At 42.9% G+C, this 240185-nt stretch overlaps 11 protein-coding genes across 12 annotated transcripts; 3 read left to right on the top strand and 8 right to left on the bottom strand.

Moving 5' to 3' along the window:
- Positions 1 to 6981: 6981 nt before the first annotated feature.
- arl15a (ADP-ribosylation factor-like 15a) lies at positions 6982 to 101445 on the top strand. The gene is made up of 5 exons (XM_084551901.1): positions 6982 to 7618; positions 43164 to 43308; positions 45774 to 45833; positions 57222 to 57430; positions 99626 to 101445. The coding sequence occupies exons 1-5, from the start codon at positions 7607 to 7609 to the stop codon at positions 99776 to 99778; spliced, it is 579 nt and encodes a 192-aa protein (XP_084408027.1). The 5' UTR covers positions 6982 to 7606; the 3' UTR covers positions 99779 to 101445.
- A 13955-nt stretch (positions 101446 to 115400) lies between these two features.
- ndufs4 (NADH:ubiquinone oxidoreductase subunit S4) lies at positions 115401 to 134695 on the bottom strand. The gene is made up of 5 exons (XM_084551663.1): positions 134368 to 134695; positions 131721 to 131799; positions 119887 to 120059; positions 119659 to 119732; positions 115401 to 116996 (listed from the first exon to the last, which is right to left on the bottom strand). Exons 1-5 carry the CDS (start codon positions 134448 to 134450, stop codon positions 116893 to 116895), a joined length of 513 nt encoding a protein of 170 aa, XP_084407789.1. The 5' UTR covers positions 134451 to 134695; the 3' UTR covers positions 115401 to 116892.
- Positions 134696 to 135419: 724 nt separating this feature from the next.
- Positions 135420 to 141814, bottom strand: fsta (follistatin a). Of its 2 annotated transcripts, none has more exons than XM_084552338.1 (6): positions 141672 to 141814; positions 140261 to 140458; positions 139854 to 140072; positions 139475 to 139699; positions 138675 to 138905; positions 135420 to 136639 (listed from the first exon to the last, which is right to left on the bottom strand). In XM_084552338.1, the coding sequence occupies exons 1-6, from the start codon at positions 141760 to 141762 to the stop codon at positions 136551 to 136553; spliced, it is 1053 nt and encodes a 350-aa protein (XP_084408464.1). In that variant the 5' UTR covers positions 141763 to 141814; the 3' UTR covers positions 135420 to 136550. The 2 variants fall into 2 exon arrangements, with proteins under 2 accessions (XP_084408464.1, XP_084408465.1); XM_084552339.1 differs by having other exon boundaries at positions 140267 to 140458.
- Positions 141815 to 145302: 3488 nt separating this feature from the next.
- Positions 145303 to 162680, bottom strand: LOC311493537 (integrin alpha-2-like). The gene is made up of 30 exons (XM_084552243.1): positions 162552 to 162680; positions 161255 to 161378; positions 159590 to 159699; positions 159254 to 159345; positions 158711 to 158825; positions 158035 to 158162; positions 157788 to 157936; positions 157444 to 157594; positions 156304 to 156469; positions 156012 to 156088; positions 155503 to 155641; positions 153783 to 153928; positions 153547 to 153690; positions 153203 to 153406; positions 152982 to 153112; positions 152692 to 152855; positions 152125 to 152276; positions 151911 to 152021; positions 151500 to 151585; positions 149957 to 150098; positions 149783 to 149866; positions 149601 to 149677; positions 149429 to 149512; positions 149222 to 149324; positions 149013 to 149123; positions 148353 to 148463; positions 147787 to 147900; positions 147589 to 147678; positions 147354 to 147470; positions 145303 to 147059 (listed from the first exon to the last, which is right to left on the bottom strand). Exons 1-30 carry the CDS (start codon positions 162595 to 162597, stop codon positions 146967 to 146969), a joined length of 3561 nt encoding a protein of 1186 aa, XP_084408369.1. The 5' UTR covers positions 162598 to 162680; the 3' UTR covers positions 145303 to 146966.
- Positions 162681 to 171138: 8458 nt separating this feature from the next.
- On the bottom strand, positions 171139 to 177723 carry paip1 (poly(A) binding protein interacting protein 1). Its single transcript, XM_084552474.1, has 11 exons — positions 177318 to 177723; positions 175819 to 175970; positions 175393 to 175590; positions 175143 to 175255; positions 174961 to 175072; positions 174719 to 174844; positions 174532 to 174632; positions 174230 to 174347; positions 174071 to 174125; positions 172970 to 173048; positions 171139 to 172272 (listed from the first exon to the last, which is right to left on the bottom strand). The coding sequence occupies exons 1-11, from the start codon at positions 177526 to 177528 to the stop codon at positions 172179 to 172181; spliced, it is 1359 nt and encodes a 452-aa protein (XP_084408600.1). The 5' UTR covers positions 177529 to 177723; the 3' UTR covers positions 171139 to 172178.
- Positions 177724 to 181438: 3715 nt separating this feature from the next.
- Positions 181439 to 187207, bottom strand: fgf10b (fibroblast growth factor 10b; the record flags this gene model as incomplete). Its single annotated transcript, XM_084550791.1, has 3 exons — positions 181439 to 181630; positions 181970 to 182073; positions 186754 to 187207. 3 exons carry the CDS (start codon positions 187205 to 187207, stop codon positions 181439 to 181441), a joined length of 750 nt encoding a protein of 249 aa, XP_084406917.1.
- A 7041-nt stretch (positions 187208 to 194248) lies between these two features.
- Positions 194249 to 211402, bottom strand: LOC311493354 (A disintegrin and metalloproteinase with thrombospondin motifs 12-like). Its single transcript, XM_084551975.1, has 24 exons — positions 211142 to 211402; positions 210646 to 211010; positions 205673 to 205850; positions 205349 to 205557; positions 205169 to 205252; positions 203911 to 204035; positions 203628 to 203777; positions 202785 to 202928; positions 201972 to 202116; positions 201786 to 201878; positions 201562 to 201707; positions 201277 to 201446; positions 200868 to 201001; positions 200588 to 200708; positions 199385 to 199629; positions 199135 to 199276; positions 198906 to 199032; positions 198570 to 198780; positions 197273 to 198397; positions 197015 to 197167; positions 196669 to 196845; positions 195682 to 195828; positions 195424 to 195577; positions 194249 to 195236 (listed from the first exon to the last, which is right to left on the bottom strand). The coding sequence occupies exons 1-24, from the start codon at positions 211257 to 211259 to the stop codon at positions 195121 to 195123; spliced, it is 4779 nt and encodes a 1592-aa protein (XP_084408101.1). The 5' UTR covers positions 211260 to 211402; the 3' UTR covers positions 194249 to 195120.
- A 4274-nt stretch (positions 211403 to 215676) lies between these two features.
- On the top strand, positions 215677 to 221532 carry agpat9l (1-acylglycerol-3-phosphate O-acyltransferase 9, like; the record flags this gene model as incomplete). The annotated part of the gene is given in 15 exon segments (XM_084550625.1): positions 215677 to 215753; positions 216147 to 216183; positions 216185 to 216352; positions 216474 to 216540; positions 217631 to 217779; positions 217914 to 218059; positions 219129 to 219203; positions 219308 to 219397; positions 219490 to 219583; positions 219705 to 219820; positions 220167 to 220222; positions 220423 to 220508; positions 220621 to 220749; positions 220921 to 221000; positions 221095 to 221532. Coding segments are annotated over 15 exon segments (1479 nt in total). The 3' UTR covers positions 221204 to 221532.
- Positions 221533 to 224159: 2627 nt separating this feature from the next.
- On the bottom strand, positions 224160 to 225061 carry myl7 (myosin, light chain 7, regulatory; the record flags this gene model as incomplete). Its single annotated transcript, XM_084552137.1, has 6 exons — positions 224160 to 224264; positions 224352 to 224400; positions 224474 to 224552; positions 224627 to 224731; positions 224817 to 224892; positions 225026 to 225061. 6 exons carry the CDS (start codon positions 225059 to 225061, stop codon positions 224160 to 224162), a joined length of 450 nt encoding a protein of 149 aa, XP_084408263.1.
- Positions 225062 to 227228: 2167 nt separating this feature from the next.
- Positions 227229 to 230419, bottom strand: gck (glucokinase (hexokinase 4)). The gene is made up of 10 exons (XM_084551278.1): positions 230321 to 230419; positions 229953 to 230115; positions 229699 to 229853; positions 229455 to 229574; positions 229212 to 229307; positions 229012 to 229111; positions 228731 to 228914; positions 228008 to 228163; positions 227636 to 227869; positions 227229 to 227415 (listed from the first exon to the last, which is right to left on the bottom strand). Exons 1-10 carry the CDS (start codon positions 230393 to 230395, stop codon positions 227268 to 227270), a joined length of 1431 nt encoding a protein of 476 aa, XP_084407404.1. The 5' UTR covers positions 230396 to 230419; the 3' UTR covers positions 227229 to 227267.
- Positions 230420 to 235302: 4883 nt separating this feature from the next.
- On the top strand, positions 235303 to 239970 carry LOC311492982 (synaptobrevin homolog YKT6). The gene is made up of 8 exons (XM_084551455.1): positions 235303 to 235528; positions 235869 to 236031; positions 236222 to 236304; positions 236404 to 236504; positions 236582 to 236686; positions 237343 to 237408; positions 237846 to 237947; positions 238042 to 239970. The coding sequence occupies exons 2-8, from the start codon at positions 235928 to 235930 to the stop codon at positions 238075 to 238077; spliced, it is 597 nt and encodes a 198-aa protein (XP_084407581.1). The 5' UTR covers positions 235303 to 235528; positions 235869 to 235927; the 3' UTR covers positions 238078 to 239970.
- The last annotated feature ends 215 nt before the right edge of the window (positions 239971 to 240185 follow it).

Below are 240185 nucleotides of genomic sequence, written 5' to 3'. Positions count from 1 at the left end.
AGATGCCAAACCGATCAAGTATCTGTGGGATGATCCACAGAGGCCCCTCCCCTCAACCCATACAAAGGTGGTCATAATTTTAGTGTATGTGTCACTAATAATCACTTCAGATTAAAATGATTCACAAAAACTAATCACTGACCTATTAAATGCAAGGAATTACCCAGCTCCACCCATACCGGGTTACACATTAAAATGGCATGCATCAGGTTTTAGTTGCTAGAGGCGATGCAGTGAACCAGAAAGTACAGTGTACTTGGGCAAGACTACTTCCTTGTTAAATATTTTATATGAGCAAACACGTTCTTGAGGATATATCTGTGATGATAAACCATGTAGGTAAATCCTAAAAACAAAACTGAAACAAAGGCAACCAACCCAGCAAGCTTCTTTTTCGAGAAACCCAACAAGTCCAGTCGCTTTTGTTTCAGCTTTGTGTTTTCTCCAAGGATATAGGGTACACTATTTAGTTAATTTGCTTAATCATATATCGCAGCTGCACTAAATTTCATTAAATGTACTCATAAAAAGCACAGAAATCAGTTCTTGGACCATCATGTTTTCACTTAAGGTGGCATCACACAGTTTTAAATGAATCACAGTGGAATTTTACTGCATCACAAAGACATTACCAACGGGATATTCATACCTATGAGGCCACCTGTTTTATCAATTTCAGATAAGACTGCTACTGATTTAGATTCGTGACAAGTTGTCAGCACGACACGGCCGACGGGGCATGATGACAAACGCTCAGCAGGCTCCCTCATTTGAAAGGAATGCCATGCCGAGTCATGCTGAGTGACTGGTGCGCATTCTGATTTCATTTTCAGTTCAGGGCTGAGCCGTAGAATCACATGTTTTATGTCTATTTTTAAGTCTGGGGAAATTGAATTCATGATTAATGACTCGGGATGATCTAAGACACATGAATAAATCCACCAGATGCTCAGAGAGTTATTCTGACCCAGACAAATATTCAGCTCTTTTCACTTGGATCAGTGACACTACACGATTCAAACGGGCCCTCAAAAAACTTATGTCTAAATATTGGAATCATTGTTTTGTCTATAAAATGTCCTAAAATATTTAAAGGTGCTTGCTTTAATTTCCCAGGCAATGACTTAAAATTGTGTCCTTTATTTGAGAGCCCAATAGTACAAAATATAATAGTAAACTATAACAAAAATAAACGATGTATACACAAAAATTATAAGAAAAACTGCAAACATCACATTTGTGACACTCCAACCAACCATATTTGGAGTTTTTGGACACTAGATTATTTTTTACATCATCAAAACTGTCTACTAATTGATTCAACTACTAGGTTAAACACTGCAGCTTGCAAGTGTTTGTGGATTTTAGCTTTAAATAACCAAAGATATTGCTATATTTCACAAAAGCGTACTTCCCACAAGAAGAAATTCTTTAACAGCGGGAAGGTTTCTTCAGAGCAGACGGGTTTATCGATTAGATGCACTGAGGCCGTTAGTGTTGCATGTGTGAAAGACACCTTTATCTGTTTTCTGAAATTAACAGGAAACATCACAACTTTCGTCATGAATCGTTTAAAAAAAGAAAGATTATCACACATCATTGTCACTGCTAAAGTTTCTTGTCACCTATATGGAATGAGTCATGTTGATGGTCTAATGGTGCAGAAAGGACTTAGCTTGCCTCAGCACTGGTAGCCTATAAACCTTCCGATTAAACTGGCCCTATGGAGCCATTAACTTATTTCAGTGAATAGTTTCAGTGTTTCACAGGCCTTTAACGCCTGGTTAACAATTCAATTATCTGAAGAAATACTGTTTGCACAAAAGGTTTATTCTGGCTACGATCAGCATGTAACTTCAGCTTCCTCCAAGGAAAATATGTATGAACTATGGCCAGAACTCCTGCAACACTCTGCTGCAGAGTCAGGGTCATCCATGAAGGCCACGAGCCCAAACGTGTCGATCCTATAAAGCTGTTCCACGTACTTCACGTAGGTGTTGCTGGAGATTTGACCAGTCCACCTTCCTGGTGTCAATCCTGGTGGTGGATTTTGCACAAACACTGGTTGTAATCCAATAGCAGAAGAACAACACATAATCCTAAACTGAAAGCTGTTAAAAGCCAAAAGTCAGATTTGTTTGTGCTTTTACATCATTCCTGGTAATCCTTTTTTTTTTTTTCTTTTTTTTTATCCACTCAGATAAATATGCTACACCAAAACCACCCATTCGCTGCCTTGTTGACTTCCTATTACATAAGCAAACCATTTCCTCTGGGAAATATTTATGCTCGGCAGCACAAGGAGACCTATTATAAAGATGTGCTTTTTATTTTGGTATACACTGCCCCCTAGTGTTCATTGTTCATAGAAAGTTCACAACTTCAAGAATCAAGAATACTTTATTGTCATTATGTGAGAACATTTTGGGCGGTAGCTCCTGGCTTAAAAACAAACAAACAATAGAATAAGCACTGTAAGAGTAAAATAAAATAAAAATAATAGAGCTGTACAGATATATACATATGAGTAGTCAGCAGCAAACCTTGTAAACATCATTCATTCATCTTCTGTAACCGCTTGTTCCTGTGAAGGGTCGCAGGGGGTGCTGGGGTCTATCCCAGCTATCAGGTACACCCTGGACAGGTCGCCAGTCTATCGCAGGGCTAACACAGAGAGACAGACAACCATTCACACACACATACACATTTTAGAATCACCAATTAACCTAATGAGCATGTCTTTGGACAGTGGGAGGACGCCGGAGTACCCGGAGAGAACCCGCGCAGACACATCGAGAACATGCAAACTCTACACAGAAAGGCCCAGTTGGCCCATGGTTTCAAACCCAACACCTTCTTGCTGTGAGGCATCAGTGCTAACCACTGTCATTGCAATGCCTTTCACACTGTACAAACATTGCAATGACTTTGTAAAGTCTCCATGTCCGGGTTCTGATGTTTCTGTACCTTTTCCGTGAAGGGAGAGCCACAAAGAGCCCATGGCCCGGGTGGGTGGGATCTGCAGCGACCCGGTTTGCATGGAGTCCAAATCTGGGAGAAGCCTGTTTAATGTGAACGAGATCGTCTGTGTTCCTACAGGCCTCCAGAGGTCTCCCGTCTCACATTTGACTGGGTCAGACAAGAAGAAGAAGAAGACAGCCATACATAACAGCAATGTACACATGATTTAAATAGCCTGCATATTAAATCAAACGCTGCTACGTGTTTCTGCGTCTCCTAAACACTCTCCGTGCCTTTCAGAGCCGTCCTCAGGACATCCAGTTCACCTTCAACTCAAACGAGTTCAGGGAGATTTCCTTTATAGCACATCACATGAAATATTGAAGAGGAGTGTGGTCCCCGAGGAGCAGGGATCACTTCAGTATGCAGCTTGCATCAGACTCAGCAGACTTGTGATTTATACTCTTCCTCTAATAAGGATGAAGTCACGTTACTATGTTGTCTTGGCTCTGGTTTTGCTTTGCTCTTAACGATTCTCGTTCTTCTTTGCCCTGGTAATTTGGTCCTATGGTATAATAGCTTTTCAGGTCCACAGAGACAATTCTGTGCAGATCTGTATAGTCCCGAAGGGCGCCGTACAATTTGGGATGCTCTCATACTTCTTCTGTTTGACTGTTATGTCTTTTGCATGACTCTTTACGGTGAAACACACGTGCACACAACACTTACTCAGTACATAAAATATATATGCTGTCCTCATGCTTTATACATGCTTTAAGGTTTTTTTTTTGATTCATTTGACATACTGTGCCATCTCTTTTCATTCATTATGTAGTATGGGCTGCATGGAAGCTTGGCAATATTGTGGAAACCTCAGGGAAAGCTGCATGAAAGTGGATTCCTTGATGGAGTTTCCTTTTTCAAATGACATGTTGACATGTCGTCATGTAACAATATAATCATTTATTAATAATGGGAGTATGGGCTGCTTTTGTTGTATGTAACTGAATGCTAGTGGTGGAATGCACCTACAGTTTTGAGGCACTTGTTCTTAAGTATTTCAAGACTTACCTCCAATGCAAGATGATTGGTTTTTAACATGTGGTGCATCTTCGTAGGTAATACCACACAAGACGAAGGTACTGCTTACACACTAATATATGTGATTCTTGTATATTTTTGATTATACTATTGTATTTTATTTATTGATATTATTCTGTTTATAACTTACACCTATTTTTCTTTTTTTTACTAGTGTTTTTCAAGAGTGTTTTTTTCCATGTTCAGAAATTCAGTTTTTCTTTTCATTGCCCCAGGGCAACGGAGGAAGACTTTGCTAACGGTGTTTTTGAATGCAGTCATAAATTATTTCATGTGTTCTTGCACAAAACTAGCTGTAAATGCAATAATATCTGTATTTATATTGAATTTGACAGAAAAATGGAGGACCCACGGCTCCCATTCCAAATCGGGACGTCCGCTTGGACAACACGTCACACTGGCCAACGATGTGTGACAACAAGGGAGGATGCAGGGTTCCTGGGTGCACAGGAATGGCAAAAGTGATGTGTAAAAAAATGTGCACCTCTGTTTCACAGCGCAGAACATCCGCTTTCTGAGGTTTCACACTGAGTGACAGCAATGTCTAACATGAAAACAAACATGACATGACGATGGACTATACAAAGCTAAGCCTGTATTAAGTTAGATATGCAAATATATTTCAGGTTTTAAATTCTTTGTTTTGTGATTTATTGACATTTTTGGAAGATTTTGGAAGTTCTTCCCCCTTCTTCCCCCTGTGCTGCTACTGTGTCGTTGTGTGGAGGCTTGCACACCTCTGTTAAAGCTATACCGGAGGGGGTCCATACCCTCAGCAGGTTCAACCATGCCGTGCAGGTTTCTAGGGTAGAGACTGGACGAAAAGCAGCACCTAGCCCTCCAGGTTAGGGGGCTAGGTGCTGCTTTTCCCCACACTGTAAAACAACTTCTTGTTACAGAAACTTCGATAACTGCTTTAAATGCCACCATGGGCCCCACAGTAGACTCTAGCCAACGTGGCAGTATGACCACCCCTGATGAAAGCCTTCAACAGGAAGTCAGGGTGCTCGGGCCCAAAACAAAGATACGCTTGGGAGCATGGAATGTGTGCACCATGTATGAAACATCTAAACTTGCCGAGGTTACCAGAACTGAAAACGGCAAACCTATTGTGGGGCGAAGCACAGCATGCTGCACAGGATAGGACCAGATGGAAGCAGATAGTCGCAGTCTTATGTTCCACCAGGAACAAAAAGGATTAAAGGGGAACTACTGTTTTTTACAACCTGGACCTTATTTCTGACATATAATACGATCGTTTACTCACCCATATAACTTTGGTGTCATTTTTAGTCCTTCGCAAGATATTTAGCTCCAGCGGAGCGCCGCGTATATCCATATAGTGGGAGTGATCGGGGCACCAAAACGCAGCCTCTAAATAACACATTATCTGCCGTGAAACTCGTTCATTTCACCAATATTTTGTTATGATATGCTAGTACTATTCCCCGCTGAGTCCGGAGTCACCTGTTATCATCATCCGGGGTCTGTAGACTGACCTACTAACCTCTGACCTGGATGATGTCATCTCTGAGCGCCGCAAGCACCCACAATGGTCGACTTGTTTACCTGTAATTTGCTACTGCTAGTTTTTTGCAACATGGCTAAATATTTTTCCGATTCTGAGGATGTGGACGATGACTTTGTTTATGATGGACGTCCTTACCGTTTTGAGCCAGAGTATACGGATGAGGAGCTCGTTGAAAGGAGGATGCGGAGGCAGAGAGAGGAACAGCTGTCCAAAGAACAACAAACCACTGCACGTCCGCGAATAGATAACAGGTAACTCCGGACTCAGTATTTTAAGACTTACCTCCACTGGAAGATGATTGGTGCATCTTCGTAGGTAATACCACACTAAGGTAGTGCTTACACACTAATATATGCAATTCATATATATTTCTGATTATACGTACTACTGTATTTTATTTATTATTTTGCTTATAACTTACACCTATTTTTCTTTTTTACTTGTGTTTTTCAAGAGTGTTTTTTTTTATGTGCAATTGAACAACTGTGATCAAGCAATCATGACATCATCCAGGTCAGAGGTTAGTAGGTCAATCTACAGATCCCGGATGATGATAACAGGTAACTCCGGACTCGACGGGGAATAGCACTAGCGTATCATAACAAAATATTGGTTTTGCGGCGGATAATGCGTTATTTAGAGGCTGCGTTTCGATGCCCTGATCACTCCCACTATATGGATATACGCGGAGCTAAATATCTTCCGAACCCACACGGAAAGAACCTATATAAACATATAGGTTTTAATATAGGTTTTGAATATATGTGACATACATAAAATTGGCCGTTTTCATATATACGCATATATGCTATATAGTATATATGCAGCATACATATTATCATATGTATGCTGCATATATAACGTATACATGCAGCATATATGCACAGATAAACTGCATATAGGTTTCATATATGCGCATATATCCTCATATAGGTTCTTTCCGTGTGGGTATATGACGATATATGAAACCTATATGGAGTTTATCTGTGCATATGCCGCATATATGATAACATATATGCGGCATATATACGTTATATACGTTATAAAACGGCCAATTTTATGTATGTCACCTACATTCAAAACCTATATTAAAACCTATATGTTTATATAGATTCTTTCCGTGTGGGAAGGACTAAAAATAACACCAAAGTTATATGGCTGAGTAAACGATCGTATTATATGCTAAAAATAAGGTCCAGGTTGTAAAAAGCAGTAGCTCCCCTTTAAAAGTTGCCTTATGATGTATGAATTAATAATTTTCTCTGTTGTTTTGTACCATTGTTGCACAAAAATATCCTGTCAAAAATGTTTTGACAATAAAATGGTCCAGAATAAATCGGTAAATTACATAATTTTCATCATGTACCATCAAAATGTGTGCAGCACTAACTACCACGATCAACCCAGTCGTCCCTTATTTGGAAATATGTGCTTGAAATGATGAAAAAATGCCATTTTTTAAACAAAAAGCCCGTTTCGTTTCAGCCCTTCCTCAGAATGAAAATAGCCACCATGTGTTTGGCCACGTGACCACGCGTACGTGCCCCAGAACGACGTAGCAGCGTAACGTAGCGGTGTAGCCTTCGCTTAGTTTCCTCAACCAAACACACTCAAACTGATATTGTGTGATAAAACTGGAAGTCAGCCGGTGGAAGAGGGGCTGTTTATTCAGAGGAAACACACACAGACACACACACAGACGGACCCAGCGGCCCTTTTTTTTTTTTTTTTTAGCCTCGCTTTCCAACAAACTCAACCGTCGCCGCGACGAAACTTGACTTACTGGCGTTTAGGAGGACGGAGGATTCCTGCTTACAAAACCCCAACGAAAGGCTGGGTTTTTTTATTTTAGCTGTGGCTGCTGTCGAAAGGCGGGGAATACAAAGCGACGTGTGCCAAAAAATAAATAAAAAGACATCACATTTTTGGACTCGCCGAGGCAAAACAAAAAAAAAAAAAAACGGGATTACTACAAAGCCTGTTCGTGGTGCTGTGACTGGCCAGCGATAGTACATGGATTATCTGGTAAGTGAATGAATCGAAAACAAAAATGCTACGGTACACTTGTTTGTGGACGAGTGCCTCTAACGTGTCTGGTTTCTTTACATTTCGGTCTCCAAATCAAGACAGTGATGCCACACAGGTGTGTAAACTACCAACAGTTAGCGTTAGCTCTTTATTACTGTTTATTAGTTAGTAGTTAGCATTAGGAGTAGCACCGCTTGTTGTCTTATGCTAATGTGTTAGGTGTAGCCTGTAGTGGTTCAGTGCAGGGTCTAACTGGTTGACCCAGACCTCTTATTTGTTTACATGTGAAACACGATAACTAGCCAACCAGCTACACCCTCGAAGTACTTTTTTAGCTCTGTAATCAAGCTGCTGTTTCGTGCACATAAAAAACTCCTGCTAAGCTCTAAGCTGCACTCTTGTTTTGCACCCGAAGCTACACAGTTAGCACTCGTTTGAGATGTTAGTTAGCCCCCCCCCCCCCCTGCATGTTTTATACTTACACATGACCCAGAGATGGATTTGTGTGCAGGCTATTGTGGCAGCTTTAGGCCGGGAGATTATGATTTTTGGGCCTTTGCCCACATTGTAGTGCTGGGATGGGTGCTGCTGCTGAAACGGTGCAACAATAGAGAGGAAGCTGTGACTGGAGGCTTTCCCTGGGAATTTATACACAGACATTGTGCTGTCATCCACGCAAGAAAAAAAGGGGGGGGGGGGGGGGGGGGGGGGGGGGGGAGCAGAGTGACAGTGTGCAATGCAGAGGAACTTGCCCACCCAGTGTTTATCAGCTTGTTCGTAATGGGCCGCCCAAGATGTGAGACCCAGGAGGAACTTTGAACTTAGAGCTTCGCTGGGACATGTCTCGGCTCAAGATGGCAAAGTCCTGTCCCGCGAGTGCCACCGGGACGGTTAATGACTAGCTGGTCTGTGGTTTGCAGAGTTATTCTGTAAACTCTCGATGGAAAGTTTTCGGTACCAAAGGGTAAACCAGAGAGACACAGCTGTCAAAAAAAACAACGCCCCTCAACAACAAGGCCTAACTCGTGTCTGCGTCCGTTTGAAGTGTTGCACGGACAGCATCACGATTATTAATCATTTGAGGACAAATTACAGTACGCTACAACCTCCCATATAAACTCACTAACATTATGAATCACATTGTATTACAACAGTCACTCAACCATCCTTCATTATTGCCTGAGTTTATGTTGAAACTGCATCTGAAATGTGGTGTTTAACTGCGTGATCACTTTGGAGCATGTAGTTTGTGATGCTGTTAAGATTGTTTGAATTAAACACTAAAGTATTTTTGTGATTTGTTCTAGCCCACTGGCTAAAATGTCAAAATAATAAAAACGTCTGTCAGTTCAACACAATACAGTTCAATAGTACTACAAACCACGGCCTCCAAAATGAAAACACAGCCATTTTAGGCAAATTCTGAATACTTAAACCTACATGAAGCATCATACTTTTCACTAATGTCCCTAATCAAGAGAGTGTATTTTGGACTCGATTAAGGATTTAAGATTTTCTGTGACTAAGACACTTTTGTGTGGAAGGCACAGCTGTAACTCTGGACTGTTGGAGCTGAGTGCTTGGCTGTCCTCTGAGGTCAGGCACTCAATAGGCGCGGGGCCTCCTCTCCTGCTGTGCAACACTGGAGACCTGGCACAAAACCTTGGCCAAAACTATGTCTCTCTCTTTCTTATAAATCAATAAGAACACGTCGCTGGACCTTTTAATAAGACGCGCTAACGTTGTGTTTGCGCTTCAAGGTAAGGCTTTAGGTCAGGTTGTGTTTATAAGGGTAGATGGGAATGGAAGCAGACAATTATTGCGCATATCTGGGTAATAACTGTAGTTTGAGTTATGATAGCGGTAGAGATCTGGTCCACGGTGGTTCTGTCTCATTTGGGAGCTGTAGCATGTTGAAGGGACCGGACTTGTGCATGTTCAGCAGGGTGTCATAAAAAAATATCAGGCCTAACCTCAGCACTGAGAAAGGAATTTGGTACTAGCTGTTGCCATGACAAATTCTTGACCAAACTACAATTGCGCTGTGTGTCCAAATCTCGGGCCTTAACGGGTGTGACATTAAAGCAAGGCACTTTCCGTGGGAGAACACTTTTTATTTCTTTTTACTCGATAAGTGGCTGTTACTTTGGTGCAAAGCCACACCACAGATTTCTGCTATACATGAAGGAAGAAACCCTCAGGTGGGCTGACGCTGTTCTTCTGTGGAATCTAAATTATGTGAGCGTCTCAGCACCGACCTCAAGCTATGTGGTATTGATGATAATTAAACAGAGTATTGTCCGTACCTTTTCTCTTTCAGCTCATGTCCAGGAAGTAAAAAAACTTTTGGGGAAAAAAAAAAGCACTACCTCAGCATCAGCTGAGAAGGTAGTCATTCAGCTGTCATTACTATTTATTACCAGGCTGTCAGCCACCTGTTTACTGAGTCCCTTATTTTTTGTTTGTGTATTTGTTCTTTGTTGGTTGGGACAGCATTAAAACCTGTTAAACGTGACCTGGTTTGGCTGATTGGATTTAAAAAGTGTCAGGCTTTTTTTTTTTTGTTTTTTTTTATGTGTGTAAACTCAGTTGTGAATAAGTTCTGAAGTGGAGTGGCATTTATAAGTAATTTATTTTTGTGAAATTATCCCCGAAGTAAATGTACAGTTCTTCTTACTGTCCCGATCAAGTTTTTGTTACCCCCCGATCTGACACCGATCTTTTAATATTCAATATCAGCCGATCCAAGCGCATATCCGATCTTAAATAAGCTAAATGTCCTCCCCTGGGGAATCATAAAGTCTTTTCTTGTCCTCTAGATCACGTGTGCATTGTGAGACTCTATTAAGTCCAATAACTGAGATGTTCCAGTGCCGTAACCCTCTCTGTAATATTTTTCTCCTTGACAATGTCTCGAGGAAACGTTTCCCCTATTTTAAATGCAACGCTCAGTGTTTGTTGTTGTTTTGGTGCAGCCTTTGCCTGAGGGGTCTCGGCATATTACCTCGCCAAACATCCACATTGTAAGTTTTGCAAATTGCTGTCTGACTGACTTTATTTTCCGGAGTAAAGTTCCTTTGCACAGCAGACATGATCAACCACGTGATTTTAATTCATCTTCTAGTTTGATTTTGGGCAGCTTTGTCGCCAGCCACCCACCACTAAAACAGAAGAAGAAGTGGTTATATTCTTTGCATTTTGGCAGCTTTGACACTAAACAACAAAGAGGAATATGGCAGACCTAAAATAAACAAGTCACTACAAAAGATCAGGCTTGGCTGAAGCAATGCAATCATTTTTAAAATGCCTGGATCGCACCCAGTACCGATCTCCTGATACCGATCGGGACATCCCTACTTCTTATAATAAATGCCAGCGTTGAATAGCGTTGAAAGTGATTTAGCTTTGTCTTTCTTTGGTATGTAACAACTGGCTGGAATTTAAACGCTTAATATGAGAATGTAAAAAAAAAGCTGCAAGTGGTGAGTTTCATTGTAGATGTCAGATATCAGGATTTAAAAACAGTCAAGCAACATTGCTGCTTATTGTGTCATGTCAGGAAGCATTGCACCACCTCACAGCGAAGAAGATACAAATACAAGTGAGACAGTGGTGCTGTAAATCTACTGACCAGTCCAGTTCGGTAGGTAACTGGTAATCAGACAAGAAGAAGAAGAAAAAGTTGCTGTAACTTTGAATTACTTAGCAGTGAGAAAAAAAAACCAGAACAGAGGCTGAACAAGTTATGTGTACGTGTATATTTCAGAACTGGAAGTGGGATTTTAACCGTCTGTTTGAATATGTCTACAGTAGTATGCTTGCTCACATTTGCCTAGAGGGCTAGTATGTTTATCGCTCATCTGCTTCTTGTCCTTGTAGACTCGTCTCTCTCATTGGTAACTGTGAAAATACTGATGTAAGCATCCACATGTTAAGTCACCGATGTTAAAAATGTTTGTTAATCGGTGTCACCTTGGTGGTTGCAGATGCAAATCAAACCACCCGAAATGTCAGAAAGAGCATGGGTGGAGAGACGTGTAAAACTGTAGATACTGTACGGACGAAACGGAAGTCTGCTCTACTTTGTATATTGAAACTAACTTCCAGTAGTGCTATATATGTTTATTGGTGTGTCTCTTTTCACCGACACACATAAGTAATGTCATTGTTCAACCAGTAGCAAATATCAGGCATAACATTATGACCACCTGCCTAATATTGTGTAGGTCTCCCTTGTGCCTCCAAAACGTTTGTGACTCATCCCACAGATACTTGATCAGTTTGAGATCTAGTGAATTTGGAGGCCAGGTCAACACCTTGTCCTGTTCTTCGTGCTTTTTTGAGTTGTTCCTAAAGCGTTTTTGTGTGTGTGCCTGTGTCAGGTTGCATCCTGCTGGGGATGGCTGCTGCCATCAAGGAGTGTCATTGCTATGGGTTGGGGATGTCTGGTCTGGTCTAGGTGGGTGCTACATGTCTAACGGGCCGTCCACACGGAGACGCTTTTTGGTCTAAACGCAGATGTTTTGCATCGTTTTGGCCGATCGTCCACACGAATCCTGTAAACGCATTGCCCTAAAACGCACTTTTCTGAAACCGGGTCCCAGGGTGGAAAAATTCGCAAACGCAGCTCATGCGTTTTCATGTGGACGGTGAAAACGCATACAGGCGTTTCAATGATGTCATCGCCACACCCCTCGAGCAGCCTTCCCACCTCTTATATCCCGCGAGACGTCTCATAACAACATCAACAACAATGGCGGACTACATGCTCGTGTTCCTGCTGGAGAAGATATTGAGCCTATTAGGGTTACCAGGGCAAAATATAATTTCTCCTTGAGTTTGGTTTCTTCTAAAGCCGATTTGTAAACAGCGCTCAAGCTTTATGCGCATGCTCTGCCTCTCCTCTCCGTTTTTGGTGAATTTCTGAAACTGAAACAGCGCCACCTTTAGGCCTGGAATATGAAGTAGCGTTTTCAGTCGTGTTGAAACGGATCCGTGTGGACGCGGATATTCTTGAAACGATGCCAGGAAAAACGGAGGGGGGAAAAGATCGTTTTCGTACGTGTGGACGAGGCCTAAGTAACATCCACAGGAATACCAGGTCCAAAAGTCTCCCAGCAGAAGATTGAATTGTTACAAGATGGTCAATTTTATTCACTTCTCCTGTCAGACTTAGACTTAGATAGACTTTGTTGATCGACAAGGGAAATTGCTTAAACAAGGGAAATTGCTTAAAAGTGGTTAAAGTGGTCAGTGGTTTTAAAGTTGTGGCTGATTGTTGTATGTCCATTAAAAGACCAGTGCATTCTGAAGAAGGCCTGTTTTTAATCTTAATGATCGTATTTATTCAGTTTCCCTTCAGACATGTGTCATTTGAAACCTCCCTAGATGATTGCTGTCATTCTACATTTTAGCTTTCAGGAAGTAATTGTTTGTGTTGTTCTACACATTTCTTAGGGTATACAAAGGGAGTGTAGCATTTTGAAAATAAACCATTTAATCCAGCCATGCCATTGTTTGTCGGATCAGCCTTCATCATAACCTTATGGAAAAATAGTCCTGCATCAACTGTACTGTTCATCAGAGCAGATCTCCTGTCCAAGGGCACACAGCAGGCTGTGGCAGATCGACACCTCACAGCGGCAACACAGAGGAAAGAGAGCTGAGAGGAAGTTCCTGGCTGCAGCTTGTTAGTATACGGGATACAAGGCTGGAGTTCTTTCACCTCAGCTTTGTCCCCTATATGACCGCATTACGCACCTCGCTGGTGCTGGCACAGATCTCTGCCAGGTTCTTTCCAAAGGCAAACAAAAATGACTTTTTGTCGGCAGATAAGAGCACCATCCATGTGTGCTTTTTATTGGTGGACTGATGTCAGGCTAATAATTTACTAGTGTACTACGGTTTCTCATTGAATTGATATGATTTTTTATTTGCCTAAAGTTTGTTCGTGTTGGTCACGGTTCTCGAAACATGCCCTTTTATTTAAAGCGCCTATAGCCTCTAGCTGTAACGTGAAATACCTCTCTTGAGTAAGACAGCATTCCTGAACCCCTGCCACTGATTTTAACTTGCAAGGAGCATGTCGGGGAGCTTTGGTGTGTCGGCTTCGCGGCTTATTGCAGTGATTCCCTAGTGTCTGTGGAGAGTGCTAGTGAGTCAGCATCTTGGGCTGGAGCAGCATCACGGCCGCATTTGGAGATAATAAGGTTTCACATTGCTGTTATCATTATCAAGTACAGGCACTCTGAGTTCCTTTTTATATTGACTTTCATATACGTTGATGGACCGTGACTCTAAAGAGGCGATAGTGAATGTTTTCCGTATGTTTTATTGCTTTTTACTTCCTTTACTTTATCTTATAGCATCGAACTGAGCAAAGATTTTGGTCTCTAGAGAAAAAAATATGAAGGAAATGCGTAGGGATTAGGCTCTAATGTCTGTTTGAAAATCGCACCAGGGCACAAGCTGAGTAAAGTGCTGTACAACAGGCTATTGTGAGTTGGTACATGAGGAGTCACATTACAAAAGGAGTTATCTTTTACACTGTATTGTGCATTCAGTATATTGTGTTAGACAAAATGTGTTAGGATCTATGTATTGGTTGTTGTTGGAAGAATTATAATAGACAGCAATATGACAAGGGCTCTTGGCTGGAATTATTGAGTAACCTATCCTAAGCAAGAGAGACTCACAGTTTCTCTTTTGCTTTGATTTTTAAGTTGGTGACATGATGCTATGTGACAACTAGGTGCACAGTAGATTGTAGTTTTTCCTTTATAATCTAGAATAAAGGTTAACTTCTTCGGTAGTTGACTTCAAATGCACTGGAACTGGATTTTCTTTGCGTATTTCAAGTAACTGTGCATTCAACTATTGGTATTTCTGGGTGTGGGGCGTCACCATAGACAGTATCAAGATGGGCGGCAGAACAGCTCCTCAAAAGTGAAGCCAAAGCAAGTAGAGCTCCCCCTGGTGACTGGCTGCAGTATAGGTCATAAGCTCCACCCCCTCCATGTTAGTGGATGGGCCAAACTAAAACACTATAATACACGTTGAATAATTTTTTTTTTCCAAGGATGGTTTCTGTCATTTCAGGTAGTTAATATAATATTGATGCATGTTCTAGTGTGAATTATTTGGATAAGTTTTGTTTTAGTTAGTTATTTGACGCTATACAAACAGGATGTGACATAATGGCGACCACCAGTTGCCATGCCAACCGCTCCGTAAAGCGGTCCCATAGGACCGTGAGAGTTGTGGCTCCACTCTCGGACCGTACTGCGCAGACTCTGGTTCCAAAGTCGCAAGACTGGGCTGCCCTGTGTCCCCGAGAAAATAGCATCAGTTTGGCCAATGCAAGGAAGTAGTGCCACGTAGTCCATATTATATACAGTCTATGGGCGACACAGTGGTGTGGTGGTTAGCACAGCAAGAAGATTCTGGTTTCGAATCCATCGGCCGACTGGGGCCACTCTGTGTGGAGTTTGCATGTTCTCCCTGCGTCTCTCTGGGTTCTCCGGCTTCCTCCCATCGTCCAAAAGACATAATCGGTGATTACCGCATCTCACCCAACGACAGCTGGGATAGGCTCCAAACTCCCCCGCGCCCCTCCAGAGGATAAGGACAGAATGAATGAATGAATGAATAAATTTCTGGGTGTGGTATAATCAAACCGTATTCCGTTTCTCTATCTTTACCGGCATTTAATACCAGAATGAGTTGAACAAACGGTCAAATTCAGGGTATGTTTCCTCTCAACCGCGTACAAAAGCTAATCAGAGTTGTATGAATGCAACTGAGTAGAAGCCAAACAGTTCGCATATAACATTTAAAATTCTGCATGCAAAACCAAGATGTTTGCATTGTTTAAAGACCCGAATCAATTGAAACCTACTCAGCGGTCAGTTATTACGTAGCCTCATCGGATTACAGTTGAAGTTTGCGTATTAAAGCTGCATTGTGTCGGCAGCGGTGGCAGCGGTTGTTGCTCGACAGCTGAGCTAACCAAAACAAGCTATCTGAACATGACTCACAGTTCTCCCCTGACAGACGTCCGACAAAACGTCCCACTGCATTTATTGAAATCCCCATGACCGCTGCAGGCTCAAGTGGTCGATCCTTTCATCCCGCTCCATGGTGGAAAGCAGTGGTTTTCATACTTCGTAAAGCTGTGCATGCAGTATGGGCATAGTGTGTGGGTGTGTAATGGTGACTAATCCAATTTGCAGTCTTATTCTGGATCTCTAGTAGTCAGTGAGCCCTTAATCTCTGCGAAGAGAGAGGGAGAGAGATCCTCCCAAACTAATCTCGAGCTTGTGTCTGTCCGCTGATCCTAGTGGTAATAGTTTTTTTTTTTTTTATCTTTCTATGAATGAATAGAGGGAGTAAACAAAAGACAACCTTCAATCCTGCTCATCTGCACCCTTCACAAATCTCCAATTTTAAAAAAAGAAAAGAAAAGAATTGGCTTTGTGGGTATATGAGGTGCTGACCGTGAGACGATGAAGGGCTGGACTCATGTCGTTGACCTGGCACCGTTGTGTGCGGCTACTCCTGATCCTCCTCCATCCATTCACTTACTCGAGAGGCTTGGGTTGTTTGTTGCCGGGGGTTACGCTTGTTGTTGAGCACAATGTCGGAGCACATGCAGCTCTCCCTTGCTTTGTGCAGGATTGGGATTTACACGGTAAGAAAATGCTTATATGCAACTGTGTATTTATTTATTTTTTTGTGGGGGGAGAACGGCAGGAACGCGTTGTGGTGTGTGCTACTAGTTTCACTACGGTTTGATCTTGTTGTGTTTAGAAATAGATACTGACCAAGCAACCGTGGCTGCTGCTTCACCGCTGCTGCTGCTCGCTGCTGGTTGGTTGCTGAACGGAGAGCACGCTCCGGTTCATTCGAGTGGGTGTTAACATAATATTAAGGTGGAAAAGGTGGATGTAAGTGCAAAGATTGATCATGGTCCCCCTTTTTCTTTTTCTTGTAGCTCCTAGCAACTGGCTTGAGTCAGTCTTAAGTACATGGATCCATGAACGTTATCCTAATAGGTCTTGATGGAAATATTGTTAAAATTGTTTTGCCGTTGCAGCGAATGCGCAAGAGTAAGGTTAATTAACAACAATTGACATTAAAAATGAACGTTTCGTAACACTGCAGTATTTACAACATATTTTTAGTTATATTTTAACCACGGCCGATGACTCATTGCGTACTGTCAGGTCTCCTGTTATTCCCTGACCAGCTGGTGAAGCTTTTTCAATGAACATCAACAGGGAGGTTTATTTTGAAACCGAAGTGTTAAACAGTAACCTTTTTATGATACACACTTTGTATGACTCATTCCTGTAGCTATGCATGAATCAAATGAAGTGGAATACGGCAGATGAGTGTTACGTTTATTTGAATTTAAAGCAACAGAAGAGATTGCTGTTGCAGGTCTTCTTCATTTCAGTCTAACAAATAAGATGGTTACTAATGACATCCACTGGGCATGTGGCTCTGCTGTCAACACTTGCTTTCCCATTAGTCCATACGCTTTGTCATCTTCCATGCACATCTATAACACTTCAACAGGCATCGCTATCCCTAGAGCCACGCTGCTAGCATGATTAAAAAAACGGATTCAAGCTTGGACTTGTTTTAAGCTGTTGATTAAATTAAGCAGGAAGGTAAACAAGCAAGAATACCATGTTATGTCGTGGTATATTAATAAAAAATACAATTAACCGAGAACCCCCAGGATTCCGTCCACAAAATCAACCTAAAATCTCTTTCATTTGAAACTTTGAACATTACATGCATGTCAGAAGAAGGTTAAAACATTTTTAAGTTGTTTTTAAGCGTCTCTCTAATACCCCATGCAGACATACCAAGTGATGCTTCTGGGAGTCTCTGCACCGTGGGAGTAGCTGCACCTCATCCTGTGTAAATGATGTTGCTCAGCTTTGCAGACTTAAAATAAATGCGGACTTAAAATTAATTTAAAAGATGAGCTGTAATCAACAGTCTGGACCCAGAAAAAGTGAGGGTGCAAGAGGACACATTGATGAAGTGAGGGAAATTTGTGACTTACTTGTGTCTGGTGACTACTAGATGTAATCCAGCATAAGTCTCAGTTTTATTAGCGATGGGTATGGATCCAAGCTGCAAACTGGACTATCAGTGATGAGTCCAGTGCTTGTTTAGTAGACGAGTAAAAAAATATATTGTGGGAATACTGAGCTCTAGAGATGTGGATCAGGCTTCCATTCAAGGGTTCAAAGGAGGGATTGTTTTTTATTGCCTTCAGTTCATTGAGATTCAAGACCCTGCTGAGCCACCACAATATTCTGTACAGTGGTGTGCAAAATCAAACCTTCAACATGCAGGCTTCTGTGGTAGATGAATGCTGTGATATGTTCTCTGTCTGTGATACTAACATTGTTGTGTTAAAAAAAATGCTTCAGTATTTAGTGGCAGTCTTTTCAGTTCCTATAACATTATGTTAATCAAGGAACCCGTCCTCCCCCGTTTATAGTATCTTTGACATTTAAGCTTGAATGATCTCTGTATAAACAACAAACCATTCTTGTTGTGAATGGATATAATCTCTCTGTCTGTTCTCTGTAGTGTCACACACACACACACACACACTGCGCTCACTAAAAATAACAAAAGAGACAGGAGGTTAAACTTTTGCTATTATCCAACACTACATTTTAATCAGTCCCTATCGCTGCACTGTTAGTGTGTTACTTGTTGAACTCTAGACGAAGCCCGGGCAGCACTGACGGTGCCAAGAACCTATTGAACTTGCTGTATAATGGTTTCTGCTGTCCCTTTACCCATCCCAACACCCTGCCTGTTAATCTGACAGTCAAGTTTAACCTTAAAAATGATTGTTCACAACATTTAACTGGTAAACATAATCTTATCTTCAGTCAAATGCTATCAAATTGCAACGGTTGCTTACTTTTTCCACAGCCAGCATGTTCATACTTGCCATCTTTTCACAACTTTCTGAAATGAAGAGGAGCTGTTACACGATTGTGAAGAAAAATATAACTCCCGTTGTTTTTCCAGTATTTTACTCGGCTTCCTAGAGAGTTGAGCAGTAGAGGCATCTAAAATACAAAAGCCCCTCATTTAAAGACGGAATATATTATGAAGTTTTCATCTGAAGATTTTTGGCTTATTCAGCTTCGTGTAAAACAAGCACTAGTGCTGGATTATTGGTTATTAATCAACTGCACCAATAATAAACATCTATCTGATTGAGCATGTGATTGATCTTACATTTATTCCATAGCCGTTATCAGAGCGACACGCTGTAAGGCTGAAGAAATAGAAAACTTAATGTGGTTTTAAAAATTTGGTTAAGACAAAACTCTGTTTGTAAATCGCCGTTAAGTGCATACACCTTATTGATTAGAAACTGAGGATATCCCTGTTGGTATTGGGCCCGATCCAGGAATTTTTAAAATGATCCAATCGCATCGGCTCCAGCCAAACCCAACCTTTTGTAGTTATTTACTTTAGGCCTGCATAAACCAAAACCACTTCCCTGAAGCGTCAAAACGTCGTCGTCTTCTTCTGTTTTAGTGGCGGTTGGCCTCCATCGAAGCTGCCAAAAAAAACGAAGAAGAACCAAAATGACATGATCACTAAACAGGTCTGCTGTGTGGAAGTACTTTACTGTGGAAAAATGAAGTTAGTCAGACGGCAATTTGTAAATTATGCAATGTGGATGTTTCGCAAGATAGTAAGGAAAACGAATACCCTGAGTACATTACATGTGATCTAGGAGAGTATACGTAAGATAAGATAAGGTTTTATAAATCTACAGTGGAGGATTTTTTTTTAATTATTATTTCAGATCGGCTCGGGGGCTAGAAGATCTTAATTGGGACATCCCTATTAGAAACCACAGCAACTGTGTGAGGACAGCAAGAACTATACCTGTAGCTTCAACTGAAACACACATCTAAGTGATTTCCGCTACTAACTGTTTGCTCAATATAACCCCCTGTGTCGGGCCTTCTCACCATTACCCCTGTCGTGAAGTGAAGGGAGTATAATAAAGCCCTATACTGCCTAATCACGTATAAAACACCTGTCTAGTGTTGAGGTGGTATAGATTTTGTACTATTTATAAATCCAGGAGAAATCCAGTCATTAGATCTGCACAGACTTTAGTTAAATGGCACCCTTAGATTAAGCAAATGTCCTTTTAGAGGGTCTCCGAGGGTCTCAGACAATACAGCATAAATCAGACCATGCGGTAAGATTTTGGTTAAGTTGATTAAGTAGCAGCACGTGCCACGGGACATTAGTCTAAGTGACCATGTGCAGCAGGAGCCATAGCTACCGCTGTTCGGACCCTTAGCCATTAAATGTCTTAAGTAGCACTCCATGGCCATCTCATTATGTTATTAATGGAGTGGAAAAATGGCTGCTTCACTGATTTTCTCGCCCTAACCCTCAGGCCCATATCAGCCTATTTAGACCAAGAGTCTCAAGGCTTCTTTAAGTTTTAAATTTGGAAAGAAACCACCTAGTTTGCACGGTGAGAATGACCTACTTGAAGAACAAAGAACCCACACAAGGTGGCTCGGTACCTGTAATCTGAGCATGCTGATTCTAACGCTGCAAGAGACTGGCTGGACAAACAGGAACTAAACAGAATCTTTTTACTGAAGCTGGTGAAGCCACCTTTTAATGTTAAGGCCTGAAACCAGTTAAGTCATTATGCATCAAAACAAACAATCTTATTTTACACTAGCTAATAGTAAAGCTGTCTGAAAAACAGTCCTGTTATGAGTCTTGCCTTTACAAAGGCTGTAATTTTAGGTTTAAAATATTAATTCAACTGTACAGATACTTCTGATAAAAATGATTTCACAGCGCTATGGATTAATGGGTTATGTCCCTGTGAAAATAGGGCGAAAAACGGTTTATGTTAGAGATTTGTTTTTTTTGTGCAGCTGCCACCGCAGTGGTAACATCTGCATCCTGTTTACTGTATGATGAGCAAACAGACGAGTGTTGTATCAGTAACCCAAAAATGTGCTTGTTTCAGTGAAGTAGAGCCAGTCGGTTAAAATATTTTTAAGGTCCGAGTTGGTTCACGAGTTGTGACATGGTTAAAAATAAGAAGATGGTTGGTAAGTTAATATTGTGTCATTTAGTTGTACAGAGGTTTCTTCATAATTTCATAATACATTGCCTGACCAAAAACCGCCTTTAGCTTTGATTACAGCACGCATTTGCTGTGGCATTGTTTCGATAAGCTTCTGCAATCATTTTTCACCAAGATCTTGTATTGATGATGGGAGAGTCTGATCACTGCTCAAAGCCTTCTCCAGCACATCCCAAAGATTCTCAATGGGGTTAAGGTCTGGACTCTGTGGTGGCCAATCCATGTGTGAAAATGATGTCTCATGCTCCCTGAACCACTCTTTCACAATCTGAGCCCCATGAATCCTGGCATTGTCATCTTGGAATATGCCTGTGAACATCAGGGAAGAAACAATCCATTGATGGAATAACCTGGTCATTCAGTATATTCAGGTAGGCAGCTGACCTCATTCTTTGAACCTAGACCTGAGCAACTGCAGAAACCCCAGATCATAGCACTGCCCCCACAGGCTTGTACAGTAGACACTAGGCATGATGGGTGCATCACTTCGTCCGCCTCTCTTCTTACCCTGATGCCCCCATCACTCTGGAACAGGGTAAATCTGGACTCATCAGACCACATGACCTTCTTCCATTGCTCTAGAGTCCAATCTTTATGCTCCCTAGCAAATTGAAGCCTTTTTTTCCGGTTAGCCTCACTGATTAGTGGTTTTCTTAAGGCTACACAGCTGTTCAGTCCCAATCCCTTGAGTTCCCTTCACATTGTACGTGTGGAAATGCTCTTACTTTCACTGTTAAACATAGCCCTGAGTTCTACTATAGTTTTTCTTCGATTTGATTTTACCAAACGTCAGGATCAGGATTTTTTTTTGACCATATTTCTTCCTTGAAGACGATGGTTCTCCACTATCCTTCCAGTTTTTAATCATGCGTTAAAACCTAATTTTAGTAGTTTCTACAATCTCCTTAGATGTTTTCTCTGCTTGATGCATGCCAATGATTTGACCCTTCTCAAACAGACTAACATCTTTCCCACAACCACAGGATGTGTCTTTAGACATGGTTGTTTAAGAAATGAGAAGCTACTCATTGCATCAGTTGGGGTTAAATTACTTGTTGCCAGCTGAAAAATAATCACCCATGCAGTAATTATCCAATAGGAGGCTCGTACCTATTTGCTTAGTTAAATCCAGGTGGCGACTATTTTTTGGCCAGGCTGTGTATATACTGTACAGCTGCTGCTAATTGTTGCTAAATGCAATATTAGCGTCATTAAGCGTAATTTAATGACGGACTGATAAAAAACACATGCTCTTATTCTACGTGCAGACATTTCATATAGTGTATGAATTGTTTTTAATAGGTGGGATAGTCCCCCCCAACTATTTGAATACCAAAATACTCCTAATAGACAGGCAAGCACCTTTTTATGATTTAATAATCTATTATTCATGTGATTTCATAGCACTATACATCTAGAACCAGTCTCACTAGATGTCAAACTGCCTGACACCTATTTAATTAACACTCTACAGAGTAGAGTAGATCTATTGATTCCTCTGCCACATCCAAGACATCCAGTTTGTACCAGTCAGGACTAAAGTGATTCTGCAGCAGTGTTCTGATCTTTGAGTACATTCACAGTTTTTTTTTTTTCTTTTTCTTTTATTGTTTATTCTAAAGGCCATTTTGTCTGTAAAATTAGCTGGAACCCACATCCAGGTCCAGCTTTTAAAGGAAATCCCAATACCCACCTTTGTAATTGTTTATCGCCGCACAAAAACACCCATCCTGTTTTCACCAAGAGGTATTTTTAGCTTTCTTATCTTGAGATACCTCAGGCGTTGTGTTTAATCCACTCATCTCGGTAAGAATTTTTCTCACGGATCATGGCATAACATGAATTTTAACTAAGTGCTCCATATGACTCTCTTTATTAGCCTTTTCTTAACAATATTATGCACCAAGTACGATGTACAGTATAACAGCTGTTAAAATATGCTCCCAAAGTGTTTGATCAATTAGTGGATGAAAAGTTTCTTTGAGCCCAGATAGACATTTAGATTTAAATGTAATAATAGTGTTTGTTTATTTTTTACCCCCATGGGACTAATAAATTCCCAAAAGTAATTGTTTTTGTGATGGCTATTATGTCAGAAAAGTTTTTACTGAGTAAATAAACCCTTCTTCTCACAGCATGTGAGCGGCATACATTTCCAACCTGCTTCCGTCTTTTTGAAAGGCAGGATGGGAGCAGTTATTGCCCTATCCTGGGCCATGAATGTCCCATACTTCAAAATAACCACAGGACCTGATGGGATGATGATTGAGAGATCACCCAGGGTCAAACGCAGACTATCGAATAGGGCTTCCCAAAGCTCGGCTGCCAGTCCGTACCCATTTGTTTTTTTGTCAAGGACATTTTGGAAAGGAATTTGGCTCCAGTGATTTGGGAAACAACAAAGAAAAACTTCCTGTTTGAGATGTATTGGCAGACAGAGCACTGTGACGCCACATTGGCCTTTGTGTACATGTATACCAGGAACTTGAACTATTTTTCTCCGGATAGCGTCTGTTCTAATTTCATTGAGGCTTTTTACATCTTGGAAGTCGTAATGTAGGGTGGGACACACAGGACACAAGTGTGTATGTATGTACCGATCAGCCACAACATTAAAACCGCTGACAGCAGAAGTAAATACCATTGACCATCTTCTGACAATTCATTGTTCTGCTGGGAAACATTTGGACCTGGCATTCATGTGTATGTTACTTAGACATGTACCACCCACCCACCAGATGAGGCACCCCCACCCCATAGCAATGACACTCCTTGATGGCAGCAGCCAACCCCAGCAGGATGCAGCCTGACACAGCCACACACACAAAAACACTTTAGGAACAACTCAAAAAAACACGAAGAACAGCACAAGGTGTTGACCTGGCCTCCAAATTCACTAGATCCCAAACTGATCAAGTATCTGTGAGATGATCCACAGAGGCCCCTCCCCTCAACCCATAGGACCCAAATACCCCCCACTAACAACATTCTGTTGCCAGACAGCACAGGACACCCTCAGAAGATCCATGTCCATTCTCTGATGGGAAGCGCAACAAAGACCTACACAATATTAGGAAGATGGTCATAATGTTATGCCTGATCAGTGTATATATGCGTACACATTACAATCTTTGAGTCGTGTTTTATTGGATTTGTTTTAATTAACCTATTATTAATCTAGACAGTGACAAAAGAGTCTAAATCCTGTAATTCTGAATAAGTTCTAGTATTTATTTCATTTGTCTGGTTTTGTTTCTCCGCAAATCTGTTGGCCTATATTTTCAGAGGCCTCCCCTACAATGCCCTTGAATCCGAATCCTCTCCCTGTATAAGCTTTTGTTGGGAGACGCCTTACAGCGTCTTTTCATCTACACAATAGTCTTTGTCCCCCTGACGCGATGAGGTGCCATCTTCCACACCAAGCCCAGAGCCTGAAGCACGTATTGTAATGTGCTTATCCACAAGACATTGTAATACATGAGAGGGCTGCAAATTCTTCTAGTAATCTAAGCCATCGGACCTCTTTCTGTTTGCAGTTTTGTCGGGTACTACTACTCATAGAAAGTCCACAAACCAAGTGAGCTAAAAAAAAATTGGGAAATGCAGACTCCACAAATGCCAAAGTTAATAGTTTTCATAGTTATTTTATCTGCTTTCTTTTTATACAGTTTATGCAACAGTTAGTCTCAACTACAATTTACACAAGTTCCTGTATTTGATTTTTAACAATAAATATGGGTTGCTATGTGAATTAGGTTTTTGTAATTTGAGCTGAAATATTAAACATCTATTGTCTGTTACGTAACTGACAGAAAATGGTTTGACAGTTATTGTAATCCTTTAGTTGGTTTCCTTTTCCCCATTTGCTGCTTTCTTGTGTTTCTTGATTATTAATCTGACAAACGGAAGCTATTAAAAGCTATCACATATGGCATTAGAGAACTGTGGCACTGAGAGAGTCATTAGAGAAATTAGAAATTTGCTGAATATTTATGGACACAGTAAGTTAAACTGGAACGAATGTGATCGTGGGCATGCATGGCAGCACACCCATATCTTATTGTTTTATTTCCTGTTAGGTTTAAATATCAGTGTTTCCTGAGTGGCCGCTCCAACCTACTATTTATACTTGTGTACGATTATCACGCTGCAGGAGTATGTTGGTGTCACGTCGGATTGTTCTACTTGTATGTGATCTTAACAGTCAGTGGTGTTTACTTTGTTGTTTTTAGAAGCTTTTCTTCTGATCTCTTTTAAACAGCATGCCTTTCCATTTGAAATAATTAAGTTTTGCAGAAGAGGATCATCCCCGTGGTGAACCTGCCTAATTAACCTCGGGCAAGCTTACAAGACGTGACAAGAAATAACCCCCAGAAAGTAACTGTCAAAGAAGCGTACTAATTTCTCTCTTAGTGGTTCACAGTTTGCAGCAGGGATCCGACGAGTATGATCTAGTGTTTTATTACATCTTTATGTGGTTAATTTTTTCATATACTTGTCCTAAAGGATTATATAAGATTAAATAGATATTGATTCAAAAGGAGACAAATGACTTTCGCATTGCTTGGGGTCAGCTTCAGGCGGCAATTACTACTGGATGTGTCATAAAATTGTGAACATTAACAGAGATCGAGAAGAGAGAATAATATAGACGGTCGATTTATGAAAGATTTTTAGTTCTTTTTTATACACCAGTTGAGAAATAAAAGATGTCACGTGTGGTAGAAGGTGTTCAACCACCTGACTTAAAATGCTTTTGCTACACTTCAAGTTATTACATTAATTAAAATCAAACAGAAATCCCCAAACAATAATTTTCCTGATATTTGACAAAGCTTCACATACAACCCCTTGGAACTCATGTATATTCAAATAATAACAAAGATCTTTATGGATCTGTGCCCTGAAACTTTAGTGCAGCACTTTTAAGTTTACCAAGGATGACGGTAAAATGGAACCAAATACTAAGTTTTAAGATGAAAGGTAGGTTTTTGTTCAGCATCAGTCTTTTTAATAGAGACTTCAGGAACAGTTTCGCAGTGACTGCCAGCAGCACTGTTAAAGAAATCTCTGAGGAACTCCTAATTTCGACGGCGGAGTTGGTGCAAATCATGCTCTAATTACTATTTCCGACGGCTCTATTTCGCAGCAGCACATATTAAGGAATCTCTTCTTGTTTAGTACAAGCAGTGAAACCAGGCACGGCCATACCGCGAGAATTAAATCGGGTCATATTTAAACGTGAACTCTTAAAATTGTTGACCAGGAGTTTCTGTTCTCTAAAAACTGTACTGTAAAAAGAAAATACAGTATACAGACGTCACTTGTGACAAAACAAATGTTGTTCCTCCTCTAGATGTAATCCTCTTTGATGTGAAGGATGAAAGATCCCATGAAAAAGGAGTCTCCTATTTGATTTTTTTTTTTCATTGAGCTCAGATATTTTTAGTCGTAACTGGAGGAAATACGAAGTGGTGTGGGCAGATCTGTTTTTTTTAGATCCATGTATGTGTGTCCACCATTGTGTCCATTTAATCCTGAGCAAACCGAGAGCTTCCTTCTATATGTATGCTTAATGCGGTGACTAGAGCTGCTGCTGAAATTACTCTGTAGCTTGAAAACTGTTGATTACCTAAGATTTGCACTGAATGTCAAGTCAGGTCAACTGTGACCTACACAATATTAGAAAGTTGGTCATAATGGTATGCCTGTATTTACACACCGATTAGGCATAACATTATGACCATCTTCCTAATATCGTGTACGTCACAGTTGCGACTCATCAGAGAATGGACGTGGGCCTTAACAGGGTGTCCTGTGTAATGTTGTCAGTGGGGGGCCTTTGGGTCCTATGGGTTGAGGGGAGGGGCCTCTGTGGATCATCCCACAGATACTTGATCAGTTTGGGATGTAGTGAATTTGGAGGCCAGGTCAACACCTTGTGCTGTTCTTCATGTTTTTTTTAGTTGTTCCTAAACCGTTTTTGTGTTTGTGCTGCTGCTGCCATCAAGGAGTGTCATTGCTATGGGGTGGGGGTGCCTGGTCTGGGTCTAAGTGGGTGCTACATGTCTAAGTAACATCCACACTAATGCCAGGTCCAAAAGTTTCCCAGCAGAACATTGAATTGTCACAAGATGATCAATGTTATTTACTTCTGTCAGCGGTTTTAATGTTGTGGCTGATCTCAGATTACTATTACAGTCTTTTTCTGCGCCTATAATGTTGCACCTCTAAGGTAACACCTCCAGTGACAACACAGCAGATCCAGGATCAGTTTCACACGAGTACTGTGGAGCCAAGGAAGGATGTGTCTGGACGTTGGTATGTGGATTTAAAGAAAGGGTAATGGCGCCCTCTGTTGTCATTGACCAGACACTGCAGCGGCTGACAAGGACAGTCAAGGAAACAGCTGAGATCATTCAGGTCATTGGTGTCATGCATGGTTTCCGTCCAGACCCTCTGAATCACTGTTTAAAAGACACTGCATACTGTTAAATCTCCATCTGCCCGTCCCCTTTTAATTCTGCAGAACATATAAAATTAGTGGTGTCTGTTTTAAAAAAACAAACACATGACGCAGACAAACATATTGGCACCACCACATGAAAAACAACTTCACCTCACTGCAGACAAGAAAATTGTTATGGCCTTTTTTGTGTGTTGTTTTTCAGTCTTGAGACGTGATCGTCATCGCTTTTATATATTGAGTTTTATTGAACCACAAGAGAGTTAAAAGTAAATAAAAAAGGGAAAGTGGTCAAAAACCCTCAAATCACTGTAGTGCCCCAGTCACTCTCACTATATGGATATACGCGGATCTAAATATTTGCCGAAGAACACCAAATAACTTCAAAGTTATATGGGTGAGTAAACAATCATATTTTATGCCGGAAATAAGGTCCAGGTTGTAAAAAACAGTAGTTCCCCTTTAACTGTTAAATAGTAAGTTGCAGTTGCATTCAGTGTATTAGGGATGCCTTCAAACTGCTTATATTAATAGATGCATGGAAAAAAATGAAAGGAAACCGAGAAAAATAAAGATTTTTGCCTTAGAAAAGCAAATTTAATACTTGTACTTCTGACGTAACTTCAGCCACTCATCAATTTCAGCTTCAGCTACTGATAAAATAATATATTTCAGTATATATTTATGTATGTTATGTTTCAGCTTTCGTTAGTACTGGCACTCCAGAGATGAGTAACAAGGCTGAGCATCCAATGTCTAAGGCAAAATTAATAGCTTTTATAGTAAAGTTTCTACGGTCTGAAATCATTTTAATGCCTTTTTAAAATCGTCTGTGATTTTTATACAAAAATAAGGCTTCACTGCGAAGCTTGCTTTTCTAAACAGCCATCAAATGAAATCAAAGTTTTGTAAACAACCTCCATGTTCATTCCCTCACAGCACAAGATTCAGTCCATAAAATTCACTCATGCGTCCTCTGGGTGGAGCCATGCAGTCACCGAACTGCTCATTAGCTCACCTGCACATTTACTGCAGACCTTTCCTCTGAAGCTTAACTGTTTACCTTAATTTACCGCATTTTGCTTTTTTATAACCGACGGCACGCAGCATGAATCAAGCTTTGTGTGCGTGAACCTTTGTGCATTTCATTTGTATTACCCAGACATAGACTGTTAGATGCAAGGCTTTAATGTGTAACATGCAAAGCAAATCATAAGCTATTACATTTAAGAGGTGAGTTGAGGTTACTCAACCCAGTAAAGGAAATTCCTGTAGTCTTTTAATAAATATTTAACGTCACATGCTGAACTGCGGTTTCTTTTAAGATGCGTTAACAAGCGCATACATAAGATGATGTATGAAAAAAAAACTCTGGGCAGCAAAGGGCAGATTGAAAGTGGAGAATCTTTTTGTGGCGTTTGAGGCAATGTGTAAAAGCACGCAAAGCCACACCAAAGAAGCTGTACCACTCAAGGGTTTTTAGCATGATGAAAGATTGCTGTCTTTTGTTCTGGCTTATGTACTGTGTGCTATCGTTTTCACTCTTTTAAAACTGAAGTGAAAGGTTCAAAAAAACACATGAAACGTTTTAAAAACAGTCTGCGTCATCGATGATTACACACGGGATGTATTTGATCAAACTCTATTAAAACCATTACCCTGTGGATCCTTTATTGTGTATTTTCTATTCCTGATTTTTGATGCCGGTCTTAAAATTCCTTAATCATATTAACTTAACACCGGGGATTTCACAAAACAACGTACGTCCAAAAAAAAAAAAAAAAAAAGCAATGACCTACATTGATAATAACTCTTTTTTATTGTTGTTTTTCTTCAAGACAACACTAATTAATAAAAACGATTTAGTATATACAGACTGAAGGATTGTTGAAAGTAAGAATCACAAAGAATTCCCTCCGTCGTCTTGTTTCAGGTTAACATGTGGCGCCTTCCTTCGAGCTCCTCTAGATCTTTGTAGTACTTTACGACGTACAGATATTTTCATAGCCTCGGATCATACGCATCCATCTACACTTGGCTGGATGGGCTACCTCAGAATCAAGCCGCTCTGTGCACTCTTATAGGTAGGCCTGTGATGGATCATGGCACAGTTGGCCTCTGACTGTTCTTTCCTGTCTTTGACTAAGTAAACGTTTCCCTCTGTGCTCAGTCATTTATGAAAGCTCCTTTGCGCAATACTGCCATACGCACAACATCTGTCCATCAGCCTTGGCTCTTGCTCTGTGTGTGTGTGTGTGTGTGTGTGTGTGTGTGTGCGCTTTTCTCTTATTTTCTGGTGTCTGTCTCATCTTCCGGTAAAATATGATTCAGTTAGTAAAGCAGAGTCCTTGGCTCACGGGCTCTCTCCGGATCACAGCAGGCTGTTGCAAAGCCTCACATGGTGTTAATCTGCTGTGCCTTTTATGTAATTATTTTCTCATTTGCCGGGGGCCGTTCCACAAGGATTGTTTACATAATTGTGTTACACTGGGTAACATTCGCATTTATCTGATTGACTCAACTAGCAGATTTTTCAGAGTGTTTTATTTGTCAGTTTGTGTGCTGTACACCAGCAAAGTGACTGTTGTGGTTTCACGAAACTGCTCCTTTTTTCTTTTTTTTTTTTTAATTTCCTCTGAGGCACTGAAAATATTTAGTCTTCCAGTAGGTGTCAGGGTAATCCAGAGCATATGCACTAAGGTGGACTTGGTTATCACATACAGTGAACCCTGATTTACATGGACGTCTCACAGTAAACACGCCTGGTATGTTTTTATTGTTAGAAAAGCAATCAGCCGTTGTCTGAGGTGTTAGTTGAGTCGTATTAGCCCCGTGCTCATAGTTACGTCCTTCAAAGGAGGAAGATGGACGCGTATGATGTGATATGTTTTTTGTCTCCTTTGAAGTAGGAAAGACATGTGGAGTCCATTGGCTTTAGTCAAACGCTCCCTGTGTGGGATTTAGTCTTACGGCTTGTAGTGGTAACCTACACACAATTTATTTTTTCTCTCTGCTTCAGCCCTTAGCCCTTTCTATCATCTTCGTGTTTCACAGACATGCAGTTGGAAAAGTATTAGACGCACATGTTTTGCGGTGTTGACTCTGCACTCCAGGACGCTGCATTTAAACGGTGACGATGAGGGTTCGAGTTCTGACTCTTTAATGCGTGGCTTCTAGAAGATTTATATACTAATAGACAAATCAAGAGAATCGTAAAGTCATTGTGTTCAGTATCTTACTTGTTTATCGTCCACCAGACCTCTCCTGCACCCCTCTTAACTTTATTGTTGTTGAGTTTTTTTTAACTTTCAGACATGATCTCTTTCATAACTCTCCCTTTAAATACTGTCTGTCAAGTTTAGGATCTGTGTCAGCACCACGGCCTCATAGTTGCCGTTTTATTTTAAATCCAGTGTCCTGCAACCCGGCCCAAACGACGGCAAACTCACCACCGTCGTAATACTGCACTGCATGCGGGTCAGTTGAGTGCAGGCAGATTGCACTGGACACGCTCGGGTCTTCTGGCTGGCGCCCAGTCCTCACGCTGTGCAAGTGGCGTAGGAATGTGCAATATATGAGTTGTGCATTAGACCTAGCACATGTTTAGCATTTATTTTGGTATTGGCTGTGTAAGCATGCCACCGGATGATGAATGAAAACCAGTTATGCAGGCATCGCTGCTCAATTTGGCGTTAGAGCTTCTAGGATGATTCAGGAATAGACTCCAGCGGGGTTATGGGGTTTCTGAAAGATGTTCTTTCCCGTATCAAAGAAAATATGACACCTGTATCACATGGTGAAGAGCCTGGCTCCCAGAGCTTCCCCTTGGTGTGTTTGGACCCGTGGAGGCTACAATCTGGTTCTGATTTACTATTACATAAGCACTTTGAGACTGTTGTTTTTGAGACGTTTTTCTTTGTCGGGGAGGGAAAGGCTAAGGAAAACAAAATAACAAATAAGACATTGGTTCCAAAAGCAAACGTGGTGTGTGTGAACAGTTCTCAGTTCACAACGGAGGCCATTTTATCTAGCCGCCCCTGAAACACCCAACAACCGTATCTCTCCACAATTAGCGCGAGGTGAACGGGTTTAGACGGGATGTTGAGAGGGGGGGAGCTAGTCAAAACCGGCGCCCATAACATCCCTCCCGCACAATGAAGTGGAGCCCCTCAAATGGCTGGTAAACAATGTACCTGAACCGAACAGCAGGCAGTGGTGGAGCCATTTGTGAGCGAGATGGACAAGAACGAGTGACGATGGGGTGACAAGAGGTAAGTGAAAGTAGTTTTTGAGCCTGGCCCTACAAAGACTCCGGCCGTCACAACTGAGGGGCCCAAAGCGTGTGATTATTAATTACCGATGGCTTCCCAGCCTTTGAAAATTGTGGGGCCGCAGACATCAGATGTGTGGAAGAGGCCTGTCATTACCATCACAGAAACAATGCTCGAATTTGGCTGTCATGCATTTTTGCCTAATTGACTGTTTTGATGCATTTTTTTTTTCCTTTCTCCATTTTGTTTTTGAGTAGGGGGGACGAATGACCCCCCACTCCCTAGTCTTGATGAGGAGAACTTGGTGGGCTTTCAGCTTCCCCCAGCAAGAACCTTCCGGAGGTTCTTTGATGGCAAGAAAAGCCACTGGAGACCTCAGGGGCCTCATTGGCCTCCATTTATGTATCGGCACATAACACTCCATTTTTGATTCCTGACAAGAAATGAGTGAAGAGGAAAAGTAATGTATGAATGACATACAGTGTGTGCGTAAGTGAATGTATGTGCTATACGGAGTGTGTGTCTGCGGGGTGGTACGTTTTGTGTGTCTGAGGCTGCAATGAAAGGGGGAGGCCAGGGACCCACAAACCACATGAGGGGTCTCCTAATTTGCATAATTAACTGTTGACACTAACTGTGCTTAATGAAGGCCTATTGAAGTCATTGACCCTTTTACACAGCCAGCCCCTGGGAATGAGACAGAGGCTCCTCCGGCAAAGGTTAAAACAATGTGTCTGGTTAACTTCCGACAAACGCGCCGAAACGCCCCAAAGTCTCAAAGATTCACGCTCAATGGAAAAGGTTATGGCACAGAACGACCTGCGATTTCCCAGAAGCGAAACGCCGCCAGATGTTTGGCCTTGACGTCCCTCGCCGTATCATTAGTTTTTGCTTTACGGGATTCGCCCAATCACACGGTCTTCTCTCTTTGTATGTGAGAAAGTCTGAGAGTGGAGTTGCGTGACATTTGTAAGTCAGCATAATTTCAGATCGCCACTCTTTCCAAAGAACCATCCACACGTTTTCAATTGTGTCGGCGTGGATGCAATAAAGATAATTCTAAGCAGAAGTGATCGTTCTGTAATTTAGTTTTGTTTCTCGTACACTAAGATTTTTAACACGTATATGCCATCCACCGTTGGTGCACTCTTGGAGTGCATATATCGATATCAATGCCTGAATCACATAGTTTGTAATTGTATTTGGGTTTCCTGCGCGAGTACATTACTAGAGAGCGGCGGCACCAGCCACTGTTGAGCCATTAAAATGCCAGAAATCAAGTGAAAGTGAACGTTGTGTAAACTGGAGGTGTGGTTACAAAGGGTCGCGTCTGGTGCTTCTATTGTGGAAAACACACTTACTCACTGACAGACCACTTAGCACAGGGCTGTGATTCTTTTGTACAACCTTGTAAATGGGCTCATTGACCACAACATAGTGTTTCTGGTTTAAAAAAAGAAAGTACAACATGTGTTGAAGATGATTAGATGATGAGGGATGCATTTCTGTTTTTGAACTCAACTTGTTGGTAGACCAAACAAGTTCAAATTGATTTTCCGTTGATATTTTCCCACAATTATTGAATCCATTGTTTTTTGCATGCTGTTAAAAAAAAAAAAAGCTGCATGTGAGCTTGAATAGAGGAAACACTTGAAAGGTCAAGTCTCTCAAATGCGACCTCCGTGCGTCCCGGCTGTGTTCACACCTGTGCTTTACGCTGGTCACTTGTGATCGGATTCCCCAGGATGGACGTTAATGCAAGGTCTGCAAAGATGTGAACGGGCCCCAGAGCGACAGTCCATCGTACAAGAAGTACACACTTTTGCAGTTGAACACATGTTGAATATCCAACTGCAAGTCTCTGACGTTCTTGCAAAATACTGTGGAATGGATATGTGTAATAAAAAACAACAAAAAAAAAAAGAGTTATATCTGTTGGATCAGCATATTATTTCTGTTAGAGCTGTTGTTAATTTCTTAATTGCTTCCCTCAGACATTCATCCATCCAAGCCTCTGGTTGAACTCTGCCAAAGATTGTAGAATAGGACTCTTCAATCTGTATAATTACTCTAGGACCCCTAGTGAACTGTTGTTGGGCAGCGTAGCGTCGTCATAGCAAATCAATATCTTATCTTATAGTAACCTCATACTGCAGTTGTTTGGATGAAGCAGGTTTAGAAAGAATCTGGTGTAAAGCCAAAGGAGAACAACCTACTATTAAGTTTAATTGGTTTAAATACCACATTCGAAATGATTTGATACTGGATTAAGGTTAGATTGAACCCCATGTACTACAATTAATGCCTTTTTTATTTTGTTGAACCATCCAGAGGCATTTTTTTTTACCATCCTTGTCCGTTGTTTGTAGAACAGGGTAATGTATAGTTTTTGTCATGGACTGCTTTTTCTTCTCCTCCTCCTCCTTATTCACGCTGACTTGTTCAACAAGGTCACTGAGAGATTCTATGAGCGATTATTGTGGCCTTGCTTGTATCATACGTGAGGAATAGTTTTACTTTGTTAAAGAAGTGAAGATTCTTTATACTAGAGCGTATTTGCATTGAAAAGGATTTTCCACTTCCCCCCCCCTTCTCTCATCAACCCAATTCTCGGCTTCTGCACAAAGTATAAAAACAGATTTATTGTTCGGTTGGTCCCCATCAGTTTTTTTTTTTTTTGTCTCAGAGAGGCTTAGAAATAGTTGATGGGGAGGGGTCTTTCACGTTTAATGACAACATTCTTAAGCTTGAAACTTTCCCACACTTGTTTCAGAGCGAACGGGGGCCCTAAGATTTGTTTTTATCGAAAATTGAGTTAGTCGTCGATAGATAGATGCTGTATGAAAATGAGCTATAACTGATGTAAGTGGGACAAGTACCCTCCCCATACAGCCATCCTTTTTATGTCTGTGAGATGGGGCGCCCCCCACCCCCCTTGGTTCTTGCACACTGGTTTCAGGGCCTTCAAAAGGGGGCCCCTCAAGCTTTGATCCTCTATATGGGTGCGGAAAAACATCTTTTTGCCCTACACTGTGCCCAGGAAACCAAAGTTTCTGCCGCCGCCGTATGCTAATGCAGCCAAGCTAATCACCCTTCCCAATTACAAGATTTATATACCGTAATGGCGCCCAGTGGTACCCCCTCAATCCCTCAATTCTGTGGCCTCCTTATCAACCCTCTGGATGTCCCATGGAGTAAAGGTGTCTTCTGTCTGTGAGAGCAGCTGCCTTGCCACCACCTCAGCCGCTCGCTTTCATTTACAAATAGAGGGTAACATGAAAACAGTCCTGTGGGTGGGCCCCTTAATGCCGTCCCTCTCATTCACTACCTAATGTACTTTTCCAGTAAATGTCGCGAAACACGCAGCAGCTCCAAGGTAGGCTCCAGACAGATAAATGCGTCTAGAGGACCTGTGGCTCGGATTATGTTTCTCCTATCAATACTTTTACTCATCCACTCATTGTGTTGGTGGGCGCCCTCATCAGTGCGACTCGTTTTTAAACTTTTAAAAACCTCATTTATCCTCCCTTCTTTTGTTTCCTTGCCTTCAGGCGGTTACAGTTTCAGGTTTAATGATGTTCTCGAAGGGGAGGAAATTTGTTTTTTTGGGGGAGACAATCGCGCATAAGCAAAAATCAAAGATTAAGCAATGAACTGTACTGAAAGACTTTTCACGCCAGACTAGCAGTGTGGCCCACTCCTGGCCGCCGCAGCGGACAAACACGAAATTTGTGCTACACTGGCTGAACTCTCAAGAGCTCTTGGATCGCCCCCAGGTTCTCCTCAGGTGAACTCTTGTCCGGCCTTTTGAAAAGAAGAACATGTTCATTGCTAGTAAAACAAAAACTAAACAAAAACAGTAACTCAGTGGAAATTTAATCAGCTGAACACCACTGATCAAACTTTATTTTAAACATGACACTGCACTCCGCACACTGAACACTGTCAGCGCAGTCGTGGGATCTGCGAAAGCTACAAACAGAGTCATGGTGACTTCAAAACCATTTAACGCTGCATATTTGGCAGTTATGCTTTTGTTTTGGGGATACGTTTCTTTCATTGCAAGATACAGTAGTTTTGTGATAAGCTGGCCTCCGGAGCATTAGTTCGTCCCTGAAGCAATCACTATGAACCTCTACGTGTTTTCCTAGACTGTGTTTGGAGAGTGTAAGTGGTTTAGGTTTGCTTAAGCCCCACAGAAGGCCTTCGGAGGACACCAAACGCAACCTTACTGTGCCCTTAATCAGTGGTCTAATTATTCTGGAAACATTTTTATTGAGTGAAACATACTTCTGTGCTATTATAATGTCTCAATTTGACCAGAGCACCAAGCTATGTTATAAATAACATGTGGATTTGTGTAATATATTGTCTTTGCAATATAAAGGTCAGGGCCTTTGCAGTGGTGCAATGGGAATGGTGCACATTGCATACTTTGTGTGTACGTGTGTGTGTGTGTGTGTGTGTGTGTGTGTGTGTGTGTGTGTGAACCACAGCAGCGGGCACTTACTGCCACATCCAGATGGTGCTGGAAACAAACAGGGCTAGCGCTGTAGGACACCTCAATAGGACCGTCTAGACTGGTCCCTGACCAGACAGATACAGCCTCCCATCAACTTAGCGTTTGTCAGATTTATGGTAATGGTCCGCAACAGTCTTCCTGTCAGTGACATCAAGATTTACAGCACTGACACCAACCCCCCCCCACCACCACCACCACCACCACCACTACCCCCTACTACCCCCCTGCCACACACATACACATATATGCCATCCTCATCCTGAACACCGCCTTTATCCCACACACACACACACACATACAAATGCACCCTCCCTTGCCCTAGCCTCTCTCTCTTTCTCTTTCTCTCTCTGCATCCTTCTGTTCTTAGGTCCTGCTCATTGCTACTGAACAACTCCTGCCCGCCACTAGCACTCGTCTGCGACTGGGAGCTGTGGAAGTGCTTGTGTGTAGATGTCAGTGAGGTTACTAAGGAGGCTGATACCATGAATCCCCCCCCCCCCCCCCCCCCCAGTCTCCTTCTCCAAGCATCAGAACCCCGGTGGATAAAAAAAAAAAAAAAAAAAAGAGCCTCTCGGGGTGGCAAAACCACCCAAGCCCCCTCTGTATCCTCAACAATAGGTTGTGTCAGGGTTTCCTGTTAATCCTCTGTGATGAAGCTTGAGTGTTTTTAGGGTGAAGGGTTGGAGAGCAGGGAGAGGTGGTGGATCAGAGAAGCTTGGGGGGTGAGGGGGTGGGTGGATGGGGGGGCGTGTTAAGTTGCTGCGGTTCTGGTGAATCAGAGATACTGAGTGGTGGAAAGTTTCGAGGGAACGGAGGGGAAGAAGGGACACATTATTGGCGGCGGAGTGCGAGTGGAGGACAGACGGGAGAGCCCCATGTATGCGGATTAGCGTCGCCCCCTCTTTCATGTCGGCGTTTTCGGGGCGGTAACCCGATCCCCGCGCCCGAGCCCTAGTGAGCCCAGTGGGAAAGGTTTCCTGACAGATATCCCGTCCATTCTGAGCCCAAGTGTTTTTCCAAGGCTGCTCCTCTGCCTTTGATCTGGCCTGCACCTCAGTCACACAGGGTCACAAGCTACCATGTCAGGCCAGATAGGAGAAGGCTAGCGCTGGAGCTGCTTACTAAAAAAAAAAAAAAAGGGGGGAGAGGGGAAAGCAAGGTAGTCGTGAGCTCCGTATCTGTCTAGCTCGGTGGACTACACACAGCCACATTAATGAAGGGATCGCTCCTCCTTAATACCACTCGTCTGTTTTACATTTCGTTTGTGTGTCGACCGTAATGACGTTAAATCTTTTGGGTATGTTCTGGCACCGTTCGTCCTCCCACTGTCCTGCGTTTCTTCTGTTGTTAATCAATCGAGACAAACAAGTGACATAATGGCAGCAGTGCGGTGTGTTAGTGTTTAGAGCTATTTGGCTTATCATAATTTGTTCATTCACTTCACGCATTGCTTCTCCCCTTTCCAGCGCGGTGGATGTAGTACGGTCCGACGAAAAGCTGGGGGGCGCTCTAACTTCACTCTGAGGCTTTCTGTGTGTGTTTGTGTGTGTGTGTGTGTGTGTGTGTGTGTGTGTTCCAGCTTGTCTCCTTGTCCAGACACCTTAGCGTCAGGGCAATAGTGTTCGAGCTCTAAAAACGAGGGCCAGACAGACAGAAGTGGGATGAATGAATTGGGTAGCGGGGGAGAGAGAGAGAGAGAGAGAGAGGGAGTGGATGTTGGTTCAGAATAAGGGGATGATGTGCCTGCAAAACAGTGACAAGCAAATCAGCTTTAAAAAAAAAAAAAAAAATAGGGCCTCCCCGTACACACACTCAGACAAGCCGGCATAATGGGTTGTGGGTTGTTTTGTCGACTTAAGTAAGACACGGTCTACTTCACCAGACGGGGTGTTGAGCTGGCGCAGACAGGGTCATCTTATTATCGCTGTACGTCTGTCATTTCAGTCCAGTAGTTTCTCTGTGATATTGTGTTTTTAGCCGTTGCAGTCAAGAGTAGACATATTCAATCTTCATCGCATCAAACGCATTCCACCAAAGTGGATGAGCATTGCCGAGGCAAGGAACGGGAGTGATGCGTATCCCCCGAATGTTCCCGTGCGCCTCCTTCCAGCCCGCGCGTGTCTGTGTGTGCGCGCGCGCGCGGCACGCACACGTGTGTAGGTGTACGTGTTTGTTCAGGGATCTATTTCTGATGCGGGGTAATGAACGGCACCTGTTTAGTGTCCTTAAGTGGCCATCATTTTTGAAGTGCAGTAAATCTTGTGTTTCATCACCCCGGGGCTACAGTTGAAAGCGCATCTAAGTTCTCGTTGCCAAATCCGCATTTTGTTTGTTTTAATCTCGCAGTTAAGGTTTTAAGAAAAACAGCCAGTCGTGCCTGTAGTGACAGGCACCGTGCCTCTGGTATCATCTCGGGCTACACCCTCGGGGAGGAAACCCTGCTGCCGAAAAAATTCCACGGGGATCTGGGCAGCCGAACTTACCGAAATATGTGTTCTGCTATGAGGCGGGATAAAGGTTAGTGGGCGGTTTGATGAGGTGTGGCGGGGACCCTGGGCCCGGAGCAGTCTGCGGTTGGCGTGGTAACAACCGAGCATGGGAAGAGTCCAGCGAGCAGCCTTGTGTGTCTAGCATGTCTCTCTCACCCCTTAACGAGAATGGCATGCAGCGCGCCCCACACACCCCCTTCACTCACTGTACCGAGCCACGCTGTGTCCCACCGTTCACCCCCCATCCAGCTTCAAAGCGGCAAATAACAACAACAACTGAAGGGGGGAGAAGATGAATGAGGATGAATGAATGTGGCCATCCACCCCACCTCCCCCCACCCCACCCTCCTTTTTGCCCACACACCACTCTGCCCACCTCCCCTGCGTCCCCCTCTCTACGTTTTTCCTCATCCCTGACCGACTGCCTTCCCGTATGTCCTTCTCCGCTGCAGGCTTGTGTTATGACTGTGGCCGGTGTGTATTACACACATAGCTGTTAGCGGCGCTGCTCCGCTGGGACGCCCATATAAAGGACTGTCATTTCCAAAGGTCAGCAGTGAGCCCTGCACGCAAGTGTTGTCCCGACACTTGGTCTGGAAAAATAAAAACAGCCCGGTCGCCTGTCTGTGTCCTGTGTCTTTCTGTCTACAGCGGGTATGACTACTACCAGGGGCCGGTAACTTGGATGCCCTTTCTCTTTTCACCTCCTCCTCCTCCTCCTCCTCCTCCTCTTTTTTCCTTAGGTCGCTCCAGTTGTATTAGGAATGCGAGCTGGCAATCAAGGAGGAAGCCGCGGTGGCGTTTTAGTGTGACGGTCTACTTCTCAAAGAATTTTGATTAGACATATTTGGCAATGAGTTTTTGTTGTTCGATGCACGTCATTTATAAGTGGCTGAGGGCGCTCATGCATTAGGCTCGCTGTGAGTACTCGACATACCCACATCTGAATCACGGCAACAAGATTTCCATCATCCGTAATTATCGGATTAACACCTGTTCTTTTTTCCCAAAGTGCAACATGTGGCCTAGTTAATAAATCAAAGCGTTGCAATAATTATTTTCTTGTCTGTCATGCAGGAATTTTCCACCTCCTCGTTGGAGTTTTCCATTATCGAAATAATTTCGTTATTTGTCATTACCTGCCTTAGACTTGTCCGTGGAGTTTAATGTCCGCACCCCATTGACGTACTTCTGCAAAATGCTCTTTTTATCGAACTCGCCTTCTAAAATGTTTCTAAGAGCGGATTTCAACCGGATAATCCTAAAGAAGGATGCTAACGATCCACAGTGTCCTTTTAGCGGGACATTGTGTTAACAGCTGCGTTGTTTTGATGCTGCACACCTGTTTAGTTGTTTACAACTGTGAGAAACTCACTAATGACATTTATTTCTATCTCTGGGGAAGTTAAAAAAAGTAAAAATAAAAATCTAAATCCAAATACACATGCACGCAGGGTATCATTCTTTCAGATTAGGCAGTGAATATTAAAATACCCAGCAGACATTAGCTGGCTGCGTGCTGCACGTATCCTTTGACAACCCCAGAGCTTAGTTATTTCACAACAGAACGGAAACTGGAAGCTTGTTGGGGTGTCTCAATTTGGAGCATGCTGTCATGCCACTGCCTATTTTCCTGTCCTGCGGTGTCTCGGCGGTAGCCAGAGAGTACGAGAGTGAAACATGAACTAGTCTTCTGCGGCTTCCCTCTAACCCACATTTATTACCTCTAAAAATACAAAGCGGTTTTCTAAAAAGAGCCTGGCTTCAATTCCGTTCAACTACGTTAGGTGAATTTGCAACATGATGGATTATGTCTCGGTGACACAAAGGTTTTTTTTTTTTTTTTTTTTTTTTTTTTTTTTCCTCCTCAAAATGTTTAAACTCCATCTAAGCCCATCAGGTTGTAATGGCTGAACCCCCACGCCTTGATCTTTTTCCGTTTATGCGCCGTCCAAACGTCAGTGGAAACGTTGAAGAATCTGGTGCGAAAAGAACTGCGGCGAAAATTTACCTTTCATACCATCAGCGTCCCTTTTAACTCTCGATACGAGCCCCTCCATCATTTAGTCTCTTTTTAAAGTTCAGTGTATACTTGAGCTGTGGTTTGCTGTCAGGAGGCCCGGTTATGTCACCCCTTTAAAAGTCTCAACATCTTTTTCAAATTGTAAGGCTCGGGGGGCTGTTTTTTTTTTTTTTTTTTTTCTTTTTTAAACATCTCTTCTGCCTTGCATCTTTTTCATCTCGTCTTAAAAAGAACAAAAACCAGCCTGCCGCTCATGTCTTCGGTTATATTTATACGTGGCAGTGTTTCTCATTTACATAAAGCTTAGCTAATCAGCTTTCACTACCACGGTGAGGTAATGTCTCGACAGGTCTTTCAGGGGAGGCGCAATTAAAACGTGTCCAATCCTATAAGAGGCAGCTAATCAATAACATCTAGCGACGGCAGGCTTTTTATGTGGAGTGTTTTGGCAGGGAGATTGCACCCATCTTTTTTTTTTTTTTTTTTTTAACGCACAGGTGGCCTTATGGAAGTTTAACAGTAGCTTTAATATACTAGAAGCTCATAAGCCTCCGTAGGCGTGAGAGCGTACTTTTTAGAATTCGGTCGCTCCCTGTTGACTGTATATATTCTCAGATGTTTTGCCAGGATACCTTGGACGGTCTCGTTTTGAGATCTCGACGCTGACTCAAATCATTTGAGTGTGTGGTTGTAGGGGCGTGTCCCGAGGTAAGCAGAGGGCTTTTCGACGTATTTATTTTTTCTCCTGTGATCCTTTTGACCAAGCTCTCCTCGTCAATCTTGCGCTGTCAAAGAGGGCCAGAGGTGGGAGCTGCCATCTCTTCTCTCACAGGGGCCACTGTGTACATGGGGACCCCGGGGTCAGGCCCTGGATGCTCCTTTGGTAACTGTTGTGAAATCTCAACTCCCCGGTGGGAGTTGTCCTTTCTGTCTGCTCCCACAAAAAACGCCAAAGAGGCAGCAACTTGATCCGTTGGTCTAGGAATATATATTTTTTTTATAAGGGGGCGAACAAGCTCATCCGATTCGAAGCGGCTACAGTGTACTGATTTCGATCTCCTCGCTCAGATTGACAGCTGGAGAGTAGATTTCATCTTCCGCAGAAACCTTTGACATGCTGCTCCGGGGCAGGTAGGGTGGGTAGGTAGGTGTCAAGAGGAGCGGAGAGCGAGCCGGAGAATGGAATGACCTCATGAAACCAAGTTTGTACATGTGTTCCCCCATCTGACACGCGTGTGTTTCTGATCTTGCCTCCCTTTCTCTGGAAGAAGAGAATGTTTCCTGTTTGAGCAGACTGGCGGGTTCACCGAGGAGTCGGGGGGGTCAGGTTGCTCAGCCGACGTCTGGTTCTGTTGAGGCAGATTCCCCACATCTCCATCAAACGGCAGCTCTGTTTTGGCACGACTCTGAAAACTGACCCTGGTGGTCACTGACGTCTTGGGTTCCGCCGAAGAACTGAGGCTGAAACACTCTTGATCTCTTGTCCTCCCCCTCCCCCCTCCCCAATTTGAAAGAATCAACGGTTGCATCTTGTAACAATTGCTCCTAGTTTGAGGGGAAATTGTCGTTGCTTTCATCTCAAGACGAGGGCTAATTTTAAATTGTAATTTTTGTATTTCACTGTAAACTTAAACCTTGAGCATTTAGCAAACATGCTTGAACACAGATAAAGAATATTTGTTTTTATTTCTGCTCCTACCCAGGTGAGCATTTTTGATGGCACGCCAAAGCGCACCTGGAAAACGTGCACAGCGTTACGCGGCAGCTCGTGCACACACTTACACTTCTTGTTAGAGTCGTTTGATTGAACCGAGTAACCGTGTGTTGAGCAGGGTCATCGCCTGACATGAGCAGTAGGAAATCTTGTGTTGATGCGCTTCCACCTGAAATGTGATATAGTGGATGGGTGGGAGACTGTGTGTGTGTGTGTGTGTGTGTGTGTGTGTGTGTGTCTGCCCTGCCCTGCCTTGTCCAGACTGGTTCCTGTCTTGCTAATAAAAGAGATCTCTTTTTAGTTTTGGATACTGATCTCTCCACACAAGTTTAAAGATCTCATTCACGGTTCACACTGCATTTGCCCCTTAATGTCTCACAGCAGGCCCCTTAGTCCCAGGCCGTGATTCATGGAGTGACAGGTCTGCCTCTAGCCGCCATAAGGGCCCAATCAGACAGGGTCCGCGTGCAGACAAAAACATGTTTCACCAGCACTTAGCTGCATGTTCCTTGTATTATACTTTTTTTTTTATTGTTTTTCTTTTCATGTAGACTTCATAATCAACATGACGTGATTACATTAAAACACGCATGTAAAGCTACTGGTAGTGCGTCCTTTGTCATTGCTTATTCTTTTATTTTTTTCTTATAAACGCTTCACGGTGGAACATTTTACTTCTCTTTTATCAACACACAATCTGGAATCGTTTCACGTACTGGGAAAGTAGTGGGGTTTCCTCCGTCATCATGGTAAGACAGTTGGAATGCCCACCAGAGTCTTTTAACACCACTCGCACTAACCCCAAAAACACAACCCACGGTGCATTCTGTCATGTCCGAGGCATTTATTGTTTCGTTCGTCTGCTTTGTTTTAGTGTTTCCGTGCACTGTGCTGTAAAGGACCGCCGCCGCCGAGACCAGAGTATGATGTGGTGTGCATCGGCCTGACGGGTGCTGGAAAGACCAGCTTGCTCTCACGCCTCTGCAGTGAGGGCGGAGACGGCATCGTTCCCACAACAGGTATGTGGAAAATACACGGGTCCGGCGTAACATTATGACCGCTGACGGGAGAAGTAAATGACATTGACCATCTTGTGACAATTCAGCGTTCTGCTGGGAAACTTTCGGACCTGGCATTCATTCGTGTGGATGTTACTTAGACGTGTAGCACCCACCTAGACCAGACCAGACCAGGCACCCCCACCCCATAGCAATGACACTCCCAGCAGGATTGAATAATACTGTGTAAATAATATACAGTAGTATCAGCAACGACCACAGTCCAGTTGGTTCCTCACAGGGAGGCGTTGTAGTGTCGTATCTCCTGAGGGGGACAAACAACCTCCTCAACCTGTCCGTGGAGCAGGACAGAGACATCATCCCGTCACTGAACGAGCTTCTCTGCCTGGCTATGGTGTCGTGTAGAAGGTGGTGGACATTGTTCATAATGGACCAGATTATGTTCAAGGTTCTTGCCTCTGCCACTGATGTCAGGGACTCCAGCTCTGCCCCTACCACAGAGCCCAACTTCTGTATTAGTTTGTCCAGCCTCAAGGTGCCCTTCTTCTTAGTGCTGCCTCCCCAGCACACCACAGCAGAGAAGAGAGCACTGACAATGATAGTCTGGTAGAACATGTCCAGCAGCTTCTGGCTGTTATTAAAAGACCTTAGCCTCCTGAGGAAATAGAGATGATTCTGACCTTTTTTGTATACTGAGTCCAGTCCAGTTTGAGATCCAGATGTAGACCCAGGTACTTATAGGTCTGAACCACCTCTACACACTCCCCGTTGATGGCTACAGGCTGCAGGTGGGACCTGGACCTCCGGAAATCCACTACCATCTCTTTGGTTTTAGCGGATTTCCGGAGGTCCAGGCCCCACCTGCAGCCCGTAACCATCAACGGGGAGTGTGTAGAGGTGGTTCAGACCTATAAGTGCCTGACACAGGCACTTATACACAAAAACACTTTAGGAACAACTAAAAAAAAACATGAAAAACAGCACAAGGTGTTGACCTGGCCTCCAAATTCACTAGATCCCCAAACTGATCAAGTATCTGTGGGACGATCCACAGAGGGCCCCTCCCCTCAAACCACAGGACCCAAAGGCCCCCATTAACAACATTCTGTTGCCAGAAACCACAGGACACCCTCAGAGGCGTGTTTTGATTTAAAGTTTTCAAGATGTCATCCTTTGAGTTGGAATAACAGATGAATAATGTTGTCCAGGTATCGAGCTTTCCAAAGTCCCAGTGTTTGTGCCAGAGCGGACGTCAGGGAGTCGCCAGCCTCCAGTAAAGCGGGAAGGCTGGTGTTAAGTGTGTCCAGGAGAGAAGAAGAGTAGAGCGCACCATTTTCCTGGTAGTCGACACACTGCTTTCCTTATATGCAGCGCGGTCCCACAAGAATACTGACATTCCTCCTTCCTCCCCTGGCTTTGACAGCAGCAGTGTTGAGCTGTTGCAGACATCCCGTTTTAGATTTTGTCTTTGTCCAGAAGAAGCTAAATATAAAGTAATTCCCAAACGTGCTTCTTGTAAGTGTTAGCGTATAAGTCACCGTGGCGAGGAGGGGGGGGGGGGGGGGGGGGGGGGTCGTTCTAGGGAGTGAACACCTGTCTGCGCTCACCGCTGAGTGGGCCCCTGTGGATAAAACATTTTGAAAACTTACCTAAGCAGAGAATTATTTTAGTGAACTTGTCTGAATTGAGATTTAGCTGTCAGCGCTGTTTGTCAGCCAACATCTACAGAAGGAGGATCATAAAAGCCAACAACAGGGAACTCTCCTGTGGTTTCCCTCGTTTCTTACTTCATGATTTTGCACTGTTGTAATGTGCTTAAAGGCTACGCTGAGCAATTAATTTAGATGTTTTGAAAATCGTAATTGACTGTGTCTGACATCCCTGCTCGTATTTTTTTTATGTTACCAGGAAATTAATTCCCACTGAGACAATTTAGCAAGATTTAGGCAACATTAAATCTCCTCTTTCAGTTTTTTTTTGTCTTTACCATTTCTCTTTACTTCCTGTATCCAACCACAGAAACAAACCCATAATACTTAGTAGCGCTTTTTCACATTAGTGCTAATCTCCACTAACCTCCAGCATAGAACAAAAATATTTTTCTGTTTAGCTATTCTTGTTTTTCTGTTTCGTTAACCAGGACCACACAAAGTGTCTTTTCTTTTCGTGTTTATAACAGGAATATGTTTTCAGTCCTCTGTGTGTTCACCAGCTGGTGACTTGGAATAGGTACACCAAATAACCTGGGGATACTTAAATAAATAAAAAATCTATTTTATCGTTATTCTTTTTTTAAAGTCAGATGTTTTGCTATCCAGTTTTTAACTCTTGAAGTAGTGATGTAGCCAACATTCCTAACAGCTGACTCTATTTACTCCTAACATGTGATGACCACACACACACACACACACACACAATTTCTCTATGTCATTACAGTGATGTTTCTTTTTTTTCTCTCCTCTCAGGTTTCAGCATTAAAGCAGTGCCATTTCCGAATGCCGTCTTGAATGTAAAAGAACTCGGAGGTAAGAAACAGACGCCCAGCCTCCTTTCTGTTAAGCCTTCAGAATTTCAATTTGACAAATTTCCTCTCTTGCCACGTCAATTTGTGACGGAATCTGTTTTTGATGAAAATAGAGGGGGATCGGCGATGACGTGTTGTTGTAAGGGGCCATCCCAGGCATTAGCAGGTTTATTGGCTGCAGGCCCACAGCAACTCCAGTAGGAATGTTAAATGAGAGAAACTACAATGCAGCATCCGCCTTTTCAGATCTGTAATGGAGTATTTACACCGATCAGCCACAACATTAAAACCACTGATAGGAGAAGCAAATTGACGAACATTGACCATCTTGTGACAATAAAATGTTCTGCTGGTCAACTTTTGGACCTGGCATTCATGTAGATGTTCCTTAGACATGTAGCACCCACCTAGACCAGACCAGGCACCCCCACCCCATAGCAGTGACACTCCTTGATGGCAGCAGCAGTACACAAACAAAAATGGTTTAGAAACAACTCAAAAAAAAAACGTGAAGAACAGCACAAGGTGTTGACCTGGCCTCCAAATTCACTAGATCCCAAACTGATCAAGTATCTGTGGGATGATCCACAGAGGCCCCTCCCCTCAAAGACCCCCCCCCCCCCCCCCCCCCCCCCCCCCACTAACAACATTATGTTGCCAGACACAACAGGACACCCTCAGAAGACCCATGTCCATTCTCTGATGAGTCACAACTGTTTTTGGGGGGACAAGGGAGAACTACACAATATTAGGAAGGTAGTCATAATGTTATGCTTGATCGGGGTATTTCAAAGCAGTTGCAGCTAATTTACATATTAATCTTTGCAGTTCAACATTTAAGGTTAGAGTACTTGAAAGTAGTATTTCTGCTCTCAGTAGTTTTCAGTGTTTTAAGTTAAGTAGCAAACACGTGTGAATCATTATTATGTTGTGATGATTATTTATTTATTTATTTCCCTTTGGTCTCCCACTAAATCATCATAAAGTCTTCCTTCTGTTAATAAAACCAACGGTTTGGTTTAAAGTCCCTGCATTTAAAATGTCTGATGTCTTTTTCACGCTAACTGTTTACACATGTAACCTGTGTACGTCAGGGATGCAAAAAAATCATTTGTTTTTACCTCCAGTAGCATCACACCTTGTGATCAGACACAGACACGAGTGCACGGACGTCAGAACCTGTTTGTGTTTTTTGAAGTGGCTGTACAACCTGCACCCTGTTATTCTTGGAAATGTAAAGCACTCGTGGAAGAGGTTTAATAAGCACAGATGAGGGAACTTGAGGTGGAGGTTGAGATACATAAACAGAACAAATGCAATGGGTGTCCTTAAAGGGAGCCTTCAGAGAGCGAGGCTTCTTCCACGACCGAGTCGGCGAGGTGAAAACATTTAAGTTTTGTTGAAAGTTAAAGTAATTTATGTCGGTTTCTGTGCTCCGAGGGCACGTGACAGGTGCAGTGCATATTTTAAAAAGCTCGCCCAACCTAGCCTCCTGAAAAGATGAAACACACACACAGACACACAAAGAGGCGCTGGGGGGACCACCAACGAGGGTGCTACCAAATTTGGACAGAGCGCTTTAGGGGGGTTTCAAAAGAGGTTTCTCTGGATTGGGTCAAACCCAGCCTGGTGGTGGTAACATTATTGTGGTTGGAAAAACACTGGTCCCACGGATGACACATTTGATTTAGAGGCGTTAGTATAGACTGCCACCACAGCAAAGGATGATGAAATCTGTTCTCTTTCTCTCCCTCCCCGCCGCCCCCCTCTGCCCAGACACGTACTCCCCTGCTTCTTTTCTTGTAAATACACAGAGCACAAGACTCTGAGCGATTTATGGTGCCACCCGTTATGGATGGGTTGGAGGGGGTAAAAACAAGCACGTGATGTTTTGATGCATCCGCTGACTACCTTTTATTTTTGAAGACAGTTTGGATTTAGGTTTCTCTCTGAGATGAGATGCAAACCTCTCTGCTATGTAACGCCGTACGCTTCTTATTCCAAATGTACGTGACGTAAATGCAGCGTCAAGAGAGTTGATGCTCTTTCATAACGTTCCTCTGGTCAGTTTCCACCGTGAACCCTTCAGATCGTCCCCAGATTAAAGTGGCTCCTTTTCACACAGTTTGTAACTTACTCAACACCTCCCATTTCTGTCATTATTCTGATTTCCTGCCCTCTCCCTCATGGCTTTAAAGCAAGCAAACAAGCCTGGTTCCATTTTGTTATTTTGCACTTCATCAACGATGCAGAAAAATGATACAAGATGTGACGCACAGAAATCTGTATTCCTGACCCCCGAAAACTTTGTTTTTACACAATACCTTTGTGGCTTGTTCTCTTTACACAGCCTCGACTAAGGCAAGGGACTTGTTGAGAAGTGGGAGGAAGTCGAGGCTCTTAACATTTATTTCCTTCCGCTCCCACTGGAAAAAAGCCTTTGAATGTCAGTGATTTATTCTCTCTTTACAGTTTGAAATGTAAAGCAAGTACAGTAGGTAACAAGTGGAGTAAAATCCCATAAAAACCTGTCTGATTGTTGGGCCTTACATTAAAGGACATTGGCCAACAGTACGACTCCTTTGTTCAAAACTAATAGGCGGTTTAGGCTTGTGCGTCAGTTTGACACCGAAGCTACGGCGACAGCACAGACCATATGCAGACCCGTAGCTGATGTGCACCTCCCCAGAAATGTAACTACATGCCGTGGCAATGCAGACCGCAAGAGTTGTGAATAGGGATGCACCGAAACGGTTGTTACTTGCACGTGTTGTTTCGGCGATAAAAGTCCAAAAAATTTCGGCCGAAAAAACAAAAATACGCTTTCGGGCCATTTTTGGCTGAAAATTGCTGCGGTTGTTGCTTGCATCACCACAACATCCTGTTTCGGCCGCGTTGTTTTGGCGATAAATTTCCGGCCGAAAATGACCCGAAAGTGCATTTTCGGTTTTTCGACCGAAAATTTTCGGACTTTTATCGCCGAAACAACACGTGCAAGCAACAACCGCAGCAATTTTCGGTGCATCCCTAGCTGTGTTTGGTCCGCTTGGTAGTAGCTTGTTTCAGTTTTAGTATTTCCGTCTGCTTCTCCATTTCCGCAATTGTCAAATTAAAGGTAAACTAAGGAGGTTTGGGGATCCAAACATTAGCATGACTTGTCTAAGGCGAAATTTCGGCTAAAGTTTCAGTTGCCATTGTTTAAAGTGAAGCAGGAAGAAAAAAACAACAATGAACCCGACTGGCAAAAAAGACACGGCGCCGATTAGCGCTTAGGTGGCACTAACGATTGCACAAGTATAAATGGCTCTCATTGGCGTAGGTGACGTGCATAGGTTATGACTTCTATGTCCCGCAGTATCCTAAAAGAGCCTTAAGGAGTATTGGTTTTCTCATTGCAGAGGTTTTATCTTCCTGTACTTGCAGTACTTGCTTTTCCTTTCCTTGTATGTGTAGCACACTTGGCAGTAAAGTCGGTTCTGACGAAACGTCCTCACAAAATCCCAAGCCTTCATGCTTTTTATATGCAGCTTTTCTCTCCCCTGTTGTTTTCTTGGCTTGGTAACACAGATTATTACTCAACCTGCCTAATCTGGAAAGGGAAAGTGGTTTGAAATGGCGTGGGGCGCATGGGAGTACGTTAAGGTCAACACCTTTGGAACGCGGAGGAGAGCGAGCAGTGACCCTCGCGTGGTACTTAGAGTTGGCTTAGAAGCCAGCTCTCCTCTGCTTCATGTAAATGTAGCTGACGTACAACTGTACCTGTGTTGTCAGTGCATAAAAAAGAAAAAGGGAACAGATAGGTTACTATTAGATTTATGTCTCTTAATCTCTTTTGTTTTATGTGCATAACTGTATTGATAATGTATTGGTCTCTGGGTGCTTCGAAAATGTGAACTACAGCTCAGCTCTGAGTACAGATGGAGCGCTGGAGCTTCTCCACTGACATGCTGTTCGGGTTACGCCGCCTTCATAGACGTAGTGTAACCCTGGCCGTGCATTCTTAACTTGCGCTGCTCTGAAGTTCCCCACCAGATTGTCATAAGCTGTCCTTCAAAGCAGTGGCACTCATCAGGCAGGCAGGCAGGCAGGCGTCCCTGATATATGATGCCTGTAATGATTCAGGCCGGGCTATAAGTTTTTCTCACTCGTGCATGTGTCGCTCACGTCCCCGCTGTATTGTTCTCATTTGTTCGCCTCTCATCTTCAGCTGTAGTCTCTGCTCTCTGTCTTTTATGTCCGCCTCCCATGTATTCTTCTCCCTACAAATCTCTGGACTATGTTAGCCGCGCGATCTTTGCCTCCTTTTTTTGGCCTCGCTTTCAGTTTTTACTGCTTGTTTTCAAGAGTTCCTCGTCGATTTAAACAATTTGTGTAGCTCTGATTGAAACAGATCTTAGACCAGACGTGTCTTATTTTTCCAGTAAACCTGTTTAGCATCTGAATGACCTAGTCATTGTGCAATGTCATGATTTGTTGAAGTAAATAAAATTAGAGCCAGGGTTGAAAAATACTGACAGTACAAACAGTTTTTGCTGGAGAAACCTGATGTTTTTTGGTCCTTTGACAAAAACAAATCACACAATGAAGGTGTCCCTTTCACAGCAGCGTTCATTTTTGGACATCTCTACAGAGCCTGTCCTCTCCCCGGTTGTCTTGTGTTCTGTCTTAGCCACTTAAATACTGTCATGGAGAGGCACCTGTGTAGAACACTGCTTTACTTTCTCAGAACTAATGTGTCATAAATATCCAGAATAAACTGTGCATTTCCATTCTAAGAAGGCCAGCACGAAGAGTATAAGACTCTTAATTCAATCAGCAGCTCTGCAATGTTCTTTGTACTCATGTGAATAAAGCGGAATGTGATTATTATTATTATTCTTTTTCATTTCTTTGACATTGAGACATTTCTGCGTGCGGTGATCTTAGTCCGACACGCATTTGCTGCTCAGATGGTGCCAGGTATGAGGATTTAGGTGGGAAGGGCACCTCCGGCGTGACTGTGTGTGTCTGTATATGTGTGGACAGTGACATGACGTCAAGTCTAGACGGGCCATTTCACAGTGTGCATTCGCGTCACGCAGTGACAGCTGATGAAGTGGACCTAATAATCCCCACGCATTTGCTGTTGTTTCTTTAGTGTTGTGGCTGCGGATACGAGTCGCAGCTTTCGATCCACGGCTGAACGGAACACATTTGTTCACGCAGCGATCTTGTTTCTAACACGTGACGGGAAGATTGTTTCTAGTTAAAGGTGGTTGATTTGTTGTGTCGCTTTATGGGCTTCCATTTTGAGCATGAGCGAGTGTGTCAGATCTTCTGCGTTAGATTTGTTTAAACTTTTAACTCGTCACTGCAAATATGAGAAATATGAGGGATGAAAAACAACATACATCGACATGAACATTTACCAGTTTTCTATAACTACCAACAGGCAAAGGAAGTATGTGAGCACGTCTTAGAACAAAACCACTACATAGTAGTCCACACAGACCCACTGTGGTTTTTAGTAATATCAGATATCACTACAGTGAGTATTACTTTGCCCAGCAGGGAAGTTTTTCCTTGCCCCGCAGACGATCCGACCCAAAGTGAAATAATTTGTAAATTGCCGTTTGGGTTTAAAGCAGATGATGGCAGACTGTTTTGATTTCTGAGTTCTGAGGACAGCCGTGTAAGTGATCTCTATTTGAGGCCTCATTCAAGGATATTACCTTCTTTGATGTTGTTTTTCTTCCTGATACCGGCTGAATGGTGCATCCAAGACACTTTAAGAGAGAGAGAACCCCTCATTGTGCGGAAAGCGCATTAGCCGAACCAACTCTTCATGCCAACTGGGAGGACGTGTTTGTGTAGACTTGTTATTTTTGTTCACAGAGGCGCAGTAAGCTATACGTTCAAGAGGGCCGGGTGAAGTGCAACATAAATAGCGAGGGTGTCGTAATTAATCATTACACTTTCAACCAGTCGCATTACTTGTCTATAACTATAAGCAGCTGTGCCCGTCACAGTGGAACGTGGCGAAAATGGCTCGCCCAAATAAGAAGAAGGTCACAGTTTGATGAAGTTAGCACGTAGCCGACATTTACCCAAAATATCACGCGATGCTGCATTATTTTTTGCAAATAATCGCGAACAATAATGTGCGTAAAAGAGCGCCAGGAAGTGTTTACTCGAAAACAGTCACTGCTGTGACTGCAGGTTGGCGGGTATATCAACAGCTCAAGTGTTTTCCACCTCACTCCAGCTGCAGCCCCAGCTCATTCCTCAATGAAGTAAGCAAACTTTATTACTAGATCCTCCCTCTAGGACCAGCCCAGCGCTCCCTCCCGTCACTGTATTGTAGCCGTTTTGTTCAGAGGAGGAGAAAAAAAAAAAAAAACACTGTCTGTTTTTTGTTAGGGTGACTTCAAAGAGCTGCTTTCGCTGTTTCAACTTTCAGCAGTGAAAGAAAAAAAATAATAATTCGTAAGAAGTTTGTATTTTGTCCGAGGTGAAAGCTTCCATAAGACGCTAATGTTTTCATAAAGTATTGTTCAGTCCAAACTGTGAATCTGATCCCACATCTTCAACCAACATAGGCTTCAACAGTAGCTTTATTTAGACCAAATGCAAATCTAGTGTAGTACAGTTTCTGCTATGTTAATTCCCTTTTTGAAATGTTGACCGTGGCATGCTGTTTGAATTTGGGGATTAATTCGGGGGTGGGGTGGGGGGCTACATTGAACAAAACTGAAAGCAAATCTGAATTCAAGCGGAAGACGATCTGCTTTTAATTTCTGCTGTGTAATTGCTTACTTACGTTTTACTGGCATTCGCCTCCGAGTTTGGTTCATTAACTAAGAAGCAAACAGAAAATCAGTAACTCGATCGCCGTTATATTAACACATGTGCCAACAGTGTTTCAAACAGATGTCTGCTTTTACTCAGTCTGGCTTCTACCTGTTATCATCACTTGTGCATACGCTTAAAAAATGCTAATACGCTCACTTGCCAGTTCATTAGGTACACTAGTGAAAATTGAATTCATTCCAACATAAGAGTCTTGGCTTCCTGAATGTATTCAGCATCTGTTTAGAGTAACTGAGAGAGCTGTTGATTCAACTGTGTTTTCATTATACTGTTGAAGTGTACCACACAATGCCGGAATTTCCTTTCCTGACAATATCTACCCCAAGCAACAGCTAGAAAAATACGTTTTTAAAAAGATCACCATTGCATAGACCAAAGAAATTCTTCTCATCCTGACAAGCTTTGACTGCACGTCTATCAAAACTAACAATCAACTAATTATTTAATCAGCTAATTGTTGTGAAAGCAAAGAGCTTGACTTAACGTGAAAAGCGTTATTGACAACGCAAAAGAAAACAAAATCTTAAGAAATGCGGCACGGACCGGGGGCATTCATACATCAGTAAGCACAAATTGGCGATGCATATGCACGAGCGTAGCACATCTTCATGCATAAAACGTTATAAATTCACATATTTTTTTATTTTTTTATGCAGGGCATTGAATAGATAATGACACTTATTGCTTCGGCAGTGTCTTTTCTGTTAGTTTAGATGGGAGAGGCAGAGATTGGGGGGGGGGGGGGTCAGGAAGATATATTTTTCAGGTCAGATTTCTGTCCATTAAATTTGAGGGAAAGTGACTCTGACAGCATACTGACAACAAAGCTTGGTCCTCGGTGTCATATTTTCAGAAATATTGAAATCATAGCGTAGCAGAATACTTTGACAAATTACCATCTCCCACAAAAGGATTTTGGTTCACACTGGTTTCTGTATATAAAAGTGTACGGCACTCAAGTGCCTCAAGTAGGAGTATCTGCCACATCAAGATAACATTAAGTAGATATATATGATCAATCTTGCACTTGCATCGAAATACCCCACAACTGACACACTATCTTACATCTGTGTTAAACACGGGTTCAATCCATCTCTTTGGCCCGGTGCAGCCTTAGTAGACGTTTTTTGTAATGCAGCCGCAAGATATGAAAGATGTTTCCTATTTTGAAAAGTGTTGCCATCTTGCTGTTAGAGCATGTTAGCATTTTAACATCACAGCTTACGTCGCTGCTCTTCTCAGCTACACATTAAACGACAGCTGGGCGATAAAATGGAAGTGAAATGTGGGTGTCAGTCGGAGAATAAGTAATTAGTAGTATAAGTATTTAGATGCACAATATTCCTACTGGTGTATCCAACCAAAGGAAAGGTTTTGGTTAAACTGTGTGGATCAAGTTCACGATCCATTTATGTATTTAGTGCGCTATTCCCGGTCGTTATTCACTCCATCTAAATGCTTTATAAATCCATATATTGACTGAACGAGGCAATAAGCCTTCTAGTTCGTGAGTTGGTGTGTAGCGTGGTCAGCAAGAGACGCAGCTTTCGCTGACATGCTATTTTTATCTCTTCCGCTGACCTGGTGACTTTTGGCTTGTTATGAGTGAGTGCGATCAATCTGAAAGTAAAAAGCATCTCTTGTTTTTTAAATTATAAAATATATTTAGAAGATATAATGTTAAATAGGTGAAAAGCAGAAAGGAAGAGAGATAATAAGTAATGAGGTCTTACTCATGGTGCATTTATTTGATTAATGACAAGTAGTAGCAATCTCCAAGAAATCATGACATCATGTTTGGAAATCCTCCTGTCCTGACCAATAGGTGGCAGACGTTGCCAACAAGATCCAATCAGACATGACGGACATTCCACCATTTCCAGGCAAAGATGAGAGAAACTTCCTAGTCAATCTCTCAAGTGCCACTTTGTCTGATAGCTTTCCACTCCACTGAGAGGTGTGAGTAGAAAGAGTGGGGGAGGAAAGAAGGGAAGGGACGGGAAGGGGGTGGTGAGCGCGAGGGAGGGGAGGTAAATGTCACTGAGAGCATGTCGTGATGCTTTAAACATTTGCCAGCCTCACAGTTCGTCACTTCTTGGCGATTAAGCTTACTATGAGCAACAATAACAAGACAACAATTCACAAGGGTGCAAAGGAAGTAACCTCACCAGACGGAGGAGGATAATTTTAACCAGAGAAAGTACGTCCTGTAAAAAGCGAGCGAACATATTTGCGTATGCAGCATGGTGGGGTTTTTGTGTGTGTGCAGTGACGACAAGTCAAGGAGGATTCAGAACCAGTGAAAATGAGAGTTAATGAAATCTAAGCATAAGTATTCCCTATATAAATTAGAAACCGGGTTTTGCAATAGCTGTACAGTTTGAGATACGATATTAAACCCAATTAAGAAACTCCTAAATATTGAAAAGTTTCAAAATCCACCCCCTGCTGGTTTGAAATTTTGTGATTTCCTCATTGTGAAGGACCAGCAGCTGCGGTCAACGGGTTCAGTTAGTTACTACGCATTTCAGTTGTCACAAGAAAGAAACAAGATACTAAAGGAGCATGAGTAACATAGAGGATATGACTAGCGTATTCTGCTTTGTGGTGTCAAGTGTGAAGGCGCCAGCAGTCATCGAGCAGTCATTCTTGACCTTTTTTTTTTTTTTTTTAATGAAGCGAAGAGTTGTGAGGTTTGCCGTCAATGGAAGTAAGAAGATTTTACCATAAATGTTAACTGCTATAGGCGTAAAAAATAGACTTTTTCTTTTTTTGAAGATTTGGAAATGGTGGAGTTTTTGCTGGAGATTGTAAAGGTGGTTTATTTAGATGAGAGCACAGGTTTTGGTCAAAAAACTGGTCCCATTAGCATACACTAATTTTGTCAGAAAATGTTATGGTCAAGGTAGTAGTTGGCGTTAGATTAACGTCTGTTCAGCTTGGACTTTTGAAGCCTATCCCAGCTGGCATTGGGCGAGAGGCCGGGGTACACCCTAGACACGTCGCCAGTCTGTCGCAGGGTTAACACAGTCGGATAGACAACCATTCACAGTCACACCTACGGCCAATTTAGAATCAATTTGGAGTCTTTATTTGTTGAAAATGTATATTTATTGGTTAATTATTATAAAAAAAATAATACATAAACAATGAAAGCATGGGCAAGACAAGTGGGAAACTAAAGTTGGATGCAAAGACTGATGAGATAAAGAGAGCTGCTTTGAACCTATGGCCTATATTGACTACACAGTACTGTGGAAGCTGTAGACGGCACCACTTCTCCTCTGCAAACTCTGGTAGGTAGGTTTTATCTAAGCATCTTGCGCAAACGTGTCATAGTTCTTCTGTGGATTTAGACTCTCAATGTCTTCTGTGTCTTCATCTAATCCCAGATTGACTCGATGATGTTGAGATCAGGGCTCTGTGAGGACCATCTGTTGCAGGGCTCCTGTTCCGTCTCATGGCTGGAGATAGTTCTGTATAACTCTGGCCGTGTGTTTAGGGCTCGTTGTCATGCTGCAGAATAAATCTGAGGCCCAGATCAAATGGTTCACTGTCAAAAAGGTTTACACGGTACCGTTGATGTAAAATAATATTTCTCCTTCCAGATGTCCGACAGTCAGCCCTATAATTGAGAAAATACCTGTAGTACGCAAAGATGATGGATGATGGACAATGTGTGAAGGGTGGATTCTATAAAACTGCATCTCTGTATCTAAATGGCGATTTCGCCTTCGTATAGGAACATAAATTCAGCTATTAAAATAATAGAAAAATACTGATTTGTAAGCTTTTGTACAGTTACTGTGTTCGTCTTTTCCTCAGAGTTCATACAAATAGAGTTGCTGAGAAGCCGTTGTGAGTGGATAAGCTTGCTTTCACAATTAATTCAGTATTAGGGTAGCCTTAAAAAATATAATTAAACCATGCAGGAGATTATCCTGTGTCCTAACACTAACCTGTAGAGTAATGTTATCATTATTTGACTTAGTGGTTTGGGTTTTACAGAAATACTGTGGATATTTGACTTTTAAAAATTATATGTTACACTTTATTTTTTAAAAACTATAAACATTATTTCAAACATTATATCAGAATGTGCCAAATTTGCCAAAATGAAATTAAACGTATAGTTTTTATGCTGAACTAGAGTCACTCTGCTTAAAATGACCCAGTATGGAGTGCAGTTTATTGTCTTTTTCATATATGATGATTGTATATTCTGACCTCAGATTTATTGGTGACAGTACAATTGATTTAATACAAAGTGAACTCTTATATTCTATTGATAATCAGAATAATAGACCTATCAAAATAAAACTATCTCATGTAACCACCTCAGTCGGAACAGACTGGGGCACAAATTGGTCAAACAAGAACAACAAAAACATTTCCTCTGTCATATTTCCGGCTGCTTGCCACTTCACAAGGGCCAGAGCAACTCTGTGCATGTCAAAAATGTTCAGTTGTGATTGATGTATTGAATTTTTTTAACCCCCCGTAAGTTTGACACATTTGATGTTGCCACATTTGTCTACAGGAGCGGACAACATCAAGAAATACTGGAGTCGTTACTACCAGGGGTCACAGGGTGTAGTCTTCGTACTGGACAGCGCATCGTCGGATGAGGACCTCGAGGCAGCGCGTAATGAGCTCCACTCGGCTCTGCAGCATCCACAGCTCTGCACGCTGCCTTTCCTCATCCTTGCCAATCACCAGGACAAGCCTGCTGCAAGGACGCCAAACCAGGTAAACTAACCTGTTTATACTGCTGTTGGTATTCACTGCTTTTCCTTCAATGGATTGCTCTTCAACTTCAGTTGGGCTTTGCATCTATGAACTCTGCAATTCAAAATATCACATTTCTGTCTATAATTTTGCAGAACTCATTGTGCACATTCTGGCATACTCACCTGTAGATAGGTGTGCACCTACAAATGCATCAGTTAAACGCATCAGTCATATTATGATTGTCGCACTGTCTATGGTGTACAACATTATCACTTTTATAATATTGTCAGTCTCGGTTGTAAACCTCTTGTAATATCACTACTCTTTAGTTGTGGTGGAATGATGGCATTTGCATGCCCCTGTGAACTAAGGAGCTCAGTTGTTGGAGAAAATACCACAGGTCAGGTCTCCCAAGGCAAATTGGTCCCCAGTGAGGGGCCAGACTCACAGAGCCATCAAAAGACCTCTATAGATCACTTTTTAGTGGTAAGAGGAACCTCATCTGGAATTGGAAAACCAGCACCTCCTCCTGCAGTCAGACCTTGAAAAAGAACTCGCAGGCAAGTCCCTTGTGGTTGGCCTGTACTAATTGGGGCAGATAAGGTTCACCCCCCAAAATAATGCCATGTGTACCAGTTCCCTCAAAGGTTAGTCACGTGAGCATAGTGCATTGCCAAGTGGGTGGTACCATGGCAAACAAAGGCATTTGGCATTTAGTGTGGAAGGAGCTGGAACTAGTACGGGACATAAAGTGGATAACTAGAGATTATTTGATTCACAATATTGCTTCTGAACTAAATTCCTGTGGTTGGAGAGTCTTTAGTGCCTTTTATAGATGTAACTTGATTACCAGTTGTAGGATACTAGTGTTGGAGGTAGACTGTAGAGGTAAGCTGGAGTTTCTGAAGCAGCAGACAAGCTATTACAAGAAATTCTTGAGTACACAGGGACTGCAGCTTGGAGTTTGGAGAGTTTATGGACTTTTGGTGGACCCCAACAAGGTTCTAGCAAACTGTCTGATCACTCAAGACGTAGGAGTGAGGGCTTTTCATTAGGAGAGAAGGACTGCTGGCCTTGACTGGGGATATTACTTGATTATAACCTTAAGAAACTATTGAAACTTGACATTGCATTGTGTTCCCTCTGCAGAAGAGGTCGAGTTGCATGATTTAGATTGTTCTAAATGCTGCTGGTTGAAATGCTTGTTAGGTGGGCTATCACATTTCTCTTTGCAAGTGGCCTCTACTTAAGCCACTTCCATACGGAGGTAATGAGATGGCAGTCACAAGTGGCAGAAATGCATTTTCCCTTTCAGGGTATCTTGGCTCACTTTTAGGTTGTTTTGGGGATGGGAGGAGACCCCCTTAGATATTCTGGCAAAACCATGGGAAAGGGATTTTGTGTTCCACTTGGCCTGGGTGCCAATGCCCTAGGTTTAGACATCTACTGTATACAAGTTTGCAAACGTTTTCAGATTGCAAGGCAGTGAAATATGATAGCACAGTAGTTAGACATTAGTAGAAATGTCATGTAGTTGCCATGGAGCAGTGTTGCAGGTCATTGTCACTATATCCCCTCAAGTCTTAGTTCATCACTGATTATGGAAACAGCGATACAATACAGCACAATTAGGATATTCTGACCCTCCTCTCTCCCACCCTGCCTACCTTACTTTTTTTCTAGCTATGCTCTGCCACTCTACCTCGCTCAGAAAAGGAGCCTCTTGGAATAGGATGTTATGGCTAGCATTCCCTGTGCAATGCTCGCTCGTGTTTCAAAAACCTGGAACCTCGCTTTAATGTGTGCTCACCAACGATCTCACACACACACACTATGCATCAGCTATAGCATCCTACTTGGTGGCTGTGTAGGACGCCTGGAGAGATGAGCATCTGCATTAGGCTAGACCACCAGTGAAATCTGCAGTGGAAAATGAAAGTGCAAACCGTTCTGTATTAGATTCTGAAGCAACCAAAACGGAAAGCAACTGAAGCAAACATTTTGCACCACCTGAATCTGTTTAACTTAGTTTAACTAAATAGTATGGATTGGTTGCACTTGAGCACAAGCCACTATAGTCACGGAAATCCCCTAATCGTATTGATATTTTAAATGGGAACTGCTTGCTTTAAGCCCAGCAACACTAGCCTCTTTGTTAGTCCTCATAACGTAGCCAATTAATTCAGTCTATGAGCTGCCCACACCGGTCCAAGTGTGATATGTCCTCTGCCACATTTGACCCATCGTTGTAGCAGTCAATGGACGTTTTACTGAACTGTTTGCAAACACTAATGACACGTGAGACTTGGCTTATAGGCATGAGGAGATGAGATGGATTTCACCTGAAGGTATTTGTGCACCCTGTTTAGAGGGTCATGTCAGTCTATACTGAGTCACTTACATAAAGTCACTTGTTCAGGGAGGCTTAGAAAGCTAAATGTGTCATTGCTGCACTTGTTCCCATATTGTGTCTACCATCAACTAAACATAACTCGGCATTTGCACAGTCATGCTGACTCTAGTTACTTCTCACAGTTGCAGACAATAAATCTCATCTATCACAAAAAAGTATTATATGTTTGTTTTTTCTTTTAAGTCAAAAGGAAATTTACTGTCAGCGGTGACAAATAGTATTTATTATTTAATTTAATTCCACTGATGGTCTAATGATAAACTAATAAACTCTAGGTGCTGCAGTCATAGCACTTGAAGCAGTTTGGATTATTTATTTTTTTTAAGTGTGTAATTGCTATGTGTGTTTGAAATGATATGGTCATTATGAGTGTTATCATGCCTGTGTGCACATATTACCATCTGACTCATGGCTTCTCGCTGAAGGAGCTTAATGTTCGGTGACTCATGACTAATCTTTGCAAAAGATGAAACAAAATTTTAGACCAAGTGTGAAATAAATCATTGAGTCCACCTCTGCTCTGACAACTTCTTTGTCTCCGTGCAAAAAAAAAAAAAAAAAAAAAAGCACGGGAACGAACGAGCGTGCCTTTTGTTTGCCGTTAATGACGGTTGAGTTTCAGGCAAAAATCACACATGACACTGTTAAGAATAAACAGTGAACCCCCTCAACCACTGGAGAGTGTTAACCAAACATTTGCTCGAAATCCACGGGGGTTTCTTCCTGAATCCTATTTTCAGTACGCCCCAGGTTCCTCTGCCGTCATTAGTTATGGTAACTTAGTTTGCACATTGGATGCATATGTTAAGAATAAATACATTTACATCTGCATGACATTATCTATACAAGCATGTGGTGATGCAAATGAACAGAAAGCTCCCATCAAAGTGGTGCTTAATTGCACATTTAGCCCAGATTGGGTCTGCATGATACTAAAAGGTTTCTGTGCCACTTGTAGCAAATAACACCCTGTGGATATTTCAGAGAGCGGGAGAGAGAGATTTGTTTTGGAAACCAATAATAACTCCCTATTACACTCCTAAAAATGGTAATACCAGCTTTATTTCATTAGGTATTTTTTTTGTTTTCAAAGCACACAATAACAGCCTACACCTGATCTTAGCATCCATCACATACTATTGTCTACATCAGAGGTTGCGCTATACTTTTTCGTTGTCGGTCATTTTGACTGACAGGGTCATAAAAGTCCCGTCATAATCTATTTTTACCCGTCACTTTAATTCTTTTAAATGATAATAAAGATATATTCGATAGCATTTAATTTTCATTGACGTTTCATTAACTTTAAGTACTTTTTTCAGAACAGTATTGACTTTAAATAGTGAAAAAACGTCTTGTCCGTACTCGGAACGGGACTGCTAGCGCTAAAAGCTCTTAGACGGTGGTATGCAAATTCCATTTTGGTAGCCGTTAGCTGCATAGACATAGACATATATACATATTGTATTGTCTATGGTTAGCCGAGCTCTGACGTGTGCATCAGTGTAATCGGTGTACCAGGAAATCGCGCACCGACAAAACTTCCGCGATGTTTGGAACGCAAACTGCGATGAGAGAGCCAATTAATGAGGTCACTCGCCACCAAGTGGTCAGGGGTGTGAATTGCAATCTGTCAAAATGACGGATGGCCTTCAGATTTTTCCGTCACATTTTAAAAAAACGGTCAATGACGGAAAATATTCGGTTAACGCCACCCCTGGTCTACATACTAAAATAATATTTGCATAATATACTTGAATACAGCTGTGTGATTAAAGGGGATTACAGCTTCTTTGCAGTCTTTATGACAACATTAATAATTACAGTTTTAGATACAGGAAGCCTTTTGAAGAAAGCCAAGTTATATGAAAGTAAGTAATTAAGCACACGTAGTGAAAATTATTTATTTCATCGTCATCATTAGTGACTCTTTGAAAATAATCTTTTTAATAGTCACAACCTTTGATCCATCGTAACAATTTGCTCCGGAAAACCAGGTCCGGTTACATCTTCTGTGATGCCTTTGAAGTCTCTTTAACAATTTAAGCGTGTCTTCATGTTTACTAGATGAGTCAGTCAAAATTAAAACAAAAAAAGTCGTGCATGTGGTTTTGTATGTACCACATGTGATGCACGGACATAACGCTGCAGGTCTTGTCACATTTTTCCCCTCTCAATGCCCCGACTCGAGCACCTCTCACGTGGGGCGGCAGTGGCATCATGCTGGGAGCCGTCGTAGTCTTCTTTGTCTTCCGTTGGCATATATGGACATAACTGGATTCAATAAGCTCCCAAGAGATTGAACTTATTTCTCACTGCAGAAGTGAGTGATCTTGTATCACTTAAGGCGAATCTCTTCAGAAAGAGTTTTCTGTACTTCAGATCATCCAGAATAAAAAACTGTGATGCTGTTAAAATATCTCTCTTATTAAGGTTTACCGGCAATTTAAATAGAAACTCATGAAAATTGACATATTCCTTGACAAACTCAGGAAAGCTGGAGCTTTGTTGTTTGCATTTTTTCTAAACAAGGGCATTCTGAGGCACATTATGTTTATTATTCTCATTTCATAATGTGTCTTGATTTGTTTGACATCTTTTGAAGACTTGAAGCCTTAGGTTTTAGTGACACGAATTCAAAAACAAAATTTAAAAGGATGCTATGTGTAAATATGAATGTCTGCATTCCTTTGGGTTATTTACAGTGGACGAGGTCTGCAGTGAAAACAATGTTGTCTGTCGCTGGAGGTCTGTGTGCAGTATTAGATTAAGGCCACAGATGAATGAAATTATGTGTTGTTGCAAAAATGTTGCAGGTTTTTATAGGAAAATATATTGGATTTTGCAAACTTCCCATTGCGGACAACTTTGCTTCTCCAGTGTGTTTCCCTCTGAACTCTGCAAACCTCCTAAGATAGCAGCTGCACTGCAGGTTCTTGGTCCTTGTTAATGTTTGACAAGCACCACCCATGAAACAAGCCCAGATGTAGCTGGTCTGAATTCTATTGGCAGCTCCTCTGGCGATGACACGATACACAAATTACGTCTCGATGTTGACCTTCTTCTCACAGCAACCACTCTGTTGACAGAACAAGGTGGCCCATTTCCTTAACACACACACGCTTGCATTTGCTAGTGCTGTTTTCTGGGGCGCTCCTTGTTTATGGTGTCACGTTAGTGACTTAGGGTGTTTCTGGCACGGCTAGAGCAAGGGGTGAGAGGAGGTGGAGGTAGGGTAATACAGCTCAGTGAGCCTGTTAAGGCCTCACTGGGGCCCTCTGTGCTGGAGCAAGTGTTTTTCGGGAGCAGGGTGGGTCTGGAGGAGGTAGAAGGAAACGTGGGACAAAATTCCTTGTTGACATCAATCTCCTGCCGTTGGGGGGCCCAAGGAAGCTGGGGAGGAGTAGAGGGGAGGTCACCCTGTTGATACAACACCTCAACAAAGCAGGTCTGTTTGGATGGCAGGGCCTAATGGACTGCGTCCACGAGGGGTTCTTGTTTTAGAAAATGCTATCAGTGTTGTGGGCAGAGGTAGAAGCCTTCTCGGTTGTACTGGTATTTGTGTTATCTGAAGAAGCAAAGGCTGAATGAAACTGAGTACGCAGTGCATCAAGAGTGGAAAAAACAGTGGTGGCCAGGACTGAGTCATGGTGTGGGCTTAACGCAAAATACTGTAAACAGAGGAAACGGGGGCTACGAGACTGCAGTATCTAACCTTGACAGTCATGAGAACTACTCCCCTGTAGGATTGAAGACAGAGGCGCTGAAACACTGTGGTTAAAGTCCTCAAATGATTGAATGGGAAAGGCACCCCTTCCATAGTGTCTTTTTCCTTTCTCACTCACACACTCAGTCAGCCCGGTCCTGAACAGTCCCTTTATGCTTTCGCTCATTGTGCGCAAAGCCGTGCCTGGTATGAATCGGAGCACATCTGTTTTCAGTGTACCAATGCGAAATCTGATGTTGCTTATTCATTGTGACAAAGTTACACCACACAGTCAAGCAGCCTCTTAAATGCTTCATACTGTACAATTGCAGTTAATTTGTAGAGGCTTCGTGTTAATTACTAAATTGTGTTTTTAAACATTGTTCCAGCTCTTCGCTCAGTTTCCGGAAAATCAAGGCGGCGCTGTAACAAGAAGCAGAATGGAGACGGTGACAGATTCTCACCTCCTCACCAACCAGCATGCAAACAATCATTAATCATCAATTTGCCATGTTTTAACAGAAACACAGAGGCAGACACAGACATACACTCAGATGCACCCGGGCTCAGTGACGCAGACATAGTTTGTTGCATACGCGCCGTGTTTTCTGCGTACAGCTGATCCCAGAGGAAATACGCTTTCTCACTAAACGAATATTTTCTTTTGGCTGCCGTTGACCTTTGTTGACACAATCGCAAGCCAAGTTGAGAGCATCTCCTCATTTGTTGCCATGGCATCCGTAAACAAGCTTTTTTTGTTTTGGTCAGTGTCGAAGGAAAGTCCTCTCAGGTCATCCGTAAACCGCCATGCTTCGCTACAAACGTCTTCACCCCGCCACACAACTTTCACGGAGCACTTTGTAGCTGTAGAGTTGTCAGTAAACACATATACAGGGTTAATTTATCTGCACAACTGATGAGTTTTGATTACGATAATGGTTCATCACTATCATAAACACTCTGGGTGTTGTAGCCTTCTACGTTCACGTATACATGTTGTAACACATGCTGTGGATGTATGAATGTGTCAGAGACACACACACACACACACACACACGGTGGTGATAGACAGTGGGAAAAGGCATTACACATATACTGAAATGCCATCTGATGAGTGGTGAAGTGAGACTATGCATCTCCACTGCACGAATGGAGTCACTGCTGGCAAGTTGCCTCAGATTTAACCCATCATCAACACGTTCACATACATTTTTATTGAATAGTGGTTTAGTCACCCTTTATATTCTTCTGTGTGTGCGTGTGTGCTTTTCTCAACACGCTTCATTTCATTTCATTTCATTTTATTTGGCACATAAAATACATATAAAAACACAACAACAATACAAAAAAATACATTGACAATACGTAATTAAAGAAGGTACGAGGATAAAGGCATGCCAGGGAAACCCCAAAAAACACTCAAGGGGCTTGTATAGGAGGGTTCCCAAAGAACATTTAAACTTTAATTAAAGAAAAAAAAAAGCAATCAAAAAACACAACATAAAACAGACAACAAAACAGTGATTGTCTTTTTACATAAAGCCTACAAGAAATTTATTTGGAAAAATTTGGACCTGGCATTCGTGCAGATGTTGCTTAGACATGTAGCACCCACCTAGACCAGGCCGAGCACCATCACCCCATAGCAATGACACTCCTTGATGGCAGCAGGATGCAGCCTGACACAGGCTCACACACAAAAACACTTTAGGAACAACTCAAAAAACATGAAGAACAGCACAAGGTGTTGACCTGGCCTCCAAATTCACTAGATCCCAAACTGATCAAGTATCTGTGGGATGATCCACAGAGCCCCTCCCCTCAACCCATAGGAACCAAAGACCCTCCACTAACAACATCCTGTTGCCAGACACCACAGGACACCCTCAGAAGGCCCATGTCCATTCTCTGATGAGTCACAACTGTTTTGGAGGCACAAGGGAGACCTACACAATATTAGGAAGGTGGTCATAATGTTATGCCTGATCTGTGTATTCTGATTAAAAGTTTATCTGTTATCCAGGTATTAGAGCTTCCCAAAGTCCCAGTGTTTGTGCCAGAATGGATTTCAGGAAGAGAAGAAGAGTAGACCAGGTCATAATGTTATGCCTGATTGGCGTAAAAAGTTGGGTCTTGAGATGTGTCGTTATTCAAATGTGTTTCTTGATTAATGTTTAATTTGAATTTGGCTGTACAGCCGTGGTCCAACTCTGTACCTAGAGTTGTATGTACGCATATACACAGCTTGAACATACCTTTACGGTTTAAAAAAAAAAAAAAAAAAACCTTATGGCATCTATTTCAAAGTGCCCCCTTTCTCTTTCCTCACTTTCAACTCCAAACAAATGTATTCTAGCTTTTTACCTCTAAAAATGTTGAACCCGCTCCAGCTTGTGAAAGGCTATAATTCATTGGAAGGCAAGTTTTCTGGAGGGAACGTCCTCACCAGCCCCACAGCTGAGTGGGTCTCGGCGCAGCCAGTTTCTGTTCTCCTGTGGTCCACAGGAATGCGGCTCACACAATGATGGAAAACCCACAACCGACAAATTGTTCCTGCGACGTAAGAGGAGTTTCATCTGGCCAATGCCCGTGTGCCCCCTCTGGATGCTCACAATAGAAAACAGAGAGCACTGCAGGGGAGATGAAATAGATCACTCAATGACAGGTGTGACTGTATGTTTTTGCCATTTCTAGTTACGGGACTCATGTATGATGGGTTGTACTTGTTTATGTTTTGTATTTGAGTGGAATATACGCTAGTAAATCCAGAATGATGCCACATCTGAAATCTAAATCTATTTCATTTCCAGTATATTATTATTATTTAAAGTTATTTCACACTCTTGGCCTATCTTCTTCCTCTCTCATATTCAAGACTCACCCCTGATAGACATGTCCTGATCACTGATTGGTGGAACTGTCAGTGACGGCTAAAGGTGAGGCCACCACCAGAGATTAAGAGGGTGGTTTGGGTCATGGTGTAGGGAAGTAATTGTTAGCCGGCCTTTTTGTCTCTATTATCACGGTCTCTGAAATAAAGTGGGTGGACTAGGGTTGGGGGGTGGAGGGGCATGGGGGCAGGCCCTGGCTCTCTGTTTGATCATTGATCTCCATGACCCCGTTTGAAGGGTCTTAATCTCTCTGTTGACCTCCTCGAGGATTTTTTTGAGGAAGGGTTACAAGGGGTGGATGTTGACTGGGGTCTATCAAGAGAGTGAGGATGCTTCTGGGGGGGTACATGTATATCTATGGTATGGAACATAGTACTTTTATTTTTCTGCTTAAACACAGGTACTCACACGTTAGTACATTTTGCTTTTAGCGTTTATGACCTAGCTTATCAATACTTAGTGGTATAGTCTATTAAAAGTATGCCAAGAGTTTTCTATTCCTTTCCTTTCCTTTCCTTTCCTTTCCTTTCCTGTCTTCTCATTTCCTTGCCTTCACATTTCCTTTCCTTTCATTTTTTCCTCTTTTTCTTTCATTTTCTTTATATTCCTTTCCTTTTCTTTCTTTACCTTCCTTTCAGTTTCTTTCCTTTCCTTTTTTCCTCTCCTTTCCTTTCCAGTTTTTTGTTCCTTTCGTTTCCTTTCGTTTCCTTTCCTTGCCTTTCCTTCTCATCTCCTTGCCTTCTCATTTCCTTTCCTTTCCCTTCCTTTCCTTTTCTTTCTGTTTTTCTCTCATTTTCTTTCCTTTTCTTTATGTTCCTTTCCTTTCCTTTCTTTACCTTCCTTTCAATTCCTTTCCTTTCCTTTCCTTTCCTTTCCTTTCCTGTCTTCTCATTTCCTTGCCTTCACATTTCCTTTCCTTTAATTTTTTCCTCTTTTTCTTTCATTTTCTTTATATTCCTTTCCTTTTCTTTCTTTACCTTCCTTTCAATTTCTTTCCTTTCCTTTTTTCCTCTCCTTTCCTTTCCAGTTTTTTGTTCCTTTCGTTTCGTTTCGTTTCCTTTCCTTTCCTTTCCTTTCCTTGCCTTGCCTTTCCTTCTCACCTCCTTGCCTTCTCATTTCCTTTCCTTTCCTTTCCTTTCTGTTTTTCCTCTCATTTTCTTTCCTTTTCTTTATGTTCCTTTCCTTTCCTTTCTTTACCTTCCTTTCAATTCCTTTCCTTTCCTTTCCTTTCCAGTTTTTTGTTCCTTTCCTTTCCTTTCCTTTCCTTTCCTTTCCTTTCCTTTCCTTTAGTTTCCTTTCTGTTTTTACTCTCATTTTCTTTCTGTTTCTTTATGTTCATTTCCTTCCCTTCCCTTCCTTTCCTTTCCTTTTTTTTTTTACCTTCCTTTCCTTTATGTTCCTTCCCTTTCCTTCCCTTTCCAAACATTTTGAGCTTTCATAACAGCCACTAAGTAGCTGAAGTAGTATTTGTACTATCATTATTAAAAACATAAAATTATATGTACCGGTGAAGTCACTGATATCCAGCTGACATAAATCTGACTTTCTCTATTCCATCCTGTCACATAACACCAGGCCTTCGTCTGAGGATATATTTTTCCATCATGCAAATGTCTAACTCTATCCCCCAAAGAAGATTTAAGGCTAACTTTTCTCCAGCCTTTGTGCCCCATGTCTCCAAGGCACTACTCTCCATGACAATAAGAGGATAACGCTGTCTCTGTCTTCGGGGCTCAAGCTAAATGTTGTGACAAGAGAACCAGACTGCACCCTTTCACATACATCTGCTCCACAGTTGAGCTGCTTCATACACTAAACCATTGGCGCTGATCCCTATCCTCATCATGGTTTTAATTGACAACGGTGTAGATACGTGTTTTTATAACGTTTTTCTCATTGAACTTAAGTCTCTTAAAGCACAGTATATTAATACTTTCTTAGCCAATGAGTGGTCAAATACGTTGACGTCTTGTTTTAATGAGATGACGGCACCATTTACATGAACAACAAATAGTTTTTAAATCACAGGTCTACTATCACAAAGTACTATTTTGGGTCCGTTTGCCTTTTGAAGTTAAACGTCTGGCTTTAAATCTGTCCGTCTGGTTTAGTCCACACCATGATTCGATTGTCCGCTTTCTCAACACCTGTAACGGCTTAGCAAAACAGACCCATTTGTTTTAACCGGTCCAAGCAGGATATCTTTCAAAATACCTTAAGTTTAACTTAAGCTGCCTTTAGCACAAGGACGGACGCAGCAGACGGACTGTGATTGTATGAAGCAAATCAGATGTGAGTTGCTGTTGGTCACGCTGTGGGAAGAGTAAAGATTACTTAGCGTGCACGTCTTTGAGGGACGGACGCATTTGTAGTTTTCCAACGTTTGTCCAGAATCTATTGCCTATACAATGAAATGTAGTCTTTGAGATGGTTTCGATTTATTTATGTTTAATTTTAGATCAAATAGTTGACCCATCTACTGAAAACGCATGAAACGACAAAGCTTGAGTATCTCATCTGTGTCGACCGTGAACAACAGTCAATTCAAGTATGCCACCCAGGACATTTCATACAGGACATAGCCAATAAATTAGTTTGACAAACATATAATGAACCGAATGCTTTTGGGCTAAAAATGTGGCTTTAAACAGTGATACCATCACCCTGCAATTAGTACAGTGCATGTTCCTTTACTGGCTGGTGATTGTGACATACTTCCAGCGTAGTCTTCTTGAAGTTGTTATTCCAGCAGAGAGATTCAAATGGTCCGCTTGATTTGATGACAGAAAAAAAACTCCCACAAAGTTGTTTTGAAACCATGTTTGTGCGTAAAGAGACCTGAGAAAAGGGCGAATTTTCAGCCTCTTTTCTTTTTGTGTTTCCCTGACATAGATCAGATCACAGTTTAGCCACGCAGCATACTGAGGTCACCGTGTTTTCCTTTCTTTGTAACTGCTCCTCCGTGGGGCAATTAACAACTGATGATAAGGTGTAATGGGGCAGCCTTTCTTTAGAGGCTTTAATGTGGATTGCAAACATCTACCTGTTTTGTGAGGAGGAGAAACAACATGACAGGAAGACCGGGAGAAGAAGAGATGGGAATGTTTTCATTAGAGCGCCTTTGGTATTCAGGCCAGATAATTAAGTCGTTCTTTTAACTTGTCTCTTTCCCAAGACCTCCAGATGCGCTCGAGCGTTGTCAGACAAGGTGTGTTGCAACACGCCCATCCTGAGCAGCTGTGCGGATGTACTCATTTAGGCATACAAGCGCGCACCCGTGGAAATCAAACACTTTTACGTCAACAGACCTTTTCACCGTAATCTCGGTCCCTCATTGTGAACCCACACAAACACACACACGCCAACATCGTGATGTTATGTGGTCAATTCACTGCTCGCCCTCAGGAATGTAACTGCACTCCAACTAAACCACAAGCAGATACCCACATACGCAGACGCCGTGGTCTCCCTCTTCTTTACTGTCCTCAGCTGGAAAGGTTTAAAAAACTAGTCCCTGGGAAGGAAACCATAAAGAGTGGATTTGATGTGAAGAGGAAAACCACAGTGCTGGGTGAATTGTGATAATGACAGACGGAACACTTCCTGGCTTCTTGTTTTGAGAGAAGATACGAATCTCAAGTAGTGTTACCTAAGATACTCAGTGTAGCCAAGCACAGAGATTACGCTGACAGGGCTGAGGAAAAGCGAGAGGACTAAGGAAACACAAAGCTGCACATGAGAATGATATTCCGGCACAACGTCAGCGCCCCAGACCTCCCCTTGAGCTTATCTCTCTGCCCATCGTCTGGGGCTCTTTTATCAGCACACCAATTGTATCCAGGCCACAGGTTTTTGCCTGTGTTTATTATATAGCTCTACTTGGTAGGTATGCTGGAGCTCAGTCTTTTCAAGCTGGTGCATCGCTGATAAGGAATTGTTGTGGATGTATTTTCATATATTATAAACCAGCTACTATCTACAACTATCTCTTCCTGACTGTCTCGAGTTGCATCAACAGCACTGGAAATATCTGAAGCGGATTATTTGAATAGATAATCACAATGGACGGTGTGTTCTGTCTTACTAATACCTATGGTTCAGATTGTCTTCATGCCTCCTTTTATACGTTGTTTCAAAGTATTTTTCATTGGTCGCGCAATAGTCAAATTAACGGACGCGAGGGGAGATTTTCCACGGCTTAATTGATTGCGTTCTCTGGGATTGATTAAAAATAATGCTGAAATTGTTTGCCGAATACTGTATACTTTGGCAGCCGTTAATATACCTAGGCAGCCCGCCCAAGTAAAGTTTGTGTGTGTGTGGTTGGGGGACACACTGATATAATGATGCTCTACGCTGCGTCCAAGCCTTTGTGTCTTAGCATCTGCATTCCTTCATGGCACAACCACCTCCAGATGTTATCCTCCTATACTGTACCAATGTATAATTTCTTTTTTTTTTTTTTTTTTTTCTGTGAAAGCAGGGAAAACCTTGCTTGGGTTGGATTTCCCCCCATAAAGCCACTTTATTTGGCAATCTTTTTTCATCTCTTCAAAAGGCTTTGACATGGGAGCCCCTCAGCTGAGCATTCTGGATAAAACATTAAGGGAGCCGGGCCTCACAAACAAAAACTCTCCCCGACTTAAAAAGGCAGCTTAAGATATATGACGGTGTAGTTTTATAAAAACCAAGAGGAAAAGTTAACAACACTTCCTTAAGACTGTCTGTTACCTTACTTTACAGTATCGTGACTATAAAGACTGCAGTGTTTTCACCTGCTACTGCTTCAGTTTGTACTTTTCTGAACTTCTGAAATTATTGATTTATATTCATATTTTTATGATTTGTTGTTTTTACTGCTGCGTGGCTCGTGTTCTTGAGACATCAGCAACGCTTCGCCAAAAAAAAAGTGACCTGTGTGAGTATATTCACATGCATTCCCGTTTTATCGTGCTTTTTATACCAACTTACCATCTGTAAGGGCAACCATAACAGATCTGCAGCCTTGTCAGGTAACATCAGTACAAAGCTGGTGCCATGTGACGCCCCCGGCAGCTTGCCAAAAGCTAATTGTGCTAATTGGCAAGCGCCAATCCTGTAACAAGGCTTTCAGGGGTGACCCACCGACACAGATGAAAGCGCTAAGATTTGTCTTGTGTCAAGGACTTGCGGGTAATCGGCGCGTCCGCTGACCTGAAGGCCAGGAGGGCAGGACCACAGTACTGTGGCTAGTCTGTGTAAGGAGACGGGACATGAACTGGAGCATCTGCCCACTGGGTCTTCCCAGACGTTAGGATCTAGAGATGAAAGATATCACTTCAGCCATTGTCTGAAACAACACATTTTTCCCTCAGATCCTTACAACCGCGTACATTCACACATGTTCAGAATTTGATCTTTTGTTCATTACTTTCTCATAGAGATTCTTAGCAAATCTTTGGTACCACTTCCTCAAATGTGTAAAAATCTGCAAATAGCACTAGGAATAAACAATTGTGTTAAACTAAAACATGTCATTCTGGAGCTATGTGCAGCAGAAGACATTCCTTTCCTTTCCTCTGCTCTCCGGAACAGTGGAGTATATATAATCTAGTCTCAGGATTGATAGATGAGCCCAGGAACCAGACAGAAACTCTCCCAAGGGCTTTAACAGTCACCAGGTCATTTTACTTCTGCAGCTTTAGTAGTCTGATAGCCTTAACTTGGAGCAGAGGGTGGGGGTATTTGGTGCTGCCTATGATAGAGAAACTCTTTTAAAAGTGACGGACATATGCCTCTGTTTGTTCCTTTAGCTGTTTTGTTATTGTCTCATTCAAATTGCTGTAACATCCTATTAAAATAAATGCCTTATAGCAATTTTTATACAGTCTGCGAACTTGTTAAGGGCTGTCACAATCTCTCAGAGACCCTTGTGCAGGATTGTCCATGTTTAAGTCTGACTGGAGACATTCAGACTCAAATCTGCCAGTTAATTTGATTAGAAAGTATAATTTGTAATTACACTAAATAACTGTATAATAAAGTGTATTCTATACATTATAATCACCAGTCACTGATTTGTTATTCATGTGCATTCAGACTGGTCAACGTCCAGTCACCCCAAAATACTACAATATATTTATCACGTCATTTTAAACTCAATCTGCATGCTCTGCACGCTATGAAACATTTTAAAATAAATTGTTCCTGTAAGCTCATTGTGAGCTGGGACTTTGAGACTTGGTTAGGCAATCTGATTTGCACTCAGTCTTTATATAGCAAAGCCAGCATGCAAATACGCACACACACTCACACACACACACTTACCTTTCTGTTTGTCTCATCAGTTCTCTTCAGCCCAACAGACTAGGCTAGACTTTCCTGATAGGGGGCACCCCAGAACACATCTTGTAAGCCTGGATGTTGCCTGTGGTTTTGGAGTTGGAAATAAACTCGGTTGTATCTCACCGAAGTTTGTGGTCTGCTCTCGAATGTGGTTTAATTTATCAAGTGCATTAACTTAGCATTAGATTAACTTTAATAAGCGCTTGCAGTGTGGGTGGTAATATACTCTGAGTGACTGTAGCATGCTGGCACTCAGCCAGAGGGTTTTGCAATCCCAAATTATAATAGTGTGGTTTAGTATACTTTACTGCGTTTGATTGAAACCATGTTACATTTCATAACAGTTTAAAAAAAAAAAAAAACTTGACTGTCGGGGATCTGAAGTCTTTCTTTTTTAAAGACAATTTAATTAAATGCTGATTCTAAGTGAGTGAAATGCATTTAACTTGTTTCCTTTGTGCTGTAGTTGAGTGTGAAATTAAATATCACCTAATGATGCCAGGTTTTTTTTTTTTTTTCCTGCATACCTGGGTTGAATAATGTCTGGAACTTGATACATCCCTGCACCTCATATCCATTCTCTCTTCTTACAGTCATTATTCTGCTGCTCTGAACTAAAATAAAACCCATCACATAATAGGATTATATAATCGAATGTAACAAAGCAGAATATTCAACAGTCTGAATTTTTTTGTAGTTGTACGCTGAAGTGAAAGAAAGATTAATCGCACCAACCCCCTCCACCCCACTGACTTCGTTACGCTTACGACAGCTTCATGTCTGAGGGGGTTAAACCGTGTGTGCCAGAAATCAAATGAATGCACAGAATAGTTGGCAATTCACTCTTCCACAGTGCAATGTAGCTACATGAACATGTAAACTGTCTGAGTTTTGCAGACATTGCTGCAGGGCAGAGGGAATTACACTGTCACACAGAGGATATGGAGCTGCCGTGATATCCTCTTGGCACATAGTTGAAGACCATCCAGGTGGAAATCGGTATGCTCTGCCAAGAGGGAGGTGGGGAGTGAGGTAGCAGCGCTGGAGGTGCTCATCTGCGTCGGCGACCGGCGTCTTTCGTGTAAACAGTATATGGTTTTACCTGTTGTAGTTGTCAAAGAGAGACAAGGTTTGTGGCATTGGGTGTGAAAGGCATGTTTTAGGCTCTGCACGCCTGTACAGATTTTTTTTTTTTCCAGAGGGGGCGGGGGCGGTGGTGGGGGGGTTCATGAAGTTGTGTGAACATCTGTGAGAATGTTTTGTGTTAAGGTTACACAGCCTCTTAACAGTCACTCAGAGTATTCAGCAGCTCATGCTTTAAGTACGACTGTCTAAAAGGCTAGCCGCTGATTGATTTAATATATATATCATCTGGGTTTTCAATCAGTTTCTTCTGAATTTGAATTTTAACTCGGTATTCTCTTCGTGTTGTTGAAGACGCGCTAAAATATTTCGATTAAGCTCCTTTCTGGTAACCGTAGTAATCAGATAATTACACTGACACCTCCTTACACCGCTTCCACTTCTAACTATAGAGGATCCTCATAGGGTAAGACGAGTTCTGCCAGTGTTGCATGATGTAACATGAAATTAGAAGCGTGCATTTGAAACAAGTCTGCGAGGTAATCTTTGATGACAGTGTTGGCTTGAGAATCGCTATTGATAGAAACACAATCTTATCTACACATAGGCTTAAAAGATGATCCTGTGCTGTATGCTAACTCTGTCAGGTACAATCAGACCAGTCTTGTTTGGAGTGAGTGGCTGTTTTAGATTGCGTGTTTCGCTTAGTTAAAAGTTTTTTTGTGTGTGTGTGTGTGTGTGTGTGTGTGTGTGTGTGTGTGTGTGTGTGTTGCTGTCAAAGGATCAGACTAATTAAGTACCTAAGAATAATATTTACAGAGTGCGGTGTCTGAGAAATTTGATTAATTTGTCTCTGAATGTTGCCCCATTTAACTTCATAAATGCAAAATGCCAATGCTAACACTTATACAGTAACAAAAAATGAATGAATGAATTTGGTACATAAGCTAATATTTGCACCTTCTTGCCAAAACATCCCTGGTATTCTTTGGTTTTCATGCGGCAGCCAAAGCTGGTAAACAACCGTAGCCGCCCTGTCTGCGTGTACACACTCTAGGGCACATTTAATGGCTCTGAAAAATGTCTACCAAAAATGGAGATGTGACCGACAGGATTTGGAAGCCAGGTGTCTCGAACACCACAAGCCTGCCCGCGTATGATTAAAGCTGCGGCATTATCGCAAACATTCTTCAACTGAGATAACATATCATGCTAAAGGGGTTACTGAACCGTACTGACTGCTTTCTACTCACTGAATCTGTATGCCATTAACCAGCCCTCACATCATTTCCAGTCGGCGAAAAGGCTGGGTTTGGTTGCGTCACAGATGTTTGGATTGAAAATCTTTTTAAAATGTCCTTATATTTGCAGGAGATTTCAGTGTGGTCTACTTGCATGTGTTTTATGTTTTTATTTGGCCCGTACACAAGGACCCCACACATCCAAGGGACTCAAATGCGATCTGTGCCTGGTTATTCTATTTGTATAGTCGTTGATTCAACAACACCACGTGTGTTTACACATGTTATTGTGCTGTCTGCATGCCGTAATTATTGTGATCGCTTCTCAGTCTTTTTGTGCAGCCCATAGAAAAAGAGTGAACATTTGAATATAATAGATTTGTGTCTCTTTTTTTTTCACTCCACAGTCATTTGACTTGTACAGTAGGAAACAGAAAGCATAACTTGTTTCTTCAGCTATTCTTACAATTAGCAAGCACTAGACAACAGACTGTGAATAAACATGACCAAAGAATTTGTGAAGAGTGGTATTGAAACTTGTTGTTGTGGCTCCAGATGTCACCATCTTGGCACTGCCTGACTATGTTTAATGGCCAAAAATAGGCAAAGAGGTGTCAGGTGAAGCCAAGGCAGACATATAGCAAGTTTTGAGGGCACCCACTTGTCACTCAAAGCAAAGCCTGCCCTCAGTTATGCATAACTTTAAAGGGGAACTACTGTTTTTTACAACCTGGACCTTATCTCTAGCATAAAATACGGTTGTTTACTCACCCATATAACTTTTGTGTAATTCGTATTCCTTCGGGAGATAATTAGATCAGCGTATATCCATGTAGTGGGAGTGACTGGGGCACCGAAACGCAGCCTCTAAATAACGCGTTATCTGCCGCGGAACTCGTTCATTTCAGTAATATTTTGTTATTGTATGCTAGTGCTATTTCCCGTTGAGTCCGGAGTTACCTGTTATCATCATGCAGGGTCTGTAGGTCAATCTACAGATAGTGTCTTTTGACCTGGATGATGTCATCTCTGAGCGCCGCACATCATCCAGGTCAGAAGACATCATCCGGGGTCTGTGGGTCAATCTACAGACCCCGGATGATGATAACAGCTAACTCCGGATTCAACTTGTAATAGCACTAGCATACGATAACAAAATATTGGTGAAATAAACGAGTTTCGCGGCAGATAATGCGACATTTAGAGGCTGCGTTTCGGTGCCCCATTCACTCCCACTACATGGATATACGCAGATCTAAATATCTCCCGAAGGAATACGAATTACACAAAAGTTATATGGGTGAGTAAACGACTGTATTTTATGCCAGAAATAAGGTCCAGGTTGTAAAAAAAACAGTAGTTCCCGTTTAAGCCTTGGTGAAACGCAAACACGCAGGACTATATGAAGAATTGACTTGCTTTTTGTAGGCCACCTCAAGTTGCCATTTGAGTAGCTGCCGTTTGCGCTAGACACCATTTGATAAATGAAAAATGACCCACAAAAAAAACGTACTTTCACTGTTGGTAGCACGTGCTGCACTGGGCAGTGTTACAGTTCCACCTTGATTTGTGTCTTAATCTCACCAGTTGACAGATGAATCCCCTGGGCTGTCTGTGTCACATGAGACCGACCTCCTCGGCTTCCTGTGATCTGGATTACCCTCCCAAAGGACTGAGAGCAAAAGAACACATAAAATACCATGGCAATGTGACCTAATATATCATCTAAGGCTGGATAATGTCGTAACTTCACCACATCAATGTAACTGATTCACTATACAGAACTTCACAGTTGTTTCCATAATTTATTATCAACAAGAAAACTCTTTAGTGTTTAAATGCCCGGAGAAAGCATCATGTCGTGACAGGTTTCCTCATTATTTTAGTATCTCTTTCATTTCTGTTGCTAATTCTAAGATTTAATTTGAATCACATATCTCACACGCAGTACAATATGTGACCTACACCCAATCTGACTTTTGTTCCACCCCCCCCCCTTTACAAACTTCCCCCTCTGGGAACAGTTGAATTCTGTTTGGAGCTGATGTGGGTGGTGTGAGCCATGCAACCCTGCCACTCTGCTCCGGTGTCCTCGTCTGTCCCTTTCTGGCCTGCCTACCCTTCCACTTCCCTCCTGTGGTGTCCCTTCGGAGAGCCAGCTCCCCTGAACCCAAACAACAGCTCCATTTGTTCTGCCAGGGCTGGGAATGTACTCAGCCATCTTTAGCTATGTTTCTGCCAGCTCCAGTGCATGCCAAACCTGTGGACCTTACTGACAGCGCCAGTGTCGACAGTAAAGAGCCCCGAGAAAGGTCCATATTGTGTGGCTTTGTGATAGTTGACCTATTATGCTCTAATTATACGATTAATTTGTTTATTTATTTTTTTTTGAGTTGTTGATTTCTACCATTCATCTTTCAACTTTTTACTCAAACATTTACTCAACACATATTTTAACATGTAATCTGTTGTATGAATGAATGTTTATACAGTGTTGATCTCATTAGGAATATGCTTGTTTACTATATTTTACTATTAATAAGCGTATTAGTAGCTTGGAGTAGACATTTGGATTTCATTACAGGGCATGCTTCAACAGATACCCCATCAAAAAAACCTAACCTGGTTGCAAAAAAAAACTCTATAACCAATCAGAGCCACTTTGTTGTGAACAAATTCAACTCCACGGCGCTCAGATGGTGTGTATGACTACGTCGCTGTTACACCTCTGTCCTCCATTTGATTGGCCCAGCAGATCTTTGTCAGATACATCGGAGCGACACCTGACCAGCTTTTGTGGCCAGGGGGAAGTTCGGACTGGCTTATTTACTGCAAAAGGTTGCTTATATCGACTTGGAGTGGACTTTGAGTTTTATAGATTTGTCAGTGCATAAATAAACTGCTTACAACTTGTAAATGCATAGGAAAATGGCGTTGCCATAGTAGCCACACACATCTGCTTCACTGAGTTGTCGCCGAAAACAAGAGAGAAGGATGTAAGGGCAGCCACCAACCAAAAATGAGAAAAAAATCATATTAATAAACCAAATACTTCTTATTAGACAGGTTTCTTATTTATTTTTATTTTTTCATATTGAGATATTCATGCATCGCAGCTTGTTGTCGGGGTACCTTTGATTTCATTACGTCTCTGACTAACAAATTCCACGTCTCAGACTTACGACACAGGGTTTCGGTTGATTTTCTTCTCATTTTCAGCTTGACTGGCGGTAGTAGCCGCCATAATTTGAGATTAAATTGCCCGTTGCGATGTGTCAGTGTTTCCCAGCAAATCAACGTATTTGCTCAATCGATGTCGTGCATTACATCAATGCATAGTTGCAGCCCGACATGTGAGCGTACTCCAGTGTAGTGAATGAATGGTTGAATGTCCCACAGATACAACCTGTAAATTATACGTCTATTATATATTGATTCTATAATCAAGTCTTTGTTGAATATATTTTTTGTGAACGTGGGACACAATATAGAGAAGCAAGGCTCAAAATGTTGACTGTTCTTATTAAATTAAAAAAAACAAAAAAACATTGAACATGTACTCTCAGAATATATCCAGTGGCATGTAGAAAATACATTTATTTTTAAGTTTCCACCGTCAAAACCAAGAAATGCCAAGAAATATGTAAGGAATATTTTCTTACAGCTATTTGCATTCAAGCACCCACTGCTCATTGGAGACAAATAGGCCATGGACTAGATGTGAATGCCTCATTGCCCAACACTCTTCCATCACCGTTGTGTGAGAGATGGATGAGTGAGTGTATGTAAACACTGCATAGGGTCCCGGCACTTTTCATAGTGCGGAACCAATGTGGAACTCTTCAGATTGCTCTTGAAGGACTTAAGAAAACACAAGTTGCTGATAGCAATCACTCGGTCTCGGAGATCTGGCTGTGGCCATCACTTCAAACAATCCCCTGCTGCCAATTAGTTCAGTCAGAGGAACATTGTCAGAAGTCACGAGACAAAAAAGAACAAAAAAAATGAGTCCTACTCTGTTTAATCTTAGAACATTCAGTTCACTCATTGTTTTTCGTAAGCAGTCGTTTGCATTGCATGCTAGTGAACCACAAGGAACAACTTACTTATTGCCTGTCAACTTGACAAACACGACAACAGAGAAAGTGGACTGTGCTGAGAGAGAAAGAATGAAGAAAGGGGAGTAACCTTCTCTGTCTGGTACATTACCCATGAATGAAGCCTGACTGAGTCTGGGAACTCATAGAGGATGCACTCTGGCCTTAGGACACAAAGAGAAGGTATGGCCACTAACTTTGTACCACTTAAATTCAGCACTCTAGTTTCCATACATCATTCACTTAAGTCATGTCTGGGCCCTTTGCAGTTGTGTTTTGGACTCACATGACATACTTAACAAGTGCATGACCCTTACATTGCAATTTAAACTGCAGACCCTGAATCTAAATAAAGATAGGGTTGGACCAAAGAACCAAAGAAGACTTCATTTAGAACTTCACGTCCTTTTTCCTTCCTCTTATATCAACCGAGTCAAATCTTATTTTATATTTATCTTGTCAAGACCAAGCATCACCTGCTTTCCTGTCTGTGAAGTTTTTATTTGTGTTAGTGGGCACTCACCTTGTAAACAACCGGCCATCTGATCCCCGCGCCGCATCTCTCTCCACTTTTAGAACCAAGTGGCCTCTTAATGGGGATGTCCCGGCTGGCATGGATATGTCCAGACTTGTCGTACACTTTTGCCCCCCCCCCCCCCCCCCCCGCTCCCTACTCCCCTCTAAATCATGGAGATGTCTTAGGAGGGATACGCTCATCTTTCAAGTAAATCAGGCAGTGTTATCGTGTGGGCCGTATTCTTGACAACAGTTACCATGTAGGACATCTGATTATAGCCACATCCTTGGTGTTAATGACTTATCCTCTGGTTATATCGTGAACACAAGAGATGACCTCAGTGCGTCATGTTTATGTGCTTCATGCAGGGCGTGTAGGGTCCGATAGGGTCTGATTTCAACAGCAATTGACGTTACTGTTGAAACGTGCGTATCATTAAAGGATATTAAAATGTCTAACATTACGTGGACTAAACATGGTGAATGATCTACAATGACAGAATTCAAACATAATCTGCTTTGATGTGTTTCCTCTCTAATGACTGAGGCTGGATGTGACGCCACTTTCAAGCACAATGTGCGAAACCCAAAGTGGGTTTGGTTCTACATGAGTGCCATAAGGTGGTATTAGGGAAGCAAAGCAATCCCTGTAATTTTTATATCTATCCTTTGCATGCACGTTTTTTTTTTTTTTTTATTAAAGTTAAGCCGATAATTCGCTGACAATTTGTTGTGGCGAGACACTTGTAGTCTGAAACTGTTAATTTAGACAGTTTAGGAGAGTTGCGAAAGAGAAAACTCCTGGCGAATTGTGTGGCGAGTGTGGATTCACAGGTTTTTACTGCGTGGAAGGTTCCTTAAACGTCACAGTCTCTGGGCAAAATGAGTATTTTCGCCAGGAAGATATTAAGTTACACATCAGGCGGTGATGCATTTTTGGCATTCAGATGAGCAGCTTTGGTCTGTGTCAGTGGATTTGATCTGCCTTAAGAAGATGCACCCAGACGCTTTCAGATATTTTGTTCTGCAGTGCAATACAACTGCAACACAGACATTCACTGCAGACAGTATTGTGTGGGACTTGGCAGACACCCCCTGAAGCGTCTTTTGAAGAAGGTTACCTTGTTTGCCCCTTGAGCTATTTTCGCTCTGCCTCTCTGTCTGGACTCGCCAGTCTGTGAAAATACTCTTCACTAACCTTACCTCCTCCTCCTCTCTCCCTCCAATCCCTCGTCTGTCATGACATCACAAACATCAGGTATCCAAAGCAGACAGCAGTAAATGGGCGTTTGTTTAATAAGCATTATTAACACACCTGCTTTGCAGCACATTCCTGATTACATGGTCTAATGGGACTGGCACTTCAAGTGGGATTAGTTGAGCCTGGGGGCTTACACCTGAACCTCAGTGCTCATATGCAAACATCTTGTAAGTCAAACAAAAAGACTGGGACAGAACGAACCGAGTTATGATCATGTGTTTCGTCCACTTGTTTACCCGTACACACCGAACACTGTGATCCTCCCGTTTTGTTTGATTCAAAACTCCGACGTAGAAGGTTAATTCATCCAGAAACCAAAATTTGGTACTCAAAACATTGTAGTTGGTGCGCAAAACAAGTTAAATAGTGTTGTTCCGTGTATTTTCCTTTGTCTGGAACAACCAAAGTAAAGGGGAATTTACTGCTGATGAAAAATGAATGGTCTTTGATAACAAAGATAAAACACATCCTGTTGTTTTCGGTCCCAAAGACGCACAAAAATAACTACGATTTGCTCAATCCTGGGACTTTAGTAACACAATCAAAGACAAAATACATGTTCGTTGAGACTGTGCTTACTGCTTACAGTTGTGGTGAAAGGTTAAAGTAAACTTTTGTTTTTTTCTTAGCATTGTCACGCAGTGCTGAAGCAGTGTGCATCAGACTAATACTAATGATACTAATGATGTGTTTGTTTTTGGCAGTGCGTGTTTTGTCATGCCCAATATGTTGTTCTGTCCTGTTACTAGTAGGTGCAAATAGGAAAGATAATTTTTTTTTCTCGTTTCCCACACAGAACATTATTCTCTCCCGTCTCCAAAGTGGGCGGTGGCAATTGTTGTCAATTTCCCTATTAAACTGTGGGCATAGCACGTATTTGTCTCACCAGCATTTGAAAGGCCACCTATTCATTCTTTTATTTAATCGCTGCAGATACGTGACCACCAATTTAAAGCATTTCCCCCGTTGTGCCATGTTGCATTACACCATGAAGGGGTTGTGGGCTGGTGGTATGGCTTGTTTTTGGTGTTGGTTAGCACAGAAAGCTCTTTCTTTTTTTTATGTAACACCAAATTACAAGACTTTAAGATGAGTCAGTGTGTATCCCTGCATGCTTTCTGCTTACACATAGCTTATAATGTAGTCACTTCCTCTCAGGTTTAACCAGTGACTGTGAGTGAATGAGCAACATGTCTAGGGATATGACTAAGCCCCTTAAGTCCAGATGTGGGCTAATGGTGAAATGTTAGAGGTCTCCAATGTTATAAGACCAGAATGACCCTCCATGGGCTAGCTTGCAGTGAGTCTGCTTAATGTCTGTACTCTGCAGACTGACCAGCGCTGACATCTTCTCAGAACATTGTGTTTCTGCTAAATGGTTTTGGGCACTTACTGTTTGGAAGTGAATCAAATGGTTTTGAGTGTTTAAGAAGCAGCTGTGTCACGGCCTCCAGATGTAGGCTGCGGTAGCTCTGCTTTCTAAGGATGTGGATGCAGATGTACAAACAGGATATGGACATGTCCTTTGCTCTCGCTCTGGGAAAAAGGGGGCAGAAATCTTTTATTTTCCAATATATGGAGCAAGGTCATAAAAGCCTTTTTTATCCTCCTTCCTTTTCTACTGAAAAGTGTTTGTTAAAAGCAAAGGAGGCTTTTCTGCTGTACAGAGTTTATGATTTTGTTTGCTTTTTTTCTTTGGTAATCCTAGCCTGTGGAAAGATATAATCTGTTATTTACCTGTGGACATGAACTGCCAGTCACTGACAATAGAGAGGGTGGCATTCCATCTCGCACAATTACTGTTGAAATCTGTATACATCCGGACAAAGGCGCGCTTAACGGAAGCGTCGCAATAATCTCTCGTAATTAAGGCCTTTTGAAGTAATGTATGGGTGTTGAGCGCCGTCATTGTTTTCTTGACATGCACACCAAACTGTTACGCTGACACCTCGACTGTAGTCACTTCCTCGCAAAGTATCTCTCCGAGCCATATATGTTTTCAGCGGTGGTTTTAACAGTTGAGATGGTGCAGGTGATACCCCTGTAGTGCTTCTGCGCAGGCCAACTGGTCTGAACAGACAGACCCAAAGGGCCTCAGCGAGGAAAGATGAAAGCGTCGCAAAGACAGCCAGACAATTAAAAAAAGGGAACAGTTGTTTGCGCAAAATTAATAAGCCGGGTATCACAGCGATGTTCCCTCAGCAAACCTTATCCGGTTTGATTTCACTTTTACTTCTCTCATCATAAATGCTCTAACTCATTCTATTCCTCTCACCTCTGCTCCTGATTTATAGATACTGTAAATGCTGCTCAGTGATATATGTATATATACAGTTACCCTCATCTGATAACCTTTGCTCTCGGAGGCGTTTCATTACATTCCTGAATGCCTGATTAATGCGATGGGAGTAATTTGATAGAAATGTTGTACTTTTAATGAACTGACTGAAGGTGTGAACTGCACGCACACAGATTTTTATCTTCATCTTTCGGCATGTCACTGAAACGATCGCTTTACAGTCAGTTTTTTTTTTCTCTCTCTTCTCCGTGCAGCCCTGTTACGGCAGAATTAAAACTCTTTTTTCCGATTTGTCACCGACAGCTTCCCGGTTTCCTTTTATTTAATACACATTCGGGGCATGTGCGTATAAACAAGATTCTTGGGATTGGTGATAATGATTTTGAGCTTCGCAGCGCATCCCTGACAGCCGCTGACAGTTGTGTTTCTAACGGAAATCTAAATGAAGTGATAGCGAAATAATCTCTTTTAGTTTAGACGTTTATTTGACTCGCTCCTTTTGCGAGCTGACCGCAGACATGTCTGGCTGTATCACTGCGCCCCGTTGTACCGATGCATATGCATTTTTCTCGTGCAACTGCAGCGTAAAATGTCAAATAACACCCTTGGCTATAAAATAAGTTCCACCATCTTTCAGGACACTGATTTGACTCTGAATTGTTTAACGTCCGTGTGGTGTGGTGTGGTGTGCTCTGCGTGCAAGTGAAGAACAATTAGTCATATATTGCTCCCGCATGTGAATTGCGGGAATACACCTGGCTCGTGTTTTCTTTTGCCATGTGCTCCCTCCGTGCAGCGTTTGCCACCCATGGTTTTCACATATTTATGATAATGATGACAGAATCTTGAACCCTGCACGCTTCATCACATTTGTTTCTCTTTCTGTGAACCGAACTTAGCCAAGCGTGTTAATAAAAGTTAATTACAATCAGGTGTTGTTAAAACCACCCCCTGGACAAAACAACCACCAGTCACCGCGTATGTTGTGCAGTCTACAACGAACACTTCATCGTATTTACTCAGTTCAGTTTATGTTTTAGAGACGTGCACTCGCTCCAGGTCAGGGGGAAACCCACCGTTTCTTAGAAACTGAGACTTGGAGAAGCAGCTGTGTATACTGGAGACAAGTGGTGTGCTGATTCATAGATCCGAAGTAATTTACTACATCGGTTTCGGTATTAGGATAAAGTGTTGTTAAACAAATTCTGACGTCTAGTAAAAATCGCCGTTGTTCCCGTTTTATCGTGATTTCGTGTTTGTTTGTGCTTCACTCTGCCTCGTGAGAATTTCACTAAAATGTTGAGAAGATGAGTAACTCTACCTCTTTAATCAGCGGAGGGAGAAGATATTTACCTTCTCTGGCTTTGACACAGTTGTGTTTAGTGTCTCATTGTCACACAGTGTTAGAGTCTAACCGGGTTCACATCATTTGGCTGATTAAAACCGGTCTAGATGCATCAGAATCGTGGATCTCACACGGTGCACAAACGGGGATCATGACTGAAAGTCTAGACAGACATGCACCGATCAGGCATAACATTATGACCACCTTCCTAATATTGTGTAGGCCTCCAAAACAGTCATCAGTGAATGGACATGGGCCTTCTGAGGGTGTCCTGTGGTGTCTGGCAACCTGGTCCTGGTCCTTTGAGGGGAGGGGCCTCTGTGGATCATCCCACAGATACTTGATCAGTTCGGGATCTAGTGAATTTGGAGGCCAGGTCAACACCTTGTGCTGTTCTTCATGTTTTTTTTTTTAGTTGTTCCTAAAGCGTTTGTGTGTGGGTCTGTGTCAGGCTGCATCCTGCTGGGGATGGCTGCTGCCATCAAGGAGTGTCATTGCTATGGGGTGGGGGTGTCTGGTCTGGTCTAGGTGGGTGGTACATGTCTAAGTAACATCCACATGAATGAATGTCAGGTCCAAAAGTTTCCCAGCAGAACACTGAATTGTCACAAGATGGTCGATGTTATTCACTCCCCCTGTCAGTGGTCATAATGTTATGCCTGATCGGTGATACTAGATGAATGGGTGGTTGAATATGAAATGCTCTGTGGTCTATTGTAGTAATGAATAAAGTCAGTAAAGTCTTCTGACTTCTTGTTTGAAATATGACGCATCTCCTCCCTGGCCACACAATGTTCTTACTCACCCTCGACACATGGTAGACATCCAGATGGCTACTTGAATGCTGCATCCAGTTGATCACTTGCTTGAAGCCATTAATTAGTTCGTACATTATCTCAGCATGTAGCACGTAGGTTGCGCCGCCAAGAAAGTAATGCACTGACTGCAAGTCCTGATCTGCACAACGTATGGAGCTCAGCACACGCTGAATCTTGCCTGCTTTCTTTGAAATTTTAATAAACAGAATCTGTCGGTTATGATCAAACAGGTAATTTGTTTAAATTGAGGCTTTCAACATTACTCAACATCGAGTGTCATGCAAGGTATATATTTGATGTTGTAACAGTTGAATCAAAGCAATTTCTAGACCTTAAAATGTTAATTTAATCTAAAAATCGCCTCAGTTCTACTTTCACAGCAGCAAATCTATACAACTACATTAGAACAGCACTTATGTTTAAAAAGAAATGCAATCGACCAAATAAAGTTTTCCATCAGTATAGAAGGCAGGTTTCACAGTAGTAACACTGTGCAATGTGTTCAGCTCTATAAGACCCCTACTATACCAAATAAATCCCATAGATTTTAGATTTCCCCTTTGGGACACTAATTCTACCACTTCTATTTCAGTGTCTAATGCGGTCACATTAACATTGCAGAAAGTGCTAGAATAACTTTTGATCAAACTGTGTTGGGAGCAGTCCAAGACGGAAGTGGCTAGTCAACCACTGTCCTCTGTCACATTTTGCACATGGTGAACTTGCAGGTCTTGGCACACATTGGGTGGTGGCTGTGCTCAGTGACTCATGTGGCGCCCGGTGTCTGAAACTTTCGTCAAACGTCTGGCACATGGTGTGTGTGTCATTTTGGCCTGTGACGCTGGTGGCTCTAAATTCCCCAGTGGGTGCCGATTGGTTGCGAGGAAGATGAGGCACAGGTAAGGGCCAATGAGTGAACCTTAAGAAGGAAAGAGCACAGCGTGAGCAACGCCATTACCAAATGTCTCTAACTAACTTGTTAAGATCACCCTTACAATACCTTGCACTTGCGTCATTACTGAGCGGAAATGTCTAATTATTGTTGCCAGCTCATTTGGAAGAATCATCCGGATGAAACTCGGTCGCAAATAAAAAAATGTTTTAGTTGAGTTTCTGAAGTATTTTTGCAGCGTTTTCCTTCCGTTAATTGTATTAACAGGAAGTTCTGATCTTTTAGTTTCTGTTCGGTGACTGGGTTTGGAAAGTTGCCGAGAAAAAAAAGACCTTAATCAGATTTTTCTATATACTGCAGAGGAAATAAATGGATAAGACATTACACATGCACTCACAAGATGCATGCAGACATTTTTTATTTATTTTATTGACGTTTCAGTTTTAACAAGCAGAGACAAACAAAACGATGCCTTAAAACAAAGCACAACCAGAACCGAGGGGTACGTCGTAAAACAGAAAAACCTCATTTCATGCACATTTCTACTATGTGTGCAACAATAGGGGCTGGTTAGCACTGATGCCTCACAGCAAGAAGGTTCTGGGTTTGAATCCGTCGGGCAACTTTGGCCTTTCTGTGTGGAGTTTGCATGTTCTCCCTGTGTCTGCGTGGGTTCTCTCCGGGTACTCCGGCTTCCTCCCACCGTCCAAAGACATGCTGGTTAGGTTAATTGGTGAGTAGGTGCGAGTAGTTGTCTGTCTCTCTGTGTTAACCCTGAGATGGACTGGCCCCAGGTCCCAGGTTGTGTCATTCAGGCTCGGGCATTTATCAGAAGATAATTCTGGATGTGTTGCATGCACGATAACTAAAACTAAAAACAATACCGATAACCGATAACTTTCCGCTTCCAAAGGCCGATACCGATACCGATAACCGATAACATACCTGACATATCTTTCCGGCTAGCTTGCTACCTTCTTTAACCGTGCTGGCGTCCTCATACGCCTTCAAAACCCCATCGAATGGATGGTTATGTTTCAAATGACTTTTCATGTTCGAGGTATTAAAGCTGGCACTTTCTTTAAACATTTATTACAAACAGCCAGAGAAATGTCAACCTCGGAAACTTTGAAAAAGTCCCACACCACCGCCACCGCTGCCGCCATGTTGTTTGTTTACAAACGTATGCACGTTGTGCTGCATTCAAGTGGTGACGGAAGTTCCCCGTTCCCGGTTTGAGAGTCGTTTTTCCGACCTTTTATGTTTCTGTGGTTTATGTGTAACATCCTGGGTAATGGCAGCTACTACCAAAATCATGACCGAGTTGACGAGTTGTTTTCCGACATGAGGGAGTATTTTAATGATTTTTTTCAGCCAGAATGTTGTTTTTCCGATTATACCGATGCCACTTGAACGCAGCATTCACTTCAGGCCGTTCAGGTCTCATGTGGGAGTTGGAGCGATTGATTAAAGCAACCACTCACACCACAGTACTGACTTAAAATATATATATTATATATTATCGGGCCCATTTGTTATGATATCGGACTTATCGGAATGACCGATAATTATCGTGCACCCCTAGAAAATGTACTTTTTGAGATATTTGGATATTTAGCAGAATGATAATGTCTTGATGATTTCGTAGGACGCAGTCGTGTTCAGTTGGACTGTGCTTTATTTGAAGGGTGAAGCATAATTTAAAGTCTTTAAAGGTCGATTCTGAGAAAGGACCGGTCAGACAATGAAACGGAAAGGCGTGGTATTAAGTTTTTTAAGTAAAAGCAGAAGCACTTCTCTCATAAAAAAAAAAAAAAGAAATAAATAAAAGATTCATATTCATCATCACACAACACGCCTCTATGACACCGACACAGCTCTGTGAAAAGGAAAGCTCACAAATGCGAGGTGCTATTGTATGTGATGATGTCAGATTTTCTATTGTTTGTTAGAAAAAGTCGTGATGGGTCCTGATGGGTGTTTACTGTCCTTTTTTTTTTTTTTTAAGTGAAGGAAGTGCTGGTGGTATTAACAGGCCTAGGAGGGGGCATGTTTGCTCAACTCGTCTGCTCTGTTAAAAAACCGATGCTCACGACAAAAAGTGATGCCGTGCTCCACACTGCACAGCGTGTTACTGTTGCGTCGGCTTGCCCTTTGTTTTTTCACACACCTCATCGCCGGAACGAGCCGCGGTCAGCTCTTAATCACCAACAGGGGCAAGTCTGTGAGCGACCCGTCTCCCTCCCTTCGTCTAATCACACTCGATATACGGATTGCCTCGTCAAATGATTCAGCAGATGTCCGTATTCTTCGGTGATTTGTCTTCGCCTTAAGAGAGTTTAGTAATGTTGTGAAAGTAAACGCCGGCCAAATTCATCTTTCTCCTGTTCCCTGCAGAATAATAATTAAGAGAAATTCCAGCAGGGCTCATTGCCAGTCTTGTAAAGATGAGATCATTGTGCAGACTCAAATCATTTTATCAGGTACACTGCCAAAGATTGGAACTAATATAAAACTGCAGCCCAAGTGCAGTCAGCAATTCAAAAAGACATTCTTTTTAAATTCCACTAATTTCCCAATAAAACCTTTCTGTTTTACCGTTGCCAGACGATAGATGGATGTGCTCTAAGCTTTGAAGGTCCAGCTGTTGCATTAAGGTCTGTGGTGCAGAGTTAAACGCAGAATCAGCAGCGAGACCACCAAAGCATTAGGAAGCCTTCCGATATTACGTCAGCGTCTCATGCTGTGCAGGTGGATTGTTCTTTTAACTCTTTTTTTTATTTATTTATTTTTAATCTCCGTTAATCGTAACCTAACTCTCGCGTGATAACGGCATCACTACAGAATCATTTTGCAACCACACAGATTAGATTTCTTTACTGAATGCTGAGCGGGCAGACGAGACTGGTGGAGGTGCTGAGCCGGAGGACGAGATGAACAGCAGGAAAGCAGACAGGCAAAGGGGAGGAGGGGAGGTGGAGGAAAAGGAGGAGGAGGGGGTCAGGTGGCGTGACTTTTTACTCTGCGGCTCACTGACCTTGACAATGGAGCCACAGCCAGTGACTCTGATAGCTCTCTCTGATAGCCTTCCTTACTCTCTCTCTCTCTGTCTGTTCCTCTCTTTCACCATCTCTCTTTCTCCCCCCCCCCCTCCCTCTCTCTCTTTCTTTCTCTCTCTTTCGCTCCTAGCGAGTCTAGCCCCGCTGGCCGTGGCAGCCAAACTGCACCACCGCCACCTCTCTCTCTGCTGCAGCTCACCCCCCTCTTACCTCACGTCTGCTCTTTTTCCAGACAAGCGGGTTTAAAAAGTCAACTGCGTATTGAGCCGTCTAGACTGAAGCCGGTCAGCAACCACCACCACCCCCCCCCCCCCCCTCTCCGCCCTCAGCTCCCCTGTCCAACCCCAGACTTGCGAGTTGCTGGCTACAGTGGAAAAATGGATGAAGAGCAGGTGCCCTTGCTGAGCCGTGTCCCTCATTTCCAGCCGAGTGCAAAATGGCTCTGTGGCCACATTATATAAACATATTGACCACACAGTAACAATGCTCTGAAAGCCAAGCTCATGTTAGCACTGGACATGCTGATAGCTTTGAATAGGTTTACTTCTACTGCAATAATCTGGGAAATGTGCACAGACAGGGATAATATTTGATGTGTAATAGCTTTTCTCATCAGAAACGTTAATTTTTTTTATTGCATTAACATTAAAAATGTTCTACTGTCTACGTATAACCAAGATTAATACACCCACTTTTCTTTACAAGGTGTTGGCTTTTAAACCGAGGTCACACTCTTCCCTAGAGATATAAAATACAAGTGCCAGCTCCAGAGTGAGCTTCCTTTTGATGTTCAGTTTTATGAGTAATTTCTAACTTCCTGTTGTGGACGCCAGTAGCGACAATTTTTTTTTTTTTTACACGTGCTTGTGCAATAATCGCTGTTTATGTTATTTTTACAGCGAACGAACAAATCATTTTGCTTGGAATACCTACAAGCTGAGTCAGCCGACAGAGATCGGACAGCGATACTGCACTGCTTTGAAGGTTCAGCCGCACGGAGAACACCCAGAAATATTATTTTCTGCGCTCTGGAAAGATTAACCTTACTAATTATGCATTGAATTAAAAGGGGTTTGCAAACAGTTCTCATAAAGCTGCGCAGCTCAAGAGCGTGTTTTCCGTTTCCTCCTGTCAGTTGATTAGGTGAACTGTGTGGCACCCAGAAGTGTGACATTCCATGTAAAGCAGCGCGTGATGGTTTTTTAAGAGGTGTCTCCAGCCAGCCATGTGCAGTTAGATGACTCTATCCTCTCCGGTAAAAAAAAAAAACAACAAAAAAACAGTGTTGACAGCTGGATTTCTCCAACAGAACATTAACTCTTATAATTAAGCTGTTTTTTTTATTATCCTTTTCGATGTTGTGTCATCCTGTCATTGCTTTTCTCTGACATAATTACCCTTCTCATTGAGTTTCATTGTGAATCTAATGCCACGGGTGTCATCAGTATTTCCTGCCGGTCATAAAACAGGGTGTTGTTGAAACGGTGTTGCTCATTAACAAACGGGACAGGAGAAGTTTTTTGCCTAGGCGGTTGCTTCGGTCTGGAACAAAGTTTCCGGCTTCTGCTCGATTCTCAAATCCTTACATTTTCATACAGCCTTGTTTGGTGGCCCCAGATCTAGCCGCGCCACTACGAAGGGGAGAGTTGCGAGTCCAGATGTTTTAGCTAGTAAATCTATCCGAGTCTTTGATAAATGGCGAGCCACTTTTAGGGGTACTGTAACATACATTTCCACAGCGCCTCTTAACCTCTGTCTGCATGTGTAGTGCGTGAGTGATTACAAAAAAAGGACTGCAGACCTTCAACGTAAGGGGACGTATATCCAGTGCATCCATCCCACCTTGGGAGGCGAGAGTTGGAAAACCAGTCAAGCAGCACATATTGATTACCCTCTGGAGAATGTGCGCTAGACCTTGGAAGCGCAATATGTGAAGTTACTTAGAAACGTCTTGTTTCTTTGATGGTTTATCTCTCTTACATCTTTGTCTATCCCACTAGCGCAGCCTTCCCGCCCACCTTCATCTCCGTTTTCTTTCCCTTTCCCACCCATGCAGCCTTTCTCATCTTGTCATCCCTGGTCTGGTGGTCTGTCCCTCTGGGAGGTTAAGGGGCACCGTGGGTGAGAGGGCAGTCAGCAGGTTGCGCGGGCACTGTGCTCGCCTTTTCCCATAGCCCGCGTCAAATGCCGCTGAACCCTGACCCCGGTGGGTCTTCACTCTCAAAATCGGTGAGGAACGCAATTCAGCCCGCCAGACCCTATTCAGGACCGGACTTTCCACTGGAAGAGAAAAGAACTCCCCCCATTCCAATTGTGGTCCGTGGCCTTTCCTTTGTCTGCTGGTCAAGCAGGGTCGGACGACCGGCCGCCACTAGCCAGGACAAGACTTCCGAAAAGCCTATTCAGCATGTGATTTGACCCCCAGGTTCCATTGCTGACTCGCATGGATCAAACGCTGGGAATCTCTGGGGGTTCTCTTCCATGGAGTTTTTCATCTATTGTAATGTACCCTTTTCACAACTCAAAATGACAGATTTTCTGCCTGAAAGCTGGATGGCACGGCACAGTTTTACAAATGTGTGAGACTCCTGCAAGAGTTACTTCCAGGCTGTGCGGGAATTTTGTTCCTCACCTCCTAAATGCCCCCAGTGTTGAGTGGCATTATTGGGTTTATTTACAATTCACTGTAAACGAAGGAGCACATGGGGCAGATTTCGTCCTTGACAGTTCCTTCCTTTGTGGCGGGCCACAGCTTTTGGGTGTTCACTTCTGATCTCTGGGCTGTGATCGAAACCAGACAGAAGGAGTTGTCTAAGGGAGAGAATTAATTGTGCATAAAATTAACACATTTCCTACGCCACATCAGTTTCACTTTTGATGCTCAGATCAGAGAGGTATGTAAACTCGGTGTGTTGAGTGTTGCACACCCTAATTAATTACTTGAAACGGCTGGAAGACACGCCAAGAAATATGCGTATTTTGAACGGATAAACTTTGGTTTTCTTGTATCCTTTGTGTTCTGATTAGTCTTTTGTCCCATTCGTCTTCCATTGGGTGGTTGAAAATATTTACAGGTCACGACGTGTACCAGACATATAACCGTGTGATTATGAAAAGGAATAGTAACACACTGAATTTAAAATCCGATGGCCTCATAGCTATGCGTGTTTGTCCTACGTGTGAGACGGTTGTTGTGTCTGCGTGCGTGCACAGACTCCCGCTTGACGCACGGTTTAAATCTTTTGTAGAAGGGGAGCGCTTTGATTGCAATGCCGCGTGCTGTGGGTTGAAGCAGGGGCCTGCTGCAGCTTTCAAGCTGGTCAACTGTCAGGACTTGGAGCTTGAAAGGGGGGCCTCCGAGTGAAAGGGGAGGAGGATCCCACTAGGGGGGTCCTCGGGGGGGGTGGGGGGGCAGAGAGGAGGGGTGGCTTGTGACAGACCTCCTGGGCTTTGAGGGCCTGCTGTGTGGGCTGCTACAGCAAGGCAGCTCTCTCCACTAGAAGAAGAGAAAGAGAGAGAGAGAGAGAGGAAGGGTGGACGTAAGGGAAGGTGCTGGCACGTTGGCCCCTGCAGCAGGGAGCGTGGGCAGAATGCCAGCTCACCCATTCAAGACCCATAGGCCAGATGTTCCTTGTCAGGGAGCTCTTGGCTTTTAATAAATTGAGTTACTGTAAATCTGTAATAAGGCAAGGCAAACATGGGCACCCCATCTCCCCCCCCACTGCACACATACCCCAGATATTCCACCCTCACAGACCATGCTTAGTGCCTACGGGTCAACCCCTGGTGAAAGGGCCATGCTCCAGCTACTGAATCTGCCAATTATTCTGCGAGCCTGCATGAGAGGGCGGATGTTTCCCTTCCCCTTAGCTCAAACCCACACCCTAGAAAACACCAGTCATTAGTCTAGACTGTAACATAGATGGATTTCTTTACCTTCAGTAAATGATGTCATCACCTGAAACTAAAAGTATTTTGAAATGGTAGTGTTCAACAAAACCTCATGGTATTAGGTGCGCCTAAATTCTAGGCTGTTCCCATGAAGATCTGGATGCGTCAATACAATCTATCAGGATAATCACACTGACAACTATTACAGAGTTTCTTAATCCTCCACTCAAGTATTTCTGAGTGTGTATTCTCCCCTCCCAGACTTTGCGCATGGGTCATTTACCCAAGAGGTAGCCAGAATTTTTGGAAGTCATCTGACTTGTTATAAGAAAAATAAAATAAAAGTGCCTTGGTGCTTGTAAAAAGACAGCGAGAAGATCTACCTGATCTCCGTCCAAATGGGAATCTTCTCATGCACATTTCTAGCCGTACTTTCAGAATGCATGCCTATATGGAAATAACATTATCACTGTGTACGCAGTTAACTGCAATAGCATTGTTCCAAGGAGCACGCTGAAAGAGTCTGTAAGAATGTCCCCTGTGCATCCTAGATTTACAGCACGTCTGAGGGCGGCTCTGATCTGGCAGTGGTCAGCTGGCTTTGAAGAAAAGTGTACTGCAAGTGAATCGCTTTGAACCTGAACTGAGCTGAGCCCAAGGGACGACCCGTGGTCTCACCTGAGTGGAACAGGACAGTAAATCTAAAGGCTGCTCAGGTTTTGCACTGCGACTCGGGGACTTCAGTCGTAATTTGTTGCAGAATCCCTCATCCAACGGTTCTGCAACTCTGGACCGGTTCCAGGATGGCCCCAACGCTTCTACGTGCAGACTTAGCCTGGATAGTTTCCACAGAAAATTAAAGGACTGAACCAAAAGTCCACAACTTTGTTTTTTTTCCCACTCCCTCCCCTGTTTGCTCAAATTTTAAGTTTACAGTTATTGTGTTTGTCGTGCATGCAGACCCACTGCATGATTCTGCATTGTCCTTTGCATTGCTTAGTGCTCCCTCAGGCAATTTGTCCAATGTTGGGCAACCTGGTTAGTGTGCAGGTACAAAAATTGGCGCACAACGTGGCAGAGGTAGTTTAGAATGGACATGGGTTTTAATGATCTTCTTTCTGCTGTGCCACCTGCAAGCTTTCCCAGCATAAGACTTCTCATCATCTGGGGAAAAAAAAAAAAAGGTTACGATGTTATGTGGCTCACCTCAAGCTATTCTAATACTTTCACTGAACAGATGATCAGGTCATTATCTTCCTTGGAGAAGGCCCAGGACAGCAATCCCCTCAGAGGCAAACTCTTGGGTCCATTACTGAAGGTGTTGCTTAAATAGGCTTTCGGTTTTGCTTACTGGCCAGTGGGCTGTTTCATTTGACACCTCCCACAGTTTGTGGGGCAATGTTTGTTTTTTCACAGGCTTCCTAAGTGTTCCCCTCTTGGGGACCTCCAGGCTTTCTCATGTCTTTAAGGCTCTTTAGCTAAGCCGGAAAAGCAAACAGAGGCATATCTATTATATGGTGAGTGGATCTCACATTACCCTCCCATTTCAATGCAGTCGCCAGTGTGGGCCACTTTCCAAGTGACTGATATCTTCACAGGGGCCAACATGTCAAGGGAAGGTGTAATTGATTGTCTTGGATATTTGAGTATGCCACTTTCCCTAGTTCAGAGACCCCCTAATGCTTCCTTCTCTGGTTATATAGCTTACTCGTGCGGTGAGGTTTTGACATAAGACAGTGAAGCTTGATAGACGCGTGGTCACGGCACATATTGGCACAAACGCCCAAATCTTCCATTTTATGAGGGTGTCATTTTAAACCTATATTATACTGTACTAAACTATATTACGTATACTATATCACATATTCACACACCTATATGTTGCAGTATATAAAGACGATATGTGACCACTCTCCGCCGACTTTCACACAGGTCATTTTATGCACACATGCTCTTAAGCAGCCTTTGAAAGAAGGATGTTATTTCTGTTTAAATGGGGCCTCTGCTGAGGTTTATCCAAATGAAAACCTCAAGGCTGAAATCACTGGTTCTCCAATGAGTTTATTGAGTAAAGCTTTCCTTGCATCACCGAGGGAGTTTGGATAGTAGCCTGCAGGAAAGCTGTGTTGGAAGGATAACATATCTGTCTTTTTATCAGCTTCTCTTTAGATTTGGACTTTTTTTTTTTTTTGAAACGTAGCTGAAAGGCAAAATCCTCTCAAGTCAACATTTCCTGCTCTTCCTTTTATGATCTTATTACTTAAACAGGAAGAGATTATTAGTATTATTTGATATTATTCAATTTAATTTTGATATTTTTCTCAGACTTCTTGAACCTGAGCCGCCCGTTAAGAGCCAGACTCGACTAAATAACTTGCCCTAGATGAGAAATTGAGAGCTGACAGCACAGGTCATTTAACTTTCTTTTTTACGTTACTTATCTCCAGTATAGGAGTGTGTCCAACAAACCTGCATATGCTCCATCTGGCTTTGCCGTTAACCTCCGCAAGAGTACCAGAACTGACTTTAGATTTCCTTAATATGTGTGAATAGCTCATAACCGTTGAACCACAGCAAGCGTTTTTATCAGAAATAGCCTGAACACGGCATCTTAATGTTACTCTGTTGTATTGAACCTCTGCCGTTGTACTCTTGCTACTGTAAAACGGACTATAGGACACAAACATTAATTAATTTTCACTGCAACAAAGGTGGATCATAATGGGCTGCACGTTCAATGTGCAAATCTCATAATTAAGTCAGTTTATCTCAGTAAAAAATTACATTTTGTTAATTTTTTTTATCTTGGGAGCAGTTTTTTTTTCCCACAATGCTGGTGAAGCGACAGTGAACGGGTTAAATCTTCAGCTTAACTATAAATAAATTCTTAGCTGGGTTTCTGGGAAGTTTGAAAGAGAAGCACAAAGTCAGTCTGGACTGAACAGTCTATAGGTGTAAATGTGAGAGAGGGAACTTGTTCTGTATCTGCGTGTTAGTCCCTGTGAGGCTGGAAACCTGTTGCACTGTCCGTGCTGGGATCATCCGACGTTCGACCTATGAACCTAAAGAGAAATATAATTGGCACATTGTGGAAAAGTATTTGATTTTATGGACAGATTATTTTATTGTACCTGCACTCTACTTGAATTCTTCAACTGCAGAAGAGAGGATGTACATTTGTAAAGGATATGCATTTGTCTGGGGGGGTTTCTCTCCTGTAGGGGTACCTCAAGTTACCTGCATGTCTCGGACTTGGCCTCAGACACCTTGGTTGGTCAGGAGGCCGGAGCAGAGCTCTGCCGGCAGTAGACAGTTGTCAAAGCTCTTTTTATTCTGCCAGGATCTCCTCTTGTCTTGACGTGATGCCAAAAGTGGCCATCACATGTAATAAGCTCTCGTGGGTCAGGAAGCAGCTGGATGCATGTGCCACACATGCCCATCCGCTGTCTTAAGGAGCCTGAAGTAAGCTTGCCAGGGTCAAAGCTTAAGCTTAGCTGACTAGCTGTTCAGCCACTCCCTGCAGACGCACTCACAAATAGTCAAACCTAACAATGTGTCTTTAAAGAACTGGATATTCCTAGAAGCGTAATTTCAAAATTATCTTTTTTTTCCCCACATTTCCTAAATATGGATGACAGGAATGAACCTTAACATACTTTCCCAACCTGAACAACTTGGCCGGCGCCTCTCCCTCAATCAGTGGTTAAATCAGTTGCATACTCAAACACTGATTTATATCCTCCATCATTAATTGGTTTATCATTAAATCGGCCTTCTGCCCTCTGAATGAACCTCCTGTATAATATTGCAGCAGTGCTATTGTAAGCTTAGAGGCCTTCTGACTGTAAATCAGATCTAATCTTTTCATATTGAGGAGGTGGAATACGTCAAGATTTCACTTATGTATATTTTTTCTGAGCTCAACTCAATTGCACAATTGAATATAAACTTCAGCACGTGCAGGTCTCTAATTATTCAGGGCTGTTGCTGAACAGTTGTACGTTTCTGCACGTTACAGTACAGACCGCTGTCTACCATGACTGGCTGCCAGCGGCGGCAATGCAGTTGACACAAACACAAGTGATTAAAGATTTTTTGACACCCTTATGGATGTATAAGCTGCTTTCTCCCGTGCACAAGGCGAGGCCCCCGGTCTGTATGACCTAGACTGGATGACCCAGTGGTCATCCTAGGAGCCATCTGGCAACCCACGTCTTGTGTGGCTTACCCATCCCACTGCCTCACGCAATTCCTTAAGCAAGCATAAGTGTGCTTAGGAGGACTTAATCTCAGAGAAACTGGTTTGGGCCACACTGCTGACTGCCAGTATGGAGCATCCGGCTGTTAGGTCATGGGGTTCCTTCGGTCATGTAACACAGAGACGGTGTTTTCGGGCAGCATGTCCTGTCCGTCTGTCGTGCGATTAAAATCTCTGGAATGGATATGCCCCGTCAATAAAATGTGGCCGGTGTGAAGGTGTTCCTATCAGCCCGCTATTAAGTAAACGGGGGATTCTTTGGTATCACAGACAGCTGGTGTCATCACAAGTGCGTGGCATGCAGTGAAAACTGTAGAAGTCGTCTAGTATCGTTGGCGAGATCAGTTGTCTGTTGCATAGCGCCGAAGAAGGCATTTGCCACGCTGAGATGCCCCTGGGTGTGTTCTGTTGCCCTGTTAGGCAAGGAGGGGAAGTGAGGGAAGCTTGAGCCTGTCTGCACTTGCACAGAGGTCACTTCTGGCCTTTTGACTGTCTGCCAGTGCAGGGGCCAGAGTCTTCCAGAAGAGGGCCTTGGCTACAGGCAGACAAGTAAGCCAGCCAGCCAGACAGGCAGCCAGCCGCATCGTCTACAGTTTAGGTCTGGGGCTAGAGCCTGGACTAGGGCAGCTCATGTTACCCAGACAGATTTGTTAACACTGTTTGGGTCCACTCGGCTTTCTAGCCAGGCCTCTGAGCCAAACGCGGCCGAGGTGACTTAATCTGTCATTAAACTCACATTACACCCGGACAGAAACTCAGCTCAGGGGGGCAGAGACGGCACTCACTCTCCCACTCGCTGGCATGGCTGGCTGGGTTTGAGCAGACACAAAGAATACACCTCCTCCTCCTCCTCCTCCTCCTCCTCCTCCTCCTCCTCCTCCTCCTCCTCCTCCTCTCCATCCTCTTCATGCCACACACCATGGCACAGCTAGACAGCCCAGCACGGTCTAGACAAAAGCAATTTCACTTGAAGTTGAAAAGTCATTTGACTGTGTGACGGGCATCCTTGTGGGTTCTGTGGCTTTTACCGGGTGCACAGTTCTCTTTGTTTTCTTGCACTGTTCAGAATATCTGCAGCCACCAGCCTTTATTTCATATATAAATGCTGTAGCATAGGTATTTCTGCAGGGACTGATTAAGGGACTGATTAATGTCCTCTTTGTGTGAAGGAAACCCGATTCGAAGACTTTACTATTGTCACCTGTTCATAAGTAATCCATAAACTTCTAGTCAGGTAATGCCAGCCGTTATCTATGTGATACATATTCGTTTAAGCATTTACCACCGCAGCGATCAAACTTAGCATGAAGCTCAGTAAATAAGTTAATAATTATAGTTTAATTGCATTTCTGCATTTGTTTTCTCATTACTGCTGGCAGTACATGCTGGTCTTTGTACGTTCTTCGGGAGGACACGACTGAACTTGGTTCACATCGGGCAAAAAAAAATAAAAAAAATAAAAAAATTGCTTCCATTACTCTCAGCTTGAAAATGTCAGAAACCCTAACAACCTGCAGTACCCTCAGTGGAGGTCTAAGACATTGTTTCCCTCTGCTGAGATTTGTTTTTACGTAGCAGCTGGTTCTGGTTCTCCCCCAAAGCTCAACTGCACCCCCACTGTCAAGAGCTGCCAAAAGCCAACATATGAACTTTATAATCAACTGTTACAAAGAGCAGTGCCAGGCCATATATTTCTCAGTTAAAAGGACTGTTTTGTTTCGTTTGGTTTTATTCTACGTAACTTTGTTAATTTGATTTATTACTTCACACTTTGGTCAAGGGTAGAACGGCAAATTTAGACCCAGTTCTCGCTCCTAATTGGCTGGAATGAAGTGAAACCTTTCAAAAAACTGAATTTAAAGCAGGTTTTGAGCTGAATTCATCTGATGTAACGTTCATGATGGTGTGCAGACTGTTTGCTGCGTATGGCACATGGTTTGAGACTAGAGTTACTTACTTTTATTTAAAACTTAATGTTTGAATTTGAGCGAAGCTGTTTTGCAGCAAAATATAACATTTAAAGGTTTACTGTCATGCTAATGAACTGAATGTTTTGATGTTTTGAATATCTGACGTGACGCTACGGTTTAAACTCACCACGCCGTGTTTTTGGCTGCAGGTCAAGAAGTACTTTGAGCTGGAGCCGCTGGCCCGAGGGAAGCGCTGGATCCTGGACGGCAGCTCCACCGACAACATGGAGGCGGTGAAGGACAGCTTCGGTCAGTTCATTAGCCTGCTGGAGGACAAAGACACAGAGCCTGCAAGGATATGATGCTAACACTGCTAATGCTAAGAGACGTTAGCAGCTGCGACGAAAAAAAATGAAACACCACCACCACATCCTGCTGGTGCCCATGTACACACACCCAGACACAAACATGCACACACAAGAAAACACGGCAGATGATGGCCTCTCTCTTTGTATGTTAACCTCCCTTCACTGTGGTCCCCCCCTATTTTTTTTTTGTTTTTTTTGTTTTTCAAACTGGAGCCGTGCACAGTCGAACCACTACAACCTGACGGAGGAGAGCCGCCATGACACCCACCGAGTGTGAAGCAGTTTGTCGCGGAAAAAAAAAAGAGAAAAGCATTGAACTTTGCCAACAATGGAAGTCTTGTTTACTACTGTCTGTGCCGTTGTGATTTCATCAATGGTATTTGGGACGTATGGCATTCCTCCAGTCATCATTGGACACTAACACACAAACACACACACATACACACACACACAACCACACGGGAGCCCAGGTTGTCTGTAGATATGTTTAACATCCCCACTAATTACTTTGCAGGATGTTTGGGTGGGTATGGTTCTTTCCACTGAGAAGTACTGTATGGCTGTCAAGTGTGTTTCTCCTTTTGACTCAGTAACAACGTACGACGTTGTGCGATCGGAGCGCGTAGTAGTCCGAAGCCTTGTGTTATATGTACGGTAGTTACATATCGGTGCGTCACGCCGTGTCTGAATATCTAATAATCTGAATAGTGTAATCTGAGTGTTTCATGGAGTATTATGTACATGCAACGAAGCATACTGCTGTGTATCCTCCTGTGCAGCCATACACACACGTACTACTAATGTGACTGCGTGCAAGGTGACTTTATGGAGACGTTGGTCCATTTTGGAGAACGCGGGAACAAGCCTGAATGCTTTTATAAATGTGCAACCTAGGATATATATTTTATAGCTCTGTATGTTAACGTAGAGCTGCATTTAGAGTTTTTATATGTCTTACGTCACATTTAGGAATTCTTTCAAATCAACGACCAAAAAAAAAAAAAAAAAGAAGAAGACTGATGATGATTGACCGGGCTGGACGCGCCCACACGGTAGAGATGTAATGGATTATGTGTCTTTTCAGCATTCAGCAAATGCCACGTCTTGTTTGTTTTTGTTTTTTTCTGTTTGAATTCGACATAATCCCTCTGAACACTGGCTGGTGGCTGCTGCAGTCGCCTCCCATCAGGGCGGAATACAAACTATCAATCAAGCGCAGCAACAGCTGCATCTGACAAGTCCCTGTCCGACACCCTAATGCCTTCCAACTGTCTGAAGACCCCTCCCTGTCTGCAGTTTATCGCGTACCCCTGCCCCGCTTCATCCCGTCCCAGCCAAACGCTGCCCTTCCACTCCAGCTCCACTCCCTGCTCCCGTTACTGCTCGGCGCTCGTTCCTCTCAGACGGGCCGTCCTCTTTTAGACTCCACGCCTCTGAAATGGGTCTAATTCAATGTGCCACAGGTGTGTGGTTGTCGCCAAGACGTGTTCACGCTTCCTCTCTCTGTGTGTGTGTGTGCGCGCTTCTTATTTCTGTTGTCGTTTTGATCAGTATTTTTGTCAGGTTTTTAGAGATTGAATCACTTTTTGTACCTGATGTGAGAACTGAGTGGATCAGTCCATTTCTTTGCGTAAATGCGAAATAAATCTGTTGACTAGGGATTATTACCAGTGTTCTGTTCTCTGTTCACACACATTTTATTTTAAAACACTCACGTTTTGCATTTTGTCCAAATTGGTAATTAAAATTTCATATTTGCTTATTTATAGCGTTTAATATATAGGAAAACATTTCTTTATCTTGAGTTTCACATTTATTTGAATGTGTAATCTTATATCGGAGTATGGTTGACCGTTTCTCAGTTTGTTAGAGCAGTATAAATATTTGCTTTGTTCTCTCTTCACAGAGTATCTGCAGACCTGTGCAGTTGTGTTTGTGTGAGTAAGAAATTTAGTCAAACAAGGTATGAATTTACAGACGGGATTCTTAAGTCTGCTTTAACAGTAAATAACGTAATAATGTAAAGTCTAAAGGCAGTGAGTTTAACGTTTTAATGTGTCTGGACATATTTTTCTTCAAAATGTTTGTGATTTAAGGCGGCCTGTGGAAATCGGAGAAGCTGGAGGATAATCAGGAAACGGCAGATGAGCCGGTGGAGCCGAGGCAAAGTTTAAAAAAAAAAAAAAAGAAGAGCGGTCAAAGTGGAACAGCTGAAGAAAGTTTTGAGTGGAAAGTTAACCGAGTGAGACAGGAGTTCCTGATAAATATACTCTCCTCTGTGCTACCTCTGCCTCCCCTTTTCTTCTCCTCTTGCCCTTCTTCCCTCTCTTTCAAATTAACCGTGTGGCTTTAATACAATGTGTGTCATGCAGGTTGCCCTGGCGACTCTTTGATCCTGTTTTCCAGTCTCTGCCTCTGGGGCAGACGTGCTTCTCCTCAGTCTGCTGCACAGCTCTGGAAGCTGCTGCTGCAGCCCTGAGACAAACCATGGGCTGCTGCGCTCGTCTCTCTCCCGCCCCCTCCACCCCCCTTTTATTTTTTTTTTCCTCCTCCCGCCGCTCTCTCTTTTTCTCTCTTATTTTAAGTCCTCCTTTTCTCCCCTTGCAATTTTAAATTTCATCTCTCTGTCTCACTCTGCTTCGCTTTGGTCACATGCTCGGCATGGGCATCGAGGGTGCCCCGGGGGGAAGGGAGGAGGCCGGGACCTCGGTGAAGCGGCCCTCCTGGGATAACCAAGAGAGGCAAGGGGACCCCTCACTCTTCCTCTGCTCCCCACTATCTCCCTCTGTCTGTACATTTGATTTTACTCCTCTGGAAAAAAAAAAGATGCAGCCTGTCCTCTCCTCCCACACGAGACCTTTACCTGCTCTACCTGCGTAATGGCTGCTGTCTGGCTCGGCGTTCGCCCAGACTCTTCTAATCCTCAGTTGTAGTGTTGTTGTTTTAATGCAGTCCAGCCTTTTCCAATCAGTCTGCGCTTGCTGTTGCTTTACCAAGCAACAATAACTGAGACATGATGTTTACTGGAGTGGATACAGTATCTGAAGAAACATTCAAGTCTCTGCACGTTGTTTTTTTTTTTTTTTTTTTAATTCACTGAAATGATAATTAACGGTTGCCTTGAAGGGAGGAAAGCGCTGAGAAATCTAAAAATCTATGGCAAGCCTAATGGTTGGCAGCGATACAAAGCGAAGGTTTGATTTGTAACAAAAGGCAGAAACATGCAGAAAGGCCATTTAAAGAATGACTGAGCCAGACGCTGCACAGAAGCAAATTGGACTGACGCAACAGGGTTCAGACCTGCCAACCACAAGCAAAGATCCAACGTGCGAAGAGGCAGTTTATCATTTGTCTTTTTCAGGGGGTTTTGATTTTTCTGACGTCAACGGGCGCTGCGCTCGCATCAGCGTCAGTCCTTTTCTTCATTTGCAACTTGGTTACACCGTGTAAAACACACACATACACACACACACACCCTTTACAGTCAACAGGAGATCATGAGAACGCTCCGGGGCACGCATCATTTCACAGTGTAGGAAGTAGAGGATGAGGCCATGTGGGTTTATAAACCTAGAGAACCTTAGCTACAATTGATCTTCTGCATGCGCGACCACAATATATACAGATAACTCTCAACAGTCAAGTGGTAGCTGTCTGAGAGTGTTTGCACTTGCACATTTCTTTCCTCCGGTAATCAGAAACAGGCAGAGATGGAGCCCATCATGTAAGCTCTGCTGTCGTGTATAGATCATGTAGCATCTGATGAGGGAAGGAAAAGCAAAGGGAACATGTGATGAATCCGCAAACGTCTGCCAAGAGCGATAGATCTTGTGCGAGAGTACAATACCAGAACATTAAGTGTCTTATGTTACATGACTGACTTTAGGATAAATCATATCTAAACAGCTGCTGCTTTTCCTCTTTATCTGTCAAATGGTTGAATCATGCGTCACCATCGTATATATAATATAGTTTTTGGAGTTTGGTGACTCATTTTGTCCATTTTTTGATCAGGAGACGTTTCTTTTCTTTCATATTTTGCCAGGTACAGCTTCGTTTATAAGGACAACACTGTGCCACAGCATGAGGACCCACCAGAGGTATGAACAAATGCTAACACACACACACACACACACATCTAAATAAACCCTCTCGAGCTTTGTGAAATGCAAATGCGTGACCCCGGGGACACAGGGAACCTAACTTTCGTTTACAAGACAAACAAAAGCCGGGCATGTTTTCTTAAACTCTGCGAAGAATGCCTCCTTCTCTCCGTCTTCTCTCGTCCGGCGTGTGTGGCAGCGTTTCTGCTGATAAGGCCCAGCCGGGAGGTGGAACAGATGTTGCCCCCCGACATCCATCTGGGCCCTGTTCCCCTGCTCCGCCCGCACCGACGGGCCGGTGCTCCGCGCGGGACGCTCACAGCGAGGGGGCCCGAAGGGAGAGCTCTCCTCCTCGGGACCCTGGAGCTGTGACGCAGCGCAGAGGCCCGGCTTTTGACGCTGCTTTCACTCAAGTTACGTGTGAGACACCGGCCCGTTATCAGGCGGGACCTCTGGGTTCATCCGAGGTGTTTCCTCTTCGTTTCAGCACCCTCTGACACACACACCCCTTTGAAAAATAAACACGAGTGACGGAAATGCATCGACGTGATGTAACCTGGTGACGAAATGGACCCTGGAGTAAATAATCACTTCCAGATATGACGGTCTTGACTGCGTTCTCCTTGAGTTTATTTATCAAGCTTCACCCTGAAGCTGTCAGGCTCATGTGTCGGCTGTATTTTAACGTGACGCATTAATGGAAAAGCAGCAGTGGATGGATGGTATGTAGTGGGCAAACGAGGGTCAGTCTCCCTAAAATGAGAATGCATCGATTATTTCACATCTTAAATATATATGTGAATGTGTTTTCCTACGTGTAGCAGGAGATTCCCGCTGCAGCGTGACCCTGAAGGTCTATGGTGGAGCTTTTAAACTCACAAAATCTCTCCAAGAGCTGAATGAATCTCTGAGTGACTTGTCTTGATTTCCCCCACTCGAGTTTCTTTTGAATTTGAGCCTCGATTAAACTTCCTTATGCCTGATATAAAAAAAAGAAAAAAATGAAGAAACATATGCACGCTGGAGGATATTAAATTACTCTGAATATGTAATTTAATAACAAGTGGAAATTGATTATTAGGAGCCAAACCAGACCGCGGTTATTCCTTTACCTATCTTGGACGAGGAAGTCTGAACTCGCATTAGTTTGAAAGGTGAACGATAACTCACTGTCGCTTTTAACTTTTATTTTTTTTAAAAACAAAACAAAACAAAAAAAAGATCACGGATGATTTGTTGGAACAGATTTGACCTGGTGAGAGTTCGAGATCTGTCTTCTTTCCCAGACGCCATCCGGCTCAGATTCTGGTTCATACATCCCACAGCAGGTCAGTGGGAGTGAATGTGAAGTTTCGCAGGTAGTGGAACTTCTGGATTCTTTATATGGTCGTAGATTAGAGCAATGAGTTTTATTTAAATATATGTATGAAGTGACTGGTAATAGCTTTAAAATCCATTTATAAAACCCTCTCAGGTTAGTGTTTGTGAGTTTGAGATGAGATCAACTCAAAGCTTTTGTCCCTCCAAAACCTTTCGGAAACCATGCTGTGCGATTCTCCTCTGGCCTCTGTGGCCGCCTCTTGTTTTTCCTGCGTGTTTTGAATGCCCCGTCTGTTGGGTGACTTCCGTGGGATCCCCGGCAGCCTTGTCACTCAGATTGTTTGTCCTGGGGACGAGATCTGTGTGAGTCCTGTTTCCCTTCCTCTCTCCTCGGGCCCGAGTGCTGATGGAGACCCGCATCCCAGGTGGCCCACACATCAAAACAAGAGGGATCGCGGCTCTTGGTTTTCAGACAAACATCACTCACTTTCTTTGTTGTCTGAGGGACAGGGGGGCACGGCGGTTTATCTCCAGAGGATCTCTCCCCACCCACCCCGCTATCGCCTTCCACCGGCCCACTGCCCCATCCCACAGGAGCCTCTAAAAGCAAATGTCAGTCAAGGGAAAGGTGTTGCATTCCTAGGAAAGGTCAATTAGTGGTGGCCAGTGAAGGATCCGCTGCATGTTTAACTCAAAATACAGGAACTATTTAAAAATTTAAGATTTATTTCCTAGCCGCCAGTCTCAACCACTTCCCTCTCTTTTTTTATTTTACGATGACACCTCTGTCTCGTTGTGGCCCGTGTTTTGAAGGTAACCGCCCTGCCCTTCCATTCCAAAAATACCTACCGCACGCAGCCACTGTAGTCTGCTGTGAGTTATTTAACGCCGAGCCCCGACTCACATATGAAACCTATTGCCTTCCCCGTGATGGGGGGGGGGCCAGTAGCAGCTCGCGGTGCAGCGGCTCATCCGACCCATCTGTGCAGGTGATTCCTTGCCCCGGCTCTTCCCCTCCAGGCCCGCGAGGAGCGCCGTGTGTAGGGGACTTTTATGAGCATGACCTTAACATGCCCGTCTCAAGTGGTCTAGACTCTGCGCTCCGTTTACTAGAGTCCCCGTCCCGCTGATGGCTATCAGACTTTTCCCTTTTTACTAGTGACTCTCTCTTGTCATAACTCTTTGAAGACGGACAGACGCGAGGCTTCGGCCGTTCCTTGTTGTGGACTTTTACTGTCACGGCTCTGCAAAACAGGGAATAACAAAAGGGAGGGCCCTGACATGCACTGCCTCTCTCTCTCTCTCGCTCTCTCTTGGAGGAACATGTGCCGAGTACAGCTGTGGTCTGGCCCGAGAAGGTGGTGAAGCTTTCATGCAGTGCAAATGTCAGCTTTGAATTACTATCAACATAAAGCCCAAGTGTCAGGGAGCATAGATCTGAGGAGGAACTTGTTGAAGGGCCAGTTTCCTATGAGACAAGTGAAATTAAACAGCAACTTCGCTCCATTCGCTGCGTTTGATGCTAGTTTTTAATCCGGCTCGGTGGGCGCGGACCCACGGGCGATTAATCAGCCGCTAATACGTGGTAAATATTTAATGGCCGCCTATAAATGCACTCCTTTATACATTATGGTCTGTTTGGTGCGCTCGCGTGGCACCGAGCCAATCACTGTAGGTGGATTAGCTCATTGAATCCAAACAGTTTACGGGGAAAGCGGCTCCAGTGACGACACTATGTGGGCAGCTTGCAGCTCTCAAAATACAAACCTTCCATGCGAAAAGCGAAAAAAGGAGAAAAAAAGCGAGTCTTTCACCGGGACAGTCTCGTAAACACGGTTGCTGCGCGGAGAGGGAACACCTGTGTTTTACCAAACTTTTGGCGCGGGGCGGTTTGATCGCTGCCAGAGCCATATTTGGTCGAGTGCAAATTTAATGTTGCCCTTAGAGCGATGACAAAACGCAGCCTGACTCACGCACGACACAAAAAAAAAAAATAAAATAATGGGTCACAATAGAAGCAGGGGAAGGTGCTGGGATGATTCAGCGCTGCCGGGGGAAGCAGGCTGCAGGAGCAAACGTGGGTTAGATAGTGGGAATAAGCTTAGAGCTGCAGCCAGAAATAGTGTTTAAGGTGATGGGGATTAGGGTTAAATGTCGGCAAGGTCAAGTCAGAGACCAGTTTAGATTGGCTTAGAGACGTTAGCTGGTCGACGGACAGCCAGAGCTCTGAGTATTTCTCTACTTTTACAGTAACCAGCGGTTAAGACAAACCTGACCTCAGCCATCGCGAATATGAAACTATTTAATTTGATGCACTGAGAGGGAAACTTGACGAGAGACGAAACCACCACCTACAGATTTATTAAACATATTTTAACACCTCAAAAACTGATGAAGCACAACAGACAATAAAGCCTTAAGGCTCGATAGCTTGTGTTTAGTAAACAGCTTTCCCGTGTCATCTGTTTTTTTTTTTAACCAATGCGAATTCAATTATGAAATATTTCTCCGGTGCGGTGTTTTGGGATCCCGTGGCAGCCCGCCCCCCCTGTGTTTACTGTTGTTCTGAGGATTGAGCCTAAACATCCCCTAATGGGATCAGCCAATAGGAGAAACCCAGAAGCAGAAAATATGTCTGCTGTCTTACCTGACAGATGGCAACTCGCTGATCACAACTGTGCTGTCATAACAAGTGCGTAGTTTAGAGCCGAATGTCATTCGCTCCTTCTCAAATCCAATTCCTGATGTCTAATGATCTGGTCGCACATGAATGAGGATTTCCAGTCATTTTTCGTTTGAAATATGGCGATCTTTGTCGGATCAAATTTGTAGTCCTCACAGGTCCTTTAATACGTTTTCTACAGCCCATGAAAACTTCAAATCTGCTCAGGTATCTTATTCTAACCCTAACCCTAACCCTAAACTGCCATCAGATTTCCATTTACATATTAACACCTATATTTTGCATTCATTAAACTATAACTAAACTAACCAGAACACTTACAGCTGCTGCTTCATCCCATCACATAATATTCAGGATGCTTGGTGCACCATTTTCCCCCCGAAATTGAAATTAAACCCCATCTCTATTACAGAAAAAGTAGTGAAAGGTTGCTATTAAAGGGGAACTACTGTTTTTCAAAGCCTGGACCTTATTTCTGGCATAAAATACGGTTGTTTACTCACCCATATAACTTTTGTGTAATTCGTATTCCTTCGGGAGATATTTATATCTGCGTACACCATATAGTGGGAGTGACTGGGGCACCGAAACGCAGCCTCTAAATAACGCATTATCTGCCGCGAAAATCGTTCATTTCACCAGTATTTTGTTATCGTACGCTAGTGCTATTCCCTGTTGAGTCCGGAGTTACCTGTTATCATCACCTAGGGTCTATAGATTGACCTTCAAACCCCGGATGATGTCTTCTGACCTGGATGATGTCGTCTCTGAGCACCGTGCGCACCCACAACGGTCGGCTTGTTTACCTGTAATTTGCTACTGCTAGTTTTTTTGCAACATGTCTGAATATTTTTCCGACTCTGAGGTTGTGGATGAACCACAGCAGTAGCAAATTAGAGGTAAATAAGCCGACTGTCGCGGCTGCGCGTTATTTAGAGGCTGCGTTTCGGTGCCCCAGTCACTCTCACTATATACGCAGATCTAAATATCTCCCGAAGGAATACGAATTACACAAAAGATATACGGGTGAGTAAATGATCGTATTTTATGGCAGAAAAAAGGTCTAGGTTGTAAAAAGCAGTAGCTCCCCTTTAAGTCACATCACTGCAGTTGTAAGAAAGATTTAATATATTTGATATTTAAGCACATTTATGTAATAAAAGTTGTTTCCGAATCAGAATTACCTCTATTGCCAATCATGTTCAACACAATTTGTTGTGAAAATCGAACTATAAAGAAAGGATAGACTCTGCTGTACATATTGTGCATTAAGAAGTTGAGGATTAATATGCTGTATGCATGCTTTCACACAAGTCACAGTACGTTCATTTGATCACTGACGATCAACCAATAAACCAATAAACCAATAAATTATGTTCTCCGTTAATCATAAAACTGCACAGATTCCTGCAGGGAGTTTGTCTAGTTGATTGTTCGTGACAATTTCAGCAACTAAACTAAAACCTCACTCTAAAAAAACTCTAAAATCAGCTCTGAACTACAAAGTGCTGAAATATAATTTACTGCTTTCACCTGGCCAAAACTAAAAGAAATGATGTGCTAAAAATGAAAGCGGTGACATTCTTGCAGTCTCCTCAGTCTGTCTCTCCTGTTGCTGCTCAGCGGACCCCCCTCCCGCCCTCCCCGGCCCCCTGAATCAGCCTGGTTCACATACACAAGATTAAGTAGCAAAAGTGACATCCAAGACCAATCGGGCCACCCAAGAGAACCGCAACCAGCGGAAAGGCTGTGAGAGCCCCCTTTTGCAACATTAATCTTCAAGCCTCTCCTGCGCTGCCAACTCACATCTCCCTCAAACAGGACAGGGAGGAGGAAAACTGAACTTTTCCCTCCCTGAAGGATTTCTCCCCTCCATCAATTAACTCTTTGGGGGACAATTCATCGTCACCCGCCATGTGCCAGACAACTTCAAACACTGGCAAAATGAATTACTTTTCCAGACATTTTTAAAAACGTGTCTTTAATTTGGCAACAAGGAGATTAGTGTGGACGTAAGTTCAATTTGTAATCCACCTAAATGCCTCCGCGGTGACACGCGAGGCAGGAATTACTCTAAAAAACACTCTGCTTGAAAGTGATTTATGTCAGAGAAAACGGCGTTTAACTCGTCTGTTGAGAGCAGTGGAGACATTTCTATGACCTGTTCCGCCCATTAATGAGATGTTAATGTTCAGCAATGGAATTTATCTTAAATGTCAGAGGGCCATTAAAATAGACACAGAGGGATCAGCGTGCTAACTGAACTACGTCAACCACCTCAGCTACCTTTTGTCTTCTTTGCCAACCAATAGCATCTTTGATCTCTTTCAGGAAGATAACTCTGTAGTGTGTGAGTGTGTGTGTGTGTGGCGGGGGTTATCCTGACCTTCCGCGGGGGTGGCGTCACGTCCAACCTGATAGCGGTGTGAATAGGAAAACAGAAAAGATGAATACAGCAACTGATAAATAGCGGAACATGAGTGTGTTATGGTGTGGATGCCTTTAGTCCCAGGAGAGGGCCTTCCTAACCCCAACCTTTCTTCTGCCAGAGACCTGAGAAGCAAAGGGGGCTGTCGCGCCATCTAACAGTGCTCCTTTGAAGAGAGCAGCGCTGAAGTCGAGCGGCATGCCACAAATACCTTCTGCTGGCCTTCGGTAAGACTCTTTGCACATGGCTGGAAACCTAATCTACTGGAATATATCTTCTTTAAAGGATCAGGCGAGTGATATTTGATGTTTTGCCACAAAGCGATGAAAAAGCATCGAACGGTATACAACTGATGCACCGTTTCTCATAATTTATCTTATTCTTACCTAAAAACACATCAAGGAGCTACACTTGCTTTGCTGTAGGCGACACGTTCCTGCACCACAGTGTACACGTTGTTTAAATCCAACATACCTCTGCCCTAAATACACTCACCGACGCACCAACTGTGCATTAATCCGCACCCGGAAATAGTCCTCGACAAATGCTCACTTTTCTCCCGTCTGAGTAACTTTTGCTGGAAGCTACAGGGGCCGGCAGTGCTATGAAATTATTTGGTCTTTTTCTTGAATTGAATTTTATATCAGTGAGAAACACATTCAGAAAAAGAGATATTCCCAGCTGGAGAGAGACAACGCTACCTGTAGCTTTAGCTAGTCTCAGTTAGCTATAGGAGGCGGACTTAGGTGACCTTTCAGCTTTTTTAGGTTTATTTATTTATTTTTGCTTCCGAACGGGTTCTCACTGTATGAATTGCTTTTACACCTGGCTGAGATCCGATCTCAATGCAAGCCCTGACCACCTCCAAATGTGGTCTGGCTGATAAGTTATCCAGATACAGATTGTGTGCTAATACCAGATGTAAATGAGATTTCTGCTCCGGGTCAAACACAGTAGTAAAGTGTTTATTTTCTTTAAAGCGCATTATTTAAAATGTAAACTAAAACGTGGAATGTAAATCTATGGAAAGAGACCACTTTTACATAATATGGATACTGTAATTTACAGAAATCTGCAAAAGTTTCAGGCCTTAAATTGAACTGAGGATGATTTTAGTGTGGTGGGTTGGTGTTGCCTTCACCTTTAAACCGGCACCGGTCCTCCTCGGCACGTTTGTTCTTGGTTATCCAAGGTTCCTGGCAGACATGTCGACCTTGCCACAGTTCTTCTGTGATTTAGTCCGTCTCCGCGTCTTCTGTCTCTTCTTAGACTGACTCCATAACTCTGAGATCATGACTGTGGGGGACATACCATCTGCAGGACTCCTCGTCCTTCTCGTCACTGAAGACCGTTCTTTACGACCCTGGCTCGACGTTTGGGCTCGTCGTCATGCTGCAGAATGATATAGGGAGCCTCCTTGATATAACTGCATGATGGATGAGTGTCGAAATATCTTTTGCGTAGCACTGTCCATAATGAAATCGTAAAGTTTCTGGAAAATCTATTAGGAGCCTTTTTATGGATCAAATCAGCAGACAGGAATGTCTGTCTCTGGCCAATCTAAATTGATTAAATACCTGTCAAGTTAGGAACATCGTCGTTTTGATGCAAAAATCAGAAATCAGTCCCGCTCGTCGTTGTGTATTGCTGCCCGCGAAGACCTCATAATGCCCGAGATATGAAGTGAAAGGTACTCCAGTGTGAACAGCATGCCAGATTCACCATTATCTCTTGATGCATATAATTTTCCAGCCATCAAGCAAAGTCATAAAGATCTTTATTTTGAAAGGCAGAAGATTGATTTCTATTTTTTTAAAAATGGACAAATTGGTGTGGAGGAGAATGATGAAGAACAATTCAGTGTATAGTTAAACAGGTCCTTGTGTGCTCCTTCCTGTGAGCTCTAAGAGCTCTGAGTTTGGTTGACCACAAGTCATAATACATCTGTGTCCACAAAGTTTCATGAAAACAACACACACACACATATTTGTTTCTGTCTTTAAAGGGACTTTATTGAAATAATGCTTTATTAGCCCCATACTTTAAGCCACAGCCATCCCAATTAAATGCCCAACCTTACCTTAATTAAACTGTAACCTTTGTAACCAACAACACAAAGTTGTAAGATCTAGAAAAATGGGCCAACAAGCACAACATGGCCCCACAACGCCAGTCTTCCGCAAGACTTTGGCCCCCACAACGTGACACAAACAAGAACCCCCGCATACACACACACACAGGAAAGCTTGTCGTTTGGCGGCAAACGAGTTGCGTGCCTCACCGCCCGGGTTGGGGAGTTCACAGCAGAGAGCGGTGATCATTAGGTCGTCGTGGGCCAGAAAGCGGTTCGCGTGAGTGAAGGTGTGTGTGTTGTTTAGAAAAACTCTGTTAACAAATAACATCTTGGCAAACGTTCAAACTAAAGCCTTCACACCAGCTCTTCTGTCCAGCTGCTGAGTCGAGACAGAACGCCGGGCTCAATAATGGCCTGTACGCTTTCCAACAGTGTGGAGGAGTGTAAGTTGATTTTTATTTTTTTTTTACGACGGGAAGCTTAAGTCTCTCACGGCAGTAAATAAAAACAATTCAAGGTGGATTAAGATTTCCATTTGTAGACAGAACTACCACAGGAAGTCCCTTCTCTCTGGGCTCCGTGGTTCATCATGTTCTCTAAAACGAGAGATAATTTTTGAGAAAATATCTTGCGTCTGGGAGCCATGTTTCTCTGTCAGCGCTATAAAATCTGAAAGCACGATTGAGTGTAACACAGACTGTGGTTTCTTTCAGCATCACTCGCTACAGCGTTTTTTTAGTTTTTTTTTATTGTATCTTCCAGCTGGTGAGGCCAATTATTGCTTAAACCATAAAACAATAAAACATTATGACACTGTTAGCGACTGAAAACACTATAAAACACTGTGTAATGAGCAGGTGCTGCACTGTATCTGTTGCACATATCAGTCGAGGCGAATTCAAATCTGCTCGGTGCATATGCAATCATTGTGCTATCGCTGAATACATTAGAAAACATGTCAATTAACTGGCTGCTTTAATCCTGCGTATATGCGCTGATTAACTTAAAGGCTTCTTCTTTTTTAGTTAGCTAAACACTAGCCTGGTGCAGCCACACTTAATTCTTATCAGAATTTAAGAGACTCTAAGACCTGCGCATGCAATTAGACAGTCTTACAACCAATGAGAGCAGCCAAGTCTGGACATTAAGTGATTTAGGCATTCTCGATAAATGCCTCGAATCATTGTTAATTGTTTCGTTCCTTAAAGTTATTTCGCTGTCAGTATCTTTTATAACAGACACGATAACAAGCTTTAAACAGTTTTGTTGTGAACAAAGTCAACTCCACAGTGCTCAGATGTCAAGTATGACTGCGTCTTTGTTACTCTTCTGTCCATCAAAGCTTAAAGCCCGCCCCGAATGATTTGATTGGCCCAGCAGATCTTTGCTGAAGCATAATCGGTTCCCAGTGGAGTGACTTCCAGCAAACATTCTACCTCACAAAATCCGTAGAGAGGGGAAGTTGGTCTGGCTTCCAGGCTCTGGGATGCTCCCAATATCATTCTCTTTTACACGTTTTCCTCCACCTGTCGGATGGATGATCACTCTGATCAGACTTTTGTACGCGTTTTCCCTCATCAATCAGACTGTCAATTTTTTGACATGTGTAAAGTTGTTCTGCCCAATGTGAAGCATAATCTATTATAGAAGAGGACTTGCTAATCCAAACTTTGACAATTAGATTCAACAGATAACCAAGACAGAGCCACGTTTTCCATGGTGCTGCCCGTCTCAATTCTGACTTGGTTTCAAACACTCATTGTTTTACTACCCCGATGTTTTTCTGTCCCTTCTGGAAACTGGAATGAATGTATCTACTCCACCCAGAGAAATCAGATCAAGAGTTTCCACGGTTATGAGGCTGTTGACAGAGAACCTTCACAGGCACATGCTTATTGGGTGCTGATATTTTCCCATTAAGCTCATTACGCCACTCCTCTCAATCTGAGTGAAAAATCCCTCTGAACCGGCCAGTCTGTTCTGACTGAAGTGGTTACACAAGGAGTTATTTTTTTTTTATTCAGATTATTACCGCATGATCCACGGTCCATGTAAACGCAGCAAGTGCGCTTTCGACACTGCGGAGAAAGGCCATTATTTATGGTGAGCAGCTGCGCGAGCCATGGTGACCAGCGCTGCGTTGAACTTTTCCACCGGGGTTGTGCAGCAAATATAAAAATTGACTTATGTTTGCTGATCCCAACTTACCTGGACGTGACAGAGAAATGTCAAGGACAAAAAAAAAAAATCAGAAAGCACCTGTGCACGGAGACCGATGTCTCTGCATAGAGATGAGAAGCTCTCATTGCACAGTGAAGTCTGTAGACCATCCACAGTAACACTGACACCGACTCTGGGAAGAGATGTTGCTGTTGAACTTGGTGTTACACCAAATTGCATGGCACCAGATGCAATTAAGAGACAAGGGTCTTGTTACCGAGTAATGCAGATATATTTTGAAGGTTATCTGCGTCCTTGCGAACCTGACATTTTCTCAGTGTCAACACTAGACCACGCTGATTAGGACTGTGTGTACGACCCAACGCTCCAAACCAATGTTTACGGCTGGACTGATCAGAGCAATTGCATCGTTGATGTTTGCGTTGTAATGATGGTTTCGAACAATGCCACTGCGCTGCCATTCTCATTTCACGTAATTTATTGCGCTTATAGGCCAAGACGGGTGGAATGCTTTCAACTTTTATGATACAAAGTTGTGCCAAGAGCGTTTTTTCCCCGCTGCGTCTCTGATGGGATTTCAAAGGGGGAAAGCAACACATGCTGTCATTCATGTCCTGCTGTTCAGATGGACCATTACGCTCATATCAGATCGGCGCGTTTGATGTGCCGAGTGACAGAACAAAACAAATAGCCAGCGCAAGGCTGTGAGAGATTTGCAATGCGGTGGATAATTAACGAAGGTCTATAGCAATTAGGCGGCCATGATTGGTGTGTGAATATCAGTGCAGTCACGCAGCGCGGGGACTCTGCGCAAAGCAACACCACTGTTTGACGAGCACAAAGAACCATAAACAAGCGCTGGCAAAAAGTGCGCTGTCAAGTGTGAATAGCTGGACATTTCAGGGGAGTTATGGCTTTTCCAGAGATCTCTGCAGAACGTATCCTACCAGAGGGACGTTACCGTTTTAATGGCTTATAGAGAAGATGTCTTTTAGATGTGATGCATGCCAAACATTAAATACACATCACTTTGCACTTCCTACATTAGGTTAGCCATTAGGTCATGTAGTCTTCACATTAGCGTTGAAACAACAAAGGCTACGATTACTTTGTCAATGGAAGCCGTTGATATGAAGTGATACTAACGGCCGACACTGTCCCGTCATTACGCTAGGCCGTGCCTATCAAAGTTTTCAACACAACCAATCAAATGCGTTTGTTTCAATGCTTAACTTTGAAACGGATGACGGCAACCAAATGGCGCCAACGCTACCAACCATGGTGTTAACGCAACATTAGGCTTAGAGGTTTCTGGATGCAGACGGTTACCTAGCAGTGCTTCTCTCACGACGTTACCACTTAAGCGCTAAAATATTTTGCGTAAACGACACGCCATGTTGTATTCATTAGCTCACCAGTTCCAGTTAAAGGCCGCAGAGCAACGACAAGTGTCAGGAAATTAACCGGCTATTATTGTGATGACCAATATTTAGCATCTTCTAGATTCTTATTTAGTTTTTAGGATCTGCTGCCGTTCTGCTTGTCGTAGCCGATAGTAAATCGAATATTTCGGGTCCTGGCGTGTTGGTTGCAAATGTCGCCTTTGGCATTTTTTTTTTTTTTTCTATTTTGTGACATAACACAGAACCAAACAACACAGCGGTAATTCAACAGACCAGTCTTCAGTTTAATGGATAGTGAAAGTAATCAGTTGCAGCTCTAGCTTCATGTGGCTGGCAGTTCTGTAATCATAAAAACTTCTAATATGTCTGGCCGCAAAAACAAAAGAAATCAAAATCAGTGTCAACGTCGCAGGTCCCTCTAAAAGGCAGCGGAGGTTAACAGTTTGGCACGACGCTGATGAAAGACGTGGTAACCCCGCTGCACAGCGCAGATGTTTTAAAGAAAAAACTGTTCCCACCTCCTATTTAAATTCCAGTTGTGCAGCTTTCCAAACACTGAAACAATTTGGGTAACAGGATAGAAACAAACACTCACACAGGAAAAATGTCCCTGGTTTTGGCCTACAGATATATTTATCCCCGTGTTTAAACAGGTTCTAATTGTAATAATATGTCCCCCTTACTTTTTTTTTTTTTTTTTGCTGTTGCACAACTCGACTCAGAGAACAAACGCTTCATTAATCGCGTGAGCTACGTTAGGTAGTCAGTAATGAGGTGAGTGTTTGAAGAATAAAAGCGATAATGACCCAAATGTTTGGTTTACACATATATAATTCTGCATTTATTGACAAGAATGATACAGGTCCGCCGTGGGACAAACGGAGGTCAAGCTGACTAGCAGATGGGTATCTTCAGTTTACTTAGCAGACCTCCTGGTCCTCTTGTCCCAGGAGAAGTTTGCTCCGTAGGATTTCACCCGGGGCTTTGAGGACCTCTTCTCCGTTACGTCGTAGCTCCAACCTGAAATGAAAACATCTGAGTAAGCGATGGGAGGCCAGAACGTCACGTATGTTCATTTTGGACGAGTTCCAACCACAATGAGGTGTTTTGTAGACATCAACAGGCTGTGTGTAGTCAGGACGCCTCTAATCGCTTTCATGGTGCAATAAACAGAGTAAGCCAGTTTCCTTTGCTTAGTTTCAACAAACTTTTCCAGATGGTTCAGTTCTCTGAGTCGAAGTGAACTTGACTGCTGCTAGACAGAAAACCACATCGTCCAGGTTGAACTAACGCAGGCCTGTGTTCAACTGTCTAATGATCGTGTTTGCCCATCAAAAGGATTCTCTTAATGTTTAATAGTTTGTTACGAGGCCTACACTTTGTCAAGAGGTGTTTTAACAGGTGCTTTTTTACTACTATCATTACCACCAGATGACAGCGCTGGTTTTGATGGTTGAATAAGCTGAACATTAACAAAAAAACAACAAGTATAATGTCTATATCCAAAGAGTTACTGCTAAAGATCTGATTTATTTAACTTCTCTTATCCCTACTCTACCTTCAGGATAGCCTAGAAGCCAAACCTGACTTCTCCCGTCCACAACATTTTTCAAGCAGAACTGACTGTGCCCTGGAAAGGATCTGCCAATCAAATCGTTTGGGGTGGGCTTTATGTAGTGATGGACAGAAGAGTAGTCATACACATCATACAAGTGCACAGAAGTTGAATTTGTTGACAACAATATGGCTCTGGTTGGTTGTAGGACCAGGGCTAGGGCTTGGGTTACGGTTATAACTAGGGTTAGGTTAGGGAAAAGTCGCAGTGCTCCAGATGATAGGGCTACATCCAGGCCTCTTAGGGCCTTACAACAACCGCTATTAACTGTTCCATGATTGAGGCAGCTCAGTGAGGGAGACTGTGTCTTTGCGGTGGTAGCCGCCCATGAGCGCTGGAATATCCCTCTTTGAAGTGACTAACCCTAAACCTAGCGTCACTGATGATTTTAAGGGAAATCTCAAGATGTTTCCAGTAGCTTTTGTTAGTTTTTTGAGGTCTTTTTTATTTATTTCAGACAGGATCAACATGCACAGAATGTCGTTCCTCCTGCACCAAACCAATAATTTCCTGATGCAGTCAGTGCTGCAAAAACCGGCTATGACCTCAGTAGTGGTAAGAAATAGGAATACCAACAGTACTTAGCGTCTAACAGTACCACAAACATAGGAAATAAATTTACTTAAATTGTTCACTTAAAATGTAACCCACAGTCTGTTGACTCTGCTGATTAAACCCAGGATGATGGTGGTGATGATCATGTTAAAGGTGCAAGCACACCAAACTACCTACTGGGACGTCACCTAACTTCGCCCGTGTCCGGAAAGCTGCACTTGAACAACCCACAAGGACTACAATCGACAGCCAGCTGGCACGAACGCCAATCTGCCACAAGATTAAAACCACCAACCTCTGAAGAGATTACCGTTAAGGGTTTCGTTACGATGTAATGTTCTTCTGGGAAACCTGGGTGCTGGGATTTACCTGGATGTTACGCTGATAAGTACCACCACCTGCACGTTGTCGCAGACCAAGGGTTGTATTCTGGTAGCATGTGTTCCCCCAGCTAAGCGAAGCACACGGCCATCCCCATAAAAGAAAACGTCATTCATCAGACCACGGCACCTTCTTTCATTGCTACGTGGTCCAGTTCTGATGCCAACACGCCCACGTTCGGCACTTTTGGAAGTGGACAGGGGTCAGCATGGACACCCTGACTGGTCTGTGGTAACGTAGCCCCACACAAAACAAAAATGATGCGCTGTGTGTTCTTCACCTTTCTATCAGAAGCAGTATGAACTTTTTTAGTTATCTGAGCTACAGTCTGTTAGATTGGACCATACAGAGCAGACCTTACTCCCTACATGCACATCAGTGATGTCGCTGCTTCACAGCTTTTCTTTCCTTGGACCGCTGTTGATAGATGCTGACCACTGCTGACAGGAACACTCGACAAGAGCTGCAATTTTGGAGCAGCACTGAACCACAACAGTCGTCTAGACATTATATCCTCCCACATGTCAATTTGTCCTGCTTCTAACGCATCAACTCGCTCGCTGCCACATATATCACACCCACTGACAGGTGCCATGGTACGAAAATAAGCAGTGTTATTCACTTCACCGGCGCTGATGTCTATTCTGGCTGATAGGTGTACGTTCTGTGCCTATGTGAAATACAAGAACTCTTCAGACCAGCAGGGGGCAGTAGCTTGTATTTGTTATTCATAATGGGAGCTACTGTTAGCTGACAGGCTAGGAAGATGCACCAGCTGTCGTAGAGCGCTGTGCTCTCCTGAGCGATGCTGATGAGTTGGTCTATAGTTTATTCGTTTTAGATGATCATGGTGTTGTGAAAATATAATTTATTTGAATGTTCAGATTGGACTACGACACAAAAGGAGAAGAAACTTCTATGTGTGTCCTTTACACTTGGCACTGGTTTGCTAATTATTAACAGCCATTCAAAGTGATCTCTCCCACCTATGAGCTCACCGACAGCCCGACAACGGCAAACTGTCGGCTATTTAAAGCCGAAACTCAACTGACTGGCTGTGATTTGTGGAGGCGCCGCATTAAAAGTTACATTTTCTTCCCGCTTTAGATGAATCTTGAAAAAGTTCTTTACCATTTTTCTCAGCAAACGCGATTGCGTCTTCCTTGGAGGAGAAGCTGAGCATCATGTTGGATAAAGGATCAGCCCTAGAACACAAAAACACCTGTTAGCCGCACAAACTTACTCGAGTATCCTAAAAAGAAAACGCAGTGAAAATCCAACAACTTTATGCTGAGGGTCTTGAGAAAGAGGGTGTCATATCATATTCATCACCGTGATAACAAAAAAGGTTGCGCTTACGTCGAGGCCCAGCCCATCGTCGGGTTCTCCCAGCGCTCTCTGGTGTCGAAGTCCATCTTCCACTTTTTGGTGCTGTTAGATCCAGACTGCATGGCTGATTTGGTGGGCACAAAGATGTGAACCTTGCGAGTTTTGATGTGCTCCTCCGGGACCCCTGTCACGGTGCTGATGTCCTGAGAGACAATAAGAAGGGAAATATATCAACTGCAAGAAACCGAGTTAATAAGTGAACTATTTCTGGTGACTATAAAATATAACCCTATAGAAATGTTGTGGCTACCGTAATCTAAATAATAGAGAGGCACTATAATTAAGATTTGACCTCATCTGATTGAAGCCAATGTTATAAAATAGAACGAAATGCAAACCTTAGCCCTGCTCCAGCTACTGATTTGCAAACCTGCAGGTACTGCACCGGTCTATAAAATCTAAAAATTAAGTAAATGATTCACAGATAATTAATTGGCAACAAAACAAAGAATCCTTTCCCATTTATTTGTTATTTCCATGTGTGTGTCTCTGACTTTCGCTTCACTTTTTCTCTCCGAGCAAAGAATAGAACATCATGCAAAAAATATGCATGTGCGCGCCGCGTGAGGACATCGCAAAGTGAGCATGCAGGTGTTAATAAATACAACTTTAGGCTCTGACGACATGTTCTTTGGGTAAAAAATTAAATGGGGTTAGGAAAATGTTTGGTGGCTATAAACGTTAGTTATATAATCAGCTGATTTATGTTTTATGTTTTTGTGCTCCACACCAATCTACAGAGATTTATTTCCACTTTTAAATTGTGGGATCAAAAAATATATCTTCAATTGAAGAACAATAAAACATGAAAAAAAAATCCAAGGAGTGAACATGTTTTATTAAGCATTGTTAAAAAAAAAAAAAAGTTTGGGTTGCAATTTAATTGTCGTTTCAGGGGGTATTTTGGTTTCTGCCAGTTCTCAACTGTGAACAACTACGTATGAATCTTTCTTTTGGTGTTCTACTTTTTTTTTTTTTTTTAATGTGTTGCTTGTAAATGTCGAAAATCATGTAATGGGGCCGAGCACGACTTGTTCACATTTTTGTTTTTTAGCCTTTGTGTTAAGTTTCAGTAAAACAGCATCATAAAACCACCACAAAAGATGCTAGGGGCCACATAAGTGTCTCCAAATGCGTAGCTCAGTAGAATATAACTGATAATGGATCTCTATCTGTAGTAGGTTCTGTTTGCTTCCATCAGGGAGTGTCACTGCTATGGGGTGGGGGTGCCTGCTCTGGTCTAGGTGGGTGCTACATAACATCCACATGAATGAATGCCATGTCCAAAAGGTTCCCAGCCGAACACTGTGAATAGTGGTCGTGTGTTTTTGTTTAAAGAATGAGGCAAAACTTCACTTATGCAAGAGCACCGCTGTTGAGCAGGTGGTCTTTAATGTGACCCAGGACTCATTGTGCGTTCACACTATCAAAGGAATGCGGTCAAAGGCGTCGCGGACCGCCTTCAAATGTGGTCCGAGATCAGATCGCTGAAATGTATCCTCAGTGTGTCGGCACTCGGGATTGGATAGCTTAAGCTAACCTGCTCCAGAGGTGGTCAACTTCAGAGGATGGCATTAAAACCTACCAACAGCTCAACTGACCAATCAGATCTGACAAACTGACAGATGAGCGATTTTGTCGCTACAACGTTTCAGCTAAGTTTCACTGTTTTTGCTCAATAGGTCAACACAAGGATGAACTGAGCCTCTTGGTGATACTGGTCGTCCAGAGTGGCTAATGTTAGGGAACCCCAACAGAGCCTAGCTGAACTCACTGCAGACTCTAGGGCAGAGGTGTCAAAAATACGGCCCTTGGGCCAAATCTGGCCCGCGGCATGAATTTGCAAAGGGCAAAAATTACGTAGAAGACTTTAACTGCAATTGCAGGTCGTTATAAAATGTTTTGTAACAGGATAGCTCATTGAATGTACACATTTTCATAATGTACATTCTTTGCACTGAAACAAAGGGAAACATTTGGAGTTGTCGTTATTCGTAGGATACTATACTGTTGTGTTACGGGTCCGGCCCGCTTGAGATTAAACTGGGCTGTATGCGGACCCTAAACGAGTTTGACACCGCTCCTCTAGAGCGTACAAATCAATACAGGAGGCTTAAAAACAAATATATAATAGCCACCTTTTTTGCTGTCATTCATATAGGCTGATGAAATTAATGCCTTATACATGAGATGATTTATTCCGGACCATCTATAAGAAAGTAGGCCAGCGCCACAATTGCGGGAGGAGGGGCCTGTGCGGGCGCATTAAATGCATATTCCTGAGCAACTGGAGCCCCTTCAAGTTCCTATCAAGAATCTGGTCCAATTCTTCAGGGAATTAGCAAACAAGCAATGGGAATTCAGCGACAAAACACAGACGAACCTCCCAGCACGCAGGCAGCAGCCACCCAAGACTGAGGGCTCTCCAGGGAGCTCTCCTTTCAATACAAGAATTTTACACATTTCAATGGCCATTACAACTTCAAAGAATCAAATTTTCATCATTGTCTGTCATCTGCCAGTTGATTTGTAGAAAGGGGGTCATTTTGCATGAACTCCCCACACAAAAGCCCGCCTTCCCTCAAGCAAAGGAGCTTCCAATGGTATTTACGCCCGGCAAATTAAAGGTCCAACAGCTAAAACTGCCGCTTGTTTCGGCGTTAACGTCTTTTAGCCGTGCTGTGAGGCAAGACCAGACCGAATTTAATCATAAACAAGATCTGCACATTGAAAAGACTGTTAAAGTGAAAGGAAAAAGACGAACAAAGGGAGGAGGGGGGGAGCGCGGGTGGGGACTTCACAAGTGCTTGGTAATTATTTCCGGCTGCCCTATCTACTTAACCTTAACAATTCCTTCTTGTCACAAAGAGGAGGAAAACATGTTCTCTTCACCCAAAGGGGGTAATGGTTCATGACACAATAACACACAAGACAGTGTTAAACAGCAACAAAATGAGATGCCAGGCTTTGTTACATCCTGGAGCCTGCAGCAGGTAATCAGAACTGTTTGAATATGTCGCTTTCTGCACGATATAGGTTTTCGTTTTCAATAGATCTGTGTTCTAGAGGTGAGAGGTAAGATAAACTTCCTGGGAGAAAAGACAAAGAGCTATTAAAAATAGATTAAACAATTAAACGTTTGGAAACTGAGAAAGAAATCTAAATCAGGCTGGCATTCTGCGCCCTGCTCTGTGTGGGATAGACGCATGAAAATCCCTCTCCGAGACCCGTTAGAGATGACACCCTTGGGATTAGCAGGCCATACTATGGTTACGCGTATGTACGTTACATAAACCATAACTGACACATGAGGCCCCCGTGTACGGTGAATTGGTGCGATAATTTGTCCAGATGTAGCAGAGCTTAAATCACGTCTCGGGCGCAGATGAGCACAAAAGGTCCTTCACGATCGAGGGAGGATGTGTCAAAACAAAAGCACCGGCAAATCACTGAAACCCCTCCGCACATTATCTGGCCTCGTTTGCAAAAAAAAAAAAAATACGAGTCTAGACTTCTATGACACTTGCATGCATTACACTGAAGGCTGGGAGGGTTATCGGCATAACAGGCTCACCCACAATACCCAGATTCACAAAGGGAATGATTGTGCTGGAATGTGGTGTGTTCCCAGGAAGACTAGAGAGGGCCGTCACAAAAGGAAAACCCACACGGTGGGCACTTTTTCTTCTGCCATGTACAGGAAGCGAAATGAGAACTATCAAGTTTGACACTATTCACAGGGCCTTCACAGGGCCCTACAATACCTGGCTGGGCAGACAGAATGCCGGGCTTAAGAAACAGGGGAAAACGGCTGGCAAAGTCTCCGTCACGTGAAAGCGTGTCGATATTTCTGACACCTCCAGGCTACGTGCCAGATAAAGAGCATAGGGGCTTGTCGCTGTGGGGCCGCTGGGCCCACCAGAATGCTTAAAGCTGGTACCCCTAATGCTCCAACAGAGACCTGGGATGGAAGATTTCTGCGTAAACAACAAAGAGACGTGGAGTTTGGAAAAACTGCAGGAAGGAGTATTTTCTCTGCGCACTCCTGAAAGTCCAGATCAAGTAACCGATACACGAGTTCGAAGGTTTATCAGACGCCATCAAACAAGGCAGCAAAATAATGACAGTGCTGGTTTTTTTCTCCTTTATAGTCACAAGGATCACAGTAGAGTACGGCGGTGTTCGGGTTACAAAGTAAACTGCCAGGAATGTGCATTTTTCACGCTGTTTTCTGTGTTTTTTTGTTTTTTTTTTTGTTCAAGACAGGCCGGTCATTTAGCCTTGACCAATGAGAAATGTTTGTCCAAATACATGAATCTAAGAGTTTATATTTCTGTAATTTGGACCAAAACATTTATATGTTTGTATTCGACTCTGGCACAGAACAGCGGCGTCCATATTTTTCATCCCGTCTACAGAGCTCTAATTGGCCTGCTTGTTTTTTCCGGCTACCAATGAACCTCTCTCCATTTGAATTTCTAAAGAAGTGGAGATGTAGGCAGCGCTTGGTGGGGCGTGGATGTCTGTTTCTCTCTAAGTGTTCCTCCAGCCGCCACCGTTCCCGTATCGTTTAGCACATCTTGTCAGTTTCAGATGATTTGCAGGTGAATGTCCTCCAGTTCATTTCCCACAGTTTAAACAAAGGAATATTAAACCCAGTTTTTTCCCCGGCTCGGTGATGTAAAATATGTTCTCCATACTCTTTCTGATATCATTTGCAGATCCAAAAAGAAAGAAAAGCGCGGGTTTTGTGGTATGTTACGCATTTCTGTACAGGGAAGGTATTAGCCAAGAGAGCAAATGTAATTTACCTTAAAGAGTGGCTTCCCTGAAAAATGAACATCAGACATATCACTCTTGGATGCACGTTTGGGAAAGTGTTCAAGTAAAATAATACAAATCATATGAATTTGCTTAAGCAGTTAATTCAATTGTGATGAAAATGCGGGGAGCCTTGAAGAGCGGTTCATGCTGGAGCACCCTAGGGTTTGGCAAAATATAGACAAAGACGTAAAAATGGGTATAAAGACTCCTGAACACACTACTGTTCATTCGCTTAGTGAACTTAATAGCCGTGTCTCTTTCATTCCATCAGTGGATACTCCCTCTGTGCCTATTTAGAAAAATATATTACTTTAAACATAAAATAAACCGTAAAAAAGGAAATTCACATCTGTTGTTACAATGATCCTGGACTACCAAGTTATTAGTTATGAGAAGGAGAAAGGTGAGTGTATGCGGGACACAGAAAACATGGAGTTGTGATATTAACACCGAGTCCTGAAGGACGTTTTCTGTGTTTTGCAAAGTTTTACTACCTTACGAGGAAAGTGAACTCTCCAAAGATCCTCCAGGCTTTAAGTTATGCGATAGCCTCAGATCTATCAGTGTCCTATGTCTAACTACTGGCAGCTATGGGCAGTGTATGTGCTTTTATATCGCCCCTTAAAAAGAGCAGGTACAGGTTCATATTGTCTAAACACATCACGTTACTGACGTCCAATTTGTAAGACTTGTTAGGGCTTACAAATCTAAACCGAGGCCCACGGTGTGTTTTCCTGTTAGTGCAGCAAGTAAACAGAGAGACAAACAAACAAAGATGGCTGTGCATCACTGCCTGAGACAAAACACTTCTTGCGTCACCATCACATTTCTATGGAGACGGTGACAGCCGCGACACAAGTACAGTCCGGACCATCGTAGCATAGCATGGACACCTGTATGCCGAAAGTGCAGCTCTGCAGCCAGAGGGGTCACAAGGTCAGCCGAGCTGAATCATGTTGAGTCAGCATGTGCTGAAAGCCCAAACACATCACCCTTAACCCCCCACTGTCCAGCTCACACCCAGACCAAGAGGCTCACTCATCAGCCTCCGCCCACTCCCACCTTCAGACGTCTTTGAAGTGGGGAAAAAGCGTGCCAATTACTGATAGGACGCAGGGGTCATCTCTAATAGAAACAAATATTATGTTGCCCGCTACGTGTGGGAGTGGTTCAACACTGGAGAATGAGACGCAGCTGGCACGAGGGTCATCTTGAATCTCACATTACACGTACTGGTGAGGATCGGAGGGAGAGAGAGGACAGAGGAGGGGTCATTTATGGATACGCTGGAAGCAGACGTGCTTGCATCTCAAATGTCACTTAATAAAAAGTGATGGACTTCATTAGGAACGTCAAACTACGGTAATGAATCAAGCAAAGTGTGCAATGGTGATATATGAACGTAAACTGATGAATATCTAGATTTGATTCAATTCCATATCAAGTTACTTTAGTCTCAAATGAATTCTCCTTAATCATGAAAGAGATTTATTTTTTTGCGAAACTAATGTCGTCATTGGCTCCAGAGATTTGTGCACAATATTTCACTTCGAGTCAGTACCTTGTGCGTATGGCTTTGCTTTTGTGCAGCTCTTCTCTGCAGTCATACGTCTTAAAATCCAAATCAGATCTGACGGTGCTCTCTGGGTTGTAGCTTCTGTCATGTTTTGAGTCTTATGAGACCACAACAAGATTTCTAACAGCGAGTATATTGAGGAACGACATATAAATATATATATGTTAAAAAAATCTATCCGAGCATTTTAAGAATCGATATTGGATCTTAGTTTTTAAACCCAGACGCAGTTAGCTGATCACTACTTGTATGATATTTTGGAACTGAAGACAAAAAAAGCTTATGATTAATTTACTTGAGATGGTATTAACACCAAAACAGGTATGTAAAATGTTTAATGAATAAACTGGAGAGACGGCAAACAGAAGCAGCGAGCCCGTTTTTTGTTTTTTTATCCAACCTGCAAACACAACACTTAGCAGCTAGACACTTCCTAAAACTACCCAGCTCCGACAGAGCTGAGGAGTCCTCTTAAGAGGCTTAGTCTCTATGGAAGAGAGTGTTAATGAATGAAATACTATTTAGCGGATGATACATAATAAAGCCTCTTGTCTGGCACTCTTCAAAGACCAACATCCTCTGACCCGCTACTCCAAACCGAGAGACAAGAGATTTTTTTTTTTTTTTGCATCGGAGAGGACAACCAGACAAAACAGTCACTTACGTTGTCTATGTGCGGCAAAAAGGAGGGAGGAAGGGTGGGAGAGGAGGATGAGAGGGAGAGAAAAGGGGGGAGGGTGGGGCGGTGAATGTGGTCTGCTCCACCGTAGGTCACTCTGTGTCTGAGGCTAGAAAGGCTTAGAGAATATTCACCTCTGTGCTGCAGACTTAAACTGACACTTCTAAACACATCCTAACTGGGATGGATGGGTTTTTATTTTCATCCCGGGTCTTTGTTGTCCCGTCCAAATGCTGAAGAAGACGTCCTGTCCAATATGGGAGATAATATCCGTTTGCATTTGCAGTGTTTGAAGGCTCTTTGACACTCTCAAAACACTTGGAGTCATTATTTATCGGGACGTCTGATCCCGACTGTCAGACACGGGATCTTTCAACCTGATTTCAATTTAGGTCTTTAAAAACAACCAACAACAGGCCCTCAGACTCGACTCCTTCGCCGCAATCAAAAGCCCACATCTTTTGACCAGATGTGATGTCATTTGCCAAGCGGGCCCTGTGCTCTGAATTTGCGAGAAACCAAAGATTTCACATTAGCAAACATAACATGGCAAGCGGCGAGTGGTCCTACCAATTTAATACTCTCTTCCTCTCCCCGTCTTCCTCCCTGCTTTTCCCTTCAATTCCCCGCAGTCTAATAACTGTCCTCCTCTGTCTCGTAAAACCCTAGTGCCTTTAGAGAACTCTATAACACGGCTTCACAAGCGCTTTAAGATTACGGTGTTGTCTTTATGTGGAGAGAGGGAGCGCACTTGGCCGCGGCTGGAGCAGGAGTAAACGTTCAGACACTCAGGCATAAGTGGGAGATATTGTGTTGCATATTGAGGCAGCTGTTATGGTTATAACTGCGGTTGTTTCTGCAGAGGGGCCGGAGAGTAAAGCGAAAGGCCGGCCTGACTAATTGACTGAGGTCACAGACATTCCGTGTAAAGCTGTGTATCAGTGGCCAGCCAGCCGGACCCTGGGAGCTGCCCAGCATGCTTAATCAAACAGTAATTACAAACAAAAGCAGGTCAGCATGGGCACTCCGGGGGAACCGCTTCAGGCACTGGAGCTCTATCACGCAGGTCCTTTTTTTTTTTTATCTGGCATCATTTGTGAAATTCTGAAAAGTAAACTACTGAAAAGTAAATGACTGCAGCCAACTCTTATTCTAATTATTTAATCTATTTGTAGCTTCATAAAACATTAATCTCAAACTCTGTGAAAACTCTAAGTGCCGTGTTGTGGGGGTTTGTGCCTGCCAAGTCTGTGCAGACTTCTGTAATATACGAGGAGAAATCTGTGGAGGGAATTAATAAAAGGTACAGTATTACACGTACTTCTGGTGAAATGGTTGATATCGCTGCTTCACCAGATAGAGAGCTCCGTCACGTGGCACCAGTGAGCTCGGTGTGGACTGCAACAGGAACACAAGGCTCCCTGGACTCGTGTTCGACACTTATTAGCGTATGGATTCTTGGGAGTTGCGGCCAAAAAAAACAAACGTTCTGCGAGGTCACGGCGACTCTGACCACCAAACTCTAATCACGTTATCCTTGAGCCCGAGTGGACGTTTCAATTTCACTCAAGGCGTTTCCTGAGATATCGGGACGGGACAACCTAAAAGCATGAGCTGATGTTGGTGCACGGGCACAGAAAAGACCAAAGACTCATATCTGACCAACAAGATTGAAAGATACCGCAAACAAAAACAGGAAATCCTTACACTTAAGAAGAAGGAACCAGATTTCACTTTCACTGCTGTACAGGTAGTGTATATACGGTTTTAAGACTTTATTTGCTTAAGTGAGCTGCCATAAACACTCTATACGGCTTAGAAATGTGATGAGAGGATAATTCTCTGGGGGCTCATCCGTGCTGTTATTGATCGCAGCCAATCAATTATCAAAACATCACGTTTCTGTCTGTAGCCGTGCTTTAAAAACGTCCACAAATTCAATTAAATATCCTCCAGAATGAGTCAGTCCCAATTTTTGACCTGCAGGAGATTCTTGTCCTCTGCAGCCTAAATTAGTCTGTAATAGAGACGGCCCAAACAAGACAGAGAGGAGTTACTGTAAGGCTTGCATTTTTTGGACAGACGAGAACCAAGGACAAGATAAGAGCGTCACGAGAACATTCAGACAGCGTTTTTTTGGAGCCGATTCAAAAATATCCCTTGCCCGGTTCAAAATGCAACCTCATCGAAATGAGGTTATTCAGAAATGTTCACCGCACGGCTCGCAGCACACCACCGCCCGTTGTGTAGCTAGCTGTGCGCGGAGAGACAGCGTGCGAACCCGGCATAACCCCTCTGTGGATCGAGATCTTTGTTTGATTGGTCTAACCAGAAAGCAATTCACACTTATTGGCAGCTTGATGAATGACTAGCGTGCTGACATACGCTGAATGCCCAAAAGGGAGAGTGCTCTCGTTGCCCTCTTCCATGTGAGACGGAGACCACTGTACTGTAAACAGCTGAGGGCCTCTCTTTTCGGCTTGTCTGGGTGAGCATTAGAGTACTTCCCGCCGTCGCCAGCAACAGCGTGCCACAAAGGAACCTCTGTGGCCGACAACACTGAAGTGGCCACTGTCTTTTTCGTGAGTCTCAGGGTGTCTCACAAACTTTTTTCCATGCAAGCTTCTTTTCTTTCACACCCCCTCCCCGTTTTTTAGAGGCCCTTTTTTTCCTCTCCTCTGCTGTTCCTCTCAGTGGCCCCTACTGAGAGGACAGAGACAGACACTCCGCCCAGCCAAAGGTTTGTCTGCCAGTATGGCCAGCTTTGGTCTGGGACAAAAGCACACCGACGCTGCCCACACTCCCTCCACCCCCCCCTCTCAAAAAAACATGTCCACAACAGACTCCCACATTCTCCCCCAAAACTCCCTCGTTCTCCCGTTATCTTCCAACCCCTACGTCTTTTAATGACAAAACATAAACTTCAAAAGCACGGTTGGTGCATCGCTAAGCTTGACCACTTCTAATGCATGCGTTATCACGGTTCAGGCTGTGAAACAGCACTTAATGAAAGAAGTTCCAAAGACCCTGTCTGATAAAAATAAGCCGTAAAGCCATATACAGCTATACCGCAACATTTACAGAAAAAGTATTTATGTACAGTGACTGCGTAGTAACCTGCTGACCTGTGAACTTGGTTTTTTACGAAGCTTTTCTAACTCGCTTGCATGCATGCTTTTAACCGAAAAGTGCTTTTGGAGCTTCGCTTTGAGTCCGAGTGAGTGCTCACAAAAAAGCCATAGACGATACGGCCTAGACTTTAAAGGGATTTTATGATTTGGTGCCTTTACATACACTTGAATAAGCTGGTTACAGTCATAAGCATCATGCATGTGAGAAATTAAGTTTGCAAATGCAGCTTTTTCCAGCAGAAATTTTAGTACCGTTCCTCTGCGTTAAGTTACTGTGACCAGATGTGCAGCAACTAACGAAAATTTAACAATTTTCATTTTAAAAAAATGTCCTAGATTCAAGATTCAAGTCGTGTTTACTGTCAGTCCCGCAATATGTTATTAAAAACATAGAGAGGTGTGAAATACTGTTTCTCCTAGTCCCACTGTGCTACATATACACTGACAAGGCACACACAATAACTACTATAACTGCAACCACTGCTGCACTGCTCTATCTGCTACTCTACAAGCTGTTAAGACACAGAAAACAAAAAAAGAATTTCTAAACAGAAGATAAGCAGACTCTGCGAGACACATCTTGTGCGACGGGACATCTACAATTCGCTTGATTCGTCTTACCAACCGTCCACAACCCAAAGACACGGATTAGAACGACGTGAAACAGTGGAAAGCAGCAAACCGCGATGACAGAAGACGCGGCCCTCGTGAATGTTTGGAATTTCTGCTGGCAAAACGACCGAAACAATGGACTTACACATTTTCTGCCAACTATCTGGTGAATCAGCAGGTCAGTTCAGCTCTAGTAAACCCACGTCTCATCTTTTTACGCATGTGAATGGCGGCAAGTGGATGAGCTACAGAAGAGGAGGCGCGGGATCAAAGAAGCTCCTCAAAGTCTGAAGACATTTCCGCCGCTTCGCATTTGTTGATTTATGTCTATACTTCAAAATTCTTGCTAACTCGTCCTGATTTCCTTCGTACGCTGGTTTTGTGTCTGCATGCGAACATACTGATTCGGTTAAGTCACAATAGGTCGAAACAACAAACAGGTACAGCTGGGACACTTAATTTGTCCTTGCACGGTGATGATGGGTTAAAAAAAATAAATACTGTCTCCGAGCTTCTTTGGAGCGGAGAGAAAAAAACTGGGATACAATCGTCTCTGCACGCACGTCTGTCACACACTTGCCACATGTATTTTATTTGATGCAGGCCACTTATTTTATGTAACTCTTCATTTTGTGCACCATTTTAACATACATACTTTTTTGTATACCATTAGCCAGTGTGACAGAACCGTATAAAGCATTAATTAATGATCACAAAGCAATGTCCCGTAACACAAATGAGTTTTCCTGCTGAAATCAAAGCTTATCTGAATTTTAACAGCAACAAACACTGTCCTATTAAACTAATTTCCCACCTGCAATTACTATAATATTGCTACAAATGCCCACTGTCTAGACCAAGCTCATTCTGGCAGCAGACTCGGCTAGTTTTTTCACAGCTTTTTCCAGGAGAGTAATTGGGAAAACAGTAGATCAGACAAACACAAATCCATGTGTCACGTTGAACAGGAAGGGATTCTTACCAATTTCTCATCAACTGTAATAAGTTGCGTGCCTTGTCCTGGTTTCTCTGCCAGCCTCAATGTGGATGTGCTGGTAGACCTGAAAACCATTAGATAGACATTACGCGCACAGAACCAAATACCAAAGGCACACAAGAGACAAAGACGTAGATTACACAAACAAGTTCCACTCTGCAACCACTGACTATCTTGGAGGAAGCGGTGGGGCGAGGGTACGGGGGGGGAAAAAAAGCGACCGGCAAGGAGGGAATCCCCCCGCCACCTATTAGTTCTGTCTGGTGAATCTCTGGCAGACTCTCGCTCTCATCCTAATGACAGGACGTGCTTAATGTTGGCTGTGGTCAACTGTCAGGCGAGGACTGTGTGGCTCTTTGTGAAAGTGCAGCCGTGTCCTGTCACAACACAGCGATGTGCCATCACGGCTCAGCCAGGGGAGAGCATATTCCACATAATGACCAGATGATCACAAATTTTAGGTTTGTTTCAAATGCATTAAGAATACCGATTACAGTATCTGGTCGTACATTTGACTTAAAAAGTAAAGAATAGCACAAAGAAAACCTTAATATTCTATGTATATGTAATAATTAAAACTAAATATCTGTCTTTTCTTGAATTAAAACACATAGACTGCACTTGTATATCTGTATATGATGACAAAAAGTATTTGTTTAACCACGTTGTTTCTTTAATACAATAGAAAATTAATATTTTCCAATTCTGATTATTACTTCAAGTCATTACCAAGCAAAAATGCCAAATTCTTGTTGGTTTCAGCTTATAAATATGATTATTTATGATCATCAGTCATTTATTTTTCATTTTGTTGCGTCTCCTGAAGAAGTACATCATTTGCCAGGGACACTTATCATATTTGAAGAATCAAATGTTTGTTCAAATAAAAAAAGAACTGACTGTCTTGTATTTTTATTTGAGCCTCAATTATATCTATTACTTCTCAAATGAGGACCATGTGCAACAGTTTCTTAAACTACTCATGTATATTTGTCTAACTTAACAAAAAGAAGCTTCAAAGAGGTTAAGGCCTAAATGATACTCCCTTCCAGAGAGGACAGCTGTGGACACATAGTTGTTATTACTGCACTGCTTTCTCGTCCACTTGAAGGACACAGCTGATGCCCTTGTAATGTAGAGGCGGCATGGACAACCTGACAACAAATCTGACGGTACATGGACGTCCTCACAGAGCGGTAGAGCATTTTTTTTTTTAAAAACCAGATTGGAGATCGTGTCTGGCCACAGACAACAGTTCATTTAATCTAACGTGGCCAACAAAAGGAGTCTAGCGGGGCTTCACAGCGCTCCTGTATCCTTTCCAACCCAAAGTAACACTAGCTTACTCACCTAATTCTTCTATTTACTGTAATCAAGAGTCTTTATTATTAATTCACATTTGGGGCATGAAACCAATCCCGTAATTGAAGTTTTTGAATGACACCATTGAACTTTTGACAACATAAAGCACACCTGTCATTGATTCAAAACCTTAATGAATGATGAGGCAAATGTCTAATTATAAAAGCTGAGGAAGCATGCACTCGTATATTGTAGAGAAAATATGTGTCGTTATTATTCTGTAAAGGGAAAACGACGCCCCAAAGTAGACAAAAACTGTCTTAAAACCTATTGCAACAGCTCTGTAAAGTATGTCCTGCACTTTCTATTCTGAGTTGTTTAACTGTTCTCTCTGCCAGCAAATATTTGCACTAGTTTGTTTAAGTATTTATTACCCCCCCCAAAATCACAGTAACAAATGTGAATCATCTCCCAGCTCTATGGCGAACAGCACCAGCACATTTACTGTAGATGATTTGGGTGATATCTAATCTAATTTGGGATATATTCGCCTCTCTGACATTACTGTAGGATAGAAATGTTTAGATGAGACTTTAGAGATCACAGTGGGTAAGGATTGTGGAGCAGCACAGGGCAGAGGGAGACAATTAAACAAATCTTTTATTAATTTTAGTGCAGTTATGCTTTGATGACTAACCAAATATTAAGTGCACATTCAATACACACATTGAAAAACGTCTAAATGTCTAAAAAATGTCATGTGTCGACAGTGTAGTTGTTATGATGCTAGTTGTTAGCTTCCCTGCAGCCACTAACAAGAGCCTCACAGCTAACAGTCAAACGTTTGTGCTAAAATGAGGTGTGGGGACCCAGTCTTTCTGATTAGCCGTCTTATTAGATAAAGTTCTCCGTCTCGACATGTATTAGTAATGGTATGCAGGCACTGTTTTGTAGAGCAACGTTTTAATTGTGTTAGCCGTTAAACAGATTTCTAGCTCGACTTAGCATTAGCCAATTAGCTTCCCAGCCAAGTGCTTTAAGGACATTCACGTAACCTAACAGCTCAGTGATTTTAAATAATCCACGAGCAAGGCAGGCAGTAGCTACGAGTGTAAACTCCCATATCATGCCCAATAAGGGTAAGAAACTTCAACACATTCTTTATTAAAATGCTCTAACGCCGAATAGCTTGCAACCACTTATTAGCCTGTGACATGCACACATACGGCCTCGTCGCTTCGTCGACTCGGGGAGTTAAATAATTCACATAACCTCAACTCACAGTGGCGGTCGCGAACGTAAAACTAATAAACAATTAATATGGAATTACCTGATAGGATTCAGGAACATTTTAGAAGCTGCACTGATCGCAGATAAACGTCCCAAGCCGAGAAGTGACATTGAGGACGCCATGTTTGTTGTCAACAATGACGTACGGCGGCCGCGAAGGAACAAACCGTGCGAACGCGGGAATGAGACAACTGGTTTGGTGGATGGAGGGGCTGGTGTCAGCGGCTAGGGTTACTTTACAGGGATGTGTCACACACACACAGACATGTCCAGACATATCAAGCGTCTATTTTACGCCACCACTGCTTATATTCCCCCCTCTATTTTTACTTTCTGATGTTTTTGCATGTTAATATGATGATTTATAAGCTTGTGTGGCAACTTTAGCGGGCGTCTGGCTCATCTGTGGTTCAAATGGGAACCCAAAAGATTTGTTAAACCTTGCTAATTTTCCCAGATGTATAATTCATTCATTCATTCATTTTCTGTAACTGCTTGTCCACTGGAGGGTTGCCAGCCTATGCCAGCTGTCATTGGGCATGAGGCAAGGTGCATGTTGGTCAGGTCTCCAGTCCAAAGCAGCGAATGTGTAATATTTAAGCTTCTATTTATATAAAGAGATGATGTATTAATGTTAAAAATGCATTTTTTTGATCAGTGTTCGCAGTTTTTATGGAGCAACTGATTGGCTGATGCACTTTAAAGGTCTACTTTACAGTATGTAGGCTCATGTTCAGTGTTTCATGGAACATATTGTATCAAGGGTGGAGAATGTGGATAAAAGAAATCTTTTTTTTTTCAGATAAATGACATTAATACTTTATCAGAACGATTAAATAATGAGTCCACACTCACAACGCTGCAGCTAATACACCTTGAGATATAAGATTTATTCCCAATTCTGTATCCAGAATTGTAAAAGTCTCTGACATTTCATCTTGAAGTATAAAACATATCGGGTTCCGTTTTCTGGATTTAGATTATCTTTAGGGCCATCTTTTCCTTCAAATGAAACTCACACACCGATGTGTTGATATGTCTGAATGAACTGACGCGTCATTCGCCAATAAAGTGCAGCAGAGTCAGTTAAAAGTATAAGGAAAAAAACTTTTATTGTTTCACTCTTCATATCTGTACAAATACCATCAAACTTTGTATGTACATATGACATTTACATAAAAAATACAAAACTATATATTCATAACAGAATTTTGTATTTCTCTTGTGATGCTTGAAAATAAAAATGCATTCTTGAGACGAGAAAAGAAAGAACGAAAAGAAACAAAGTGAAGAGATCTGATATAGTGTGTAGAGAGTACTGCAGTACATTAGTCCTAACTCGGCTCTGTGAGAGCAATATGGAGCACGTTGGCAAGAAGACAGCTCACAAATGTTAATGGCACATTGTTTCCAAAAAAAAAAATCAAGTATCGTCCAAAACGTACCTCCGCTCTAACGTGGTGACACAAAGCAAACGCTAACGTCTAATGTGTTGCTGTCTCCGTGCGGAAACAGATCTGATCTAAAGGGCTTAAAAAACCGAAGGAAAATCTAAACACGGGAAAAGAAAAACAAATGGCTCTTTTTTTTTCTTTTCCATTCCATCACTGCTGTGTTGCACCTTTTTTTTTTCTTTTTTTTTAAACGATGCTCTTTTGCAAAAAAAAAAAAAAAAAAAACCATTGAGAGAATCCCTTTGGTCAGTTATCATAGTTGTAAACAAACCAGAAACACATCTGTACATAAAATGATTGATATATTCCCAATAAATAAACACACAGCCTAAACATGCATTTACGTATGTGTGACATAAACATCTGTGATAGAGATTTGACGGGAACAAGCGGATTTTTACAGCTCGGGGGGAATGCAATTTACAGCTTGTAGAGGACTTATACTTACACGGTAACATGACAAATAAATAACACTGTTTTTCTTTGGACAAATATATTTCTTCATGATAAAAAAAAGAAAAAGTAAAAGGGACAACAACAAAAAAAGGGGAAAATGAGTGGTAACACAATATATCATGGTAGATGATAGCCTGACAATGTAAATGTATAAATTATAAAACACACACACAAAAAAAAGTATAAATAAACATCTAGCAGACTGAACTATATGTATACTTCCTTTTTCTTTAAAAAATAAATAAGCATACACATAATGTACAGTATGGACATGATTCCTTGCCCTAGGACTGTTTACCCTAGCGATGGGAGCCTATCCATCCAGTATAGAAGATAAATGGACATAGGCCATGTAGTCTGAGTCCTCATCTTCCTCATCCTCCTCCTGGTCTTCTGTAATGGCTATATGGGAGAATATACGGTAGCTGTTGTATGAATATGGATCACAACAGCGCAGAATATCACTGAATGTCAATAAAAAGCTCACAATAAAGCCACTGGCACACTGCCTCCCTTTTTTCATGCGTGTGTGTATATATATATATATATATATATATATATGATTATGTGTGCACTTCTGTGTGTTTGTGTGTGTGTGTGAGAGGGGTAGTCTGTGTGAATTGGCAGCAACAGTAACTGTGGCATCCCCAATTATACAACAACCATTTACATAATCTAGCAAGTCAGGGCTGCAACATGAGAAACAAGGATGGAGAGGAGGGATGGACGGGAAGCTGGGAGGGGGAGGGAGGCCGGGTGGCGGGTATATAGGGGCACTGGGGCTGACGGTTCCAGTGGCTCGTGGTCTCTTTTGGGCAGGCTCCTGAAAGCGGACGCGCGCACGACACAGCAAAGTGCTCTCTCGTGTCCTCGGATTCGCTAGGTTCTCTTCTCTGATTATTGTTTTAGCTTCTGGCTCAAACGTACAGGCAGGCAGGCAGGGAGGGAGGGAGGGAGGGAGGAGTCTGTGTTCACAGCCTGGCCTTAGCAAGCAGGCCAGAGATCATCAACACAGTTCTGAGGTATTTGCTTTTCCTTTTTACAGAAGAGATTTACACTGGACACGTTTATATATATATATGTATATATATATGTATAAAAAAAAAAAAGAAGAAGAAGCACACAAACGAGCGCAAGAGTGACAATACAAAAAATAAAAATAAAAGAAAACAGGCAGTCCCTCATTAATCCGAATGGATTTGTCATTTATGATAGGAAATGTGGTAGACAACACTGGAAACAGCACGAATGATCAAAGTTAGCTGATAAATGTTTGTTTTTTTCTTCTTCTAATGAGACGATGAAAAAGTAAGAGTTCTACAAGCGCATCCTGCACACTGTATCACATTTATGGTTAGCTCATGAGGTGATCATAAAGTTGGTCCCTTGGATTCCAATTGCACACCTTAGGCACATGTTAAGTTAGTCAGGACAGAGAAACTAGCGCGGAGACGTTCTCCTTAAATAGCACTTGGAATGTAAATGTGATACTTCCTTGAGGCTATCACTCAATTTGATGGTTCACCTCCAGATTTGTGAGCCCACCCCCCGTGAACGCGTCACACTGGCCTACGGACGGGGCAGCCTTACGCGGTCACCTACGTCAAAATCCTTCGTCTCAGTCGCCAACGTGGCACCAATGTTACAATCACCTTATGCACATCATATGAGCGTGTTTAAATGTGTATGCGTCGTCGTACTGACATGTTGGCATGAGTGGTGTTTGTCACAAGAGGCAGTGCATTTTCAGTTGATTGATTACAGCTAAAAGCAACGAAAAGAAAAAAAAAAGAAATAATACAAAAACAAATACACCAATACCAAGAAATTAGCATCGTGACCATGGAATTTACAAGCTGTAAAGGTATGACCACTGTCATAAGAATGAACCGTTAATGATTGAAACAAAATACTGCATTAGATTTTAAGGCAACCTGCTCCTGCAAGTCACTACCATGAGCATAAATGCATCTACCTTTTAAATATTTGGATTGTTCCACTGCAAACAAAATACGCCTCCTCTGTTATTTGAGTTAGTTTAATGAGTTTTCCCAGGCTGTTATGGTCTTCTGACATAGAGTTAGGTTTTTCATTCACCTTTTCTGTTAACTTGATTTGCAGGAGAACTGATTTAAAAAAAAAAAAAACGAAAAAAAAACAACAACAACAAAAAAAAAAAAAAAAGAACACAAGAACAAAAGCCAGCGACAAAGACAACGTCATGCAACTTCTTCTGTTCCCAAGTCCTTTCTGCTTGCTTAAGCTGTGCTTGGATATGTGGCTGGGGTGGGAGCTTGGGGGAAGAGTTGGGGAGGGGAGCACTTTCGGGGGTGTTTTTTGTTGGGAAAGCAACATGGAATATTGTCTTTTGCTTGGAGTAGGAGGGGGTGTTTTGTTTCTTTTTCTTTTTCGTATTTTGCTTTTGTTATTTACTTACAGTTGCAAGATCCCGAGTGCTTGACCTCCAGCAGCACCCCCATAGAACAAGCAGCTTGCTTCATGGCACATTCGCTGGGATATGTGGTGTTGTCGCTGGCACACACCGCCTCGTCCGTCCTGCTCTCCGGACAGGTCTCATCGCACATTGAGCAACGGCCCCGGCCCATCCGGGCGTCCCACAGACACTTCTTCCCCGCGCTGCACTGGATGTCCTCACATGACTTGGCCTCTAGAGGAAGAGAGCAGGATATCATCACGGAAGAAATGCTTGATTAGATGGATTATCACGAATGCTTTTCAAACAGGATCAAATGACTACTGACTTCTGGGAGACTAAGCTAAGAATAAAAACTAAATCCTGTGTAATAGCTTTGGATGTTGTGGTGGGGAACATAAAGTGTCTTAATTAGCATTTTTAACACCACATGACTGACTGTTATCTGGATAAGAATCCATCTGACTCAAAACTTAAAGCATGTCTTCATGGCCCCCAGCACTCTGGTGTTTTGCGCTATTTCTCCCTCCCCCTCTGCTTCCCTCTCTCCCATATGGGATAGTGCTGCCAACATCAGGAAATAATAAGATGTCTATCATTTCTTGAGCAAACACAAGCAACTACCAAACACACACACTCTCTCTGAGACCCCCTCTTCACTGGAATGTTGGCAAAAATGAACAGTGAATTACTGCAGAGCTGGCCAGGAAGAAAATGCACTCAGACAATATTCAAAGTCAGTGGCTGCAGGCGCTCTGAGGGAGTTAAATCTCACGCTTTCACGTCTCTAGCTGCAGACTTACTGATGCATTTTCCCTCATACGCCACTCCAATAGATCTGCCGAGGAGACAGGTAGCCCTTCTCAGGTGACAGGCGCTGGCATAGATGATCCCGTCGTTTCCACACAGATACTGCTCAGGCGACGTGACCTCGGGGCAAATCCGATTACACGTCACACAATATGCGTTATTTGTCTGGTCCACGACGCATGTGGAGCTCCCGGGGCACAAGACGTCACGGCACGTTTCTGGCGAGACAAAGGCATTGAAGGATTTCGTGAAAAAAAAAAAAAAGACATGGAGTAGAAGTGAAAGATAAGAGGAAACCCTGCACGCTGTTTCTTTCGCGTGGCTCTTTGAGGCTCAAAAGTGAGCAGAACTTTAAAAATAATATTTACTTACTCTTGCATTTCCCCTGGTACTGCACGTCCAGGTCGGGGTGGCCTTTACATTTAGCCTTCAGCAGCGCGCATTCGTCTTTGTACGTCTTTCCATCTGAGCCGCATACCGGTCCTTTCCAGGTGATGTTGGAGCAGTCTGGTGCGCACACGCAGCGCGGCTTACTCCTCCTGTTCATCTTGCACCTCTTTCCAGGTCCGCAGTCCACGTTATCGCAGGTTTCTAAAGTAAAAAGTCTGAGTTAGGTGATGCTGATGAGGATCTGGGCTCGTGCGTAAAATGATTCTGGCGCACTATGTGCACACTGAAGGGATAACTTACGCACGTGGTTATGCTAAATCGGATTATCAGTTCGGTTTATTAAACTTCTTGTGTGTGTATTATGAGAGAACGAAGGGAAATGGGTGCACCTCCACCTTTGCAAGGTATGCAATTGGGAGCTCCGCCATTGAAGATCATCCACCTGAAGAGCGTGCTATTGGGGACGTCCTCTTCGGTCCAGGACGTCCCCAATCTTCCACTTCGACAGCACTCCTCCCTGCTCATCCCCGGCATATAGAGCACCTGGCACCTCCCGTTCTTCCCCTGCTGCAACCAGCAGTTCCCAGCTGTAAACAAGAAAACAAAACAAAAAAAAACTCGAGTGTCGCTTGTTGGACGTCTAAAACCGCTGACCCAGACGCACTAGACACATCCAGCCCGTATTATCCGAGGCGCTCCCTCCCTCCCTCCCTTTCGCCCACCCGGCTGTATTTTGTCTGTTTTTTTTTTTTTTTTTCCTTTTCTTTTTTTCGCGAGACTGTTAACACTTGCCTATCCCAACTGTGACTGACAGCCCTTACAATGCAGCCGCAAACCAAAAAAGTAAAGAAGAATCTTTGGAGGGGGGGTCGTCCTTTATTCCCCGAGTCTCCTTGTTAATACTGGACAGAAACTGGAGCGTCTAGACAGTGTTAAATAGCAGCCAATCTCTCTCCTTCACAAAACCACAGATTTTAGGTAGCAGGGCTGAGCATATCGCCGTCTCCACCGCCTCCTGCGTTATCCCAGACATGTACTCACCACATAATGACTTGCGTATTACCTAAACAGTGTAAAGTTTATTTCAAAAATCTAAAACAGAATTCTTCTGCTGTTTCCATGCTACAAAAATATCATTTCATCCAGACAACAGCGGGATGTTTAAACCGACAGAGACACAAATGCTATTTTGTGTTCATGAACTGCTGTGCTTCTTCTATTAAGGGCAGATTTCTATTCAGTCAGTTTGAAATATAAGCCGCGAAACAAAAGTGATGGGTGCAGAAGTCCCTGTGGTCATTTTTTTATTTTTATTTCTGTGTCATAATTAAACATATCAAATAGCAAAAAGCGAATTTTGCACACAATGCTTGAGGAGTGCGTGCGAGAAACATATAAGAAACACGCCCATAAACTCACAGAGAATATTCTGAAGTTCACGAAACACCAAACGCTCACAGTAAAGTATCAAAATGCGCTCAGGTATTATGGAAAGCTGACGCTGCCAACAACGCGGCGTTGCGGCTTTAGTGCGCCTGGCGAGAGCTTCAAAACTTGCCATATAGTCTCACTTTGAAGTGTCCCATATGGCACCTGTTTTATATACGCTTTACGCACGCACAGTCTGATGTGCTGAGAGTTTTGTCAGTGGGGAAGAAGAAGGAACTCACTTTGAAAAGTTTCTCGGTGGAAGCAAGTACCCGAAACTCGCGTGTTCCGTGGCTGACAGCAGCCCAAGTTCCCTTTCTTTCTTTCTTTTTTTTAAAACGCAAAGAATAAAAAGAAATTAATTGAGCTTACCTTGAACTTTTTGATGTTCCATGAGGTGGCAAAGCCATACGAACAAGAGAAAAATGCCCGGGTGAAGGTGGTGTTTCAGCATCCCAAACATGATGGAGAGTCAAAGTAAACCACGTATTTGACACAGGCAGCGCAAAAGTAATCTGCTTAAGGTGGCAGTGTTGAATAAGTGTCAGTCTGAGAATGCAGCCTCTCTTTTTAAATCTATAAGGGGTCTCGGGTTGACTGTCTCTGGTGGGCGGTCTCCACTTCTGTGGGGGTGGGGAGATTTTTTTTTTTTTCTTACCAAAGTTCTTTCAATCCCAATCAGGTGACATCGTTACAAGCAACTTTCTCCGGCCGCAGTGATTGAATATGAACATATTTGTAATATGGCAACAAATTTCGGGATTACGCAGCGCTGCAGTCAAACAAAAGAAAGATGGCAGGACAGAGAAAACCGGAAAACTGATATGAGATTGGTTTTAATTTAGATTAATTTCAATTTAATGATCTTTTTTTTTTTTTCTCTCTATTATCTCATTGCGTCAAAGACTGCTCGCTTTACGCATGGCTTGGGTATGGAGTAACCAAAGCTGTAACCATATAATAATAATAAAAATCATAACCATAATAGTAATAATAATAATAATAATACATTTCTACTAATACTGTATATCAAGGCCTTTATTAATGTGTAATCAAATAGGCCGATTGCCAACGGACATATCAGGGCATACTTTCAGTCCTTCAAATTAAAGGTACTAGGCTACTTGGAGGTAACTGATATTTTTTCCGCCAACTGCAAACAAAAGTGCAAATCTTTTGATGCGAGTTGCCTTTTGGACTATATCCGATCCCGGGCAATAATAGAATTCATACATAGTAGTCCGCAGCCGCACGGCTAATATTAGAACAGACAGTTGTTTGGGTTTCTCTCCCGGGTCAAGCTTTTTAAATATAATCAAACCTGTTTCCGAAGAGGCTTCAGACAGAGAAGCGCGGTGTTGTGTTTCATTGAATGAAATACACTCACCCGCAGACACACGCACACAGGCGCAGACACACAGGCTGAACTCCTTCAGAAGTCCTTGCGCGACCTCTTCAGCGGAATTCTGGTTACAGCTCTCCAGAGCAAAGTGTCTGCTGTGCGAATCAGACACCAGGGAGTTAATTGTCTGTCGGCCAGGCAGAAGACAATCCGATCTCTTCCTTAAATCGTTCCAGTATAACACAGCATCGTTTATCTACAGAATATGGAGAGGAAAAACAAAACACATGCAACCAAACCTCAACATTCTCATTCACGCAGAACTGTGAGCGGTGCAGCTTTAATAAATATCACCTGTGCCTTTTTTGTGTTGTAGATTTATCAGTCTAATGTATTCCATTATTGTTAGTGCACTTTCAATACAAACAACACTTAGCAAATGTATACAAAGCCAGACACACGGGGGAAAAAAATGGGTTTTCCGCAACAGCATAATCAGAACGACTTCCTGTGCCAAAAATAATCACAGGGGCCAATCCATGTTCCAGTCACCTTGGCCCTTCACACATTATTCAACAAAAATAACACTCTTTTAAGGGAACAGATTTTTTTTGTTTTGTTTTTTCGTCCAATGTTATGACATTCAAAATAGAGGTTCTTGCAATCTTATTTATGGTGACCCAGCTGACCCAGCGAAGGATACAGATCCAACAGTAATCAGGTGTAATTCTCCAAATCAAGGGTGCAATCAGCGCAAATCACTAAAACGGTCCAAATACTGGAAATATGGAACCAAAACAAATATTTGGACCCTTAGCTCAGCACTCACTAGCTATTTTTAATCCTCTGGTGACAAATATTTGTATATTTTACCCTTGTTTTAGCCTAGTTTCTCAATGAGCAGTCACCTTACACAAACGGCTTATTAAAATGATTTATAGCTTGGGTCAGGGTAATCAGAGCATTGTGAAATTTTACATTCTCTGGATTAAGACCGGATAGTTCAGCCACAGTTTCTGAAGGAGTAAACATCTGCAGATGAGTTGTTGTGTGATGAATGCAAATTAAGGTGTCTGTAAGCAATAAAATGATTTGTCTGAGAGACACTTTTATAGCCTCATTCTTAAATGCCACACTTGAGGAGGTCTTCTCCTTTACTAAGCTATTTATGATTTTAACAAGCCGAGTAAACCATTACGTAATAAATATTTACTGTTTTTTCCGCTCATTCCATATAGTAAATCAAGGATCTGTGATCTCTAATTTAGTGAACACAGCCATTTAAACAACTTTGATTATAAAATGAACAAAAGAGCCAACTAAAAGGTTTCATATAAACCTCCAAGAAACAGTTTTACATGCTGTACTTGTTCAGGAATGTAAAATTAGCCATTTGAGACAAGCTCCCTTTCAACAAATCAGAGAAGTTCGCACCTGATGCAGAGTTACTGTATGTTCGGCAAATCATCCCGTGTCTAGTGTGACTGATTTGTGAGATCACTGGCTTTGAAGAGTTAAAGTTTCCAAAACACTTCCTGACATGCAAGTACATTTCTGCCTTGCTGTATCAACTTTAAAGTGTTGGCTGGTGTCCTGAAGCCATTAATGGCATAAGGAAAGGGACGACCAGGACTCCATGTCCCAGACTCTGAGCTGAATTTGGTTCAAAAGGACCCATGGAGGAGCAAACGATTAGCGCTGATTGGAATGGTTTGCAGCTATGAGTAAAAATCACTGCCTAAGATTATGGAGCAGCCACTTGATTGGTTGCACGGTGCCACAGGGGAATGACTTTTATTTTGATTTGATACAAAGATGTTGTATAAAAACCCAAATGTTTTGTGGTTGGGTATCTTAAAACAGCATGTCTTGACCATGTGTTTCACTGGTTATTATCAAATGATATAAATTTTAAAAAAAGCATTGTCGTGCCAGTTCATTAATAACGTGTAAACTTAAAGACAATTCTCTTAAAAGTTTCAGAATATGTGCAAAATTCAAAGTTGAGATGCACTGTAAGTAACGCTAAATGTTGTACAGTGTGCACAAAAAGGCCAGTGATGATCCAATTATTTGCTATGACATCATTGTTGATTTCCATGAACCTCACAGCAGTTTGTTAGCAATCATCCAGTTATGGCACGGGTCAGCTGTTTGTATGAAACTGCCAATCATCAGCAGGAAACCCCAGAGGACTGAATTTAAAAATGGTGTACGAACACTTTCACTGTATCCCATTTCATCAACTATTTCCCCACTGCTCCCTGTACACATATACATAAAGTCCAAAGGCTGTTTCACAACACTGCAGCGCACGAGTGATGGTGAAACAGAGCAGTTCAAACATTTATCAAAATTCTATAAATCCCCTCCAGCACCGACCGCTCGAGCACCGGCTCGCGAAAAAACATGCTGCTTATTAGAGACAAATAGCATATTCCATTTCTCCAGATCCAAGGGAGTGAATGCTAAAGACTCTGCTGGGTGCTGGTGTTGGATGGTTGAAATGGAAAACATTCAAAAACACATTCCAAAACAGCCGAGGGACAGACTAACCTGACGGTGGGAGAACATAATGGACAAAAATGTGAGGGAGATTAATTGAGTTTGAGGGAAAACCTCAATTGTGCTGAAGGCTTAAAGGAATTGGTCCAAGTAGGGTTCCTGGCAAGGGTTGGGATTTATTTAGTTGTTTCAGCAAAAGGGGAGAACAGAGGGGAGGAAGTGGAGGAGGAGGTTAACACAAGACAAGAAAAATATGATAGATTTGACAGACTGAAAATGGTATGGAGTTTTCCAAAAGAAAAAAAAGTGCTAACATGACATCTGTACTGTGCTGCCATCTTGTGGCAGAACTGTGTCAATACATATTCTGAAAGGATCAGCTTGAACCATCTGATAAAGGTATATGTCAAGTAAAAAGAGTTGTGCTCTTTCACCAGAATATTACCAAATTTAGAGCTGAAACAAATTGTTATTCAACAAATAAATTATATGAATACAGGAAATGAATCTTTTCATAATTTTCATAACTGATTTAATGGTTTGAGCTGAAAACCGTTTGCTAGTACGAATTGTTTTTCTTTGCCTTATATGGCAATAATGGAATGACGACACATGTTCCGTACTGGAAATTAAACATTTGAAAACATCACCTCTTTCTTTCTTTTTTTAAAAAACATTCTCTGAAACTATACTTGATCAACTAAGAAAATAATCAGCAGATCAAAAACAAATAACGATCAGCCTAAAACAATATATGACTAAACTTGTCAAACTGACAAGTCAATAAAGGTAAAAAAACAAAATTTAGTACCACAAATATCAACAGTAATAATAATAATAATAATAATAATAATAATAAAACTAGCTACACCACCCATACCACCAACAGTCATCATTCAATCTTATATTATATACAGTACAAACACAATAAAAACAGAGTAATTACATATTTCACGCTTTACAGAAAAGGTACCGTTACTTTTTTTTTTTTTTTTTTGCGCATAAGCTACCGATACCGATAGTGTTAACACACAAAAAAAAAAAAAAGCCCTGAGTGCCAGCAGAAATGAAAGCAAATCTCAAGGCAGTTTATGCTACAAAATGACTGCCCACAGTGTGTGTGTGTGTATATTCTTGTTTCTATTACATTGTGTGGCCATGCTGTTCTAGAGGGTCTTCACCATTTTTAAGGGGTTGAAACCTGTTAAGACTTGGCTTTTTGGGTAAACGTTACAGTTAAGTTATAGTTAGGATAATTATAAGCCACTTACTTGAGAGCATCAGGGTAAGGGTCTCGGGTATTGCATTGTGTCCCTGAAAAGTCCTTTTAACGATAGAAATGCGAGAATGTGTGTGTGTGTGTGTGTGTGTGTGTAAGGCTTTCTAATTGAAACAGTTGTTGCTCAGCCACATTGTCTACAGTTTTTTTTTTTTTTTTTTGAAAAGATAATGCATAAATAAGATGCCTTTACAGTGTAAAACCCATGGCAACATGTGCATCCAAACTAATAATTGTAATTCGTGGCCTAAAAAAAAATGCTGCATTTATAACAGTTCTCGAGTACCGGGGGAAAAATCTCAGTGCATTTTAGTAAATATACAATCAAAAGCAAAAAAATAAAAAAATAAAAACTTATGATAGTCCTTTGTTAAAAAAAAAAAATTAAAAAAAAGGCAAAATAAAGGAACTGAATCTCAGTTATCCACAGACTGAAACACTCCCAATTTCCAGTGACTGAGCTGCAGTGAGAAGCACCTGTATCCCCACAGGAAGCATCCAGCAGAGAGAGAGAGAGAAGGCTGTGGGTTCACTCTTCACATCACAGCATTTCATTGTCTTGTACGTTGCCCGGTGCGTCATCATCCTCAGCCTCCTTTTGTAGCTGCTGGTACTTTCTTTTGAAGAACCCAAACTAGAAAGTAAACAGTCGTAATATCGGTTAAAACAGTTTTTACAGAAAAAACTATTAATAATTGAAGACTCAACTATTTATTGTCATTTTTTTTCTTCTTAGCGTCTGATATGTGTTTTAAATATACTGCTTTCTGTTACATAAGTGATAACTTCTAAGTTGCACATTTCTATGAACACACACATCTCTGTTCTCAGGGATAGAGGTGGAGGAGGTAAAATGCTCCTGTTTACAAATACTTTAAAGATGCTTCATACTTCATTATTTCCACTACAACATTAGATTAACTCTCACCTTCCACAGCAGTCCAACAGCCAAAGCCAACAGCAGCAGTCCGGCTATGACGCTACCAGCTATCACTCCAACTGGGACGTCACCTTTCTCTCCAGGTTTGCTGATTGTCACCACCACCTGGGCAGCAGGGCAGCAGAATATCATCGCATGATCTGTCTATCTCTACAAACAACATCTTCTTCCTTAAATTTCTTTAAGAGAGGCGCCAAAGTACAACACTGAGGTGTGATCTTACAGGTAGCTGTTTGAGGCCGACAATGAGCAGATCAGGGTCGGAGGACTCCACATCCAGACTGGAGGTCAGTTCGATGGTCTGATAGGTGGCCTAGCATGGTACAAATTACACAAATGAGAGCAATAAAAGCATTAGCATGAATTATTGTATTGGTGGAGACCAAACCATCACAAATGATAAATCCTACAGCTGAATTACCGAATTAAATGTGCCACTCCAAATCCTGGTTTTAACTTTTACAAAGTAGCCACTCATAACCTGAGTGTCTTTGAGGATGCATTTTATATATTTGCAGTTTGCAGTCTTGCAGTCCTGTTGGTTAAAAGGGAACACAAATGAAAGAAAGTCAGTGAATCGGTGTAAACAGCAAGTTTAAATCACTTTTTTAGGTAGAAGAAAAACACGAATATTGTGCCATACATAATCCTTAAAACTACATACAGTAGACTGAGCTTTTGCATCTTTTATAGAGTTACAAATACAGGACTATATTAATAAAATTTAACTGAAATTAAGTGTCTTTCTTAAATATTTACAACTAAACATAAAATACTAAATAGCTGTATATATAGCTTTATAACCTTGAATTATGCCTCAAATCATCGACAACTGTCTGCACAATATTTCATTGCCATGTGTTGGATTGAAAAATATCCATTAGGTCTTCACATTAGACTTGAGGACTTAGAATGAACACAGTGCATGAGAAAATGTCTCCTAACATAACAAACAGAAAAAAATATGCACGGAAATAAGCGCCTGACCAGTTTCTCCACGCCTTTGAGGTTCTCCTTGGAGAAGGACTCTTTGTGGTTCCTCAAGCCGATCTTCAGAGGATCAACTAGACCACTGGGATCACAGCTGACAGAACCTCCCTGCAGGTGGAGAGGACCTCTGTCATTACTTTTGAAAGTTCAAAGTAGTAGTGTTGCATATACAGTATACACTGTAACATTATGACCGGTCCCTAACATTGTGTAGGTCTCCCTTATGCCTCCAAAACAGTTGTGACTTATCAGAGAATGGACATGGGCCTTCTGAGGGTGTCCTGTGGTGTCTGGCAACAGGATGTTGTTAATGGGGGCCTTTAGGTCCTATGGGTTGAGGGAAGGGGCCTCTGTGGATCCTCCCACAGATACTTGATCAGTTTGGGATCAGTCTGGTCTAGATGGGTGCTACATATCTAAGTAACATCCACACGAATGAATGCCAGGTCCAAAGGTTTCCCAGAAGGACACTGAATTGTCACAAGATGATTGATGTTATTTACTTCTCCGGTCAGTGGTTTTAACAACATGCCTGATCGGTGTATGCATGTAAAGAATAGTCTGAACGTCCCTGTTTTGATTACATACAGAATACAGTATGTACTTACAGATTTAGGAAGTTAAACAATTGCTGATTTTTGGAAACTGAGTACTCACCGATTGCGTCTCCACACTGGTGACGTACAGGAGCTGATTACCACCTTTAGTGGTCATTGGCAGAGCAATGTTCAGATACAGGAGGCTGACAGGAAAGTTGCCCGTTAAAACCTTTAAACACAGGACGCAGTTTGTGATGCAATTGTTTTAAAACGGATATCACAGGAATTAGATGATGATACTTTAAGAAATGGATTCATTTACTGCACCTTCGCCGTGAAGTTAAACTCTGGGCCGATGTCATCTAGAGTTTTTATTGTTGTTGCCACTGGAACGGATGCGTCTGCCACGTAAAAGTTTATATTTGACTCCCTGGAGAAAAGAGGGAAGAAAATTATTAACACTTCATTGAACATCTTATACCGTGAGACTAAAATGAGAAAAGAAAATATTGCGGTAAGAAAAACCAAACTCACCTGGATAAAACAATGCCTGCATTATACTGAACAGGAATAGATATGGCCACCTTATTGTCTGCAGGTTTTTCCTCTTCACCATCACTACAAAGAAACAAAGCATTGATTGTTATTACACGCCAGTAATCTTAACATATTAACAACTGAATTTCTTTTTTTAAATATAAGTTACCTCTTAGCTTCAAATGTCACCTCAGCTCGGTTTTGCAACTGATGAAGATTGAATTCAAAATTGATCTTAAATTTCATCTGTAATGAAATAACACAATGTTTGCATTAATTGCTGCATCAAATTAAAAAAGAAGTCCGTTGAAAAGAGATCACGGAGCAAATTTGCCTTCTTCCTGTACTCACCACTTGGTTTGTTTTTAGTGCTGGGTATCCTACTTGGCAAACTACCATATCCGTTTGTGTTGAGGTGCATTTGACTCCTTCTGTCTGTAAACATATAGTTTAGAATAACTCAGTGGTGTTGTTACAATGACAGCATCTTGTCAACTGCTTTCAAATGGGTTTCTTTTCACTCACAGGAGGGAAGACGGAGGAGTAGTACAGGCTACTGGAGTACTTTGCCAGGACCTGCGTGTTGTATGCATTCTCCTTTTTGTTCGTCACAGTAACTTCAAATGACAGTTCATTTTCATCAGCGTTGACCTGAACGGGTTTTGAGCTGCAACACGGGAGCTCTGATTAATGTTCACTGCATTCACATGATTAAATGAGTAGGACTAGTACGAGTACATCATAGATTATAGGAGCATATACAGTACATAGCATGAGTATTGTCTAACTGATGCAGAGTGATGGGAATAAGAATGAATTAGCTTAAGTTGTTAGAAATACACTGGCGACATCTATTGACCTATTGACAGAAATGGAATAGTTATTTACATAATGGTGTTTTTATTAGTGAGTAATCACCCCAGAAATACTAATATTACAAACAAATAATATGTTTTTGTATTTTATCTATGTATCTTCTGTATTTTCTACAGTGAGCCCTCTTCCAGTCAGTCAGCCATATTGCACCACAATGTTTCTACAGCAGCCCAAAACAGACAAACCAAAGAAAGAGCAGGCCTTTTGTGGTTGAGGTGAGGCTTATTAAACTGGTTGCAGTCTGCAATCTCGCCACTAGGTGTCACTAAACACTACACACTGGACCTTTAAAACAGACCAACATTATTATTACAGCAGCCCCACCTTAATAGCTGATGTGTGGTCACTGTGAAACTGAGTTCACATCCTTTCGTGTGAGTTGATCCTTTGAGTAGGTATCAGCCACATTTTCTTTCTAAGCTCACAAGCCCGACCCAACCATTTTAAGGGCTCTAGTTTGTGCAGATCTTTGCAATAAAGACTGACTCATAAAACAGAGAAAACAGAAAATTGTAGGAAGGCTTAAACTAATTTTTACACATTATTTTTTTGTCTGCTATACAGATGACTAGATGCATTTATGTATGTTAGACTTTGAGGCTGCTACTGTAGATGTGTCGTTTTGTACACCTCCGGGGGCTGCTTGAGACACTTTTACAGAGTCCTGTTAGCAAACATGAACGTTGAACATGTACTATGATGTACGACTGAAAAAATATGTTTCATAATGATTAAATAAACTGTATTAAAAGTTTCAGAGAAAGGCACTGATAGGTATTATAAATTACTTTCACACACAAAGCTGCAGGTACTTGATTAAAATTTCAAGACTGTTCTCATGTGATATGATATCAGATTCTGAAAAATAACTTACTTTTTTTATAGCAACCCTGCACAGCTCAATAAGAAGAACAAAAATCATAAGAAAATGGTATCATCATGTAATTTCAGGGCCCAGTGCTCATAATGAGAAGTTGACTGTGATAATTAGTTTCCAGGACCTTTAAAATAACAGTGTATTGCAGAAATGACTTACGCTAAAGAAAAAGAACACAGTAGACTTGTTCGAGCTTGTTCAATCACACACTGAATCACACAATAACCTCGTATCTGTGCTTCAAAAACTGTACTCTGTACTACAGGTTGTGCGCCTACCAATAAACAGAACCCAGTCAGTGGGTTCCAGTCTCACCTGGAAGCCTTTGTGTCTGTCTTCACGCTCAGCGCCAGATCGCTGACACACACTTCATCAGAGCCACAGTCTTTTGTGAAGGGGATCTGAAACGATAACAGAACAGCAAATTCAGCTGGATGCTGCATTGTTCAGAGGCAGCATTTTCAACACGTCTACCTTTCAAATAATAGCTACAAACACAGAAGAAACTTATTATATGTTTTCTACACTGGATGAACTTTGATCCTTCTTGCTGGGAAGCATAGCGTTTAAATCTGAGAACTTGCGTGAAGCAAGTCAGTAATCATGACACCGTGTCATTTTAAATTACCGAACACCAAAAAATGTGTTTGTACAGTCGTCTGATGAGTTACCTGAAGACTAAACAGGAAAGGAAAAAATTATATACTGCATGAATGAGTTACTTACAAAGAATTCCATGGCCCTTGGAGAAAACATGTCGAGGACGGGGTTCACGTTTGCATTATCCTGCCCAATTTCTACTTTCAGACTGAGGGAATTGACAAAGTCTGGAGCTTCCTGTTGAATACACAAACAAATCAACCAATCAAGAGATCTTATTTGGAACTGTTCTGAAAAAAATACACATGACGGTGATCAGCAGATGAGTTTCATTCGTTACCTGAACATAAACCTGGTAGTTTCGACACAGTTCTGTTGATGATACTTTTGCCTTTTCTGTAAGGAAGCGTTCATTGTTCTTTGTGAACAGTCCTCTTGACGTCACTCGTGAAGCCTGCAAGTCCGCGTCCAGAGTCATATTGTAGGATAATTCTTAAAAAATATATATAATATATAATTAACACACAGTTTTGACACTACTTTATTGAAAATGATGAAGATGGCATTAAAATATATATTATTATATTATATATATATAACAGGTGTATATTTTAAGAAACAGGCTGGTTTGCTTTCATTTTTGTTAATTTTGTCCTGCCCTTCAGCTTTTTATGATTTATATTTTCCGCTATGTTGGACCGGGGGGTGTAACGGTAAGACTAGAGTCAACGCTCAGTTAGACAGCCATCTTCGTTCTGTCTTAAGTTTTACAAAATGTTTCCCAAAATATTGAAATGTCAGTAACTGCCACCCTCTTGCGTTTATCATTATATCATCGTCTGCTCTGTTTAAATCCTCATCATCAATCTACATATTCTTAAAAAGCCTAGTTAGTAACCAGATTTACCAACTGGCCCAACGGGATTCTTGGGTCTGAATGCAGCTTTGAAACAGAGCTTGGTGTTGAAACATGAAAGCTTGCGTCCATTAATGTCACAGGGTTTGTTGAAGATGTTGATTCTGTCGGGGCTGAAAGTAGCTGTAGCCGTGACAGACGCCACACCGCGGGACCTGAAAACAAGTTTCAAATCATTATCTACCCGACCAGTTCTGAACTAACGGGTTTCTGAACTTGCTCTGTGTAATATAACGTAGTGAACGACAGCACCACGTTTATTATGGACTAGAATAACTCACCACAGCTGCACCACTTTGCCGTAGGCCCCAATTGATATGTCAGGGAGCGTATCGTCGTTCAGATCTTTGAAGCTATCTAAAGACCTTCCAAAAAACCGCAGCTGAGGATCAAGTTTGGAGCCGAGGATTTTCTGAAAACGATATAAAAATTTTGACATGTAGCTCCAAAATACCGAAGAATCTGAACAAAACCACGTCAGTCAGATTGCGTTTCTCTGTACCTGGGTGGACTCTTTGTTAATTGTCTTCTTGTCCCCATTATAGATGTAAATGGCGCCTTTTCCATTGTCTTCTAGCGGCGCTCCGACTACAACATCACTGTAACCGTCGAGGTCCAGGTCGGGCACGGCGGAGATGGCCATCCCGAAACGTGCGTTCTCAGTCGGGAATGGACCGTTGAGGAATCCCTGCTCGTTCAGTATGCCCTGAAGATGATGAGTCTTTAGTTAGGGAACTAAACATCATACTACCATTCCTTGACATTTCTCAGTGTGCAGAGTGATCATTAGTCTCTTTGTTCATAGGCTCTCAGGAAATCCGGATCACAAAACACTCTTTTTTTTACCTTAGTGACAGAGAAGACGTACACCCTGCCTTGCTCTCTCTTCAGCTCGCTCATGTACATGGGTGCACCGACCAGAAGGATGTCCGTCACCCCATCTTTGTCCACATCCAGGGAGCACAGGATGCTTCCGAAGTATGACCCGATCTAGGACAACAATCACACGGACGGTTAAATGTGTTTGTCTGGCTTCACACTTCATGTATTCAGTCAGCTCCTGGAGGGAGAATGTGAAGCACCTGTTTCCCTCTTTCTGAATCTATGATGGTAGATTGCTTCTGAGCGTCGACGGTGTAGACAATAACTTGTCCAGAGTGGTTGGAGCGAGGCGCACCAGCCACAAAGTATTCAGTAGACCCTTCGCTCAGTGAGGTGACAGAGTAACCTGGAAAGGAGCACAAGAAATGCATTTAAGAAAAATATTTAGACATGATTCTAAAGATTCCTTTAGAATCTCTTTTTACTTTTTGCCTCATTTACCTGAAAGCCATAATTACTGGAACTTAATGTGTCTGATTGCACGGCTGGTCAGGCATAATTTGGGTGGAGCCTTTTCTGGAAATAAAATGATTTCACTGAACTCCATGTACTAAAACGAATAATGAGGAGGAGAGCTATCCTGCCTCAACAAGTACAATAATGTCAACAAAAAGATTAAGGACACGTCAGTCCAGAGCAGTTCTTACATGTCAACACTGTTCTCAGAAAAGGTCTAACTAGAACATTAAAATCCAGCACACACCTGAATGCATCGCTAGTAACAAAGAACTCTTACATAAATTACACTTTTTTACTTTTAGTAGTATTAAAATTATAAAAATTGTAATATACACCGATCAGCCACAACATTAAAACCACTGACAGGTAAAGTGAATGACATTGACCATCTTGTGACAATTCAGTGTTCTGCTGGGAAACTTTTGGACCTGGCATTCATTTATGTGGATGTTACTTAGACATGTAGCACCCATCTAGGCCAGACCAGGCACCCCCACCTAATAGCAATGACACTCCTTGATGGAAGTAGCCATCCCCAGCAGGATGCAGCCTGACACAGGCACACAAAAATTCAAAACTTCAAAAAACTTCAAAAATGAAGAACAGCACAAGGTGTCGACCTGGCCTCCAGATTCACTAGATCCCAAACTGATCAAGTATCTGTAGGATGATCCACAAAGGCCCCTCCCCTCAACCCATAGGACCCAAAGCCCCCCCCCTACCCCCCCCCCACTAACAACATCCTGTTGCCTGACCCCACAGGACACCCTCAGAAGGCCCATGTCCATTCTCTGATGAGTCACAACTGTCTTGGAAGCACAAGGGAAACCTACACAATATTAGGAAGGTGGTCATAATGTTATGCCTGATCGGTGTATAAAAATTTCTGTAAAGAATATGTGAATCTTTCCTCTACCACTTTCATAAAACCAAACCCCACAACCAAGTGCCACTGCAGTGATATACATGTAAAAAGGAACAAGTCCTTGCATAAGATCTTAAACCAAAATGGCCAAGTGCATTCAAACAGACCATTTATTGCTTCAGAACCCATTTTATGTGTATTTTGAGGCTAGCAGTTAAATCGTTAAAAATATTAAACCAGGCCAGAATGATACTATTAAATGCTCTAAATGTGTAAAGAAAGATAACATTTTTAAAGTGTTGTCATTAGGAGAAAGGAATCCTGCAAAAGTTTAAAAAGAATGTCTGAAGTGTCATCAAGCAAGACAAAGAACCAAAGTTGCCACCGGTATGAGCTTGTGCGAACCAGTGGGTAAATGTGACAGCTCTTAAATGTACCAACAACTATATAGGTAGAAGGTCCCCTGCACTGAAGTGGTTGATGCTGCTGTGGTCGGCAACATAAACAGAAACCCTACGCTAGGCCTGCTAAAGCCGTGCAGCTGCAGAGTTGTGATAGTGTTGGTGGAATAAATTCAGAGAACAACAGAGGCCTACCCAGTAATGAGCTGTGGTTCCTGTCTTGCAGTATTCCCTCAAAAGCTGAGAAAGGGAGGATGTCTACTTTTGACCCCGTTTGATGGACGACAGTTCCGCTCCAGGCGTAGGCTCCCACTGCTCCGAGCATCATCACGTCCTTCAACAGCATGGGCCAAAGAAACAGTCAACAACACTACCGCATACTTAACAGAATTATATCATCTGGGTTAACTGTATGAAGGGGAGATGCTCTACTGAGTTTCCAAGTAAACACTGGACTTTAAATGCAAAAAAAAAAAAAACTCTCCTGCTTAACTTCTTTTTCTTGCACTCAACATTATTTGTAAAACTCTTTCTCAACTAAGTTCAAGCTTCTGTGCAACGTCTATCTGGTAACCACATTCACTTATGCTCACAGGAAGACACAGCTTGTGACATTATTTTACAGAAATATGTGCAAAGACAAGCCAAACATGCAAACCTGCTTGTTTAAGAGCTACAAAAGGCAGTACTGCTGCATGCTGTACCTTTTGGTTAGAGTAGTGAGCGCTGAATCCGACCTGGGACATTTCCATCTTGAAGTTGTCACCCCCTTTTCCAGTGCCTTGAGGGAACAGACCATCATATACACACCAGGATCAAAAACAGACGAGTAGATCAGGAATTGAAATGAGTGCAAGATGAGTTTAAAAAAGGAAAGAAAGAGGATTTCTTTTAGATCCCCTTGAGGTATTTAACTACCAGAGACATGCTGTGACATGACTCCAGCGCAAATTACAGCATGTGCAACAACGGGACAAGGAAAGAAGTAATATCCACCCTCTATGTTGAAGATGCGGCTCCCCAGGGTTCCAGCGATGTTGGAGAGGGCCGCCTCCTCTGACACATTGAAGAAGAACTTCTCTGAAGGTGAACTGGCGATGGATTTGATTTCTTTTATTAGATTTAGTGTGTCGATGTTATTTCTGGTGTAATAACCCAAGACCTTGGAGAAAAGGGAAAGAAAGTAAAAAAATGTAAGATTGCAAAGAGAAGAACGAGGCAGGAGCGCTTACACCTACGAGGAAATCTTTAAACTAAACTGTATTCTACTAGTTGACCTTTCTCAGATTGTGCACAAGCGAAAGAGCAGTCTGTTAAAAAGGCTCGTGAAAAATCTTTAAAGCTGGGACGCGAGAGACGCTTTTACACATAAACCAACATCTGTTTCTTTCAGCTTTTGTCAAACAAGTTCACACAATCCCGATTAAGCTAATAAGTGGCAGGTAAATGTGACGATCTTCCCCAGAGAAGATAAATCTGTTGTCTGTGGCAGCTTTAGCGCCCTAGCACACTGGCAGTTATGTGTTTTACAACAGCCTGCAATGATTATTTGCCAGAAATAGAGAGGGGGTGATGGGGCGAGCTACAGCAACTAACAACTGAAGCAACCGATAAAACAAAAGTGTAATTAGTCTCACTGTGAGAAGGGGGAGACAGAAGTTCTGCATTGTACCTTTATATGTTGTGAAAGCATTTTTGACCCTATGAACAAAATACATTTTAAGTCACGCAAATCGGGCTTCAGCTCGATTGTTAATCTAATGACTATTTATTATATTATATACACCGATCAGGCATAACATTATGACCACCTTCCTAATATTGTGTAGGTCTCACTTGTTGCCTCCAAAACAGTTGTGACTCATCAGAGAATGGACATGGGCCTTCTGAGGGTGTCCTGTGGTGTCTGTCAACAGGATGTTGTTGGTGTTGGGGGCTTTGGCAGGGAGGGGCCTCTGTGGATCATCCCACAGATACTTGATCAGTTTGGGATCTATTGAATTTGGAGGCCAGGTCAACACCTTGTGCTGTTCTTCATGTTTTTTTGAGTTGTTGCTAAACTGTTTTTGTGTGGTCATAATGTTGTGGCTGATCGATGCGTGAGACAATCGTAGCAAAAGGCAGAACATCACTTACAGCAATACCAAAACGGGTGATGCCTCGACTCTCACACTCTGCAATGACGGTATTTCTGAAACCATCGTCGTGAGACTCGCCGTCAGTGACGACCACCATCACCTTGGCAGCGCCTGGCCGGGCCCCGTTACGTTCATTGAAACCCCACTGACTGAAAAGAGCAGGGTGCATGTGTGAGGAGACAAATAAATAAAAAACTACATTGCACACACATACTTTCTTGTCGGTTAAAAATACAACCGGTGTCATAATTATTCGGTTGTAATCAGATAATTATAACACAGAAAATCAGTAATGCAATTACATGAGAAGTGAATAACTGGCAGTATTACTCCAACACCAACCTGGCGTACTGGATTGCTTGGAAGGTGTTTGTAAGTTGACCATACATCTGTGTGATTCCGGATACTGCGGCTATCATCTCATCTTTGGTTTTATAATCATTCAGTTTGAATTCAAACCTGGCATTAACACCATACTGAATGACGCTGACCTGCAACATAACATAACATAAAAAAAAAGACAAATTAATCCAGTTAAGTTCATCCTCAGCTCTCTGTCTCTCAGTGTAAATTTCCTCCCATGTGTCACCTGTGTATTTTGGGGCCCAATGTCGAGCGAGGGTATTAGTTTCTTCAGGAAGTTCGTCATTGGTTCCCACGGATAAATGCTGTTGGAGCCATCCAGGACAATGACGACGTCCATTGGCCCACCGCATTCTACAAAAGCAATCAGAAAGGGACATGACGTATAATAATATGCTTCAGCTTACAGTCCTAAAATAAACCCGTATTCTGCCTTCCCCCTCGTCTGGTTTCACTTCACAACACCTGTGACGTGCCTGAGGTATAAAGGCTCATATATTACATTTAAACATCAAGGATTCAAGGATTCAAGGATTCATTATTGTCATTTCAACACATGTTGGTACATGGGATGGAACGAAATTTGTTTCTCTGGTCCCGATTCAAGCCACAAGTAAAACGTATAAATATAGAATAAAATGAAGGTCAAAAAAAGAAACAAAAACAACAATGAAAAAAATGATGCGTTCAAGCAGATGCAAAAAGACACGGTGTCTTGCTGCTGGTTTACAGAAACTGGCAACAATCAGGAACCGAGAGTTGTGAGAGAAAATACTTGCATTGAAAAGGCAACCGCTTGCATGCCCACAGTCTTTGCACAATCTCACGCACTGACACAGTCAGACTGCGAGTATCATTGCGAAAGATCATTATACACAAATAATCACATATACGCTTCTTACTCTGGACGGCGGGAGAGAAGGCCGATTGAGGCTGGAAGAGGGGGTTCAGCTTTGAACATATTCCCGGGTAGAAGTCTTGATCGCCGCAGAGCTGTCCCCAAAGAGGACCACACATCTGTAACAGGTGACAACAGAGGAAGAGACGAGAGGCTCAGTGGGTGTTCAGGGTAGACGCTGACCTTAAAAGCTCCCACTTAGACCTGTCTGTCTGTGTTTTAATAGCTGAATTTACTTTTGGATGGAAATAACCGTAAAGCAGAACCTGTGACCATGCTCAGTGGATTTTTTTTTCTTTTTTTTTTTTTAAACAGCTCAAAGCCAAGGGTTTCCTTCCTCCTCATTTAAATGAATTTATAAACCGCTTCCTTCAGCCTAAAAATAACATTAGAATGTAAATTTTAAAAGTAATTGTATTTTAACCAGTTTCTGGTCACCCACACTTTATCATATGAGAACTTTCACCTCACTGAAGGCGGCTGAATGCTGTGTCACTGGATACGTAGCAAATAAGTAATATACACATGATCTACACTACAACCATACCATGAAACCACTGACTTCAGGCATCCTGGTAAGAGTCAGGCCCAGAGACATGTTGGCATTGATGTTTTTAACATCTGGAATACTAAGAGAATCTGCAGATAAAGAGGCAAAGACAAGGTTACGTCACAGTTCATGTTCTACAGCTGAGCTATTAACACTCCTACATATTTTGCTGGAGTACATTTGCACTGATTATTAAAGGAACATAAAAGAAGTCATAAAGACATCTTGGATTCTCTAACGTGAGGCGCGTGCAGTCGTGTTTAGGTATTTTAAGTGCATGGCCCAGTGTTTAGCATAGAGATCAGAGGTTAAACAACAAAACTACAACGTTACCTTGAAGATCGAGCTTCTCGCAGATGTTTCTAGATCCTGAGACGGGACACTTGTAAACATCCCCCTTCCTGTTTCGATCGAAACCACTCCAAGGAGCGCCAACCAGGAGCCTGCAGACAAAGATGATCGTCACATCTGTGCCACTCCATAGCTTTATTTAGACGTGAATGATTCGCAATTACAAAAACTACAGTCTATAGTGTGCAGTCTTGTAAAGAGCATGTGCCAACAAGTCACACGTGTCATTCTTTTAACTCCGTAACAAACAACCTGCCAAGCGTTCACGAAGATATTATCCACTTCAGACACGCTATCACCGCATCACAACATTTCAGATGCGTCTTGCCGTTGTCAGAATTTGAGATTAACACATTTCTCAATCCGCAGAGAATCCAGTCACAGGAAGTGGTGGCACACAGGATGTATTTCTGACATATTATACACTATCAGATATATTGTGGTCCTGTTACACAACAAGGCACTCCCTCAGACGGTGAGTTACTCTGCGAGACTGTGACTCAAAGTTTACAGCATCCAGCGAGAAGTAAAGTTAATGCGTAACTAAATGAGTGACCTAAAACTCAAGAGGCTTTAAGCAGCAAGATTGTACAGGCAAGCTGTAAAAGTGAGGACAAATCAGCACGCAGAGAACGTGTTTTCGTTTGATGGGTTTATACAGGTTTGCAGGAAGGTTACCGTGTTTGACGTTACGACATTCAAGAAGGCACTGCAACATCAACCTAACAGGAGAGTAGATTTTTTTCTTTAAATTCACAAATACCAACGTCAACCTCAATAACCAGTACTCGTTCTATATTAATGAGTTGCTATGAGTTGATAAAAAAAAACAAAACCGATATCCTGTCAAGACCTGGAGGAGCATGGTGGAACTGCGAGCACACATCTGTACGATAAAATCTCAGTAAAACAAAAAAACCAAAACACAAATATCAACTTCATGGTGGTGCTGCAGATAAAGTTAAGGTATTTCTGGAGAATTTCACGATGGGATGGGAGCCACAGAACAGCACTGACGTTCCTATAGAGCCACGATAAGCTAAGACAGCCACAAGTTACATACCGGTCAGGTAAAAAGAGAATAAGACAGATGAATGATTTTGTCAACAAGCTAACGCTTTGCAATAATATAGCTCCCATAGCGCATACAATAAAGGCCTGGTGGCCGTGTAACAGTGTAGAGGCTTGTTTATGTGCCGCTGAACCCCTGGATGTTGTTGTTGATAAGTAGGTGCCCTATATTTCCTTGTAGCAACAGGCCAGCATTTGCAAACTGGGAAAAACAGTTAATTATTTCTAAAGCCCACAACTATTTGAAACAAATGAAATGCGATTTCCGTGAAGCATTAGATGTCTCGCTTCACCCCACTTCTGCATATCTATTCTGGGCGTGTCATCATCTTTCTCACCTTTGCTGCTATTTTAAAGACTTGGTAAAGAAATATTAACTGACGAGATGTCTAAATGGGCAACATGTGAAAGCTATAGCACCTGGAGAACAGATTATTAGCATTACGGACAGGCCACAGCGCAAGTTAATCTAAGTTTATCTAAGCAATTTCCCTTGTGGATGAATAAAGTTTATCTAAGTCTAAGTCTAAGTTACATGCTCCTTACAGTGAACTGATTCTTTACTCAGACTCTTACCATTTGCCTTCGTGGTTTGCCGCTTGTTGAACCGTGTATCCGAACTCTTCCACCGCTGGTCCGCTGAAGATCTTGGCACCTGCAGTGCCGACGTTGAAGGACTGTGACTGGCAGATTCTGTCAGCTGGTGGAGGAGAAAGATGGGTTTATATGAAAGCACTTAAAACAACATACGGGTTCTATTTGCTGCTAGTAATAAACCCATCAGAGCAGTTGTACTATACTATCAAGAATACCAGCGCTATTTTGTGTACCTTTAAAAGAACACACACACACAAAACAAATGTTTATTAAGATTTTTATGGGAGAGAAGTTTGATGTTTTTATTTTATCCTCTCACTTCCTCATCTGAGTCAACCGGGCCCGTGGCTGTATATGATGTACATTTTTAAAACCACACAAGCTTGACTCAAGAAGGACCTACAAACCACTAAAAGGCATTGCCACACGAACTTCATGCATGTGGTGGAGTTTTTTTAAAAGTTTGAAACCGCAGCAGAACAGTGTGTTTCTCAACAGACACAGTTCATCTTCAAACGCAGCCACATATCTATACCCTCAGGTGGAATACTTCGTCTGCTAGTGAGCCTTTGCTGCACTATCTGAGCCACAGGTCCATACAGGCAGATAGGCCTGGCTTCCCCTCAATCATTAGGCTGAGGAATGTGCATAGATATTGGACACAGAGTGCGCTCAGAAGCATTGTCTCTTGACACGCCTGTTAACCTGCAGTGGAGCACGGCACTTAGAGAGCCTACCTCTAAGGGACTCTGCAAACCTCAAAAACATATGCATATGCTTAAATGACATAAACAGAGGAAGGGAAACGAATTAAAAGTCTGCCAGTTTGCTGCGTCCACACATTAAAGGGCTGTAACAGCGAGCAACACACGCAAAGAGAGTGATTTCCCTTCAGTTGAGAACAAAACATCGAATATAGACTCGTTTCATCCATGCGGGTTAAATATGAGCCATACAGGAGAAGGAAAGCTGCTGGATGATGTGAAATCTAACTGAAAACGCTTTTAAGCATTTTAGAATCATCTAATAAATAACCTGAGTGTTTGCCAAAAAATGTTTTGAAAGTTTATGAAGCCGTTTAGCAGCTACCTTCAAAGCTCTAACCAATGACTGGAAAAAACTATCGACACAGTTCTGATGAAAACGACGCGAAACAAACATCAGTGTAACTTTACGGGAATGTTTTTAATCCTTTCACACTTGAGAGGACGGCGGCGTGTTGGCTGCGTTCAAGTCCAAAGGTGGTGGGGGAAAAATAAATAAATTCGGCACTTACTAATGACGATTATAGCGAAGAAGATGTCCCCCCAGAAGCAGTCCATCTTCGTCTTTATTCCATTTGAATGGGAGATGATTAAATGAGTCCGCCGCACTTGTCAAAAGGTTGTTGCTCAGAGGCTCCGACTCACCCGCGGTGACGCACCGGACAGGTTTCTAAATAAGGACTTGTGCGCTTCCTCTTACCAGCTAGCCAGTGTAAACTACCCAAGTATTGTCCAAGGGTGAAGCCAGTGATAAACTCGGGTTTGTGCAGCTCCACAGACGGTCTTGCGTAATCTCGATTGGCCGTAAATCCGGCGAGGGGCAGACAGAAAAATAAATAAATAACTAAATAAAAATCAGCCTGGGACAAATTTTCTTCCTTTAAGTTTTAAGTCTTGTGTTTTTTTGTTGTTTATTTGTTTAAAAGGAGGGGGGAGGGGGGAATTAAGGTTTTAAGATTTTAAGAAATCTAAAGGAAACAAACGTGTGCGTAAAAGAAAAAATGTCAGTGTTCAAAACAAGTCCCCGCCCTTCAGGCTCAATTTAAATCTCCTTTAATCGTCCTTCCAGAGATTCATCAACATGAGGGGACCAGCAACACTTTAAATCAACAGGCGTCAAATTAAAAATAATTATATAAATAAACATCATCAATGTGAGCTTTCTCTAGCTGCCCCCTTATTACAGCTCACACCGAGGAGCTTTAAAAAGGAGAGTTATGGCTGTGACAAGAGTGCCATATTGAGAAAATATCAAGATCTTATAAAACTGAAGCCCAAACAATAGAAAGTCTATAAGGAGACGTGTTAGTAGAGCAATAACCAAAAGTGTTTTTTCCTTTACTTGACAAAACAATGATGTAAGCGTTTCATAAAGGAACTGGGCAGGGCGGTGAAAGAGTTGAAAGAGATTCATCTTCCAATCAGTGGTTCCATTCCAAAATGCTAATTTGGAAAGACTTTTTTTTTTTTTTTTAATGCTGGTGCTTGTGCTTGCTGCCCGGTGACCAGACAGATAATTACACCCACTGATGTCAAGTTGTTTTGTAACCCAAGATAGTTACAGTAACAGTTTTCGAGTTTTTTTCTCTCTGTCTCACATAAAAGTCAGTTTAACAGCACCTTGAAGTTTGACTCAGACCGTCGTCAAGAGTCACTGCAGAGGAAGTCCGGAGAAAATATCCCTGATGACCTCATCTCGGCTACAGAGATTTAACAGAAAGGCCTGCTTTGTCAAGTGTGGTTGTGGAATTTGAAAGATGTGGCCATTTACCAGGCAAGGTCAAGTGAAGGAAGGATTTCAGATGCACTGTGGGAAGTGGATGACTTTTTAACACGAGTAAGGACATCTTAGCCTGGGAATAGTAGCTCCAGTCTGATCTTTTGGGGCACTGAGAAAGCTTTAGAGAACAGAGGCAGGGCAGGTCGGTGTTACTCCGTCACTTTCCCTTCCCGGGTTTGACGTACGAGACGGACGTCGCAGGTCAAAGCGACGTCCGAGGACGGCAACTGCTTCCACATCTGCCTCTTGTGAATTCTCTAACGTCATACGAGTGTAGGGCTAAATGAACAGAGCAGGTAAATGTAATTAAGGCAAGTAGTTAGTGAGCAAAGGGTGTCATTCCTGTGAAAGGCTGTTGTCGTCCTAATAGACACTTACTAATCATCTCCTCTTTTACTTGAACAGAAGCAGAGTTGGTGGCAAGAGGATGGTAGAAGCAGTTTATCTTTAAATGTGCTAATCAACGTGCTACTTAATTATTTGCCTAAAAAGATCAGACTTATTGCATCACCATCCAAGATCCTGCTTCTGTGTTGCAGCCCTTGCTGAGGCCAGTGAGCTTACTGCCTCGTAACAAAGATGAGTTGGACATCATTTTCCGTCTCCGCCCCTCCCAACGCGCCACATCAAGTCTCAAATAAAAGTTAGGCGTACCCTGTAGGCTGCCAAACTTCAGGCTTTCACATTATTAACCACAAAACTTTATTAAAAGGCTCTCAGCCCGCAAAGAAGGAGATGTGTTAGGTTTGCAAGGGAACTGAAAGAATGTTCAGTGACAAATTCCTCTATTGGCTGATACACCGATCAGGCATAACATTATGACCACTGACAGAAGAAGTGAATAACATCTTGTGACAATACAGTGTTTTCCTGGGAAACTTTTGGACCTGGCATTCATGTGGATGTTACTTAGACATGTACCCCCCACCTAGACCAGACCAAGCACCCCCACCCCATAGCAATGACACTCCTAAATGGCAGCGGTCATCCCCAGCAGGATGCAGCCTGACACAGACACACACACAAAAACTGTTTAGGAACAACTCAAAAAAACATGAAAAACAGCACAAGGTGTTGACCTGGCTTCCAAATTCACTAGATTCCAAACTGATCAAGTATCTCTGGGATGATCTACAGAGGCCCCTCCCCTCAACCCATAGGACCCAAACGCCCCCACTGACATCATTCTGTTGCCAGACACCACAGGACACCCTCAGACGGCCCATGTCCATTCTCTGATGAGTCACAACTGTTTTGCAGACACAAGGGAGACCTACACAATATTAGGGAGGTGGTCATAATGTTATGCCTGATAGACAAAAATAGATTGAAGTAGTAATGAGTCACATTCCAGATAGATGGTGGTTTCCAGGGAAGTGGGCCACACACACCCAAAAGCTCTGTCTGGTTTCATTTAATGTGATTCAATGATTTTCACGCAACCTACAACAAACAAGGGTCATTTAGCAGCCTAGCAACTACGCCAGCTCCTCTGTCTTTGCACTTGTGACTCGCGGATAAGTCATCCGGTGAGCCAGAGCACCTTGAGAATAAAAAAAAAGAAAAAAGCTCAAGATAAAGTGTTTGTGTGGTAGTGACACGGCGCAGTTCCCGGAAAAGGCTAAGCTTCTTTTTTTGTTAGCTGTGCCGTCAACACGTATAATGAGAATTTAAAACAATACTTCAAGTGAAAAGTGTAATTACTGACTCACTGCTGTTACATATACAAATCAGTCTGTTCATTTGTGTCTTTTAAACCACAGCAGCAGCAGTTTCAGAACAATCTAAGGAAGGATCTCGACACAGCAGATCCTGTGGTCCGCTTTCCTGCATATACGTTTTTTGGCAGTGTGGGCGAGTCATTGAAAAAGTCCCCACTGAGGAGGGGCATGAATCATTCCGAGTTTTGTCGGGATGTTTGGAAACCTTGTATAATCACAAGTCTTCGTTTATTCACGTCGTAGCTTGTTCAGACACGTACAAATCTTGCCAAAGTCCAGCTATACTTCTCCGGGTTTTTGGGGAACCGCTCATTGAGATTTGTGCCATCCCTCCAAGATAACACACGCGATTTGGCTTTTATTCCCTTGGTGGAACTGCCTTCCACGACAAAAGGGTTAACTATTTAAAGCGTTCAGAAGCGAGGTCAGTAGATTGTGGAGTTTGTGGGGTGGCACAATGCGGTTTTGTCAAGTTATTTTTCTCTTGTGCATTACAACGCCACCACAAACCTCAAGAATGATCAACTGAGCCTCATAAAGGGAATATTTATTGCTGAGATGTAGCTGCACGTTTTACAGATATTCGTCCACTTCTATCATATCAAAATTAAAACCTGATTTTCCATCCGACTACAGAAAGAAATATATTGATGTTTAAGCGCTTTATGTAAAAAAAACAAGGGAGTTTACAAAGAGTTATTTGCAGTACCCTGCAGAGACGTGACTCCAGATACAGGAACACAGAGTTCTGGGTGAGTGGATCGTAGCACAGTGCTAATCCCTCTTTCACACCCATCTGCTGACCAATAGAAAATCTCAGGCCCTGGTTCACCCGGTTGCATTGTGAGCCAGACAGTCACATCCAGCAGGCTCACAGGGGCTCACGAGTCAATGACTGCGCGCTCACACACATGGCGGCGGTGATGTGACTTTGGGGGAAGTTTTCATCCTGTCATATGATTTTCTTTTCGGGGAGCAATATTCCTACGGATGCGTTTCCAATAATGCTCTAGAGAAGCACCGAAAGTGAGGAATGGGGGTCTTTGTCTGTGAGACGGTTGCTTCATTTACTTCATTTTTTTAGTTTTTGCCAGTCATCCTGCTTCATCAACACACACATAAATTCATTTTCTCAACTAAAAAAAGACAGCGTGTACACACCAGTACGCAATAATCATCCCTTGGTCTGGATAAGCGCTACAATTGCTTGTTTGCAATAAATTGAATGCAGACTTGTGGGTGTGCATTTGTATTTTTTCTTTCTTTTTCCTCAGAAAACCATAACAACTGTCAGATGCTAACAATTTACTTCCCTGTGAGCCTTTTTGTTCTAAAGTACGGTGCAGCAATAAGCTTAAAAACAAATTTCTGTTTAAAATGTGACGGACAGCTCTGTCAAAAACTGACATCTTTTCTTCTTTGACTGATTAAAGGCTCAAACTGTGGTGCCCTGTGGTTATTTGACAGGCTTTACCAGGATGCCTCTATTTACTATGTCAATGACATGCGTGAAAGAAATATACAGTGGAATTCACAGGTAACTAAATACTACTAAGTTCAACAGAAAAGGTACACTGTAGGATACAGTTGAAGTCATATGTTTACATACACTTAGGTTGAAGTGATTAAATTGGATTTTTTTTTTTAACCATTCCATAGATTTCATGTTAACAAACTATAGTTTTTGGAAAATGGTTTGGCATTAACTTGTGCATGATAATTTAAAGAGGAACTACTATTTTTTTACAACCTGGACCTTATTTCTGACATAAAATATGATCATTTACTCACCCATATAACTGTGCTGTTTGGAGTCGTTCATCACATATTTAGACTTGCGTAGATCCATATAGTGGGAGTGAATGGGGCACCGAAACGCAGCCTCGACTCAACGGGGAATAGCACTAGCGTATCATAACAAAATATTGGTGAAATGAACGAGTTTCGCGGCAGATAATGCGTTATTTAAAGGCTGCGTTTCGGTGCCCCAGTCACTTCCACTATATGGATATACGCGGATCTAAATATCTGACAAGCGACTTCAAATGACACCAAAGTTATATGGGTGAGTAAACCATCGTATTTTATGCCAGAAATAAGGTCCAGGTTGTAAAAAACAGTAGTTCCCCTTTAAGTAATTTTTCCGACAACTGATCACAGATAGATTATTTCACTTACAATTCACTGTATCATGGGAAAATCAGAAGAAATCAACCGAAACAAACAAACAAAAACTCTAAATGGGGACCTACACAAGTCTGGTTCATCCTTGGGAGAATGCTCCAAGTGTCATGTTCATCTGTACAAATGATGCAATGCTACACATAGGACCGCGTAGACATGATATTGAGAAGAATGTACTTTAACAGAAAGTACAAATTAATCCCAAAACAATAGCAAAGGAGCTTGTGAAGACACTGGAGGAAACATGCACAAAAATATAAATGTCAGTAAAGCAAGTTACATACCTGAAAGCAAGGAAGCTCAGGAAGGAAGACGTCAAAACTGCCATAAAACAGCCGGACTATGGTTGACAGCTGCACACAGGACAACGATCTAAATTTCTGGAGAAATGTCTTTTATTCTGATGAAACAAAAATTTATGCCATAATGACCACCGTTATGTCTAGAAGAAAATGGATGATGATTGGAAGCCAGAGATCATCTCATGGGGGCAGCAGCATCACGCTCTTGACGTAGGTGGCACTGGCGCACTTCGGAAAATAGATTGCATCGTGAGGAGGAAAGATTATACGGATAAATTGAAGGAACGCTGCGAGACATCAAGCAAGGACGTTAAAACTTGGCAAATGGTCAATGACACCAATAATTCCAAAAATTGTGGAACAATGGCCTACGCACAACAATGTCAGGGTTTTGGATCGGCCATAGCAAAGCCCTGACCTAAATTCAGTAGAAGATTTGTGGGTAGAACTGAAAAAGCGGACTCAGTTACACCAGCTCTGTTTGGAGGAATGCACCAAAATTCCTGCAACCTAACGTAAAAAGCTTATGGAAGGCTACCTGAACCGTTTGACTTTTTTTTTTTCTTCTGATATTTCATATACTAATAAAGTATTAAATATATATGTATTTGGCTAAAATGTATGTGAACCTTTGATTTCAAATGTAAAAGTATGAGAATGTCTCACTTATAGAGCTTGATTTGGAAACCTTTAAAGACAAGAATCCAGGTGTTGTTCAGCCATTTACCCCAAAGGGTGGATTTTTAAAGGACACACCCTAAAATAACCTCCCTCCCCTGCACACTAAATACACTGACTGGCCAAAAAAAAAGTTGCCACCAAAAAAGAAGATCACACACTCTAATATTTCATTGGACCGGCTTTAGCTTTGATTACAGCACACATTCGCTGTGGCATTGTTTCAGTAAGCTTCTGCAATGTCACCAGATTTATTTCCATCCAGTGTTGCATTCATTTTTCACCAAGGTCTTTTATTGATGATGGGAGAGTCTGACTACTGCACAAACCCTTCTCCAGCACATCCCAAAGATTCTCAATGGGGTTAAGGTCTGGACTCTGTGGTGGCCAATCCATGTGTGAAAATGATGTCTCATGCTCCCTGAACCACTCTTTCACAATTTGAGCCCCATGAATCCTGACATTGTCATCTTGGAATACCCCCATGCCATCAGGGAAGAAAAAAATCCATTGATGGAATAACCTGGTCATTCAGTATATTCAGGTAGTCAGCTGACCTCATTCTTTGGACACATAATGTTGCTGAACCTAGACCTGAGCAACTGCAGCAACCCCAGATCATAGCACTGCCCCCACAGGCTTGTACAGTAGACACTAGGCATGATGGGTGCATCACTTCATTTGCCTCTCTTCTTACCCTGATGTGCTGGTTCTCCACTATCCTTACAGTTTTTAATAATGCGTTGGACAGTTCTTAACCCAATTTTAGTAGTTTCTTCAATCTCCTTAGTTGTTTTCTCTGCTTGATGCATGCCAATGATTTGACCCTTCTTAAACAGACTAACATCTTTTCCACGACCACAGGATGTGTCTTTAGACATGGTTGTTTAAGAAATGAGAAGCTACTCATTGCATCAGTTAGGGTTAAATAACTTGCTGACAGCTGAAAGGTAATCATCCATGCAGTTATTATCCAATAGGAGGCTTGTAGCTATTTCCTTAGTTAAATCCACGTGGCGACTTTTTGTTTTGACCAGGCAGCGTATCTACCATCCACTCCTGGCCTCACAGAATCGTTACACGATTGAAGCATCAACATTTGCCTGGTACAAAGAGTTACAAAGCACAAAAGGGCAATTACATTGTAGCAAGGAAAATAACTGTGGCGTGTCAGTGAGGTTAAAAGAATACCATTGTGTGACTGTTCATCATTTTCCTCTCAACTGTGGGAACCGCGAAGAATTTTCAAGGCCTTTCTAAACACATATAACAAACTTCTGACGCGGAAAGGATTCCTCTGTGAACCAGCGAAGGGGCAGAAGGCTGCGTTCTCTTTAAATTATATGACGCTTCATATTTAAATTTGCTGGTAGGAGAGGCGGACTTTTATTTTGGTTCAGACTCAAGAAAACTTCTTCGCCATCTGGGTTTTAGTCAGTTCACAGTTGAGTTTCTCTCAGTTTTAACAGTGTTGTTTACTCTTCTATTAAAGTGCAACAATACTCAATTTAACTCTTCTTTAGTAATGGCAAATTGTGAATCTTAAGTATCCTGTTGTGTAATTGATGCAGTTCCTTTACAATGAACTGACTTTCAACATACAATGTGCACATTTAAACATGATCGTTTCATACAAGTGATGGGTATTTATAGGAATAATAATGGGCAGTTTCTAACCCATAACAATATCCTTCCTGAGACCTGTTATTTAAATCAGCCTTATCTTTGCATGTTCTAGTTCACTGCCCAGTCTTTGCTATAATACCCTCAAAACACAATATGTATTTCTGAAATTTGTGTGTGTCCTGGTGTCTGCAGATGATGTAACAGTATGGCTGTGCTCTATCACACTCAACACAAGAGTGCAGTAATTTATCTGAACGGTGCTGCACAGGCGCAAAGTGACCAGTTGATGGCAGCGTTTGCTCAGAAATTTTTTCTAGCCTGGAAAGAGCAGTGCAGGTACTTTTAAATTATAACTGGCTCATTTACTATTTGTTTTCTCTCATTTACCAATAATACAGTAAATAATAATAAAAAAATACACTGTTTAAACAGTAAATTAAGTGTTAAATGAACATCAGGGCCATTTATAAAAAGAGTGCTAATGTTGCACTGGAGGACATTATTATAATAAAAGTGGATTTGCATATTTTGTTCACTCCACCTGACATTAAAGTACATTAGGAAGTATATAGGGACTGTAAAGCAGTCTAATCCACCACTTAGAGAAGCCTCAAAGCAGCCTCACATAATCCCCCTCTTTCAGCCAGAATCATCCAAAATAATAATAATAATATTATTAGCTTAAGCATTACAAATTGTATTTGTATTAAGTTGCTCTGGTGTATCATAAGCTAATTTTGTAATTGTGTTTCAGGTCAGTTGTTAAGTCACTTCTGTGAGTCGCACACACAAATCAAGAAACGTAATCTCACATTATAAAGAATTTATTGCAGGCAAACAAAACTATAAATAATATTTACAAACTATAAAACAACATGTCTGCTCATTCTGTGGATTGCTGGTAAAACAGTCTTCCAGTCTCGGGATAAGAATGAATCTTTTTTACGCCACCGTTACCTGCTAGATGTGCGCATGTTTGAAAACACAGTCAGGAAATAAACTCAATTTTAGCTCCACTGCATTCTCGGGAATTTTTTTAAATCGGTTTCATAAAACGTAATATTGCGTAGAGAATTAAAAAAAATGGTTCGACTATATCAATTGAATGTATTTTCTTTTTGTTGTTTAGCTAATGCTATAACACATTGTCTACACTGCAAAGCTTTTCACTGAGTTTCTGACCATTTAAGAGAACTGCAGCCAGATCAACAGGTGAATAGCCTTCAATATAGTGTTTAACATTGGCAATGTGACAAAAGAGACAATGTCACAAGAGAAGAGATAAAGGCTATGCATGTACTGTATGTAAGTATGTAGGAAACAGCCGCCTGACTCATGAACGTTACATTAAGAAAATGCATCTCTAAGAATGTTTTTTTTTTTTTTTTTTGGATTGTAAATTATGCATGGGGCATTAATTAGTATCTGACAAACTATGCACACATTTGACTAATTGTGTACCCCTTTCCAAAAAGAAAAAAAACAAAAATGAATCCACAAAACAATCCACAGCACACTATTTCCCTCTTGGCATTTAGCTTGCAGATGTAAATGGATTTTTGGAAGATATTCAAAAGAGAACAATTCCATGAAGAGAAAAAAAAAAAAAAAGCCATCAACATTTTCGAACAGGTACCCCATTGATTGTCCCCATTTTCTAGCCAACGCTGACCTTAAAAAACCGTGTCAGAAGTGCAGCTATGAACAGCTTGTTTAGTTAAAATTCTTGTTTGCAGAGAAATGAAAGATCGAGCCTGTCGGATGCTAGTTTCCTTTGTTTTAACATTCTAACAAGGTAAGAGGGGGGGAAAAATACAGCACGTGCCTGTTAGGGTCTCACGTTCGACGTCATTGCTGTCGTTTCCTCTCCGATTCTAAACAAAAATTCTCAAAAGCCTCTTCTATCTCGGGGTCCATCTCGTCTTCGAAGTCGTCGTCGTATCTGTGAACGCAACACAATGAGGGACTTAAACATTTGTTTTTGAGTAACTTTTTAAACATTTGGTAGTTATTGCCACACAAAAACACACAGACACGCATAGTTCTGACGAGGGGGGGTTGAGTTAAGCCCCCTTTCACACCCAAATGCTGACTAAACTGAATATGAGGCCCTGGTCAATACTGTTGCACTGTGGGCCACTCAAACACATTTGCCAAGCTCTGGAGCCCCAGAGGTGAGTGGTGGTCATATGATTTGTCTGGTGAAGTTACCACCCAGTCACATGACCAAAGAGGTGGCAGCACAGTGGTGAGGTCTAAATAAAATGATGATCTGATGATCAATAAACCAAATAATAACCGTAATATTGCAGTATGCTGTAATTCTCATCTACAATATGACAAACTGAAATAATCCAAAGACATGACTGCACGTTACGTTTCGTACTTTTAAAGAAATTAGTAGATTTGCAAATAGTTTTGCACTTGCAAATATGAATTGATTTCTGCAGTATGTTGGTTCCCGGCAGAATCAGATGAACTTCAAGTGTCAGACAACATGCAGAACTATCTCTGCAGCAGCCTGCCAACTTTCACTAAATACACGATGCACACTAATACGTAGTCAACCGGCATACCTGGCACAGCAAAAAACAGGCATCAATAAATTAACAAGCAAACTATTTACAGTGTGTACTTACTCTTCATTTCCATTTTCTCCATCAATATCATGGAAATAGTCCTGCCTGTCCAGGATCTCTTGGTATTTTTCAGCGTATTCTGTAAAAGCAGAGAGACTGCAACATGAATATATTTACATTTAAAGCGGCAGTGGACGGCTTGTCACTTGAATATAAGTGACTTGGCGGAAGGAAGGAAGGAAAGATGGGGTGAGTCAAAATTAGCTTGACTTGGCCTCTAGATTAATATGTGCCTGCTTAAAGGTAACCCCTAAAATGATGTGCACACTTGTACAAAAGTAATCCATGTCAAAGATCATTAATGACCTGAATGACCTTCGTGGAGGTGTATGTTTCCACAGATATCCTGTCATATGTTTATATTTTCTTATCTAGCTGTGTTCAGGATGTTTTTTGGCTTTAACCTTTGGGAAGCAAGGTCGTAGGCCCCAGCCAATAAGAGCAGGCCACTTGTGAGATAGGGACTACAGCAATCAGGTTACATTGCTGTCTCAGCTACACACAAACAGAGCAGAGAAGAAGAACAGTGCCCTGTGGTTGCACTGTCATCAAATCTGGCAATTCAACAGCTGTGTGCAGGGTTGTGTAAAGACGTGGGCGTGTTTTGTTTGTGCTTTACAACATAACTGCCATGAAACGATCTTGAATTCACATTTTATTTCTCTGACCGCTACTTCACCAACGTCGATCCCTCTCGTCAATAACTCTCTAGCTCGCTCAACCAAGAGAAATGTGACTAACTGTACCTTTAACAACACTATTTGCAAATCTTATAAATAACTAAACATCACAGAAAGGCTTAATTCTCAAAGACAACACTGGCTAACATAATGCATTCTAATATAAGGTACTTGTTATAATGTTCAGTTTATGTTGAAGCACAATCAGAAATGTGATAGGTTTGTGGTGATGCTAAAGTGAATGAAAACGCTGTTGAATCAATGCTGAATAACTTTCGTGAAGCCTTCAATTTTGTCTAGAAACAAATATATGTTCAACCTGCTCACATAGACCAACACTGTTCGACAAATATTACACATTACATAGCACCCACTTTTCAATATTTTCTCTCTTGATATGGTCTATGTACTGTAGACTGACCTGGGTCTGCTGCTGTGAATGGAGTACCATCTTCTGTGTAGAATGTAGGTTCATTCTTAGAGGAGAAAACAAAATCAGTACAAACAGAAGAATAGATGTCGAATTAAAAATAAAATAAAATAAACAAACGGACAACAAATTGCCACAAATGAGACCAACCATGAAGTAGTTGGGGTCGTTGTCTGGCGTGGCGTTGCTGGCCGCCGCAGCACCGCGGACTCTGCCCCAGTCACTGGACCTCAGCTCCACAAGTTTCAGAAGCATCTGTCTTACATCCCTGAGGAGAAACATACCATGCCAGAAACTTTAACCCTGGATTCTTACAGACTTTAGTTCTGACCTGCTTCTTGCCACTTTATAGCAGAGGTTCCTGAGGTTTCATAATTTTTTTGGTCAAACGTTAAAGCGTAAAGAAGCTTTAAAGAACAATGGCATACCAAAAAACACACTGCTATACGTACCTGCTGCATTTAGCATCCAGCAGAATAGTTTCTATTCTTTGGATTAGCTTTTCCATGTGCGGTTTTCCACTCCATGCGTCGTCCAGTACTGATCCTGTCAACTGTAAATGCGAGACACATTTTCATTTCTTATCTAATAAATACTGTTTATATAAATCGGTATACATGTTTCAGTACGTGGTGTTACCTTAAGAAGTTTGACAGCACAGATGAGATTTGCATCCACAGGAGCGGAGAAGAGACTGTTCATCAGGTCATTCAGAGCAGTGAGGAGGATATCTGCTCGATTTGGAGGTCCTTTTACACTCTTTATCTAAATGAAAAACAAAAACAAAACATGATACTCAAGTGTCCTGGTGTTGGTGGCCTATAAAGATGGCAGTAAGGGGGCATAAGAACATAAATCTGACAGTGAGTGCAGCTTCTTACCTCCAGATTCAGATAGAGTTCTCCTAAAAACAGCACGAAGGAGTGAAATTTCTTCTGGGTCTCTGGGTCTCCTCGAACGGCAGCATCCCTTTTTTCATATTCTATTCGACATCTACGGCACAAAACATTCCTTGTATAAATTTGAACACGCACCGAAGTCAGTGAAACAGACAGAAAATTACCTTTGAAGGAGACGCTGACGAAAGTTGCCACTTGGCGGGCTGATAGTGAGGTGATGGGACAGGTGGTTGCAAAGCCTGGCACCAGTGTAAGAGAAGTTTGGAATGGCTGTAGACTGCAATTAAAAGAAAACGGAATGTTTTGTCAGAGGATATATATTGGTTAATATGATGTGTTTAGACAGTTTGTGTTAAATAATTTTAACATTTATTCAATAGAACAAGCAAAAACGACAACCGAATGTGAATCTACCTGTGTGAAAATCAGTTCCACCAGCTCCTTCAACAACTCTTCAGTGGTGACCATGGAATTGAGCATACCAGATATGTATTCAACATCCATCTCAAAGGTTCCCGGGGAGGAACTCAGGTGGTCAAGGAAATCCGTGACCATATCAGCCAATGACAAGTCGCTGTAATAGACTCCGCTGTCATCGTAATAAGCAGGGTCCTATAAAAAGAAAAACACAATAAAAACATATAAAATACTCTGTTGTGCAATGGCAAACAAATTCACTTTTTACATACTTCAAATTGATTCTGATTATTCTGGAAGTAATAACAGAGGCACTAATTACACAGTCCCTGACTCCTACAAAGCACAGGAACGACCCAAAATGTTATAAAGTAATACAATAAATGCGGTGATGCGCAAATAATAATAATAAAAAAATCTTACTTCATATGAATTCATTCCAGTGGGCACAAACTCTGGAGCACTGGCTGAAAGAGTTGACGCCTTCGCCAAAGAATCCACATCATTACACCCTCTGGAGGAGGACATATTGTTGGCATTTGCACTTTGTTGGGGTTTGACCTGTCTTCGAGAGTCTGGAAGAAGAAGAGAGATGTTTTGAGGCTTTGCTATATGTGACGCCACAGGATAGGGCTTTCTAAAGTCTGTATTTGTTTTGCTCTTAAGTGCTTCATTTAGATTTTTACTATGAACTGCAGGGTCATATTGCCACCTACTCACTGGCGTAATGTTCATAGTTTCTGGACAATGAATGACAGCCAGTGGTACATGGTACGCAATAATACACAGGATGTGCTATTGCGAATACTAACAGGTTTCATGCAGGAGTAATATTGAGTGTGGCCCTCAGTAATGCAACTAATTTGTTAAAAAAGTGCAGTGGCTGATTGTTCTGACATTATCCAACTTGGGGCCAAAAGACGACCGAACTCAGGGGAGGTCTGGAAGCTCAATCTCTACTGAGTATTACAGGAAAACAGTTTACACTGCTAGTCACAGGCCTCTAAATCATAAAGTTAATGTTTAAGGTCATACGGCAGTGGCAGCTGGAAGACGGCACATGACAATCTAATGGAGGGATTAGTGTGACTGGCTGGCTGTCATCCTGGAAATAATAAGTAATCAGTCATGCTTGGCTGTGAGCTCAGGTGATGTGGGGATACGTAATCCAGATGTATACGCCAATATACAGATGTTCAGACTCTGGTGACTGGTGTACTAATGAGGTTTTATATAAAGAGCTTCACACTCATGTAAGTAATCACGTGGTTTTGACAAGTACAAGTGACACAGTCCTTGGGGGGGAAAGATCAAAACAAATCCAAGCGAGCAAATGGCGACCTCCTTCTGAGTTCACTTTTACCGAAATCAAATTAAATCCACAGTGTGATTTATCTCACCTCTGCTCCACTTCCCTTTTCCTTAACGACAAATACTTGATCTGACTTTGAAGGGAAACTACTTCCCCGTTGCCCTGCGCTTCTAACTTAGCATGACGCTAGGCTAGCTTTAACCGTGGCTTGTTAAAATGTCCTCAACTGTGGACACAACACCCTCCAACTGTGTGACATCTGAGTGGGAGCTTTATTTAGATGCTGCGTAAACTCACATCAAATAACAAACCAGCCCGTGCACGTAGCAACGGAGAGAAATGCTAAGGTTAGCATCGTTGGCGGTATGTAGCAGCTAGTGTAGCTGCTAATGGCAAATCCAGATTTAAAAGAGATTAAGGGAAAAAACAATGCAAGTCTCACGGGGGGTGTTTAAAAGGGGGATTATTTAACTTTCAATTCCTGCTTTGACCCTCGTTGGAAATGCCTGGGCGTGACATTTACAGCAAAACGAATGTGAAAGTAGCTAGCTAACTCGGCTCAGCTGTTGTTGACGTTAGCTCGTCGGCAGCTCCCTCCCTCCCTACCCACCTCCACCAGGCATGTCGTTAGCCGTGCTGCTGCTGCTGCTGCTGCTGCTCTCGGGAAAAGGCGGGGACGTACGCGGCTGCCTCAACGGCTCCCTTTGGTTGAAGTGCGCGGTTCTGTTTTCCCCGTCCCAGGAAACACCCATGAGCCCCATGTCTGGGGGCAGGTTGCGGGTTCTCCCTCCTCCGGGAGCTCGGTCGAAATTGTCGTTCATGACTCCTCGTTGTCAGGCTCGACGCTCAAAAGAGCATCGGAGAAGGACGCAGATATGCCGTCCGCCCGCACCAAATCGCGTATTGTCGTTTGCGTAGCCGCGACTGTTTGTTGCTTGTATCGCAGTGAAACACGCCCTATCTCTCTTTCATGTTTTCTCAAACGGCAAGTGCAGCCTGCAGTGGTACTAACTTTTTGGGGCTACTTCCTTTAACAACAAACTGCTGTCACTGAATATCCACGTTAAAGTTTGGCATCGAAATAAAACTGTCTCCCCCTGGTGGCGTGGAGTGGAATCACAGGCCCGTGGTGCCGACTAATAACAAAGGTCTCACCAGTGGCACAAGACTGAAATATAGACCGATCAGGCATAACAATAAAACCACTAACAGAAGAAGTAAATAATATGGACCATCTTGTGACAATGCAATGACTTTTGGACCACCTAGATCAGACCTGGCACCCCCACCGACCTCCTTGATGGCAGCAGCCATCCCCAGCACAATCCCCAGACACAGGTACAAACACAAAAACGGTTTAGGAACAAAAAAAAAAAAAACATGAAGAACAGCACAAGGTGTTGACCTGGCCTCCAAATTCACTAGATCCCAGACTGAGCAAATATCTGTGGGATGCATTGGAACAAGCCTGATCCACAGAGGCCCCTCCCCTCAACCCATAGGACCCAAAGGCCCCCACTAAAAATATTCTCCCTCAGGAGGCCCATGTCCATTCTCTGATGTGTCACAGCTGTTTTGGAGGGACAAGGGAGACCTACACAATATTAGAAAAGGTGGTCATAATGTTATGCCTAAATGAAAACAACTCCTGTTAAATAAACTCCATTATTAAATAAAAGATGCATCTTCTCCACAGCCTTGACTTCAGTAGAAAGAAAAAAGGCACAAATTGTGACTATATCTAATTATATCACTCATAGCATGTTGTCTGGAAACAAATATATATTCACGCATATGATATTGTATTGGTGTTCTGGCCTTTTCTTTTTACCTTTGTGCATAAATGACATAGAATTCACTTTAAAATATTTTACTGTTTTCAGTTGTTATCGGTTTTGTTATAGTTTATGTACGGTAGCCTGACCTGGGTCTGCTGCTGTAAATGGAGTCCCATCTTCTGCGTAGAATGTAGGCTCCTTCAACTCATGACAAACAGAAGTACAGACGCTCTTTTAACAACCTTTCCCACATGCTTTGTCGAAGAACCCACCACATTAAGAATTCTACATAACGTATTTCACATTTAACCGATAAATAATATACATCCATTTTGCTGGTGTAGTTTTCTGCCTTCAGTCACGTTTGCATATAGAGAAAAACGTCTCAAATAGTGGAAATTGTCCTTGCATGTAAACTCACGTTTAGTTTGTTGAAACCACTGAATTCCTTGAATAAATACTGAGGACATGACCTCCATGTCTGCAATGTTGCTACCGCCTTTGTTTGTGGGTTGAGGCAGTGACTGACTGCAACATTATGGACTTCTTATTGGTCACCATGTTGGTATAAAATACTCGCCTTAGCACCAAAGGTTGGTTTCAAACATGTATTTATCCATCCCAGGAAAGATTCTGAACCGGTGCAACCCCCCCGCATCTCCCCCAGCCCCCGCTCCTCAAGCTCACTCAGTAGCTGCCCACTACAAACATATGTTGCACCAGACATCTCAGTGTAAGTATTCATTAGTTGTTTTGGCCTCCAGTCATTTTCCACTTGTTTCCCAAAGCTGGATCGCATTATGCCACAGAGAATTCCCGTGCCAGAAATGCAGAGACCCACTCTGATAAAAGATTGCTGCACCTATTTTGTGTTATTGCCGTTTTTTTTTTTTTCCCTTCATGCCAGTGTCTTGGAGGGAGTTCAAACATTCGCAAGTCTCGGGAATGCAGAAGATGACAAATGAGCAGGATTGGTGCGCGCGTGTGTGTGTGGGTGGGTGGGTTGGTTGGTTGGTTGCGTGGAGAGGTTGGGGTCGGCGGTACACATCACGTATCCCTGGTTATTTATTGTGTGCATCGTTTTCTGCACGTTTACAGGACAGTAAAGACAAATCAAGGAGGAAAATCTGACGCAGTTGTACTTGGTGTAGGTTTTGACTGACCTTGTTCTATGCTCACGCTTTAGTATTTTAATAAGGAGTATTTTAAAATCTAAGCGAAAACACTTAAAAAACCATTCGGAATTGTATCCTAAGCTGATCCTCCTAATCTTTCTTCCTGAAATGTTGTAAACTCAGCCTCAGAGTTGCAAACATTACACCACATTGCACAACTACTTGAGAATGTAATAGACAGTCCTGCATATGGTGCAGAGATGAACATGTAACAGCACTCCATATGTTGCTATTGGCCCCCCGACTGTCATGGTGGAATGCACTCCGGCCTTCCTCAGTATTAATCATTTGTCACGGTGATTCTTTAAACAGCTATTAAAGGACCATCGCCTTAAACAAATTCTTCCCTGCGTAGTTCGGAGCTCGTTTCTTGTTGTTTTCACTCCTTCCGATGTGAATTCACAGGAAAAAAAAAGGCCCGGGACGAATTTGGGAATTCATCACCCAATGATCCTTCCTCTGTTCCACCGTTTTTTTCCGTGCCTGTCCAGAGATAGATGTTCTTAAAGGCAGGATAAGAGAACATGAGGCCCGGAAGCTTGTGGCGTTTATGTTCCTTCCTGCGGTCTTTTGATCTGGCATCAAGGCAGCTGTCATTGATTAGCGTGTTTGTAGATGATTACTGAGGGAAGTGGGTGGTCAGACGCAGGTCATAGCCCCCCCCCCACTACTCATTTGAACACATTCAGATCCTCTTCCGAGGCTGCGATGCAGATCAGCGTGACTGTTTTTGCATTATTCCCTGGCATTATCAGCAGGTGCTCTAGCGGCTATCTTTGTGAAGAAAGCCCTGCCGCAATCGGGAAATGCTGCATCTTCCACAGTAATGGGGCCGATCTTAGGACATGATGTCAGCATCTACAGTGTCATACCATGGAAGTTGCCCCCCCCCCCCCCATTCTGTTGTGGTTGCTCTTGTATGTTTCTCGTTTGTTTGGGAACTAATCATTAGCACAATGGTTGCCACATGGAATATCTGGCTAGGAATTAATGGCTGCCTTTTGTCCCTTCCTACCTCAGGGAGCCTGATAAGAATAGACTTACCATGACCTGAACGTTTGCCAGGGTTTCTCAGTACTTGTGCCAAAACTTTGCATTTTTCTCCCGCGGCCCGTTGGCACACAAAAAGGAAGAGAGAGCACAAAAAAAGTTGCAGGGGAGAAAGTGGTAATTTTATTCTCACATAACAGAGTTCCTATAAAAAGTAAAGAAATGCAAAGGAATCCTTGTGTTCCCCTCCAGTTAAATATTTCACAAAATAAATAAATCATTACAATTCAGTCAAAACTCAGTGGTTAAGTATCAAACATTTGCTTTAAATGCGTTGTATCCTCTATTAGTTGATAAACTGACTGATCGTTTCCCTCGCCTTTAGCCATTCGCTATCTTTCGCCCCTTTAAGTGTCTCGCGGGAGAATATGGATTATAAATAACATCTCGAGATACGTCTGCATCTACTACAGTTCATTACATGAGACAGTGTTGTCCACATTACACACATACTCCAGCTGCAAACCGTTTGGCACAGGGAAAAAAAAAGGGAGAAGCATAGCATTCGGTGCCACAGATATCACCTTCCCCCACCTAATAAAATACACGATCCCAATCAAAGTCAGGAGCAGAGACAATTTCTTTGAGTGACACTGTTAGTGCCTTCTTTTTTCTATTCTTTTTTTTTTTTCAAATGAGAGATATCTCAGCGAATGTCTTTATTTTACAGCTTCTCAGCATTGAAAACCTCTCTGTCCAGTGCTGCGTATCAGGGTGATTTCTCCGGTTCACACCATAATTGGGAGGAAGTGGGTGGCCGTGTTCTTCCTGCGGGTTTTCTTTCCCCTCATCGGCTTCCCGTGGACATTCAGGCCCACGAACATCTGCCGCTTCTTGTTCCTCCACTCGGCCGACGCGTATGTGTTGTAGCCGTTCTCCTCGATCCGCTCCTTCAGGGTGCAGTCGATGCCAAACTCGCTCTGAAATAAAGGTATCAGTGTTAAAACCCTGATGTGTGAAGTTAAGTAAAAAATGTAGATTATTTTCCTGTGCATATGCGCTAGAACCACGGTAATTCTGACTCATTAATCTGCATGCATTCTTTGCTTTTTTTATGCTGTTGTAGAAACCGGTGTACACTTTGAAAACTGCACAGCTCTTCTAGAGGTTCACATGTGCGCTCTGGCCGGGGTTGTGATTCCGAGCTGAGCCAGCGGCTAGAGAGGTAAAGATAAGGCTTCCTTTGATAAGGGCCCGAAGAATCTCACACTATCTCTCTCTCTGAAGCATCCAGATTGACCTCTGACTCGGATACTAACCGCTCCGTACAGCTCTCCCTTCCTGCTGATAGCCAGATAGTGGTTGCTGTTCAGCCCTTTGATGGCCACCACTCCCACGTCCACCGATGTGATTTCCAGAATACCTAGGGTTGAGCAAAAAAAGAATAGGCGTCAACGCTGAGAAAAAGCACGAGAGCGTCACGAGTGGATAAATATTTTGTGCATTTTTAGTTCTTGAAGATGAGCGTACAGAAGATTTAACTCCAATTTATGCAGACCAGTAGAAATTCACAAAGTTTCAGACTTTATTAAGAGTAAAGTGACTTTTTGCAATTGCATTTCATTTACGTGTGGGAATATGAAGGAATTCTGTGTAAGGTTGCTATTATTCCTGAGCACATTATCCTTTCTGCGATATTGTAAAGTTTCAACTTTACAGCCTACACCTGTGCAACAGATTCCAGCTGCACGGGTCATTTAGTTTAAAAGAATTAATAGATGAACTCCGCAGAGATTCTCAGCTTGTTTATGTTCTCTTTGGTATTTAGGTTTCCAAGTCCCTATACCAAAAAAAAAAAATCAGGTTTCTCACAGGCTATTAGAGGGGATAATTTATACCTAAGTTAACGAGGGCATGTTTTTGCTGCAGACAGCTGTGGTTATTTGTGTGGTCTCTGTATCAGAGGTCGGAGAAATATAACTTCCTAATGTCTCCTTTGACCACAGAGCCCACTTGTCTCGTCTTATGCCGGTGGGTGTGAGTGAACCCCGCCGGTTCCCATGGCATGTTTGACTTCGGGCCGCCCTCCCCGACTTCCTTTCCCCACTTCCTGTGCGATGTCGTTATTTCATCCCAATAAGCACGCACATGTGAACGCACACGCAGACACTTCGGCGTGGGGGCGTGAACTCCAGAGACTCGACGACACCCTTTGATCAGATCGGCAGCTACTCCTCTGTCTGGGGACTGTTTGTGTGGCACCCTTGCTCTACCGCCGGGGCCCTGCTCTCCAGTGGCTGGGGGGCCCTCGGACGCTCCCAGCCCCGTACGCGAGTGGACGGTGGAGGACGCAGGTGTGCCCCCAAAGAACAATCCCTCTCTTAAATATGCAGTGGCTTCTCTCCTCGTCCGCGAGGTCCTGACTGTATCAGTTTCTAGTTCAAACAGTGGCACCTCGGGGCAGTGAGGTCTGAAGCTGCAAGGCGGTGGTGGGGACTGTGACACGACGGCCATTGAAGATCTGAGAGGAGCTGCTTTCTGTATGGGATCGGATGTCGGGCACGGAGTGAGGATGTAAGACAATCTATGGCAGTCTCTGGCTGCTCTGTAAACATGGGAGGGATGAAAGGAAGGAGAACAGAGGAGGACAGAGGAGCCATGACAGTGAGACTGGGGGTGGAGTGAGGATTAGAAAGGCTGTAATGATCACTGATCAAAGTCAGCCACCGGAGGCAGGGGCGAGACAGGTTGTATATACACACAAGCCACGAATGCACTCGCGCGTGCACACGTACACACTTGGTTGGTAGCAGGTGAATGTGCACTTGCACGCAACTTGCAAACTCAACCTGGCTGTGAAACGACGAAATCTCCATTCACTCTTCTCTGAATGGCTGAACGCTCTCCTCACTCACACAACTGGAGAGTAATGAGCTGACGGAGTGTGAGAAAATGGAATCACAAATAAAATATGCCCTTCATTTAGTTTCACCCCGATTACAACATTACGCTTTTAATGTGACAACTATGCTTTGTATGGGGGCACATTTTACGGGCCCCATATGTGAAATGTAGCCTCAAGTGTGTCTGCCAGGTTCAGCTGTTTACGTGGGGAGACAGCAGTTTTTCTTTTGCATGCTGGTTGCTTTTTTCCTAATGTGTGGCTTATTTGATACGCTCTGTTTGGAGTTACAGCAGTAAATGGTGCGCCGGTTGTGGAATGGAGGCACACGATGCCAGTGCGAATTAAAAGGTGGTTTTTCCACCGTGGGATGCCAAAAAGCATTGTGCTTCGCAGCCTGTATTGTTATTCTTTCCTTACTCTTAAAAGAGAAGTTCTGGCGCGCGCAAAATAATATTTGGAATGAGGCATAAATCAGGATATATAGTAATAGCACTTGATGAGGACCACACTAGATAAGGTAAGGACCACACTGAGTGTATTTACATAGAAGGGAGATCGAGCCTTTTCCCTACCTCTGAGAGAAGCTATACATCTCTCTCCTCAGACCTGCATAAGAGCCCCCATCTGTTTTTTTTCCCACGCAAAAGGCCACTGCTTTGATTAAAGAAGACGAATGTGCACTAAAATCCACGCTTACACCCGTTCACACATATTAGCTCTACACACACACTTCCTCCTTCTATGTCTAGAAGTGTCTTGCACACATGCTGCGGCCCCTACATCACAGCAACACGTACTAACACACTCGATCCCGACAGGCTCACCCCCTCACACCGTCGCAGCCGTGGATAATTAGCCAAACTCTATTACCGCCAGAGTCTCATTCAGCCGTATTTCACCAGCCGCTAAGACCTGCTATCTGTCTGTAAATTCAAGAGAACTCAGCTGTGAATCATAGATATTTTAATTGCGTGCTTGGCCGTGAAGATAGCTACTTAGCTGACTTTAACATAATCTCCCTCCCCTTCTCCGTGCTTCTCTCTAACCTCAGCACAGGCTCCCAGCGGGCTGGAAAGCCATGTGGGACAGTTTTGCACTGGCATCCCCATAAATCTGTGGGAGGCTGGATACCAGCTCTTTAACAGACAGTAAGCCGGGTCCTTGCAGGGCCACAAGCAGCACCCAGAACTAAAGCCTGCATGTGCCCTCCCGCTCGAGTACGATAAGAACTGTGCATAGTGTAGAACTTACACACAGTTTGTCTTGTGCATTGCAACGTCTTGTTCAGATGGTCTGTTCAGCAAAAAACAGTGCTATTTTGTCACTTCAAGGGACCGTCAAGGGGCTCACAAAGGATGTCAGTCCCGGGATCATGTCTAGCCCCGGGGGCCGGAGCAAAGGACTGAAGCTGCTGTTGTGTAGTATCCTTTACCTTGTGAACCTGATACGAGGGCACATAATCCACACACAGTGTCCCTAGACCCCCTTAGGACACAGCTTTTTGATGGCACCACCATTGATACTGAAGATGCACAGCTTTGATGTGGCCACAATGATGTTCAGCCATGTCATTCATGAACTTGTACCTCTGGAGCATCTCCCTTTCACCTCCCTCCCTGCCCCCCCTCCCTCCCCTGACGCTCAGCCCATTGATAATTCAAACTAACTTTTGAAAAAGGGCAACGCACCTCAAAAAATGTGAACTCGTTAGCCTTTTAAAAAAAAAAAAAAAAACTGGGAGGACAGAGAGGCAAATCATCTCCCAGACACTTGTAAACTTTAAGGTGAATTCACAGCACTCCTGTTATGATAAATTGTGCCAGACGTCCATGTGCCAGCTCAGTTTTACTGCTTAAAGAAACTTCTAACAAAGGTGGCAGTAAAGGCAGCACTATGTAATATATTCAGGAAATAAAGCTGCTTCTGTCATGACCTTGTCAAAACAAACATGTCCTCTGACATTCTGCCTCCCCGTGCTATTTCCCCCGCTTTAGTCACTTTGATTGAACGTGTGGTTTAGCTCTCCCAAGAGGAACATTAAAGCTTCTATATGCACTCGCCATGGGGCCGGGGAACAGAGAGAAAGAGAGGGGGGAAAAGGAGGATGTGACAAGATGGAGATGTATATGCTGCACGCGTGCGTGTGCGGATAATGAGCGAGCACATGGGTCGGTCGTCGGCTGCTATGTGATAGCACACCCACCGGGGCATGTGAGCGCCTGTTGCATGCTGCCTGTTGCACGCCGGCCGAGGGGCACACACACGTAGCTCGGTGGGAACGCTGGAAGACTAATGAGAATGCTATTTTACTGACTGATACACCGAAACATACAACGTGTAATCACTTTAAAGACACGTTTCTCCGAGTGAGCACGTCAGGCTGCTCTAAACAAACGTCTGATCTGTGACAGAGGGTGTGTAATTTGCAATCTGAGTGGGAGAGTGAGCGAGGGAGGGACAGATACATGGAAGCAGAAAGAGTCTGAAAGCATCAATGAGACTGATGTGCATGTCCACCCTCGACCCCCACCCCCCCTCACGCCAGCCCTGTCCGTCTGTGGCGGTTATCTGCGCTGTTTACCCTGGGCTGTGAAGACTGCCTGATAACGGCCCGGGTTATCTGCTCCTGCTCCTTTTTAAAACGTCCAAGAGCTACCATCATTGTGCTGAGTGTTTGGACAGGGGAGATATCAGTGGGATGTCTGGTTTAAAACAAAAAGGCGACTTCAATTGGCAACGCTTCCTCCGAACTAACAAGCCAGTGTACTAGCTGGAATTATTATGTTAATAAGTTTGCAAATTTGCATTGATGTGGAGCAGCACTTTTTTGTTAAGAGCTCATTGTGTATTTCTCATTTCATTTGCGAGTAATGGCACACTTGAAAGTCAAAATATTTGAGAGGGTTTCTGGCGCCAGAAATGTCCCTCACTTTATAGAATCAGCAGGTGCTTTTTGTCGTGTAATATACTAACACAAAAACTGCGGCAGGAGTTTGGGCTGTACAAGTTAAAATCATTAATTTCTCACCAGGAGTTTTAAAGGATTCAATTTACGGATGTGTTTTAATCCAAATGAGCTTCGGTATAGGTCACATTTAACTGCCAGCATGCACCACAGTGACTCAAATCATCTTTGGGGTCTGATTTCCTCCCCCTTTATTTAATTTTGTACATAAATCTGCTCAGTGAGTTACTTACTGAGGGGGTCATCTTTGCTCTTGGTCCCACTGACATTTCCATTCTTATCGATCCTCAGAAAAAACTTCTGGAATGAGAACAGCTTCCTCCTCCGCATGTCCCCCTGTAGGTGATTGTAGCTGCGCACATGCCTACCCTGCGGTCCCCCAATTCGACCCACGAGGCCCCCAGTGGTCCTGGGTCCGGAGATCAGCTCAGTCTCAGAAATGTTCAGCGGAACCCTGACAGATCCCGCGTTTGTGAGCCTCAGTCTGTCTCTGCGGAGACATGCAGCCCCAGGTAAGGAGAAGGAGAAAACCACCAGAGTGAACAGCACAGGAAACGACAGGGAGGACAGCGGCGTCGGTGACCTCAGCCTGGAGCTGGCCCGAGAGCCAGAACGAGCCCCCAACCCAGCCCTGGAGCAGGACGAGGCAGAGGCAGCCTTACTCCCTCCAGCAGCCCATCTGACCATGGTAGTGTGCTGTGAGGAGGACTGGAGGCAGCCTCAGAGCCTGGGACATGCTGCTGGGGGCGAGGATAGACTGGGAGGGCAGGTTAGGGAGCCCTCCACGGTCCAGACTGGGTGCGCTGGTACGCCTGCAGAATCCAAATGATTCAGCCCCCGTGTGAAATCCTTAGTTCTCCCTTGAAATGATATATGAGGGGGTAAAAATCACCAAGTCTGCCACTCAGTTTGAGTGCTCTTCTCCAGTGGTGAAAGGTTTAAGGCTGGTTATCAGAAAGTCTGTCGTCCAAGCCTGTATTGGTCTCAGATGTTAGAAAAACAAAAACAGTCACTGAGCGTGAGTTTCAGAAAGAAACGGTTCTGGTTTATGAAATTTTAACTGTTCTTCTTGACTGCTCCAGTGTGACTGCTCCTTGCATTCCCAGGCCGTCATTCAACAACAAAATAATACAAAAAAATACAAAAGTTCTCGATATCCAAGCAGAAAGCTTAGCGCAACACCGCAAAAATCTTTTGTTCCAGTGAAATAAATTAAAAAAAAGAAAGAAAAGAAATGCTGCAGCACACCGTCTACCTGTTTGAAAGCTGCTAGACTCCACATGTGCGGGAAAGCATTTTCAGATTTTGCTCTGAGGAGGAAAAACAGGATTCAAGACTTAAATAGGAACGTTGGTCAATCCAGGCGCATGTCAGATAATCCATCTGTCCTCTTCGGTTGCCCTGCTCCTCTCGTTCTCTCCTCATCTCTCACCCTCCCTCTCTCTCTCTCTCTCTCTCTCTCTCTCCCTCTAACCCCAGATGACTCCACCTTCACACAGCATAGAGGTAACGGTCTGGGGAGGTCTTTCTATGCTGGGACTGAGTCAGCGTCGTCCGCCGCCTTTTCCCTCGATTTGAGAATTCCTCACCTGAAGAGTGATCACAGAAAATGTCTGTGCGTTGAGTGTAGCTGTGCGACTCTGTTAGTTATTTGATCCCTCCCCTCCTTTACTCAACTTCCCCTCTCACATATGGGAGCAAGTATTGGTCTGCATGTGTGTGTGTGTGTGTGTGTGTGTGTGTGTGTGTGTGTGTGTGTGTGTGTGAGTGCCTGTATACAAGCAAATCTAACTTTTGAGAGAGGGAGGGAGAGGGGTGATAGCGGGGTTTATCTCTGCAGATGCTGCAGGGCAGGAAGAGGCAGTCTGGTAGTATTGGATCAGCCCTCACAGCTCCACATTGTACTGATGATTGCTTTATTGGTTAATCAAACAGCGGGTTGTTGTTTTTACAGTGTGCGGATAAGAAAAACGGAGCCTCGCTGTGTTTTTCTTCACTCTGTCATGTCACATTAGTTCTGGTATTTGCGCCTGTTGCCGCCAAGTGTGAAAGGGATAAGTATTACAAATTGAAATGGACTCACTTGTTACTCATTGGGATGTGATAATCCCGACAGGAGGCCATCCTTCTCTATCTCTGCAGATAAAAATCGTATTAAGTTACTGTTGCCGGTTCAAGTCTGGATCCCTCCCTATCACTGGCCATCTTTTTCCCCTCAAGGCACTTTATCGTGGTGCGTTATCTCTAACCTGCGGTGCTGTAATGCCATGGAGCTCTCCGGTTTCACTCACCAGACCTCTGCCTTCCTCTGTGACTCAGGTGTCTGAGTGGCCGTCAGCCAATGAGACTCTCTTACAAACCATGCATCATTCGCTCCTCAAGACAAGGCCGGCTCAGGATGGACAATGTCATAGTGGACTAGACAGCAGTGCAAAATGTTATGGATGGTCAGTGTTCTCACGAATCACAACTCCCTTGTCTCTGCTTTTTATTGGACGCAGTTCAGACATGGATTGCGCATTCATGGGCTGCAGCTCAACAACTTTTGAGGATTATTAAAAGGGTAGCAACGGTCGAGGGCCGTGCAGAGACATTTTTAACAATCCGCCGCAGAAACAGAGCTCGCGCTGGCCGTCTTATCTTCACTCACTGATCCTTGTGTTCTTTAATGTCCGGCATCTGTCCCCCGTCCCTGCTTTCCTTTTTCTTTAAGTCCCGGTTTTTAGTGCCTGCTTTAATGTCTGTCAGCAGCGCAGAGCCAGAGCAGCGGTCTGGTCTTAAATCTGGTCTTGACATGGCTTTATCTGGGGATGCAAACAAAACAAACTTATCTGCACTTCCTTTGTGGCGTCCTCTTCCCACCGTGATAACCTGAATCAGTGCGGAGGGACCCAGAGCTGGAAGGAGCAGGCATCATTTAGATTGATCACTGCTGCAGCTGTAATTGTGTTTACGGATTTATCTGCAATACTAAAATATTAAAGTCCAGTGTTTTTAAAAGGCACGACCCCTACAGATTCTTTCACTGACAACTAAGAGCAGATTTATACACCAGGATTGCATTTAAAATGAATTCACAATGACAGCATGTGTTGCACGTTCATCCTGAAACTGTGCAGATATACCCTTAAATCATACAAGTGTTCTTTGCACTTAGACAGTAATGTCCCAGGTGCCTCTGAGGGATGTAAGCTTGAAATGATGCTGACAGACTCACAAGCTTTGCAGGATTTCTTTACAGGCTAAAAGAGCAAATTCTTTGTGAACGTTGCCATGCCTGTGTTTTTTCCTCCTAAACTCAATATAAGTGAGATTTGCGGGGACTGGAGACGGACTCATCCTTCCCCTTGCTCTCCGGCTTTAGCATTTAGTGTATCTTTATACATCTATCTCCTTGAATTGCATTTCAAAGTTCAGGACAAGAGACAATAGAGCGGACAAATGTGCTTCTGATCCTTCCCTACAGGCTGTGGCTCTAGCTGCCTTCTTACACTATTCTCCAAAACAGAAAAACATAATTACAATAAGGCCAATGAAAAAAATAAAACGCCGGAAATTTATACGCATCAGCGGAGATTTGATTTTGCACAGCTCCACCGGCCAAAAAGGAAAAGCGAATCAAGGTGACACACATGGAAAGTATAAGGTTTTAGCTCCTTTTAGCGTGTAATTAAGTGAGTTTCACCCAAAAAAATACTGGGTTTCCCACACTGATAAAGTGGTAGCTGTGTTTTATTGTATTAATTTTAGCAGGCTTGTATTCTTGATCCAAACTTTATTTAAACGCGAGAACCGGATTTGCTTGAAGCAGCGTGTGAGACCAAGATGGACGCAAATGAAAGTACCAGCGTCTCACAGCTAAACATCGGCTTTAGGTGAAGCACTTTAACGTTACTCTTCCAAAACTACAATTATTTGGCTTTAGAATAATCAGATTGAAGCTGTAAATAGTACTTTTAACCCTTTATGGGGCGAGGGACCATATTTGGTAACTTCAGCACACATTTTAAATTGCGTCCTGGTGCGTCTCAGTGAGGTTTAGAAGCATGTGGTTTTCACCCAGCCAGTCAGAGAAGATCAAGGCAACGTTCTCAGGTCAAATGTGGTCTGCAAGGTCCACCTCTGCATGAGCACTGAGTGTAACTGCTTTATTAGGTGCCAAGAAGAAGAAGTGGCCTAATGTTGTCTAATGTGATAAGTTTGCATGTTCTCCCTGTGTCTGCGTGGGTTCTCTCCGGGTAGTCCGGCTTCCTCCCACCCTCCAAAGACATGTTCATTAGGTTCACTGGTGATTCTAAATTGGCCGTAGGTGTGAGTGTGAATGTCTTTCTGTGTCAGCCCTGCAATAGGCTGGCGACCTGTCCAGGGTGTACCTCGCCTCTCGCTCGATGACAGCTGGGATAGGCTCCAGCCATCCCCCACGACCCTCCAGAGGACAAGCGGTTACAGAAAATGAATGAATGAATGACAAGTGCCTGAATCAGCATGTATGTTCTAATGGTCTAGAATACATGTTTACATTTGTTCATCACAAGGAACCATATATAGGAACTTCATTGACACTGATTTTCTGCATGAAAATGAAGAATTTATTACACTCTAGGGTCGCAATTTTGAATTTCCAAACATTTCAATGAGTGCCCTGTAAAGGGTTAACATGGTAATTTTTTTGGGAGGTGTGCAACTTTTGAAAATGTTGGTCACAAACGGCACCGGAGAGATCGCGTTTACTTATTGTCAACAACATCACTGGAACAAGATGCCCATCTCCTTTCAGTTGCAATTGATAAAAATCCCATCTGTTTTTATATAAATAGCACGCATTATTTGGTGAGGGCGTCCAAGTGTCTTTGCCTAGTGTTATTTTCTCTCCCTGGGATTGCTGCTCATGCAAAACAGGGAATTTGTTCTTTTTTTAAACTTGCTCGACCCCAAATGTTTAAAGTAGTAATGAATTATATGGCTCTTGTGCTCTTGGATTAGACTGAATTAGTCAAAAATGTCCCTATTTTCTTTAATCCTGATGCTTGTGGCAGCAGGTGGATCCAGCTCCGAGTATGGTGCAGTCTTTACTTCCGTCTCCTCAGCACACTGTAACACATTAGCGAGTCGAACTGTGGAAATTCACCTTATTCATGTCATGTGTCTCTGATTTTGCTTGGCCTCGTTGCGAGCGCATTGGCCCCTCCCTTTTTGGTACACTATCATTAAGCAGATGTTTTACGAAAGAAAAGCACCTCACTCCGAGTTACTTAAGCTCAAATCCATATGTGGTCTATGAGGAAATCAAACGCACAACTCACAAACAACCAAACTGACCTATGGGAACCATGTGTGTGTCTCTGTCTGTGTTCCCTGGGGCCCGCTCTGTGTGTGCTGGGTCAGAGGAGGCAGAAGCTTTAATAAAGAAACAGGCCTGGTACAGGGATGCCAGTCTGACCGCCTGGGGACATTCAACCTGATGGGGTCCAGATGAGAGCCACCAGACTGGACCTCTTCCTCCAAAATAAAAAAAGAAAAGAAAAAGCCAGTTGGAGCACAGATTACGTTCCACTGCCTTCTCCCTTCGAGCTCGTCTCTGGGTCTACCCCGGGATTTGAGGGGTAAACAGCCAGATTAAAGTAACATTCTCCTTTATGGGTACTTTAAAGCTTTTCGGAGATCACTGGAAAATGTGTTTGTTCATGTTCCAGGGAGATAGCTTGCAAACGCACTCTTGGCCCGTAGTGGACGCCTCGTTTTTCTGTTGGTCATCAAATGTAAATATTTTATGTGTCTGGTGTCTGGTAACTTACAAGATGAGGTTGCTGTTTCCTGCTTTACAGTGATCAATAGATGTTTGTCATGTTAGCTTCCGCGTCGTCCTGAAGAGCCACTTACTTACTTGCATCATCCTTCTCTGTTAAGTGTCAGTTTCAGCAGGTCAGAGGAATTTATTTACAGGTCAGACGCCGGACCAGCTGAACCGTCCTCTGTCTCTCTCAAGGCGCCATGAGGTGACCATGCTGCATATTTTGTAGCAACGACTATAATGCTAAGGTTGGAACAGTGGCGCGGTGGTTAGCGTTGATGCCTCACAGCAATAAGGTTCCGGTTTTGAATCCATGGGGCCTTTCTGTGTGGATTTTGCATGTTCTCTCTGTGTCCGGCTTCCTCCCACCGTCCAAATACATGCTGGTTAGGTTAACTGGTGATTCTAAATTAGCCGTGGGTGTGCATGGTTGTCTGTCTCTCTGTGTTAGCCCTGCGATAGACTAGCAACCCTGCACAGGACAAGCAGTTATAGAAGATGAATGAATGACTATAATGCTACAATATCATACTGTTTATGGCATATCACACTGTATCAGACAAACACAGGCAAAGATGCAAATCGGTGAGCAAGGCTGCTTAATGCCAAGAGTGGATTTGTATGTATTTGCATTAAATGTAAGAATTTAGCATAGTCAGCAGTTTAATTTGATGGATGATTGGTTATTTTATACATTAAATATGCAAAATATGTATTATTATATATGGATATTATGGTATAAAACAAAATATTAAAACCTCCTATTGTTAATTTTCTATTTAAATGTACATGGTCCTGCATCTGAACACTTTTAGTTAGAAATAGCCTGAAAGACACATGAAAAAAGTGAGAGTTAGACAAATTTAGCATTTAGCATTTATCTCTTATCGTTATACAGCCAATCAGGCGTGCTCTGACCCTTACTGTAATACGTCTCGAAGCTTTGAAGGCAACATCTGTTAGCTACCGTCGGCACCGGGCAGAGAAGGCTCTGGAAAAAGCTACAAATAACGAAGTAAACATTCGACTATCGAATCCAAAAACCGCAATTGTTTGGCCCCAGAACACTTAGCTTGTGTTGCACAAGTTGTTAGGAGTAATTTTACGAGTACTTTGCCCTTTTTTTGGGGAAAACAACCGGTCATCAGGCTCTCATGTTGTTTTGAAAACAGCTGAAAGCGGGGCGTGCCAGGTTAAGTGGCTTTTGTAATAGTTTGATTAAAGGAAACTATTAAGGGAGGAAAAAAAGCAAAAATAAATAAACAAATCCTCCAGATGACATGCTCGTTGACTTTGTTTTTGTCCTGCTCTTCTCTGTCTATTTGAGATAATCCGGAGGGCAGTAGTAAAACGCAGAAAGATGTCTGGAACACACGCAGCCAATCCTTCAAATTTCCTGCCTTTGAGCTCGGCTGCGTCTTTACATTATGCAACTCAAATTAAGCAACGTGCAATGACGTAACAGAACGAGAGATGCGATGAGGTAATGCAGCTGGATGGCTTTTGCTTGGTCATGATAACACACACACACAAACGCATTGGTGGGTTTCAGGACATGATGCTCCACATTGACCAACGTATCGTGTTACTCCTTCCATTACTGCTGACTAACTCTTGGTCTCTGGCTTGAATGACAGCGGCAGGGTGCGCGGAGCAGGGCCACGTCCGTCCGTGTCAAGTTATCTGGCACAGAGGAGCCTGGGAAATCGGGGCCAGCTGAACCCGATCCCTGAAACAGAGCCTGGTGCTGCTGATTCAGGTGTTACACATCCAGCAGCATATGGCACTCTCAGGCAAGAATGACCTTGTAGACACGAAAGGTCACAAAGCAGAATAAACCGCCATGCACAGTTAAACATTTAAACCCAAACGGTATATCTACACCATCACGCCAACACATTAAAAATATTCAAAACAATTTATTTTATTTTCTCAGTTACAAAGCAGTTTCGTCACATTCGTTGATGGAGACGTGCAAAGGGCAGGTCAGTCGAGGTGGCGTCCCTTTTGCACGATAAGGCCTGTGCAACATCACACAAACACACACAGCGACCATCTTTAGAGTGACCTGAGAGGGATGACCTGCAACACCTCTTTCTCATTGGTAAATCTCACACCAGAGGAGGAGCACCACAGGTTTTTGTTTTTATTTTAGTATCGTAACAAACAGGACTGAAGCGGGAACCTGTACCGAGGTTAATGCAAAAACACAGTGCCAGCTCTGAGAACACAAATCACGTCAAGCAGAAAAGCTAGATTGATCATAAAGTACAATTTAAGAAAAATCTTTATTTACATTCTGTTCTTACCTTGAAAAATATATTTGACTGGCAACTTGACTGCTGAGCGACAAATTACCAGCACCTTAATTATAAAAGCACCTTTGTAACGTTTTAAAAGCACCTTTGGCCCAGAAAGACATTTGCACAGTGTTTGTGCACTGCATTCAAATCAGCTGATTAGTGCTTTTTAATTATTGTATTTAATTAGTAATTATGTTGTGCATGTTTTGCATTGTTGCATGACTTTCTTTACCAGTTAACTAACATTCAGTGTATGGTAGATTTTTGCACGCCGTGACTAAACACCACTAACATCTGTAACAGTCCAAATGGGTGCACATCCATCAAAGTTTTGGTAAAAATCCTCCAAACAAATCTTCCAGGTTTTTTGCACTTGCTCAAGCGGTCGTTAGCACTTTGGTTTGTCACTTTGTGGATGGCACAGTCCTTACAGTAGTACTGCATGAGGATACAGTAGCTACACTGAATTTAGGCTGGGATGGGAGGTGGGTGGTCTTCAGCCCTGGCTACGGCCCACAGGTGACACAGCACTGTTTCTGGACGGACCTGAGAGAGCAGCGACCCAGCAGCTTCAGCTTGTCACAGAAGCGAGAGGACATGGTGTTCTTCTTGCAAACTGGAGCTGCGTAAGAGAAAACACAACTTTAGGTAAAATACTGTCAAACTCTGCCGTATGTATAAAGCGTAAATAACATGTAAAGTCAGGTTTGATTTGTCATGTCCTTCCAAAACAGACAAAAAAAAGAAAAACACCACATAATTTGCATGTGTGTGTTCTCAGACACGCACAGAGACTGTGGAATACAAACCTGTGTTTGTCTTGCATTCCTGCATATTGCACTTCCTGAGTGTATCTGGTTTGGAAATCTCCTCGCAGAGGCTGTTTGGCATTACAGCCAAATCCTGCTCACTTACACAGTTGACTGCACGCTCTTGTTGACCCCCACCACAACTCACAGAGCACTGCGAGTCAGACACGAACACAGTACAACAGTTTAGTCAAGTTAAAAAGGAAAACTCGTAACTTTTTAGTCCTGGCAAACAACAATGGTAACGGTGCGACTGACCTCCCCCCAGTCTTCAGCCTTCCAGTGAGTACAGGGTCTTAAACTGCACGTCTCGGTGCTGTTTGGCCTCAGCGTGCCGCTACAGCGATGTGGTGCGGGGCAGTACACCAACCGCTCCCTGATGCCTTCGCCACATCTTCCAGAGCACTGAGGGAGATAGATGGATTTAATGGAGTTGCTTGGTTTTCTTTTCATTCTACGGACATTTGCATCTTTATAAATTGTCGTGATATTTACAGACTAGGGTGTGGCTACACAGGTGACCTCACTTCCCAATCTAATATAGTACACAGATCAGGCATAACATTATGACCACTGACAGGAGAAGTAAATGACGTTGACTATCTTGTGACAATTCATTGTCCTGCTGGGAAACGTTTGGACCTGGCATGTGGATGTTATTTAGACATGTAGCACCCAATTGGACCAGACCTGCCCCACCCCCTCCCCGCACTCCATAGCAATGACACTCCTTGATGGCAGCAGCCATCCCCAGCAAGATGCAGCCTGACACAGGCGGACCCACAAAAACAGTTGAGGAACCACAGATCCCAAACTGATCAAGCATCTGTGGGATGCACTGGAACTAGCCTGATCGACAGAGGCCCCTCCCCTCAACCCATATCACCCAAAGGTCCCCCCACTAACAACATTCTGTTGCCAGACACCACAGGACACCCTCAGAAGGCCCATGTCCACTCCCTGATGAGTTACAACTGTTTTGGAGGCACAAGGGAGACCTACACAGTATTAGGAAGGTGGTCATAATGTTATGCCTGATCGGTGTAAAGGCTACATCTTCAGAAAGAACAAAAAAATAACTGTAGCCCTCCATTTGTGCTAGATTAATTCTAAAAATGTTCTGAAAATTCGGCAGCTTGGGTAAAAGTGATGATCGCATAAAGGGATGGAATGGAAATTCCATAAATGGAATAGTATGGTATAGTATATTATAGAGATTTGAGTGTGCTGTATAAATACTCATACCTGTCCCCATGGTGATATACTCCAGGTCATACAGGTCTTGTTGGGGCAGGTCAAGGAGCTAAGGGGTCTGCTGGACACAGTCTGACAGTGGAAAGGTCTGAGGGGACGCTGACTCTGGGAGTCAACACACTGGACATCACGGTACCGCTTTCCCACCACCGTGCAGTCGTCAGGACACTGCGGACAAACGGATGGACACATGAGAACGCAAAAAAAAAAAAACGAACCCCTTTCGCAATTTCGAAGTAAGAGACAACGAGCGGAATTAAGTATTAAGAGTAACTAATAAATAATAAGTGTAATTATCAGATTGAGTGACTGCTGGAGGAAATCTAACGTTACTCACCTTGCTCCAGCTGCCACATTGCCAGGTGGCACAGGGCTGCAGGAGACATGTACGCGCGGGCTCAGGTCTCTTCATGCTGGCACAGTCCTCGTCGGTGCGGGAGCTGCACTCGACCGTCCTCCATATTGCTCCAATCCCACATGTCGTCGAACACTGGTGATGGAGGAGAGTTTTCTGATTATAACTAGGGTTAGGTTTGTGTGTATATGGAAAATTAATACTAAGTCTGTAATTAATGGGGTTTATGTCTATACCTACCTCACTCCAGTTTCCTACAACCCAGTATATATCCATGGTAACCGTCTCTCTAGCCATCAGGTTGTTCTGGTCGCTGTTGGAGCTGCTCTTAGAGCTTCCTTGTCGCTGGTTTGAGTTCCTGGCGCGACTACTTTTGGACCCGGATGAGGGCTTTTTAGCGTCAGAGGCAGAACTCTTTTTCTTGGATGTCACCGCAGGTTTCTTCATTTTAATAACCTTGACAGTGGACTGGGGCGACGCCGCAGTGGTGAACGGTTTCACTGCCGTCGTGGAAGGACTCTGAGTGGTCGGGGGAACCCGGTGTCTCCACTGGCCATACGGATTGACGCGTGAGGTGGTGTGGGGGCTGTGGTGAGTTGTCTTTGACCATGTCTCAGTACTGGTGTGTGGGATGAGGTGGGTAACTGCGGTCGGCGCTCTGGTCACGCGCACGGTAAGTGGACTGGTGTGGGGAGTGGGTGTAATGGGTAGATGTGGTGCGGTCGATTTAGGAAGACCTGGGAGCGACGCAGCTGTGGCAAAAACATCAAGGTCAATAATCCTCTCCTCCTCTGTCGCCCTGTCCTCTACAACATAATCATATCCTGGCGTGTACAACAACACGTTTGAAGTGCTTCCCTCCTCCACTTCATCCTTCTCTTCCACCTTTTTCTTCCCAGTCGCTTTTCTGTCCTTTTGAGTGGAAGTCTTTTTAGTAGTCTTTGCCTTATAGCCACTTTTCCTCACCACAACATTGAACGAATAATCGTCAGAGTCTATGATTTCAGGGATTTTTGTTTCAGGGGTTGAGATGGATGTCGTGGTGGGGGCTAAAGCAACCGTAGTCTGTTGGGTGGTCGTCTTCTTACTCACGGTGACTGCAGCTGTAGGTGAAGTCGTGGGAGTTGTGCTCATGGGAGTCCTTGTATCTGAACTAGGATGATTACTAGGGTGGGGCTTAGGGGCGTTAATGCGGGGGTATTTGGGAGGGTCTCCCGGTCGCCTACGGAGGCTTGAGTTGGGGCAGCTCTGCAAGGCGCACAGCGATCTAGACCTAGGTTTGGTTGAGAGGTCACAGGTCTTTTTGGGCGCCAGAGCACACGTGACCGTGCGCGAGCGAACGCCTCCTCCGCACGTGACGGGGCACTGAAACCAGAGGGAAAAAAATAACACAGAGGAGAGAGCTGCTCATTAATAAAGGAAGGTTTTAAGGAAAGGCAGATACTGGACGTGCTTTTCTAAAGCCCGTGATCTGTCAGGCTGAGGTTTGGAACACAACGCTATGAAGAAGAAATAAAAATAATAGAGAGAGGCTTACTTCTTCCCAGCTGCCGACAGCCCACTCCTTTCCACAGGGCACATCCCTGTTGCACGATACCACAGGTTTAGGCTTAAGGAGGTGCTTGCATTCCACAGGGTGGAGCACTCTTTCCTCTCCTGAAACTGTGCGGACGCAGAGGACCGTTCGCTTCCTCAGCCCGTCTGAACCGCAGGTGGCCGTGCACTGCTGCCAGCCCCCAACCCACCACCTGAGGGCGAGGGGGCAGACAGTAAAGATCACACAACACTGTCGTCTTTTTAATAAATGCAAAATCTCATAGTGACAGAAAACGGCAAAATAGTGTAAAACAGAAGGACATTTGAGAGTACACACCGAGCAGGGCAGTCCATGTTCTTGCACTTCCGGTGTCTGTCTTCCGGACGGCTCTCTGGGTCACACAGAGACTCATCCACGACGCCCATGTCCATCTCAAAACAGCGCATGGGCTGGTGTTGCGTACCTATGAAAAAAAACGGAATGCAGGAAGAAAGTTGTGATCATCCCAAAGTGCAAAAGCGCTTCTATTACCAGTCGTGGTAAAAGAGTCAGATGCAAGCCTGACCTAAGCCACAGGTGGTGCTGCAGTCCGTCCACGCCCCGTGTCTCCAAGAGTAAATAGGTTCAGTGACTTCATTTTGTGTGTCTTTGGTCTTCTTGATGGTGTACTCGTACCGAATACCTGGATTCTTCTCCTGAAACAGCAACTGGACAACAACCGGGTTCATAGCAAATGTGACTTTACAGAAAAGAACTGCTTACACATATTTAAATATTTTTTTTTTTGCAAGTAAAAGTGATCTACAGTGGCCTACCTGGAGCATGACTGGCTGCCTGGTGGGTCCAGGAGCGGTGAGGTTCTCCATGTTCCCGCTGCGTTCATAGAAGAACGTCGTCTCGCCGGCCTCGTACTCCCCATTCCACTGGATGATGTAGTTGCCGTTAAGGAAGTACTCCTCAGACCCCACGCTCCTGAGAGCCAGGAAGTTACCTGCCTCCTCCACTTCCTTCACCAGGATGTCCCGCGCCCCCTCAGGTATCACACCCACATCGACGTACCCTGGGAGAGTCGGGAGGGGAGTCAGAGTCACAGCGAACTAATGGATGGCCCACCATGGCTGCTGCCACACTCACATCCAGACTACCAGACAGTCTCTCTCTGATCTTTAATAGAGGGTGGGCTCGGTCTGCGGGGGTGGTTGGCATGTGTGTGTGTGTGTGTGTGTGTGACTGTACGTGTGCGTATTCGGCGTGGGGGGCACTGCCCTGTCTCTGTTTTTTATTGTGTGTGGATTGGGGAGGGGGGGCTGGGGCTGGATGGGGGAGGACGAAAGCAGCAATGAGTGGGTCTCTGGAGTTTAATGATGTTTGTGGGAAGGTGTGCGTTTCTGTGTTTGTGAAAGGAGGGGGAGGTTTGCCCTCGGTCTAAGCCTTTTGAAGTCTTACACATCTGGGCTGGTTATCTGGAAAGGATGCTTTGCAGAGAAAGCACACACAGAAAGAGAGAGAGAGAGAGAGAAAGAGGGGAGAAAAGAGGGAAGGAGTTTTTTTTTATAGTTTAAGAGCCTGTTTCTCTATTAATCTGTCTTCATGGTATGTTGATTTAGTGAGATACTTTTCCAAGCACAGTAAAATCAGCCAAAGACGTGTTTCTTCAGACGAACGCAAACACGGGCCCTGCAGACACGCACGCATGCACGCACACACACCTCCCACCAGCCAAGTACAGCGGGACAAACAGCTGCACAGTGTGGACAAGATGGCTGCCATGACAACAAAGAAACAACACAATGGTGTAATGCTAATGAACTGTCCTGAAATGACTTCACGCCTGCGGGCCGAAGTTTGAATTTCTGCCCTTTTTCACACTCTTCTGGTGGGGACGATCAAAGCCACTCGTCATCGACTCGTTGTCTGTTTTGTGTTACGACAGTTTTGCAATTGTAACAGTTGTCAAGTCGAGATAATTTAATTTGCTTCCAGCTGCTCGCGCGCCCTTTGTGTTGCGCTGCACTCACCAAAGCCTTCTGCTTTGTCAAACGACTTATAGACCGTCTCGCAGCTCGTGCCGTCGCCCAAACAGACTCCACAGCGGTCCTCCACGGCGTTTGAGTCGATGCCATAGTCGCAGCCCACCACCTACAAACACAAAAACGCACACAAAACATAAAAATTTGCACAACAGAAGACTGAACAGAAAACCTCCTCCCTCTGTTTTAATGTAGTTAAGCCGCAGCGTGTCCCACTGTTCCACTACAACCACCCAGTCTCTATTAGTCTCTTACCCAGCCACACTACCTTGCACACTCCGTTGACACAGATGTTTCTGGACTTGTTGTTCATGAAGCACGGCGTTCCGTCCGTCACGGTGTCAAACATCTTCTCGGAAAAGTTCTCATTGACTGGTCGACAGTGCAGCTCGCAGGGACTAACTAAGGGATGGATGTGAGATATGGGGGGAGGGGGGGAGGAAAAACAAGGAACATCTTCTCATTAACCCATTTAAATCACATGTACTTTATAAGTAATATAACAGTGATTAAAATCCAACATGAACTGTGACAGGCCTCTTCTGAGGTAGGCGCTTCACTGAGGGCTTTTAAGTGCAAATGCTGCCCCCTGTTGATCAACACGTAGAATTGCAAGTGCAAAGAGGAACGTGGTGTCTTTTGTTTTATACGTATTTGGTTTTTTTTTCACGACTTACATGAATTAGCCACGGGAACCCACTGGTAGAGCTCGTTGTGGTAAGGCACGGTGTCAAACTCACTGCACAGCATCTCTCTGAAGGTCGGTTTGAGGTTCAGACAGGGTTTCGTGTTGCACGTGCGATAGCGTTTTCTTTCACCCGTGCAGTACTTGCCCCCAAACTCTGGCCTGTGAACGACAGCAGCGTAGTTTATGTCAGCCATGTGAGTAGCATGAATAAAGAATTTCATTTGTTATGGAAGACAAAGCGATCATTGCAAAAAACAGTGCAGTCTGCTCTTACTTAGGGTTGTTGCATTCCCTGTCTGCTGTCTGAACTCCAGTTCCACAGGTCCTGGAGCAGTAAGACCAGGTGCTCCACTGTCCCCAGCCTCCGTTCACCGTCTCTGGGAGTTTCCCCACAATCACACACTCTCCGGAGATGCACCACTGATTAAAATTAAAGAACACTAGTCAGATAACTCCAGCAACACATTATTATGCATTCAATGCCAGTGACCTATTCACCTTCTCTGGTCCACAGCGAGTACCATCGATAGGGGAGTCCAGTTTGGAGCGGCAGGACCCGTTCACTGAACACCAGAGGATCTGGCAAACGTTCTGGAAGCGGTAGACGATCAAATAAAACAATGTAAAAAGGGCTATTTTCTTCAAAATGTATGACTTTGGTCGTCTTTGCTGCAAAACACTCACATCAACCTCTGGGCAGAAGGTTGCATTTTGTCCGTACTGAAGCTGGCACTGATGGTGTGTGGTGTAGCGGATCCCAAGGCGAGCTAGTGGGGTGGTTAGGTCCCTCTTGGAAGGACGATCATCCAGGCAGAAACCCCAACCCCGGCTAAAACAGATGAGGTGATAATAAAGGTGGCCTTTTGGAAGAGATGCACAAGTAAAGGGGATAGGGTGCGGTTGACAAGATGACAATTAAAAAGGAAATGTTTAACAGAAAAAGATTTCAGCGGGGAGAAATCTTTGCTCAGAGTTGAGCCAAAAATGTCTGGTATTAAACCAAACATCGATGGGAAAACACTCGAATCCTAGATAGCCACTCAGGGCAAGAGTTCAATAAGCATGAGCTCTGACCTCTGACTCTGCAGCAGCTGTGAAAGTGTTTATGTCCAAGAGGAATTCTTAAAGTCCTCGTTGACATGCTTTTCAACAGAAAATAATCAGGGTCAAAGCAAACACCTGCAGATACTCGCGCTGGGGCGGCCGCCCTCTTACGCTCTTATCTGGCTCCTCCAGCGTTTTCTGTCATTTGCCAGACTTTCTTGGCTTCGTGCATGTCAGTGTTTTTATAAGTCAGTTCTGACCAAACCCGTCGTTTGTTTTGGATCCTCTCTACCAGCCACATATCCACTTTATATGCATCCAGGTGTCGGTGTAGTTTGAAATGATTCCCATTTCCACAACCTTGGCTATTCTTTTACGTTCCAGACCAAAAAAAATATATTTAAACAAACAGAACCGTGTTATTTTTTCATTTATTAATGGATTCAGACTTACTCGAGGAAGCGGGTGATGTATTCTTTGGAGCAGGTAGACCAGGTGAGAGGCGAGCTGTCGTACATGAGCTGTCTGGACATGATGAACGGGTGCCTCCCTTCCAGCTCGCAGTCGTTCCCCTGGCCGTCGTGATGAATCCCAAAGCTGCGTTCAAGCACAGTCAGCACGGCCACTTATTATCTTTTATTAACACACTTTCATAACACACAGAAGTGTTTCAGAAGATCTGTTCCTGGATCTAAAAAAAATACTGCCTCTGATTTAAACAAACTACTTTAAGAGTCCGGGATGATAACATTGGCAGTAGCAACCAAATTTGTGTTCTGGCTTGTTGGACAGAATTTGCATTTGCAAACTTTTGTCTGTGCATGTCTTATTCTCATTTCCAGTTAGTAGAAAGTGGAAAAGTACATTTATTTTGTGCCTTGTAATCAGCTGTTAACCCCAAAAGGATGCTGGACGACCTCCCACTTAATATGAACATTTTATTAATCCGAAACGGTATAATCTCCCGCGCCACTTTAAACCTCTATCTATTGCCTTTGATGATCTACACCCACACTACAACAATCTTCTCATATATCTATCGTTTTTTATGTTGGGTTACAATATACTTAGTCATTATTTGCACACAGCCAATTCACTAATAGGCTGATGAGCTAATGCTAGGAGATTTTGTGACACATGTGCATGTACTGTGTTTCCCCTATAGTAACCGCTCATGGGAAAAAAGGTGCCTTCTTTGTCCTGCCGCCCATTGTTCCGATCTCCCATTATTCGGGATATCACATATAACAGTCACAAATTCACACACGCGCACACACACATGCACACGCAAAAGACCTGTGGCCCATTTCGTGAGCGACGGTAAAGGCGACAGGCAGTCCCGAGTCCTCGTTGATGTTGCAGCTGCGGTGGGGCTGACACATCCCAGACAGGTGAGACAGACCAAGGGTCTCGCAGGGTTGGTTCATTCCCGCACAGATGTCTTTCCTGCAGGGGAGACACGAGTAAATTATGTCTCTGCAAGCAGTACCTCTAACAGGAGAGGGGCTAATATATGTTTCCATCTCGGTGATTTAACACGTCGAAAGTGCCGACGTGCACGTATACTCGTATCACTCGCCTGGTGATCAGCACGGCCACGTCATGGTGGGCCGGGTGCGTGTCACTCTGGGGATTTAGGTTTTTCTGCCAAGCGCAGAAACTGGCCAAAGTGGTGTCTGCGTGGTGGACGATCTTCAGACCTTTCTGCAACAGACAGCAGAATTGGAAATTAATATTTCTAACTCTGAATAAAACTTTGCCAGTTGTCGTGCAATTCAGGGTGCAGCGTGAGTTGCCATTCATTGACTTCCACACAAGGCAACAGGATTCCTTTTGATGCAAGGAAAGAAATTGGAGGCGTGCACAGTTTAATTTATGCAAATGCAGTTTGCTGTTGTATAAAATATTTGACAGATTCTTGGAGTCAGTCACTGAACTTATTTTAAACAGAAAGGTAAAATTTGTCTTTGGTTCCAACCTCAAAATGTGAACATGTACTGACTTTCCTAGTCCTGCAACATACTGTACTAATAATAAATATCTTTGGGCTTGTGTAGTATTAGTTGAACAAAACCAGACATTTGGTTGAAACAAAGGTTTTTTTTTCTATTGTTTTCTGTTGTTTTAAAGACCAACGGATTATTTTATAACTCAAGATTAGTCGTAGGATTTCTTTTTATTTTTTTTTACTTTATCCAGTCTGTTCTTAATTTACAAATGACAGGTTGTAAATAATGCAGCCGTGTCAGTTTTCTTATGCACGGGACAATTATCTTTGCCAAGACGACACAATAAAGCAGTTTAACTGTAATTAAACCGCTTTGTGGACTCATAACTTGTGGACAACTTGAGCCTTTCTGCAACAGACAGCAGGATTAGAAATGCAATTCTGCATCTTTTAAATCTGTGAATATTTCTAACCCTGAATAAAACTTTGTCAGTCGTGCAAATTCAGGGTGCAGTGTGAGTTCGCCTTCATTTACTTCCACACAAGGCAACGGGATTCCTTTTGGTGCAAGGAAAGAAACTGGAGGCAAACACAGTTTAATTCACGCAAATATAGTACAGTTTGCTGAGTTACGACATATTTGACACATTCTTGGAGTCAGTCATCTGTGTTATTGTTGAATTTAGTTTTTAATTTGTTTTTGCAGTCTGTACCACTAATCTCTTGGAAAGTCTAATGCAAATCTAGCTCAGCGTGCTTCAACGGGTGCCAACCACCAACAAATGCGCTTTCACAAACTTGTATGTGCTTGTCTTGTTAAACATTCAATACAAACAGATACAATTAACAGATATAAGTTTATCAAAAACGTTCGTCAGATGAGCGTTACCTCTTCTCCTTGGAGCAGAATGAGACGCACTAAGATGACGTGGATGGCATTACCAATGCTGGCGTCATGGAAGATCCCAGCCACCTGTCAACACGGACATAGTTCACCTCTAAAAGCAGACCAAGAATGAGTGGCACCAGATGTGACGAGTAAAATCTAGCGCTTACTCAGACGCCTTACCATGTTCATGATGGTGAAGATGTAGGACTCCACATTATCGCTTCCGTGGTAATCGATAAGTTTGGAGTCGGCCACCACCATGGTCTCCACCCAGCGCTCTCTGCTGACCGAGCGCTGCGAGCGGGACCGAGTCGGATCCTCCTCCCTCTGCTGCTCCCGGTCCCACTCCTCTCTCTCCCTCTCCACCTGGACAGAGTCACTTGGGGCATCTAAAGCGTGGACAACAGAAGGCATCACTTGCAGTGCGCTTGCAGCTTAGGCTTTGCCTGACACATCCGCAAACAGAAAGAAAGACGCTTACTACGCACAAATTCAGACAAATACCTTGAACTCCACAGGCGCTGGGTTTATCGTTGGGCTGGATGCTGCGTTTCCTTCTGTGACTTTCTGCAGTAACTCTCGGGTAGACGATGTGGGGCTCTGGAGTCCCTGCAGCATCGTCTGAAGATTTCTGGACAGGTTCGATAAAATGATGCCCCTCTGGCAGGGAGAAGAAGCCTCTCTGAGGAAAGATATGCATTAAGCATTAGGAGCACAAATGACTGACTCTTGGGAGAGCAAGTTTAGGCTTTGATAAAATATGTCCTGTGCAATGAAAAGATGCAAAATCTGAAACTGCAATGTCTCAGTATTACGGGGATTAGCACTCCTGACTGTAATTAAGAATAAAGTGTTTCAGTCATTCTCACACTTAAAAGGCACGAGGGTAGCTGTCCCCATTCAAAGCCTCATGAAAGGACTGCTCCACGGCAATTTCCATCTGGGTGGAATCTATCATTAGTCAACAGATCCGAATATGAACCTTTCTCCTTTCCCCCGGGCAAATTCTCTGTCTGCTGCGGCAGAAACACAACGACTTCTTCCTAAGTATGCCATGCATGTTCTTACTGGCGCGGGCTATTCACTTGCTGATCACTGAAGTCTGCTCGAGAACACACACACACACAGATACGCACCCTTGCACACAAATATACCGACGAAGACAGCATGCATTGAGGTTATACACATGCAAACACACACGGGGGGGAGGGGGAATCTCCAACTTGCACCTATAAACACTCGCATTAGGAATTCTGCACTTTGTCTTCATTATAGGGATTCTCTCTATGTGCGTGTGTTTGTGTATGGGTTTTGTATTGAGTTCAGTCCAAACATGCCTGGACTGTTCCAGGTTGAACCCTTCCTTTTGCTAAAGCAGCTCACAAAAAATTTGCGTCAGTGAAGAAAGGAGTCTTTTCTTCAGTGTGAACTGCGCACGGATAAATATATCCAGGAGATAAGTTAGCTAAAAAATAAATAAAACACCAGCCGTGTTGATTGTTCTTATTGTTGATTCTAAGTCTTCATTCCCTTCTAAATGTTTGAGGAGCAAAAGGGAAAAGTAGGCCATCCGCCGTGCTGCTTTACTGACTTTCTGGGTCATCCTGATAAGTTTTACATGTGTTTCTCGGGAGACAAAAAAGCCGAGCCCATTCATTCAACACTCTGCAGACTTCCCATCCTGATTGGATGTCCCACGGCGACCATACAAGTCTGGGATCCCTTTGGAAAGACTGTATCACCCCTCCTGTTAAAACGAATCTCATGAAACAAGATAAAGTGTCCGCAAATTGACACAGAAGCTTCGCAGGATGCAACTGAGCCGTGCCGGATCCCCACCATAAACCACCGCCGTTAGAGAAAGAATAATAGCGGAACAAGAGTCCTCTGTATATGCTTAAGGTTATTTTTGTTTTAAAGAAATACTGGGGAAGGGTTCTCTAGCACTGACTCAGAGCGTGGCCTTCAGCCAGAGCGCCAAGAACTCTGGTGGACTCATCTGCAAAGCATGCAGGCCGATACGTCTACGGTCAGCTGGGACAGCTTCCCCGAGGCCGTGCGCAGAGAAACGCTCAGCTGATTTCAGTGTTACTCTGCATCTCAACCAAACACCTTCTTCAGCAGGAATATCATGTCTGGGTTGGTGCGTTCCACCGCAAGACAAGACAAAAGGCATGCTGTATGTGAGCACACAAGAGGAAAGTTTCAGGCTGATTCTTTTATTGTTTTGTTTTCTGCTATCGTGCCTTCCTGTCCTCTCCTGCGCGTATATTAAACTTTCCGTGAGTCCCAGCTGACAAAAGCAGGTGGTGGAGTGCAGATCAGCCAGGAAGGAATGCTACAGAGAGGCCCATCCAAACACTCCGACCATCGCTCTGCATGATATGTATGATGTGCATACCGAGGGTAGTCCTACTGTGCAACGCAGCCGGCGAGGCTTTGCTCGTACAGCGTGATTATGGCGTTACTTGTGATCCTTAAATTACCGAGCACCGTCTGATCGCCGCTCCACAAACAAAAGCCAGCTTGAAACGACTCCAACTCGGACTTTGTTTGCCCTTATAGCAAAAAAAATGGGGAATTACTTCGGACCAGCCGCTGTTCTAAATCCCGACTGCCCTGCCAACTTTAACAGCCGCAAACAGGAGTCCGCTCACTCACCACTTCCACCGACTCCTCTCCCTCTGCAACCTTTTGCCCCTCTCCACCTATTCTCCATTATTCCCTTCCTCTAACCAAGAGGAAGCCTTTTTTTTTGGGGTGTGAGGTGCAAGAGCCAGGGGAGGTTACCATAACACAGGTCTGTGTTCTAAATACACCAGCCATGTGGAACTGCTTTACTTTTGTTTCCTGCTTCTGTGGGTTTTGGAGTGCTGGCCAACTGGGTCTGAAATAAAGTCTCTGCTGTTACACAGCCTGCGCCCTCAGGAGTGATTAGTGGGACACAAGGAGAGGCGGGGGCCGATGGTGATGGTGCTCATTACTGCAAAACGATTAATCACAACAATTTTTTCTTGCAAACAAATGCGCATTTATTCTTAGACAACTATTTCTCTGTAATTATAGGTTCGACTGAACTTATTTTTTTTTCTTTTAAACCTCACTTCTGCCTGTGGGCTAATTTCTTCCGCAGAGGTCAAAGACATTATTACCACTTTTCATCAGCGTAGTGCGAAGGAGCATTCATTTAAGCAAGAAAAATACCGATATAATGGGTCTGAACTAGTATGTTCTTGCCTTGTGCTGCGCCTCGGGGATTAAAGACTCTACAGAGAAAGTTTTGGGTTACTTAAATAGATGGTTTTCCCACGAAAAAAAAAAACAAAAACCAACAGTGAGAGTATTCTCCACGCAGTTGCTCTGGTTTCAGATAAAGTGAACACTGTACGGCTCACTGGAGAAAAGTCTATATGTTTGAGCAACCAGAGGCAGGATGTAGAGGTGTGATCGTGTGTGTCAGGTAGAGTTGACACAATTAGTAACTTATAGGAGTTTGGAAGTTATTTGGATAATCATTTATCAAGCAGAAAGGTATAATCTGTCTTTGGTTCCCACTTTAAAAGCATTTACTGACTTTCCCAGTCTTGCAATATAGTAAAATATAGTAAAACGAATATCTTTGGGCTTTATTAGTTGAACAAAACCAGGCATTTGTGGAAAACTATTGTTTTCTGACGTTTTATAGACCATCGGATAATTATTTTATAAATCAAGATTAGTTGCAGCGTTTCTTTTTCCTGTTTTTATCTCCAGTCTGTTCTCAATTTAAAGATGGCAGGTTGTAAATAATCTCAGTTTTCGCAGGGCAATTATCTTCACCAAGAAAGCAGAGCAGCTTAACTGTAATCGCTTTGTGGACTCATAACTTGTGGACAACTTGATAAATAGGGTATTAGCACTATTGGAAATATTCTTTTGGTTGCTGGCGAAAGTTCACACTTCAGGAAATCACGCTATATAAAGCCTGGGTCTTTCAAGTACATGCAAATGCTTCGTATGTGTGTCATAAATTTCCTGTTTGTTTAGCATCTACTGTGTCTTCGCTGCATAAAGAATTGAACAGCGTGAATTTATATCTCGAGGCAGTCCTTCCCCTCTGTCTCTGTGTCTCTTCAGGGTAAATGGCCTCCGCAGCAGCTGGAAGGATTTCACTCCCACATCTGTCTGGCTGAGTCTTGCTGTTTAGTGGTCTCTCTGTGGTTATGGCTGCTATAAACCTCCTTCCACAGAACAGAAAATCAGTGTAATAGATCGGAGCGGTTTCCCCGGTAGGTCGGGGAGAAGGGACAAACTGGAGCATTCATTACCGCAGAATAAGAAAGGAAAAAAAAGTCGATAGGTTGTAGATAAGTGGTGGGATTTAAGGTGACATAACGCATTTTTTCCTTTGAGGATTACTTAAAAGCGTGTAAACTGGGTCGGGTATGAATTATGGCACTGCCGAGCTGGATGTCATTTCTGTCTCATTGCCCCGGGTCACATGTAACAAATGGAGCGCTTTTACAAGATTTGGCAGGAAGAGACGGTGCAACCCACACAAGCATAACCGAGAGGCAGGAGGCAAGACCCTGCAGGAGAGGAATTCCTGCTGTGACACAATCAAACATGAACACTGAAGCATTCTTCCCGACTGAAAGAAGTGACACATCACATCGTCTCAGGGGCGGGAATTCCTCCATGTCTACATCAAACTTCCTATTTCGATGCATAGATTATATGTGTATTTTGGGAAGGTACCAAGGTACTATTTGCAGATCACACATTTCTCTTGTCATATGGTGCACATGTTGTTTGCTGATTTCTTCTTTTATACGTTGGACTGTTCCTTCATATTTCTGCTGCCCAGCTGCCTCCTCTCCTTTGTAGCTGAAGTAGCTTTTGATTAGAAACACCACTGCGTAAGTCAAAAAAAAAGCTGAAATTCACAGAACAAAAGGGATGGCTATATTCTTCTGTCTCCCCAGGTGTCAGGCCTCTTTCTTCGACTCCATAAAAATGTGCCACAGACTATTTCTGAAGCTCTCTCTTAGTAAAGAACAAAGTAACGCACGTCCAGGGGAGGGCTGCAAAGAGTTTCCGCAAGTGAATGAATGAATGAGTGTGGGAGAAAGTAAAGAGGAAAATATCTGACAGACAAAGGAGAGAAGAAAGGGGATCTCATGGCTGGCAGAGAGGCTGCAGCCGTCTGCCGGTCTGCAGCACAGTCGTTCTGCAAATAGTGTCAGGAAGTCTTTGAAGAAGGAACTAACAGACAGGGCACTGTCAGGAGGAAGGGGTTTGCTTTGCTGTCTTCTAACTGCCTAAACCACATACTAACTTCCCCACAGAGATGCCCCTTCTTCAGGGTATTAAAAAAAAAAAAAACATCCTGCCAATTTTTCAAAGAGGTCTGACCTTGAGAGACTGTGATGAATGAGACTGGGGTTAAAATTGACCTTCTTTCCTTGCTGCCTGCATAAAACAAAGCGACTTCTTACCAGTCCTTTGCACGTGCTGATGGCTGCGGTTCCTCTCACATCAGGGGCTTCCACGGTGCCAAGGAGGTGGCAGGAATTCCCCTCTGACAGACCACGCTCAGTCCTGTTGGCACTGCCGTTCCTCCTCTCCAGGATGTAGTCATTGGAAACCAGCTGATTGTTTGCAGTCAAATTGAACAACAGAGCTCGACCCTTGTAGTTGATCTTGTAGTAAACCTGTCCCTCCGGAGCAAGGGGTTGGAGGTCACGCCTGACTCTCCCACCCTTAAAGTGTTGAGACAGAGAGTGGGAGATGAACCCTCCATCGGGGCTGGTTTTCACCGGGTGGACAATGGACAGATCTGAGTTTGACTGGGGCAAGTGACCTGCAGAAGGGAGTCAAGCACAGCACAATCTGAATATACACTGACAATGATGCACCGTGCAAACTTTCACAAATGCATTAATAAAAACGTGCAAAGACGTGCAGCTTCGACTTCAGCAGCACCGCACTGACCTTGCTCTGCAAAGAGCGAGAGGAGTCTGCTGTAGTCGGTGAGATCTTCGCGACCAGCGGCCAAAACCAAAACAAAGTGCAGCAGAAAAAGAACGGGGCGCTCCTGCGTACATCGCATATTTCACGTAACCAAACTCAAAGCCCTGGAAAAGAGTCCTCGGCATCGGAGTTCCAGTGGCGTCTGAGGGGACCACTGCGATCCTGAGCTGCACTGTGTCATGACATGAACAAGCTCCGAGGGGAAACATGCGCCGTGGAAGACTGGGAGCCGGATCATGGTTTGAAGTGGGAGAAAGCTCCGTCTCTGCGGAGGAAGGAGGAGGGGAGGAGTGTTCTTGGGACCAGTGTCTACTTTCCTTGCAGGAGCGAGGGGGAGTAGGGCGCTGCTGAGAAGATGATTGATTTGAATAAACGTCCAGCTCTCCAGCTCGGCTCTGTGTGTCCGGACTTGTCTTCGCCAGTGACGCATCATTAATGCGAATGAACGCTGGATCAAATTATGCATTCATTAAGGATTGGGCTTTATGGAAGCAGAGGAATTTAGTTAGCCTGGGGCATTGTTGCACTAACTACCTCAGTATCAACCTAACTGATAAAAAAATAAAACTTTTATAAAAGCTGACCGAATGCTGCTTTATTTGCTTTTACACAGATTGGGCATAACATTATGACCACCTTCCAAATATTGTGTAGGTCTCCCTTGTGCCTCCAAAACAGTTGTAACTCATCAGAGAATGAACATAGGCCCTCTAGCAACAGGATGTTGTTAGTTGGGGGGCCTTTGAGGGGAAGGGCCTCTGTAGATCATCCCACAGATACTTGATCAATTTGGGATCTAGTGAATTTGGAGCACTGATGCCTCACAGCAAGAAGGTTACCGGTTCGAATCCATGGGCCGGCTGGCCTTTCTGTGTGGAGTTTGCATGTTCTGCCTGTGTCTGCGTGGGTTCTCTCCGGGTACTCCGGCTTCCTCCCACCGTCCAAAGACATGCTCATTAGGTTAATTGGTGATTCTAAATTGGCCGTAGGTGTGAGTGTGAGTGTGAATGGTTGTCTGTCTCTGTGTTAGCCCTGCGATGGACTGGCCACCTGTCCAGGGTGTACCCCTGCCTCTCGCCCGATGACAGCTGGGATAGGCTCCGGCAGACCCCCGTGACCCTCAACAGGAAAAAGCGGGTATAGAAGATGAATGAATGAATGAATGAATTTGGAGGCCAGGTCAACACCCTGTGCTGTTCTTCATGCTTTTTTTTTTAGTTGTTCCTAAACCGTCTTTGTGTGTGTGCTGTGTCATTCTGCATCCTGCTGGGGATTGCTGGGGGTGGGTGGGTTGGGAGCCCCGGTCTGGTCAAGTTGGGTGGTACATGTCTAAGTAACATCCACATGAATGCCAGGTCCAAAAGTTTCCCAGCAGAACACTGAATTGTCCCAAGATGGTCAATGTTATTTACTTCTCCTGTCTGGCTGATCATCAGTCTATGATAAGTATTTGCCAGAAGCATTAAGCTCTCTGTGCAGAAGTTTTCTAAAAGGCCAAACATGCTTAACGTATTAGTCCTTCACTATGCTGAAATCACATGTTTTATGAAGGCAATATCTGCTTGATGATAAGACTAAATAGGTCTACCTGTCACTCCAACATCTCATGAATGGAAAAGTTATGCAAAAATGCATAAGAATGAGTCAATGTTAGCCAGGTAGTTAACAGATATGTAACTGGAGCCTGTGCAAACTAACACAGCCTTTGATCTACCTATATTATAGCTCTCTATGTAAATATAATTGCACAGACTTGTTGGATGGCACAGACTTGCAAAAGTGAGCAAAATCCTAAACCTTTTTTTTTTTTCCTTTGCAGATGAAATGCAAACCATTAACTCATTCAATAGACTAATCCTGTGCAAACACGTGTCCAAAAACAAACTAAGGAAACTGGACACTTTGAACATTTCTGCAGGGACATGTTCTCATTCCGCCTCTTTTCACTTATCAGTTTACGTCAACAAGCAATCAGATTCCTCTGTGCCGGACCGAACTGAATTCACTGAATGCGCTGGATGCAAACACCTCCACAGTACACATTCGGTCCGCTGAGTTCAGAGTAAAAGCTTTCTGGGAAGGCTGTAAGCTCCCTCAGTGCTGTTGTCTAATATTTATCCCTGGAGCAGATTTATGTGTGACTAAATGGCGGCTGAGACATGACACATTCCCTCCTTCGTTGTCTCCCAGGGAGACCCAGAGGCAGACAATACAGCAACCTGTGGGATCCAATGGTAGACGTGTCTATCTATATCTATTTATTAGTGTTTCCAAAGTAGGCCAACAAAGTCTGTATGTAGACACGTGGTTGTGGACCTACCGCAGGCTTATCTTCTGCTGTTTTTTTTTTTTTTTCCAATCTTGGCAAAAGCTCAAACGTGAGTCAAGGCTGATTAAAGTTATTTATGTTAATTTTTAGTTATTTTAAACAAAGCATACTGAAGGCCTGCAGTGCTGGTTGCAGGTAAAACTGCTGGAAAAAACGTGGGAGTGGCTCTTGGACGCACCCAGACTGAGAGTGAGGAATCTGTTCTGGACTAGAGAGAAAATACACTTTGAAAAATTCTACGCTTTCCTAAAAATAACACAGATAATTACTGATAGCACACAGTTCCACACTGATTGTGACGGTTGAGCTTTGAGCTGATCTCAGTCAACCCTGTCCTCCCCTCCCCTGGCAGAGGAACCAACAATAACAACACTAATGGGGCACATTTCCCTCCACCAGGAACCAATAAAACCAGCAATATAAGTAGTGGGCTTTCTTTAGTTAAGTTAAAAACAGCTATTTTAGACGTAACAAGGGCTTCCTTACTGAGACTAACCCACCCTAACATAGAGGACAAATGGTGTGCTGTTGACTATTGAGTTTACTGCATGTCTGGAATGTCTACCTGGTGTTAACTAACCGGGCTAGGCAGTTTGTCTAATTTATTAAAAGTGGTCAAAGGTGTCAAACCTTGTTGTTGCACCGTTTTTTACTCACACTTGTCTCAAAGCGATCACATATTTTTTTGGGGGGGGGAGAGGATATATTTTAGAGATAAACTGTTCGTGACACATATTTCTGTATGTTACTGTGGCAGGCGGCCCGTTTTTTTTTTGAAAATCCGTCTTTGCCAAGACTGCAGCCCAGAAATCTGTCTGGATCCGATTCAACCGCGGGAATGAATCGCCCTCTTATCGTTCCCAGAGACGTTACCCAAACCGACCCTGTGACTCCCCTGTTACAGTAATGTGCAACAGACTGTGAAATGTCTGAACCTGGAAACTAATCAGGACCTTTTGTTAGTTTTAGGTTTGAGATGGAGGCTCCGGCACAAAGAGACTGCTGCCACGATCCTCATTAAGGCTTCCCTGCATCGTGGTGAGTAACACATCTGAGACATTTCATCAGTGCTAAGAGCCTTAGAGGTCTGGGGTCAACATTACAGCACCTGGGACTTTGATGGTCATAGATAAAAACTGAAATATTTAAGTAACACTTTAAAGCAAAATAAAGTTGTTGAGATAATTGTCAGTAAAAGTTACATTAGTATTGCGTAAGTTCAATTAAAATGAATAATAATAAATAAAACGTTATTAATTAGCCTGTTCTGTGGTAAAAGAGCTATTTTTTATTTTTTGACCTAGAAAGTTTTAATCTCAGAGGATGTTGCTCTGAGCCAACTTCACACACTGATTAAGGCCTTAATCAGAAATTTATAAGCTTGTTTTGTTATATTTGAATTTAGTTTAGTCTGTGTTTCCCTGTCCAGGATATGTTGTGTTATGTTGTCTGCCAAACAGTAAAAGCTGTAAAACAAACAAAAAAAAAAAGGTATTTGGACACTTGTGTGAATTCCGTGTGATTTCATCAGAGCCGTTCTCTTGCATGACAATATCTGAAAAGGAAATCGGCCCGTTTCTGTGATCGCTCAGGTGATACGGCTGGTATTGTTTTTTTTTTCTTCTTCTCATGAATGATCCCCTTTTGTTGCTTTTTGTTGGCAGTTTTGAAAAATTTCAATCTAAAATTCCTGTCAGCACTTTGCATCAGTAAATACAAGTTCACATTTATAAGAAACAGGACCAGAATTTGACTTTCCCACCTCCATGCTTTGTCTTACACTAAGTGCAGTCCGGTTAGAGCTGTTCCCATCATTTACCATGTGATTGTGTAGACTGAATTAGGACTAAAACAAAAGTAACACCTCCTCTAATGATATTACCTTTCTGTGCCTTCTCTTCAGATAATTTGACCTTACCTGTCTTTGACTTCATGACTAGTTTATAGTTCATTTATCGTGTTTTTTTGTAAACGTGTTTTCCAACGGATAAAACACCAGCTTATTCTGCATATTATAAAACAACCTTGGTGGAAGTTTGTTGGAGGATCACCTGTCCAAGTAAGTTTGTGGCCATGAAGCGTCTAAAAGGGGGAACCGTGTTTTGCTCTTCTGACCACAGGTGGGCGCTGTTGCCTCTCCGCTCCGTGAACTTTGCTCCAGTAGTAAATGGGCGTGTTTGTTCTGTGTACTCAGACCTTAGAGTTACTCCTTACCAAGACGGGACATGGACTGAAGTTTGACCGGTGAGTTTCACCTGAAAGAATAGCGAAAAACACTGCGGCGAACTGACAGAAACTTTGCAGCCTCGCAGTCTAACCTCGGAGGAGCACTGTCACAGATTGGTAACTCACTGATTTGTTGATATTGGCTGAAATGCACGAGATACTGATCGCCAGTGTTTTCTGCTCTGTCCTGTTCTGCGTCTGTGTGAAGTGCAGTTTGACCTGTTGAGACTCAGCTGATTAAATTACTTGGAGCTTTTCAGCTTTTCACTCACAGTACTTTCTCCTCTTGTCACTGTGGCTGTTATCTACTGACAAACAGCGGTTGTTTTCACACAGGATGGATAGTTGTTGTCTGTGTTACTTGGATGAAATGAGAAAAAAAAAAACATGTTATTCCTTTCCCACAAACAGGACTGCTCTGCATCTGAGCCACCCGGCAGCTCTTGTATTTTATCTCAGGGAATAAGGCGGAGATGGAGGACTTCTGGGCAGGGGCCATTTGGGCTCTGAAGATTTGGCTGTACCTCATTGTCAGCCTCATCATGATTCCAGCCATGTTTGGATTCTCCCTGGGCATCTCGGAGACCTACATGACCATACTGGTCAAAACCTTAGAGGTACTGTCTGACAGGTTTTGTGTCTTGCGGGTGTGCTGTACGTGCTTTGAGCCACGAAGATGTGATTGTGATTAGGTAATACACTAATGTGTGAACATGTGCCGATTCTCCTTGTCCACAGTGGGCCACCCTGAAGATACAGAAAGCCAACGCAGATGAGCAAAAACTCAAAGCCTCTGCATCTAATGGTAAGTAGACAATTTAGATTAGATAGATAGATTGATAAATAGATAGAGTCAATACAGTGTACAGTATGCACAAAACTCTTAGCTGTTGTCATATCCTTTATTGTGAAACAACAGGGTCATTGTGGGCTCCCTGCAATACATGATTTCATAAGCTTTATTACAAGTCTGGGCAGGCATGTTGCAATGATAACGTCTTGTTTTAAAACAGTAATTGATTGAGCCATAGTGTTCAGGTTTTTTTTTTTCTTGCACGCAGTTAAAATGCACACAGCAGTGTGACAGCCCTGCTGTTTATATCGCCGTACTGTGCGCCGCAGTGCTGCACTTATTCTGCACTTCTTCTGCACCGAGAGAACATTTATGATGAGGAACGTCGCTCTGGGAATTCTGCCTATCTCACAAGAGGCAATCACGCCACTCTTTATCAGCGCCAAACGTCAATGGGTGGCACACCCCCCCCAGTCCAAAGAGTGTCAGTGGCACGTTTTTAAGTGTGGACGATTAACGTGTGAAGCGATTAATAAGCTGATATCACGTGGGCATCATTTAAAAAGATCTGAGAGAATGGGTTTTGGACTTTGAGTTGTCAGATAATGTGGAGTCTGAGCTGTGAGAGACACTATAACACTCGGACATTCAGTACCTATTATTTTTCTCCTCTGGTGTTATTATTATTTATGTATCTCAGGTCAAAAAAGGGATACAGTTTGCTGCACTATGATCTGCTTCTATCAGTACCAGTATTACAGGTCTGCCTGTCACGCCACTTGAGATGCAGAGTTGCTGTTGATTTTTTTATCAGCACTGCAATGTACAGTCTGACAAATAATTGAATAAATGAACTTTGATTTTATTTGTGACGAAACAACATGAAACAATATAGTCTTTTAACACAGTGTGAGAGATATGATAAGGTCAGTTTATCTCACCAGTTGGCACTAAGATAACGGTTCCTATCAGCTGATCAAGATCACTATGTTCCTATCTCTCTCTCTCTCTCTCTCTCTCTCTCTCTCTCTCTCTCTCTCTCTCTCTCTCTCTCTCTCTCTGTCTGTCTCCCTCTGTCTGTGTGTGTGTGTGTGTGTGTCAGGTCTCATCCAGAGGGAGGATGGCTCTATGGAGAAAGAGTTAGAGGAACTCAGACGCAGTCGCCCCAAACTACCAGAAGGGGGCAATTTTACACTCAGTGACTGTTTCTATTTCACCCGGAAAGGAATTGAGAGCATTGTAGAGGATGAGGTATTATTATAATTATTATTTAACTTTATAAGTAATAAGCCAATTTATTGTGTGCATGGTATTAATTTATTTGTCATAATCACTGGTTTTGCATTTCGGACTTAAAGCATTGTGGTTGTGCTCGTTTGATTCAGGTCACTCAGCGGTTCTCCTCCGAGGAGCTGGTTTCCTGGAACTTACTGACTCGCACCAACAACGATTTCCAGTACATAAGTCTGAGGCTGACGCTGGTCTACGGCCTGGGTATCATCGTGAGATACTGCATCCTTGCCCCGCTCAGGTACACAAATACAAAATACTATTGTACTGACACAAAGGCAGCCAGCTCCGCCCTCCAGGTAGAAACAATATCAGAGGTTGAGTCAAACCTCAGTGGGTGGGTCTTACGTGTTCTTTGTTCTGGTAAAAAAAAAAAATAATAAAAATGGATGTTTGAGCCGAGACTGTCGCCTGTTGAAAAATGCAGTGGGCTAGAGAGGAAGGACTTGATAACTGATGACACCATAACTGGTGCATTTAAAAAAAATGTCAACTGGTGTCTCTCACTTAGAACGTCCCTTCATTCATTTGCCATCAGACCATACCCTGAGCACATCACATGGCTGCAGACTGCATCAAGTGTGCAAAATTAAAATCCTTGTGTGTCTGTACATAGTAGTTCATGCGCCGATCAGCCATAACATTATGACCACTGACAGGAGAAGTAAGTAACATTGACCATCTTGTGGCAATTCAATGTTCTGCTGGGAAACTTTTGGACCTGGCATTCGTGTGGATGTCAGTTAGACACGTAGCACCCACCTAGACCAGACCAGGCACCCCCACCCTATAGCAATGACACTCCTTGACGGCAGCAGCACTTTAGGAACAACTCAAAAAACCTGAAGAACAGCACAAGGTGTTGACCTGGCCTCCAAGTTCCTTAGATCCCAAACTGATCAAGTATCTGTGGGATGATCCTACGATCCACAGAGGTCCCTCCCCTCAACCCATAGGACCCAAAGGCCCCCGCACTAACAACATCCTGTTGCCAGACACCACAGGACACCCTCAGAAGATCCATGTCCATTCTCTGATGAGTCACAACTGTTTTGGAGGCACAAGTTAGACCTACACAGTATTAGGAAGGTGGTCATAATGTTATGCCTGATCATTGTATTGTCACAACAGTGGGCTGCATGTCCAGTAGAACAATGAAACATTACAACCTCAGATCTCAGTTTCAGTTTTGTGATCCAGCTACAGATACAACCTGATCGGTTTGCATTTTAAATAAAGCTTTTATTTGCTTCTAGTACAGAAATACTAGAAACCGCTGCTTAAAAATAAATGTATTACTCTTTCTCCAGGATAACATTGGCCTGCATCGGTCTGACCTGGTTGGTCATAGGAACGTCTGCAGTTGGATTACTTCCAAACTGGAGGTAACTCAAAAATAATCACCATGTGTACCATAACTCCTTCACTATTGTTAGCCATGGCTCCCTCCTCCCTCGGTTTTGCTTCATCCATGCATGTCTGTTTCTAGGATAAAGTTCTGGCTCAGTGAATTGGTCCATGTCATGTGCTACAGAATCTGTGCTCGGGGTCTCTCTGCTACTATCCACTATCACAACAGGTACACAAGCCCTCTTTTTGAGTACCGTTTTGACAAAATGGCATAGCTTTGCCGTCTGATTTTAATGTCACGTCTTCTCCTCTCAACCACAGGGAAAATAAACCCAAAAAAGGAGGAATCTGTGTAGCCAATCACACTTCTCCTATCGACATTGTGATCCTCTGCAACGATGGCTGTTATGCTATGGTACGCAGGGTGACGGGCCACAAAGAGCAGCATTCCAACATATTTTATTTAAGCTATATTAACATTTATATCTATTTATGAATCATTTGTCTTTGTGGCTTTTCTACAATGTGCTTCCTAGGTGGGTCAGGTCCATGGAGGCCTGATGGGAGTCGTTCAGAGGGCCATGGTGAGGTCCTGTCCTCACGTCTGGTTCGAGAGAGCAGAGATGAAAGATCGCCATCTAGTGACGAAAAGGTTACCTTTCCACTCCCTCGCTTGAGCTCATTTCTTCCTGGGCTTGTCATCGCTTGTGTTTCTCTCCTGTATTTTCTCTCCGTGGCTGTTCTGGTTCTGAGAGAGGCTGGCATTTTCCTGGCAGTCAGACATCTCTTCCAAACAAGAGTGGATATGTTTTGGGTTTCTAAACTGTGACTCATGCAGTTTGGATTCCAGCATCTTCCTGTATCCCTTTCTCGCCAGGACTCTTATTCCAAATGTTTGATATAGCTTCCCAAATATCATAATACCCCTCCAGAGACGCGGTATGTGTGTATTTATATAATCAGGAAGTGGTTTTCTTTACCTATTGTCTTGCTTCCAGGTTGAAGGATCATGTGAATGACAAGACAAAGCTTCCCATATTGATATTTCCAGAGGGTAAGTGTGACCACATAGAAAGTTACTTTATCCACACCAGTCTGAAGTCTGTCTTTGTACTATCAAAGAAAAGACTCTTAGCTCAGTGTCTCGTGGCGGTCTGGACACTGTGACAAATGAGCTGGTGACTTTATGTGGGTTTGGAAGGAGTTCACAAAACTGTGTCTCTTTAATCTCCCCCCCGTGTCTGGTTTCTATAGGAACCTGTGTCAACAACACATCCGTCATGATGTTTAAAAAGGGAAGTTTTGAAATTGGAGGTACCATATACCCAGTAGCTATTAAGGTACGTCTTTCATGTCTAGCAGTCGATTTCTCTTTCAGACCTTCTGCTTCTTGTGTTTCTGCTTGCCGGCTGCATGTTTATTTATTTACTTTTTTTTTAATTTCTTTCTTAGTATGACCTAAAGTTTGGAGATGCTTTCTGGAACAGTTCCAAGTACAGCATGGTCAGTTACCTGCTCAGGATGATGACCAGCTGGGCCCTCGTCTGCAACGTCTGGTACCTTCCAGCGATGCACCAGCAGGTGTGTGTGACACGTGACGGTGCATGTCGGTGCACTCATGCAGCAGGATCGAACAGCCCACAAGTGCTCTACACACATTTTTATTATTACTGTTAAACTATTTAGCCACACCTGAGTAATACACAAACACATCACAGTACACTGAGTTTGCTGTTTATTCAAAATTGTCAGGAAGGGGAAGATGCTGTGCAGTTTGCCAACAGGGTGAAGTCGGCTATCGCGCGCCAAGGGGGGCTGGTAGATCTACAGTGGTAAGCTTTTATTTAAAGCTGATTGCTCATAGATGGGATTGATTTACACCCGTCTCACGTTGTCCTGACTACGTCTGTCTGTCTGTCTCTGCAGGGATGGAGGTCTGAAGAGAGCAAAGGTGAAGGAGACATTTAAAGAGCAGGAGCAGAAGAAGTACAGCAGCATGGTGGTGGGAGAAGACAGTGGCAGCAACAGTGACTGAGGTCCTCAGTATTTGGAGAGTGTGAACTGGATGCAGACCATTTCCCTCCGATGTTTCCCCTCTGTAGCTCGACCACTCAGGGCGCGCGGCACTGAAATATGGACTTAAACAAACACTGTGAAAACCTTGGGAGGAAGGCGTCAGGGACTGGGAGACGGGAGGGCGAGTGCAATATAGAACTGAACGAGGAGCAGACACACTGTGAAAAGGGTTGCTGCTGCTTAGCATATCTGCTGCTGTCACTGAACAGATGTGTGATTACAGACAAGGCACTGGTTTTGACGAACTGGATTCATGAATGTTTCTACTCTCACAGCCAGTTCATTCTTTTATTTTTAATAAATTTTACAAATGGAATAGTCGTGTTGGGATTTTTTTTTCTTTAATATATGTACCTGAACTATATAAGGGCATTATTGTAGTTTTTGTAGGATCATATAGCAACACCTAATAATTAGTTTGTCTTTTGACTGACAGCAGGGAAAACCAACAAATTTGATCTGATAGACACATACACCTATCAGGCATAACATTATAACCACCTTCCTAATATTGTGTAGGTCTCCCTTGTGCCTAACAAAACAGTTGTGACTCATCAGAGAATGGACATGAGCCTTCTGAGGGTATCCTGTGGTGTCTGGCAACAGGATGCTGTTAGTGGGGGACCTTTGGGTCCTATGGGTTGAAGGGAGGGGCCTCTGGATCATCCCACAGATACTTGATCAGTTTGGGATCTAGTGAATTTGGAGGCCAGGTCAACGCCTTGTGCTGTTCTTCATGTTTTTTGTTCCTCAACTGTTTTTGTGTGTGTGCCTGTGTCAGGCTGCATCCTGCTGGGGATGGCTGCTGCCATCAAGGAGTGTCATTGCTATGGGGTGGGGGTGTCTGGTCTGGTCTAGGTGGGTGCTACATGTCTAAGTAACATCCACACGAAGGAATGCCAGGTCCAAACGTTTCCAAGCAGAACATTGTATTGTCATATAGATGGTCAATGTTATTCACTTCTCCTGTCTGTGTGGTTTTAATGTTATGGCTGATCGGTGTACCTCTGTTATTCAAAAAGGGAATATATATATATATCTTTTTTTCAAATAACAGAGAGGAGGTCAGATGAACAGCAACTGAAGGACTGTAATCAGGTGTGGGTAAACATTCACGCTGGTGAAGCTTTCCATAGATAAAGAGCTCAGAGAGTTAAAAGGCATAACAGTAGATGTGCAGGTTGTTTTGGCTTGACAGATGGGTAACATTAGCTTTGCCTCGTTTCACTGAGACAACAGGTCGCCATTGTTTTGTCGTCTTTGTCAATGTTTGTTATACCTGATCCCGACCGGTTAGCCAGCAGAGCGGTACCCATGTTACGTTCAGGTGTCAGGTAATGTTAAATCACTTGTTGTGGTCTACGCTACGGAACCAGGAGAGTTTTTAGTTTTCTGTAGCTGGTGTGCTGGCTGTCTGAAGAAGCACTAAGGTGTGGGGTGCAGTTGTTCCACTTGCAAGTTGATTTTATCTCTTAGCAATAAAAGGCACTAAAGCTGCACTGTAACAAATCTCCAGGGATTTTAGAAGCCCTGGCTCCAAGAGTCTGTGTGTCCAGGATAACGTCGGCTGATAACATCCACGGTCCTGGCTATTGCCTAATAAAAAATATTGCTTTTATAAGTCGATATGAAAATAACCTCAACTTCACGGCCCAAAGGAGCATTAAGCAGTGACACTATCACTTTTCCATCTTTGTCAAGCATCATGTTTATGTTTTAGTAGAAGTGACCTTGCAGATGTGAGTCATTGTTTCTGTTCCAGGTTTGGTCTTTGTCTTTAGTCCACCTGGGGACCACGTTATGCTCATATCTGCTCCATATCTACTTTACTTCATCCAAAAACAAAATCCAAGTAGCTTCTTCAGTTCTAAAGGACTGTGTTAAGTTTGGTGAAAGTATATTATTGAGTTTTTTTCACTAGATTTCAAAGGTGTTTTGTCATGTTCTTTCAGTATACAGAGGGAAAAAAAACATTAAAGGGGAACTACTGTTTTTTACAACCTGGACCTTATTTCTGGCATAAAATACGGTCGTTTACTCACCCATATAACTTTTGCGTAATTCGTATTCCTTCGGGAGATATTTAGTTCTGCGTATATCCATATAGGGGGAGCGACTGGGGCACCGAAACGCAGCCTCTAAATAACACATTATCTGCCGCGAAACTCGTTCATTTCACCAATATTTTGTTATCGTACGCTAGACCGTCTTTGAGCGCCACGCGGTGGTTGGCTTGTTTACCTGTAATTTGCTACTGGTAGTTTTTTTGCAACATGGCTGAATGACAAACCATAGCAGTAGCAAATTACAGGTAAACAAGCCGACCGTCGCGCGGCGCTCAGAGACGACATCATCCAGGTCAGAAGACATCTTCTAGGGTCTGTAGTACAGGTAACTCTGGAGTCAATGGGGAATAGCACTAGTGTTTTGTAATTAGAGACTGCGTTTCGGTGCCCCAGTCACTCCCACTACATGGATATACACTGATCTAATTATCTCCTGAAGGAATACAAATCACACAAAAGTTATATGGGTGAGTAAATGGCTATATCTTATGCCAGAAATAAGGTCCAGGTTGTAAAAAGCAGTAGTTCCCCTTTAAAGTACAACAGGAATGACTATTCTAACAGTCATTCGTAACCCAATAATTCGTCTTCTATTAGAATGATTTACTTAAAAACTATTTGGGGGGGGGGGGCAGAAGGAAAGAAAGGAAAGCAATTGCAGGTGGTATATGAAACAAAATAAGACTAAAAAGCCAGTATCACTAATTAAATTTACCGTTTTCTACCAGTAAAGAAGCTTTTGAGGAGTCCAACTCTTTATTTAATTTTGCCAATAAACTACAAGCAGCCAATGTGAAACAAGTCATGAGCACGTTTGGTTGGCCCGACTACACAGAGAAACAGTCCCTGTTAGGATTCTTCCTTCTCGTCTCCATGTGTGATGATGTAGCAGAGAGACTTGTAGTCAATGTTGCCGGTTGGGTCGATGGGAGCCAGAGCGAAGGCCTGATCCGCCTGCAGATTAATAAAGGGGACAGTTTACTCGCTGAAATTTATCTTGGCAAATGGTTACAGAGTATAAAAAACAAAGACAAAGCAAACCTCCTCTGGTGTGAATTTATCGGCCTGGTTCATCAGTAGTCGTCTAAATCTGCACAAACAAGATATTGTTATGATACGAAAATAGGGACAGCATGGAAGGTAAATAACAAAATGTTCCTTACTCGTCCTTGTTGACAAATCCTGTCGCGTTGGGGTCGAAAAGTTTGAAGGCAGCAAGTATGGTGTCTTCAGGATCGGTACCTGGAGGACAACACCACAGAGAAATGATCATCCTGCATCATGTGACAGTTTCTGGTTGAAAATTAAATGTTTACCGTTGAGTTTCTCCCCGAAAAGAGACAGGAACACGGTAAAGTTGATGGGACCCTTCCCCTCATTCAACATCTCGTCCAGCTCCTCGTCTTTGACATTAAGCTTCCCTGGCACACAAACACACGCACAAATCCAATAAATTAGTTTAAACATATGCAGTCAGTAAAGAAAGGTGGAAAATAAAGTAACTACCCAGCTGAGCGTAGGTCTCCCTCAGGTCCTGTTTCTTGATAACACCATCTCTGTCTTGGTCAATGCAGCCAAATGCCTGTAGGATGAAAAACAAAACTTAAAAATTAATGAAAATAAAATGTAAAATGAGTATGAAAGTGTAAAAAATTGTACATTTCTTCCGGGGTAAAGTTGTAAAGGTAGCCGTGGCGAGGCGGACAACACCGTACCTCCTTGAACTCCTGTATCTGGGACTGCTCGAACATGGAGAAGACATTGGAGCAGGACTTCTGTGCGCCCCTCTGTCTCTTGTTGGATGCCTTCTTGCTCGCCTGAGAAACACAAACTCACTCAGAGGTATACAAAACAAAATGACGTTCTTAAATATGCAACTGGGTGAGATGTTCCTAAAGATTTTCTTCAAAATAACCACCGACTAAAAGTTTTAAAAGATTGAAAACACAGACTTACCATGTCTCAGTGATCGTACGTGGACTCCCGGCCAAGGTGTGTGATGCTGGGGTGGGTTTTATGCGCGGCCCATCTTATCTGCTGCCCTCCTATAATAGCCTGTGGTGGGCAGCACAGTCCCTTACATGGCCATGTCTGTGTGTCACTTAAAGGACCTGATAAGAGGTGAAGGATTCCTTTGGCCTGGAAAACAGAGATACGAAGGAGACTGGGGGAAAGTGACCTCTGACGTTTGACAGTCGCTTCAACAAGCACAGCTCCTACTCAGAGGTCAGAGCTTTCATTGTAATGATGTTTCATGTGCATGATTTCTGGCATGAATAGTTGCTATTTATGTATAACTTTATACAAATTGCAGTGAATTGGGGGGGAATGTACACCTTCACACACAGTTTCAGGGCACTCGGCAAGTACCTGCCACAGTTCTTCTGTGGCCTTCAATGTCTTCTGTTTCATTGTTTGTCTTCATGTTAGACTGACTCCACACAGTTGAGGTCCAGGCTCTGTGGAATCGGACTATCTGACTCCTTGAAGACACTTCTTATGATTCTGGATGTATGTTGGTGCCTGTTGCCATGCTGTCAGATGCCTCCATATAATCCATAAGGGTGTATGGATTATACACAGATCAGGCATAGCATTATGACCACCTTCCTAATATTGTGTAGGTCTCCCTTGTGCCTCCAAAACAGTTGTGACTCATTAGAGAATGGACATGGTCCTTCTGAGGGTGTCCTGTAGTGTCTGGCAACAGAATGTTCATCCCACAGATACTTGATCAGTTTGGGATCTAGTGAATTTGGAGGCCAGGTCAACACCTTGTGCTGTTCTTCATGTTTTTTGTTCCTAAAGTGTTTTTGTATGTGCGTCTGTGTCAGGCTGCATCCTGCTGGGGATGGCTGCTGCCATCAAGGAGTGTCACTGCTATGGGGTGGGGGTGTCTGGTCTAGTCTAGGTGGGTGGTACATGTCTAAGTAACATCTACATGAATGAATGCCAGATCCAAAACTTTCCCAGCAGAACATTGTATTGTCACATAAATGGTCAATGCTATTTACTTCTCCTGTCAGTGGTTTTAATGTTGTGGCTGATTGGTGTATTACAACATATTCACTTATACATAAGATTCTGGATGCATGTTTATAAAAGCTAGAGTAGTAATTATTGCAGTTCCTAGATAGAAGATTAGAGTCAAGTTTGATTATCATTACTTCAATCATGTGACCTTTGGACCGTAGCTTCTGTTTTGTCATTGCGTTCATGGTGCCTTCGGTTTCTTGGAAGAAGTTGCATTAGTATTGTTTCAGCCTTGGAATGGCTGTTATAAGATAAGAAGATAAGAAGTAGCAATAAGTTCAATTAGTGCAATAGTGTAATTAAGCAGTTTTATTTACAGTTTAGTTTATTCACATCCAAAGCACATTCCATCATGCACGTAGGGAAAACTACACCATACTGGCCAACATACATAAGTTACACATAAAATTTAAATATACAAAAAACAAAGAAATATTGCCTTTCGCTCAAACAGGAATTATGCAACAAAGATTAATTTAGTCCTAATTTACAACAGCATTTACAAAAATCCATATGTGTACATCAACCAGCTGGCAGGCGCCGGTATTATAACATCACCAATGATAAATCAGCTTGAAGTGCTCCATTCTCAGTCCAAAAAACCAACAGTCGACATACAAAGAACACAGATCTCAAAATGAGAATCCACGCCATCAGTAAACCAGCTCTTAAAGTTTAGAAACATTGCTACAGGTTGGTCTAATACCGTCAAATACAGTCTATAATAAAAGCTGTTCGATGCTGTCCTGTCCTCACATCTTCCAGCGACGAGTACTTTGCGTGACAAACATCCCTCCGAGCCTGAAAGAGGCCGGAGCTTCACAGCTGAGGATGATGATATGCCGCCACCGTCCTCCAATCACAGTCCACGCCTCCGTTTTTCACCACTGTCATGTCGGGAGACAACTCAGTGCGTGGCTATCTTTACTGTGTCAGCATGCAAGCGGCCATCTTACAGGCCACTGCGGAGATGAGGGCGGCGCCGCGGCCGCTCCCCTCCTCCGACTGGATGAAGGTGATCTCGCAGTGAGGCGTGAGCTCCCAGACGACTTCGTGGAACCTGTCACGGAAACTGAGACACAGAAAAAAATTTTTAGTATCTGTACTCCCTCCATCCAGTACTGTCTAATATCGATACTATCTTTAATCTTTTTACTCCTTGTGCCTTCCTTGTACGATTGAATTGTGGTGCAGAGGATACAACTGGCTTTTAAAGGCCAGTCCAATCACATAACGTCCATACTGACGCTTCTTGAATATATTCAGGTAACTAAGATATTCATGCTGCTCACCACGGGTGCAGCTTGTAGACAGATCCGTCCACCCCCACTGTGAGCTTCAGGGTTTCCTGGCTGCGTCGCTCCCGCATCTGGTTGATCACACCAGCCAGGCCTGCGCCGCACATGTGAGCAGAGCGAGTGGAAACGCTCTCACAGACCAGACGCACGATGTCGCAGTCCAGCTCTGAGGGCAGAACTCCCAGAGACGACAGGATGTTGTAGATTTGCTTTCTGTCGCCGGTGTCACTTGAAAACACAGCAAATGGCAAAAGTTTTTACTTCATTTCCACCTTGATACACAGATGTTTTATGTCTTTTCCTATGTTTTTCAGTCTTTATGAGCAATGCTACTGCATTGCCAGGCTGGGATTCACCGATGCTCACCTCTCCACCTGTGAGACAAAGCGAGTTTCAAAGCTGCCGCGTGTCTTCAACAGTTCTGAGGCTTCACCGTTAAACAGCAGGTTCTCGTTCACCAGCTTCATCAGAACGAGCCTCACCAGCTCGCCCATATATTTCCCGCTGATCAGCTTCTCATATCTGCAGGAGGCAAGGACAAAAGAAGAGAGGGGGAGAACTTTAAAAAAACGAAACACTGAAAGGAGGGGGGAGGAAACGCGAAGAGCAAACTAATAACACACACGAGGAAAGCATCGGCGAAGCCAAAGATGCTGAGTGAGGCTTGGCTCAGCAGTTGTCGGTGTGAAAGGTGCTGCCAGTGGTAAAGGTAAACAGCCATTAGGCCGACGGGGACTGTGGCGAGCAGCAGAGAGGGATCATTAATCTGACACCCCCACCTGCTGACTGACCACTGACGTATGAGGGCTCTGGCCATTTACAAACATCCTGAGGAAAAACAGCTGGGAGCCTAGCAACTACACAGAGACCACAGCTGAGCGTCAGGTGAGTACTGCCAGAGAAGGATAATTGATTCAGAAAATTACAGTAAGTGAGGGAGGGAGAGAGCGTGTGGCACGTTTGAAATCTAGATTTTACACGCCATGCATACATCAACAGCTGACTCGTCTTGATGCTTCTGAACTGGAATATAGGATGATGTGCAAACTTGTGGGAATTTGACAGCGCTGAACGGTTTCTTTTACTCACAGCTGCTGTCCGGGGTTAATTGAGCTCTCGTCCACCACTCTGTCGTACTCCAGTCTGAACTCCTCCAGCTCCCCGTTGTCCCCGAACGCCCCCCACTCTGTGTTCACACACATGCGGCCCTCCTCTCCTTCAACCAGCTCCACGGTCCTCATCTCCTCCATGTAGCATGCATTGCAACCAGTACCTGGTAAAAGCAAACAAATGATGTGTTATTTACACATGCTGAGTCTGAGTTATTACTGCAGACGAGCATGCACGCTTGTGTGTGTGCGACTTCTTACCAACAATCATCCCCACTTCACAGCTGCGATCTTCATAATAGCAGGAAATCATGGTGGCTACTGTGTCATTCACCATGGCAACCACATCCATCTCAAAGTCCTGCGTGACAAATTATACAGAATTAGAGTCACTCTGCTCTACACATGTTTTGTTGTTGTGTTGTTTAGGAGAAAAGCAAATCTAACATATGGTCACTCACCCCTCGTCTCTTGATCGCGTCTCTGAGTAAACCCACGACGTTGTTCCCTTCTGCCCCAGAGGCCTTGAAGCCTTTGGTCCAGTTAAGCAGGATTCCCTGTAAAAGTAAAACAACCCAACTTTACAACAGACATGTAACTTCCATAAATCTGGCAAATAAAATGGAACACTAGGTCATGCTGATCCTCGTCAGCCATCTTGGCATCATTTAAAAACTTGCCCAGCGTGCATTCTCACCCCTTACCTTGTCAATGTCCTCATGCCGAACAGGAAAAGAGAAGGTGAAACCCAGAGGAAGCTTCTTGTGCTTGAGATGGTGTTTGTCCAAAAAATCGGACATGCACTCTGCAATGTAGTCGAACAGCTGCAGAGGCGAGAAGATGCCACAGCAACATCAGTTCATTTAATTCTGAGCCAACTCTAGTTTTTGGCACTCATTGATAGAGTGAAAGGGACTGAAAGGGAACATGAATCCTGGAGTCACTCACCATTTCAGCAGTCCCCGTCATTGCGTCTTCAGGAATGGAGTACATTTGATGCTTTGTCTCCACCTTCCAGCTCCTCTCCTCGTCTGCACCCACTTTCACGAGCATCACGCGGAAGTTTGTCCCCCCGAGGTCCAGAGCCAGGAAGTCACCCACCTCTGCCAGAGCACAACAGCACACACACACTGTGATCTCTCTGAACACACTGAAAAGCTGCGCAATTTTTTTGTTTGTTTGCTTCAAGAGCGATCACCTACCTGATCCCTCAGGGGTGGAGCAGACGTAAGTTGGAAGCATTTTGACACTGGCCTCTTTGTGCGTCTCTAAGCGGAGTCCTCTGTCCATCTCACGCTGCATCCGCTTCATGACTTCTTTCAGCTCTTCTTTGTTCAGTCTGAACTCTGACAGGATCTGCTCCACCTGCGATCGAAGGAGAGGGGAAGGCAGGTCAGAAGATGAGCACAAACCATATTTTCACGTGATATGAGCTGTGCATTTGTTTGTGGGCCATGTATCGAAACCAAATTTTCACCTATTTTCAAATGCTGGTGCAACGAATCTCTCTGCTTGAAAATGTAGCACAAAAAGTCTCATTACATAGCTGCAGACAAAAAGCAAATCTTACCATGAGGAGTTTATCAACCACGGGGCTGTAAGCTATCTTCACCATCTGGTTGAGATGAGAGCTGACACACGGCATCTTTGCGGCTTTAACTAATAACGACTCGTGAGTGTGTGTGTGTGTGCGTGTTTCTAGGATTGCGGTGAGTGTGTCCTCCGAGTGTGTGTGCAGAGTCACTGAAGTGTGAGTGCTGCTGAATGAGATCCTCAGCTGTTTTTATGCCCAGGTGAAGTGGGCTGGACATGCCAGATGCAAATACCCACCCCTTCTCAACCTCACCCCATCTGCCAGGGGGGAGGGTCGAACAAATAAAATGCACCCTGCCAAGCACACGCGCACAAACACACGCACGCACACACACACACATGCAGCCTCTGTGCCGAGTTACAAAAGAGCTGAAGACCTGCATGACCTAATTAAGCGTTATGAAAGTTACAGTTTTATTGTAAGGAAGCAAATTTGATCGGCAGAGCACTTTCAGAAAGCGACGCAATATATGGTGCACTTACACACTGGCTTTTATGGCATAATTATTTTAATCCTTGGATCAAACGAAATTCTTAATTCAACAATAAAATGTGACCGATATATTACGCTGTTTGTTTATGCTTAATACTTGTTTAATACTGTCCTGTAGGTTTGATGAATGATGGCTTTTAAATGGTTTCATAAATACTAATAAATAGTATTAAACAGTCATCTATTATAGCCACCTATTTCTAACTTTATGGTATATGTTTTCATTACTCTGCTTTAGTTCTGCTATCTTTTCAGGATCCCCCCCCCCCCCCTAAATTTTGACTTTTAATTCCAGTATGTTATATTAAGAATAAAGAAATTAATATAAAAGATCTCTCAATAACCGCCGTATCTAGTTTGGTTAATTATTATTCACTTCCATATGGCAATGAGTAACCCGTGATCTGGATCTTACCCTGCCAACTGGGCTTTTACGGTATGACGAATCTAATGAATCTGGACATAAAGATAGTGGTAGGAACGCATCAGTTTTATTAAATTATTATTTAGAAAAACCCCATTCGATGCTAAATGTTGCCCAGTGGTGGGACCTGAGTTGCAGAATTAGAAACATGTCTAAAATTAGCGACGGCGAGGGATGAACGACCTGTCACACTAAGAATAGTACGGTGAAGTCGAAGGCCTCCTGTGTTTGCCAGCTCTCCAGCAGTGTACCTGAGCAGAGGTCAGAGCTTTTTTTAGTTCGATGAGGTAACTGGGATCTTCTCCCTCTGGGCCATGATGCAACATTACAGCAAATTGAAATATCGTAGATGTATTGAATGAATTAATGAATGAATTGTCCATCATTCAGATGCGTTTTCATAACATTTAGCTGAGATATTGTTTGTATCTGTGCTGTGCTGTAGTGCCTTTTCTCCATGGTGATCTTCTGTGTCCTTCTGTGCACTGTTTTATCTTCGTTACTATTTCATTTTTAACCTTTAATCCGATTCACATTTGTTTAATGTATCATGTTCTTTATGAGTGAGTGGTCCTCGCTGGTTCAAAGCGAACCCATTAATCCAAATGCCAGTCATGGTGCTGACAGTCAGGTGTTGCATCCTGAACAATTGTGAACTAATGTTTAGAAACAACTGTCACGCTGGTGAGGAGGAAGTGTGTGTGGACGACTAATTATCCGTTTCATTTAACCTGCTGTTTGCAAAGAGACCTGCCTGTTGGATCTGCAGCTGTCTAATCTAAACTTCAGTCTTTTATTTATTTATTTTGGTAAAATAACATTTAATACTAAAAGTTCCTCAATGGTAGAACTCCAGATGCCCAAGAGAGCAACAAATGAATTTGTAAAGTGAGGGACAGAATCTAAAATTGGCCACAGAAAGAGTCAGATGACCTCTAAAACTAACAGTAGCAGGCTAAAGGTGAATGGCCCTCCGCACTTATCAGCTCCAGTAGTTTTCCCGAGCAGAGGTCACAGCTTTTTTTAGCTCCTGCCTCGGCCTGTGGGGTAACTGGGATCTTCTCTCCGGGTGCCACGTAGGGGCACTGACCTAATGACACAACTGATTGCGTAATAATAACCCTGCGCTGCTCTTAGTTTAGATCTTCCAGTAGTAGTTATGTAAGAATGAATAAAGTGGCTGGAGCGACACTACAGCAAAACTGATGGACCCTAGATATCTTGTCCATCAGCTTAACACATGTGTGGCCTCAAGTGGATTGTTCACGGATCACGGGATTGATGGTTTGGTCCCCCGGCCCTTCCATGTGCCGAAGTGTCCTTCGGCAAGACACTCCCAATGGCAGGTGAGCATCTCGTATGTCTGCTCTAACGCCATTGGTGTGTGAGCGTGAGTGAATAGGTGAATGAGAAGCATTGCTTTAAGTACCACTAGGGTAGAGGAGCATCATGTAAGTGGAGACCTGTAACTACTTTCATGATGTTCAGCTGAGACACAATTTAATGCACCGTGAGCTATTTTCTATGGTGCTCTTATGTGCTGGGTTTTATTTTACTTTTATTCTTCCCATTGTCTTATGTTTTTTGGATTATTTTAGGGATTTTATATTTCCTTGATGTATCAATTGAAACTTGAATGATTGTTTTAAAACTTTGAGATCTCATATTAGTGAGTGGGCTAAAGAATAAATTCAAAGGAAAGAACTTATTTCGGATTATTGTCTGTGTCTCTAGTGATGGGACGGATTTAAATTAGCTTCAATCTGAATTTTACCAGACCTTCACCAGTCTGTGTGGAGTCTGATTGCAGCTGACGACACTTTACCACAGTACTGTCTAATCTTAAATAGAGAATTTAAAAAGATTACAAGCATTTCCCAACACTGAACCACACACTGTTCACCTCGCGTCCATTTATGGAAAAGAGTTGAATGGATGCCAAGTGCTTGTCAATAGCTGATTATCCAGTTAATTTAACCTGCCGGGCTGTTTGCACAGAGACCGGCCTGATGGATCTCCAGCTGTCCCACAAAGTAAACCTCAAGGACCGAGCTACTGTGTTATTCGATTGCAAGAAAAAGAAATGCAAAGACCTAGAGGCTTATTAGCACGCTGTGTGCATCGAGGAATTTGAGTCCCAGCCTGTGCACGTGAGCCGATTCATTAAAACGAGCACAATGAGGTGGAAACCCTTTAACTTTCTTGCCACGTGTATAGCCGGAGTTCAGCGTTTGCTTACAGTTTGAAAGCATTGATTTAGTCTGAACCATTTATGGCATGGGCCCCACCTTTAAAGTCTGTGAATCAATTGAATTGAATTGATCCATACTGCAGCAAGTCCACAGGACCATATCTATCTATCTGGTCCTGTGGACTTGCTGCAGTATCTATCTATCTATCTAGAAAGTAGATATTTTCATAGATAGATAGATAGATATTTTCAAACATAGATAGATAGATAGATAGATAGATAGATAGATATTTTCAAACATAGATCTACGCACAGACAGTAGGAATTACAGTCAGCAAAAAAGGGATAATCTTGACTTTCCTGACCCAAATCAGCTGTGACAAAGTGTTGATTATTTACCTTATCCATCGTATCACAACGAGGATTAAATCCTTAGTATCCCACCGACCATCAGTGCTCTGCTGTGGAAGTTCACTCTCTTTTTCCAGGGAGTTTTGGAGATTCCTAAGTTTCTGTGGTTGTGCTGTTTTTTGCCTGTGTCAAGTATAGCGTTATCCTTTCAGGAAAAATCGCCATGTATTCCAGGCGTTTGATCTACATAATGCTCTGGATATCAACTATCAGACACATTTACATATCGCCAATATTATCAAGGTCAGACGGTCAAAATGAGTCTTTAGAATTGAGGCGAAATTTCGGAGGGAAAAAACAAAAGATGGATCTTCATTCCTGCATACATGTTATAAAAAATGCGCTTACTTTTTAACTTTAAAGATATAAACACTGCCGATTAACCTTCATAAAGCGATCAATGCGTCTTCGTCCTTGCAGTCCAGTTAATGTCCTCGCACCGGATGAGCCAGAAAAATAAATAAAAATGATGACTTTACAAGCCACAAGATAAAATAATTTAAATTTTGGAGGGAATAGGAAGAAAAAATCAACAAAAAATATATTTTAAAAAAAAACGAGAAAAGTATTTAGCAAGCCTCCCGTTGTGGTGAACTTCTCTACAAGAACTTCAATATCCTAACTCGACCAAAACTAGTTCCAGGAAAGAGAAAACCATTTCTCACCCCTGGTGCAGGAGACCTGTCAGCAGATGCACCTAAAGGCTCACGGGTTTCCATGCCAAAATGATTTCAGTGTGTTACCTGGGAGATGAATAACAGACGCACTTCTGACATGGAAAACACTTACTGACTCGGAGTTAAGTGGCCAAGAGGAAATTGTTAAATGGAGCAAGATCACCAGAGAAAACATCCATTGAGGGTGCCATGTTTTTTGGTGGAGGACACAGCTGGCAAACTCAGAAAACCATCAAACTGGCAGTCAGGGTATAAGAAATAATGGTCAAATGTGTCAAATGAGTCAGCATACATGTCTGAACTAATCTGTATGAACGGAAATGACAGTATTTTGGAGAAAATTAAAAAAAATTAAAAAAAATCGAATAAGGTCTACACCAAACACATATGGTACTTTTCGAAGAAAATTCTTTTTATGAGTCAGTATTAAATAATATGGAAGTTGAACTTTTGATCTGTGATTGGACTAGCTTTAAAAACTTTACGATGCAGGTCAGATTAAACGCCAACTTTATGGTCTATTTTATATATACGGTTTTACATTCTATATGTAGTCATTTTCTAACTATTTTTTGCTGACTATAATTTCTACCGTATGTGCGTAATGATGCAACTGGATACAGAATCTATCTATCTATCTATCTATCTATCTATCTATCTATCCATCCATCCATCCATCCATCGTTACATAGGCTAACATTTTACATTTTATCCTGGACGTAAGAGGAACAGTAAAAACATGCGCGCGTTTGTTTCACCCGGGGCCAATATCCCGTCGGACCGCTCAGCACCGTGACGTGGTGGTGGTGGTGGTGGTGGTGATTGGTCATTAAAGTGCATACCGAGAACCGCTCAGTTAGCGCAAACTAGTTTGTGACTTGGTCGCTCGGCGTCTTGTGTACGCACACAGGAGCTGTAGTTTACGCCGAATAAGAGGCTTTGCTTGGTTGTTTTGACGGGAAGCGAACGGTTTACCGCTGATTTGCCTGGTAAGTTAGCCGAGGCCCCACCTAGACCGGTTAGCATATGTGGCTAGCAATAGCAGCATACAGGAATGTATACAAGTTTCAAACCGCGTTTATATTATTCTCAGTCTAAGCTACTCGCTGTCGGTTAACATACGCCCGGAGAAAATGACTGACTTAAGCCGAGCACGACTTAATATTAACCGGTTTCCAGCTATTGACAAGGCGGCTACTTTCACTTGTAAGCTAAGTCAGCTGTACTTCACTCAAGTTTCTTTAGCTGCGTTATTGTTAGCATGGAAGCTAGCTAGCTAAGCTGCAGAAGGGGATAATGCTCTCATGTGATTCTGCTCTTCTCAATTAGACCACCAGGACTGTGTGATTGTGTCCGCTGTGACTGAGTACAAGTGATCCTGCGGCAACATGAAGCTCTACAGCCTCAGCATCCTCTACAAAGGGACGAACAAATCCAACCTCCTCAAAGCGGCCTACGACCTGTCCTCCTTCAGCTTCTTTCAGCGCTCCAGGTTCGCCTGTCTGATCACTGTCAACATATCTGATTGTCACAACATTTATTTTTTTTTAACCATAGTTCATTTTTAGGGCGTTGCTATAGATTGGTTATTACACATTTTCTTAAAACATAAACCCACACGTAGAAAACAGCCCATCTTTGTCTATGTATCATCAGTGACGTTTTTCTTTTGGTTTGTGTAGCATTCAGGAGTTCATGACCTTCACCAGTGCCTTGATTGTTGAACGATCATCTCAAGGAAGCCGTGCGTCTGTCAAAGAACAAGGTAAAAAAAAAAAAAAAAAAAAGATAAAGGAAGGTGGAGGAAGGACCAGGAAATGCTTTTGTTTTGATCATAACATACCTGTTTTTCGCATTCTTTCAGAGTACCTGTGCCATGTGTATGTGAGGAATGACAACTTGAGTGCTGTAGTCATCGCAGATACCGAATACCCACAGAGAGTCTGTTTCACATTGCTCGACAAGGTGGTTATTATTAAAAATGTTTGACATGCTGTTAAGGCGGTTTCAGATTCTAAGTTGAGATGGCTCTCTTTTATTAGGTATTAGAGGAGTTCTCCAGACAAGTTGAAAGTATAGACTGGCCCTCTGGTAATCCCGAAACCATAAACTACAAAGCCCTGGACATTCATCTTTCTAAATACCAGGTCAGTGTGTTATCTGTTCGTGTTCACAAGGATATCGAGACCAGTTCTAACAACACAGTGTTTATTCAAACAGTTATGTGATTGGTAATGATATTGCCGAAAAAAAATGGATTTCAGGAAATGTACAAAATCAAAAGTGGAGCGTCAGCAGCGCGCGTGTGTGTGTGTGTAGCGTCTTGGTTATGTATAAAAAAAAGTTAATAGTTGAGAAGGCTCACTTCTGCTGCCAGACACCTCTGTTGGTGTGCACTCTTATAAAGATGCAATAGGTAAACTACTTGGTTATATAGTTATAAGGTGGTCATATTGGTTAATCTGTAACATTTACTTCATTGCTCCGGGGGAGTCCTCTCTGACCGGACTTGGCTTGGTTTATTTCCTCCTGAATGGAGTGCAACTGCTTTGTTCCAACCAGAACTTAATGAACCGACCTGAGGGATAAACGCTTCCAGTTCTGGACTAACGACCTAGTGTGAAAGCACCCAAAGAAAACCCTTATAGTCAATGAGTATGCCTAGGTTATGATTGTGTACCAAGAACATGATTGCTATTATCAAAGCTGATTGTTTTCTTTTGTAAATTGTTTGTGGCGTACACACCAATATTGGTGTACTATTAAAGAAGGTTGTTTTATTTTATGTGTATTTTTTCTTCAGAATCCCAAGGAAGCAGATGCGATGACCAAAGTGCAGGCGGAGCTGGACGAAACAAAGATCATCTTGGTAAACCACCCCCCTTATCAGAAACTCTAATGAATTAATCAAGACTTAAGTGTTTGCACATTATTTACTTGAATAGAAGCATTAGATTTATTTAGCACAATGCACACGTTGTATACGGGCAGCTCACACTGCTAGAGTACTAACCTGAGAAGGGCAAAAAGCAGCTTCTTATCAGACTCAAAGATTATCTTAAAGGATTATCTTATATGGGTTGTTTCAAGGTTTCTCAGGACTAGTGCTTAAGACGTTCCTCCTGCCACATCAGAAATCTGATGTGTACATAGCCGTTTCAAAATGTCACACTGGAGAGTGAGGACCTCGGTGTTACAGAGACTGGGAGCTAAAAAGAGGAGAACGACACCTCTCTCAGATCTGCACAACTTTGGCTTTGACATTGTGCACTGTTTCATTAAGAGATATATATGTTTCTTTTGTAGCACAACACTATGGAAAGTCTGCTGGAAAGAGGAGAGAAACTGGATGATCTTGTGGCAAAGTCTGAGCACCTGGGAAACCAGTCCAAAGCCTTCTACAAGACTGTAAGTGCTGCGGACTCGTCGTGTTAATACGGGACTATATGTGTCTGTTAGCGGGTCGCTGTTAAGACACTGTGTGTTTGTGTTCACCCTGCAGGCACGGAAACAGAACTCATGCTGTGAAATCATGTGATGTCGCTGCCTCGTCCTCGTGGACACGCCTCTCTCTCTCTGCCTTTCTGCTCATCCTACAACTCCCATCACGCACCAGCCGCCAGCTCTCAACAAGGACAGAACTGGGGTGCCAGGATGAGAGCAAGAAAGGGTGGCCAGTCTAAGTGAGACCTCTCCAGATTGGGACTGATGGGGGCTGAAGGAGTGATGGGGTTTGGTCAGGGGAAGAAGTACCATTTGAATTATTTTTAACCTTTTCAAAGGGTGAACATCGGTGTGGTGTTTCAATACCAGCTTGAAGACATAATGGCGTGATGTTGTGTATCGGTGGTGTGTCGTTGAAACCGTCTTCAAACCATTTAATGTTATTCAGATTGAATCCGATCTAAATAGTTTGATCATAACTCTTAAAATGTTTCCGAGAGTATTAACCGTGGTTGTGCTTTTGCTTCAAGGCAACTCTGACAATCTCTTATGTGTTCGTGCAGCAGGTTATGGTTGCGGTTCAATTCTTTCAAACTGGCGTAACCTTTTATGCCCACTAGGTGGCCCTGTTTATTTACTTTATACATCCTCTGAGCCTCAAGAGGTCAATCTAAAATACTCCAGTGAGAGCCAAGACAACGAGTGACTGCTTGGACATTTGATATCAAAACCTCACAGAATTTCCACTTTTAAACATCTTTGTTGAACTGGATTTAGTTACATAACACTTTGTTTATTTTCTTGCTTTTTTTTCTGTCTGGCAGTGTTAAATCTTCAACATTCCCGCTTTGGATGATTGTGTGACTGAGTGATGCTTAAAGCTAACAAGGAACGTGGGAGATGTTTCACATAGACGCAGCCTTATTGCAGTGTGTCTCACCTGTTCACTCTCATTCACTGTGCGTACTGAAGCCGTGCTTTTCGCTCTCACAGCTCTGGCCTCTTATTAACACACTCAAGCGGGCGTTTAAAAGCCTGCGCGGGCGTCCGTCGTCCAGGTCTCGTCTGGACCTCTCAGACCTGGGATCACTGACATTTTTTACCATCTCTTATTGTGACGGAGGTGATTTCGGGCATCCTCAGGTGCCGTTGCACTCTCTGGCCTCTTATTGTGTTGTTGTGAGTGTAACGTTTGCGAAGAGAACAGACGTGTATTGAGTCATAACATCTCACTCTGGCTCTGAGACACTCTTTAGCTGACATAGTTTTACTGTGAGCGCTGTTTTCTTTAATTTAGGTCTGATTTTTTTTTTCTCCCCAGGAACAGCTGATGTATTTATAATGAAGAAATGCCTTCGGTCGTGCATTTTAGATGTTTCTCTGCTCTCTCTCTCTCTTCTCTGCGTGTGTGTGTGATTTGCTGATGTGCAGCATCCAGCTGCAGGCTGCATCGATGTCGAGTGCCTGTGTGTATGGTGTGAGGATCGTACGTGTGGCCTGAATTTGCCGTTTCTGCTTTTACTGTGTAAACTTTTGTGCAATATCTGCAGACTGTTGGCGTGCGTCTCTCTTTAAATTGCAGAGAATACATGGAAAATTTTCTCATATCAAAACGGTTAATTGACCTTTGTATATGCTGTTCTTATGACTCACGTGAAGCTTGTCCAGGTTTGTTTCTGACATGCATTTAATTTCTTCTTTTAAAGAACTTCCAGTTAACGTGTTGAATTTGACCACCTGTCAGATCTATGGAGCTATGCTGTAGCTATATTCTAGGTCAGGTCTTACAGACCTGTGTGTGTGTGTGTGAATCAGTCTGCATAGAACACTTTGATCCAGATGTGGTCTGCAAATTTAAAACAAAGACTTCTGTTAATAATAAACTGTTATTTTCTGTCTGTATTAACATTTTGTTTTTTGCAACATTCACTTGTTCGCGCACTGTTTGCAGAACATGTAATCTTACTTAGATAAACGGAAAAACGCCTTCTAGTGTGTCGTGTCTTTATTGTTTCTACTATGAAAATTAGTTTCCAAAGTGTCAGTGTGGTATTTGGAATTTTTGTTTTTGCGGCACAGCAACAGGAAGTCAGCAGTGTTATCTTCAATATCCTGATCTCTAACCAGCACTTTTGAGATGTGGGAACTTTTTGTGTGAAGGTCAGACGAGAAGCTGGCTGTGCTGAAGTTAATATTAACAGA

This window comes from Chelon labrosus (genome assembly GCF_963514085.1).
Source record: "Chelon labrosus genome assembly, chromosome: 9".
Lineage (NCBI taxonomy): Eukaryota > Metazoa > Chordata > Actinopteri > Mugiliformes > Mugilidae > Chelon > Chelon labrosus.
The sequence above is the reverse complement of the archived record's forward strand: the minus strand, read 5'-3'. Positions and strand labels throughout refer to the sequence as shown.

Excerpts from the sequence above, each read along its gene's own strand:
- LOC311492982 (XM_084551455.1), top strand. The coding sequence starts at position 235,928 with ATGAAGCTCTACAGCCTCAGCATCCTCTACAAAGGGACGAACAAATCC. Across the intron at positions 236,687-237,342 it reads TTCATCTTTCTAAATACCAG|AATCCCAAGGAAGCAGATGC; the intron begins GTCAGTGTGTTA and ends TTTTTTCTTCAG. Across the intron at positions 237,409-237,845 it reads ACGAAACAAAGATCATCTTG|CACAACACTATGGAAAGTCT; the intron begins GTAAACCACCCC and ends TTTCTTTTGTAG.
- arl15a (XM_084551901.1), top strand. Across the intron at positions 43,309-45,773 it reads CGGCATCGTTCCCACAACAG|GTTTCAGCATTAAAGCAGTG; the intron begins GTATGTGGAAAA and ends CTCTCCTCTCAG. Across the intron at positions 57,431-99,625 it reads CTGCAAGGACGCCAAACCAG|GTCAAGAAGTACTTTGAGCT; the intron begins GTAAACTAACCT and ends TTTTGGCTGCAG.
- gck (XM_084551278.1), bottom strand. The coding sequence starts at position 230,395 with ATGCCGTGTGTCAGCTCTCATCTCAACCAGATGGTGAAGATAGCTTAC. Across the intron at positions 230,116-230,320 it reads TGGTTGATAAACTCCTCATG|GTGGAGCAGATCCTGTCAGA; the intron begins GTAAGATTTGCT and ends CTTCGATCGCAG. Across the intron at positions 227,416-227,635 it reads GTCTACAAGCTGCACCCGTG|TTTCCGTGACAGGTTCCACG; the intron begins GTGAGCAGCATG and ends TCTGTGTCTCAG.
- LOC311493537 (XM_084552243.1), bottom strand. The coding sequence starts at position 162,597 with ATGGACTGCTTCTGGGGGGACATCTTCTTCGCTATAATCGTCATTA. Across the intron at positions 156,089-156,303 it reads CCGCATCTTCAACATAGAGG|GCACTGGAAAAGGGGGTGAC; the intron begins GTGGATATTACT and ends TGTTCCCTCAAG. Across the intron at positions 152,856-152,981 it reads GGCAAAGTGGTGCAGCTGTG|GTCCCGCGGTGTGGCGTCTG; the intron begins GTGAGTTATTCT and ends ACTTGTTTTCAG.
- fsta (XM_084552338.1), bottom strand. The coding sequence starts at position 141,762 with ATGTTTGGGATGCTGAAACACCACCTTCACCCGGGCATTTTTCTCTTG. Across the intron at positions 140,073-140,260 it reads CATACCTTGCAAAGGTGGAG|AAACCTGCGATAACGTGGAC; the intron begins GTGCACCCATTT and ends TTTTTACTTTAG. Across the intron at positions 136,640-138,674 it reads GCACTCGGGATCTTGCAACT|CCATTACAGAAGACCAGGAG; the intron begins GTAAGTAAATAA and ends TCTCCCATATAG.
- paip1 (XM_084552474.1), bottom strand. The coding sequence starts at position 177,528 with ATGAACGACAATTTCGACCGAGCTCCCGGAGGAGGGAGAACCCGCAAC. Across the intron at positions 174,348-174,531 it reads CTGGATGCTAAATGCAGCAG|GGATGTAAGACAGATGCTTC; the intron begins GTACGTATAGCA and ends GTTTCTCCTCAG. Across the intron at positions 174,126-174,229 it reads ACGACCCCAACTACTTCATG|AATGAACCTACATTCTACAC; the intron begins GTTGGTCTCATT and ends TTCTCCTCTAAG.
- ndufs4 (XM_084551663.1), bottom strand. The coding sequence starts at position 134,450 with ATGGCGTCCTCAATGTCACTTCTCGGCTTGGGACGTTTATCTGCGATC. Across the intron at positions 120,060-131,720 it reads TTACAGTTGATGAGAAATTG|GACATCAGCACCGTGACAGG; the intron begins GTAAGAATCCCT and ends ATTGTCTCTCAG. Across the intron at positions 116,997-119,658 it reads CGCGTTTGCTGAGAAAAATG|GTTGGAGCTACGACGTAACG; the intron begins GTAAAGAACTTT and ends TTTTCATTTCAG.
- LOC311493354 (XM_084551975.1), bottom strand. The coding sequence starts at position 211,259 with ATGCGATGTACGCAGGAGCGCCCCGTTCTTTTTCTGCTGCACTTTGTT. Across the intron at positions 205,851-210,645 it reads TCAGCACGTGCAAAGGACTG|AGAGGCTTCTTCTCCCTGCC; the intron begins GTAAGAAGTCGC and ends ATCTTTCCTCAG. Across the intron at positions 201,447-201,561 it reads AGGGAATGCAACAACCCTAA|GCCAGAGTTTGGGGGCAAGT; the intron begins GTAAGAGCAGAC and ends TGTCGTTCACAG.